This window comes from Mauremys reevesii, linkage group 4 (assembly GCF_016161935.1).
Source record: "Mauremys reevesii isolate NIE-2019 linkage group 4, ASM1616193v1, whole genome shotgun sequence".
NCBI lineage: Eukaryota > Metazoa > Chordata > Testudines > Geoemydidae > Mauremys > Mauremys reevesii.
The window spans coordinates 117,734,447-117,955,653 of NC_052626.1; the positions used below are offsets into that span (position 1 = coordinate 117,734,447).

General features: G+C 49.6%; 4 protein-coding genes across 15 annotated transcripts; 2 read left to right on the plus strand and 2 right to left on the minus strand.

Annotated features, from left to right (window-relative positions):
• Nucleotides 1–7,751: 7,751 nt before the first annotated feature.
• LOC120403578 (acyl-CoA (8-3)-desaturase-like) lies at nucleotides 7,752–49,401 on the plus strand. Of its 4 annotated transcripts, none has more exons than XM_039534829.1 (12): nucleotides 7,752–8,064; nucleotides 9,368–9,478; nucleotides 10,647–10,844; nucleotides 12,933–13,034; nucleotides 16,664–16,792; nucleotides 17,797–17,857; nucleotides 33,995–34,071; nucleotides 39,891–39,988; nucleotides 44,948–45,044; nucleotides 46,512–46,591; nucleotides 46,875–47,000; nucleotides 48,675–49,401. In XM_039534829.1, the coding sequence occupies exons 1-12, from the start codon at nucleotides 7,828–7,830 to the stop codon at nucleotides 48,724–48,726; spliced, it is 1,368 nt and encodes a 455-aa protein (XP_039390763.1). In that variant the 5' UTR covers nucleotides 7,752–7,827; the 3' UTR covers nucleotides 48,727–49,401. The 4 variants fall into 4 exon arrangements, with proteins under 4 accessions (XP_039390763.1, XP_039390762.1, XP_039390764.1 ...); XM_039534828.1 differs by lacking the exon at nucleotides 48,675–49,401 and adding an exon at nucleotides 48,187–48,480; XM_039534830.1 differs by lacking the exons at nucleotides 10,647–10,844; nucleotides 48,675–49,401 and adding an exon at nucleotides 48,187–48,480.
• A 28,689-nt stretch (nucleotides 49,402–78,090) lies between these two features.
• FEN1 (flap structure-specific endonuclease 1) lies at nucleotides 78,091–80,908 on the minus strand. The gene is made up of 2 exons (XM_039538629.1): nucleotides 80,715–80,908; nucleotides 78,091–80,302 (listed from the first exon to the last, which is right to left on the minus strand). Exon 2 carries the CDS (start codon nucleotides 80,299–80,301, stop codon nucleotides 79,153–79,155), a length of 1,149 nt encoding a protein of 382 aa, XP_039394563.1. The 5' UTR covers nucleotide 80,302; nucleotides 80,715–80,908; the 3' UTR covers nucleotides 78,091–79,152.
• On the plus strand, nucleotides 80,881–84,613 carry TMEM258 (transmembrane protein 258). The gene is made up of 4 exons (XM_039538630.1): nucleotides 80,881–81,035; nucleotides 81,444–81,553; nucleotides 83,518–83,668; nucleotides 84,469–84,613. The coding sequence occupies exons 1-3, from the start codon at nucleotides 81,033–81,035 to the stop codon at nucleotides 83,642–83,644; spliced, it is 240 nt and encodes a 79-aa protein (XP_039394564.1). The 5' UTR covers nucleotides 80,881–81,032; the 3' UTR covers nucleotides 83,645–83,668; nucleotides 84,469–84,613.
• A 6,924-nt stretch (nucleotides 84,614–91,537) lies between these two features.
• Nucleotides 91,538–206,674, minus strand: MYRF (myelin regulatory factor). 9 transcript variants are annotated; one of them, XM_039537568.1, is made up of 27 exons: nucleotides 206,282–206,674; nucleotides 159,487–159,574; nucleotides 158,002–158,337; nucleotides 152,415–152,476; nucleotides 138,021–138,312; nucleotides 137,125–137,255; nucleotides 136,568–136,691; nucleotides 123,943–124,138; nucleotides 123,068–123,144; nucleotides 122,501–122,611; nucleotides 121,647–121,737; nucleotides 120,926–120,991; nucleotides 118,925–119,125; nucleotides 116,587–116,695; nucleotides 115,909–116,018; nucleotides 114,092–114,252; nucleotides 113,226–113,298; nucleotides 112,338–112,426; nucleotides 110,407–110,475; nucleotides 104,228–104,313; nucleotides 103,572–103,733; nucleotides 102,187–102,480; nucleotides 99,901–99,988; nucleotides 99,177–99,251; nucleotides 97,966–98,068; nucleotides 96,164–96,238; nucleotides 91,538–95,697 (listed from the first exon to the last, which is right to left on the minus strand). In XM_039537568.1, exons 1-27 carry the CDS (start codon nucleotides 206,325–206,327, stop codon nucleotides 95,611–95,613), a joined length of 3,402 nt encoding a protein of 1,133 aa, XP_039393502.1. In that variant the 5' UTR covers nucleotides 206,328–206,674; the 3' UTR covers nucleotides 91,538–95,610. The 9 variants fall into 9 exon arrangements, with proteins under 9 accessions (XP_039393502.1, XP_039393503.1, XP_039393498.1 ...); XM_039537569.1 differs by having other exon boundaries at nucleotides 137,125–137,222; nucleotides 206,282–206,668; XM_039537564.1 differs by having other exon boundaries at nucleotides 137,050–137,255; nucleotides 206,282–206,668.
• Between the last annotated feature and the right edge of the window lie 14,533 nt (nucleotides 206,675–221,207).

Sequence of the window (221,207 nt, forward strand, 5' to 3'; positions counted from 1 at the left end):
AGATCATTTATGAATAAATTGAATAGGATTGGTCCTAGGACTGACCCCTGGGGAACACCACTAGTTACCCCTCTCCATTCTGAGAATTTACCATTAATTCCTACCCTTTGTTCCCTGTCCTTTAACCAGTTCTCAATCCATGAAAGGACCTTCCCTTTTATCCCATGACAGCTTAATTTATGTAAGAGCCTTTGGTGAGGGACCTTGTCAAAGGCTTTCTGGAAATCTAAGTACACTATGTCCACCAGATCCCCCTTGTCCACATGTTTGTTGACCCCTTCAAAGAACTCTAATAGATTAGTAAGACACGATTTCCCTTTACAGAAACCGTGTTGACTATTGCTCAACAGTTTGTGTTTTTCTATGTGTCTGACAATTTTATTCTTAACTATTGTTTCAACTAATTTACCCGGTACCGATGTTAGACTTACCGGTCTGTAATTGCCGGGATCACCCCTAGAGCCCTTTTTAAATATTGGCGTTACATTAGCTAACTTCCAGTCATTGGGTACCGAAGCCGATTTAAAGGACAGGTTACAAACCTTAGTTAATAGTTCCACAACTTCACATTTGAGTTCTTTCAGAACTCTTGGGTGAATGCCATCTGGTCCCGGTGATTTGTTAATGTTGAGTTTATCAATTAATTCCAAAACCTCCTCTAGTGACACTTCAATCTGTGACAGTCCCTCAGATTTGTCACCTACAAAAGCCAGCTCAGGTTTGGGAATCTCCCTAACATCCTCAGCCGTGAAGACTGAAGCAAAGAATCCATTTAGTTTCTCCGCAATGACTTTATCGTCTTTAAGCACTCCTTTTGTATTTTGATCGTCAAGGGGCCCCACTGGTTGTTTAGCAGGCTTCCTGCTTCTGATGTACTTAAAAAACATTTTGTTATTACCTTTAGAGTTTTTGGCTAGTTGTTCTTCAAACTCCTCTTTGGCTTTTCTTATTACACTCTTGCACTTAAGTTGGCAGTGTTTGTGTTCCTTTCTATTTGCCTCACTAGGATTTGACTTCCACCTTTTAAAGGAAGTCTTTTTATCTCTCACTGCTTCTTTTACATGGTTGTTAAGCCACGGTGGCTCTTTTTGAGTTCTTTTACTGTTTTTCTTAATTTGGGGTATACATTGAAGTTGGACCTCTATTATGGTGTCTTTAAAAAGGGCCCATGCAACTTGCAGGGATTTCACTTTAGTCACTGTACCTTTTAACTTTTGCCTAACTAACCCCCTCATTTTTGTATAGTTCCCCCTTTTGAAATTAAATGCCACAGTGTTGGGCAGTTGAGATATTCTTCCCACCACAGGGATGTTGAATGTTATTGTATTATGGTCACTATTTCCAAGCGGTCCTGCTATAGTTACCTCTTGGACCAGCTCCTGCGCTCCACTCAGGATTAAATCTAGAGTTGCCTCTCCCCTTGTGGGTTCCCGTACTAGCTGCTCCATGAAGCAGTCATTTAAAGTATCGAGAAATTTTATCTCTGCATTTTGTCCTGAAGTGAAATGTTCCCAGTCAATATGGGGATAATTGAAATCCCCCACTATTATTGGGTTCTTAATTTTGATAGCCTCTCTAATTTCCCTTAGCATTTCATCATCACTATTACTGTCCTGGTCAGGTGGTCGACAATAGATCCCTAATGTTATATTTTTACTAGAGCATGAAATTTCTATCCATAGAGATTCTATGGAACATGTGGATTCGCTTAAGATTTTTACTTCATTTGAATCTACACTTTCTTTCACATATAGTGCCACTCCTCCCCCTGCACGACCTGTTCTGTCCTTCCGATATATTTTGTACCCCGGAATGATTGTGTCCCATTGATTGCTCTCAGTCCACCAGGTTTCTGTGATGCCTATTATATCAATATTCTCCTTTATCACAAGGCACTCTAGTTCACCCATCTTATTATTTAGACTTCTGGCATTTGTGTACAAGCACTTTAAAAACTTGTCCCTGTTTATTAGCCTGCCTTTTTCTGATGTGCCAGATTCTTTTTTATGTGACTGTTTATCATCTGATCCGGCCCTTACATTATACTCTTCAGTCCTCTGCTCCTGACTATAACCTGGAGATTCTCTATCATCAGACTCTCCCCTAAGAAAAGTCTCTGTCCAATCCACACGCTCCTCTGCAGCAGTCGGCTTTCCCCTATCTCCTAGTTTAAAAACCGCTCTACAACCTTTTTAATGTTTAGTGCCAGCAGTCTGGTTCCACTTTGGTTTAGGTGGAGCCCATCTCTCCTGTATAGGCTCCTCCCATCCCAGAAGTTTCCCCAGTTCCTAATGAACGTGAACCCCTCCTCTCTACACCATCTTCTCATCCACACATTGAGACTCTGAAGCTCTGCCTGCCTACCTGGCCCTGCGCATGGAACTGGGAGCATTTCTGAGAATGCCACCATCGAGGTCCTGGATTTCAGTCTCTTCCCTAGCAGCCTAAATTTGGCTTCCAGGACATCTCTCCTACCCTTCCCTATGTCATTGGTACCTACATGTACCACGACCACCGGCTCCTCCCCAGCACTACACATAAGTCTGTCTAGATGCCTCGAGAGATCCGCAACCTTCGCACCAGGCAGGCAAGTCACCATACGGTTCTCCCAGTCATCACAAAACCAGCTATCTATGTTTCTAATAATCTCCCATTACTAACACCTGCCTTTTCCTAGAAACTGGAGTTCCCTCCCCTGGAGAGGCAACCTCAGTGCGAGAGGCAACCCCAGCACCATCTGGAAGGAGGGTCCCAACTACGGGAAGGTTTCCCTCTGCTCCCATTGACTGCTCTGCTTCCCTGGGCCTTTCATCCTCCTCAACAGCACAGGGGCTGTCTGACTGGAGGTGGACAATTCTACAGTGTCCCAGAAAGCCTCATCAACATACCCCTCTGCCTTTCTTATCTCCTCCAGTTCCGCCACCCTGGCCTCCAAAGTCCGTACATGGTCTCTGAGGGCCAGGAGCTCCTTGCACCGACTGCACGCATATGCCACCCACCCACAGGGCAGGTAATCATACATGCAATACTCAGCGCAATAAACTGGATAGCCCCCACTCTGCTGCTGGGCTTCTGCCTGCATTGTCTCCTAGTTAATGGAAGGGTGGTTTACAGACAGGGGTTTTGAAATGTGGTTCGGTTTATAGGTTTTAGGGGGACCACAGGGAAGGGGTTTAGGGCTGGCGAGGGACTCCCGCTCCCTTCCCACTCCCCTTCTAAACTCCCTTGCGAAACTCCCTGTTAGCAGCCCCTGGTCGCTTGTGCGCAGCTTTATAAAGCCCTGGCCTGAGTGAATGCCCTGCCCACTGATTAAGGCTCAGCCAATTATCAGAGGCTTCGAGCTTTCAAACCTGCCTCCAACTGCCAGCCAGAGCACACGGTCCCTCAAACAACCAAACAAACAAACAGACTGACAAACACAAGCTCAGCACACAGCAAGTAAACCCCAAACACAAACAAACACACACTACAGACAGTCACTTACCCCACAGATGCTGTATTAGCTCCTCCTTCACCTGGAGAACTCCCTTGCAAAACTCCCTGTTAGCAGCCCCTGTTCACAAAGCAAATTATTTTTGTTTGCAATTGCATTATTTGTTGAGGCAAAACTATATGTACATATATTTATAACTGAGGCCTTTTTGAGCTTTGCAAAAAAAAATGAATAGGTATTATGAAGGTTATCCCCCGATCATAACATTAAAATAGTGTGATATCACTTATATTTTTTAAAAGTATAAAATTGACTTTTGTTCCAACACAGTTAAAACAAAAAAAGTAGTCATGTGACACACACAACATACAACACAGAACAACATACATAACATACAGGACAAACTTACAATTAAAAATAAATGGTGCCAAAATGTTATTTATAACTATATCAAATAAGGCCTTAAGAACTTAGTTATTAAAGCAATGCATTTTAGAAAACAAACAGGCAAATAAAAGAATTAAACATCTAAAAAGGAAGTTACTACCTTTTTATTTAAAACATTTAATAAGAACCATGAAAATTCATATTATTTGCTCATTTTGTTGTATTAATTTAGTAAGTTAAAGCATTTTGTACTACTTTATATTACTTTATTTTAAAAACTCTGCTATATGGAAATAAAGAAATCCTGTGTTTCAAATATTAGTCAGGGGTTAGAATTAGAAGGAGAGCCTGCATTTCTGTTGCTTGGCCACCTCCCCCCACCACCACCCTTTTCCTTTTCTGAGGACTGACGCCCCACAACATATACCAAAGGCATATTGGCAGCAGTGCAACATCTCACCCCACATCAGCCAGAGAACATCCCACAGGGTGCCCTCCATGTTTGTTGTTCCCATCGCCTACAATCCCCATCCACTCCTCCATCAAATGGCATGTTTCAAAGTGGTGTGTAAATGGCAGGCAAAGAATGCAAACACCTAACATCTGAAGCTTCATTTTTGGAGGAGGAGATCATAGAATCATAGAACTGGAAGGGACCTCCAGAGATCACCTAGTCCAGTCCCCTGCACTCAAGCCAGGACTAAATATTATCTAGAGCATCCCTGACAGGTGTTTGTCCAAACTGCTCTTAAAAATCTCCAATGATGGAGATTCCACAACCTCCCTAGGTAATTTATTCCAGTGCTTAACCACTATGACAGTTAGGAAGTTTTTCCTAATGTCCAACCTAAACCACCCTTGCTGCAATTTAAGCCCATTGCTTCTTGTCCTATCCTCAGAGGTTAAGAAGAATTTTTTTTCTCCCTCCTCCTTGTAACAACCTTTTATGTACTTGAAAACTGTTATCATGTCCCCTCTCAGTCTTCTCTTCTCCAGACTAAACAAACCCAATTTTTTCAGTCTTCCCTCATTGGTCATGTTTTCTAGAGCTTTAATCATTTTTGTTGCTCTTCTCTGGACTTTCTCCAACTTGTCCATATCTTTCCTGAAATGTGACACCCAGAACTTGGCACAATAGTCCAGATGAGGCCTAATCAACACGGAGTAGAGCAGAAGAATTACTTCTTGTATTTTGCTTACAACACTCCTGCGAATATATCCCAGAATGATGTTTGCTTTTTTTTGCAACAGGGTTACATCGTTGACTCATATTTAGCTTGTGATCCACTATGACCCCAGATCCATTTCTGCAGTACTCCTTCCTAGGCAGTCATTTCCCATTTTATGTGTGTGTAACTGATTGTTTCTTCCTAAGTGGAGTACTTTGCATTTGTCCTTATTGAATTTCATCCTATTTACTTCAGACCATTTCTCCAGTTTGTCCCTGGGCTGCCCGGCGGGGGGGGGGGGGGGGGCAAGTGGGGCAATTTGCCCCAGGCCCTGGGTCCCGCAGGGGCCCCCATGAGAGTTTTTTGGGCCCCTGCAGCAGGGTCCTTCACTCGCTTTGGGGGCCCCGGAAAACTCTCACGGGGCCCAGGCCCCTGGAGCTTCTTCTGCTCCCAGTCTTCACTGGCGGGAGGTCCTTCCACTCCAGGGCGGAAGGACCCCCCACAGCCGAATTACCGCCAAAGCGGGACCCGCCGCCAAACTGCAGCCGGGTCTTCGGCAGTAATTCGGCAGCGGGGGGTCCTTCCGTTCTGGGACCTGCCGCCAAAGTGCCCTGAAGACCCACGGTGGGGGCTCCCCGCCGCTGAATTACTGCCGAAGACCCCAGGCCCCCAGAATCCTCTGGGCGGCCCTGGTTTGTCCAGATCATTTTGAATTTTAATCTTATCCTCCAAAGCACTTGCAACCCCTCTCAGCTTGGTATCGTCTGCAAACTGTACCGCGTGAAAATGTACCAAGTGAAAAACACTTCAAATCATAATTTTTGATTGCCGTGAGCAAAAACAGAATTTCATCAAGCTCCAAAACAGCACATGGAAGAATAAAGAACTGCATCAGATTTCTGGATACAGCACGGGTCACAGTTACAAAGTCTTATTTATTTTGCAGCACTCTTGTTCATGCCAGCTGGCATTAAAACAGAGGCTGTTTGACAAAGATAATTATCTTGTTTGACTTGCACGTTACAAGGAGGGTGACCATACATCCAGTTTTGGCTGGGACAGTCTCTTTTTTAAGCCCTATTCCAGCCATCGCGACTTTTTTGGCAAAAATGGGTGTTTGCTCTTGCCAACCTGATCAGTTGGCAAGAGCAAATGGGACAAAGACTCACTTTTGTCAAAAAAGTGGGGTGCAGAGGAACGTGCAGCGATGCCAGCTCTGTGCGGGTGGGAGGGGGTCAGGCAGGGCTCGAGTGAGGAGCAACGCCAGCCCCAGCCCCAGCCCGAGCCTCGCGCGAGGGGGGACAGGCAGGGCTCTGGTGAGCAGCGACAGGGCTGGGACAGGGATGGGACAGGGCTCTGGCGAGTGGCTCAGGCCAGCCCTGCATGGGGAGGGGGGCTCAAGCAAATGGCTGGGGACAGCCCTGCAATGGGGGGGCGGAGGAGGAGCTTGGCTAAGCAACTTGGGCCAGTCCTTCATGGTTGGGGCAGAGGGGCTTGAGCTAGCCTCACGCGGTGTCCCATTTTCCCTTTGGAAAATATGTTCCCCCTAATTACAAAATAAAGTTGATGTTCCACAGCAATGTCTATAATTGATGTTTTCCCTCCATTCCAGCATTATCTCTGGGGGCACCATCCTGGCAAATAGCAGTGCAGCAAATCTACCCAGCTGGCCCCTCGCCTTCCTGTGCCTTTTCGTGACATGTCTCAGGGCCATGTCCTCCAAAGTTAAGAAAACCTGCAAAAATGCAATGGCAATTCCTAATCTGCCCCTTAAATTTTGGCCTCCCCTCACACTTCCACACAAGAAAAGGACTTTAACTTTGGGAACACTATACCATTGTGCAGGAGCCCTCTTTAAGGGACATAATTTAAGGTATTACCACCTCCATGGTGACTGTAGAATAGTATGAGCTATAAGGAACGGAATTATGAAACTGAGAAAAGTCACTGAAAAGCAATATTCTGAAATGATAACTACAGTTACCGTTTCTCTGTTCTGTTTGCACCTGGCATAGCACAGTTCATACAAAGACAGAGATTATCTACAGCGGAAAGCTTGCCAACCGCCGAAGGGAAAAAAAAGAGTATCGTACACCAGTGTATGCAAGGCAATGGGGAAATAACCCTTTCGGTTTACATCTATTGGAATAATTATATAAATTACACCAGTTCAACTTTCTTCTGTAGACAAGGGCTCAGTCACTTGTTCTCTCGGCTCCTATTTATCTATATAGGGTTTCTAAACAGCACCTATCACCCTTGTATCAAACACATAACGAAAACAAACAACACAAAAGCTCAGAACAAAATGTTGATTTTCTCGCTGTTCCGCTGGGACTGAGAAGTGTGGGTGTGTGCAGCTCCTAGGGGGGGTCTGTTGTGGTGGTGTGTGTTTGTGCAATTGTTCTTTTTTTAATTGTGAGCAGCCAGGCTGGGAGCAGGCGTGGGTAAGTTTGTGATCAAAATACTTGAAGACTTGAGTACAGTCTGATTATTTTCTGATAGGGACAATACTCTGTTCCCAGGGCTTGATAACTAGAATCTGGATCTGTCCCACTGTGTCATCCCAGTTGGAGCAGAGTGCTCTTGGGGGATCATGGAAGTTAAATTACCCTCTGTGGCAAGGAGCTGAATAAAGGGAGAAAGATTTATTGAAAGGAGAAAGGCCGTGGGAAGACCCTTGTAGCCTTGTAGCCATTTGGCAAGCAGAAGGGCACAGTGCTTGGCAGGCTGCATCATTACTTCCTATGCAGATAGCATAAAAAGGCAGAGCCTGCACAGTGTCTGATCAGGCAGGCGACAGTGGCAGGCAGAGGAGTGTAAGTGAGAAGTGTAGTGATGGCACTGCAGCCAGCACGTGAAGGCAAGGAGGCAAAAAAGGACCCACAGTCTGGTGCAGGCTCCTCCGTGCAGCTCTTCACCTGGGAGGACATTGGACTCTGCACAGGCCAGGGGCACCCGCAGCAGGAGCAGTGGCTGGTGATTGACAGGAAGATCTATGACATCGGACAGTTCTACCAGCGGCACCCGGGGGGTGCCCAGATCATCAGTCACTACGCAGGACAGGATGCCACGGTGAGATCTAGGGGTGGGGGGAACCAGATTATCAGCCACTCTGCAGGGCAGGCTGCCATAATGAGAACCGGCGGTGGAGGGAAGAAGTAAGAGCAGCTGGGTCCCTGCTGTTAACTTTGTCCCATGTTAAAAATTATCCTTATCCTTAGTCTTTGTTCTCTGTATTTTAGCCAGTTCCTAAATCCATGACTAGACTTTACCTCTCTCTCCATAAGAAGTTAGTTTCCTTTCTGCCCACTTGTGAAGGATTTAGTGAAAGGCTTTTTGAAAATGCAGATCAGTTATATAAACTGGATCTCATTTATCAACTATTTCGCTGGCAAGCTGCAAGTTTCCCAGTAGATTGGAGAGACACACCTGAAGTTTACAGAAGCCATGCTCATTTGTCCCCCAAAACACCAGCATGTACATGTGAACTTTATTAATTGAGAGAAGATCATTGATCAAGATGCCATGCAGCCCTACACTGCCCTTCTCTATCGCTCCTAGTATAGGCGTGTGGCTGGAGGTGGACGAAGCAGGGTCAGCGTACTATCCTAGACAGCAGCCATACACTGCTATATTTACTTGAACCATGGGCTGCACCAGCCTCCAGAGCACCAAGATTAGGACAATGCAAAGGTGGTTTGAAAGGTAGGAGTGTGTCCAATGATTCATTGGGAACTAGACGGACTCCCAGGTTTCTTAATTTCTCAAAATTTGTGTCAGTATTTTAATACCCATATTCTACTGCCTTCCACCAATCCATTACTCACAATGCTGAAATCAAGACCAGTGGTCTCCAATAAAAAGGGAACATTTGCCCATAAATACCACAGTATTATCTCCTCTAAACAAAGATATCATCTGTAGTATTTCAGGTGTACCACTGAGTGTATCACTTGAAAAATGCTAACAATTTAAAAGCAGTCCCTGCAGGAACATATGATGTATGGTATTTTATCCCATCCCACCAATACCCGGTCAGACTCATGGCTTTCAAGGGGGTTAAAGAGAACAGGTCCATGATCCCTTTTCAACTGGAACTGTGCAGGAATGGTTTATTTTCTGTATTTGTCCTGCATTCCCTTTCACTGAGCAAATTTTTGACCTGCTCTTCATGTTGGAATGTGCAAAGAAAAGCCAAAATAAAAGAAGAAAAGAAAAGTCAGCATGAACTTAGGCAGAGAAAGAGGAGGAAGGCACCAGCCAGAGCCACTGAGCAACCTTGGTGATCTCCCTCAGTAAGGAATTAACATGGTATCTGGCTTGCACACCTCTGAGGTATGTGGTTTTCTCATGCTATTTCCTTGTGCATCTGCAGGATGCCTTTACAGCATTCCATGCCAACAAGGCACTGGTGAGAAAGTACATGAGCTCATTGCTGATTGGGGAGCTGGCACAAGATCAAATCAGCATGGAGCCAAGCAAAAATGTAAGTGCCCTGAGGGATGGCTGCAGGTTGGAATCCCAATTGGGAAATGTAGTGGGGTAGTTACCCCGCTCCTGCCTGGAGGGGTTAAAAAGCAGCCCTGGGGAGGGCTGTGGCAAGGCTGATTGGGGAAGCAGCCTCAGCTGTGGCCATGGCCCAATCAGGGCCCAGCTAAGAGGGCAGTGGGCCAGAAGCTAGAGTCTCTCTATGGATGCTGAGAGGGATGGGCCTGGCTGCTGGGAGTGGAGCAGGGTACCTAAAGTGGAGCAGGGATGAGGAAAGGCCAAAGGAGCTGGGGAGCTCTGGCCTGGAAAACCCCCAGGCTGCAGGCCTTGTTAAGGGCCAAGAAGGTATTGGGGTTGCAGAGGGGCAGTCCAGGTGTAGGCCAAGGCAGCAGGTACAAACCCCCCTTGCCAGTGATGAGCGTCTTATACACTGCAGTCGGCCCCAGTGAACGGGGGCTAGATGGTGACTGGCAGTAGCCTGGTACTGAGGTGAGGTAGGGATAGTGGGTGGGGGTTCCCCTGGGTGGGGTGACCCAGAAATTGAGGGGGTACTGCCAGGGGGTATTTGGTATCTGGAGGCTGGCGAGCTAATTCCCAGGACGGCCAGCAGGAGGCGCCGCAGATATGAGCATCAACCGGTTACAGGAAGGGATAGGGTAAAATCATGCAAATCTGGGTTTCTGGTTATTTATTGGTTTCCAGGACCCTTACTGCTTCATAGAGTCACATGGAACCTGCTGTGGGAGAGGGGCCCATTGGCTTCTTGACTGGAAGGAACGCAGCTCATTAGTCATAGGCTAATCTCAGAGGTACAGAGACATTGTCCCCAGACACACACTCCTCCTCTCCCTCTGGCTGGTGAGTTCCCAGTGTTGGAGAGATCCCACGAAGAAGCAGCACAATGAGTCAGGAACATCTTGTCCCATAGTGTCCAGCCAGATTGACCAACAGAGCAGAGTCCAAAGGCTTTTCAACAGAAAGCAGAGAAACTCCCCCTTCCTCCCTCCCGCCCCCCACTCCGAGACTTCTGTGCTGCACATCCAGAGCACAGAGTGTGCAATGTTTTTTCATCAAGCTCTGAAAGGGCATGTACACAGAAGAGCAAACAACTGCATCACATTTCTGCGTACAGCACAAGTCAGTTACAAAGTTGAGTCTCCCCCCAGAAACTGCTGGTAGAGGATTTCCGTGAGCTACGCACCACCATCGAGAGGATGGGACTTCTGAACCCCAACGGCCTCTTCTTCTTCCTGATTTTCCTGCAAATTCTGCTGCTAGAGGCTGCCAGCTGGATCACTCTCTGGTACTTTGGGACCTCCCTACTACCTTTCCTCATCTCTGTGGTGCTGCTGACAACCTCCCTGGTAAAGTCCCCACTCTACAGTATATAGCACTAGGCCAGCCTGTTCCTTCCAGACACTAAGCACCAGTTCCATATTCCTATTCCTCAGCTGCTCCTTCCACTGGTAGCTCTCCTATGACCCTTATATATAAACTTGGTATGTTCACCCCAGGCTGTTAGATCACTTACCTGAAAAGAACAGCAGCTAGTGTGGTGACTCCTCTTCATTCCTCTATTCATGAAAACAACCTAACTGTTCTCTGCCACTTAATGGGCTTAAGGGCAGGGTTCACTGGCAATGGAATAAGGCTACTCCCAGTTATTATGTTTCATATTTGTGCCAGTGCCAAAAAGCACACTACTAGCACTACAGTATTTTGCTCCATTGGTGCTGCTATAATATAGACCTCTTCTTGGCTTGAGACCTGATTCTCCAATTCCCTAAGCAGTCATTTACACCTGGCTGTTTTGGATGTAAAACCCTGCTACCACTGGTGTGAGTGAGTGAAGAAATTAGATTTGGTAACATTTTACACCCTCTTTCAACTAGGGTAAATGCTACACAAGGTGCAAGGCAGTAGAGAGTCAGGCTTTTGGTATCAAAGCATAGACAGAGTCCTTCACTAATTCTGCAAATGCAGTGGCCAGATTGAATTTAACTTTAGCTACTGGACAGTTTCTCTATAAATTTGTGTCCTTTGGCCTAACTTCAGGGGAGGGATAGCTCAGTGGCTTGAGCATTGGCCTGCTAAACCCAGTGTTGTGAGCTCAATCCTTGAGGGGGCCATTTAGGGCTCTAAGGCAAAAAAAATAGTTGTGGATTGGTCCTGCTTTCAGCAGGAGGTTGGACTAGATGACCTCCTTAGGTCCCTTCCAACCCTCCGATTCTAATACATACCTAACAAGGACTGACTGTGGAAGGAATAGGAAATGTTTCCCTAGTATCAGCATGTCATGCTGCTTGGTATGGGATGCAGCTAAAAGAGCTAATCTTAGGTCAGACTGCCAGAGTACAGGGTATGTACCCCAGACTGGTGGTATACTCTCATAAGATTTCACCAAGCCAGTAACAAATGTGTGCTTCCAAAGAACTATACTAGTTATTGTGGAGCCACAGACAGTCCCCTTCTGGTCCCCGAGCCTCTCATGTACCAACCAGACTTTACGATGAAAGGTTGTTATAACCAAAATTCATCACACATTAGGATCTTCCAGCTCCAGCAAGCCAGCCACTCACCCTAAGATAATATATACTTCAGGATCTCACCAAAAAGCCACGCTGATGCCAGTCCTCCAGTAAACTAAAACTAGAGGTTAATTAATAAAAAAAGAAGAGAGTTAACAGGTTAAAATGAATCATATACATTACAGTTAATTTTAGAATTTGTAGACCAGAGTAATAGCAGTGATATCAAATCTGCTAGCTTGCAATAAGTCTCTCTGGTTCACCCAAAAGATGGGGGTCCTCAGTCCATTGTTCAAAGCCCCCCTTGTTAAAAATCACAGTCCAGAGATGTGGAGCAGGAACGAGGCAAGGAGGTGATATCACCGTCTCCCATTTATACCCAGTCCACGTGCATGGGAAAGTACTGGCTCAAACATGGAGTTAGGCATCACATGTTCTAAGTGCCTTGCTGAGTCATGGGGCATCCATTGTCCATGTGCTCTCTGAGGCATCCTCAGGAGGGGCCCACAGGAAGAGTTGATTCTCCTTAATGGGCCATCAACCATGGCTGGTTAAACTCAATGTTACTCAACATGTTTAGTAACAAGCATACAGTAAAATTTCATAACTTCATACCCAATCATGATATGCGTATTTCATTGAAAGCACTGTCCACAGATTACAATTTTTCCAATGATACCTTACAAGATATACTTTGTACAAGGTTTATCACAATTGTGTAACAGTGGTGACAATATTAGTGTAGACAGTCAGCTTTTTATACAGCATCACACATCAAACAGAGGATCCTTCACCCAGATGGGTCTGTGGGGTGAGGGGATGCTGACAGGACAATGAGAGAGGAGTCTCTAGGATGAATGTGTAGAAAATAGACATAGCACTACCTTGGTTTTTGTTTGCTCAGTGATCCCTTTTCCCTTCCAGACTCAAGCTGGGTATCTGCAACATGATTTGGGACACCTCTCAGTATTCAGCAAGCGCAAATGGAACCAAGTGGTTCATATGTTTGTGATAGGCCAACTGATGGTAAGAACTGATCCTGATTCTGGGAGTTCTAACTGGATCATCAGTAGGACTGATTACTATGGGATATCCACTTGAATTCATAGAATCATAGAATCTCAGGGTTGGAAGGGACCTCAGGAGGTCATCTAGTCCAACCCCCTGCTCAAAGCAGGACCAAACCCAACTAAATCATCCCAGCCAGGGCTTTGTCAAGCCTGACCTTAAAAACCTCTAAGGAAGGAGATTCCACCACCTCCCTAGGTAACCCATTCCAGTTCTTCACCACCCTACTAGTGAAAAAGTTTTTCCTAATATCCAACCTAAACCTCCCCCTCTGCAACTTGAGACCATTACTCCTTGTTCTGTCATCTTCTACCACTGAGAACAGTCTAGATCCATCCTCTTTGGAACCCCCTTTCAGGTAGTTGAAAGCAGCTATCAAATCCCCCCTCATTCTTCTCTTCTGCAGGCTAAACAATCCCAGTTCCCTCAGCCTCTCCTCATAAGTCATGTGTTCCAGCCCCCTAATCATTTTTGTTGCCCTCCGCTGGACTCTCTCCAATTTATCCACATCCTTCTTGTAGTGTGGGGCCCAAAACTGGACACAGTACTCCAAATGAGGCCTCACCAGTGCTGAATAGAGGGGAATGATCACTTCCCTCGATCTGCTGGAAATGCCCCTACTTATACAACCCAAAATGCCATTAGCCTTCTTGGCAACAAGGGCACACTGTTGACTCATATTCAGCTTTTCGTCCACCGTAACCCCTAGGTCCTTTTCTGCAGAACTGCTGCCCAGCCATTCAGTCCCTAGTCTGTAGCAGTGCATGGGATTCTTCCGTCCTAAGTGCAGGACTCTGCACTTGTCCTTGTTGAACCTCATCATATTTCTTTTGGCCCAATCCTCTAATTTGTCTAGGTCCCTCTGTATCCTATCCCTTCCCTCCAGCGTATCAGCCACTCCTCCCAGTTTAGTGTCATCTGCAAACTTGCTAAGGGTGCAGTCCACACCATCCTCCAGATCGTTAATGAAGATATTGAATAAAACCGGCCCCAGCACCGACCCTTGGGGCACCCCACTTGATACCGACTGCCAACTAGACATGGAACCATTGATCACTACCCGTTGAGCCCGACCATCTAGCCAGTTTTCTATCCACCTTACCGTCCATTCATCCAGCCCATACTTCTTTAACTTGCTGGCAAGAATACTGTGGGAGACTGTATCAAAAGCTTTGCTAAAGTCCAGAAATAGTACATCCACTGCTTTCCCGTCATCCACAGAGCCAGTTGTCTCATCATAGAAGGCAATTAGGTTAGTCAGGCATGACTTGCCCTTGGTGAATCCATGCTGACTGTTCCTGATCACTTTCCCCTCCTTTAAGTGGTTCAGGATTGATTCCTTGAGGACCTGTTCCATGATTTTTCCAGGGATTGATTCCTTGAGGACCTGTTCCATGATTTTTCCAGGGACTGTTCCTTGATTTTTCCAGAGACTGACTGGCCTGTAGTTCCCTGGATCTTCCTTCTTCCCTTTTTTAAAGATGGGCACTACATTAGCCTTTTTCCAGTCATCCGGGACCTTCCCCGATCGCCATGATTTTTCAAAGATAATGGCCAATGGCTCTGCAATCTCATCGGCCAACTCCTTTAGCACCCTCGGATGCAGTGCATCCGGCCCCATGGAGTTGTGCTCGTCCAGCTTTTCTAAATAGTCCCGAACTACTTCTTTCCCCACAGAGAGCTGGTCACCTCCTCCCCATACCGTGCTGCAGAGTGCAGCTGTCTGGGAGCTGACCTTGTCTGTGAAGACAGAGGCAAAAAAAGCATTGAGTACACTAGCTTTCTCCACATCCTCTGTCACTAGGTTCCCTCCCTCATTCAGCAAGGGGCCCACACTTTCCTTGACTTTCTTCTTGTTGCTAACATATCTGAAGAAACCCTTCTTGTTACTCCTAACATCTCCGGCTAGCTGCAACTCCAAGTGTGATTTGGCCTTCCTAATTTCACACCTGCATGCCTGAGCAATACTTTTATACTCCTCCCTGGTTATTTGTCCAATCTTCCACTTCTTGTAAGCTGTTTTTTTGTGTTTAAGACGAGCAAGGATTTCACTGTTGAGCCAAGCTGGTCGCCTGCCATATTTACTTTTCTTCCTACACATCGGGATGGTTTGTTCCTGCAACCTCAATAAGGTTTCTTTAAAATACAGCCAGCTTTCCTCGACTCCTTTCCCCATCATGTTATTCTCCCAGGGGACCTTGCCCATCAGTTCCCTGAGGGAGTCGAAGTCTGCTTTTCTGAAGTCCAGGGTCTCTGTTCTACTGCTCTCCTTTCTTCCTTGTGTCAGGATCCTGAACGCGACCATCTCATGGTCACTGCCTCCCAGGTTCCCATCCACTATTGCTTCCTCTATTATTTCTTCCCTGTTTGTGAGCAACAGGTCAAGAAGAGCTTTTCCCCTAGTTGGTTCCTCCAGCACTTGCACCAGGAAATTGTCCCCTACACTTTCCAGAAACTTCCTGGATTGCCTGTGCACTGCTGTATTGCTCTCCCAGCAGATATCAGGGTGATTAAAGTCACCCATGAGAACCAGGGCCTGTGATCTAGCAACTTCTGTTAGTTGCTGGAAGAAAGCCTCGTCCACCTCATCCCCCTGGTCCGGTGGTCTGTAGCATACTCCCACCACGACATCACCCTTGTTGTTCATACTTCTAAATTTAATCCAGAGACTCTCAGGTTTTTCTGCAGTTTCATACTGGAGCTCTGAGCAGTCATACTGCTCTCTTACATAGAGTGCAACTCCCCCACCTTTTCTGCCCTGCCTATCCTTCCTGAACAGTTTATATCCATCCATGACAGTACTCCAGTCATGTGAGTTATCCCACCAAGTCTCTGTTATTCCAATTACATCATAATTCCTTGACTGTGCCAGGACTTCTAGTTCTCCCTGCTTGTTCCCCAGGCTTCTTGCATTTGTGTATAGGCACTTAAGATAACTCGCTGATTGTCCCGCTTTCTCGGTCTGAGACAGGAGTCCTCCCCTCTTGCAGTCTCCTGCTTGTGCTTCCTCCCGGAATCCCACTTCCCCACTTACCTCAGGGCTTTGGTCTCCTTCCCCCGGTGAACCTAGTTTAAAGCCCTCCTCACTAGGTTAGCCAGCCTGCTTGCAAAGATGCTCTTCCCTCTCTTCGTGAGGTGGAGCCCGTCTCTGCCTAGCAGCCCTTTGAAGACCATCCCATGGTCAAAGAATCCAAACCCTTCTCTCCGACACCATCTGCATAGCCATTCGTTGATTTCCACGATTCGATGGTTTCTACCCTGGCCTTTTCCTGCCACAGGGAGGATAGATGAGAACACCACTTGCGCCTCAAACTCCTTTATCCTTCTTCCCAGAGCCATGTAGTCTGCAGTGATGCGCTCAAGGTCATTCTTGGCAGTATCATTGGTGCCCACGTGGAGAAGCAGGAAGGGGTAGCGATCCGAGGACTTGATGAGTCTCGGCAGAAAATGTCTCACTGAGGATCTGCTCTATATATACAGCAAGGGGAGGAACATGGTGTAACTCAAAGAGGAGAGAAGAAATGATGGATGAGATTATTCCTTTTTGCAGCCACATGGTTTATATCTTTTGTTCTCCTTTCCCACAGGGCATGTCTGCTAGTTGGTGGAAACTCACGCACTTCCAGCACCATGCTAAACCCAACTGCATCTGCAAGGATCCTGATCTCAGTATGCACCCTATCTTGTTTACTTTAGGGAAGGTGCTCTCCGTGGAGGTGAGCATGGGGGACAGCTTGGGTTACAGAAAGAATCCGAGTTTGAGATGCTATAAATGGGTAGAAACAAAGTGTCTATTCTGTAAAGCTTCAGAGAATCTGTGCTACCTGCATCTCAGGCATGCTAGGAAAGGTCTGGTGAGTACATGGACTTGTGCTTCAGAATTTCATTTGTTCCTGTCAGGCATGCTGACAGACAAAAAAAAAGAACAGAAACAGAGAGAAAAGAGAGCAGAGGGGAGGCAAGGGAAAACACCTGGAAAGTTAGTGATGCCTACACTAATAGTTTAGGTTGCCTTCATGTTTCTATTCCAACACCCCATTTAAAGAGCTTACAACAACTTCTCAAAAGTTCATCCTCCAAATTGAAATTACTCAGATGTGGTCTCTGCCCAAAGGTGAGTATGTTAGGAAAGTTGGAGCAAAAACAGCTCAGCCATTCTTTTTAAAATACAGTGCAACATGGAGACTGCAGGAGGTATATTCTGCAGCAGCTTTTCATGTCCAAATAAGGAACAAGAGCAGGGATCTGAATGGCTGTAAAGTCCTTTCTTTTATGGTAACTCCCATAACAAGAGGGCTCTCCCTGCCAAGGGCACCAACCCTTGTACTTTCTACCCCATCTCCTACCTCTCTCCATCTGAGATTGCTCCTCTGATTAATTAGTTCTGGACAAGTCCATTGTCTGCCCATTCTGCATGGGTTGGTGCCTCTGGCAGGGAGGCTAAGGGATGAAAGGAGAATATTGAGGAATGAACAAGAGACAAACCCTACACACTTTGGAACCCTATCTCAGGCAGGTGCATGTTGTCTTCTAGTTACCTCTGACAGACACCTAAGGTTACTGTATTTTGATTGCACTTGCAAAGCTTGTCGTTACCTGTAAGGTCATTTAACTTGGGAAGTGGCTGAATGGTAACTCTCAGAGTGGGTTAGGTTTCGTAAGCGTGTGCCTGGGTGTCTTGAGCCCTGCTGACCTGCCATGGTCCTCTCTCCCTTCACAGCTCGGGATGAAGAAGAAGAAGTTCATGCCTTACAACCACCAGCACAAGTACTTCTTTGTCAGTGAGTATCGCTACTTCCCCAAAGGGCACTCACCCAGCAATTGTCACAGACTCCTGAATTAATTCCTCCCAGTGGGGAAGGGACAGAGAAAGGACTCCGCTTCCCCTGTCCAGCCTGACAGGTCACAGTGTATGAGAAACTGAGTGTGGGACACAGGATCCTCCTTTCTCTTCATCTTCTTGTCCTCCTATCTGGAGGATGGCATGGACTGCACCCTCAGCAAGTTTGCAGATGACACTAAACTGGGAGGAGTGGTAGATATGCTGGAGGGTAGGGATAGGATACAGAGGAACCTAGACAAATTAGATGATTGGGCCAAAACAAATCTGATGAGGTTCAAGGACAAGTGCAGAGTCCTGCACTTAGGACAGAAGAATCCCATGTACTGCTACAGACTAGAGATCAAATGGCTGGGCAGCAGTTCTGCAGAAAAGGACCTACATGCACTTTTTATGTGTGAGCTCAATCTTTTCTGAATAGCAATGTCCATTGGTGCCATGATTGTGCCCTGTGTCTCCTGAAGCTGCCATGAAGGGGCATGAAGAGTGGAGAGGCTGCAACCAGCCCTCAGATCCCTTGCAATTCGAAGCCAGTGTCTGCTGAGGACTCTGAAAGTAAGGACGGAGGGTGAGCCCATGGGATCCACATTGACTAAAACATCTCAAAGAAGCACAGATACTGGAGGATAAATAACCATTCTCTCTTCATGTGTGTGTCAGTGTGGATTCCACTGTCCAAATGAGGGGAATGAGGTGCATCAGTCAAATAGTGATTGGAGCACTGCTCTTACAAATTTGGCATCTAATCTAGCAGCAAAGTCCAGTGCATAATACTAGCCAAACATGAGTGGATTGCTCCATGTTGTGGACTTGCAGACTTCAGATGTCAGCACATTTTGGAAGCAGGTTGAGGATGTTGTTTGAGGTATGATGACATGAGCTTTAGTAGTCAGTGTGAGTGGTACACAGCCCACGTGGTAACACAGTGGGACACAAAAGATTTGGACCTATCAGGATAATAATGAAGAGCTTTAGGTACATCAAGAATATGTAGTTTCTTCTGCTTTTCTGCCGAATGTGGTTTTGGAAAGAATACGGATAACTTAACTAGTAGATGTCATGGAGTGTGGGGGAGTCCGGCCCTGCACCCCTCTTCCTGGGACTCACAGTGACTCTCAGCCAGCCAGTAAAACAGAAGGTTTATTGGACAACAGGAACATAGGATACAGCAGAGCTCGTGGCCAGAGCCAGGACCCCTCAATCTGGCCTTTCTGGGGGGTTCAGGGTGCTTGGATCCCAGCCTAGGATCCCCTGAAAACCCACCACCCAGCTCCCAAACCGAAAACTGACCCCACCCTCTCCACTCAGCTCCTTTCCTTTGTCTAGCTTCCCGGGCAGAGGTGTCGACCTCCCCTCCCCGCTGCCTAGCTCATGTTACAGGCTGAATACCTGTCTCTCACCTATCTCCGACAGCCCCTACTCCACCACACCTCTCCCCCCTTCGAGACTGAACTGAGCAGGGTCACTCTGCCCAGTGACCCGGGGAAGTTCGGGGCCCCCTCTCCGGGACAGCGCGTCCGCTATCAGATTGGCACTTCCCTTCACATGGACCACGTTCATGTCATAGTCCTGCAGGAGCAGGCTCCACCTCAGGAGCTTGACGTTGGCTCCTTTCATCTGGTGCAGCCAGGTCAGGGGAGAGTGGTCGGTGTACACGGTGAAGTGGCGCCCAAAGAGATATGGCTCCAGTTTCTTAAGGGCCCACACCATGGCCAGGCATTCCTTCTCGATGGCCGCATAGTTCTGCTCCCGGGGTAGCAACTTCTTGCTCAGGTACACGATGGGGTGTCTCTCCCCCTTTTCATCCTCCTGCATCAACACCGCCCCCAGGCCCGTGTCTGAGGCGTCGGTGAACACCATAAAGGGCTTGTCAAAATCTGGATTTGCCAGAACTGGGCCTCTGAGCAGAGCCTCCTTCAGCGCCTGGAGAGCCTGCTGGCACTGCTCGGTCCAGACCACCTTGTCTGGCTTCCCCTTCTTGCACAGCTCAGTGATGGGGGCGGCTATGGTGCTAAAGTGGGGCACGAACCTTCGATAGTACCCCGCCATCCCAATAAAGGCCTGGACCTGCTTTTTGGTCTTTGGTCTCTGATCACCTCCATCTTGGCTGGTTCCGGCTTTAGGCAGCCGCTCCCCACCCGATGGCCCAGGTAAGATACTTCCGCCATCCCCACCTTGCACTTCTCAGCCTTTACGGTTAGCCCAGCCTCTCGGAGTCGGTCCAGCACTTGTCTAACCTGGGACACGTGGTCCTCCCAGGTCTGGCTGAAGACGCAGATGTCGTCAATATATGCCACAGCAAAACTCTCCATCCCCCTCAGTAGCTGATCCACCAGACGCTGGAAGGTGGCCGGCGCTCCCTTGAGGCCAAAAGGCAGGGTCAGAAACTCGTAGAGCCCCAGAGGGGTAATAAAGGCCGATTTCAGCCTGGCATCTGCGTCCAGCGGTACTTGCCAGTAGCCCTTTGTAAGATCCATGGTGGTGAGGTACCGAGCGCCTCCCAGCTTGTCCAGGAGCTCGTCAGGCCTGGGCATGGGGTAGGCATCAGATACGGTGATGGCAATGAGCTTTCGATAGTCCACACAGAACCGGATCAACCCGTCCTTCTTGGGGACCAGCACCACTGGGGAGGCCCAGGGGCTGGCGGACGGCTGGACCACCCCCAAGGCCAGCATGTCCCTGACCTCTCTTTCTAGGCCCTGGGCAGTTTTCCCGGTGACCCGAAAAGGGGAGCATCGTATAGGGGGATGTGACCCGGTCTCCACCCGGTGGACAGTCAAATTAGTGCGTCCAGGCTGGCTGGAAAACAGCTGTCAGTACAGATGCAGCACCCCTCTGATCTCAGTCTGCTGGGCCAGGGTCAGCTGATCAGAAAGGGGAATCGCCTCCAGGGGGGAACCAGCCTTTGTCCCTGGGAATAGATCCACTAAAGGGTCATCTCCCAGCTCCTCCCAATGTCCACACATGGCCAACACCATATTCCCCCTGTCATAGTATGGCTTCATCATATTCACATGGTAAACCCGGCGGTGGTGCGCCCGGTTCGACAGCTCCACCACATAGTTTACCTCATTTAGTTGCTTGATAACCTTGAAGGGCCCTTCCCAGGCGGCCTGGAGTTTGTTTTTCCTCATGGGGATGAGCACCATCACTTGATCCCCGGTGGCGAAGGCGCGGGCCCGCGCCGTACAGTCGTATCAGACCTTCTGCTTCCTCTGGGCTCGGGCCAGATTCTCCCTGGCCAGGCCCATGAGCTCGGCAAGTCTTTCCTGGAAGGTCAGGACATACTCCACCACCGACTCTCCATCGGGAGCGGCCTTCCCCTCCCATTCGTCTCTCAGCAGGTCCAGGGGCCCCCTTACACGCCTTCCATATAACAGTTCAAAAGGCAAGAACCCAGTAGATTCCTGGGGTACCTCCCTGTACCCGAACAGCAGGTGAGGTAAATACTTGTCCCAGTCCTGTGGGTGCTGGTGCATAAATGTTTTTAGCATCATCTTTAGCGTCCCGTTGAACCTCTCCACCAGCCCGTTGGTCTGGGGATGATACGCTGAGGCCCAGTTGTGCCGGACCCCACATTTCTCCCACAGGGACTGGTGCAGGTCCGACATGAAGTTGGACCCCTGGTCCGTTAAGACTTCCTTGGGGAACCCCACCCAGCTGAAAATGGTCAGCAGCGCATCTGCCACGGTGTCTGCGTCGGTAGAGGACAAGGCCACCGCCTCGGGGTAGCGAGTGGCGAAATCTACCACCACCAGGATGTGTTTCTTCCCTGACCAGGTCACCTTGCTGAGAGGTCCCACTATGTCCATGGCCACCTTCTGAAAAGGTTCTTCTATGATGGGCAAAGGCCTCAAAGCTGCTTTCCCCTTGTCCCGGGCCTTCCCCACCCTCTGGCAAGGGTCACAGGATTGGCAGTACTGTTGGACATGGGTAAAGACCCCAGGCCAGTAAAAGTTCTGTAGCAGCCTCTGCCTGGTGCGCCGGATTCCCTGGTGCCCTGCGAGGGGAATGTCATGGGCCAGGTACAGGAGCTTGTGGCGAAACTTCTGGGGAACCACCAGCTGCCTCCTGATCCCCCATGACTCCACTTCCCCGGGGGGAGCCCATTCTCAGTACAGGAACCCCTTCTCCCACAGGAACCTCTCCTTGCAACCTCTCCTCATGGTCTGTACCGCACTGAGGTTAGCCCGGTCCCTGAGCTTCCGCAAGGAGGGATCCTTCTGCAACTCGGGCTGGAACTCAGAAGCTGGGACAGGGATGGGGACAGGCTCTCTCTCTCACCAGCTAGGTCTGAGGCCGCAGCCTCTCTGGGCCGTGTCTCTGGGCGTTCCCTCCCCACCAGGTTAGGGTCCTGCGGCTCGGGCAGGGTACCTTCCCCGTTGGCCGGGCACAGTGCCCTGCGCTGACTCTGACTGCAGGTCACGACCAGGGCACCCCGGGCGTTGCTTGGCCAGTCCTCGAGGTCCCCCCCCATTAACACCTCCGTGGGCAAATGGGGGTGTACCCCCACATCCTTGGGGCCCTCCTTGGCCCCCCACTTCAGGTGCACCCTCGCCACAGGCAACTTGAATGGGGTCCCGCTCACACCCCTCAGGGTCAGGAAGGTGTTGGGCACCATCCGATCTGGGGCCACCACCCCAGGCCGGGCCAGTGTCACTTCTGCGTCCGTGTCCCAGTACCCAGTGACCTTCCTCCCATCTACCTCCAGGGAAACAAGACACTCTTTCCGGAGGGGTAGCCCCGTGCCCACCCTGTAAACCCAAAACTCGGAGCCTGGAGCATCCAGCCCCTCAGATGAGCTGACCTGGGGTCCCACTCCCTCCTTCGCTGGTGGTATGTGGCCAGCCCCCCTTTCCTGCGAATGCTGCCCCTCATCCAGCTGGGTCTCTACCAAGTTAATCCGGTGGGGGGTCGGTCTGCTCAGTTTGTCCTTGAGCCTGGGGCACTGGGACCGTATGTGGCCCCTCTCACCACAGTGATAGCAGCTCATGTCCCGTTGGTCCCCTCGAATCAGGCGGTTGTCCCTGGTGCTGGCCGTTCCCCTTGGGAGGGGGTTCTCCCTATTCCCCCTTTGGGAGGTCCCAGGTTGACTCTCTCTCTGCGTCGCGGCGGGCCTGTTCCTTTGGGGCTCCTCCCTGCCACCCCCCGACCGGCTCTTCACAAAGTCATCAGCCAGCCGCCCTGCATGTCGCGGGTTCTCTGGCTTTTGGTCCCTCAACCACAGCCTCAGGTCGGATGGGCACCGCTCATACAGCTAATCCAGTACCAGCAGTTTAATCACATCCCCCGGCGTCTGGGCCCCATCTGCCCACTTGCTGGCGTATCCCTCCATGCGGACGGCCAGTTGCAGATATGAGACCTCAGGGGTTTTATCCTGAATCCGGAACCTCTCCCGGTACATCTCAGGAGTCAGCCCAAACTCGCGCAGCAGGGCCTGCTTGAATAGTTTGTAGTTCCCTTTCTCCTCCTCTCCCAGCTGGCCGTACAATGCCACGGCTTTGGGGTCCAGTAAGGGGGTGAGAACCCGGAGCCTGTCCGCAGGATCTACCTGGTGCAGCTCGCAGGCCATCTCAAAGGCACCCAGGAAGTCATCCATGTCCTCCCCCTCCTTACGCTGGGCCAGGATGCACTTATCAAAGCTCCGCGCAGTCCTGGGCCCCCCCTCACTCACCGCTGGCCAGGGCCTGCTGTCCCCCAGCCTCGCCAAGTCCAGCTCATGTTGACGCTGTCGCTCTTTCTCCTTCCGGTCATGCTCCCTCTGTCGCTCTTTTTCCTTCTGGTCATGTTTCCTCTGTCTCTCATGATCCTTCAGCTCTCTCAGTTTCAGCTCTCTCTCCAATTCCAGCCGCATGCGCTCCACGGATGAGCGTCGCCGGGACGATCCCCTGCTGGCCAGGGGGGTCATGGTGCCCTCGGTAGTCGCTGGGCTCCTCCTCACCCTCCTCCTAGGCATAGGACTGAGGGGTCTCGGGAAGCCCTCAGCAGCCGGCTGACCACTCCCAGCTGGGACAGACACTGGTGCCTGTGCTGCATCTGCCAGGCTGCTTCCCTCAGAGACAGGGATCAGTTCATTCACGCGATCTTTGTCCTCCAGCTGGGCGATCAGCTGGTCCTTGGTGAGCTTCCCACTGCGCAGCCCCCTCCGCTTGCACAGCTCCACCAGGTCACACTTGCGCTGCTTGGCATACATCTTCCTGCTGGCCACTCGCAGGCCGGGGTGCTCGCCGCTCCCCACGGGTTCCAGGGGGACCCCTAGTGTGCCAGTCCTTGAGGTCACCACCTCTCTGCCAGGGTCGAGCTGCAGACTCCTCCGCCCCTGGGACCGCTCGCTGAGATCTCCCGGGGGACCCTGTTATTGCACAGTCCTCTCTGGTCACACTCTCCCAGGGGTCAATCAACCCTGCAATCGCCCCTTCGTTTTACTGCTCCCCAGTCACTTACTGCAGGAAGCGCCATCCACGGGGTGCAGTAGATCCCACCACTGCCACCAGTTGTCACAGAGTGTGGGGGAGTCCGGCCCTGCACCCCTCTTCCTGGGACTCACAGTGACTCTCAGCCAGTCAGTAAAACAGAAGGTTTATTGGACAACAGGAACATAGGATACAGCAGAGCTCATGGCCAGAGCCAGGACCCCTCAATCTGGCCTTTCTGGGGGGTTCAGGGTGCTTGGATCCCAGCCTGGGATCCCCTGAAAACCCACCACCCAGCTCCCAAACCGAAAATTGACCCCACCCTCTCCACTCAGCTCCTTTCCTTTGTCTAGCTTCCCGGGCAGAGGTGTCGACCTCCCCTCCCCCCTGCCTAGCTCATGTTACAGGCTGAATACCTGTCTCTCACCTATCTCCGACAGCCCCTACTCCACCACAGTAGGTTTCAGTGAAATATGGAAGCTACCTTGGGAATGACTGTCACATGGGGGTATCACTAGGAGAGGCTGTGCTCACTCACTCTTCTAGCCAAAGTGATGGCCACAAAAAACACTGTTTTTTAGGATGAGGTGGTAGATGAATCACTCTGAGAATGCTTTGTACTAGTAGTGATTTGGCCCAACCGTAAATCTCATGTACTTCCTGTGTTCTGGGTAGGTGACAATATGCCAGTATGCATCCTGTAAATTGAGAGCCAGTCCTGAGCCTAAAGAGATGGAGGCAACAGTTATCAGCCTGAATCTGAGGCCATGTATATATTTGTTCATTCTCCTCGGGTCTATGACAGGACAGAGACCCCCTTTCTTTTTCTGAATCAACAAATAACTGGAGAAGCTTCTTTCCCTGCACTCTTGCAGCACCTTCTATATGACTCCTAGATGCAGAAACAAGGTGACTTCTTTTTACAATAGTCTCTTGTGAGAAAGAACCCTGAAGAGTGACGAGGAAGGTTCCTGGGTATCAGGCAAAGAATGGAAGTGGCTGGTGCAGGCATGGGTGATGATACCCAGAACCCATTTCTTGGCTATTATCACAGACCACTCACAATGGAAGGGACAAGGCAACTTTCAGAAGTTAGCTCTGAAATGGTCTCAATGTGGTTCCTAACACTCCTTTCAAATCTCCTGCTTCTGAGACTGCATTCGGTCTCTGTTGAGGCTGGAATTTGAAGGGTTTATAGAATCACAGAAAATGTAAATCTGGAAGGGACCTCAAAGGCCAACTAGTCCATCCCCCTGTGCTGAGGCAGGATTTAGTATAACTAGATAATCCCCAACAAGTGTTGATCTAATCTGTTCTTAAAAACTTCCCCTATGGATTCTTTGTCTCCTGGATCTCAGATGGAAATGTTTTCCGAAAGAGAGGGACTGACACAATAAAAAGGAGGGGAAAAAATCCCAAGCCAGCCCTCCTCTCTCACTGTCTTTCTCTATCTATTAATTCACTGCACCAGAACATGGATGCTGACATGCCCGGAGGGCTGAGTCATGAAGCGGACGCAGTGGGGCTTGGACTGTGTTGGGTCTGGAGGCAGAGACAATGATGGGAGAGTCACCACTAAGGGTATGTCTACACTACAAAACTATTTCGAATCAACTTAAGTCGAATTTGTGGGATCGACCTTATGAAGTCGAATTTGTGTATCCACACTAAATACACTAATTCGACTGTGTGAGTCCACAGTAACGGGGCAAACGTCGACTTTGGAAGCGGTGCACTGTGGGAAGCTATCCCACAGTTCCCGCACTCCCCGCTGCCCATTGGAATTCTGGGATTTCCCCCCAATGCATGCTGGGGGGGGAAACTGTGTCGAGGGTGGTCCTTGGTAACTGTCAGCATTCAACCGTCACTCCCGCCAGTGGGAAATCAGTTCGTGCACTTTTCTTGTTATAAGTGACAGCGCGGACACCACAGCACTCCACTGCGATCATGGAGCCCGCTGCGATCATCGCTGCACTTATGGCCGTTGTCAACTCCTCGCACCTTATCGTACACCTCTTCAACAGTTAGATGCTGAGAAATCGGGCGAGGAGGCAACGGCAGCGCGGTGAGGACATGAAGTCTCAGACTGGCACAGACCTGTCAGAAAGCACGGGACGCCGCGACGTGGAGATCATGGTGGCACTGGGTCATGTTCATGCTATGGGATGGCGATTCTGGGCCCGGGAAACAAGCACGGACTGGTGGGACCGCATAGTGCTGCAGGTCTGGGATGAATCACAGTGGCTGCTAAACTTCAGGATGCGTAAGGGCACTTTCCTTGAACTGTGTGACTTGCTGTCCCCTGCCCTGAAGCGCAAGGACACCAGGATGCGAGCAGCCCTGACAGCGCAGAAGCGAGTGGCCATAGCCCTCTGGAAACTTGCCACGCCAGACAGCTGCCGGTCAGTAGCGAACCACTTTGGCATGGGCAAATCTACCGTGGGGGTTGCTGTGATGCAAGTAGCCAACGCAATCGTTGAACTCCTGCTCTCGAAGGTAGTGACCCTGGGAAACGTCCAGGTTGTCATAGCTGGCTTCGCCGCGATGGGATTCCCAAACTGCGGTGGGGCTATAGATGGGACTCACATCCCTATCCTGGGACCGGATGACCAGGCCAGCCAGTACATTAACCGAAAGGGCTACTTTTCAATGGTGCTGCAAGCACTGGTGGACCATAGGGGACGCTTTACCAACATCAACGTCGGGTGGCCGGGCAAGGTTCATGACGTGCGTGTGTTCAGGAACTCTGGTCTGTTTAAACGCCTCCAGGCAGGTAGTTTCTTCCCGGACCACAAAATAACTGTTGGGGATGTGGAGATGCCTACAGTGATCCTCGGGGACCCAGCCTACCCGCTAATGCCCTGACTCATGAAGCCCTATACAGGCGCCTTGGACAGTGAGAAGGAACTCTTCAACTACCGGCTGAGCAAGTGCAGAATGGTGGTGGAGTGTGCTTTCGGACATCTCAAGGGGAGATGGCGGAGCTTACTGACTCGCTCACATCTCAGCGAAAACAATATCCCCATTGTTATTGCAGCTTGCTGTGTGCTCCACAATCTCTGTGAGAGCAAGGGGGAGACCTTTATGGCGGGATGGGAGGTTGAGGCTGGCTGCAGATTACGCTCAGCCAGACACCCGTGCTATTAGAAGATCCCAGCGGGAAGCACTGTGCATCCGGGAGGCTTTGAAAGCTAGGTTCCTCAGAGAGCAGGGTAACCTATGACTGTCCAGTTGCTTTACAGAGAAGCTGAACCTGCCCCTGTTTCTTTACCCATTTACTGTTGACTCTCCTCTGCAGTCTCATACCCCGTTCACCCCACTTGCCCCCTTCCAACACACGTGTAAAAATAAAGGTAATGGAGCATTGTTATTTAAAAACCTTTTCTTTAATAATGATTTCGCGTCAAAGGGTTGAAACAGGGATGCGGACTGTGGTGGGTAGGGTGTGCAGTGATGTAGAGACCCCGCTTCTAGACTATAGGAATGATAGCCTACTGCTCCTACAGTGGTCTCTGGGGGGAGGACAGTTACAGGTGGGTGTGCAGGAAGGGGTGAGGGGTGTAGGCTTTGGGACGGAGTTTGGGTGCAGCCTCTGGGCTGGGGGTGGGGGCGTAGGAAGGGGTGAGGGGTGTGTGGGAAGGGGGAGGAGGCGTAGGGGGTTGCGGGCTATGGCTGGGGCTGAGGGTTTGGGGCATTGTGGAGGCTCAGGGCAACGGTAGAAGGGCAGGGTGATGGCAACCTGCCTTGCCATTTGTGGATGGCAGGCGCTAGGACCCTGGGGCAGCAGACAGCATTTGTCAGGTAGGGACGCAGCGCGCGGGGGGGAGGGGGGAAGACAACACGCCGGGGGAGGGGTGGCAGGTGGGCGCTGGGACCTGCTCCAGGCAGGGAATTGACGGGGCTGGGGGAGACCCGCGTGGGTCAGGGCCCGATCCAGGCTGGGCCGGAGGAGAGACCCATCTCCAAGTATACCTGGAGCAGGGCACCTGCCGCCTATGAACAGAACATTAAAAACACCTCACAGACTGACCAGGGTGCCTAGTGACTGCACTCAGTGAGTAACCTGCTGTTGATCCTACCCCCATGTCTGTACCCTGTTCATGGTGACTGTCCTATGCAATTACCAAACCCCTCTCCCCGCTTCACAGAAAGTCTTCAGCAAACAAATATGACAGAAACAGTAATTAACAGCAAACTACTTTTAATACTCGACAACACAGTAAAGGTGAGAACTTTTCAAAATCTAGGGACTGAGAAGTTTTGGGTAATTTAGCAGTCCGCTGTGGTGCAGTGACAGTTTTCACGGCCCTTGGTACCCCTCCTTCTTGTTATTCTGGGAGAGGTGGGTATTGGAGTGTGTGGCGGGGGAGGGCGGTTGCAGACACAGTGCAGGGGGGCTCTGTCCTCCTGCCTGCGGTCCTGCAAAACATCGACAAGGCGCCTGAGCATGTCCGTTTGCTCCCTCAGTAGTCCAAGCAGCGTTTGAGTCGCCTGCTGATCCTCCTGACACCATCTGTCCTCCCGTTCGCTGTGTGAGCGCTGCTGCTGTGTGAGGTTCTCCCTCCACTGGCTCTGCTGGTCCACTTCTGCTCTGGAGCAGCCCATAAGTTCAGCAAACATCTCGTCCCGTGTCCTTTTCTTACGACGCCTAATCTGCGCCAGCCTCTGTGAGGGGCATGGTGGAGCAGGTCGGGATAATGTTGCAGCTGTGTGAGGGGGAAAAGGGAGTGAATTGCTTACAAAGATGCCTTTTCTTAAAAATGAAACATAGTCTACTCATTACCTGTGAACCAGACCATGGACGGCACCTATCTCCTGAGCACTCACTCAGGGAAAGTTCGATTTCTCTGCATTCGCTTTCATTGCCTGGGGTATTGCACTGCAGACCAGACAAGTGGGGCAGGAAAGCTGAATCCGTGGAGCAGCCAGGCATGGTAAGCCAAAGGCTTTTGGCTGATTAAAAGTCAATGTCCAGCTCTGTCCTCTTGCTGCAGGCAATCCTGAAAGCATAAATTCTGCCCCTGTTCCACCCCCTCGCGGTTTTCCCTTGGAAAAGATCCCTGTATGCTGCCAATCTGTAGCCTCCAGCACGTGGCTCTAAAGTGACGCTTCTTGTTGTTCTATGGAACAGTGAAGCACTACCAATAGTAATAGTACACAAATCGCTCTACTTACATGCAGGAGTCTGCGCACGAGATCACCCTGAGGAGGGTGTCACGGAGAGACAGGGAGCGCATGCTGAATGAAAGCCAGCACAAGCCAGGGTCCTATGCTGCGATGCTCGTCAAGGCACTGGTCCCGGAGTACCAGCTGAGAGCGTGGCGCGGAAAAGTGCGCTACCTCGGAGCACCCAATAAGCCAGCTCTCCCCAGGAACCTCCTCCATAGGCTTTTTGACTACCTCCAGGAGAGCTTCCTGGAGATCTCCGAGGAAGATTCCTCTTCCATTCCCCTGCATTTAGACCTTCTGTTCGCCTAGTCTATTTTCCTGTTCCATTAATAATAAAAGTTTACATGTTTAAAGCACTTACCGACTGATCCTTCTCCTGATTCAGGGTCCGTGGTAACGGCTGCGGAGGGTTGGTAGGGGATCTCAGTGAGGGTGATGAAGAGATCCTGGCTGTCGGGGAAATCAGCGTTGTAAGCGCTGTCGACTGCCTCCCCCTCCTCATCTCCTTCCTCATCTTCCCCATCTGCGAACGTCGACGAGGAACTGGCCATCGACACTATCCCTTCGTCAGAGTCCACACACACTGGTGGGGCAGTGGTGGCAGACCCACCGAGAATGGCATGCAGTTCCTCGTAGAAGCGGCATGTCTGGGGCTGAGCTCCGGAGCGTCCGTTTGCCGCTTTGATTTTATGGTAGCCTTGTCTCAGCTCCTTGACTTTCACGCGGCACTGCATTGCATCCCGGCTGTATCCTCTGTCTGTCATGGCTTTGGAGACCTTCTCGTAGGTCTTCGCATTCCGTTTGTTGGAGCGCAGCTCCGAAAGCACAGACTCATCACCCCACACACCGATCAGATCCAAGACTTCCCGGTCAGTCCATGCTGGGGACCTCTTTCTATTCTGGGATTGCCTGGACTCCTCTGCTGGAGAGCTCTGCATCGTTGCCGGTGCTGGCTGAGCTCGCCCCGATGTCCAACCAGGACATGAGATTCAAAGTGCCCAGACAGGAAAAGGAATTCAAATTTTCCCGGGTCGTTTCCTGTGTGGCTGGTCAGAGCATCCAAGCTCGGACTGCTGTCCAGAGCGTCAACAGAGTGGTGCAGTGTGGGATAGCTCCCGGAGCTACTAAGTTCGATTTGCATCCACACCTAGCCTAATTCGACATGGCCATGTCGAATTTAGCGCTACTCCCCTCGTCGGGGAGGAGTACAGAATTCGAACTAAAGAGCCCTCTATGTCGAGTTAAATGGCTTCCTGGTGTGGACGGGTGCGCGGTTAATTCGAATTAACGCTGCTAAATTCGAATTAAAGTCCTAGTGTAGACCAGGCCTAGGAGAGGGCGCACTGGCGGAGAGAGCTAATCCCCGGGATGGCTGGCAGGAAGCACCACTTTGGTGAGTGAACCCCATCACATGGCTCAGCATCGCCTTTGAATCCTTGAGGGGAAGAGAGTACTTCACCCGTCTTGTTGCTAAAAAGCTTCATCTCCTCAAAAGTCACCTCTTCTGCCTATAGAATACCAGATTCCTGAAACCAAGAGGCACATAGTATTGTAATACCAGTGGCCATGGACTTGCTGGCTGCATCTGACATTGCATAGCCACCTGCAGTACTATTTTTGCTACCATCTCACCTTCTCTGATGATCTTCCTCAGCTCTTCCCCACATTCTTGTGGGAGTTCGGGTGGGAACTATAATGCCCTTTTATGTCAAAAAAGTGCAATCATCAAAAAGGCCTTGCAGTTTGTGATACAAAGTTGGATATGCTTATAACGGAAAAGGTCCAGTTTCTTGGTGTCCTCATCTTTCAGCATACCCTTGGTGGACATGGTCTTTTCTTGGACCACAGACACAACTAGAGACCCTGGGGCGGGATGAGTATTAAAGTGTTCAAATCCTTTGGGCAGCATTTGATAAATACTTTTCCACTTGCTTCAATATTGGGGGAAGCAAGGCTGGAGTGCCAGAATGCTTTTGCTGGCTCCAGTATGCCCCAGTTTATTATGAAAGCAATTCATACAGCCAAGGAGCTGAGGATGTTGAACAGAGACGTTGTCTCTGCCTCCAGACCCAACTCACTCCAAGCCCCACAGCGTCCTCTTCATGATTTATGCCTCCGGGCATGTCGCCATCCATGCTTTCCCTGCTTCCGGGGGAAAGTATCTCCCAGTATCTTACACTATTCGTGTAAGCAAGTCCTGGAAGGCCTTAAAGTCCTTGACAGCAGGTGTCGGGGCTGATGTGAATGCTGTCTCAGGTGATGATGAAGAGTTTTTGTTGTCTCCAGAATCTTCTCTGCCTACTCATGGGGTCCCACTCATGAGGCCCTAACCACAGAAGCTACCAGTGACTGAGATCTCCCCATCTTCCTTAAGGCATGTGGTGGGGATCTGCTCCTAGATGTATGGGAGGGTGGACCCCAGTAAAGCCCAGGAGGCAAAGGAGGTGTTTTGTAGGGATACTGGCCAGGCTGTGCTGGCCTAGCCCATTGCCATTTGTGTAGCAGTACACTGTACAGGGCATCTCTGGAACTCCCTGTAGCATGCCTTGCTAGCCTGAGGGGACAAAGCTCTCCACTCAGTATAGGACAGAAGGAGCAGCTAGGAGACAGTGATAAAACGTGCATCTGGAATGGTGGTGCCATTGGATGTGGTCCCAGTATGGGGCAGGGGGCAGGCATGGTCATCCCAGTTTTGATGTGAAGTGAGAAGAAATGGCTGTTCTTCTCTCTCAGTATGTATCTAGGTAACAAAATGTGCTTGTTTATGAGTGCCAGGGTAAGTATCAGTCTGGGTCTCAGCACTGGAGTTGGTACCAGATGTGTCTTCTGGGCTTTCATCACAATCAGCTCTTCATCGCAGCGCTTGATGTCAATGTGCTCTTGGATGGTTTGTCTCTGGAGCTGCACTTTGAATCCTCCCTGCAAGATAATCCCATGGACACCAAGATCTGTGTGTATGATTGATGCGGGTCTGCTTCTTGGCACCCTGCAAAGCAGAAGGCACAGTATCAGATCTGCCTGCCCTGGTGTCAGTACTTGCCATTGTTAAGGACACCAGTACCAATGCAGTTGCTATCAAGGATCCCAGTGCCAGTGTCATGGATTTTTTAGGCCTTTTATATGTTCCCTTCTCCTTGCTCAAACTCAGGGTACGATGCCTGCCGACAGGGAAACTTGCCATGAATTAGTCATCTCAACTCCATCTTAGTGGTTCCTACCTCTTCAGGATCACATGTGACTTTCATAGATTGGCCAAGGAAATGTAATTTGAGTTTCACATAGGTCTAGGGTGAGGAGAGGCAGATTGAGCATTTTTTGGGATGTGCCCTTCCCTGGCGTAGAATAGAGATCTGCCACGCCTATCAATCAAAGGCATAAAAATGTTGTACAATGAACAGCGATTAAACCTCACCCTGCCATGTAGGAAGGTGTACAAGGGGTTCTTGATTTGGATGGTTTGGGTTGGTTGTTTTTTTAAAAATCCAATAAGAAAAAAGAGTTAAATGAAGGCAGAATTTCACAGAATTCAGTAAACAGTGAAATATAAGTTTACTAATGAATAGCAGATTGGACACTGTCCAAGTTCTGTCTTGCTGCAATGGGCAGTAAGAGGGAACTGAGAGAAGGTCATGATTGCTCTGCCCTTTATGCTGTCGAATGGTAACACAAGGAAGCCTGTGTGACTCCAACTGACACTGCTACTCAGAACATATTTGAAGTTCAATATCACAAGGCACATGTGGACCTACAGTGGTAGCCATAGTGACATATACTTGAAGAAGAATTAGTAGTTGCCTGAGTTGCATGACCTACATTACATTCATTCTGTACAAACAGATTATAGTCCCAGTAATAGATGGACTTGGCCAATTTTATGAAACTGAAAACAAAATTTATTGGGAGGAAATTTAAACAAAACAGTGTGAATAATCATTTGCAGTTGTTTTAGAAAATGTTACTATATGCACAAGAAACCCACAATTGCACATTCATGGAAGAAAGCTTCTTCAATTTAAAAAAAAATAATCCTGGTTAAGAAAGTAAATGCATCAATAAAAAAAATAAGAATATATTATAAATGGAAAAAGGGTGATGTCGAGAGTGATGACTATATTTTAGCAGTTGTTAAATAGATATTCGATAAAGGAAGCTAAAGGTATCAATGAACAAAATTCCATGGTGTGTTGCATTAAGGATAATAAGAAGGAATTTTAAAAATATATCAGGAACAACAGAAATCTTAGCAAGAGTAGAGCTACATTACCAGATAAGGGTGGTAAAATTATCAATAATGATGCGGAAAAGGCCAATATGTATTTCTGTTCTGGATTTGGAAAGAAGCAAGATGATGTATTCACATCTTACTGTGATAATGAAATACATTCTATTGCAACAGTAAACAGGGAGGATGTTAAACAGCAGCTGATATTGGTGGTGTCAATGTTTAGATGATGTGATGAATAATGTCTCTATGTTGTCCTCATTCCCTCTTCCAGCAATTCTCCCATTCCTATTTCCTGTCTACTTTCAATATTTTGCATTCCACAAGACAATCCAGAGAAAAGACTGGGTGGTAAGTGCTGCCTAATCATGACTGTGGATGTACAAAGAACCTTGAAAGACAAAGGAGCACATGAGGGGTTGCACCCTTCAAACATTAATAAGAAAATAAGAATGGCCAAACTAGGTCAGACTAATGGTCCATCCAGCCCAATATCCTGTCTTCTGACAGTGGCCAATGCCAGGTGCATCAGAAGGAATGAACAGAACGGGCAATCATCAAGTGATCCATTCCCTGTTGTCCACTCCCAGCTTCTAGTGAATAGAGGCTAGGGACACTCAGAGCAAGGTGTTGCATCCCTGCCCATCCTGGTTAATAGCCATTGATGATCCTCCCTGAACTTATCTAGTTCTTTTTGAACCCTGTTATAGTTTTGGTCTTCACAACATCCCCTGGAACAGAGTTCCCCAGGTTAACTTTGTGTTGTATGAAGAAGTAATTCCTTTTGCTTGTTTTAAACTTGCTGCCTATTAATTTCATTGGGTGACTCCTAGTGCTTGTATTATGTGAAGGAGTAAATAACATTTCCTTATTCACTTTCTCCACACCAATCAAGACTTTATAGACCTCTCTCATATCCCCCCTTAGTCATCTCTTTTTCCAGTTGAAAAGTCCCAATCTTTTTAATCTCTCCTTATACACAAGCTGTTCCATATCCCTCATCATTTTAGTTGCCCTTCTCTGTACCTTTTCCAATTCCAATATGTCTTTTTTGAGATGGGTCGACCACATCTGCATGCAATATTCAAGATGTGGGCATACCATGGATTTATATAGAGGCATTATGATATTTTCTGTCTTGTTATCTATCTGTTTCCTAATGGTTCCTAACATTGTTAGTTTTTTTGACTGCCACTTCACAATGAGCAGATGTTTTCAGAGAACTATCCACAATGACTCCACAATCTTTCTTGAGTGGTAATAGCTAATTTAGACCCCATCATTTTGAGTATATAGTTGGGATTATATTTTCCAATGTGCATTATTTTGCATTTATCAATATTCAGATTCATTTGCCATTCTGTTGCCCAGTCACCCAGTTTTGTGAGATCCCTTTGTAACTCTTCAGTCTGCTTTGGACTTAACTATCTTGAGTAGTTTTGTATTGTCTGTAAATTTTGCCACCTCTCTGTTTACCCGTTTTTCCAGATAATTTATTAATATTTTGAATAGGACTGTGCCCAGTACAGACCCCTGGGGGGAACCACTATTTATCTCTCTACATTCTGAAAACTGACCATTAATTCCTACCCCTTTGTTTCCTATCATAGAATCATAGAATCATAGAATCTCAGGGTTGGAAGGGACCTCAGGAGGTCATCTAGTCCAACCCCCTGCTCAAAGCAGGACCAAACCCAACTAAATCATCCCAGCCAGAGCTTTGTCAAGCCTGACCTTAAAAACCTCTAAGGAAGGAGATTCCACTTTTAACCAGTTACCAATCCATGAGAGGACCTTCCCTTTTATCCCATAACAGGTTACTTTGCTTAAGAGCCTTTGGTGAGGAACCTTGTCAAAGGCTTTCTGGAAAACTAAGTACACTATATCCACTAGATCATCCTTGTCCACATACTTGTTTGACCCCCTCAAAGAATTATAATAGATTGGTGAGGCATGATTTCCCTTTCCTAAAATGTTGACTCTTCCCCCAACAAATCATGTTCATCTACATGTCTGATAATTCTGTTCTTTACTATAATTTCAACCAATTTGCCTGGTACTGAAGTTAAGCTTACCAACCTGTCATTGCCAGGATCATCTCTGGAACCCTTTTTAAAAATTGGCATCACATTAGCTATCCTGCAGTCATCTGGTACAGAAGCTGATTCAAATGATAAGTTACATACGACAATTAGTAGCTCTGCAATTTTGTATTTAAGTTCCTTCAGAACTCTTGGATGAATACTATCTGGCTTCAGTGATTTATAACTGTTTGTCAATTTGTTACAAAACCTCCTCTAATGACACCTCAATCTGGGACAGTTCCTCAGATTTGTCCCCTACAAAGAATGGCACAGGTGTGGGACTCTCCCTCACATCTTCTGCAGTGAAGACTGATACAAAGAATTAATTTAGTTTCTTTGCAATGGTCCTATCACCCTTGAAAGTTCCTTTAGAACCTCGATCATCCAGTCCTAGGTCATTTCACGGTGATCACCTGATTTGCAAGTTTAAGCTAAAAGATTTTATGAATACTGGCACTATCCTACTGGCACTCTCCTATTGTTAGGACTGGGACTGGAGTTTCCAAGATTTATTGTTCTGGCCTGGGTGACATCAGTATCTCAGGTAAACAATGACTCATGTTAACCGAGGTTTCATTGCCTCCGTGACAATAATGCAATTGTCTCCTGCTTTCTGGTCACCATCTCTGCAGAACACATACATCAAAACCTTAACTCTGACCCCCTACTGATACAAACCATCCAAGACTCCCTTTACCAAACTATTCCCTCCAAACACCCAGACTATTACACCAAACATCCACAGGGAGCAGCGTTGAGAGGGAAGAGAGCAGAAGAGAGGTTCTGGTATAGCGTAGTGTGTTTGGTGAAGGAAGTTTGTAGAAGAGGGTGCTGGAATATTGGCATCCCTAGAGGGGGCACAATGAAGCTTGTATGCAGTGGAATACAGTAGTTGTGATAGAGGCCAGATGTGTTCCCGTAAACAGCTATTTACTGGTAGGTTTTAGTTTTTCATTTCCTTGCGTTTGTGGTTTTGTGGTATACTGAGTACGTAGTAACTGTTTCATAACAGAGTATTTGGAGTATTAATTATTGTTTATGTACACATTTGAAGATGGATATTACTAAATTATGTCAGGGTGATCATCTCTCCACAGTGAATGTTGTGATTAGCTTTCAAATTAAAGAAAGTTTTGATGCCCCCGCCACCAAATTTCTCTTGTGTGCATGATCGTCAGCATACTGCACGCTAGTAACTCTGCACATGCTCCCTATTCATTGCCATCTATAAAAGCTCTAACTGGGAGCTGAGTGTCTCTGAATCTGCCTCTCACTCACTATTCTGTGACCATGGCATTTTTCACTTTAGCCTGGTCTACACTAGGCGTTTAAACCGGTTTTAGGAGCGTAAAACCAATTTAACACCACAACCGTCCACGCTAGGAGGCACCTTATATCGATTTTAATGGCTCTTTAAACCGGTTTCTGTACTCCTCCCTAACGAGAGGAGTAACGCTAGTATCGGTATTAACATATCGGATTAGGGTTAGTGTGGACGCTGATCGACGGCATTGGCCTCCGGGAGCTATCCCACAGTGCACCAGTGACCGCTCTGGACCGCAATCTGAACTCGGATGCAGTGGTCAGGTAGACAGGAAAAGCCCCGCGAACTTTTGAATATTTCCTGTTTGCCCAGCGTGGAGCTCCGATCAGCACGGGTGGCGATGCAGTCCGAAATCAAAATAAAAAAAGAGCTCCAGCACGGACCATGCGGATGTGATCGCTGTAAGGGCAGGCAAATCCGTTCTATCAGCGCTCCGTTACAGAAGATGAAATTCAGAATCCTTTTTTAAAAATCTCCAGACAGACGCCATAGCAGGGACTCAGCGCACTGCAGCGTGACAAGCGTAACGGAAAGCCAAAGAATCAAATGGACGCTCATGGACTGGAGGACTGAAGCTATCCCACAGTTCCTGCAGCCTCCGAAAAGTATTTGCATTCTTGGCTGAGCTCTAAATGCTTCTAGGGTCAAACACAGTGTCCGCGGTGGGTCAGGGCATAGCTTGGCAATCTACTCACCCCCCACACACACACCCAGAAGCGAAAGGGAAAACAATCCTCTGACTCTTTTACATGTCACCCTATCTTTACTGAATGCTGCAGATAGACACGATGCTGCAGCCGTCAACACCAACATCATCACTCCCCCCCTGCCATGGGTGGCTGATGGTACAAAAGGACTGGTAACCATCCTCGTCATCAGCCTATTGGCACATGGGGCAGTAACCATGCTGACTAGCATCAGTCAGGTTGATCAAGGGTGCCTGGCCCTAATTTTTTCTGGTGGTGGATGGTGCAATATGGCTGGTAACCATTGTCATCATAGCAACAGGGGGCTGAGCTCCATCAGCCCCCACCCTTCATGTGTAAAGAAAAGATTCAGTTGCCCCTGGACTAGCAGAGGGATGCTGGGCTTCTCTCCTACACACTGCTTAATGTCCTGTCTGGACTATCATAGCAGCTGGAGGCTGCCTTCCACTCATTTCTCACTAACAAGTCACCATGTCTTATTCCTGCATTCTTTATTACTTCATCACACAAGTGGGGGGACAATGGTATGGTAGCCCAGGAAGGCTGGGGTAAGAACGGAATGAACAGGTGGTGTTGTTACAGGAGCACCCCCTGTGAATAGCATACAGATCATAATTTCTGCAGGATCTGACACAGAGCAGCTGTGCTCTCTGGTTCTATGATACAGTGGTTATCTAGTACACTTGCCTCTATTCTAGGCAGGACTGATTCTATTTTTAGATACCAAAAAGGAGGGATTGACTCAGGGAGTCATTCCCAATTTTGGCTTTTGCGCCCCTGGCTAAGAGCAGCTAAGGGTTTGGATGGTGCAATATGGCTAGTAACCATCTCTGCTGTCATGCAAAAGCAAAAGCATGCTGCTGTGTAGCACTGCTGAATCGCCTCTGTGAGCGGCATCTAGTACACATACGGTGAGAGTCACAAAAGGCAAAACAAGCTCCATGATTGCCATGCTATGGCATCTGCCAGGGCAATCCAGGGGAAAAAGGTGCGAAATGCTTGTCTGCCGTTGCTTTCCCAGAGGAAGGAGTGACTAACGACATTTACCCAGAACCACCCGCAACAATGATTTTTGCCCCATCAGGCACTGGGATCTCAACCTGGAAGTTCCAAGGGGCGGCGGGGGAGGCTGCGGGAACTATGGGATAGCTAGGGAATCGCTACCCACAGTGCAACGCTCCAGAAGCTGACGCTAGCCTTGGACCGCGGACGCACACCACCGAATTAATGTGCTTAGTGTGGCCGCGCGCAATCGATTTTATAAAATCTGTTTTACAAAACCAGTTTATGCAAATTCGGAATAGTCCCGTAGTGTAGACGTACCCTTTGATAGAAAGCTCCATCCCTCAGTACCAAGGGAGGAACTCCCTAGAGAGTGAGATGTGGGTGGCAGGGTATGTCTAATAGTGGATAATCCTGGCTCTGGAAATCTCTCATTTCAGAAACTTGTTTGATCTGAACCACTCACCAGGAACAGTTTGCTCTCTTTTAGTTTTTCCAGTGTGCTCTTTGATCATGGTCATAGGCACAAATGTTAATAAATTATCAGAGGGGTAGCCGTGTTAGTCTGGATCAGTAAAAGCAGCAAAGAGTCTTGTGGCACCTTATAGACTAACAGACGTTTTGGAGCATGAGCTTTCATCGGTGAATACCCACTTCGTCGGATGCGGGTACATGCATCCGACGAAGAGGGTATTCACCCACGAAAGCTCATGCTCCAAAACGTCTGTTAGTCTATAAGGTGCCACAAGACTCTTTACATGTTAATAAATTAAACAGCTATATACTGGATGTGCATTACAATGCACAGGGAGGACTGAAGCAGGGTGCCTGCTGCTACAGGACACTGTTGGGGGATGCAAAGCTGCAGTCCAGTGTTTCTCAACCCTAAACAATACACTCTTCAGGTGTGCTGTGGGTGGGTACCCACTGGTCATACCCTGTCACCGGGGGGGAGAAGAAAAAGATAAGAATCCAGCAGTTTCTAGAATCCATGTGGGGACAGAAGAGGGGCATGATTTGTTATTCTTCTTCATCTCCTCTCCTCTCTGGCAGGACCTGGCCTGGATGCTGAGCTTCTACATCCGATTCTTTCTCAGTTATGAGCCCTTACTGGGGCTGAAGAGTCTCCTGGGGTTCTATCTGCTGCTCAGGTATCGTTCACTGGTCCCCCAGCTCCCTTTGGCTGTGCCTTCTTCTCAGCCTTGCTCTGTCTGTCCCTTTCCGCTACTTTCCTCTCCCTTCTGTCTCTTTAGCCCTTCACCCCATCTAGCCCCCCAGCACCTCATTTTCCCAAATGCTTCTTTTTTTCTGTACCTAGTCATCTCTCTCTCTAACACAAGATCAAACACTCTGTTGTCTGGGAGACTGGAATTAGACTCCACATCCTTCAAGGGACATCCTGCCCTCTGATTGCTGTGCTGGGAGACAGCATGGAAGTTGCAATCACTGTAACAAATGCTTTCAAGCAAATTTTTGAGTAGTAGATCTGCCAAGTAGGGGACTGTGGTGTGATGCCATGTGAGGTTATGTTGATCCGGCATAATGACAGGGAACTGCACAGGAGCACAATGGCAGCACTGAAGAGGAAGTCTGCGCTCACGCACTGGTAGTTGCTGTGACCAGGGCAGCAAGAAACACTCAAAGAAAGGAGAGAGATGTTTTGCTGATAAAATATGCTCAGTTCATGACAAAAATAGCTTGGCTTTAAGCTCCTCCACAAGGAGGAAGTAACAGATTTTTTAGACAAGGGAAATGCGGTGGATCTAATATATCTGGATTTCAGTAAGGCGTTTGATACGGTACCGCATGAAGAATTACTGGTTAAATTGGAAAAGATGGGGATCGAAATGAAAATCCAGAGGTGGATAAGGAGCTGGTTAAAGGGGAGACTTCAGAGGGTAGTATTGAAGGGGGAACTGTCAGGTTGGAGGGGGGTTACCAGTGGAGTTCCTCAAGGTTCGGTTTTGGGTCCGATTTTATTTAATCTATTTATTGCTGACCTGGGAACCAAGAGTAGGAGTGGGCTGATAAAGTTTGCGGATGACACCAAGTTGGGAGGTATTGCCAATTCGGAAAAGGATCGGGATATCCTCCAGGGAGATTTGGATGACCTTGTAAACTGGAGTATTAGTAACAGGATGAAATTCAATAGTGAGAAGTGTAAGGTTATGCATTTAGGGATGACTAACAAGAATTTTAGTTATAAGCTGGGGACGCACCAGTTGGAAGTAACGGAGGAGGAGAAGGACCTAGGAGTCCTGGTTGATCGTAGGATGACTATGAGTAGGCAATGTGATGTGGCCGTTAAAAAAGCTAATGCGGTCTTGGGATGCATTAGGCGAGGTATTTCTAGTAGGGATAAGGAGGTGCTAGTCCCGTTATATAAGGCGTTAGTGAGACCTCATTTGGAGTATTGTGTGCAGTTTTGGTCTCCCATGTTTAAGAAGGATGAATTCAAACTGGAACGGGTACAAAGAAGGGCCACTAGAATGATCCGAGGAATGGAAGGCCTGTCGTATGAAAGGAGACTTGAGGAGCTCGGTTTGTTTTCCTTAACCAAAAGAAGGATAAGAGGAGATATGATTGCACTCTTTAAATATATCAGAGGATAAATACCAGGAAGGAGAGGAATTATTTCAGCTCAGTGCTAATGTGGACACGAGGACAAACGGATATAAATTGTCAGTCAGGAAATTCAGGCTTGAAATTAGACGAAGGTTTCTAACCATCAGGGGAGTGCAATACTGGAACAGCCTACCGAGGGAAACAGTGGGGGCGAAGGACCTCCACGACTTTAAGATTAAGCTAGATAAGTTTATGGAGGAGATGGTATGATAGGATAACGGGCTTAGTCAATAGGTCAATTAAGTGCCACACTGGTAAATAGTACAATGGGTCAATGATATGATATAACCTTCTTCCAGAGGGTATGGCTGGAGAGTCTTGCCCGCATGCTCGGGGTTCAGCTGACCGCCATATTTGGGGTCGGGAAGGAATTTTCCTCCAGGGAAGATTGGCAGTGGCCCTGGAGGTTTTTCGCCTTCCTCCGAAGCATGGGGCAGGGGTCGCTTGCTAAAGGAGTGGGTGGATCGGCTTATGTGGCCTGCATCTAGCAGGAGGTCAGACTAGATGATCATAATGGTCCCTTCTGATCTTGAATTCTATGATTCTTTGATTCTATGACCACAGCCAGTGATGAGCTGCCAAAATATTAACAACAGGTTCCCTCCTCCTCACCCCACAAGGGGGTCATGGCCAAACCCGGGACTCCTGCCCCATCCAACCCCCCCACATTCCTTGACACCCCCCCCGGGACACCTGTCCCATCCACCCTCCTTCCCTGTCCTCTGACTGCCCCCTGCCGCCCCATCCAACCCCTCCTCTCATTCCTGATGGCCCCCCGGGACCTCTGTCCCATCCAACCACCCCTTCTCCCTGTCCCCTGACTGCCCCTGGAATCCCTACCCCTGACTGGCCCCCACCGCCCAATCCAACTCCCGGCTCCTTCCTGACTGCCCCCCCAGGACCCTTGCCCCCATTCAATCCCCCTGTTCCCTGCCCGCTGACCGCCCCACCCCATCCACCCCCAAAACCCTCCAAACCCCTACCCTCTTCCAACACCTCCCCCCCCCCGCTCCCTGCCCCCTTACCGTGCTGCCGGGAGCCACTCGTCCGGGACCAGTCGGGGGCTGGGGCTGGGGCCGGGATGGGGGCACTCAGCCGGGGCTGGGGCCGGGGCCAGGGGCACTCGGCTGGGACCAGGGCTGGGGCTGGGGCTGCGGGGCCCGAGCCAGGCCGGGCCAGAGCCGTGGGGCCAGGCCGAGCACTGGCACTGGCACCATGGGGCCCGGGCTGAGCCGGAGCTGCGGGGCCGGAGCTGGGGGCACTCTGCTGGGGACGGGACAGGATGGGCTAGGGGCGCTCAGCCGGGACTGGGCTGGGGCTGCTTGGCCAGGACCAGGAGCCAGGCCGGAGGGAGCTGCGGGGCCGGAGCGGGGGGCACTCGGCTGGGGCCGGGACCGGGACCGGGCTGAGGGCGCTCGGCTGGGGGTGCCAGGCCGAAGGGAACCGCTCAGCCAGGACTAGGGGCTGGGCCGGAGGGAGCCACTCAGCCGGGCTGGGCCAGACGCACCTCCGCCCCTGCTCCCCAGCTTACCTGCGTGCCTGCTGCTTGTTTCAGGCTTCCCACGAACATCTGATTCGCGGAAAGCAGGGGAGGGGGAGGAGAAGGGGGATGGAGCATTCAGGGGAGGAGGGGGAAGTGGGCTGGGCCGGGGTGGAGTGGGCAGCTGCCAGAGCTTTTGTTAAATAAAGCCCTTATAGAACCGGTTGTCCCCCACTATGCCTCTTCCCACCCCGTAATGCCCTCTCCTCCAAGCACACCCCACCCTCACGCTGCCCCCTCCCTCCCAGCACCTCCTGCACACTGTTGAACAGCTGATTGCAACGGGAGGGAGGTGCTGGGGGAGGGGAGGAGCTGATCAGCAGGTCCACCAGTGGGTGCTGAGCACTCACTATTTTGTCCCGTAGGTGTTCCAGCCCCGGAGCAGCCATGGACTCATCACCTCTGGCCCTGACCCAAATAATACATGGTTTCCCTTTGTGCTGTTCCTTTTTTTGACCATTGGTTGCTAGAGTATGCAAATGTTTCGCTGGAGTCCAGGGGCGCTATTTCAGATTTTGGTATGAGGGACAACTTTAACTGTGATTGCAAAGGCTACTTAGGCACTTGAAAACTCTACTTTTTGGCAGACAACTTAGCAATTAGATGACAGGAGCCCTGTATCTAATTCCTATATAAAAGAAAGAAAGAAAAATAAATATTAGACCCAATCAGCTCTAATACTAACATGCTCTGACATCTTGTGGCGAATCACTTAAGGACACTAGTTAGGTTTAAAATGGTAATATATATTCTTACTTTGTTGCTAATTCTGCAACGAGAGAGACCCTGTCATGACTTCTGGGTTCTACTCAGCTCTGGGAGGGGAGTGGGGTCTAGTGAGTTACAGGGGGTGGGACGCTAAATCTGGGTACTATATATGAATATTAGAATGGCCATTCAATTTTTCCACACCAGTCATTGGACTTCTATCATCTCCTCCCTTACTCATCTCTTTTCCAAGCTGAAAAGTCCCAGTTTTTTTATTCTCTCTTCATACGGAAGATGTTCCATACCATTAATAATGTCTGTTGCCCTTCTCTGTACCTTTTCCAAATCCAATATATCTTTTTTGAGATGGGGTGACTAAATCTTCATGCTATATTCAAGATGTGGTGTTCATTTATATAGAGACAATATGATATTTTATGTCTTATTATCTATCCCTTTCCTAATGATTTCCAATATTCTGTTAACTTTTTTGATTGCCACTGCACACTGAGCAGATGTTTTCAGAGAACTATCCACAAGTACTCCAGACTGAGTACTGTCATGGATGGATATAAACTGTTCAGGAAGGACAGAAAAGGTGGGGGAGTTGCATTGTATGTAAGGGAGCAGTATGACTGCTCAGAGTTCCGGTATGAAACTGCAGAAAAACCTGAGAGTCTCTGGATTAAGTTTAGAAGTGTGAGCAACAAGGGTGATGTTGTGGTGGGAGTCTGCTATAGACCGCCAGACCAGAGGGATGAGGTAGACAAGGCTTTTTTTCCAGCAACAAACTGAAGTTACTAGATCACAGGCCCTGGTTCTCATGGGAAGAATTAGTAGGGGAAGCAAAAGTGGATGGGAACCTGGGAGGCAGTGACCATGAGATGGTTGAGTTCAGGATCCTGACACAAGGAAGAAAGAAGAGCAGCACTGAAGCTGGGAGCAACACAGAACTCATCACGTTCCATACCTCAAGCTGTGTTGCAGTTAAGAGCCCCTTCTGGGGCTAGGGTGTGCTCTGTGAGCAGACCTCAGGTTTGAAACTTGCAGGAGGTCTAGAGCCCTGAAAATGGCACTCCTGCTGGAGTCTGACAGTTTAGGCAGACATTTTACTCAATAGTTGCTGGCATGGGTACATGGGATTATTACATGCCAGTTGTGGTGGTGGTGTGTAATGTTTTAGTGGCTTATGCAGGCACAGGATCAGTGACTGCCTTGTGTTTGTTTGTCTGCACAGGGTCCTGGAGAGTATCTGGTTTGTCTGGGTGTCATTCATGAGCCACATCCCTATGAACATTGATTATGATAAGAACCTGGACTGGTTCTCTACTCAGGTACAATCCTTCCCCTCTCACAATCTGTGCCTCTATGGAAGTGAATTCCAGGCTAGGGGTACAAACGCACAGGAAGCATTTGGGATGCCAAGGGATTGGGGGCCAGTAAGAAACTCATGGCTGCGGCAGGGAGGGATATATGATGGCTTGGAATAAAGGAGGAGGATGTGACTTTTGGTCATCACCCAGTCCAGTAAGGGCTTCTCTCACCATCCACCTTGTACCTTTGGATGCTTTAATGCTAAGCAGCTATGCCTCAGAGCCCTTGCACCAGTGGCCAGCCCACAAGCATAAAGGTCTCACCCTGGCTTCCAGCAGCCTCATTACTCCTTGCAGGTGACCCCAAAAGCCCTTCTGGTCCCAAGTCTCCCCAAACCCACCCCACCCTACTCTGAGTTCTTAAATACCAGACACTCAGACTTTTCCCTTCTCATTTCTCACTCCTGAAGGTATAAAAACAGCTCCCACTCAGTTTGCTCACTTGAGATCTGCTTCAGGTAACAAAGAAAACGTTTATTTAATAGGGGGAAAAAATCATAGACTCAAAAATGAAATAGTAAGGAAAAGCAAACAAATTACACAGAAAACAGACCTATGACAACTCAGGCTTTACACTTTCATAACAGACCAATTCCCTTTTCTAATAGAACATGGAGACTGCAGGATGCTGGATGTAAAGATGAGAAACTGGCTGAAAGAAGGTGCCTGATCTGGGGCATCCATGTGGAATTTCCTCTATTCAGGAAACTCTTATAATCTCTCTCCTTCTCCTGGCACATGGACCCGTTTGGGAAGAGGGGAAGAGAACTATGCTGGTCCTCATAGTGAGCACTGTCAAAGTCAGACTCAGGACTCACAATTTGTCAGATCACTCTGTTTTATTAGCACAGTGCTCTGCTAATAACACCCAGATAATGTGAGCACCATGCAAGACACAAACTATCTTATTTATACAGATAAAAGGGAGTGAACTTAACAAGATAACAAAGGAAGCAGAATTGACAAGTTTACTTGAGGCTAGACATACATCGATAATTTCCTTACTAACTTTTACCAATCTCCGGTTAATGTTTCACCATTAGCTTAAGTGGACTCATTGTTTATGCCTTAATGTTTCTTTTCCTGATACCTGTATTTTAACATTTCTTATTTCTACTTAAAGGTACATACAGCATTTCTTTAATCCATTCTTATTTTTACAATATAATTCATTCTACTTTCACAGCACACAGCACTAGTTCGCATCTGAGACAGGAGCTGGACAAGGCAATAACCATCCATATCCCAGGATGCCATTCTCACTCTGACCTGGTCTTATTGTCTTGCTAATGAAAGATTTTGGTCTCCATTCCCAGTTGGTTCTGCTCATGTTAGAGAAAAGTGGAGGGAAGAGTTTGCACCCTCTCTCCCGCCATCCAGAGAGATGAGAAATGAGACTGCACTCACTTTTCTCTCTTCCTCCTCCAGCTCCAGGCAACATGCAACGTGGATCAGTCCCTGTTCAATGATTGGTTCACTGGGCATCAGAACTTCCAAATTGAGCATCAGTGAGTCTGGGCCCCCACCCAGGGACAGGAACCCTATGGGGAATCAGTGAGTGTTTCCCAGTGGGAAGGATAGTAGGATCCTTCTGGGGAAATCAGTTGACTTGGAGTTCTGAGGAAAGATGGCGTTTCTGTGGGGCACCTGTTTCTGTGGGGCCTTGGAGAAGGAACAAAAACCCTATGGGGGAGAAATGACCAGTTCAGGTTCCTGGAGAGGGGAGAGATCCATCTGGGGCACTGGGAAAGGGTGTGAATCCTATTTAAACTTCTCATTCTCTTTTCACAGCCTTTTCCCCACAATGCCTCCATACAATTACTGGAAGGTGGCCCCCCTGGTGAAGTCCCTGTGTGCCAAGCACAGCATTGAGTACCACTGCAAGCCGCTCCTCACTGCCTTTGCAGACATTGTGCAGTAAGTACTAATCTGGAAAATTCAGTGCACTGGCAGATGAGTGGCGTCCACAGCATAGCAAATGGGAGGAGAGGTGCACAGTATGAAATAGTGAGGAGATGTGATAGATACTGGGTCAGGGCCCTGAAAGTGTCACAGGGAGCCTTTCACCTCTCAATCACTAAGTAAAATCTAACTGCAGATTTCTAAGAACTAAGTCATTGGTAATGACTAGTTATCAGCTGACAGCCTGGGTGAGAGTTGCTGGTAGGATTCTAATTTTAGTTCTTACTGGACAGGTGTCTGCATCACAAAACTTACCCTAACAACTGGCCCTGTTTTGCCTTCTTCTTGATAATGTCAGCAGAAATGCATAGGATGCAATAGACTGTCGAAAGAATTGCCCTTTGACCCCTAGAGGGATCCTCTAAATAAGGAAGGAGGTATACAGGCAGGGACAGCATTAGGGAAACCTGTTATACCTTTCCTGAAGAGACATTTTTTTTGGGATAAGAACAGGGGCGGCTCTAGGATTTGCGCCGCCCCAAGCACGGCGGCACACCACGGGGGGCGCTCTGCCGGTCGCCGGTCCCGCGGCTCCGGTGGACCTCCTGCAGACGTGCCTGCGGAGGGTCCGCTGGTCCCGTGGCTCCGGTGGACCTCCCGCAGGCATGCCTGCGGGTGCTCCACCGAAGCCACGGGACCAGCGGACCCTCCGCAGGCACGTCTGCGGGAGGTCCACTGGAGCCGCGGGACCACCTGCCGCCCTCCCGCAGGACACCGCCTCAAGCGCACGCTTGTCGCGCTGGGGTCTGGAGCCAGCCCTGGATAAGAAGCAAAGTACTGTCACTGTTCAGAAACTAGCTACAAGCCAGAAAAAAAAGAGGTGGGAAAACTGTCCTTTTTTATCATGGCAAAAAAGAGGATAGGTGTGGGTTATCATAAGAGCCATTGGTATTAGCACCTTGTTTAATATATTTATTAAAGCTCTGTCAAAGGAGGGAGCAGAGAGGTGGTATAGTTTGCAGATGACAAATGTATTTAATTCAGCCAAGACCAGGGAAGACTTTGGAACCTAAGAAAGATTGGTGACTAGGTAACACAATTGCAGATGAAACTTAATGTTGACAACTGCAAGATAATGCACAGTGGCAAGAATAATTTGAAATATTCATACACCTTTGTTGGTTTCTAAATTAACTTCCAGCAATTCAAGAGAGACTCGGGTATCATTGTGGATAACTCAATGGAGAATTCTGCTCAACATGAAGCAGCAGACAAAAAAGAACACAAATGTTAAGATCCACAAGGAATGGGATAGAGAATGCTGAAATTATTATGCCACTGTTTAAATTAATGGAAAGCCCTCACCTCGAGCATTGTACTCACTGCTGGTAACCCCATCTCAAAAAGCATATAACAGAAGTAAATTTGGTTCAGAGACATGAGATTAAAGGCATGGAAAAACTTCTATGTGAAGAAAGATTAAAAGAACAGGAGACAGATAAGACGGGATATGCAAAAATATATCAAATTGTATTTAAAAACACCATGTTAAAAGAATGTTAAGGTGGCATAGTCAAGCACTCAAAAGTTAGGAACTGCTCAATTAAAATAGAGCAGTGGTCCAGCTAGTGGGCTGATGTAGCACAACCATTATTATGATTAATGGGTTCCCCTCTCTCTCTCCTGCAGCTCTCTGAAGGATTCTGGAGAGCTCTGGCTTGATGCCTATCTGCATAAATAAGCAGCAGCAGCAGCAGCACCTTGTGACATTCCAATTACAGCAGCTGCCACAAAACCGACAAAAAAACAAACAAAAAACTATGAAGCCCCTGAAGGCTAGCAGATTTGGGGAAATGAGAAAGCCTGGCTAGTAGGAGATGAGGATTGCTGGGAAAGTTTGATTCCTGGAATGATGTTTATTTTTTAAAAACCCATTAATTTTCCTTCACATGCTTCACCCTTTGCTTCTCTCTGGGGCTCAGAAATGGGGATGGTCATCTTGTTCTGTGTTTGTACAGCACCTAGCACAATGGAGTCCTGGGCCATGACTAGGTCTCCTAGCACCACTCTAATACAAGTAAAGCATTAAGATAAAGACAGTAAGTCTTTGAAACAAGGATGTGGGGTTCAGGCCCCCCGAAAGAAAAGGGGCTTTAGGAGTGGGAACAGCAGCCACTCTGTTTTATTTTATCCTCACTATCACTGCCTTGAAATATTGTCCTAATTCTGTCTGTGTTCTTTTCTATTTTAGATTGTAATCTCTTTTGGGTAAAGTATGGGTCTTCCTGCTTGTAAACATGATGAATAAATCTAAATAAACATTTTCACGCTATGTGGGAGCTTGTTCAGCTCCATCCTGCCAAAGGAGTTGCATCGACTGTAATTGACATGATTCAGCAAACCCACACTTTACACTAGTGCCCGTTTTCAGTGAGCTTGTGTTTTACCCTGACTTAACACTATCACTTTGCTCAACTGAGGGTACGTCTTCACTACCGGCCAGATCGGCGGGTAGCAATCGATTTCTCGGGGATCGATAGATCGCGTCTCATCTAGACGCGATCTATCGATCCCCGAACGCGCTCCTGTCGACTCCGGAACTCCACCAACGCGAACGACAGTAGCGGAGTCGACATGGGGAGCTGCAGACGTCGATCCCGCGCCGTGAGGACGGTAAGTAATTCGATCTAAGGTACTTCGACTTCAGCTACGCTATTCACGTAGCTGAAGTTGCATATCTTAGATTGATCCCCCCACTAGTGTAGACCTGCCTTGAGTCAGCAGCAAAGCCTTCTGAGTATATATGTCCTAGAATACCCAGTGCTGCTCAAGACACAGAGCATTATGGGTAACTTTGAACAGTCTTCCAGACAGCTCATTGCTACCCAAAGGAATTGGAGGAGGAGAGAGTTTTTCTCTCACAGCAGTAGAATCCTATGTAGGGAAAATTTTCATTACCGAGTTCCATCTTGTAGAATGGGCACATCTTCTGCCCACTCCTAGATTTACTGCTGTCTTTGATCTACTAGAAAGTCTCCTTCAGACCTTTATTGTTTTCCTGGCATCAATATCTAAGTTGGTGAAAGTCCAGTTGTGCAAGTTACTGGGAAATGCCACCCTACACCTGCTGGTTCTCCCAGAGCTGCTGAAGTTCTGTAGTACCTGGCGAGATGGCAGCTTGTTCACATAATGTGTCATTGTTCAGAGCAGATCAGTCACCAGCAGAAGTCAGTCACTATGGAAGCAGCTTACAACTGGGGCCCATGTGTGCACTGGGTCATCTCCACAGCTAGGCTGATTCACTACAGGTTGGCCCTCAACCAGTACAGCTTAGATAAGTAGCCCAAGAAGTTGCTAATGAGCTGAGAGGCTGCCTGTGACCGAAATTCTCTGTAAGCTGTACAGCCATGCGGCCACCCAGCAAGCTATCGAGTGTCGGGCACTTCTGGTATCTCTCCCCCAGCTGCTGTGCTGCTCCTGCCCTCTGCCTTGGAGCTGCTCCCAGGAGCCTCCTGCTTGCTATGCAGAGTAGGGGGGGAAGGAGTGCTCTGATGTTAGGATGTCCCCCTTCCCCCACCCCTGTACCCCATCTCTGCAGAGACGGGGAGGGGGACGCGACAGGGCTCAGGAGTGGGACAGAGGGAGCTTGCTGGTGGCTGCTGCTGCTGTGGCTGCTTTGAGTGCCAATCTACTTAAAAGAGCAACGTACAGCAGCAAATCATAAGGCTGAGAAAAAACAGTAGCACTCAGAATTTTAGTGAGGCTCCACCATTTGGGCTGCATTTGCCATTTTCTGCGCTTTAATTAAAACAATCCCTGAATTTCTATCTTTTTCTATTGTGAATATAGAGTCATAACACTGTAAATTGATGTGTAAATACTAGAATGACAGTACCCTCCACAGAGCTGCCTCTGGTAGAGAGAGAGGGCTGGGTCCTCTGTAGAAAAAGAGAAAAAAAGGCCCCTTTCAGTGAGGAATGCAGTCTAGGAGATGTGTTCTCCCACCCTGGATCCATGTTGCCCAGGAATGGTCTCACTACTGTCACTCAGAGCTGTCACTCAGCCAGGACTCCACATTTTGGGTGTATGGATGCTTTACATTTTAGCTCCCTGACAATAATTCACAATGGGAGGAAGCCGTTCCCCTTCTCCCAGAACTCAAGGGAATGCTGTATATACACACTTCTTCCTCAATACCATCCTCCTGTGCCAGTGTATACACACCAGAGCTTGAAGGAACAGCACCATAGAGCCTGAGAGTTAGCAATACTGATTACCTGAAGGATGCCCCAGGGCAACTGCAGTCCAGTGGGGGGAGTCCTCCCAGGCTGTGAACATACTTAAAGGGGCAATGCGTATCTCTGTCTCACACACACACATACACACAGTGCCTCTGTGTCACATATACACACACACACGCTTTCACATTCACCTCGCAACACATACTTGTATTATTGTTGTTTTTACTTCTTGATACTTCCTGCAATGCACATATATTCTCATGCATCCGACAAAGTGGGTATTCACCCACGAAAGCTCATGCTCCCAAACGTCTGTTAGTCTATAAGGTGCCACAAGACTCTTTGCTGCTTTTATATATTCTCTGTAATTTTATTCTTTTAAAGTGCTATTGAGTTTTTTGACTAGTCTATGCATTTCATCATTTTTATTTCTTTCTTAGGCTTAAATTTAATTCTTTGAGTAGCGAGTTCTAGAATGCCTGTCCTGTCCTGGCTGGAGTAATTAACCCTATGGTAACTTTTCAAAAATATATACTATATCTAGGTTTTTTGTTTCTACTGGTGGCGCACATCACCTCGATAATTTGGTTTACATAACAAAATTCATTCTGCACATGGATGGAAAAAATTAAAGGGAACTTTGCCTGTGACGTATCATTTGCCTGTTTGCAAGAAACCATCACTGAGTCTTCAGATGTAAGGAATCAGGAGGACTTCTGGTTAGCTGTCACCCCTTTCAGGCAGGACCCTGCCTTCAACAGACTTCCTCAGCACCACTGAAAATCAGCTCGCGTGCCACCTTCAGCACACGTGCCAGGGAAGTCCCTGATGACAAAAAACAAACATTAGGCCTGTGTCAGGCCTACCTCCCCTCAGAGATGCTCTGATAGGAAGCAGAATTAATAAGTTCTGGGCCCAGCCAAACTTTTCACCAAATGAGAGTTGAAGAGCAAGCCTCCAACTGTGCTCTCCCCTTTAAAACCCTCCCTCCAAGCCTGGCACCTGCTGCAAGTTTAGCCAGGACAAGGCTGATTGAGCCCACTGCAGCTTGTTAACACTTGCTTGGCTAGTGTGGCATTTGTATGGGCACCCTGTCACACTGCCCTTGGAGGAGTAATTGCCTGGTTTGTTTGCACATAATGCTGGCCTCTGTCCACACAGACAATAGCACAGCTGAAGCTGACTTTGTTCAAACAAAGTTGTGGTTAACCCAGGAGAAGCCTAAGCTAGTAAGCATGACTTAGCATGACGGAAGGAGTGGTACAACAGTTATGCTAAGAGGAACAATTGATGCCAAATATGCCCAATTCCTTTAGTGAGGACATGGTTGAAAGGGGAATAGTTTGACATTATTTGTTTTCTGGTAGCACCAAGAGTAGGGGTCGGCAACCTTTCAGAAGTGGTGTGCCAAGTCTTCATTTATTCACTCTAATTTAAGGTTTTGCATGCCAGTAATACATTTTAATGTTTTTAGGTCTCTTTCTATAAGTCTATAATATATAAAACTAAACTCTTGTTGTATGTAAAGTAAATACGTTTTTTAAAATGTTTAAGAAGCTTCATTTAAAATTAAATTAAAATGCAGAGCCCTCCGGACCGGTGGCCAGGACCCGGGCAGTGTGAGTGCCACTGAAAATCAGCTCGCGTGCCACCTTTAGCACACGTGCCATAGGTTGCCTATCCCAACCTAGAGGCTCTATCGAGAATCAGGCCCTGAATCAAAACCATTATGCTAGGCATGGCGCACGCACACGTATCATAAAAAACAGCCCCTGCCCCAAAGAGATTACAATCTAAGCTCTTTGGGGGGTAGGGTGGCGTCTTCCTGTGGCTGTGGACAGTGCCTCTCATGCTGTGGGTACTGCCAGAATACACCCTAGTAATAAAGTGAGGAGGGAGAACTAGAGGGAAAAAGAAAAGTAGATGGTGGAAAAGGGAAGGGACTTTTTAAGGGCTATGTTATCAAGCAACTCTGTGTCAGACAGGGAGGGAGAGGAGGGCAGGGCTCATTAAAGAGATCTCAGATCCTAGTCCACACACTTGAGACAATGCTCCCACCCCTGACCAGCACCAACACCCTTTGGGGAGGCAGGAAATCACTCCAGGGATGGACACTGCTCTCAAGAGTACTTGTATGTAAACTGGGCAAGGTCTTACTATCACGGTGCCTCAGTGGTCACAGCTGAGAATACAAGATTCAGGACAAACTGCTGAGAAATAGGGCAGAATTACCCTCAAACTGGTGGTTATTCTATCATTAGTAAGATTCAGATTTTTGACACAGTTATTTTTAGTAGAAGTCACAGACAGATCATGGGCAATAAACCAAAATTCACAGAAGTCCATGACCTGTCCCTGTGACAAAATGGGGCTAAGCCCCAGCCCTGCTGTGGGAGGGGAGGAGAATGGGGGATCCAGCCCCCTCTGCAAGTGGTGGCTCGGAGCTGCCGTGGCCCCGCTGTTGCACATGGCAGCTTGGAGGTGTCAGGGCCTTGCGGCCAGATCACAACTCCAGCCATGTCACCATGGGGCTGAAGTGGAAAATGTTATGGACATAAACTTAGCCTTTCTCATAAGCTGCACCAAGCTTAGGATCATAGAATCATAGAAGATTAGGTTTGGAAGAGACCTCAGGAGGTCTTCTACTCCAATCCCCTGCTCAAAAAAGGCCCAACACCAATTAAATCATCCTAGCCAGGGCTTTGTCAAGCCTGACCTTAAAAACCTCTAAGGCTGGAGATTCCACCACTTCCCTAGGTAACCCATTCCAGTGCTTCACCACCCTACTAGTGAAATAGTGTTTCCTAATATCCAACCTAGACATCCCCCACTGCAACTTGAGACCATTGCTCCTTGTTCTATCATCTGCTGCCACTGAGAACAGCCTAGCTCCATCCTCTTTGGAAGCCCCCTTCAGGTAGTTGAAGGCGCTATCAAATCCCCCCTTACTCTTGTCTTCTGCAGACTAAATAACCCCAGTTCCCTCAGCCTCTCCTCATAAGTCATGTGCCTCAGCCCCCTAATCATTTTGTTGCCCTCTGCTGGACTCTCTCCAATTTGTCCACATCCCTTCTGTAGTGGGTGGACCAAAACTGGACGCAATACTCCAGGTGTGGCCTCACCAGTGCTGAACAGGAAACGTAGGGTAGTGGTGGTCAGAGACACTCTGCTGAGGGGGACGGAGGTGCTCATCTGTCACCCTGACATTTCATCTCAGAAGGTATGCTGCCTGCCAGGGGCCCATATCCGAGACATTACGGAAGTATTGTCGAGGATTATCCAGCCCTCTTACTACTACCCCATGCTACTCATCCATGTGGGCACAAATGATACTGCAAGGTGTGACACTGAGCAGATCAAGAGTGACTACAGGACTCTGGGAGTACAGGTGAAGGAGTTTGGAGCACAGGTGGTAGTCTCTTCAATCCTTCCTGTCAAAGGTAGGGGCCCGGGCAGAGACAGGTGCATCGTGGAGGTGAATGCCTGGCTGCAAAGATGGTGTCGCCTCGACCACAGGATGCTATTCCAGGAAGGACTGCTAGGCAGAGATGGTGTTCACCTTTCGAGGAGGGGAAAGACCCTGTTTGGACACAGACTGGCTAACTTAGTGAGGAGGGCTTTAAACTAGGTTCGACAGGGACAGGTGAGCAAAGCCCACAGGTAAGTGGAGAACATGGAGACCTGGGAGATGGGTCAGAAATAGGAGGGAGCGTGGGCTATAATGGCAGAGAGAAAGGAGGGTCAGGGCAAAACTGGGAGGCAAGATCAAATCAGTATCTTAGATGCCTATATACAAATGCGAGACGTATGGGTAATAAGCAGGAAGAACTGGAAGTGCTAATAAATAAATACAACTATGGCTTGTTGGCATCACCAAAACTTGGTGGGATAATACACATGATTGGAATGTTGGTGTGGATGGGTACAGCTTGTTCAGGAAAGATAGGGGGAAAAGGGAGGAGGTGTTACCTTATATATTAATAATGTACACACTTGGACTGAGGTGGAGATGGACATAGGAGATGGAAGTGTTGAGAGTCTCTGGGTTAGGCTAAAATGGGTAAAAAACAAGGGTGATGTCATGCTAGGAGTCTACTACAGGCCACCTAACCAGGTGGAAGAGGTAGATGAGGCTTTTTTTAAATAAATAAAATCATCCAAAGCCCAAGATTTGGTGGTGATGGCGGACTTCAACTATCCAGATATATGTTGGGAAAATAACACAGCGGGACACAGACTATCCAATAAGTTCTTGGACTGCATTGCAGACAACTTTTTATTTCAGAAGGTTGAAAAAGCTACTGGGGAGAAGCTGTTCTAGATTTGATTTTAACAAATAGGGAGGAACTCATTGAGAATTTGAAAGTGGAAGGCAGCTTGGGTGAAAGTATCATTAAATCATAGAGTTCACAATTCTAAGGAAGGGTAGAAGGAAGTACAGCAAAATAGAGAATGGATTTCAGGAAGGTGGATTTTGGTAAGCTCAGAGAGCTGATAGGTAAGGTCCCATGGGAATCAAGACTGAGGGAAAAAACAGCTGAGGAGCATTTGCAGCATTTCAAAGGGACACTATTAAGGGCCCAAAAGCAAATTATTCCACTGGGTACAAAAGATAGAAAATGTGGCAAAAGACCACTTTGGCTTAACCACGAGATCTTGCATGATCTAAAAAAGGAGTCATAAAAAATGGAAACTAGGACAATTGCAAAGGATGAATATAGGCAAACAACACAGGAATGCAGGGGCAAGATTAGAAAGGCAAAGACACAGAATGAGCTCAAACTTGCTACAGGAATAAAGGTAAACAAGAAGACTTTTTATCAATACATTAGAAGCAAGAGGAAGACCAAGGACAGGATAGGCCCACTGCTCAATGAGGAGGGAGAAACAGTAATAGGAAACTTGGAAATGGCAGAGATGCTCAATGACTTCTTTGTTTCGGTCTTCACCGAGAAGTCTGAAGGAATGCCTAACATAGTGAATGCTAATGGAAAGGGGGTAGGTTTGGAAGATAAAATAAAAAAGAACAAGTTAAAAATCACTTAGAAAAGTTAGATGCCTGCAAGTCACCAGGGCCTGATGGAATGCATCCTAGAATACTCAAGGAGCTAATAGAGGAGGTATCCGAGCCTCTAGCTATTATCTTTGGAAAATCATGGGAGATAGGAGAGATTCCAGAAGACTGGAAAAGGGCAAATATATTGCCCATCTATAAAAAGGGAAATAAAAACAACCCAGGAAGCTACAGACCAGTTAGTTTAACTTCTGTGCCAGGGAAGATAATGGAGCAAGTAATTAAGGAAATCATCTGCAAACACTTGGAAGGTGGTAAGGTGATAGGGAATAACCAACATGGATTTGTAAAGAACAAATCATGTCAAACCAATCTGACAGCTTTCTTTGATAGGATAATGAGTCTTGTGGATAAGGGAGAAGTGGTGGATGTAGTATACCTAGACTTTAGAAAGGCATTTGATATGGTTTCACATTATATTCTTATCAATAAACTAGGCAAATACAACTTAGATGGGGCTACTATAAGGTGGGTGCATAACTGGCTGGATAACCATACTCAGAGAGTAGTTATTAGTGGTTCCCAATCCTGCTGGAAAGGTATAACAAATGAGGTTCCGCAGGCATCTGTTTTGGGACCGTCTCTGTTCAATATCTTCATCAACGACTTAGATATTGGCATAGAAAGTACGCGTATTAAGTTTGCAGGTGCTACCAAACTGGGAGGGATTGCAACTGCTTTGGAGGACAGGGTCATAATTCAAAATGATCTGGACAAATTGGAGAAATGGTCTGAGGTAAACAGAATGAAGGGTCCACTATGGATCCTGTAAGTTGAGAGCCACAAACCACTCCTGAGCCTAAAGAGATAGAGGCGACAGTTATCAGCCTGAATCTGAGGCCATGTATTTTTCTATTCATTCTCCTCGGGTCTATGACAGGACAGAGACACCCTTTCTTTTTCTGAATCAAGAAATAACTGGAGAAGTTTCTTCTCCTGAACTCTTACAGCACCCCCTGTACGATTCCTAGGATACATCAACACTACCCGCCGGATTGGCGGGTAGCAATCCCTGAACATGCTCCCCGTCAACTCCAGATCTCCACCAGGGCGAGAGGAGGAAGCAGAGTCGACGGGGGAGCTGCGGCCGTCGAGCCCGTGCTGTGAGGACAAGAGGTAAGTCAATCTAAGATACTTCGACTTCAGCTACACTATTCTCATAGCTGAAGTTGCGTAACTCCCCTTTCCTCCCCCCCCCCCATATAGACCATGCCCTAGAAGCAGCAACAAGGTCACTTCTTTTTACAATAGTCTCTTGTGAGAAAGAAACCTGAAGAGGGACGAGGAAGGTTCCTGGGTAGCAGGCAAAGAATGAAAGTGGCTGGTGCAGGCATGGGTGATGACATCCAGAACCCATTCCTTGACTGTTATCACAGACCACTCACAATGGAAGGGACAAGGCAACTTTCAGAAGTTAGCTCTGAAATTGTCTCAATGTGGTTCCTAACACTTCTTTCAAATCTGCTGCTTCTGAGACAGATCCAGGTGTCTGACAAAAGAGGATGGGCATCTCCTAAAATAGCGGGATCATTTTCTTGGTTGCTATTCCAATGAAAAGCTATCAGTGTACGGTGACATTCTTGGTCTCTGTTGAGGCTGGAATTTGAAGGGTTTATAGAATCACAGAAAATGTAAATCTGGAAGGGACCTCAAAGGCCAACTAGTCCATCCCCCTGTGCTGAGGCAGGATTGAGTATAACTAGATAATACCCAACAAGTATTGATTGAATCTGTTCTTAAAAACCTCCCCTATGGATTCTTTGTCTCCTGAATCTCAGATGGAAATATTTTCCAAGAGAGGGGGACTGACACTATAAAAAGGAGGGACAAAAATCCCAAGCCAGCCCTCCTCTCTCACTCTCTTTCTCTGTCCATTTACTGCACTAGAAGGGACGAAGGAAGCAGCGATTGAACTGGAGAAGGGGTCCTGACAAAATAATTTTGGTCAGTTAGACTGTCGAGACCATGTGGTGAGAAAACTTTGCTTTGAATTTAACATAATTTGTTACATTAGGCACCAGTTGCTTTTCATCTTTATTTTTCTTGCAACCATTTCAGACTTTTATGCCTCATTACTTGTACTCACTTAAAATCTCTCTCTTTGTAGTTAATAAACTGGTTTTATTGTTTTATCTAATCCAGTTTGTTTAAATTTAAGTGTCTGGGAAACTCCATTTGATATAACAAAATGTGTGCATATTATCTCTATTAAACAACAATGGACTTTATATAAACTTGTATTGTCCGGGAGAGGGTTGGGCAGTAGAGGACAGACATTGGTGGGGGGGGAAATCTAAGACTGGGAGTGAATTGGGATAACTCTGCAGTATAATCAACAGGGGTGGCTCTAGGCACCAGCAAAGCAAGCAGCTGCTTGGGGCAGCCCATTTGCAAGGGCAGCAGCTAGCAGGGATCGAGCCTGGGAGCTGAGAACCAACAGGGGGTCCTGGGAGCTGTAGTTCCTTGGTTAGCTCCCTGCCTATAGAGCCAGCCCTGGAGCAGGGAAAGAACTACATTTCCCAGCATTCCCTTGGCCACTACCAACAGGAAAGCGGGGGAGGGAGTATGGTAGCTGAAACCTCATGCTGCAGCTTGCTGTGAATGGAGAGCTCACTGCTAGAGTGGAGTGGCACTCTGAATGGGGAACAAGTATGCCTAAGCAGTAGAAGGCTTTGACCCAGATATCCCCTTCAGAAGACATCCCCAGACTGACTTAGAGATACTGGTGTGACGTCATCTTGCAGCCCCCAAAGAAGGAGTTTGGTGGACTAAATGGACAGTGCCCCTCTCTATCTGAAGCCTAGCAAGGGAGGTATGTGGATCCCACTAGAATTTAAAATGAAAAGTAAGGGAGGGGAGGCTCTACTGCACCTGGGCAGCTTTAGATACAGTACCACGCACTTAGGAGGATTTTCATTTCTGTGCCATGGAAGCAGAAATTGACTTTTCCTTTCCAGATTTAGCTACTATTCAGAAAGGGAATCTAGCACCTGCCTTCCAGATTTGAACACCTCAAAATTCAGGAGTGCACAAGCTCACTTGCATCCGAAGAAGTGGGTATTCACCCACGAAAGCTCATGCTGCAAAACGTCTGTTAGTCTATAAGGTGCCACAGGATTCTTTGCAAGCTCAATTTGGGCAGCTGTTACTTCATTTCTCCCAAATCAAATATACTAATCCACTATAATTTGCTGTAGAAAAAGTAGGATAAAATTGAGCAAGAAATGCTTCCCAGTGGTTTTTAGGACTGGAATTGCTATTTTCACCAGCCATTTTTTTTAAGTTGTTTAAAAGGAAGACAGTGATATTGCATTGGCAAATTCCCCATAGAAACAAAGAGTGGAACAAAAGAATAATAAAGGCACCTTGACTTTTCCTCATTTATGGAGGACAGTCTTATAATATGCATTCAGATATCCTCCAGTCACACAAGCTGAAAATTGTTCCACTTTACTGCAGTTCTGTAACCATATGGGAACCAATCCTGTCCGTATTCTGTGCACATCCAAAATTCCTGCTGAATGACCCATCCTGGGAGCAAGTCACCAGTGACCCAGGGCTGGGGCAGAAGGAGGGTGCAGGTGTGGAGGGGGAAGAGCCCAGGGCTGAGGCAGCAGGGAGTGCGGGTGGAGGGGGCAGAGCCCAGGGCTGGAGTGGCAGGAGGTGGGGGGCCACTGGTGTGGGAGAAGGGGAGTGCCCAGAGCTGGTGCAGCATGGGGTGTGTGTGAGCCCAAGCCTGGAGTGCCAGGGGGTGCGGGTGGTGGGGGAGGCCCAGAGCTGGGACAGCAGGGGGTGCAGGTGGGGGGGGAGAGCCCAGGGCTGGGGCAGCAGGGGGTACGAGGGGGAGCCCAGGGCTGGGGTGGGGGCAGCCAAATTTTATTTTGCTTGAGGCAGCAAAAAACCTAGAGCCGGCCCTGATGATCAAGGCTGGTAAGGTGTGGTTGGCTGGCTGGCTGGCTGCACACACAGAGACATAGCTGGAGTGACTTGCATGCTGGAGGCTGTTTATGAACTGTCCAGACTGGAGGCTACACCAGCAAAGCATTGTAAAAGGCACCCCAGGTTAGAGGGCAGGGGTGACACAGTTACTCATTAGTCTGGATTGTACCCTGGTATGTCATCCCCCTCAGCCTTCTTCTCTAGGCTAAACACATTATGATACTGCAATGTAGCTCTCTGGTGAACTGTGATGGAGCATTCACCCTGCATTCTGAAGGAAAGGATTAAAAGCAGCCTAGGGAGGCTGCACAGTGGTCAGCCAGTCAGAGAAAGGCTGCACGGAGCAACCAAACAGGGCCCAGAGGGCTCACATAAAAGGAAGCTGCAGGGCAGAGGAGGGTCAGTTGCTGGAGAGCCCAAGGAGAGAGGACTGGGTTCCTAGTGGACTCCAAGAGGGCAATACCTTGGACAGAGCAGCTGCTAGAGGAACCAGGGGAAGTAGAGAGAGCTCCTGGCTGGCTGCTGGGATTTACAGGCTCGAGACCCTGAGTAGAGGTCGCAGAAGGTGCTGGGGCCGCAGGGAAGTGGTATGGGAAACTTAAGGAAGGTGATTATGGCTTATAACTGAAAAGGTCCAGTTTCTTGGTGTCCTCATTTTTCAGCATACCCTTGGTGGACATGGTCTTTTCTTGGACCACAGACCCAACTAGAGACCCTGGGGCTGGATGAGTATAAAAGTGTTTGAATTCTTTGGGTAGCATTTGATAAATATTTTTCCACTTGCTTCAATATTGGAGGAAGCAAGGCTGGAGTGCCCAGAATGCTTTTGCTGGCTCCAGTATGCCCCAGTTAATCATGAAAGCAATTCATACCTACAGGGAGCTGAGTATGTTGAACAGCTTATGTGTGCTTTTTGGATCACCATTGTCTTGGTGTCAACATTTTTGGCTATTCATGTAAGCAAGTCCTGGAAGGCCTTGAAATCCTTGACGGCAGGTGTCAGGGCTGATGTGAATGCTGTCTCAGGTGATGATGAAGACTTTTTGTTGTCTCCAGAATCTTCTCTGCCTACTCATGGGGTCCTACTCATGAGGCCCTAACCACAGAAGCTACCAGTGACTGAGACCTCCCCATCTTCCTTAAGGCATGTGGTGGGGATCTGCTCCTAGATGTATGGGAGTATGGACCCCAGTAAAGCCCAGGAGGTGAGTTGTAGGGATACTGGCCAGGCTGTGCTGGCCTAGCCCATTGCCACCTGTGTAGCAGTACACTGTACAGGGCATCTCTGGAACTCCCTCTAGCATGCCTTGCTATGGAGCAGCTAGGGGATGGTGATAAAAAGTGTGTGTGGAACAGAGGTGCCATTGGATGTGATCCCGGTACCGGGGGGGCCATGGTGATCCCAGTTTTGATGTGAAGTGAGAAGAAATGGCTGTTCTCTCAATATGTATCTAAGTAACAAGATGTGCTTGCTTATGGGTTCTGGTGTCAGTATCAATTTGGGTCTCAGCACTGGAGTTGGTACCAGATGTGTCTTCTGGGCTTTCATCACAATCAGCTCTTCATCGCAGCACTTGATGTCAATGTGGTCTTGGATGGTTTGTCTCTGAAGCTTCACTTTGAATCCTCCCTGCAAGTTGATCCCATGGAACACCCAGAGCTGTGCATATGATTGATGTGGGTCTGCCCCTTGGTACCCTGCAAAGCAGAAGGCACAGCGTCAGATCTGCCTGCCTTGGTGTCAGCATTTGCCATTATTAAGGACACTGGTACCAATGCAGTTGCTATCGAGGATCCCAGTGCCAGTGTCATGGAGTTTTATGCCTTTTATATGTTCCCTTCTCCTTGTTCAAACTCAGGGTATGATGCCTGCCGACAGGGACACTCGCCATGAATTAGTCATCTCAACTCCATTTTAGTGGTTCCTATCTCTTCAGGATCACATGTGACTTTCATAGATTGGCCAAGGAAATGTAATTTGAGTTTCACATATTTCTGGGTCTAGGACAAGGAGAAGCAGATTGAGCATTTGTTGGGATGTTCCCTTCCCTGGGGTAGAATAAAAATCTGCCACAGCTATCAATCAAAGGCATATAAACATTGTACAATGAACAGGGATTAAACCTCATCGTGCCATATAGGAAGGTGTACAAGGGGTTCTTGATTTGGATGATTTGAGTTGTTGGGGTTTTTTTTAAATCCAGTTAGGAAAAAGGGTTAAATGAAGGCAGAATTTCACAGAATTCAGTAAACACTGAAACATTAGTCTACTAACAAATAGCAGATTGGACATTGTCCAAGTTCTGTCTCTCTGCCATGGGCAGTAAAAGGGAACTGAGGGAAAGGTCACGATTGCTCTGACCTTTATGATGTCGCATGGTAGCACAAGGAAGCATGTGTGACTCCAACAGACACTGCTACTTAGAACATATTCGAAGTTCAGTATCACAAGCACATATGCACCTACACTGGGATCCATAGTTACATATACTTGAAGAAGAATTAGTAGTTAGAATAAGATTAGGGTAGGAAGGGACCCCCCCAACACCAACTAAATCATCCCAGCCAGGGTTTTGTCAAGCCGGGCCTTAAAAACCTCTAAGGAAGGAGATTCCATCACCTCCCTAGTTGCCTCAGTGCAAGTGACCATGACGTAATTACATTCATTACATACAAACAGATTATAGTCCCAGTAATAGATGGACTTGGCCAAATTTATGAAACTGAAAACAAAATTTATTGGGAGGAAATTTAAAGTAAACAACGTGAATAATAATTTGCAGTTGTTTTAGAAAATATATACACAAGAAACCCACAATTGCACATTCACGAAAGAAGGCTTCGTCAATTTAAAAGATCATCCTGGTTAAGAAAAAAATGTGACTGCAGCAATCAAAAAATAAGAATATATAATAAATGTAAAAAGGGGGATGTTGAGAGCAATTACTATAAATTAGCAGTTATGAAATAGACATTTGATAAGGGAAGTAAAGGTATCAATGAACAAAAATCCATGGTGAGTTGCATTAAGGATAATAAGAAGGAATTTTAAAAATATATCAGCAACAACAGAAATCTTAGCAAGAGTAGAGCTACATTACCAGACAAAGATGGTAAAATTATTAATAATGATGCTGAAAAGGCCAACGTGTATTTCTGTTCTGGATCTGGAAAGAAGCAAGATGATGTATTCACACCTTACTGTGATAATGAAATACATTCTATTGCAACAGTAAACAGGGAGGATGTTAAACAGCAGCTGACATTGGTGGTGTCAATGTTTAGATGATGTGATGAATAATGTCTCTATGTTCTCCTCATTCCCTCTTCCAGCAATTCTCCCATTCCTGTTTCTTGTCTACTTTCAATACTTTGCATTCCACAAGACAATCCAGAGAAAAGACTGGGTGGTAAGTGCTGCCTAATCACAACTTTGGAAGTACAAAGAACCGTGAAAGACACAGGAGCACATGAGGTGTTGCACCCTTCAAACATTAATAAGAAAATAAGAATGGCCATACTAGGTCAGACTAATGGTCCATCCAGCCCAATATCCTGTCTTCTGACAGTGGCCAATGCCAGGTGCATCAGAAGGAATGAACAGAACAGGAAATCATCAAGTGATCCATACCCTGTTGTCCACTGCCAGCTTCTGGCGAACAGAAGCTAGGGAAACTCAGAGCAAGGTGTTGGATCCCTGCCCATCCTGGTTAATAGCCATTGATGATCCTCCCTGAACTTATCTAGTTCTTTTTTTGAACCCTGTTATTGTTTTGGTCTTCACAACATCCCCTGGCAAAGAGTTCCACAGGTTGACTGTGCATTGTATGAACAGGTAATTCCTTTTGTTTGTTTTAAAGCTGCTGCCTATTAATTTCATTGGATGACTCCTAGTTCTTATATTTTGTGAAGGAGTAAATAGCATTTCCGTATTCACTTTCTCCACACCAGTCAAGACTATCCCCCCTTAGTCATCTCTTTTCCCAGCTTAAAAGTCCCAATCTTTTTAATCTCTCCTCATACACAAACTGCTCCATACCCCTAATCATTTTAGTTGTCCTTTGTATCTTTTCCAATTTCAATGTGTCTTTTTTGAGATGGGGCGACCACATCTGCATGCAGTATTCAAGATGTGGGCATACCATGCATTTATATAGAGGCATTATGATATTTTCTGTCTTGTTATCTCTCTTTCCTAATGGTTCCTAACATTGTTAGTTTTTTCGACTGCCACTTCACAATGAGCAGATATTTTCAGAGGACTATCCACAATGACTCCAAGAGCTTTCTCGAGTGGTAACAGCTAATTTAGACCCCATCATTTTGAGTATATAGTTGGGATTATGTTTTCCAATATGCATTATTTTGCATTTATCCATATTCAATTTCATCTGCCATTCTATTGCCCAGTCACCCTTTGTTTCCTGTCTTATAACCAGTTACCACTCCATGAGAGGAACCTTCCCTCTTATGCCATGACAGCTTACTTTGCTTAAGAGCCTTTGGTGAGGGACCTTGTAAAAGGCTTTCTGGGAATCTAAGTACACTATATCCACTGGATCACCCTTGTCCACATACTTGTTTGATCCCCTCAAAGAATTATAATAGATTGGTGAGGCATGATTTCCATTTACAAAAAATATGTTGACTCTCCCCCAACAAATCATGTTCATGTGTCTGATAATTCTGTTCTTTACTATAATTTCAACCAATTTGCCTGGTATTGAAGTTAGGTTTACCAACCTATAATTGCCAAGATCACCTCTGGAGCCCTTTTTAAAAATTGGTGTCACATTAGCTATCCTGCAGTCATCTGGTACAGAAACTAATTTAAATGATAGGTTACATACCACAATTAGTAGTTCTGCAATTTCGCATTTAATTTCCTTCAGAACTCTTGGATGAATACCATCTGGCCCCAGTGATTTATAACTGTTTGTCAATTTGTTCCAAAACCTCCTCTAATGACACCTCAACCTGGGACTTTTCCTCAGATTTATCCCCTAAAAAGAATGGCACAGGTATGGGACTCTCCCTCATATCTTCTGCAGTGAAGACTGATGCAAAGAATTCATTTAGTTTCTCTGCAATGGCCTGAACACCCTTTAGTACCTCAATCATCCAGTGCTCGGTAATTTCACAGTGATCACCTGATTTGTGAGTTTGAGCTAAAAGTATTTATGAATACTGGCACTATCCTGAGAACCCTACTGCACTGACCTCTACTTGAGCTATTCTTAGGGCTGGGACTGGAGTTTCCAAGATTTATTGTTCTGGCCTGGGTGACATCAGTATCTCAGGTAAACAATGACTCATGTTTATCCAGGTTTGCCTCCATGACAATAATGCAATTGTCTCCTGCTTTCTGGTCACCATCTCCACAGACCACATATCTCATAATCTTAACTCTGACCCTCTACTGATGCAAACCATCCAAGACCCCCTTTGCAAAACTACTCCCTACAAACACCCAGACTATTATACCAAACATCCACAGGGAGCAGCATTGAGAGGGAGTAGAACAGAAGGGAGGCTCTGGTATAGCATAGTGTGTTTGGTGAGGGAAGTTTGGTGAAGAGGGTGCATCCACAGTGGGGCAGGATGAAGCTTGTATGCGGTGGCATACAGTAGTTGTGATAGAGGCCATTAAACAGCTATTTACTGGTAGGTTTTAGTTTTTCATTTACTTGCTTTTGTGGTTTTGTATCAAGTATACTGAGTGGGTAGCAACTTTAACTGTTTCATAACAGAGTATTTGGAGTATTAATTACTGTTTGTGTACACATTTGAAGATGGATATTACTAAATTATGTCAAGATAATCATCTCTCCACAGGTTTCAGAGTGGTAGCCATGTTAGTCTGTATCAGCAAAAACAATGAGGAGTCCTTGTGGCACCTTAGAGACTAAGAAATTTATTTGGGCATAAGCTTTCGTGGGCTAAAACCCACTTCATCAGATGCATGAAGTGGAAAATACAGTAACAGGTATATATACACAGTACATGAAAACATGGGAGTTGCCTTACCAAGTGGGGGGTCAGTGCTAATGAGACAATTCAATTAACAGTAGAATACCAAGGGAGAAAAAAATCACATTTGTAGTGGTAATGAGGGTGCCCATTTCAAACAGTTGACAAGAAGATGCGAGTAACAGTAAGGAGAACTTAGTTTTTGTAATGACCCATCCACTCCCAGTCTTTATTCAGGCCTAATTTGATGGTGTCCAGATTCCAAATTAATACCAGTTCTGCAGTTTCTTATTGGAGTTTGTTTTTGAAGGGTTTTTTGGTTGAAGAATTGCCACTTTTAAGTCTGTTATTGTGATTAGCTTTCCAAGTAAAGAAAGTTTTGATGCCCCCTCAACCAAATTTCTCCTCTGTGTATGATAGTCAGCATACTGCACTCTAGTGACTCTGCACCTGCTCCCTATTCATTACCCTCTTTAAAAGCGGTGAATAACTGGGAGCTGAGTGTCTCTGAATCTACCTCTCATTCACTATTCTGTGACCATGGCATTTTCACTCTGATGGAAAGCTCCTTCCCTCAGTACTGAGGGAGGGACTCCCTAGAGTGAGATGTGGGTGGCAGGGCAATTCATAGAAACATAGAATATCAGGGGAGGAATAGCTCAGTGGTTTGCACATTGGCCTGCTGAATCCAGGGGTTATGAGTTCAATCCTTGAGGGGGCCATTTAGGAGTCTGGGGATTGGGCCTGCTGTGACCAGTAGGTTGGATTAGATGATCTCCTGAGGTCCCTTCCAACCCTGATATTCTACTCTATGAGGAAAGACCTCAGGAGGTCATCTAGTCCAATCCTCTGCTCAAAGCAGGACCAATCCCCAACTAAATCATCCCAGCCAGGGCTTTGTCAAGCCTGACCTTAAAAACCTCTAAGGAAGGAGATTCCATCACCTCCCTAGGTAACCCATTCCAGTGCGTCACCACCCTCCTAGTGAAAAAGTTTTTCCTAATATCCAACCTAAATCTCCCCCACTGCAACTTGAGACCATTACTCCTTGTTCTGTCATCTGCTACCACTGGGAACAGTCTAGATACTAGATTTCTAGATCCACTAGATTTCTTAGTGGATAATCCTGGCTCTGGAAATCTCTCATTTCACTGAGACTTGTTTGATCTGAATCACTCACAAGCACCAGTTTGCTCTCTCTTAGTTTTTCCAATGTGCCCTTTGATCTTGGTGATAGGCACAAATGTTAATAAATAAAACAGCTATATAGTGGATGTGCACTACAATGCACAGGGAGGAGCAAAGCAGGGTGCCTGCTGCTACAGGACACTGTTGGGGGGCTGCAAAGCTGCAGTCCAGTGTTTCTCAACCCTAAACAATACACTCTTCAGGTGTGCTGTGGGTGGGTACCCACTAGTCATACCCCAGGCACCAAGGAAGAAGAAAAAGGTCAGCAGAATCCAGCAGTTTCTGGAACCCATGTGGGGACAGAGGAGGGGCATGGATTTGTTAATTTTCTTCATCTCTCTGGCAGGACCTGGCCTGGATGCTGAGCTTCTACATCCAATTCTCACTTATGAGCCCTTACTGGAGGTGAAGTCTCCTGGGGTTCTGTCTGCTGCTCAGGTATCGTTCACTGATTCCCCCAACTCCCTTTGGCTGTGCCTTCTTCTCAGCCTAGCTCTGTCTGTCCCTTTTGGTACTTTCCTCTCCCTTCTGTCTCTTTGACCCAGCACTGTGGCAGGGAACTGCACAGGAGAAAAATGGCAGCACAGAAGAGGAAGTCTGCGCTCACCTGCTGGCAGTTGCTGTAACCAGGGCACCAGGAAGCATTCAAAGGAAGGAGAGAGATGTTTTATTGCTAAAATATGCTCAGTTCATGACAAAAATAGCTTGGTTTTAAGCTCCTCCACAAAGCCCACAGCCCACAGGTTCTATATAAATCACCAGCTCACAACAGCAAGCCAGAGGGTCAGTGGGACAAAAGGTGTCTCATGCAAAATAACCTTCAATACGCAAATCAGGCATATGCCTACCCTGTGTCTCCTACACTCATCCCCCATGCTTGTTTTATGCATCAACTTGTATGCTATTCTAAATTAGATTGTAAAATCTTCAGGGTAGGGATTTTCATAATTTGTGTGTTGTTACAACACTTAGTACATTGGGCCCTAAGCATAGGCACCGACTTCTGCTCACACTGGTGGGTGCTCAACCCGCCTCTGCCCCTGGCCCTGCCCCACCCCCATTCCAATACCTTCCCCAATGTCCCCGCCCCAACTCTGCCCCCTCCCTGCCCCTATTCTGACTCCCTTCCCCAAATCACCTCCATGGCCCCGCCTCTTCCCCTGAGCATGCCACATTCCCGCTCCTCCCCCCTCCCTCCCGAACAGCTGATTACAGCAAATGGGAGGTGCTGGGGGGGAGGGGGAGGAGCTGATCAGGGCTACTGGTGGGTGCTGAGCACTCACTATTTTTTCCCATGGGTGCTCCAGCCCTGGAGCACCCACAGAGTCAGCACCTATGGTCCTGACGCTGGCTCAAATAATACATGGTTTCCAGCAATTAGCTGTCTGAAGCCCTGTATCTAATTCTTATATTAAAGAAAGAAAATTAAATAAATATTAGACCCACTCAGCTCTAATACTCGCATGCTCTGACATCTTGTTTCAAATCACTTAAGGGACACTAGTTAGGTTTAAAATTTTAATATATATTCTTACTTTGTTACTAACTCTGCAGAGAGAGACCCCATCAGGACTTCTGGGTTTTATCTCAGCTCTGGAAGAGGAGTGGGGTCTAACAGATTACAGCGGGGGGAAGCTAAATCTGGGTTCTATATAAGAACATTAAAATGGCCATACTGGATAAGATCAATGGTCCATCTAGCCCAGTATCCTGTTTTCCAACAGTGGCCAATACCAGGTACTTCATAGGGAATTACAGAACAGGCAATCATCAAGTGATCCATCCCCTGTCACCCACTCCCAGCTTCTGGCAAACAGAGGCTAGGGACAGCAGAACAGTGTTGCATCCCTGACCACCCTGGCTAATAGCCTTTGATGGACCTATCCTCCATGAATTTATCTAGTTCTTATTGGAACCCTATTGGTATCATCATGTTTAAATACAGTAAAGATATGTAAAAGTGTTGAGCATAGAGCTGGTATAGTTTGCAGATGACAAATGTATTTAATTCAGTCAAGACTTTGGAACCTTACAAAGATAGGCAATATAATTGCAGATGGAACTTATGTTGACACCTGCAAGATAATGCACAGTGGGAATATGTTTTATGCTACATATGCCATATAACATATCTGTAAAGGTTATGATCTACTGAATTTATTCATCCTATTTGTATGCATGTGTCATTATTGTATTCGAAGTTATTAATATTGGCTGTATACTTGTTTGATTTTAAATAGCCTTAGTAAGGCATTTGGTTAGCTTCTTTAGACAGGAATTTGCAAGTTAAGTGCCCAGTCAAGAAGCACTTAATGGACAATGGATCTTGGAAGGCTGCAATCCACATAAGTAGATGTTCAGGGTAGCATGTAAACAATAACTGCTGCCTGTAAAAACTGAGTCATGCATGGACATGTGACTTGCCCTTGTGACTCCAAAACTCCATCTTGGAGCTGGACTTTGCATAGGAGAGAGGAGGGGGTCTCCACCCACAAGAGAAAGTCTATTTAAGCCCATGGGAGACCCCTCCATTTTGTCTTCAGCTGGCAAAAGAGAGAGCCTCTCCACCCCTAAGGATACCTGAGAGAAACTGGAACAAAGGACAGTAACTACAGGGGGTGTGAGTGATTGCTGGACCCAGACTAGAAGGAGACTAGTTTGTAAAAGGAAAGTTACTGGAACACCTCTGAGGGTGAGGTTTTATCTGTATTCAGTTTTCTTACTGTATTAGACATAGACTTCTGTGTTCTATTTTATTTTGCTTGGCAATTAACTTTGTTCTGTCTGCTATTACTTGGAACCACTTAACTCCTCCTTTTTGTATTTAATAAAATCACTTTTTACTTATTAACCCAGAGTATGTATTAATACCGGGGGGGGGGGGACAACAGCTGTGCATCTCTCTCTATCAGTGTTATAGAGGGTGAACAATTTATGGGTTTACCCTGTATACGCTTTATACAGAGTAAAATGGATTTATTTGGTGTTTGGACCCCATTGGGAGTTCGGCATCTGAGTGTTAAAGACAGGAACACTTCCTAAGCTGCTTTCAGTTTAGTCTACAGCTGTTAGGGGACGTGGTTCAGACCTGGGTCTGGGTTTGTAGCAGGCTAGAGGGTCTGGCTCAAACCAGGCAGGGCCCTGAAGTCCCAAGCTACCAGGGCAGGAAAGCAGGGGCAGAAGTAGTCTTGGCACATCAGTTGGCAGTTCCCAAGGGGGGTTCTGTGATCAAACCCATCACAGGAAGAATAATTTGAAATACTCATACACCTTTGTTGGTTTCTAAGTTAACTGAAACAGTTGGAGAAGGATAATCCAGGTATCATTAACACTGTCTGGGCACCATTGTGGATAACTCAATGGAGAATTCTGCTCAGTGTGAAGCAGCAGTCAAAAAAGAAGACAGTGTTAGGATCTATAAAGAATGAGATAGAGAATACTGAAAATAGTATGCCGCTGTTTAAATGAATGGGAAACTCTCATCTTGAGCACTGTATTCACTGCAGGTAACCCCATCTCAAAAAAACATAAAATGGAAGTAAACTTGGTTCACAGACATCCGATTAAAAAGAACAGGACTGTCTACATTAGAAAGGAGACAGAGAGAGATGTGCTAAAAGTATAAAACATTATGTTTAAAACACCACGTTAAAAGAATGTTAAGGTTGCAAAGTCAAGCACTCAAAAGTTAGGAAATGCTAGAATGAAGATAAAGCAGTGGTCCAGCTCAAGAGCAGCAGAAGGTCCCTAAAATAGGGGGGGAGGGCAACCAGCACCTGAACCATGCCCCCCCACACCATCCCTTCCCCCCAAGGCTCCTCCCCTTCCCCCCACTGCTCACCTTTATGACCAGTAAAAAGTGAGATGGGCCATAGCCCCTGGTGCCCCCTGTTCTGGCACCCACGTTCCAGCTACTGGGCTGATGTAGCATAACAACTACTATGATTAATGGGTTCCCCTCTCTCTCCTGCAGCTCTCTGAAGGATTATGGGGAGCTCTGGTGTGATGCCTATCTGCATAAATAAGTAGCAACACCACCTTGAGACATTCTGCATACAGCAGCTGCCACAAAAATAATATAAATACATAATAAAAATGAAGCCCTTGTAAGGCTAGCAGATTTGGGGAAATGGTAGAGCCTGGCTAGTAGGAGGTGGGGGTTGCTAGGAAAGTTTGATTCCAGGAATGATGTTTGGTTTTAAAAAAAAAAAACCTATTCCTTTTCCTTCACATGCTTCTCCCTTTGCTTCTCCCTAGGGCTCAGAAATGGGGACAGTTTTCTTGTTCTGTGTTTGTACAGCACCTAGTACAATGGATTCCTGGGCCATGACTAGATCTCCTAGCACCACTCTAATACAAGTAATGCATTAAAATAAGGACAGTACAATTTTTTACATCAAGGATGTTGGATTTAGCCCCCCACCCCTCCAAAAAAGGGGGCCTTTGGAGTGAGAACAGCAGCCACTCTTTTATTTTATTCTCACTATCACTGCCTTGAAACATTGTCCTAATTCTCTGTGTTCTTTTCTATCTTAGAGTGTAATCTCTTTTAGGTAAAGTATGGGTTTTACTGCTTGTAAAGGAGCTGAATAAATCTAAATAACCATTTTCACTGTTTGTCTCTATGGACCTTACATAAGAACATAAGAAAGGCCGTACCGGGTCAGACCAAAGGTCCATCTAGCCCAGTATCTGTCTACCGACAGTGGCCAATGCCAGGTGCCCCTGAGGGAGTGAACCTAACAGGCAATGATCAAATGATCTCTCTCCTGCCATCCATCTCCATCCTCTGACGAACAGAGGCTAGGGACACCATTCTTACCCATCCTGGCTAATAGCCATTTATGGACTTAGCCACCATGAACTTATCCAGTCCCCTTTTAAACATTGTTATAGTCCTAGCCTTCACAACCTCCTCAGGTAAGGAGTTCCACAAGTTGACTGTGCGCTGCGTGAAGAAGAACTTCCTTTTATTTGTTTTAAACCTGCTGCCTATTAATTTCATTTGGTGACCCCTAGTTCTTGTATTATGGGAATAAGTAAATAACTTTTCCTTATCCACTTTCTCAACATCACTCATGATTTTATATACCTCTATCATGTCCCCCCTTAGTCTTCTCTTTTCCAAACTGAAGAGTCCTAGCCTCTTTAATCTTTCCTCATATGGGACCTTCTCTAAACCCCTAATCATTTTAGTTGCTCTTTTCTGAACCTTTTCTAGTGCTAGAATATTTTTTTGAGGTGAGGAGACCACATCTGTACACAGTATTCGAGATGTGGGCGTACCATGGATTTATATAAGGGCAATAATATATTCTCAGTCTTATTCTCTATCCCCTTTTTAATAATTCCTAACATCCTGTTTGCTTTTTTGACCGCCTCTGCACACTGCGTGGACATCTTCAGAGAACTATCCACGATAACTCCAAGATCTTTTTCCTGACTCGTTGTAGCTAAATTAGCCCCCATCATGTTGTATGTATAGTTGGGGTTATTTTTTCCAATGTGCATTACTTTACATTTATCCACATTAAATTTCATTTGCCATTTTGTTGCCCAATCACTTAGTTTTGTGAGATCTTTTTGAAGTTCTTCACAATCTGCTTTGGTCTTAACTATCTTGAGTAGTTTAGTATCATCTGCAAACTTTGCCAGCTCACTGTTTACCCCTTTCTCCAGATCATTTATGAATAAATTGAATAGGATTGGTCCTAGGACTGACCCTTGGGGAACACCACTAGTTACCCCTCTCCATTCTGAGAATTTACCATTAATTCCTACCCTTTGTTCCCTGTCCTTTAACCAGTTCTCAATCCATGAAAGGACCTTTCCTTTTATCCCATGACAGCTTAATTTACGTAAGAGCCTTTGGTGAGGGACCTTGTCAAAGGCTTTCTGGAAATCTAAGTACACTATGTCCACGGATCCCCTTGTCCACATGTTTGTTGACCCCTTCAAAGAACTCTAATAGATTAGTAAGACACGATTTCCCTTTACAGAAACCGTGTTGACTATTGCTCAACAGTTTATGTTTTTCTATGTGTCTGACAATTTTATTCTTTACTATTGTTTCAACTAATTTGCCCGGTACCGACGTTAGACTTACCGGTCTGTAATTGCCGGGATCACCCCTAGAGCCCTTTTTAAATATTGGCGTTACATTAGCTAACTTCCAGTCATTGGGTACCGAAGCCGATTTAAAGGACAGGTTACAAACCTTAGTTAATAGCTCCGCAACTTCACATTTGAGTTCTTTCAGAACTCTTGGGTGAATGCCATCTGGTCCCGGTGACTTGTTAATGTTGAGTTTATCAATTAATTCCAAAACCTCCTCTACTGATACTTCAATCTGTGACAGTTCCTCAGATTTGTCACCTACAAAAGCCAGCTCAGGTTTGGGAATCTCTAACATCCTCAGCCGTGAAGACTGAGGCAAAGAATCCATTTAGTTTCTCCGCAATGACTTTATCATCTTTAAGCGCTCCTTTTGTATTTTCATCGTCAAGGGGCCCCACTGGTTGTTTAGCAGGCTTCCTGCTTCTGATGTACTTAAAAAACATTTTGTTATTACCTTTGGAGTTTTTGGCTAGCCGTTCTTCAAACTCCTCTTTGGCTTTTCTTATTACACTCTTGCACTTAAGTTGGCAGCGTTTGTGCTCCTTTCTATTTGCCTCACTAGGATTTGACTTCCACTTTTTAAAGGAAGTCTTTTTATCTTTCACTGCTTCTTTTACATGGTGGTTAAGCCACGGTGGCTCTTTTTTAGTTCTTTTACAGTTTTTCTTAATTTGGGGTATACATTGAAGTTGGGCCTCTATTATGGTGTCTTTAAAAAGGGCCCACGCAACTTGCAGGGATTTCACTTTAGTCACTGTACCTTTTAACTTTTGTCTAACTAACCCCCTCATTTTTGTATATTTTGAAATTAAAGGCCACAGTGTTGGGCAGTTGGGATGTTCTGCTCCATCCTGCCAAGACCTTCCAAAGGAGCTGGATTGACTGTAATTGATGTTATTCAGCACATCCACACTTTACATGAGTGCCCATGTTTAGTGTTTTACCCTGCCTTACCACTAGTGCTACACACAACTGAGTCAGCAGCAATGCCTTCTGAGTTTTTATGTCTAAGGCTATGGCTACATTAGCGCTTCAAAGCGCTGCCGCGGCAGCGCTCCCGCGGCAGCGCTTTGAAGCGCTAAGTGTAGTCAAAGCCCCAGCGCTGGGAGAAAACTCTCCCAGCGCTGTCCGTACTCCAGCTCCCTGTGAGGAATAACGGACAGCGCTGGGAGCCGCGCTTTGTAGCGCCGCAATTTGCAGCGCTGCAGAGGGTGTTTTTTCACACCCTGCTGCAGCGCTGCAAATTTGCAAGTGTAGCCATAGCCCTAGTGTACCTAGTGCTACTCAAGACACAGAGCATTATGGGTAACTTTGAACAGTCTTGCAGACAGCTCATTACTGCCCCAGGGAATTGGTGGAGATGATTTCATTCCCTCTCCAGTAAAATTCTATTGCAGGGAAGTTTTTCACTAGAATCCCATCTTGAAGAATGGGCATATTTTCTGCCCGCTCATAGATTTATTATTCTCTTTGACCTACGAGAAAGTCTCCTTCAGACCTTTATTGTTTATTTGTTAGAGGGCTCTCAGGTCCTAGCCCACGCACCTGAGACAATGTTCTGGCCTTGACCAGCCCTTTGGAGAGGCAGGAAATAACCACAGGAATGGACACTGCTCTCAAGGGTACGGAAGTGACGACACGTCCCCCTGGTTCCTAGGCATAAAGTCGGCCACAGGGGCTCCGCATGCTGCCCCTGCTCTGAGTGCTGGTTCCCCAGCTCCCATTGGCTGGGAACCCTGAATTGGGTCCACAACATAATTAAAAAACTAAATTCAATAAATCAGTTTCCCCAGCAGCCCTGCCTCAGAGAAAATAACCTAAACTGGGAATATCTGTAATGTTGCTCTGCAGTGGAAAGGTAAAGATCCAAGATCTATTATTACTCCTGTATTAGCAGGGCTGTTGTAAGCAAGACATGAGAAGCAATTCTTCCACTCAACTTCATGCTGATTAGACCACAACTGGAGTATTGTGTCCAGTTCTGGGCACCACATTTCAGGAAAGATGTGGATAAACTAGAGAAAGTCCAGAGCAACAAAAAATATTAAGTATCAGAGAGGTAGCCGTGTTAGTCTGGTTCTGTAAAAGCAGCAAAGAATCCTGGGGCACCTTATAGACTAACAGACGTTTTGCAGCATGAGCTTTCGTGGGTGAATACGATGAAGTGGGTATTCACCCACGAAAGCTCATGCTGCAAAACGTCTGTTAGTCTATAAGGTGCCACAGGATTCTTTGCTGCTTTTAAAAAATATTAAAGATCTAGAAACACATGGCCTATAAGGGAAGATTGAATAAAAATGGGTTTGTTTAGTCTGGAGAAGAGAAGACTGAGAGGGGACGATAACAGTTTTCAAGTACATAAAAGGTTTTCACGAGGAGAAAGAAAAATTGTTCTCCTTAACCTCTGAGGATAGGGCAAGAAGCAACAGGATTAAATTGCAGCAAAAGCAGTTTAGGTTGGACATCAGGAAAAACTTCCTGTCGGGTTAGTTAAGCATTGGAATAAATTGCTTATGAAGGTGGTGGAATCTCCATTGTTGGAGATTTTTAAGAGCAGGTTAGACAAACACCTATCAGGGATGCTCTAGATCAGGGGTCCCCAGCGTGGTGCCCATGGACACCATGGCGCCCGACGGGGCATCTAAGCGCCCCTGCGTAATAGCTGGTGGACGAGCATCAGCTGAAATGCCGCCGACAAGCTGCGTCATCCAGAGGCGTCGCCGCCGAAATGGATGACACTACTTGTCGGCAGCATTTCAGCAGTGACGCCTACTGACGTTGCCGCTTGTCGGCAGAATTTCGGCAGATGCTCGTCCGCCACCACGGTCCTCCGTGGCTCATTGTCTGTCATCTGCCAGACAAAAAAGGTTGGGGACCACTGCTCTAGATGATACTTAGTCCTGCCATGAGTGCAGGGGATTGGACTAAATGAGTTTCAGCAGGCTAGTTTCTCTATGTTCCCTACTTAAAACTTTGGGTAAATTTTTCAAAAACAAACAAAAACCCAACACATCCCTAAGTCCAATTTTCAATAGTGACTCAGCCAGGCACTTAACCTTTTAAGTCCCATTGAGTTACGAGACTAAGGGTATGGCTACACTTGCAGCTGTACAGTGCTGCTGCGGGAGCGCTCCCGTGGCAGCACTTTGAAGTGCGAGTGTGGTCGCTGCAGGTACTCCACCTCCCCGTGGGGATTAGCCTACAGCGCTGGGAGCCGCTTTACAGCGCTGTAACTTGCTGCACTCAGGGGTGTGTTTTTTCACACCCCTGAGCGAGAAAGTTGCAGTGCTGTAAAGCGCCAGTGTAGCCAAGACCTAAGGTTCCTAGGTGCCTAAATCACTTTTGAAAATAGGACTTAGGTGCTCTTGAAAAATGTACCCTTTGTCTCAGTTGCTTAAAGTAAGGTACCTGTTACACATTGAATGTTAGGTGGTTAGCTTTCCATTACAAAGCAATAAGCTAGTCAGTCAGTCCCAGCACCATCGAAGGTCCAGCAACCTGCAGAGATGAGGTGGCTGATTTTCCATTAGAAAGCTACTTCTGACACCCCTCCCACCTTTTCATTTTGACAAAGTTAAATCAATCCTCTGTAAATGTACCTGTCCACCAGAGAAAAATGACTTTTTGAGAAAAATTTGGTTATAACCTGACAGAGCATTTGTGAGATGATTCCCTCTTCCAACTTCAACATTCTTTCATCTGTTTGAAAATTGGTCTAATGTCATTTCAAACTCCAGCTTGTCCTAGAAAGCACAAATTTGCTTTGTTCTGGTGGCTTCAATATGGACTGCTATTTTATATTTAATGAGCTGGAATTTTGCTCACTTAAAATTGTACTGTATGGAACATGCCGATTGATGAATGCAGGCTACACCTGTACACATCGTCATCTACCAGACCAACAACTACTGGATGGCAGAGGAAGAAAGAGATTAATGTAGCAACCAAGCAAGATAGCAAAAATTTTCAAGAGATCTATTTTCTGCTGTCACGTCAGTGATCATGATATTCTCCTGCCAATAGTGCCTTCCATTCCATGATCTCAAAGTGCTTTATATAACTAATTAATTCAGCCTCAAACACCTTGTGAGGTAGGTATCGCTGTTCCCATTTTATAAATTAGGAAAACTGAATCTCAGATAACTTAATTGACTTGTATAAAGCCCACACCAAATTACTGTCCAAGCCAGGATTGAAATTTCAGATCACCTTATGCCCAAATTCAACAGTGAATCTGCAAGACCACTCTTGCTCATGACTGAACCACTTCATTGGTCTCTCTTTTCCCACTGTAATGATATGGAAAATCAAGAGGCACAAATTCATGTTTGTACAGCACTTTTATAATGGAAAAATGCAAATAGTATTAGGTCCCCTGTACAGTTTGGAGAAGCAGAGAATGGCACAACGGAAGACCAAATGTCTTTCCCTAAATCCTAGCTCCTTCACATTCCACAGAGCCTGGAAATCTCTGCTAAAATGAATGCAGCTTGTGAGAAGGGCTGGGATAATGTTCAAGGTTTTTCTCACCTTGCATTATTCCTATGGATTTCTAACCTTTATTCCATTTGAGTAACTTTTTCTTTGGAATGGGCTGCAGTGAAGCAGCTATTTCAAACCCGAATGAACAACTGAGCAGTTTTCCATTTTTAGGTTTATTTATGTTTTTCTTCAAAACTTAAAAAATAAAATAAAATCTAGTGACAAATGTTAAACCTGGGAAGTTACAATTCCTTCACAGCTCCTCCTCATTTACATATTGGGACCAAACCAACACAGGGCTGGGATCTGGAACGGAATAATCTGCATCAAATGGTTAAATTTCAGTACTTCCTGTGGGGGGAAGAATCTTCCCCTCCCTGATCAGATACTTCTATAAATAGAGGAGGGGGAAAGTTTAAAACTTCAAGAGGATTTTAAATTTCTATGTTTTCTCTCCATCAATCACTTAATTACCAATCTAATACATACAGATAAGTGAAGGAAGACCACAGAGAATCCCCATTAAAGTAAGAAATTCCCTTTTTTCTGTAGCTCTGTACCTCCCTCCCCAACATTTGGATTTTACGCATTTTTCCCCACTTTCTGCTTCAGTCTCCATCTCTTCCACACTCTACTTTGAGCTGATTTCTTGATCCATTTGGCTGACATCCTCCTTTTCAATATTTGGGTTTGGCTTGCATTATGGCTAGTCAACAGCACTCCTTCAGTCAGCCAGAGGGAACTGCTTGAGAGTAACACAAGGTGTTGCCTGTGCACAATCTTTGCAGCACCCCCAGACTGGCCTTGGACAAAGTAAGTCTGAAGCTGATGAACACTGTCACTGGATTGCTAATACAGCTCCGTCACCCCTTGGTTGGTCAATATCTCCCACTCCTCCTAATTCCCCCACCCTTTCACTAATTTTGTCCCTCTCTTCCCTCAGCATTGTGCCTATACTGCTTCAGTACTACAAGACTGTCATCCGGTTCACTGACAGGGAAGCACTATATGGAGGAGCGGAAGCAGCACAGGTACCATTCTCCCCTGCAGGGTATAATTCAGAGCAGTGCAGGAAGAATACAGGATCTTCTATCCAATTTAAACCCCTGGAGGATCTGGGAGTGGAAGAGAACTAGCACAGTTCTGGAAGGTCTGGTTATTTCCCCTTTTTGAACTTTGCTGCTGCTGCACTATTGCCCTTTGCTTTCTTCTTGGCTGAGCCCTTGGGTTCTGGCTCCTTACGCTTGACTGAGGTGATGGAGCCAGTCACCTTGAAGAAGTCATCCAGACGGCCCTGAGTGCTGCCTTGGCGGCTCTTGCTCAGCCTCTTGATCCCATTGCGGATCCGTTCTTCGTTGAACTGCTTCTCCCCACACATAAAAAGGACAAGCCCATCCTCATCCGGCTCATTCCACTTCAGCTCCACAGCCTCAGGGTCCACCACGTCAGGCTGCAGGAAGAGCTGCTGTGCCTCCTTGTGCAGCCAGTTCTCAGGCAGGGGGTACTTCTTGGCATCTATGTGCTGCACAATGTTTTCAATGGTCTTATGCTGCTTGATGAGCTCCACAGCACGCTTGGGCCCAACGCCACGTATGCTCTCACAGTAGTCACAGCCCAGAAGGATGCACAGGTCCACAAACTGCTCCCATGTTAGGTCCAGGTCCTGCAGGACACGGTTCAGGTGGAATTCCTGGATAGGGAGCTTCTTGGCCTCACTGGCCGTAAGGTGCCGCATCAGCACGGGGCTGCCAAAGGTCAGGCAGTCCATGTCTTCAGTGGCAGCTGCATAGACTTTGCCAGCTTTCACTAAGGTGGCACAACTGGCTTCAGCCTCACCTGGCGCCTCCACATAGGGAATGCCCATCAGGGTCAGCAGCTTCTTGCACTCGTCATTGTGCTGCTTTGTCACCTTGACTAGCCTCTTGCTGAATTTCTCCACGTTGTCCTCTTCCCCTGCCTCTTGGGCCTCCTGGAGCAGCTTCTCTGCCTCGGCCCGGCGCTCAGTCCGCTTGGCCAGCTCGCCCGACTTCAGCTGGGGGGGCTTGCCATCAAAGACGTAGACCGGTTTGATACCATTCTCCACCATACGGATGGTTCGGTAGAACATGCCCATCAGGTGACTGGTGGTCTCCCCTTCCTCATTCTGCAGCATGTCAGCTCCCTGCCGCACGGCAATCAGGAACTGGTAGATGCTCATGGAGGCGTCGATGGCCACCTTCCGGCCAAAATAACTCTTGATGTCATTCTCTCGGATGGCACCGGGCGCCGCGTCTGCGATCAGCTTGGCCAGGCCGTGGATTCCCATCCTAGCAGCAAGAAACAGGAGAATGAGGCCAGGAGTGGCCCCAAAGCACATTGCACCCCGCAGGCAACATGAGCCAGAGCTCAACGGGAGAAGAGCTCTTCAGGAAGTGGGGGGAACGGCCACACGACCCTGCCACATAGGCCTCAGTGCCCCAGGATATCACATCCACCCCAGGGAGCTCTGAAGCATCCTATGAAGCATATCCTGCACCCTAGACACCACCCATTCCCTGCAGCCAACACCCCCAGCCCCCGCGGGGCAGCGCCCCCAGCAGCCCGCCCAGCCCCCCGCCCGCGGGGCAGCGCCCCCAGCAGCCCGCCCAGCCCCCCGCCCGCGGCGCAGCGCCCCCAGCCCGCCCGGGAAACGCGCTGAGGGGCAGCGGGGCGCGCGCGCTCTCGGGGGGGGGGGGTTACCTGTCTGTGCTGGGTACTTGACCCGCGCGCGGCCTCCAGACACCGCCACTGACTCTCGCTTCCCGCGTTCTGAAATCGCGCGCCGGGTGCCGCGCACTGCCCGCTGGGAAGCGTAGTCCCGCTCGCCCAGCTCCTCCCGCCGTGTCTTGCCGGGAAGAGCGCGGGCGCGCCGGCGCGCAGACTACAACGCCCGGGCGGCCGCGCGCGCACCCCGCTGCCCCGGAAGCGGAAGGAACGGCCGCGCGGCTTCCGGGGCAGCGGGGGCGACCGGAAGAGACGTGTCCTTCCGTGGCCGCCGGTAGAGGGGAGAGCGGCGCGATGGTGAGATACGGGGGCGGCCCGAGCCCGGGCGCTGCTCCGCTCCCTTTACCCCCCCCCCGCCGGCCCTGGGCCGCGGGAGCCTGGGGCGGGGCTTTTCCTCCGCGTCTAGGCCTGAAACTGACCGAAACCTTCACATTCACCCCCCCCCCAGCGCCCGGGGCCGCCTCCTCCGCGTGGCGCCCGAGCCCCGCTCCCCCAATCAGGGGGTTGGGACCCTGGGGTTGCCCCCTCCCCATGGCGCCCCTGTCCTGCCCCGCCCCGTGCTGACCGGCTCTGTCCCGGCCTGAGTGGGAGGCCGGGGGTTACTGCCCCCCCCCCCGGACTGGCTGGGGCTGGGGCTGGGCCTTGCCCTGGGGGTGCAGCTTCCGCTGTGGTGCGAGCATCGCTCTGCTCTTTCTCTCTTCCCAGGAGCTCGAGGCCATGAGCAGATACACCAGCCCGGTGAACCCGGCTGTGTTCCCGCACCTCACCGTGGTGCTGCTGGCCATTGGCATGTTCTTCACTGCCTGGTTCTTCGTGTATCCATCCACTACGGAACAGCAAGAAATTAGTAGCCGGGTGCCCTCAGGTGCCTCTGCCAGCAGAGGCTGGACTTGGGGGAAGAGCCCTTTAAAGCAAAGTAGGAATGGCTCTGCTAGGAGTATTGAGGAGCCTCAGGGAGCAAAAGGGGCACATCCTAGTTGGGATGGGTCAGCTGGAAGCAGAGGGTAGAAGATCACAGTTTTGGAGGGTGTAACAGTCTGGGGTGGGGGATACACCAGTGTGGGCAAACTATAGCCCAGGGGCCACATCCAGTCTTCCAGACATTTTAATCCAGCCCTCAAGCTCCTGCCAGGGAGCGGGGTCTGGGGTTTGCCCCACTCTGCTGCTCCAGCTAGGGAGCAGGGTAGGGGGCTTGCTCCATGTGGCTCCCAGAAGCAGTGGCATGTTCCCCCCTCTGACTTCTACACATAGAGGCAGCCAGGGGGCTCCACATATTGCCCCTGCCCCAAGCGCCACCCCCACAGCTCCCAATGGGAGCTGCAGGGGCAATGCCTGCAGACAGGGCAGCATGCAGAGCCGCCTGGCCATGCCTCCGCATAGGAGCTGGAGATAGGACATGCTGCTGTTTCTGAGAGCTGCTTGAGGTACGCACCACCCAGAGCCTGCACCCCGATGCTCTGCACCCCAACCCCCTGCCCCAGCCCTGATCCCCCTCCTTCCCTCCCAGCCCAGGGCACTCACCTGCATCCCAAACCCCTCATCCCCAGCCCGGAGCCTGCACCCCCAGCTGGAGCCCTCACCCCTCTCGCACCCCAACCCCCAATTGTGTGAGCATTCATGGCCCGCCATACAATTTCCATACCCAGATGTGGCCCTCTGGCTAAAAAGTTTGCCCACCCCCGGGATACACTGTGGTTGAACTGAATTGCTTGAAAAGTTGAGCAATGGATGTACCTAGACTTGGACTGAGGGGGAGATGATTTGCTGTTGGTAGAGAAGCCAGGAGGGCAGGCAAGAGGGCCAAGAACAACAAGGAGCCACAGCTTGGCGATGTGTTTGAGTCAGGCTTGGTGTGAACGTACAATAACCTGCTTTTTGATAATGTTCTTTGACAGCACTTGGTATTGAGGATGATGTGGGAAAGGCTGCCTGGCTGGAGCCCTTCAGGCCATAGAAGCAGTCTCTGCAGGAATCTTAGATTGCATAGTAAATATTACCCTGGTACAGTAAAAGCTGTTTTATCCAGCATGTTGGGGGTGCCAGTAAGTGAAAAATGCTGTTTAACTAAGAGGGAGGGACTTTGGGTGCAGGAGGGGGTGCGGGGCTGGGGCATGGGTGGGGATGCGAGGTGTGGGCTCTGAGAGAGTGTTTGGGTGCAGGAGGGGACTTGGGACATGGGAGGGGATGCGGGGTGCCAGATCTTGGGGGGGGGGTGCTCACCTCGGGCGACTCCCCACAAGCGGTGACCTATCCTGGTTGCTCTTAGGCGGAGATGCGGCAGGCTGCCCTGCATGTCGTTCCCGCCCCAAGTGCTGTCTCCACAGTTTCCATTGGCCGGAAACAGCAGCCAATGGGGGCTGCAGGGGCAACGCCTGCGGGCGGAGGCAGCGCGCAGAGCTGCCTGCCATGCTTCCGCCTAGAAGCAGCTGGGACAGGTCGCCACTTGTGGGGAGCCACCCAAGGTGAGTAGCCCCTGGACCTGGGACCCTGTGCTCCAAGACCCCTCCCACACCCAAACTCCTTCCCAGAGCCTGTGCTCCACACTCCCTCCTGTGCCGCAACCCCCTTTCAGACCCGTGCCAACTGGACTTTCAATGAAGATCAGAAATGCCGGTTTATAGAGCTTTCTGGTTGGTGAAGTGCCAGATAAAACAGCTTTTACTATGGAAGGCTACCTCCCTGCCAGACCCTTTTGATCATTGTCAGGCCAAAGTTAGAGTGTGGTACTGTAAGCCCCCTGATCTGTCTCTTTGGTTATTGCTTTAACTAGCCTTTTCAGCTATGAAGTGACTTCCACTAAGTACACACGGGACATCTACAAGGAACTGCTTATCTCCCTGGTGGCTTCACTTTTCATGGGCTTTGGAGTTCTCTTCTTGCTGTTGTGGGTCGGTATCTATGTGTGATACTAAGCCAGGAACCTACTCTAGGTAAGACCTGTAGGACCAGAACGTAGAGCTAGTCAGCATGTCCTCAGTTACAGGCACAGCTGCCAGAGGCTGATAAATGCTAGTTTAAAAATGGCTAGTTAAGCATTTGTAGATCTCTCATCTCCTGGAGACAATGTCACACCCTGAACTGGTGAATGCTCTGGACAGGAGCGTCCCTTGGAGGGATTACTGTTGGGGTACAGGGCAGTGGACATAGATGCTTCTATGCCACCATTTCCCCCTATATGTGGAATCGCTGCTGCTGGTTAATTCTCCAGCACTTTAACAGGGGCTGTAACTATCCTGAGGCAGAGCTCTGCTCTTTATTCAACACTTCTCTGCAGATGTGGAGCTGCTTATCCTTTCCCCCTCTATGGATTGTGTACACGGGGGTTTTGAATGAAGGCAGCTCAGTGGCACACACGCGTCATCCCAAACCAGTTATTTTACTCACATGTGCATTATAAACTGGGATTCCCAGAGTCTTCTGACAGACGGTGAATAAATAAATGAATCTGGAATGAGCGGGGCTAAGGAATTGAATTTCTGTCTCTCATGGCCTGCTTTCACACAAGCTCCCTCTGGCACTGCTTCAGTAAAGCATCCCACTCACCTGTGTGTTTCTGGGTCAGACAATAGGGCCGATAAAGGAGCTGACCTCCATTTCGCAGCTGGGTTTGGAGTTTGCTGAGTCCTAGTCTCACTCCCACCTAATGGCTGTGGGAAGCAGTTATGGTAGCAGCAGGAGCTTGGTTTTGGGGGAAGGCTGTCACGCTAACTTCCTGCCTGTGTCATTTCAGATTCCAGGTGGAAGACCTCACAGAAGCTCCATCTTTTTTCTATTTTTGTACTTTAAGGATATGGCCCATCACAGATGCAGACTCTGTGTCCTGCCAAGTGACATCACCTCAAGCGTGAATAAAGCTGGTTCTGTGATGTAGCAAACTTTGGGGTCCTACTCTGTGTTTTGGGGGCTCTTTATCTGACTTTCAGATGTGCTCTGATCTCAGCACGAGATCAGCATCCCCTGGATAGATCCTCTGTTGTGTTCAGAAATAGAATGGCCCTTTCACAGGCTCCAGCCAACTGCAGCCATATTGAGAGGAACTGAGTATAGCCCTGAAGGAGTCCACTTCCCTCTGCAGTGCAGGATGGGGCTAATTTCCAGTTGTCTCTTACAGATGCAAACTATAAGGAAAGCGGCAGTGTAACTTGCCATCCACTGACAAGGAGCGTAGGCATAATGTTAAAGGTTTGTTTCAAACAAAAAAGGCTTTCACAGGTGTAGAAATGTACCATGAAAAGATGTTTTTAAAGTAATTGTTTTTTTGTAGAGAGAATATGAGATCAGGTGTCAGTTTAATAGTGGATACATCCTCTCCAAAAGACTGCTTCCTTCTCTAGTAGATAGCTGGTTTTGATCTTAATGTTCTTCCCTCTGTGTGATCCTGTATCACAATGGAGCTAGTGCAGGAGAAGTGTGAAGTCAAACTGGCGCTGACCTGATTTTATTGTACAAGTTTGGTGAAATGAGGAAATCATGTTCCCAAATAAACTCTCATCTACAGTTATGTGGCCAAATTTATTACTGGTGCAAGTCAGTCATGTTACAGCAGGGGTTTTGTTCTGTAACTCCCACTGAAATCAGTGGGCCCCAGAGGTGAATGTGGCCTAGGGTTGGGAATAGGCTGTTAACTCAGCTCGAGGTTGAGGATGATCTCTTTTGCAGGTTTTATTTTTTATGGGTCCTTTGGTGACTGAGAAGTCTGATCCTTGTGCCACAGGCTCGTCGGCAGATGTTGCAGGTGATGTTGGAAGTCAGATTGTTGTGTGACAGTTGTCTCTTTTCTTTTCTGGCATTTTTCTGCAACCAAGGAAAAGTGACAAGTCTTTGCCAGTTATCCCTATCCTGGGTTACTGTCTCCCAATGTGTGGTGTCAATTCCACATCTCTTGATGTTTATCTTGAGGGTGTCTTTAAAACGTTTCTTTTGGCCTCCCCATTTCCTTTCTTCTTTGGTGAGTTGGGCGTACAGCAGTTGTTTTGGGAAGTGTCCATGAGGCATATGCACACAGTGCCCGTTCCACCTCAGCTGGTGCTGGATAATCAGTGCCTCAACACTAAAGATGGTGGTATCTGTGAGACACTGACACTAGGGTGGCGATCCTCCCACTTTATGACGTGTTAATTCAGCACAGTGGATCTCAATCTGTAGTCCGTGGACCATCACTAGAGTTACGTCTGTCTGTCTTTATGGTCCGCAGAACTAAAAAGTTTTAGAGGACCATGGTGAAGGGGTTATGATCAATGAAAGGATCTCTCTTAGGAGTAGATTAATAGACAGGAACGGATGGAGAGCCTTTACTGTAATCTCAGGATTAAACAAAGACTGTGAAAGGCTTGCCAACTATAAAAGCAGGTTCTCCTCCCTTGGTGTTCACACCTCAACTGCTAGAAGAGGGCCTCATCCTCCCTGATTGAGCTAACCTCGTTATCGCCAGCCTGATTCTTGCTTGCATATATATACCTGCCCCTGGAAATTTCCACTACATGCATCCGACGAAGTGGGTATTTGCCCACGAAAGCTCATGCTCCAATACGTCTGTTAGTCTACAATGTGCCACAGGACTTTTTGCTGCTTTTACAGATCCAGACTAACATGGCTACCCCTCTGATAGTTTACTGTAACCAGTGAGAGAGCTGGGATTTCTCACTAGCCCTCACCAAACCCCTAATTCGTCACTGCTTGGTTCTCTGTGTTCCATCTGTGGGCCATTTTGAACGGCTCTGTGGATTGTGTGGTCCAGAGACCAAAATGTGAGAATCTCATGATATACAACATTCGCTTCTAGTACTTGTTGGTTGTGAGAGAGGTGGTCTGTAAACTGTCACTGATTCTTATCAAGCGTAGGGTTTTCTATAACGGCCACCGCTGTGGTATCTTAGTGCTTTGAAGAAAAATTAAATGTATGTAGTATGTCCTGTTGGACTTTATGGAATTTTGTTCTCTTCTCTTTTCCTGGTTGTAGGAAGCTCTGCTTGGGATATATATACAGTAACTCCTCGCTTAATGTTATAGTTAATGTTCCTGAAAAATGCTACTTTAAGCGAAACATTGTGAAGCGAATCCAATTTTCCCATAAAAGTTAATGTAAATGGGAGGGGGTTAGGTTCCAGGGAAAACAATAATTTAATACTGTACACAGCAATGATGATTGTGAAGCTTGGCTGAGGTGGTGGAGTCAGGGGGTGGAAGAGAGAGGGATATTTCCCAGGGAATGCCTTGCTGTTAAATGAAGAACTAGCACTCGGCTGAGCCCTCAAGGGTTAACAGATTGTTAATGTAGCCTCACACTCTACAAGGCAGCACGAATGGAGGGAGGAGACACAGCATGGCAGGCAGCAAACATTCCCTGCAGAAACTGAACATGATGATGAACCCACGCTATCCCACTGGAGTGCACCACTCCCTCCACTTTCCAAAGTGTCTGGGGAGTGCATGTGGGGGAGAGAGAGAGATGCACATTGCCCCTTTAAGTACGCTGACCTCACTCTAAGTATGCTTTTTAAGTAGATCAGCAAGTTGAGACAGCAGCTGCTGCCAGCAAGCTCCCTCCATCCTGAGCCCTGTCTCCCCCCTGCTGCCCTGTGGAGATGGGGTGCAGAGGGAGGGGGACACCCTGATATCAACACACCTCTTCTCCCCACCCCCTCCACAGCAAGCAGGAGGCTCACAGGAGCAGCACACAGCAGTGGGGAGAGGGACTCCTGAGCTGCCTGGCAACTGATAGCCTGTTGGGCGGCTGCCACACAGGGAACTTAGGGGGGCTGCTGGTGCACCCTGGTTCCAAGCCCCCATTACTAGCTCCAACGTGCTGCTCTTTCTGCAAGCAGGACAAAGCAGGTGGCTGCCAAACAACATAAGGGAGCATTGCACAACTTTAAACGAGCACGTTCCCTAATCAATCAGTGATGTAACAACAAAACAACGTTAACTGGGACGACGTTAAGTGAGGAGTTGCTGTATCTGTGTATTTTAATCATAATGTCTAATAGTAGTACAGCTTTGTTGAAGAGGATGTTCTCACAGTGCTCCCAAGAATGACTGAATTGATCTAATTTGCAATGGAAGTTCATTCCATAGTCCAGTTCCCTCAACCAAGAATCCTTTTATCGCTGCCTCTAATTTTGTATTGGGTTTTGTAAATTACATTGTCTCAGAGGATTGGACTGTCTTGATGTGGCGTCATGGATAGAGATGAGGGTACTGATATAGTTAGCAGGGATGGCTCCAGGCACCAGCGAAGGAAGCAGGTGCCTGGGGCAGCCAATAGAAAGGGGCGGCACTCTGTCCGTTGTTGGGGCAGCACGACCGGGTCTTCGGCGGCGGGTCCTTCACTCCCTCTCTTCCTCTTTGGCGGCAGCTCAATTCCCCCCGCTTTGCCGCTTGGGGTGGCAAAAAAAACTGGAGCTGGCCCTGGTAGTTAGGTTGTGATCTGTTAAAAATGTTGCAGATCATTTTAGGCCATAGCTTGGAACTAGCAATAGAAGCAGACTGGAAGCCACAGGAGGGAGTGGTTCACAGAGGTAATGTGCTTATGGAAGTCTGCCCTGGTGAAGTAATTGCAGAGGGGGGTATATTCATTCTGTGCAGGTTGGATTCTCTGCATTGTATTCAGTCTCAGAGGCAGTGAGTTTGATAATCCTGTCTGGAGGTGACAAATGGATGGATCATTGGCCAGCTTCTCATCTGGGAGACACTGACATTCTCCAATTATCCAGGCTTAGTGATTTGTTCAGGACCACAAAGCTTTGCACCAGCTGATAAATGGAGGACAGTGAACCTGGTAATTTCCCCCTTCTGGTCAGCATCATTTCAGTCTCGTGCATGTTTGAGCCAGCTGCTCTTCAACCAGGTGGTGGTCTCCTGTCAGCATCCTTCCAATATCCTTACAAGGATCCAAAGAATAAGTTATACAGGTGTGTGCTCTTAGCATGTTGTCTATCATCAGAGCCTGTGGCCCCTTATAGATGGTGAAGGGGAGGGAGGCAGGATAGATCCTGGAGTGACTCTGCAGATGGGAGCTTGGAAGAGCTGTTACCCATCACCACTCAGGTGTCCTGTTAGAGGAATAAATGGAGCCACTGTAGTGTAGTTCCACATACCATCCTGCTTGCAGGGAGTAGCTGGGGTCATACTTATGGCTCTGTTGAAAAATTCCAAGAGGTTGAGTAACGTGAGTGCTGAGACAGGGCCTCTTTCCATAGCTATGAAGAAGCTAATTATTTTGGTCTGAAGCCCAATTACAAAGCATCCAGTCTGGTGGTAGCTGTTAAGTTATTGGAGCTTAGCTATCAATTTTTTGAAGTGAGTTGGCCTAGGAAAGGGATGCTGCAGCTGGGGTCATCTGCTTTAAATGCTGGTGCTTTCAGGATCCCTCACTCAAGGAGAACTGCTATGGCGCCAGGCCAGGCTTTATACAACAAGTTTCCCTGAGATCACCGCTGTTTCCTGTGGGGGGGAGCATCATTCCCCCTCCCCCCGTTGCTCCTGTGTGCACCACCTCTCTGGAGACACAGGTGGGACACATAACACTTAAGGAGCAAGGTGTGGGGGGGGAGGCAAGTGATAAGGTGAGCAGCAGGTTGGGGGGCCTGGCGGGGGAGTAAGGGGCAAGTGGTGAGTCAGCAGCAGGGTGAGGGGGGCTGGCTGCGAGTGGGGGAGTGCTGAAACGAGCCGTGGGTGGCAGGGAGGTGCTGGAAGAGGAGTAAGGAGGCAAGCGGTGAGTCAGCAGCAAGGTGAGGAGGGCGGTGGGGGTCTGGCTGTGAGCAGGGGTGGGGTGAGTAGTGGGGGTGGCTCTGGCAGAGGAGTAAGGAGGTGAGCGGTGCGCCAGCAGCAGGGTGAGGAGGCGGGCAGGGGGGCCTGGCTGTGAGCGGGGCCGTGAGGAGTGAGCCACCAGCAAGCTGGGGTTCTCATGGCAGGGGAGCGAGGAGGGATACAGGCTGCGAGCACAGGCACCTCTGCTCTCTGGCCAGGTCATGTTTGGTTCCACGCCTTTCAGCATAAACCATGGTTTTCACAGAGAAGTCCCAGGACATCTCACTAGGGTGATGGCTCAGATCAAGGCCCAGTAGTTTTTTCTGGACTCTTGTAGCAAGTGGTTAAGGTCTGTTTTCTCAGACCTCTTGCTTCTTCCTTGGGCTGTTACTTCCTATACTGGCCCAGTATCTCCTGAGGGGCTTGTATTCTTAGGGGTCTGCGTTTGGGTCAACCCTAGTCCAAGTTCTTGAAATTTCAAACAAAACTAAATGATCAGAAATAATGAGCAACACCACTTCCTCTCTATCAGGATCTTTCAGCTACTGTCTTACCACTCTATGTTCACAGATAATCTAATATAGCTTGACTCTGCTGTGCGACTCTCTGGGAGCTGAAGATGTGATGGCTGTCCACCTTTCCAGGCTTCTCCCTTTTTCAAGGGTCCTCCGAGATTGATACGCCTTGTAGGTGGGGCTGCCTAAGCCCAAAGCTGCTCTTTAATCCCTTCTTGCCTGGTGCAGGGTTTGTACACCCTCTCACAATGCCACTTTTCATATCAGTATCTGTCCTCAGCTGTGAAGTGGGGATACCTGCCTACTGAGTGTTGTGCTAATTAATGCTTGTCCTGGGAAGAGATCCTCTGAAAGATTGTTATTGGCTGAGTGAAGTGTAGTCTAACACTTCATTTGATGGCATTTCTCTGCTGGCCAGCGCTGAGGTTCTCTGGCAGAGCTGAAGGAAGGCAGAGGTTCAGGTCTGGCATAGCAGGGGCTGCTTCAGATCAGGAGCTGTATTGGCTATAGGAGTGAGGCTGGAGGTTTGTGCTGTGGCTCCCTCCACACTATGCCTGGCTCAGGCAAGATCACTTACCTTTGCCCAGTCAAAATTGGTTTAGTTCATAAGCAGTGCCCATGTGGTGCTGCAGGCCGAGGGCTCGGTGCTTGTAGCACCAAATAGGCACTGCCTAGGGGAGATACAACCAAGGCAGGCAGCCAGGTCAGGGGCTAGAGTCGCTGGAGGGAGACAGTGACATCAGATGGAAGAACTCAGTCACAATGCTACTGCTCAGGCTCCTCTGCCGGCAGCACAGATGGGCACTCCCAAGCGGAAGTCTGATCTAAAACCAATAAAACAGAGGAGGAGCAGCTTATACAAATTAACAATAACATTTAGGTTTAGCAGCAGTATCCTGTAAAATTGATACAGGTTCAGGGATAGAGACTGCAGTTCCTGCCAGTTCAATATGCATCAGCCATGCACTCTGCAAGCCATTACTGAAAGTATGAAGTAATCTTGGTTCGCCTCATTGTGTGGCCCTGGCATAATCAATGATTTATTGCCTTACCTCTAAGAGGAATAATGCTTACCTACCTTATAGGCATGGTGTAACAGTGCTTGTACACTGCTTTGAAAATTGGGAGCATAATGTGTCCTGGAGCCACTATACCAACATTGCATCAGCTCACAATTTAAGGCTCTTCACAATTTAGAGATCTAAAGCAGTAGCTTCATGTATTTTTCAGATGGCGTCCTGCAAAAAGATCCTAAATTCCCTTGCGCCACATCCTAGTATCTGTCACCACTGGAGTATAAACTGAATGCTCCATTTTATAACTATCCTTAAGTACAGTTTAACATGCAGTCCACAGCCATGAGCATGGGACAGAGCTTGGAATTTGATTTGCCCACACCTGAGTCTCTTAAATAACTGATGTCGTCTGGAGGAAACCCATAGTGGTTGTGGTCTCAGGGTCCAGTTGTGTGAAAGGGACAATTTATAAACAACACAATTTTTCCAGTGGTGGAGGAAAGCAGCCAGGAGCCATACGTGGATACAAAGCTGTATTTATATATTTATTTATATAGGTATATTTACCTCCAGCATAAAACAAAGTCTAGATAAGCCAAACAAAAAAGTACGGGAGTCCTGAGAACCAGCACCCCCAAAACTCAGCAAAATATAAATACAAATCAGAAAGAAAGGAGGGAAGCAGTGCTTAGCGCTCCCCCTCCCCCCCCCCGAGCAAATAAAAACCAATAATCATTAATATTTGCTCAGAATGCAACTCTACAAACTTGCTGGCAATATACAGTGATTAAAGCTGTGACAGCAACATTTAAACCAAACAAATTAGTGCTTTATTTTTTCTTAATCCTCGCAGTGGTGCCGCAGTCTTTATTTACAGGCTTTAAGCTCTAGAAGTAGGGCAAAAGATGTGGGAATTTGCTTTTGAAACAAACTCTCCCCCAAACAGGCAAACTTTAGAAAGTGGCCCCATGTTCACACTTGTCATCCTTCCTTCCAGCTAAGAATGTCTAGAGAGATGAAGCTTCAGGTTCCCGATGCAGAGAGAAAGGGGAGCTCCCTGCCTAAGAGTCTGGAAACACTGGCTCAGAGCTCTCTCCGTCTCACACAGGGAAAAGCCTACCGTAACTCTTCCTGCTACTATTTTGGGAAGGGGATGGGGAGAAAACCCTCTTTAATTACAGGTGAGTAGAGCAGAGACCTTGGGAGGCTGTCACTAAGCAGCACAGTTGGCCACTGGCCAGTTGTTTCCATGAGCTCTGGTGCCATCATGTGGCCATTTCTCTAACAATTACAACCCTACTGTGAAACTCTGGTTCCTGTCTTGGAGGTACCGTTATGGTTTGGCTGACGTGGTTTGTGTAGTTTGTGGAGTACTTTGGGATGAAAAGCGCTATAAAAAGTTTTTCTGAGAGTACATTCCGAGTCTAATCCTACTGTATCTTGTAACTATCTAAGGTATTAACTAATCACTGCCATCTTGCTTTAAAATAGTTGAAAATGTAGGACAGGCCTCTGGATTTTAATTATTCCTTTCGTTTTTGGAAAGGAGGTGAATTCACTAGCCATTGTCTTCAAGGTCCACAGCATGTGCTGTGCCTGTGTGTTGGCAGGAAAAGGAGATAGCCACTCCTTGACCTCAGCAGTGACCCTGACCTATGCTTCAAGCATCATGGGGCTACCTGGAATGCTATAGATCTTACTTGGGGCTACAACTTACCACCCACCATTATAAATCTCCAGTGACTGCACTCAGTAGGTTGCATCCTCTGTAGTAATGTGAAAGGCATCTGGGAAGACCCCCAGCTGCCACCTCTGAGAACACCAGTGGGTTGGGGGGGAGGAGGGGGATTTATACGGTGGTTGCAGGCAGGCAGTGAATTCAGCCTACGGAAAGGCCAGCTCTACTAAATTAAAGCACAGGCAGTAAATTCAGCGCTATTAAAAACACAAGAGGAAAACTTTGAGTGTGCCGGATAGTGCCACCCCTCACCTGAGCAGTCCCAGCAAAATCTGTGAGTTTGCTTTACTGACGAGAGTTTGCAAGATTGGGGCCAGTGATTGCCATATGGAGGACAAAAGCTGCCACTAAAGGAATTTCCCAGCTTAAAAACAAAGCAAAGTTCAGGGCAAATGGGGCAGGGGGAAGTAATGTAAAACGTGTACTTTGCACAGAGTGGCAGTGGAGGATTTCCTGTAAATTGCTGGCAGGAATGCAATCCTAGTGAGAGTGGAATTGTGGCTGCTCTGCACTCAAGGACCACCAGGCCATCAGCCCTTTGTTCTCCACTAGTAGTTGCCTGGTGTAGCACAGAAAATGTGCCCCTCACTCACTGGGCATTCTATACTCATTCTCCACAGCCAGTGTGTTTGAGTAGCTAGATTGCTAACACAGCTACGTCTGCTCTGCTAATAGGCAGAGAATGGAAAATGAAGAGCTGGTCTGAAACCACACAAAGGGCCTGATCCTTAGAGGAACCAAGTCTCTAGCTCCCACAGAAGTCACCAAGAGTTGCAGGTATTTGGCCTGTATGGGGCAGTCACAGAGACAATTGGGAGTTATGTTTGCTATGCATCACCCCCAGAGTAAAACAGAGATAAGCGTAGGCCCCCAAAGGCTGCACAGGAGCCATCTCTACATGATTAAAAAAGCATTCCCTGCTGTTTTGCTGGGGGCAACAGGAATTGCAGCCATACATTCCTTACAGCTGGGACATGAATAGATCCTGCTCTGCTGTCTGGAGTCTGGAATTCAGTGATTGTTGTATTTGTCTCCACTACCAGCAAGAAAAGAGTCCTCAGAGTCCCTGCCACAGCTACCCAGCCCCAGTTTGGTAAAAGCTGCCTATATCAGGTGATGGCACTTTGCAAAGGGAAGAACACTTGTGCCTCTGGAGCCAGCTTTGTGCTTTGGTTCAGCATTGCAGAGTGGAGTTTCCGCCCCAGCTGCCTTGCTTACTCCTCCGCCTGCCCTTCCCTTTCTCCAGAGGCTGCTGCCACTTTCTTGCAGAACTGGGCACAGGATTACCCTGGCACAGGTTCAGACTGCAGGAATGCAGAAGTTTCCCTCCCCCGCCGGTGAAAAGTGCTGGGGTGGGAGAAAGACACACACATACAAGAGCTGCCAAAGTGTGACAGGTCCTAGCTCCCCCAGCACCAGTATAGCTGTCAGGCTGGGGCCCAGCACTCGCCCCCTTTGGTTTCCTATGTAAGACACAAATAGATCAGTAAGGACAGAATTAAGAGGCCTGTTTTTATACTGCTTTAAAAAATTCAGTAGTTTAGCAAGTTAAAACCTTGTAACAGTAAAATACCCATGATACACTCACCAGCTTACCCAGGGGGCAATGGGACCAGGCCTTGTCACCTGCCCCCTCCCCTCCTAGGAGAAATCGGTAGGGGGCCACCTTGCTTGGCAGCAACCTGTTGGGAACAGAGCTGTATTCACCAGTAGGTGCAGTGAAACCAGTCACCTGAGTCTCCAGCAGCCCCACTCCCATTCTGCAGAGCAGTCTGTGCTGGTGGCCTCCCTTTGGCACCCCTGAGCAGAGGCAGGCAGGGTGAACCTGGGCTTCTGGGATGTTCTGTGGGGCTGGCCCTGGGACCAGCCAGCTCTAGCTATTCTAGAGTAATGGGAACAGTCCCCACCCCAACCACAGAAATATGGGGTACAGCCACAAACACCTGCAAACTGGCCCCTTAGATAGATGTATTGGAGCGGGGTGACTGCTCCCAAGGTGCCTCTTTCTCCCCACTTCCTGGGGGGGGGGGAATCAAAGGCAAGCCCTTGCCAACAGGCTGGCACAGGCTGACTAGGGGTTTTGTGGGGTTCTTAAGTTCATCTGTTCAGGCCTGGTCTGCATGGAGTGTAGGAAACAGGGCAGGGAGGAAAGGGACCAAGGAGAACCCTGTTGCCTCTGCAGCCCCCTCCTTGGCAAGGTTTCTCTCTGGCTGTCCATGTGACGCATCCCAATGTCACCAGGAATCCTATGGAGTAGGGATGCAGGAAAATAGCCAGTGGCTGACCAGAAGGAACAGCAACTCCAGTGTATGACTTCCAGTATGTCCAGGCAGAGCCCTCTTTTCAGGATGGAATTCCAGTGTTTCAGCATTGACAAGAGCTCCAGTCTTGGAAGGTAAATTCCAGTGTTGCGGAGAGCTGCTGCATTGCTACAGGAACCGATAGGCCTCTCAGGCTGTTATTCCCAGCTCTAGAGGTTGGGACAAGCCTGTCCACACATGATCCAGTGTAACACTTTCAAATCCAGTGTAGCAGAGGGAGAAGGGTGCCAGTGTCTCCAGAAGGGAAGGAGATGGACACAGTTGCCCAGGATTGTAGGCTATGGTGTTTGGTTGGCATGTCCAGTAGATCCCTGGGGCTGGTTGTGTTGCTCCTGGCAGCGTTCCTATATTCCTTATGGAGCACTTCAGTGTCTATATCGTCCCCAAGACAGAACCAAGGTAGCTCAGAGCCCCAAGGGGAAGGTGGGAGCAGAAGGGGGCTTGGAGGTTTACAAAGGAAGGCATGTGGCAATCTGATAGGTTTCGCCAGTCCCCTTCCTCTCTCCCAGCAAAGGGCACTGGTGCTGCCGGGACTCACTCACAGAGCCAGTAAAACTGGAAATAATAGTCAGTGAAGAGGTGCCCCACGTGCTCCGGGGTGATACTACAGTTGGCTTTGCCCTACGAGAGGGAGAGAGGGCTGTCAAGAGAAACTTCCTCAGAAGGAGCAGGATTCAGCTGCTATCCCACTTGTGCGCTGGGGAAGTGGAGGATTCGCCAGCTAGATTTGCATATGGCCCCCATCACCTCCCAAGTGTTTAAAAACAGAACAACAATCTCAGCCTGTAGGAGTAAAGAGCTCCAGTTTTGCATTTCCCCTGCCCACACCCATCCCTGCACTGCGTGACTTGGAAAGTCCTGGCCACTCACCCCAACTAACTTCCCTCCACCCACAATGTGCTCTGCTGCGTACAAGGGGAACCCGGTCACGATTTACACACGCATCCCTGCCCGGAAGGGGGCACAGGGCTCTGGAATTCTCACAGGCCCCTTCATCCTGGCGAGTGATAGGAATGAAGCCACAGAGCCCAATCCCTCTCAGCTCTGCCCTGGATGGTGCAGAGGACATAGCAGGTCCCATACTCACAGGCTGGGCTACTCGGAAGTGGTAGGTGAACTCCCGGAAAGACAGCATCACCATGGGCCAACGCTGTGTCATTTCCTGGAGGAGAAGATATAACCGGTGGGGGGGAGACAGAATGAACCTGTTACTACTAGGCGTTAAGTAATTCGTCCCCTGGGTGAGCAGGGATAGTGAACTGGCCTGCTCCACTCATCAGGCTTCTGAGACTATCCTGCAAAGCCGAAAAAGGACTGAAGTCCTTCTCTGCCTGTCTGGGGCTACAGTGCCTGGAGCTGGATGGGTGCAGGGGAACCCCAAATCCTGACCAGGCACTTGGGGAAATTTATCCAGATGGACAGCTGTCCTGAGAACATAAGTTGGCTGAGACTACAGCAATCTGTTTGCAGAAGGGGCCAGCTCATGGCCATCATGCCATAAAAGTAATGGATGAGGAGATGGGTACAGATGGGTTTGAATGGTGTAAAACTAAGGCTGCAAACCCTGATTATAAATCTCTGGCTGGAGGATCTGAATGTTAATTAGAAGAGCTGCACATGCGACAGCTCTGAGAATGGCTCAGAAGCCAGAGTGGCTCGATACCTTGAATCACAGGTTTAAAGGGAACTGCTGATGTCAATGAAATGGGTGGTGTGACTAAATCAGGTAGTGCAAGCAGAGCTATTGGTGACCTGGAGGTGGATGGTACTGAGGGAACAGATGGTGCTAAGAGGATGTTGGCACTAAGGAAGACATTAACGCCCCAGCAATGGGGAGGCTCTGGAAGGGCAGCAGCAGGATGTGGAGGAAAAGAGGAGCTAACTGAAGCTAATGCAAACCCAGTGCACATGCGCCTGTGTACGGGGGTGGGGAGATGGGAGTAAAAGGTATTCCATAGGAACGGAGTACACTAAAATAATCGACAGTGCCCCAGAAACTGGGGAGGTCTTACTGAGGAATTGGGGCCTATCATGCCACAGAGCGCAATCGGCCCTGCTGACAGCTAGACTCGTAGGCTTGTGTCAGAGGCAAGGATCATTCCTTCTTGTGGGGCCAGAGACGAGGAGGCAGCATGACACAAGGAAGCTGAAGCACCAACAGGGTCTAAGGAAGGCAAAGACGTCACAGTCACTCGCACCAGGACTAAAGGCCCAGGGGATGAAAATCTCCTATCTTAGAAACATCTAACTGGAGCCCAGTGAATGAAGGAGACTCAGGCTGCACATCCTTTGAGAGATGGACCAGTGGACCCCACCACAGAGGCAGCCACCTCAGTCCTGTCAGCGACCTCATGGAGACCAGCACAGCTCTTTGGGGGAGACCCCTGAAGGAAAGCTCAGTGAGCCTAGCAGCTTCTAGAGCCACAGGCAGAGAAATCAGGAGCTACGGGAGTCAGGGATTAGTTCCTCCTTCCGCCGTCCCTCTGGGAGCAGCTGTGCACAGCACAGAAGCTCATGGCCCCACCCGGGCTGTTTCCCAACAGTCCTGGAGGTCACACAACAGAGGAGGCAGCCCCGAGGTGTGTGTGTGGGGGGGGGGGGGAGGGGCAGATTCAGTTTCACAAAGCAGTAGTTCTAGTAACCACAGTGTCAGTGACTCGTGCGTTAGCCAACTGGGTCTCTCCCTTTCTCTGACCCAAACTACACCACACCCTGTTTGCTCAACATGAAGACAAAGGCTGCCAGGTTTGTCCCTAGCACCCCGTGTTGCTTCTCAGGAAGCCAGGCCGCTTGGGGTGCCAGGGACCTTTACAACAAACCGCGGGGGACCTCAAGGACGGTCTGGCTGCCCAAGCGGTGCCTGTCCTTTGAGGGATTGTGTGTCCCTACCTGGGTGTCTGTGGTATTGGTGGAGCTGTCCACGCTCATTGTGTTCTGACATGGGTCACTGGACTGGAGACCACAAAGGTAGATGGACACAGGAGAGGAGGCACTGGAGAGAGAGGTGAGAGAGTTCTGCCTCGCACCAGGAAAGCAGACTGGCCACTCCAACAGAACCCCAGCATCTTAACACCCCATATCCGCCTCCTGCCTCCCGCAACTCACTCGCTACTCAGTCACCCCAGAGCCCGCTCCTCCCCGTCCCATCCCACCATTACCCCCAGAACCCCGCCTCCCCCTCACGCCCCTCCCTGCCCACCAGTCCCCCCAGAGCCTGTTCCTCCCCTCACACCCCTCCAATCCCACCAGTCCCCCGTTCCTCCCCTCATGCCCCGATCCCACCAGTCCCCAGAGTCTGCTCCTCCTCCTTGTGCCCCTCCCTTCCCATCAGTCCCCTCAGAGCCTGCTCCTCCCCTCATGCCCCCACATCCCACCATTCCCCCTCATGCCCCCTTCCCACCGTCCCCCAGAACACGCTCCTCCCCCTCACACACACCCTTCTCACTTATCCCCCAGAACCCGCTCCTGCCCTTTGTGCCCCGGAATTTTTCACACCCCTGCATGATGTAGTTATACTGACCTAGTTTCCTAGTGCGGACCAGGCCCGAGACAGACATGGAGCTTGAACCCTAGGGCTTAGCTTAGCTGGGCTACCCAGAATGGACGCTGCTTTAACCTTCATTCCTCTGTGCTAACCTAAGGCCTTCCTATGCTGCGTTCCCACTGACTAATAAACCCAGCGGTTCTGACAACACCGTCTGGTGTCACAGCAAATGCTGGGTAATCCCTGAAGGTGGACAAGTCTCTGCCAGGAGTCTGTCTGCGTGGGACTCGCTGAACAGAGCTCACCGTGAAGCAGGAGTGCGGAAAGCCCAGAGGTTCAGTCTGAGGCAGTGTCGCAGTGTGGCTTGCCCTGGAGGAAAAGCGAGACCCCTCGGGGGTCTGGCCGACTGAGGGGTTCCTCCTAGAGACTGTTCCAAAGCTGATGCATAGCACTGATCCTGTGGATCTGTGACACCTCCCTACTCTGTATTTATTGTTACCCTCAGAATCCCTTTGAGTCCCCTTCCACTCACTGTCACCCTGATAAACCCCTCACACACCCACCCACTGTAACCCTGGCTCTCGGATGCCAGCGGCAGACAAGCATTTTCACTCACTTCATCTCCAAGGTCAGGTTGGTGTTCACTGCTGTGGACGGGCTGATGGGGATGCGGTAGGTGATGTTTCCTCTCCTGTGGACACAGACAAAGAATTCGATACCTCAGACGGAACCTTCTGTGGGACGGGCGCTGGGTTCCCCACCCAAGCGGGCAGCACCCCAACAGGGCTCTGTGGCTTTTGGGGAGCAGCACAAGATGGAGCTTGGGTAATTTGGCTCAAGGGATCATTAATGTGAGACGCATCCATTCATCGCCAGCACGCGGGTTCTAACACAGCCCATCAGGGCTGGATGGGCAGAAGATCCAGGAGAGATGGAACTGCTCAACTCTAGAGCATCAACTCCAAACATGGCCCTATGTCAGCAGTGCCCTAGAGTCGTTAGATGACTGGGAGCATGTGTGAAATGGGCTGGAGGGTGTCAGTCCCGTTCCCACTGGATCAGATAAGCACATCACAAACATCCCTGCAGATGACAGTAACGGGCCTCCCCGCTGGCATTTCTAGCAGAGAGGCCAAGGATTGACTGGGGGATGGAGACTGACTGCCCCTCCCTGCCAGAAGTGGCCTATGCAGGCTGTGGCAGGCTAGCAGGGCAGCATGTGGGAAGCCAGAATTGCTGTCCCTGCCCTATGGGTAACCAGAGGACTTCAGGCTCCAGGAGCTGTCAATCTGGCACTCACTCAGCATCCCGGGGGAGGCCAGGCCCTGCCTCTCACTCACCTGCATGCGTCCCTGGCTGCACAATAGTGGGGAGTGATGGCCAGGTCATTCTCCACAATCCGGATGGAGCGGAGCAAAGTGTCTGGCCCTGCAGAGAGGAGAAAGGTTACTGAGATGGGGAAAAGTGGCCAGAACGCCTGGGCTTGGAGAGTCAGGGTGGATGGGACTATCCCCTCCCCCAAAGCCCATCAGTGCAGAGGAGTCTCAGATTTCTGCAGGCTCCCCGCTAATTGCCTGGCCAGTTCTCCCCTGGGCAAGGTAAGTCCACTGCCCACTAGGTCTCCTTGGCAGACAGCACTTCCTGCTGCTCAGCCTTAGGGATTAGGCCCAGGTTTTCTAACACTTGGCTTCCCTCCTTCAATAAGTGGCCTGGTTTTCAGAGGTGCTGCATACTTGCAGACTCCAGAGACTCGAATGGCAGTTGAGGTGCTCGACCTCCCGGTAATAAAGTCACTTGCTTTGGGTGCCTAGATGTGTATTTAGGTGCTTAACTTTAGCGGTGGGGAAGGGAACTCTTGCTGACTTAAACTGGGGTTTCAGAGCAGTCTAAGGGACTTGGAGGTGCCCAACTCCCTATCCTAACTCCCTTAGGTTCCTCTCCCCCCTTCCTTGGCCAGCTGGGACATGGAGGTGACTGTTCGCACTGGACACACGCAGCTCTCCTAGCCTCACCATAGCTGCAACTTTCAGCAAGGGGGTTCGCTGCCCCCTCTCAGTGTGTTTGCACTGGGTCACCTGGTTGGGTTTATAGCCCAGATGAGGCAGCGCTACAGCTGCTCCCCTCCTTGGGCCCGGTAGCACCGATCCCCTCTTTATACAGCTTCTTCACCTCCACTGCTTGGGGGAGGGCCACACCCAGGACTGGAACTCTCCCTCATGGACACCACTGGGGAGATACGAGGGTCTCTCTGACTCCAGGCCAGCATGCAGGCAGTTCTGGGAGTGGCCATCTGTGGGCTCTGGTGCCATCATGTGGCTAAAGCCACATGTCTTCTCTATACAGCATTTCTCTCTCTCCCCCATTTACTTCCTTTGGTTTGGTTTGGCACAGAGAGGGCAGCTGGCGACAAAGAGCATGTGTGGGAGCCACATGGCCATGGACAAATGGGAGCACGGGGCTAGGGTCTGGGCGACATCCCCCTGTGACCCAGGGAGCTGGCAAGGGCACAAGGGGAGCAGAGGGTTTTACAGGGTTGACTATTTGCATTACAGCTCACCGAAGGGTAGCACGTGAGGTCTCTATCAAGAGCCAGTAGCCTACTGGTTGTCAATCAGTGTGAAATGTATGTGTGGGTAATAATTAAAGAGTCATGTATCTATAGTAAAAATTATGGTAATAAAATCTTGGAGTTACCAGGCCAGTTACCAGGCAGTGACATACCTCGGCGATGTTCCTTTCAGGCTGGAGGTAACAGACGCCTAGGCTATCTCCCTGTCTGGCCATTTGTGTGTTGTGTGTTTCCAATGCTTCCACTTGCTACTACTTGACTTTCTGCTTTGGTAAATAAACTTGGATATGTTTGTAGTGAAGTCAAATATAAGTGCTGTGAATTGAGCGGAGCGGTGATCTGAGCTGGAACTGGTAAGATGGGCCGTATGGCTTCTTTGGAAGCAGCAAATCTGTGAACACTGCCAGTGCCCAGTGGGCCAGGGGCTGGACACTCCAGGGAGACGCTCAGAGGGCTCAGGGGTTGGAGCATGCCTATTGCTAACCTGTGGAGGGACAGCAGGGCCTGGGAGGCCTATGGGGCAGTGCTTGTGTTGTCCATGGGATTGGGGAGCTGACCCCCGGCAGGCACAGACGAGGCTCCCTCTCACTAAGGGCAGGTGGTAGCGAGGTTCCTCACAACTCTGGGCACTGCTGGGAAGCGTCACACCCCAAAGTGCAAAGAGGCTGGGAGTGCTCAAGCCAGGAAGATGGAGAACTCCACACTCCGTGGCTCTGCTGGCTGGGTTGCTAGCCCCTGGCCTTTCCAGAAAGCCTCACCCCCACATTCCCAAAGCGCTTTACAGGCACTGGGCAAAACTCAGCTCTATCAGCGGGTGTGGGGAATGAGAGGGTTACGGGATTGGCCACATATGGGGGAAGACGGAGTCCGTGTTTGACTGTAGTGTGGGGGAGGGAGGGAGGGCGCGCGCGCAGGCTGGGGTCCAGATATGGCCACAGTGTGTGTGTGGGTGGTGGGGGGGTGTTACAGATGGGCTGAAAGACATTTATGGTGTGTAATGCTGCTGTTTGGATCTAGCCGACCAGATAGCTGGGACAGGGGGAGGGGGCCCACTTACCGTTCTGCCCGGTGCCCGTGATGCCGGGCTGCTGGCTGGCAGGCTGGGTGATGCTGCGCTGCTGCCGGGTCTGCCCCAGCGGGAAGCTGTTTCGTGACAGCGAGAGGCTGGAGATGTATTTGGATTTGCTCTGAATGTGGGTGAAGGGGGAGGAGGGGCTGGCGTTGGGGCTGCCGAAGCCCTGCGACCGCTCCGGGGTCTTTGGCCACTTGGCGTGTGAGGTCACCTTCCCCGTCACACCCCTTGATTTGGCTTTGATACTCATCGCTGGCAGAAGGGAGGTGTGGATCTGGTCTGGGGAGGAAGGGAAAAAAGGGATCAGAGTCAGAGAGGGGAGAGACAGAGACAAAGCAAGGCAGGTGCTTCTCCAAACAGAAGCACCATGAGGCCATCTTTGAGGAAGGCAGCAGCTTGTTACAGGAGGCAGACGGAGAGCACCCGTCTTCTGTTCATCTGTCCCATCACTCCTCTTGCTACCCAATTCATACCCCCTTCTCCAGGTAACCCGACCCTGGAGTGAAACTCCAGAGCCACTGATGGAAAGGGAAGCCAATGAGAGTTTGGGATCTGCTGAGGGAAGGGAGGTGAGGGGAAGCCTCTGGCATTGGCAAGAAGAGTCCAGATTCCCCAGGCAGGAGCTAAGTTCTGCAGTCGGGGCGGGTGCGGCTTGGGTTAATGAACAACACTATCGCCCAGAGACCTCTGCTGCTGGAGCTGCCATGGGATCTGTAGTGGCCATCTCAGGTGCCATTCATGCTGTGATACCAGACAAGGCAGAAGGGAGCAAGCCAGCTTCTAGAACCATTGCCCGTATAGCTACCGGACAGGCCAATCATAGCTGGATGACGGCCTAGCAAGCCTGAACTCATAACAGCACAGACCCAGGAGCTATAACAGATGGGGGGAGTGCTCAGTCTCTGTGACAGCTGCAGCTAGCACGGCTGGTGGGGAAACACACACGCTGCTCCATCTTGGGGGGACTTGACCATCAGGAATGAGGCTGGAGTTCAGGGCACAGACTCTCACTAAATCCTCCCCTAACACCATGGAGAGACAGCAGGTAGCATCTGGGCTATATGTCCCAGGCAGAGCGTTTGCTGCCCCCAGAGAGGTTTCAATCACAGGGGGTGACTTACAGCATGTGCATGAACATTAGTGTGTGAGACCCATCGCTTCCAGCCATCACGGGCTGCTGGGGGCCAGGCATGGGGGTATCAGCTCCTCAAAGCACCCGGCACCGAGGGAAGACAAAGTTCACAGACAGGGAACACACGTCCCTTCAGAAGGTGCAGAGATAGGAAGCAGTGCTGGGCCTGGGCAGAGTCACCCTCCAGAGCGGATGCTTGCTCCAAGTCTTGGCATGTCCCAGGTGGGCTGGAACTTACCTGTCCGGTTGGGGGCATGTGTGGGGCTGCTCTCAGAGACAGCAACAGTGGAGGCATTGGTGGGAGCAGCAGAACAGCACATGGAGAAACATGGAGGGCTGAAACACACAGCTATGCTACGGCCGGGCAAGCGATAGGCAGAGTCAGGCCCATTCACTGTCACTGCAAGACAAACACCAAGGAGACTTGCTATGAGCCAGCATCAGAGGGATGGAACAGCATCACCAGCACTAAGACAGCCCTCAGGAACCCCCAGCACTGAGACCCGGCCCCATCCCCTCTGCTGTATCCCAGCCCCCGGGAACCCCCAGCACTGAGACCCGGCCCCATCCCCTCTGCTGTATCCCAGCCCTCGGGAACCCCCAGCACTGAGACCCAGCCCCATCCCCTCTGCTGTATCCCAGCCCCCGGGAACCCCCAGCACGGAGACCCAGCCCCATCCCCTCTGCTGTATTACAGTCCCCAGGAACACACCCCTCCCCTGAGACATGGCTGTATCCCCTATTGTATTAAAGCTTCTGGGAAACAGCATGAGCTCTACTATTGTACATGGACCTGCCAGAGAACTGCCAGCATTGTTTGCGGTGGCTTGGTTGGAGCAGAAGCATGTTCCCTGCCACTCGCTCCCTGCTCCGGCCTGCAGAGCTGGTACCTACCAGGGTGCGGGGAAGTGCTGTCACTAGGTCTGTCTGACGAAGCCGTGGAAGAAACAAGCTGAGTCTTATCAAAGTTCTGATTTAATCTAAAATGCAGGAAATGTGTGTAAGAGCCTTTCACATAAACACAAGCACTGTCTAGATCTGTATAGAGTGGGAACGAGAAGGGGTGGTATGAGGGGCAGTAGGCAGGGTGGGATTTGGAGGGGCAGAGCAGACATGGAGGGAAAGCAAAAGCTGGGAGATGGGAGAGGGATTGAAAGCAGACATGGAGAAAGAGAAAAAAATGGGCGACTAGTGAGCAGGACAGGAAAGGGGGAGAGTGCCAGGCTGGGGAAGGAAATGGTTGGCAGAGACAGAGCAGATCTAGGAATACAGGGATTGTCAGGCCAGATCTAGCCTAGGATCCTAGATCTGGCACTGACCAGCTCTAGCAGCTTCAGAATAAGTTCTAAGAAGCTCCTTAGTGGGTAATTATGGAATAACCTGCCCCCAGGGGAAGTTTCTTTCTGTTCCGGTCAGCTAGGGGTTAGTTTATTGCCTGAAGCACGGAGCTTTACATGCTTTCTAAAAGATCTCTTGGTGCTCCCCAACATAAGCGGAGGGTATCCTTAACCAGACACATGTCTAATCCTTTTCTGAATCCAGTAGCCCTGTGTCTCAATCATCTCTTGTGCCTGTGGGTTTCACACACTAATTATGCTGTGTGTAAAGGGTTTCCTTTTATCAGATTCAAATGTATTGCCGTACTATGTTCTTGAATATCCCCTTATTCTAGCATTACAAAAAAGGGTGAAGAGAAGTCCCTGGTCTACCATCTCCTTCCCAGTCATTATTGTATTCTCCTTTCTCAACAAAACAGCTCCCCCTACCCCTATCTTTTCTCTCTCATCTCATAAGGAAATCTCTCCACGCCCTCAATAATCTCCACTGCTCAGCTCCAGAGCTCTGCTCTTTTTGAGACACAGTGACCAGAACTGATCACAGGATGCCAAGTGAATGTGGCTCATTCATGATCTAGAACAGCAGAAGATAATACTGTCAGGGTTATTCTCCACTCCATTCCTCTTGCACCTTCACACTTGATTTGGTTTCCTGACCATGGCGACAGCTTGAGCAAGAGTCTTCACTGAGCTGACTGCAAAGATGCCCAGGTATCTTTCCTGAATGGTCACATTTAGAACCGAGTAAGGCACTGGAATAGTTCATATTATTCCCTTCTGCGTGCATTACTTTACCTATTTCAACACTGAGGCCTTGTCTCACTACCACTTAAGTCAACATTAGTTCCTTACTTGCTATCTGCAGTGAAGGACCATGTCAAGAGTTTTTTGAAAGTTCAAATAAATCATGCCACCCAGTTCTCCTTTAGCCACTATTTTGTTGACGTGATCAAAGGGTTCTAAGAGAGTGATGAGGCATGATTTTTCTTTTTGGAAGCTGAGCTGGTTTGATCACGCAGGTGGTTTATAGTTCTCTTTTTAATTAATATTTCAGCCCATTTCCCCAACTGAAGTGAGGCTTGCTGGGCCGCAGTTCCCAGTGTCTTTTTTAAAGCTAAGTACAACAGTTGCTGCCCTCCGTTCTTCCAGTGTAGGAGCTGATTTTAATGTGTTTTGTTTAAGAGCGTCTGTGCCTTCTGTAACGCAGACAGAGGAGAAAGAAAAAGAGGCGGCAGAGAAGGGAGGCAGCACTCAAACCAACAGTACAATGAAAGAAGAGTAACGTACCGTGGGCACAGAGCAACCGGGACCCCAGGACCCCTGTGCCGAAAAAGGGCCAGGAGACAGGCAGTGGGCACAGCAAAAGAGCTGCAGGGCACCAGGAAGAGGAGGAAAGATAAGGAGAGAGGGAAAGAGAAAGAAAGAGAGGGAGAACAGAAATGAAAAGATAGAGGAAAGGAGAGAAGGGGATGGGAAAATACAGGAATGAAAATGGGTTGGGATGGAGAAGTCAATGGGGCAGAAGGGAGATGGCCAGAAATGGGAGGAAGAGAGAGGGAAAGAGAGAGATCAGTTATTCAGTAATGCCAGTGCCAACAATGACCTGAGGCGAGTCTGCAAAGACCCTGTCTGCTGCTGTCCCTACAGAAGCAAAGTGGGCAGAGAATCTGAGCAGGGCATTGTGCTCAGGTTGTCTTCTCACACCTTAGGAGGCTCTCATCAGAGAGCCTGAACCTCCGCTGGTGCAAGCTGGCCTAGCTCCACTGATGTCAGCGGAGTGATGCTGATTCTTGGCTAAACAGCCAATTGCTCCAGACACCCGGGAGCAGCTGTTTAAACAGGTGCCGCAAAGGCACATTTCTAGCCAAACATCAGTACACTGTTTTTCCTTCCTCTGCTTCTCTCATTTTGCTTGAGGCAACTAAACAGAGAAGGCATCACTCTGATCTCTGCCCACTGATCTTGGCATGAACTAGGGAACGTACTTTGGCTGGACTCTGCAGCATCTGCTGATTAGTCTCTATCATTAAGGAACTCCTAATAACGTTACTGTTATGGGCTTCCCCACAGCTGCCAAACTCAACCTGTCATTCCTCAGGCAGCTACCCAAAGGCTGTTTGGATAAAGCTGAATGTCTAACATCACAGACCAACAGGCATCAGAGATGGAAAAGGCCTGATGGGTCTCATCAAATCCTTCCCACTGAGGCCCTACAGTCCATTCGTCAGGGGATGGTTCAATCCATTTCAGGCACCTCGAGTGACAGGCCTTTCACCACTACCTTGGGGGACTGTTCCCCAGCCTAGCACCACTCACTGTCAGGAAAGGTTTGCTGGCATAGATGTATCTTGTATGCAGCATAGTTGTAGCCATGTCAGTCCCAGGGGATTAGAGAGACAAGGTGGGGGAGGGAATATCTTTTATCGGGCCAACTTCTGGAGACAAGCTTTGGAGCCACACAGAGCTCTTCTTCAGGGCTGGGAAAGGTACTCCCAGCATCACAGCTAAATGCAGGGTGGAACAGATTGTTTGTGGAACATACTGTAAGGGACCATTCAAGGTAGAGTGGACCATTAAGACATAGTCATAAGACACAAAGAGGGAGTTAGTGGGTTACATATCATTGTAATAAGTAGGGGCCCTACCAAATTCACAGATCCTGAAATCTGGTCTCCTCCATGAAATCTGGTCTTTTGTGTACTTTTCTCTATACGATACAGATTTCATGGGGGAGACCAGCGTTTCTCAAACTGAGGGTCCCAACCCAAAAGGTGGTCGTGGGGGGTTCACATGGTTATTGTACTGAGGTGCTGCTGTTATCTTCAGAGCTGGGTGGCTGCAGAGTGGTGGCTGCTGGCCAATGGCCCAGCTCTTAATGCAGCAGCACAGAAGTAAAGGTGGCAATACTATACCCTGCCATCCTTACTTCTGCGCTGCTGCTGGCAGTGGCTCTGCCTTCAGAGCTGGGCTCTCGGCCAGCAGCTGCCACTCTCCAGCTGCCCAGCTCTGAAGGCAATGCCACCACCAGCAGTAAGAGTGGCAATTCCGCAACCCCCCCCAACAACAACCTCGCAACTCCCCCCTGCCAACACACACACAGTTCCCTATTGGGTCAGGACCCTGCAGTTACCACACTGTGAAATTTCAGATTTAAATATCTGAAATCATGAAATTTACTATTTTTAAAATTCTAGGACCGTGAAATTGACCAAAATAGATCGAGAATTTGGAAGGGCCCTAGTAATACGCCATAAATCCAGTCTCTCTCTTCAGTCCCTGATTTTTAGTGTCTAGCAGAGCAATGAATTTAAGCTTTCACACACTGAAGGAAAAAAACCAGGAAAGTTACCTGGAAATCATGCAAGAAAACACAGAATCGTAGGTCTGGAAGGGATCTCTAGAGGTCATCTAGTCCAACCCCCGGCACTCATGGCAGGACTCAGTATTATCTAGACCATCCCTGACAGGTATTTGTCTATCCTGTTCTTAAAAATCTCCAATGATGGAGATTCCACAACCTCCCTAGGCAATTTATTCCAGTGCTTAACTAACCTGACAGTTAAGAAGTTTTTCCTCAAGTCCAACCTAAACTGCCCTTCCTGCAATTTAAGACCATTGCTTCTTGTCCTATCCTCAGGAGATTAATTAGAACAAATTTTCTCCCTCCTCCTTGTAACAACCTTTTATTTACTTGAAAACTGTTATGTTCCCTCTCAGTCTTCTCTTCTCCAGACTAAACAAACTCAATTTTTTCCATCTTCCCTCATAGGTCATGTGTTCTAGACCTTTAATCATTTCTGTTGCTCTTCTCTGGACTTTCTCCAATTTGTCCACGTTTTCCCTGCAGCGTGGCACCCAAAGCTGGACACAATACTCCAGTTGAGGCTTAATCAGCATGGAGTAGAGCGGAAGAATTACTTCTCCTGTCTTGCTTTCAACACTCCTGCTAATACATCCCAGAAGGATGTTTGCTTTTTTTGCAACAGTGTTACACTGTTAACACATATTTAGCTTGTGGTTTGCTATTACCCTCAGATCCCTTTCCGCAGTGCTCCTTCCTAGGCTGTCATTTCCCACTTTGTATGTGTGCAACTGATTGTTCCTTTCTAAATGGAGTTCTTTGCATTTGTCCTTGTTGAATTTCATCCTATTTACTTCAGACCATTTCTCCAATTTATCCAGATCATTTTGAATTTTAATTCTATTCTCTAAAGCACTTGCAACCCCTCCCAGCTTGGTATCGTCTGCAAACTTTATAAGTGTACTCTCTATGCCATTATCTAAATCACTGGTGAAAATATTTAACAGAACCAGACCCTGAACTGATCCCCATGGCACCCCACTTGATATTCCCTTCCAGCTTGACTGAACCACTGATAACTACTCTCTGGAAACAATTTTCCAGCCAGTTATGCACACACCTTATAGCAGCTCCCTATAGGTTGTATTTCCTTAGTTTGTTTATGAGAAGGTCAGGCGAGATAGTATTAAAAGCCTTACTGAAGTCAAGATATACCACATCTACTGCTTCCCCCCTATCCACAAGGCTTGTTACACTCTCAAATATCTGACAGAACTTGCTGCAGTACAGAAATAAACCCCCCTCTGACCACACAACGCTAAGCAGTCACTTACTATGCCACACTGGAACCCTGTGGGGTATCATCAAACAACTATAACCCATGCTCAATGGGGACCCCATCCTGAAAAAAAGCTTTCATGAACCTCCTTGTCTGGCCTTCAGAAAAAAACCCAACCTCTCCAAGCTCATCATCAGAAGCAAGCTCCCCACAGACCAGGACACACCAATGCATAGAGGCACCAGACCCTGCCAGAACAACAGATGCAAAACCTGCAGGCATATTTCCACTGCTATAATGACCAGCACCCCCCTCACCACCCACAAACCTGTCAAGAGCCATGGGTTCTACACATGCCTATCATAACATGTGGTGTACCTCATTTGGTGCACTAAACACTCCAGTAACAATTATGTGGGTAAAACCAGACAGTCACTACACTCTTGATTGAACTCACACAGGAAAATGATAAAAGACACAAAACACCCTATAAGCTGTGGGTGAGCACTTTTCACAAAGCGATCACTCCATATCTGATCTCTCAGTCCTCATCCTCAAAGGAAACCTGCACAGCACTTTCAAAAGACGAGCCTGGGAACTTAAATTCATTACTCTGCTAGACACTAAAAATCAGGAACTGAAGAGAGACACTGGATTTGTGGCTTATTACAACACCCTGTAACTCACTAACACCCTCTTTTTGTCCTATGACTGCAGACATGTTAATGGGCCACTCTACCGTGAATAGTACCTTACAATACGTACTACTTACGCTGGACAACCTGTTCCACCCTGCATTTAGCTGTGATGCTGGGAGCACCTTTCCCAGTCCCGAAGAAGAGCTCTGTGTGGCTTGAAAGCTTGTCTCTCTCCCCCACCTGATGTCTCTATAGATATATCTTGGTCAGTTCACCCTCTGTTCCCAGTTAAGATTTAAAAGACTGGCACCATAACCCCACTTCCCCTCCATTGACCTGTCAGGGAAAAGCCACATCATTCCTTTAATCTCGCTGAACAAACCTATCCCTCCAGCCCCGTGCTTGTCTTTTCTGCTCATCTCTGTATTCCCTCCAGTCTGTCAAGTATTGCAGGCCCCCAGGGAACAAAGGAAGCCACGACACGTTCTGGAGGACACGTGCATGAGGGGGACACGTACCCATCAATGTCTGCGAGGTCCTCTTCGTTGCGCAAGCTGAGCACATAGAGGGTGGACATGGACACCACACTGGGAAGGAGAGAGAGAAGATTACACGCCTGGGCATAAGTATCTGCACTATGGCAGGAGGAAGGAGATTCTCCCTCTGCAGCACCACCTCTGTCTCAATGGTCCAAACCCATCAAGGTTTGGCAGGCAGCTGCAGGGCAGCTACCCCTCCCTCTCAAGCCCAGATAATGCTTACAGGGTCCTTATCCAGGGCTCTTTTTATCATCAGCTCTTTAGTTGGCTGGGGGGTTGCCATGAGCTATCCCCCATCTGAACAGGGAATAGGCCAGCACTGCTCAGGCTGACGGCAGACGGAGAAGAGGAAAGGGATCTGGAATAGAAAGGGCATTCCAGATACAGGGGCCAGCACAGAGGGATGCCTGGAAACATGAGTTGGACAAGGAAACAGAGGCCTCCTCCGTTGGTGGGAGGTGCTGGTGGTGCAGAATATGTAGCCCAGAGTCTTAAAGGTGAAGAGAGGCCAAATTTAGCCTTGAGTAAGCAGGTGTGACTCCCATGGGTATCAGTAAGAGCTGTGCCCACTTACACCAGGAACCACAACCCTGAGGTGGGATGGAGCAGCGCCGGGAGGGGGGTACACCCAGTGCGGCTGGTGAGGAAGAGGGCGTCACAGTGGAGGTTGGAGACCCAAGGGCTGCAAGGGGCTGGGTTTGGAGAGGCCAGGGTGGGGATCTCTCCCTCCAACAAAAGGCAGCTTAGCACATCTGAGCCCCTGCTCTGGGGCAGTGCACAGCGAGACTGGGTTGTGCTGGTGAAGCTGCCTAACAGATGCTGGCGCAGTCCTTGCCCTCAGTGAGAGAACTGCAGCAAGTGCCACAGACGTGGCACATGGTCCTCGTTTAAATCCTGCTGTGTGTGTGAGGAGGACGCGCTCCGGAGCAGTTAGGCAAGACAAGGGCTAGACATCTGTCTTGTTCCTGGGCTGATTTTCAAGAGGAAAGATGGTCTTGTGATTAAGGGAGCCAGGAGACCTGTGTTCCATTCCCAGCTCTGTGTGACGGTGGCCAATCACTTCCCTCTCTGTGCCCAAAGGCCCCATCTGCAGAACAATACTGACCCGCCTTGCCCAGCGCTGTCATCATCACTGTTTGCAAAGTGCTCCGAGACCCTCAGATAAAAGCTACAAGGAACTTGTGAAGTACGAAGATTCCTGTTGTTTTACAGTGTTGTGGCTCGCAGAGGGGCACTAGCACAGAGCTGCGGGATGCAGGAGGAGCGCGCCATGCAGAGGTGGGTGATGGGTTGCAGGACAACGCCATGTACCAGTGGAATGTCTGGCAGAGGCAGGTGGCTGACAGCAAGGGAATGCCACGTGCCAAGGGGCCAGCCGTGGGCAGGGCTTAGCCACAGGAGTCGCTGAGTGGTGTTGTTTGCAGAGGCATTTGGTTTTCTATCACTTGCTCTTGCATTTGGGGCATTTTGTCACAAGTTCATTCAGGAAAACGCAATACGTTTAAAATAGAACAGAGCCATCCCTGCGGAGCCACGTGCGGGGGAGGGAGCTATCTTCCCCAGGCTAGACCCCTGCTGTGCCATGGGGCGGGGGAAACGCCTCCCAGGCTAGACCCCTGCTGTGCCATGGGGCGGGGGGAATCCCCCCAGGCTAGACCCCTGCTGTGCCATGGGGTGGGGGGAATCCCCCCAGGCTAGACCCCTGCTGTGCCATGGGGCGGGGGGAATCCCCCCAGGCTAGACCCCTGCTGTGCCATGGGGCGGGGGAAACGCCTCCCAGGCTAGACCCCTGCTGTGCCATGGGGCGGGGGGAATCCCCCCAGGCTAGACCCCTGCTGTGCCATGGGGCGGGGGAAACGCCTCCCAGTGCTGGGGGCAGAAAGCAGCCACAGGGCTGTGCAGTCTCTCACCTGAACGCCATGACGACAACCAGGGCGATGATGGTGCCTTGCAAGAAGCGCTGGCTGATGCAGGCTTGTTCCGTGACAACAGACGGGGACTGCAGGAGAAACGCAGGGGAATCAGCTGCCCGCCCGGTGCAGGGCTCTCTGCATTTCTATTCCACTCTGCCCTGGGGCCTCTCCCCCTGACCCCAGCCTTTCCCAGGATGGGAGGACTGCAGTGCAGGAGGCCATTCCTCCTGCATCCCACACAGGACCGGCTCTACAGTTTTCGCCGCCCCAAGCTGCGCACCGAATTGCTGCCGTGGAGGGTGGGGGCAGTCCGTGTGCCCTTAGGGTGGCAGGAGCGTTTCCGCAGCGGCGGCAATTCGGCAGCAGCTTCTATGTTTAGCTGAAGCCGCCCCGGACAGCTAAACATAGAAGCTGCTGCTGCCGAATTGCCGCCGCCGCGGAAACGCGCCTGCTGCCCTAAGGGCACACAGACTGCCCCCGCCCTCCGCGGCGGCAATTCAGTGTGCTGCTTAGGGGCAAAACCACAGGGACTGCCGCCCCTTGCAGAATGCCGCCCCAAGCACCAGCTTGGAATGCTGGTGCCTGGAGCCGGCCATGATCCCACAATGCCCTTTGGTCATCCCTGAAGCAGCAGCAGGATGGCTTGTCCACAAGGCATTGGCTAGCCCCACTGTGAGAGGCAGGATTTCTGCAGGGCACTAGGAGGAGAAGGGGCAGCAGGAGGAGGACAGAGCCAGCTCAGGCCTGATATAGGCCCTGCTCACATGCCCCCACTACAGAACACAGCCCCCAGGCTCTGCACCACTGCCCCAGAACACCCACACTGTCCAGACACACAGCCCCCCCACCTCACACCCCACATCCCTTCACAAAAGGCCCCCGTACCTTGCTGGCCATTTTGTGGGGCCTCTTTTTGTGGGGCACACTTCCTGCACGGCTGAACTGACTTCCTGTTTGGCTGCAAGCAGAGAAGAGGAGTTGAGGTGAGCTGTGCCTGGCCAGGCCCCCAGGGGAGCCCACTGCGTGGCAATGGGGTGCAGGTTGGGAACCTGACTCAGTAACTGCACGAGGAAAGCTTTGAGCACCATGGTGGGCTAAAGGGCCCTGTCCAACAGCCCGGTTGTTGGCGAAGGCCCAACGGGGTGAAAGGAAACGCAGGGTGAACTCTGCCCCCTCACTGAGCCATCCAGCAGGTAGGGCCTGAAAAACGGGCTTCACCTGCTCCTCACGTGTCAGAAAGCGTTAACCCTCAGGATGCGGCTCGCCCTGGGACGGACCGTCGGACCGGGCTGCCGTTTCCATGCTGTAATCTCGTACACAACCCGAGGTTCAGTTCGTTTCCCCAACAGCAGCTCATGGATCATCTCCAGTCCCCATTATCCCAGCACTGCACTAAATCCTGATTTCCCCACATTCCCCACTTCCTGGCAGCCAGTGCCCAAGGGGGAATCTCACTATATACCACCCACACCAGTACCAGGCAGCTCATGCCCGAGGGGGAATCTCTCTGCATTGCCCCCCTTCCCGCAGTGCCAGGCTGCTTGGATGCAAGGGGGAATTTCCCTACACCCACCCCCAACACCAGGCTGCCGGCGCCAAGGGGAAATCTCCCTGCACTCCCACCCCAGTGCCTCGGCAGGTATCTCCCTGTATTCCCCCCAGTGCAGGCTGACTGGTGTACAGGCCTGAGGTGGGATGCTCTTTTCTGTTCCCCTGCCCCATGTCTGGAGAGGGAGAGAGGGCGCCTGTACCTGAACGCCCCAGAGCTGACTGTTGACTTCATGCTGTCCAGCCGCTTGAGCTTAGCCAGCTTGTGACTCCACCGCTCCAGCTCGTCAATGCGGGTCTCCAGGTTGTCAGTCAGTTTGCAGAGCTCCTTCACCGCCCCGACGTTCTCCATGAAGATCCGCTCCTGCCAGGGGCCACATTGTTCTGCGTGAGTCCTCTCCGGGAGCAGAGGGACAGACACACCCAGATCTGCCTGGCCTCCTTCAAACCTGTTGTCCTCTTGAGCCACTCCAGACCTCCCCTTCCCCAGTGGAAAGGTCACAGTGTGTCGCTCAGCACCCCGGCGGGGGGAAGGCATAAGAGGAAACCCACCCAACCGCAGACTAGCCATTGGGACACTGATATTTATACACATTGCTTAATGTGCTTACTTCAAAACTGGATAAAGGAGGGTCTCTTGGGCACCAGCAGGCCTTGGCAACCTGTCAGTGTACAGTCCTTCTCAACGACAGAGAATTCGCCTACACCCCCAAATCCTGACACTCCAGAGAGTGAGCACCCTGCCAGCCGCGGCCCCTCCAGTCCCAGGCCCCAGTGCTCACAACGGCAGTGCTGCCCCATGGGGGTGGGGGGAGGCACACTCTTAGGCATCGCCTCATTATCCCAAAACCCCTTTCCCTATTTCTTCCCCACACTGGGTCTTGTCACAATCCCAGCCTGTGCCCTGTGCGCAACTGTTTGATCTATGTGCCTAGAACAGTGGGGGCTTGGTCCTTGCTTGGGGCCTCTGGACCCTGCAGGTAATTCATAGTAATAGGCAAGTCCCAGCTCAAAACCAACACGTTAAACTCTCCCCGGCGACCAGCAGGCAGCCAGTGCAGATCATCCAGCCCCAGCGTAACAAGCTCCTTGTGAGATACCCCATATAAACAGGCAGGCCCCCGCCATGCTCAGCCCCAGCTACTGCTTCCCTGTAGGGTGCACTGCAGGAATCCAATCGGTAGTGTACAAAACCACAGGGGGCAGTAACAAGGTCCTACAAGAGTCAGATGCAGAGAGGAAAAGAGACCTCTGTTGCCACCTGGTCATCTAACTGCAGAGGGAAATTGACCTGCAGCCAGGAAGGAATGGAGTCACCCAAGGTCAGCCCTGTTTGTTCCCACTATGGTCTACAGGTGAGTCAATCAACCCCCATGGTCAGCAATGCAAAAGGCAGCTGGTAAATCTAGCGAGATCAGCACGGACACCTGATTTTTATCCCCTGCTGGTGGACATCATCTCCAAGAGAGCTAGTGTGGCCTCAGGCCAAACCTGGGTCTGGATCCAGACTGCCCAGAGCCGAGGAGATCTGAGGGAGCCAGGTACTCCAAGCTGTCTCGCTACAACCTCCTCGGTCATCTGAACCAGAATGGGAAGATTAGATAGAGTCCATATTTGGCAAGTGATTTTTTTGGGGATGGGGGCACAGGCCTCGGAACAGCCTGCTTAAGGGAAGCCAGGAACCTGCCCTCCCTCAAGAACTGCTGTCAATGCCCACTAATGCTGGGCTCAGGTCTTCTCCAGTGGCCCTCACCAACCAGGAAGGACATGAGTTCAGGTTGTGGAGTGACGCCAATGCTAGCTCACAGAACACATCTGGCTGAAACTCAAGCAGGAAGGACTTGGTTTAAAAGTGTTGGCAAGAGACCATTTCCCAGGCGTCAGATTTTGACTCTGTTTCACTTCTACCTTTACGTGAAGAGGAAAAATAAAACACACCAAAATTCACCATCCTCCCCCCACCCTTATAATCACCAGTTCCTACTCATCCCCCATTTGGTCTGTGGAGGGTACCACTAACCTTATTCACCACCAGGAAGTTCTCGATGGTTTTTCCATTGGCAAAGACCATATCCCCAGTGTCTTTCACTGCTTCGGGAAGAATCTCCTTCACTTCCTGAGCAATGACACCTGCACGGAAACCACAGCACCAATCACCATGGCCCCCAAGACACCTTCCACAATAGCTGACTACTTCTCACGAGTCACTTGGTTGCTGACATGAACCCCACACACTATGCGATGATTAATAAGAAACCAATATCCATCCCCGAGCTGCCAAGACATAGTGTAGGGGACTTAATTTCCTGCATCCGGCGAAGTGGGTATTCACCCACGAAAGCTCATGCTCCAAAACGTCTCTTAGTCTATAAGGTGCCACAGGACTCTTTGCTGCTTTTAATTTCCTGAGAGGCCCGCGCACAGCCAGAATGTAACCTCAGCCTAAAGCCAATGAAAAACAGCTGGGAAAGGGACAACTGGATAAAGACTGATTCCCAGGTTCTTTGTATACCATATATGTATTCTACCGTTTCTTTGGACTGCTGCAGGGCAGGATTGAGAGACATCAGCTCAGCTGGCATGGAGCAGCAGGGGGCGCTGCAAGTTATGACTAAGGAGCAACGTTAATTTGCATTAGAACTCCCCCGTAGCGTACAACTGTGAGGATGAAGCCCGTGGGTTGGTGCAGGGACCGTACCTGTCTCAGACGTGCTTTCAATGCCCACAGTGGCGGCGAACTCTGGCTTGTAGTTATAGTGCACCAGCCGCATACGGGAGATCCTCTTCAGCTGTTCTGTGGTGTCCACCTGGGACAAGGCGAATACATGAGATCTATAAGTAGGACGCTGTTCTTTAATAGTCCAAGAATCTGGCTCCAGGCAGCAAAGAGCAATGGCCACAAGAGTTCTCATCAGCATCCACAGCAGCAGGTCCCATAGACACCAGACCCAGAATGAGAATGCCCACCTGCTGGACACAGTCTGCTTACCAGCCAGGATTAAAATCCAGGATTCATCAAAAAAGGACCAGGTCAAATGACTTGAGAAAAGGGAGCCAGCCCCATCACATCCCCACACACCATGGGAAGGGGCTAGTAACATTTGATTTTGCTGGAAGAGATTATCCAGATCAGTTAAATTAAGAACCCACCAGGACCTTCCCACAGGGCTCTGATTGGCTCTGATCTGAGGCTGGATAAAGTTTGGCTTGACGTCTTTGGTGGTTTTCATGTTTGTTGTTCGGCACTTTCTGGTTCCAGCTAGAAGAAGAGCTGAAATTCCATGAGACAGGCTGTGCCTGGGAGAGAGGCTGTTCTGTTCTCATGGGATTTCCAGCCTGCAGGCTATGAGGCAGCTCACACGCTCTCCGGAAAGACCCTGTACTCAAGGGCTTTCCAGCTCAGCTGTGCAGATGGAGCATGCTCACATGAACACGTGAACTTTTAGAACATAAAAATGGCCCTATTGGGTCAGACTAAGGGTCCATCTAGCCCAGTATCCTGTCTTCCGACAGTGGCCAATGCCAGGTGCCCCAGAGGGAATGAACAGATGGATCAAGTGATCCATCCCCTGTCACCCATTCCCAGCTTCTGGCAAACAGAAGCTAGGGACACCATCTGCCTATCCTCCATGAACTTATCTAGTTCTTTTTTGAACCCTTTTATAGTCTTGGCCTTCACAACATCCTCTGGCAAGGAGTTCCACAGGTTTACTGTGTGTTGTGTGAAAAAATACTTTTTTGTTTGTTTTAAACCTGCTGCCTATTAATTTCATTTGGTGACCCTTAGTTCTTGTGCTATGAGACAGAGTAAATAACACTTCTTTATTTACTTTCTCCACACCCGTCATGATTTTATAGACCTCTATCATATCCCCCCTTAGTCGTCTCTTTTCCAAGCTCCCAGTATTATTAATAGCTCCTCATATGGCAGCTATTCCATACACCTAATAATTTTTGTTGCCCTTTTCTGAGCCTTTTCCAATTCCAATGTATCTTTTTTGTAGTGGAGTGACCACATCTGCCCACAGTATTCAAGAGGTGGGCGTACCATGGATTTATATAGAGGCATTATGATATTTTCTGTCTTATTATCTATCCCTTTCTTAATGATTCCCAACATTGTTTGCTTTTTGGACTGCCGCTAAACACTGAGTGGATGTTTTCAGAGAACTATCCACAATGACTCCAAGATCTCTTTCTTGAGTGGTAACAGCCAGTTTAGACCCCATCATTTTATATGTATAGTTGGGATTATGTTTTCCAATGTGCATTACTTTGCATTTATCAAAATTGAATTTCATCTGCCATTTGGATGCCGAGCCAGCCAGTTTTGAGAGAACCTTTTGTAGCTCTTCGCAGTCTGCCTGGTTCTTAACTATCTTTAGTAATATTGTATCATCTGCAAATTTTGCCACCTCACTGTTTACCCCTTTTTCCAGATCATTTATGAATATGGTGAATAGGACTGGCCCCATTATAGACCTAAAGGGGACACCACTATTTACCTCTCTCCAGTCTGAAAACTGACCATTTATTCCTACCCTTTGTTTCCTATCTTTTAACCAGTTACCAATCCATGCGAGAACCTTCCCTCTTATCCCATGGCAGCTTACTTTGCTTAAGAGCCTTTGGTGAGGGACCTTGTCAAAGGCTTTTTGAAAATCTAAGTACACTATATTCACTGGATCCCCCTTGTCCAACATGCTTATTGACCGCCTTAAAGAATTCTAGTAGATTGGTGAGGCATGACTTCCCTTTACAAACACCATGTTGACTTTTCCCCAAAAAATTATGTTCACCTAAATGTCTGACAATTCTGTTATTTACTATAGTTTCAACCAGTTTGCACGGTACTGAAGTTAGGCTTACTAGCCTGTAATTGCCAGGATCACCTCTGGAGCCCCTTTAAAAAAAATTGGCATCACATTAGCTATCTTCCAGTCATTTAGTACAGAAACTGATTTAGGTGCCTCTCCAGCCCCACCACCCTACTCAGACTGGCCTCCTGTGTCCTGCCAGCCTTCCCCAGCTCTCACCTCCTGGATGTCGTCTTTTGCTCGGATGTCTGACGGGTGCATCAACGATCCCATGACCTTCACATTGCCATGGACCACCAGGGCTTCATCGGGGCGGTCAGTGTTGATGCCGACTCGGCCGTGGTGAAAGACCGTGTCAGGGAGCTGAGCCCGCTGCCAGAGGACATCGCTGTCACTCTCAAATTGACCCGGGTTAGAGGCCTGTGGAGAGGCAAGAGGGCAGCGACTGAAGAGCATCCAGAGCAGCAGCAGAGAGACGAAACCAAAGAGAAGAGGGGCCGGTGCTGCGAGGCGGAGACAGCATGAGCACTGGGGGCTTCAGCAGACTCATCCCCCTGACACATGCACCAGAGGGCCAGGGCGCCATGTGCAGCTGGGATGGACAGTGCGTGGATGCCCCCACACAGAGGGCTACACTCCTGTGTGATGAGAAGATCCTGGAGCTATCATGGCTGCCTGCCATGGTTCATGGCGTCTGCATTCTAGCCCGGGGTTCCGGTCACCAGCAGGGATGGGGAAACGTGGTAAACTGGCTTAAGGAGCAGCAATGGAGCCTGCATCAAGACTGAACCGCACAGCTAGGCTGCGCCCTTATTCTAAGGTTACCTTGTATGTGAGGTGGGATGGAACCTTTGGGAGCCCAGGGCAGCCTGGGAAGGACAAGGAGCCGTGTTGGTTTAACTGACAAGTGCCTGCGGACCCAGCAATGTCAGGATACGCCTGTGATAAAATATCCACAGCCCCAAGACTCAGGCTCGTGGGGCTGTAAAATTGCAGTGTAGATGTTTGGGTTCAGGCTGGAGCCCGGACTCTGAGACCCTCCCCCGCTGCGGGGTCTCAGAGACCAGGCTCCAGCCTGAGCCCGAACGTCCACACTGCAATTTTACAGCCCCACAGCATGAGCCTGCTGCCCTAGCTAGTTGTGGCCAGGCTGCGGGGTGTTTATCGCAGTGCAGACACACTCTAAGAGGCTCCCAGTCCAGCCTCCAATGGAAAAGCTCAGGCGTAGGTAGAATCATAGAATATCAGAGTTGGAAGGGACCTCAGGAGGTCATCTAGTCCAACCCCCCCGCTCAAAGCAGGACCAATCCCCAGACAGATTTTTGCCCCAATCCCTAAATGGCCCCCTCAAGGACTGAACTCAGAACCCGGGGTTTAGCAGGCCAATGCTCCAACCACTAAGCTATCCCTCCCAGGTACTTGAATTGTTATCAGGCTGTGACTGAAAGCTCGAAAGCCAGCAGTACCAGCTCCCCAGGAGGCTGCTAGGGGAGCAACCCGCCTGAACTCCCCCTCCCCTTCCAGTGCAGGGCAGCATGGCCAGCAGAGGACACGCATGGCCCCAGGGTCGTTGTGGGCGTGATGCAGAGCTCTGCGGCAGTATGAAGCAATGCAGCGAAACCAGACAGAGGAGCAGGAGACAGGGGTTCTGTGTGGGCCAAAGAGGGGTGAGGACTTTGCTCCCCATGCCTGTGGCAACAAAGCCCTGCCTGCACTTTGTGAGGAAACAGCCCTGCAGTGGGGTGTTCTCTGCTCTCCGATCCCCATCTCTGATCGAGACTCTCTCAGCAGGCACCGGCCAATAGAATCAGACTAAACGCAGCATCTGCGTCCGCACCTTTCCTCTCCCATTTCCTGAGCCTTACGCTACCTGAGCCCCTGGAATTGTGCTGACGCTCTCCCTGCCCAAAATGAGGACCACACAGACTCATGTCCCCAGAGGCCAGCACTGCTGGGACTGGGACTGCATGAGAGCAGGGGGCTACCAGGATGTGCCAACTCTCCTGGCCTGGAGCAAGGATCATACTGAATCCCGCAAGGTGCTGCTGGGGGGTCTCTCACAGGGAGCTACTGGGCTGTATCTTATCTCCGCACTGGCTAGGCCATGGCTGCAGCTGTGCCCTGCTCATGGGGTTGAGTCTGTGTGGTCCAGCCTGTCCGCTTTTCCCACAGCTCTGTTGTGGAGCCCCCCGGAGGCTGCATAGCTTGTCATGTACTTACTTGTCTGCAGACTCCGGGGTCCCCGTCCGCCCTCCGTTTGTGTTTTACCCCCGAACTGGCCCTTTGCTAGAGGAAACGGACAAAGCACTTAAAAGGCGGAGACAGCCAATCACAACGTCACAGCCTGACTCTCACTGCTTCTGAGCAGCCATGTGGGGCCAGAACCGAGCTACGTTCCTCAGACCCCCACGCTCCCATTCCCCATGGGAGACAAGAGCTCAACTAGCTGAACGCTGGGAGAACCTGTCGGGGGAATCCAATCTCTTTCCTGCCTGGCCTTGACTCCAGCCTTCAGCACTGCTGCCCCTCAGGCATCTGGAAAATTCAGCCAGAACACCCACTGAAGGTCCCAAGACAGCACCGTTCCCTTGCTCCCCATAGCCCCTTCCCAGGCGACACATCCCCAGCCTTGCACTCCCCTCCTGGAGAACGTGCCTTCTTCTCTGTCTGTCTCTCTCTGTGCTGGGCTCCTGCAGGAACACATGGGCTGCCTTCTTCATAAAGTGCGGGAAGGGTCAGGAGCGGGGTCCCAGAAAGCCAAGCAGAGAACGGGGGGGAAGGGTAGCAGAGGTCTTGAAGAGCCAGGCAAAGGGTTGGTGGGGGAACTGAAAAGCCAGGAGAAGTGGGGCAAGGAGCCCCAAACAGTCAAGCAAAGGGCAGTGGAGCCCCTGAAGAGGCGGAGGGAGGATAGGGGTGTTCTGCGAGTCAGGAGAAAACTTACTCTGACGATGATGCGCTCAGAGATGTGGGCAGCCAGCGTGTAGGTCTGGTTCTGGGCATGGGCCTGGAGGGCCACCACAAGCATGAAGTACCTGCAAATGACAGACACCCACAAGGGTCATCTGCAGCAGGAGAGGAGCACATCCCCGCAGGGGCACAGGGCATGGCGGATACTGCCTCCCCTCACACAGACAGGGAAGTCCCCACGCCACAGTGGGCACAGCTGGAATTCCTACACTTCCCCCAGACAGGGACACACCTCTGACGGGCACTGTCTGATCCCACCAGCACTCAGGTCTCCAAACATCTGCTGCCCCCATGGCAGCACTCCTCTACTATAGCCATGTCTACAAGTCTGGTCTCTTCCAAGGCTTGCAGCGGGACCTGCCCAGGCGGGCGTCCTATCAGTGCTCACAAGCTCAGCAGGGCTGGGCTCAGCTCAGTACTTAGACCGGAGATTGGAAAAGAAACCCAGGTTACCACGGTGACTGGTGCTAGTGACTGAGTAGGGTCCGCTCTTCCCTCCATGTCGATACCCAGCCAGCTCCTCAGCACGGTGCCAGGGGCCACAGCGCTGTTGGAGCCCTGGGCCCAGCTTTCAGACGGTCATGGAGCTCTCCCTGCGAACGCTTCAGCCAGCGCATTCAGTGCCTGGCAGGACAGCTCCTCAGCACCCATCCCCACACCCCCTTTCCGTTCTGCCCGTCACGGCGGCCTGCACGAAGCAGCAGTGGTCCCGGCCAGCAGGGGCAGCTCTGCAGCAGTTTGCTCCCCAGTTTGGCCTCCCCGAGTCCCACGTACACAGCCCTGCCAAGCCCCCGTCGCAGGCTCGGAGGGAACCATGCTGCTCCATACCTCTGGTCAGGGTTGGGCTTGCCCTTCTTCCTCATGTTATTAGCCGTGGTCTCGCTGAAATGCAGCCGCCCCACGGTGACCTTCGTGACCTGCTCCGGAGGCAGATTGACTCTGGAGGGGGAAGCAGAGGAGCCACTGAGGACACAGAGCTGGAAAGGAGGTCGCACAGAGAACGGCCATTTCCCCTCATGTGGGAAGATCAGCCCCCAACTGCAATCATCTAGGGAACTCCCACCTCTCCCTCATTTCAGAAGATGCTTCCAAAATGCCTCAGATCAGGCTCCGGGGGCCAGGGGGACCCACCCCAGGTTAGTGAGCTCTGGGCGTGGAGGGGAGAGGAGTCATTGTTTTGGGAAGTGAAGAAGACAAAGAGAGAGAGAGAACACTTTAAATACACTACCCACCTGAGCCCTCCATGCCAGCTCCCTGTAGTAACCCCTTGCCCCACTCTGCCCTCCTACTCTCAGGGATCCTCACACCAGGGTCCCTCGATCTCCTCCCTCCTTGGGTGGCTCTCCTGTGACAGGCTCCCCACCTTCAGGCCGCCACGCGCTGGGCAGTACTCACGTGACAGGGTTGAAGGGCCGTTTGCTGCGGTCAGACTGTGATTGCTCTATGTTGATCGATTGGTTCAAGGCCTCTAACTGAAGGGAAAGATCCAGAAACATTACAGAGAGTGGAACAGCATGGCTTTCCCCTCTCTCAGCCCCTTTTCCCAAGCCACAATTGTCCCAAGGACAATCTATCCGGCCACTTACCCACAGTACATCAACAGTGCCCATCACCCCGGCATCTGGGCACCCATAATTACCCCCTGGGAATTTGCCTCGCTGGCACCATAACCACTGCTCAGAAAAGGCCAGATTTACTTTGTCCCCTTACCATTGCCTGTACCTCCCCTCCTCTTCTCCAACTGTAAGTGAGGGCAGGAGTTGTCTGCACCGGTGGGGCCAGATGGCCTCTTCCCTGCTCCTCACTCACAGACTCAAATGTACAGGCACTGATGTACATACACACATACAGAGCCCTAAGAGATTGCCCAGGGGAACCCTCTTTACAGCCTGTTCTCTTGTGACTAGACTTCAGCCTACTTCACCCAGCAGATGGGGCTATAGCACAAGGCTCCTATCCTTCCTTTAGGTAACGTCCTGGTCACGCAAAACTTGTGATTCCCACACATGCAGGCCAGATCACATCTGCTCGTATCACACGTTGGCTCCCCTACGCAGGCTCCACTCACAGACCCACACGTGCACTCACCCACAAACAGTATACAGTGATATAATGCTCATTGTTCCTACCCAGAGACTGACAAGATCATACACACGGTAACACCCACAGCCACACACACTGCCTGTGGGCCTATGGACACTGACACACACGCTCGCACATGCACCCTGAAATGGCTCTTGCAGGGTTCTCCCCCTTCCACCAGAACTTGCCTTCACTCCTTGCAGCTTCAGGTAGAAGCAGTCGAGGGGCTTCAGGCCCTCAGGAGTCTTCACATACTTGGGATCTCCGATCATGCCAATGTAGACCGTGACCTGGAAGTGATTCTTCTTCTGGCACACGAAGGCATCATCACCCACGGAGAAGTTGAACCCTTTGTCAGCATCCACCCTGTAGGTGGGTGGGGGGCTGTGCACCAAGGTAGGGGGAAAAGGCAGCAGGCATTAGACTGAAGGACAAACACTGATATCTCTGCGGGGTCTGATAATTTATAGCGGGGGGTAGCATAAACAGACAGAGTGTTTCACGGATACTTCTCATCTCAGTGATTACACAGGCCAGCTCTCCTCATGTTTAGGACCAAATAACATCCCCGTGGCAACTACAAGAATGGCTAGTGTGGGAAAGTCACAATAGGGAAGTACTGTATGTATTTTTAGTTGTCTTTGAATGCAGTTCAGTAGCTGGAAACTGGGAGGAGGAGCCAGGATCGTGTCACTAGCCTACTTCTGTGCAGATCACTAGCAGGCTCTCTGCTTCATGGGTCACCAGTGACCCAAAGACCCCTTTCTGAGAACTTCTGGTTTACAGTGTAATTTATCCAAGGATTCGAATGTGCTTGGCAGGATTGTGCCATAGCTAGTTCTGGGTTCAAACACAAGCAGATGTTTAACTGTGCACAGCTGTTCTATGCAGCCGGTTAGGGAGAAGAGCGCAAGAGAATCCCATAGCCAATGGAAGCTGCAGAGGGGATTTTAGGCTGGCAGAATGTTTCCGGATTGACAGGGAATATAGTTATTTGACTTGGAATTCGCTCAGGCCGCCAGGGGCACTCCCAGCTCTTATACAAGGTGCCACAGAATCTTTTGTGACCACTGGGTGACAGAGAGGCACAGCCCCTCCTGGCGCCACACATTGGAGCACTGACTTCATACAGGTTCAGAGAGGAGAGAGAGCACATCCTGCTGCCCCTGCCTTGCCCTTGGAGGTCTCCCATCCTCTCACCCCCACGTCCAGCCCTGCTTAACGTCTGAGATCTGATTTCTGAATTCTGCTTCTCGGGCCAGGGGGCTGTGCTGGTGGATCAGGCCAACCTAGGAAGCCACGCAGGGATGGGGATGGGGGGGGGGGGCACTGGACATTCTTTGGGGGTCTCTCTCCTGAACAGGATCTTTCAGAGAAACCGATGAGATCCCTCATTGGGTTCCATTCTCCAAGTGACCCATCCCGGCCTTGCTGCCAGGCTGTACCTGCCCCAAGCAGCCAGATTCCAGGGGAAATCAGAACCACCTGCTGCCACTGCTAACAGCCTCCAGCTCCCACCATGGCACGTCCCGGCTGGGAGGGGAAATTTGGGCTACAGAGAAGAAACACACACACCAGCTGGGGAGGTTTAATCTGTATCTCCTTAATGGGCTGGTTACCATGGGAATGGTGAAAATATGTGGCGTTCGCACCAAGTCCCCCTTTCTCCCACCTTCCAAGATCCCTGGCCTGCACTCTGGGCTAGGGCCCCTCTGGGGGGGTGCTGCCTGCCTGGCACAGGTGGGAAAGGAAACACCCCTCAAGTCAGTCACTCAACATTTCAACTGGGAGACCAAAATCCAATCTGCCCCCCCCTCAATTTTCAAATCATGGGGAGCATCATCGTTTTTTATTTATGAAAATCTGCACATAATTACAGGTGCCAGGACTCATTTTTCATACTAGGCATTAAACAGTACAGGGCATCCTTCTGCCAAAGAAAAAAACGTGCCATCTTCCTGTCCTCCCAGGTCTTAATTTTTAGAACGAACAACAGAGCTTCAAAAGGTCTGAGTGTCGGAGAAGAGTGACTGGGAGGGCAGGACAGCCACTGACAGGAAGACTTACGGCTCCATCAGACTATTAGACCAGACAGACTTTGTAGGCAGGAGCACATGCAGGAGAGGGTCACTCCCTTTTATACATGTGTCTTCCCACAAGCCTAGTCAATTCAATGCCACAACTACCAGCCAGGCCTAAAAGGAGCCCCTGTCTTCTGGGATCAAAAGGCAATTAATTCCCCTAAGCACCCACAAGAGACAACTATTCCAGGGCAAGATGTGTGGGTTCCCTGGAAGATGGGGTATTTTCACACGAGTGTTAGCTGAACAGCAGCCAGTGGGTGAAACGTGGTCCAGGAAATTCTCCAACATGACCATCTTCATCCTTAACACTTCAATGTGGCAAGACTACAGGTCCCAGTATGCAGTGCCCCGTCCTGATCTGTGCAGCCCAGTCACGCTGCCTGCTGGGCATTTCCATACTTGCAAAAGCACCCGGATCATGCCCGGGTAACAGAAGATATGCGAGGATGCACTTATTCAAGGTTTAATGCAAGGATCTTTCACACACGCTTTCGTATCATCGGCTGTATGGGCTGCACTTCCACCCTGATGAGAAGGGTAATCGTTTTCATTTATTTTATGATTACCAGTATTATTATCCCCATTTAACAGATGGGGAAGTGAGGTACGAAGGATGGGTGACTGACCTAAGGTCATAGAGTAACAGGGTTGGGGTTGGACACCAAGTGTCCTGACTCCCAGCCCTATGCTCTTGACATGGCCACAGGGCCTCGCAGACCACACGGCCTTCTGATGAGGGTCACTGCCATCTGCTTCATTTACTGCCGAGTAAGCGCAGCCTCAGGACTTCTAGCAAGTGCAGCTCTCAGCTCCCAACCTGCGATCTCCTACAGATTCATGACTGTTTCCCAAATGATTGGTAACTGCTAGGTCTCCCATCAGCCAGTCAAGACTCTTAATTAAACTCCAGTGACACAAACTGGATCAGAACAACAATATAAAGCATCAACAAAAACAGTAAGTGTCACCCAGCCCCATGTCATCCCAAAGTTCATTCGCCAGCCAGTTCCTGCTCCTGCTGCTTCTCACTGTCCTGGTTCCCCACACAAGTCACATCCCCTCAATGGCCTCCCACCATTCTGCCAACGGAAACACACCACCCCCCGGGCTGTGTTTTTTGGACTCCCCAGTGGTGAATGGGTTAATGTTGAATGATGTCTTCCTGGTGATTCAGGCTCTAGCAAGTGAAGCCGGGACAGCTCCATGAGTAACCATTTATTTCTTCCTTGGAGCAGCAGAGGGACCCTGGGCTGCCTGCAATGTGACCTGAACAAAAAGCAGACACTGGAAGTGGAGAGCGCTACCTTAGCCAGAAAGAATGAGAGGAATTTCCCTCTCTCGCTCTTGCCCCTTCCTCACAGCTTCAGAGCTTCATTTTTGCCTTCCATTTCTTCCCACTAAACTCCTTCATCCGCTCCCACGGGCTCCTCTCTCATAGCAACGCACAAATTGCCCATCGTGGATCAGACCCAAGACCTGGCCCATCTCTGACAGTGGCAGGTATTAGATGCTTCAGAGGAAGGTGCAAAAACCTGCAGCAGGCAGAAGCGGGATTATCTGCCCTCCACGTTAGGTCTCTCCTCTTCCTCAAGCTCTGTCATTTGGTCCATGTCTTGCCGCTGTTCATTCCCCTTGTCCCTCGTGAATGGGTCCCTGAGAGCATGTGGTCTGGGCTCCTCAGGCCCTCGTCCCTGTACCAACCGTGCACGCGCACATACACACACAGACTCTTCCTCCCCTAGCAACCGCTCTCAACCCGACACACTCCCCCACTTTGCACAGAAACACAATTCACCCACTCCCGCCCTACACTACTGCTGCACCTTCAGCAAGTGCACAGTCTCCTCCGCTCATCCCCCTGGGCCACAACCTCACTGCCTCTGTAGGGTACCAGGGCCCTGCTGGAGGGGTGGTGGTCTGCATGTGCCGCTGGTGTATCAAGGGAGAACCATGCGCCAGCTGCAGTCGTGAGAGACACAGAGAGTGAGGAGGAGGGGGAGGGGTTCACAAAACCAACAGGAGCCTCCCAAATGTGTTCTGGTTAACATCCATTCAGACTGATGGCTGCCCAGCACACATGCACACATACACTGAACAAACCCCTTGGTGGGTCCCCCCTCCTCTGCCTCCCAGAACACTCTGCCCAGCTGAACACAATTCCCCATACTTCAATTCCCCATAGCGCCAATAGACAGAACTATCTGATTGGCCGAGAGTGATGTCATCTCCATGGACAACAATCCTCTGCAAACATTCAGGGTCTAATGTGGAAATTCCATTTCAGAGCTTTTGAAACCAGACGGGACCATTCTGCTCATCTAGCCTGATCCCTGTGTCAAGCCCCTAACTCCTGGCTGAGCTCTGTTAGCAGGACACATCCAATCCTGATATAAAGCATGGACAAACTACCACCTCTCTTGGTAAATTGCTCCAGTAGTTATTTACCCCCACTGTTAAAAAATGCATTCTGTAACAGCAAAAACACCATCTCTAGCCTCCTGCCAGATGGGTGCTGTATCCCCTTGGAAACTCTGTCTAACCCAAGTTTCAACTCACCGCCTTTGATGTCACCGGCACCCAGAATTACACCCCATGAAACGCTGGCCTACAAAAGTCCAGCACTCTAGGCCATGGGGATAATTAACATATATTTCTTGGGTTTTAAGTGTGTCCACGGGATGGTTCCATCTTTGATGCAGGTTTGCTGCCAATTTGGCATTGGGGGATAAACGTCCTTGGGTGCCAGGCCCCGCTACTGATAGAATGAAGATTATTCATTGACTTGCTATCGGCCTCATTTCAACCAATCAAAACTCAGGCCACAGCCAAAGCCACACTAATTTTTTCCAGTGAGAGTGGGAAGGTCAGAGGGCAAACTCCTGGGAATAGGAGGTCTAGGGTCAAATGGATTATTTTAGCCAAAAGGCCTCCACTGATGAAAAGTAGATTAACGCAGGTTTCAGAAGCTCAGGATTGGAGAAGAGGTGATTTCTCCTAATGCTGAGTGGAACTGAAAGGTTATGAACTCCCCAAAGCCAGTGTCTGACATTGAGACTCAAAGGAACCAGCAAGTTACAAGGGGAACCCAGCCACACTCAAGATGAAAAGAGGAGGAAAGGAGAAGGGGTGTAAGGAAAGGTGTGATCGAGACAGAGAGGAGAAAGAAGGACGTAGGAAATATTTAATTGTATTTGTGGCTGAGAACAGATGGAGCGTCAGAGGCAGGAATGGGGTCATTACATACAATCAGTTTCTTTCCCTTTCCAAACATTTTCTCCCCATATCTGTCCTCCCTTCTCTCTCTCTGTACTCACCTTCTATGCACAAGAGTTAAATGTCTGAAGAACATTTGATAAACTTTCTGATTTCTCCGCTTCCCGAGTATAAATGCCCGGCTAAGGGACAGGAATCTGCTGCTAAACAGCATAGCAGGACCTTCAGCCAACCGCCACAGTCTGAATCAAATCACACAGCATCCATCCAACACCTATTCCACTAACCCCACCACAGAGACCTGCTCAAACCATGGCACCCACCCAAGAGAGAGAGGCTCTCAACACATAGTGTGACTACCAAAATCTCAGTGATCAACCAATGGCCAACTGGGATTTACCGGAGATTATCCTGCCTTTGGTAGCCAGCCAGGAGGGATTATTTTGAGATATACGGTGCCATCCGCACAGGTGAGGTCACCTAAGACACATCACCTAGCAGTGGGGACTCTACTGTCTAGAGCCCAAGCAAAGCTCAAAGCAGTGAGCTCCAGCTGACTCCACAGGATGGAGGCCTGGGGAGCGCCAACCAGTACAATGGAAAGAGTAACTGGAGGAACACACCAGCTCTGCTTCCAGGCCAGAGTATGGATGCACTGGCCTCAGCATAAAAAGGTTTCCGTTCAGCTCCAGTCTGCCCCTGGCCAGCTGCCTCACCTCAAACTGTAAACAAACAGTGAGGGGAGGAGAGCAGGCCCTCTGGGATTCATCAACATACCCTGTCAAATAGATGAATTACCCCTTTTCCCCGGAGTAAATTAACCAACTGCCTTGTTCCAAACCTCCTCAGCTTTGTTGTTGGAAACCAGCTAACCCTTTCGAAGGTTCAATGGGTCTGATACCACAAGACGGGTGTGATAAACCAAGATTAAATATGTAAATCTATTAGCAATAAAATAAATCAGAGACACTGACCCATCCCTCAGCCCATCCCACCTAACTCAGAGACATAGGCCCTTCAAGTTGAGACATACGTTTCTCAAGCACCTCCATCCAAATACAGGACACCAATCCGTTCCACCCATTCCTCCCAAATCAGGGACACTTGGCCCTTTACAATATGCTCCATTAAAATGGGAAGTCCCCTGCCCTTTACATTGGCCACCCTAAACTTAAGCAACCTTGCCTCATTAAAAAGGGAAAAGTGGTCTTTTAAACAGAGTGGAGTAATTCAGATCTCTAACGATATGTCTACATGTGATAAAAGATGTGCGGCACAGCCACGGCTGGCCCGGGTCAGCTGACTTGGGCTCGCGGAAGGCTCGGGGTGTGAGGCTATAAAATTTCAGTGCAGACATTCAGGCTTGGGCTGGAGCCCAGGCTCTGAGACATCACAAATGGGGAGGGTCTAAGAGCCCGGGCACCAGCCCGAACCCAAATGACTACACTGCCATTTTATAGCCCCGCAAGCCTGATTCAGCTGACTCAGGTTCTGAGACCTGGTGCCCCTATTTGATTGACAGAGTTTGTTTTTAGCCAGTTACAAAGGGACTCGATCCCGCTGGGACAGTCGCAGTGGCATCCACCTGATGATGACACAGCTCTGCCTGGAGGAATCTACAGACTAATAGTCACCATGGATGTAGAGGCTCTCTACACAAACATCCCACACACTGATGGAATACAAGCTGTCAGGAACAGTATCCCTGATGATGCCACAGCACAACTGGTTGCTGAGCTCTGTGCCTTTATCCTCACACACAACTATTTCAAATTTAATGACACTATATATCTCCAGATCAGTGGCACCGCTATGGGCACCCGCATGGCCCCACAATATGCCAATATTTTTATGGCTGACCTGGAACAACGCTTCCTCAGCTCCCGTCCACTCACGCCCCTTCTCTACCTACGCTACATTGATGACATCTTCATCATCTGGACCCATGGGAAGGAGACTCTGGAAAAATTCCACCACGATTTCAACAGCTTCCACCCCTCCATCAACCTCAGCCTGGACCTATCTACACGGGAGGTCCACTTCCTAGACACCACGGTGCAAATAAGTGGTGGTCACATTAACATCACCCTATACCGAAAACCTACCGACCGCTATGCCTACCTTCATGCCTCCAGCTTCCATCCCGGGCACACCACAAGATCCATTGTCTACAGCCAAGCACTGAGGTACAACCGCATCTGCTCTAACCCCGCAGACAGAGACCAACACTTAGAAAATCTCCACCAAGCATTCTCAAGACTACAGTACCCACATGAGGAAATAAGGAAACAGATCAACAGAGCCAGATGTGTACCCAGAAGCCTCCTACTGCAAGACAAGCCCAAGAAAGAAACCAACAGGACTCCACTGGCCATCACATACAGTCCCCAGCTCAAACCCCTCCAACGCATCATCAGGATCTACAACCCATCCTGGACAATGATCCCACACTTTCACAGACCTTGGGTGGCAGGCCAGTCCTCGCCCACAGACAACCTGCCAACCTGAAGCATATTCTCACCAGCAACTGCACACCGCACCATAGTAACTCTAGCTCAGGAACCAACCCATGCAACAAACCTCGATGCCAACTCTGCCCACATATCTACACCAGCAACACCATCACAGGACCTAACCAGATCAGCCACACCATCACCGGTTCATTCACCTGCACGTCCACCAATGTAATATATGCCATCATATGCCAGCAATGCCCCTCTGCTATGTACATCGGCAAACTGGACAGTCTCTAAGGAAAAGGATAAATGGACACAAATCAGACATTAGGAATGGCAATATACAAAAACCTGTAGGAGAACACTTCAACCTCCCTGGCCACACAATAGCAGATTTTAAGGTGGCCATCCTACAGCAAAAAAACTTTAGGACCAGACTCCAGAGAGAAACTGCTGAGCTCCAGTTCATCTGCAAATTTAACACCATCAGTTTAGGACTAAACAAAGACTGTGAATGGCTTGCCAATTACAGAACCAGTTTCTCCTCCCTTGGTTTTCACACCTCAGCTGCTGGAACAGGGCCTCATCCTCCCTGATTGATCTAACCTCGTTATCTCTAGCTTGCTTCTTGCTTGCTTATATATACACACCTGCCCCTGGAAATTTCCACTGCTTGCATCCGAAGAAGTGGGTGTTCACCCACGAAAGCTCATGCTACAAAACATCTGTTAGTCTATAAGGTGCCACAGGATTCTTTGCTGCATGTTCATCTCAAAATCTACCTGAAGCTTTAGGCCCCTTTAGAAGCAGAAGTGCTGCCCAGTCTCAGCACAGCAGAATATCAGTATCCTGTCCAACAGCAGAGCTGGCCTGCACCGAGCTCCCCTACTCATCTAGCCAAGGCAATGGCCAACAGAAAAGTCTTGTTCCAAGAAGAACCCCAGCTCACAGGATTGGAGCAGCAGAGACACATCCAGCGTAACCAGCCTGGTAGACTACTGCCAGACAAGCACCGGAATGGCTCATGGAAGATGACTCCCCAACCCCACAATGCTTCTACCAAGTTCACGACAACCAGCAGATGACTGGCACTGCTGGCTTCCGGCTCACTATATAAAGCAGAGACAACTGTTAATTGGGATTGAATGTTCCTGGCTTAGAGCCTGATCCCAGGATGATGGCAATGGTCAAAATCCAAGGCACAAAGCCTTGTCAAGGAACAAACACCGACACAGTTCTTCCACTTTTTGGTGCTGGTCGCTATCTTCCTCAACTGCTGCAGGTCCCTGAGGGAGAAATAATCCACCTGTCCTCAAATCCCACCTCCCAGCAGATGGGGTCCATCAACTGAAATGCAACTAGTTCCCTAAGGAAGAGTCTGCAAAGCAATGACACAGGGGAAAGGCACAGAGCAGACCTACAGCCACGTCCTGACCCCCTCTGACAGGCAGCTCAGACATCTGTATGCAAACCAGGTCATTTTCCTGTAGCGAGGAGTGGCAGACAAATCCCATCACTAAATGGTTGCTGCTCCTTGGCACTGCTGCCACTAGTGAACCTCTTCTGCTACTCCGCTCCACTCACCAACACTCAGAATTTGGCCTCAGAATGTTACTGTCAGGTGGATTTTGTGAGCCATGCAAGATATCCACGGTCTGTTCACCCTTAGCCAAAGGGCTTGGGGACACACGCCCATTTGTTCCAATGAGAACGTACTTGACGGTTTGTCCTGAGCATTGCTCTTCCATAGTTCAGTAGATGGACGAAGTACATGAAGGCAGTTCAGCCAGCCAGCAGCTCTGGTGAATTTATATGCAAAGCCCTGTTGGAGTCTGACCAGAGCCCAGTAACAGATTTCTTCATACAGGCCTCACAACCAGATCAGGAGGTATCCTCAGTCAGCACAGATGTACTCTGTTACGAGTTCCACAATCCACGGCCCATAAGATTTCAATGTCCAGGGCCAATGGACCACAAGCATGATGGCCTTTGGGACACAGTGTGAGACCCATCTCTTGTCTCCTGCCTTCTGTGAGGTGTGAGGTAAAGTGGGCTGGTCAGTAGTTTAGTGTGTGCATGGGGCGGGGGGGTCATTGTGGCTTTGCCAGATCGAGTTATAGTTCCACATTAAACACTGTACACATGCCCACAGGTTGGATACATTTTATCAGCTTAAAAATAAATGAATAAATCAAGTTCTGACAAGTTAAGGACTGTGCTAGGCGTGGAGGCTGATCTACTGAATATTCTCATCTCTTCATCCTGCTGGTGGAGCTTGGGAACAACTGGACTGGCTTCATCTGAAGCAGAGCAAAAAGAACAGTGGCAGCCTGGCAGTGAGAACTCCCAAAAGCCTGAGAAATACTCCTGCAGAGGGGCTGTGAGCAGGCTGCAGCTCGAGCCCATTAAAGACTGACTCTTACAGTGAGGATATTACTGCCATGTCTGTGCACAGCTCAGCTCCAGGTAAACCTTTGCTGATGTGGAAGCTGGTTCTCCATCCTTACACATGTGGTGGAGGTATATGCTAGGGCAGTGATCTCCAAAGTGGGGTGCACAAGAGGATCCTTGGGGGTGTGTGGCAGGAGGAGCTCCCTTTTTTTTTTTTTTTTGGTGGCTTCGTCAGTTTGAGCGGGAGTCCAAGCGGCTTTTTCTTTTTTGCTTTGGCAGTTGGGGGGGGGAGGGGGGGCGGAGTCCGAGCGGACTTTTTTTGCACTTCGGCAAAAATGGTAGAGCCGGCACGGCAGGGGGTGCGTGCTCAAAAATTTTTTACTGATGGGGTGTGCGATCAAAAAAGTTTGGAGACCACTGTGCTAGGGAGAGCTGCCTTTGACAGCTCAGTCATCCAAATGCTCTGGGAGACTGAGCTTCTTGCCCCCACCAGACAGTCAATGTCACATTGACACATCTGGTGAACACCAGGGGCTCGTGAGAAATGCAGCCAGGGACTGGAAACCCTGAGCAATTTCCTGTGGGTGTATGAAAACAGGCCTCCTGCAGGTCTGCGCTCACTCCCCACTCTCTCCTGCTGGACCCCATGTGAAGGGCAAGAGTAAGTAAAGGATAAGACTTTGATCCCACAATTCGACTCCCTAGGGCTGAGACTGGAGCTGAAAACTCTCTGGCTTCTTCTGGAGAATGAAACACCTAGTACAGAACCAGTCATACACGAACCCACCTCTCTGCTGCAATTCTCCTCCAGTTTGGACCAAAGCACCTCATCTTCCCCCCACATCTAGCTCTGGAGCTGGTACACAAGAAGCTCCGAGAGCTTTGCAGAGGTCAAAGCCCACTTCTCGTTCTAGCACTGCTGCCGTGGGCTCCAGGCTGGGGCTTTCCCAAATGGCCGAGCTGTGAGAGACTGCTTGGGTCTGCTCCCTTCACTCCTCGAGGCCTGGGCCTGCTCCCTTTCTGTGACCCCTCTGGCTGCCCACATGCCACTGGCCCAAACAGGTTTGTCCTTCCAGAGGCAGGTTAATTCTGCATGAGAGGAAGAATGGTCTTGTCGCTAGCTGGATTCTGTTCCCAGATCTGCCACAAGCTCATCCTGTGACTGGGGCAAGTCACGTCATGTCTCTGTGCCTCACTTTCCCCAGCTGTAATAGCAGGCTTAATTAATTGACAGCCTCAGCAGTAAGCAGTGTTGTTACACACCCGTCAGGGACTTGGAACAGGCTGGCCACATACTCTGCCATCTGAGACAGCCTCCTCAAGTCGCATGCCCTTCCCTGCTCCTGGAGCTGGCCCTGCCAGGAGTCCTTGGCCTTTTCTCTGCACGTCGTTCTGACGAAGCCTGATCATTCTCTCATTTTAGTTGGTATCTCACACAACAAAGCCCCTCCCCCAAGCCCCAAAATAGGGCCCCAAACAGAGACTGGCGGTGTGGAAACTGAGGAGGAGTAAGGGGTGTTTACAGGACTAGCCGTTCCTGGAATCCAGACTGCTGCTTGCCAGTTTTCAGTCACCTTTCCGGAATGTGGGGAGGATTCGCAGCAATTTCTTCCTGAACATTCATCTTTCTCGCCCTGTGAGCTGTGCACACTTGTTCCCTCCACCTCAGCCTCCCAAGCCCTTCCCTCCACCTCGCAGCATTTCTCTGCACCCCTCAACTCCACCTCAGCCTCTTGGTCTTCCCCCACATCTCCGCTCTCTCTCCTAGCCTCCTGGCCTTTCCCACCCCATCTCTCTTCCTCTTCCTCCCACTCCATGTCCAGATTTCTCTGGGTAAGTTTACACTGAAGCGGGAGGTGTAATTTCCTACTCAGGCAGACCTACCCATGCTAGCTCTGATCCAGCTGGTGCACTGAATGTAGCAGCGTAGCCATGGCTGCACAAGGAACTAGCCACCCTGACTACGACCCCGTCTGAAAGCAAGGTACTTACTTGGGCAGCTAGTCCCTCCTGCCGCTCGCACCGCTGCAGCTACACTTCAGTTCGTAGTGTGCCGGCTGGATCAGAGCTGGCCTGGGTACGTCTGCCCAGGCTGTGAATTCCACCTCCAGCGCAAATTTACCCTCTGCCTTTCTCTCCCCACACTCCCTCTGTCACTACTACCCAGCTCTCTCCAAGCCTGCGGGCAGCAGGGGCCAGCGGCCCACTTCTCCACACTCCTGCTCAGGGTCTCTTTTGATGAGCCACGTCCCTTGCCTTTACAGGAGAGTTAATGTTCATTTTAAAAATCCAGTGTGCTGGATGAGCCTGAAGCTGGGGGCAGAGGCCCCTCTGAGCCAAAGAGACCCTTAGACGGGCTGGGTTTAGTATCACAGGCTCCTGCTAAGCATGTGTTCTGAGTAACGTAAGGCATTGGCGGTAGCCAGACCCACCTTGGATGATACAATCAGCCGCTCACACACACCTCTGTTCCTGGGGCCGGCTGGCATTTCATGCTTGCAGAGAATTAACTTTCCCCTGGGCAGGTTATAATGGAGACCAATGCAGGATCCCAGGGATTCCAGCACAGTGCTGCCACCCCCACCGACTCCCGGGGTAGGGGAGGACAAAGAGCTGGTGGGGTAGACACGAGTGTGACTGTATCTCTAGGGGACCGGTCAGTTACTCACAGCTCCTTGTAGTTGGCATCGTAGAGAATCACCCACTTGTTCTGCTGATGTGGCTGCCACTTTATAGACTGGTAGTTGGGGTCCAGGTAGGAGCCGTTCAAGCTGTCATTGTCTTGAATTAGCCCTGCAGTCATGAGGAAATATTTACTGAAATCATTTCCCTGAGGTCCCTGACCAGGCAAGAGCTCCCCCTGCTGGGACAAGAGAGATACTTCCACTCTGCACTTGCTCAGCCCGGGACCCATGTCCTGACTGCGCTATCAGTGCACCCTGTGCCCCAACCCAGGGCCAAGGGGAGAGTGTCCACCCTCTGCACTATCAGCTCTGGGAACTCTCTCACTTGCTTATCTGGGGGGACACTTCCATTCTCACTCGGTCCTGCAGGCCCCTCTCCCATACACCCCACCTGGGGAGAGCTCCCCCTGCTGGTGCCAGGGAGGTGTTTGGTAATGTTGGGGGAGGAGGGGACGAAGAGCACATACCTGGTGAGAGTGCCCCCTGCTGGTGCCAGGGAGGCGTTTGGACTCTGTCAGGGTTGAGTGGCACAGACCCCATACCTGGCTCCTGCTTTATCATCCCATTGAGCATCTGTGCGTTGAGTGTGTTGGGGGGCGACTCTGAGTGTTTCCTCTTCTTGGCTGGGTGAACTGGGAGGCTGCGGAGACCAACCGGGACAGCAAACCCTGAGCTGTGAGCGGGAAAGCAGGGCAGCTGCTCAACCTCCACCAAGGGAACAGCAAGCAGGGGGCAGATGGACCCCAAAGACAGGAACAGGGTCGGGTCAGGTCGGGTCGGAGGAATAGCTCAGTGGTTTGAGCATTGCCCTGCTAAATCCAGGGTCATGAGTTCAATCCTTGAGGGGGGCCATTTAGGGGTCTGGGGCAAAAATCTGTCTGGGACTTGGTCCTGCTTTGAGCAGGGGGTGGGACTAGACGACTTCCTAAGGTCCCTTCCAACCCTGATAGTCTATGACTCTATGGGGGCTGGGGCAGGGACTCAAGTAAGGGCAAATGTATAGTTCAAACATTTAAAAATTAAAGACTTTGTACTCTTAGCATAGGGAGACCCATTATTTTCAGTGTCATTATCGCCCCCCACCTCCTCCACTCCCCACCCCACTACCCCCTTACCACCATACCTCACCCCGCACCTCCTCCATTCCCCACCCCAATGCCCCCTTACCGCCATGCCCCACCCCCGCACCTCCTCTGTGCCCCGCTCCCTTACCGCCGTGCCCCACCCCTGCACCTCCTCCATTCCCTGCCCTTCCCCCTTACCGCCATGCCCCACCCCCGCACCTCCCCCATGTCCAATGCGCCCCACTAGTGCACCCCCTTCACCATCCTCACTCCCCCCTGCACACTCATAGCTTGGAAACAGCCCCACAGCAGTGAGGATGTCCGAGATCCCAACATCGCCCTTGGTTCTTGCTGTCCCTTCCCAACGCTCTTACTCTGCTCCGTGCTGCTGCAGGAGCTGGTGAAGCATCTGTGACTGCTGGGCGTGGTGGAGATCACCCGGGGACATGCCCTGCCCGATGACGTACGGCGGCATCAGTGGCTCAGGCTTCATGAACATGTCCCGCTGCATACTGGGATAGTGGGGGTTGTGCTGCTGCTGGTGTGGATGCGGTGGAGGTGGTGGGGGACCCTGAAGGTGGGGAGGTGGGGGAGGGTGCTCCAGCCGGGAAGGTGGGGTCATGTGGCACATGTTCTCGGGGGTCATGGTCCGGAGGAGGTGAGGATCTTCAAAGAAAATATAACGGATTCATTAGAACCACGTACAAAGCCAAACACAATCTGTCCTGAGTCCACCCTTCTCTCCCCACTCAATCACTCTCCCCTCTCCCAGTCCCAGGGGAGTCCAAACCCACCCACAACAGATCACATCATGTTCCCGCAAACTCTCCCTGCTTTCCCAAGCTAGGGTTACCACACGGCCGGGGTTCCCTGGACACAGCCTCCTTTTTGAGCCTCTAACCTATGTCTGAGGTGGGAGGATTTGAAAAACAACAGGCAACTTCCAGGGTTTTTGCAGGTCAGAAAGAACCTCCCTTGCAGCGGCAGCTGATTGGTCCATTCTCCTGTAAGCCATAGCAGCCGGATCCTGCCCACCCAGGTCCCGGCTCCCAGCTGTGGGGTGGGGGTCCCGCAGGGAGGCACTGAGTGACAGCTAGCGCTGGGTCCTGGGCTTGTGCCAGCTGCCCTGCCACGGTGACAGGGAGTGACACTGCCTCCCCACCTCCAGCGAGTACCCCTGCTGCAGGTACCCCCCTTCCAGCATCCCCACCTGCCTGCCCCCTGCCCCAGCACACTTGGGCCCCTAGCCCACCTCTCCCAAATGAGTTTACTCTGGTGTGGGTAACTGTGCAGGCAATTCTGGGACTGTATTTCTCCTCCCATCTCCTGCTTGTTAGGAGGCTCAGGTGTCCCATGGGGATGGCTGGGGATTTCCAGTTTGTAAGGAGAGTTCCAGCTACTTTTCCTTTATAAACTCAGCAGCGTGGTGAGGCTTCAGGCCCCATGATTTGGAAAGGGGGTTGAGGGAGCCGGATGAGGAGAATGCCCCACACCCACAGTTAGCAAGGCTCCCAAAGGACTCACATCGGATCTAGTCAGTGAGTAATAGGAGGCTGACACTACATTACAGCTAAGGTTCAAACAATACAGTTAGGATGTTCAGAGTTCAAGCTCCCAGTATCTCCCAGCACACAAGTTATTAACACCTTGGTACGCAGGTGAAATGGGGCAGAGTTAGTATTTAGCTGGACTGCTGTAGCATCAGGAATCGGGGCCCCTGTGATGATTTAGCTTATGTCTGTCTGTCTCTATGGCACACTGCAAATGCCACTTCAGTTGTGAGAAGGACCCATCCTTCCCTGATATCTTTGTTCCTCTATTTTGGCCTGGAATTGCAAGCCACAGGGCAAACAATGCAGCAGGGCCACCCAGAGGATTCAGGGGGCCTGGGGCAAAGCAATTTCAGGGGCCCCTTCCATAAAAAAAATTGCAATACTATACAATACTATATCCTCGTGGGGGCCCCTGAGGGGCCCAGGGCAAACTGCCCGACCTGCTCCCCCACTACAGGCGGCCCTGTGAAAAATAAACCTTCCTCATCTCGGCACAAACCCAGTTTTGAGAAAACTTCTTTACAAGGTATCACTGGTTCTCAGCATCACCTAGTGCTAGAAGGCACTAAAGCTCATTAAAAGGGTTGGACAAATATTTTCCGTCAAAACTTTTTTTGGATCGAAAACTAGGGATTTTTAAAAAGCAGAAAAAAATCACGGACAATGTCTGCTTTCCTTCAAAATTTGTTGTGGTTTTTTTTAATTGAAAAGCTGAAATTAGTCTGCCAAAACCTGAATATGGTTTGGGGTTTCAGAAATGTGTGGCCAAATATTTGCTGCTTGCTGTGTTTGATTGTTTAAAGAAACAACAAAAAAAATCTGCTTAAAAAAAATCCAAAACTTTTGAACCACCTCAGCTTGTGAACAAACGCCTGAGCCCATCCAGTCACAGATTTCTCCAGGTTTCTGATACTCTGCTCACTTTCTTGACTCATATCTGTCTCCATAACTTTGGGTTCATTTAGCTTAGACCATAAGAACGGCTATACTGGGTCAAACCAAAGGTCCATCCAGCCCAATATCCTGTCTACCGACAATGGCCAATGCCAGGTGCCCCAGAGGGAGTGAACCTAAGAGGTAATGATCAAGTGATCTCTCTCCTGCCATCCATCTCCACCCTCTGACAAACAGAGGCTAGGGACATCATTCCTTACCCATCCTGGCTAATAGCCATTAATGGACTTAACCTCCATGAATGTATCTGTTTCCTAGAGATTGGCTCCACGGGGTACCTCACAAACTGGAGATGGTTACTGTAGGTTTGTCTTTAGTATAGCTTATGTACATACTCCACGAACTGAGCATTTGAGCTTGTCCCAGAATCTGGGATGAGCCTATTTCGTGAAAACTGAAATACTCAAAATAGCACATGCATGTGAATGGACACAGAGTGCTAAAATTAAATTAACCCAGGGGTTCTCAAACAGGGGGTCGGGACCCCTCAGGGGGGTCACGGGGTTATTACTGGGGGTCATGAGCTGTCAGCCTCCACCTCAAACCCCGCTTTGTCTCCAGCATTTAGAATAGTGTTAAATATATAAAAAAGTGTTTTTAATTTATGGGGGGGGGTCAAACTCAGAGGTTTGGTATGTGAAAGGGGTCACCAGCACAAAAGTCTGAGGACCACTGAATTAACCTCTCTGGAGCCTCAGGGAATGCAGGGGAGGGGGGGTCTCCCTTGGTAGGGTTGGGATGGAGGTAGGTGGTGTAGGATATTGCTCTTCTCATGTGATCCCTCCTCCAGTGGCTAATTTTAAATGAAGCTACCCTCCCCTGACATGAACCTCCCTATGGCACTGAAATTAAATATAGACTATAATTTGGCATTTGAGAAGTAAAAGGGATGGCAGCCCTAATGGAAAAGCTAACAGCTTGGCTCTTCTGCAAGCCTCAAACTGCTGAATGAGCTTTAGGGTAGAGAAGGTTGTGCCTCCCAAACAGCCTGGCCCTGACCCCTATCCAACCCCCACCCACTTCCTGCCCCCCGACTGCCTGCCCCCCCTCAGAATCCCTGACCCATCCTGCTCCTTGTCCCCTCACCGTCCCCCAGAGACTCCCCCCAACCACCACCCCAGGACCCCACCCCTGCTCCCTGTCCCCTGACCCCTATCCACTGCCCTGCTGAGTCCTGACAGACGCCCAGAATGCCCACGATCTAACCCCCCCATTCCCTGTCCCCTGACCACCCCCCACAACCTCTGCCCCCTCCCTGTGCCCTGACTGTCCCTGGGACTCCCTGCCCCTTATCCAACCCCCCGGGCCCCGGCCCCTTACTCCTGACTCCCCCCCTCACCATCCAGGAGTGTCCTGGAACAGCACTGCAGCGTGGCTCCAGCAGGGCCTGAGCTCCTCCCCGCTCAGAGCCGCGTGGTAAGGGGGCGGGGCTGCGAGCTCCAGCGGGGCCTGAGCTCCCTCCGGTTGGCCTGGAGCTCGCAGCCCTGCCCTCTTACCACACGCTCTGAGCAGGGAGGAGCTTGGGCCCTGCCGGAGCCTTGCTGCAGTGCTGTCCAGGGACGCTCCTGGATGCGCTGAGGCTCTGGGAGAGGGGCGGAGGCGGGGTCAGGCCGGGGAGGGAGCTTCAGCCATTCTCATGCGGGCCCCTGCGGAGCCCGGGGCCTGGAGCAAATTGCCCCACTTGTCCCCTCCTCCTCCCCCAGGCGGCCCTGCAATGCACAGAGATCAGGAGTTGTTAATCTGGAGGATCACTTGTCGAAGGGGAATGCAGCTTTACAAACCACCTCACAGACCACCATCTTTAGAGAGCACTAGAACCTGATGCTGAATGGGAGGAGGACACTGGGAGGACCAGGAACTCTGGAAAGGTCTGTCCAAGACCCAAAGGGTTCTCGGAGTGGCAAGGGAGGGATTTGCATGCAGGCTTTATTTTTCTAGAGATCTGTGTCTATCTTGTCTATGCGAAAAGAGCGTGTGTGCTTAGAGAAACTCCTTCGCAGCGTCTGCGTGTTACCTGCTTATGCTGCCACGGAGCCCTCAAAGAAATCAGAGGGTCCTGCTTCGGCAGAACTTGGAGAGCTCGCAGCAGCTACTGGGGAGGCTTGGATGAGCCAGCACTAGTTCTAGGGCCTATGCAATGGGACCGTGTGGTCACGAGGGGTGTCGGACAAGGGGTCTGCCCCTGAAGCACGTGCCTAGAAGCCCAGAACCTGAGAGACAGCATGGCTGAACTCTGCCCAAGCCCAGCAAGCTAAGAGCAGCCTGGGGCGCGTCCGGCTGGGAGAGCTCATGAGGGTTGTAACAGCCCCGTCGTACTAGGCACTGTGCACATCCAGAGCCAAGGGACAGCCCCTCCCCAAAGAGCTGACAATATAAGACAAGAGACGAGCAGCAGGAGGGCACGTCAGGTAACAGCGAGACGCATACGGACAGCCTGATAAGCAGCGGTCACAGCACACATGCTGCCTCGCCGCAGCCAAGGATTTTGTGAGCACACTCAGAAGCTGCACAGGAAATCTCACTTGCTGTGCCCCCAGCACCAGCCCCCCCCCCGTGCCCGCAGCACCACCCTGCAAGCCCAGATTAGTCCCCTCATTGCACCAGCCCTGCCCAGCTCCTGCCTATCACAGGTACTTCTCTGGCCCCCAACACTGCAGGATCTGAGCACCTCACAAGCTTCAGGATATTTAGCGTCAACCCTCCGTGCCACACCCACGCCCTCCAGTCATTGCCATTGCCGCCACCACCACCACCGCAGCCTCCTCTCCTAGCCATGCTGCCCTACCAGCCTGAGCTTCTCTCATTTCCACTGATGCCAACACTTGCCATGGGAGCGACCCTCTCTGAGCCGCTGGGGACGGGAGCCGTGGGTGGGGGCTGACTGGAGAAAGACGTAACACCACAACGACATAGGCTGGCCCAACCTGACTGCTGAGTGTTGGAAATCTCACCCTCAGTGGTGCAATAGCGGAGAGATTTTTGTATGTGGACATTTAATTCACTAATACACATTTTTACACACAGAGAGAGGACTTTGATCCTCACATTTAAATAAACAAGGGAGATTCAAATACACCCTCCTGCTCCCCACTTCTATATATGGGATCAGATATTGAAATTAAGCCACTATCTGGATTTATTTGACTGTATTGCCATCAAAATAAATGTTTAACGAGCGGCATCTGAGGGTGTATGCAAACTAACTGCCCCCACCACAGGCCCCGATCCAGGAACAAATTCCACACAAGCAAAGTCCTGTGTCCACATGGAGCTCCTGGCAAGATCAAGGCCTTACACCTTAACCTGCAAACACTCCCTACCCAGTACACTACATACCGACGCAAGCAGTCTCACTGCAGTTAATGGGACTCCTCACAGTCTGGTAGTACTTGTTTGCAGCAGCAGACCCTTACCCTATTAGAAAGAAGAGCATCCCTAGGCTTCAAACATTCAGCTGGACTGATCCTAAGTCAAATGCATCCCAGTGCAATACATTAAGAAATAAGGCCCAAGGAAAGGTGGAAGTTTCTACCATGAAGCCAATTTGAAGGCATCTGAGAGCAAAACAGAAGTATTGGGAACAGCTGTGAGCTGGTGAAACCCCTTCTTTTTCATACATTAATCTCTGGAGACCCCAACTCCACCCTGCAAAAAAAAAAATTTACATGGGAGATGAAAAAAGGCATGAGAAATTTTAGCCCCAAAGGTCATTTTTTGGTGCCAGAAAACAGTAAAAATCTGGAAGAAAGGTCTAGGAATTAAATAAATTGTAACTGGATTTGGGTCCCAGATACGACATTTGGATCAGGGTTTTGACTGGGGCTCTCTATCCTTAACCTGAATTACTATATCTCTGATGATACTAGGTAACAATAATACTTGAATATTAAGGAGCGGCACTACATACTTCAGCTTGAGGTTGAAGCAGTGTCGCCAACTCTGAACTGCAAGTCAAGTGATATTTGATGATCTTCTTAAAGCCCCAGATCCTGGAGCCCTGTGAAGATGTGAAAGTCGCAGCTTTCATTGTAAACAAAAGGTAAGTTTCTAGTTCTTGGGGTTGCCGAGAAAAGTTTGAAAACATGAACTCCAAAGGCTCAAACACCAGAAGGGTAAATACACAGAACACAATACCAGCTGCCTACATTGATGATCTTGCTCACAGTTTCCCTGGTAATCAAGGGTTTCTCCCCCCCCCCAATCATACGTCCCTCCTGAGCAACGGATATGCGAGGATACTGGAGACGCGGTGAGCAGGGGCAGTAGTTAGTTATGTGAATGACAGGCATCACTTTATAATTGCACTTCAATATAGAGGTCCCTGTGCTTTCCCTGGACTTGGCCAAGACAGGGGCTTGAAGGAAGGTGACCCCTAGGCAGCACAAACTGTATAAAATGGACACATTGCTCACTGGCTGGTGGAAGTGACCAAATAATATGGTTAGGGACTGTCCCCATTAGCGAGGGGGCACGTCCACCTTTTGTCACAGAAGTTTGCAGTTGAAAGGTATTACTGGCCCTTTGGTTGTTCCTGGATTCACAGGTTCATCTGTGGCAGGAAAATTGCAGCCATTTCTTAGAAGAGACCTTGCTACAATCTTCAGCGCCTTGCTCACTTCCAGAACGGACTGCTGCCATGCGCTCTGCATGGGGCTACAACTGAAGACCACCTGAGAGCTACCCTCACCATCCTCTTTGCAGCACAAAGCAACCAATTTAAATAAATGATTGAAACTCTTGCCCCATGGCTACTCCTCCTCCAGGCAGATTTAAACTCCTCCATTATGAGAAGTAAAAGAAGAAACAGAGGAAGAACTAAAAGAATCAACATTGACATTAATGCAAGATGGTCAAACACAAGAAATGGTCTGTTAATGGCTACAAGTATATATACACAGGCAAACCTGTGTTCTGGCTTAATTCTCTTGCTTCTTCAACCAAGAAGAAAACCAAAGAATATGGTATCCAAGTTGGTGAGGATGCTGTGCAAGGACGGAGAACGAAGTATGACCAGCAGCACTCTACCATGTGCTTAGACAATGAAAACAACATGATGCTAAAACTGGTCGGATGCAGACATGGGGTATCCAGCACACTAATTAAACCTCTTTGGGAAATAAGTAACACCGAAAGCACAGGGTGGAAATTCACACATTGTCCTGCAACTGCCAGCATCCTCACAGCTGGCTGACCGGAAACGGGGGACTGATGCCTCAGCTTCCCTATGATTCTTGGCAGAAGGCTCAGAACCCCGCAGGCCAGACTATCAGCTGGTGGAAATCTGTGCAGTTCCTCTGACTTCAGTGGTGTGCCACCAAGTTATGCCATCTGAGGCTCTCTCCCTATGTTACATTTGCAACCAATTATAACCATTATAGTGTGTACACTGAGTAAGAGCAGGACTTAGATCAAAACATTTCATGCCGTTTGCACAAGGGATTCTACAGAGAGGCACTAGGCTTACAAAAAGCAACTCAATAAAGTTTAAGTGGAATTTGATGGAATACAGGCAGACGATGCTACTGCTGCCATTCAGGAAAATCTAATGATCTAAATAACGAAGAACTGAAACCACACTAGGACAAAACTGAAAAGCAAGTCCGAGAAGCTATGGAACATTTTGGATACTTCGCCAAAGTGACAGATCCCAGATACATAGGTTCATCAGGCAAGCCCAGAACAGGAAAAGGAGGCTTGAAGCATAGAGGTATGGGAGGCAGTGGGGCCTAGCAGACAGAGCACTAGAATGAGAATCAGGAGACCTGCATGCTATTCTCCGCTCAGCCAGCGGCCTGTTGGGTAACCTTGGGCAATTCACTTCAGCTCTCTGTGCCTCAGTTTCTCCATTTGTAAAATAGGTATAATGACGCTGACCACCTTTGTAAACCTCTGTGAGATCTACCCACAAAATGGGCTTGATAAGAGCTAGGCATTATTGCTTAGTATTAGGTGATGGAACATCATATTGAGTTCCTTCCTTTCCCTTTTAGTATTTACAGCTGAAGATCCAGATTACTCCCCTAAATCTACGTTTGTGAAGGCGGTTGCACTACAGTTCATTGTGTCAACATGGTGGGAATATGTGGATGCAAAATAATGGAAGACATAACCCATTGAATTCAGATTATTATCCATTTTGAAAAGACCTGCAAACTCCAATCCAACCAGCGCAGCCCTGACAGAGCAGGTATTTAGCATATTCAGATTGGTTTGGTCAAGACTTCATAATAAGCTAGGCACTGAGAAAGCAAGTACATTGGTAAAAGTGTATCGGGAGCTAAAGGCAGTTGGAACCGAGTGGCAGGCCTACCCAGCTGGAAGATGGCGGGATTGGATGCTGTATTCTACTTACAGAACAGTAGGCTTTCAATCTGGGCATAGCCTGCCTTTACCTGTTGAGTGCTAAACATGCTTATGAAGCAAATCACAGAGTCGGTGTTTGGTGCCTCACTTCTTCATAAAACCTCCATGGGTTTTCCTGGGGTTTTCCAGGAGGTGAGCTGGGACTGATTTTTCTTTCACAGAAAGAAAGAAAAAACAAAACAAAACACAAAACCCCACACACCTGGGTTTTCCAGGTTGGAGGAAATCACCACAAACCCTGCTTGTGGGCTCTGACCTCCTGCCTCATTACACCACTAGCAGGGCTGAGCTCAGCTGAGGCCCTCGAGCGAACAGGCCCTAGATTTCCATGTCTGAGAGAAGCTTGTAGCCCTCTCAACTCAAACTTGCTTTCTCCCCGTAAGCCAACAAAACCGGAGTCCGCTGACCCAGACGCAAGGCAAACCTTGTCTGTTTACACAGGCTTTTGCCTAACTTAGCGATAGGGTGTGTTTGGGGAACGTGAGGGGCGTTAGTCTGCGATTTCAGATCTCTCAGGGGGCACTATGCTCTCCCTGCACAAGGGAATGACTGGATCCCAGCACTCAACACTGGGACGTGGTGAAGCAGTCAGTTTGCAGGTGTTTTAAATGCAGCGAGAGGTTCCCTTCCCCACCCCACCTGCCCGGACATGGAACCTGCAAAAGGCCAGCCTAAGGATTCATTCACATTGGGCTTCAGGCCAGCCAGATTAGGGGATTCTTTCATGACACCAGCAGAGGAAGCAAAGCGTTGGTCATCAGCAGATGACGTGAGAATCGCAGAAGGTACTAGATGTGAGTGAGGCAGACGGGTACTGCTCTGGTGGGGCTCGCTCAGTGAGAAGAGGACTCTAGCTGTGACACGGAAGGAGTTGCTAGCAGACCCAGTCTGTGCTATAGGTCAGGGTAAGCTTCGCAAGCATATTTGATACATGCCCCCCTCCCTGCCCCGCAGCACTGCCCCTCTATATCTCCATGCTGCCACCATGCACCCGAGAAGGGAATGGAGATTGCTCACAAGAGCTAGACAGGCTGCTTCTGGCTAGAGGCCAGATGAGGTCCAAGCACCTCTCAACCCCTAACATTAGGGGGAAATGAGGCTTGAGCACCAGCGGGCTCCCTGGTGGCAGAATGGAGCGAAGTCCAGGCAACTTGCAATGGGGAGAGACCAGGCCTGGGAACTGGTTAGGTCCTTTGCATGGCATTGCCTGACGAGTCCAAAACTTTCTTAATAGGAATCGGGATGCCTGGAAAAATTAACTGAGCTGCCCAGCACCCTTCCATGGAGAGCCTAGGGAGAGGGGAGGCTTGTGTGTCACCAAACTGGACCCTTTTCCTTCAAACGGGTTTTCGTAACAGCACAAGATTTTCTACGCATGCGATATCAGTGTGTTCCACTGAGGCTGCGCACAAGGGGTCTCTGCAGCAGCAACGGAGGGACTTGTGTTATAAACCAAGATGCTCCCTTGTGGCTGCACCAGAGGGGTGTCTGAGCATGGCCCATTTCCCTGTCACTGCCCCAGAGGGGAGGAAGAAAAAGAGGACGATTAGAAATATCCTTCGGACGATCAGGGGGTCACAAACTTTCCCATATTTTGGTCACTTCCTAAAAATTGAGCTCCAATGGGGGCCAGGCTCCTGTTTGCCCATGTCCCAAAGCCACAGGGCTAGGATGCATGGAAAAGGGACAGTACGCAGGAGTGAAGGGACAAGGGACACTGAACTCACTTCCATGTGATGGGTGAGGTGACTGGTTACATCCCATTACGCAGTGTATCTTCAGTGTTTACTGCCTCTACTGCGGTGCAGGGCTTTACACTGATTAGTTCTGAATCTCCCCTTGCTGCCTTCCCGACACTTACCCGCACCTGGCTCCAATCCTGCCAGGTCACTCTGCAGCTTGCTCCTCTCCCCCTCCAATTTTGATGCCCATCGTTACTGAATTTACACCAGTGAAACCCCTGACAAATAACAGCATGACCCAGCTGTGCAGGGAGGGGCTAGGTGTTTTTCAGTCCAGTTAATTGACAAAGTCTCTGGAAACCCCAGAAGAGTTCTGGGCTGGATCAGCACGTGGAGACAGTGAGATGTTTCCTGATTGTGAGAGAAGCTCCATAACCCCCCTGGAAGTGCTCTGAGGAGCACAGCTTGAGAGCTATTGAGATAGCCCACTGGAACCACTCCGGTCTTTGTGGTGTGGTCAATTCAGAAGCATTAATGGGGGTAAATCACACCACTGACAAAGCACCGAAGGGGGAATATGGAGCCAGTTACAGTGTATGTGCTATTCCAGCCATATCCCAGGAGAATAGAATCTCTGGGCTTCATTGTGGAGCTGTTAGCCCTGGAACCCACAAGAGTTCTTGATTTAGTCCTAAGTGGAGCACAGGATCTGGTCCAAAAGGTGAATATAGCAGAACCGCTTGGTAATAGTGACCATAGTGAATTAAATTTAACATCCTTGTAGGGGGGGAAACATAAAAAAGCCCCACCCCAGTGACATTTAACTTTAAAAAGGGGAACTATACAAGACTGGGGACACTAGTTCGATGAAAATTAAAAAGGGCGGTCACAAGGGTAGAATGCCTGCAAGCAGCATGTAGGCTACTTAAAAATACCATAATAGAGGCTCAGATTAAAAGTCTACTCCCAAATTTAAAAAAGGACATTAGGAGGACCAAAAGAATCCCATCATGGCTGAACAGAAGAGTAATGGTGGCAGTTACAGACGAAAAGGTTCTTTTAAAATTTGCAAGTCAAATCCTAATGAGAAAAATAGGAAGGAGCATGAACGCTGGCAAGTAAAATGTAAAAGTATAATACAGCAGGCCAAGAAAGGATTTGAGAAGCAACTTGCTGAAGATGCAAAAACTAACAATAACATTTGTGTTAAGTACACCCGAAGCAGGAAGCCTGCCAGTGGGGCCACTAGATGGCAAAGGTGTTAAAGGAGCACTCTGGGAAAATAAATGAATTCTTTGCACCAGTCTTCACTGGACAGGGTGGGGGGGATACCCAAAAAGAATAGCTGTGATGTAGGTAACAAATCTGAAGTGCTGTCCCAAATTGATACATCAGTAGAAGAGATTTTAGAACAAACTCATAAATTAAACAGTAATTAATTGATAAATTAAACAAATGATATTCTCCTCAGAATTCTGAAGGGTCTCAAATATGAAAATTGCAGAACTGTCATATATAACCTACATGCTACACTGAAATCGGCCCCTATACCAGATGCCTAGAAAGTAGCTAATGTAATGTCAATTTTTTAAAAAGGCTCCAGAAGGGATCCTGGCAATTATGGGCCGGTGAGCCTAACTTCAGTACTGGGTAAATTGGTTGAAACTATATTAAAGAACAGAATTATCAAACACACAGGTGAATACACATGTTGGGGAAAAGTCAACACAAATTTTGTAAAGGGAAATCATGCCTCACCAATCTAATAGAATCCTTTGAGGGTGTAAACAAACACATGGTGAAGGGTGATCCAGTGGATATAGTATACTTGGATTTTCAGAAAGCTTTTGACAAGGTTCCTCACCAAAGGCTCTTAAGGAAACTAAGCAGCCAGGGGATAAGAGGGAAAGTCCTTTTATGGATCAGTAACTGGTTGAAAGATAGGAAACGAAGGATAGGAATAGTCAGTTTTCACAATGAAGAGAGGTGAACAGCAGGGTCTCCCAAGGATCTGTACTGAGGATCGTGCTGTTCAACATATTCATTAAGATCTGAAAAGGAATGTGAACAGTGAAGTGGCAAAGTATGTAGACAACACAAAATTATTCAAGATAGTTAAGTCCAGAGCTGACAAAAAGGAGTTACAAAGAGATCTCACAAAACTGGGTGACTGGGCAATAAAATGGCAGATGAAATTCAATGTTGATAAGTGCAAAATAATGCACACTGGAAAAACATAATCCCAACTATATATACACACAATGATGGGTTCTAAATTAGTTGTTACCACCCAAGAAAAAGATCTTGGAGTCACCATGGATATTTCAATAAAAACTTCTGCTCAATGCTCAACAGTAGTGAAAAAACCCTAACAATATGTTACGAACCATTAGGAGAGGAATAGAAGATAAAAAAGAAAATATCATAATGCCATGATATAAATCCTCGGTGTATTCACACCTTAAATACTGTGTCCAGTTCTGGTTCCGAAAAGGTCAACAAAGATTATCAACAACTTCCATATGAACAGAGACTAAAAAGAATTAGGGCTATTCATCTTAGAAAAGAGATGACTGAAGGGGATACAATAGAGGTCTGTAAAATCATGAATGGTGTGGAAAAAATGAACAGAGAAGTGTTATTTACTCTTTCACACAATACAAAAACTAGGGGTCACCCAATGAAATTAATAGGCAGCAGGTTTAACGCAAACAAGGGGAAGCACTTTTTCCACATGACCCACGACAAGCCTGTGGAATTTGTTGCCAATGGATGTTGTGATGGCCAAAAGTTTAACTGGTTCAAAAAAGAACTAGATAAATTCATGGAGGATAAGACCACCAATGGCTACTAGCCAAAATGGTGAGAGATACAACCCCATGCTCAAGGCAACCCTAAACCTCTGACTAACAGAAGCCGGGAGTGTAAGACGGGGTGGATCACTACCCTCTTCTGTACATTCCCTGTGAAGCTCTGGTATGGGCCACTGTCAGAGACAGGACACTGGGGAAGATGGACCCTGGCGTGATCCAGTATGGCAGCCCTTATGTAATCTGCGTCTCAAGGGAACAGTTCTCTCTGTTTTTCAAATGCTTCTAACCCTCTAGCAGGGGAAGAGGCCAAGTCAATTACTGAAACATGCACCAAAACCAGGCCCCATAGTCTCGCTGAGGAGCCAGCTTCTGCCAAATCCAGGGCAAAATGAAGTTGAAGGGTTTGATTCCTCCCTTATGGAAAGTGAGCCTATCGAGACGGGTTCTCTGTAGCCGTCTCTTCTTCTGTTCTCTTGAGGCGAAGGTGCTGCTGCTCTGGCAGTGAGGGAAATCTGCCCTCCCTGCGGTGAGTAGCCCGGCCTCTTTGTTATATTTAAGGAAGGGCCAGGAGGAATTCCAGGGATTTTTTTAGTAAGATAAACAGAACTCTTGACCTCTTCCATAGAGAAAAGAGAAGGAGCCGTTCCCAGCATGGACTGGGTTGCAGCCTGGAAAAGGGTGCAACTGTGGGGAGGCGGGGAAGCTGACATGCTCCCTTCCCCTCCCACCCTCTCACCCACCCGGCCAGGCTCTCCGAGTGCTGCCATCGAGGCATGGGGAGCGTCACCATTGGGACCAAACAACATCCACCCACTTCCCCCAGCCTACCCCAAGCCAAGTGGGACAGAATGGCCCTGACCCCGCCTTCCAGGGGAAAACAATCATCTCTGGAAGGGGCCCCAAGTTCCCCCCGCCCTATGCAGAAGGGAGGCAGAGAGATGCCCCCCTCAGACCAGTGGGGCTCCTCAGAGGGCAGGAAAAGGCTCGGCAATAACTTACCACTAAACGGCGAGTTCATTAGTGTCTCCACAAGTTGGGCTTCATTTCCAGGAGGCGCGCGCGCCCTGGCTCTGTTTTACACCCCCACCATGGACGCCAGCAAACGGAGGCTCACAGACTCCATTTCACACCCTGCCTGGGTACGAGTCTCTCTCTTCCGCGCTGTGTGTGTGTGGATCCGCACTTCCTCCCCCTCTCCCGTTCCCTCTCACTCCCCCCCTTCCAAAGACTAGTCGGAGAACAATAGGTGAAAGTCTAGGGATATTTACTAACTGATAATCTCTCCACGTATTGCAGCCGTCTGTTTTTCCCGTCTGATAAAGATTTCAGAGCCAACCACTTTCATAAAACAAAGAGGGGGGAGGCTGGGAGGTTTGGGCTTTTTTTTTTTTTTAAGCACTTACCATTCACCTGCTGGGGGGAGTAGGCTTCTGATCCAGAGTCCGGGGGAGAGTCGGGTAAAGTGCTGGAGAGCAATGGAGAAAGAGAAAAGAAGGTCACTGCAAACCAGCTTCCAGCAAAACCAAGCCTTTCAGTTTGCTCACCGTGACTTCCACACTCTAGGATAAAACCCATTCAAACGGCACCATGGCTAACCCCACTGCCCACAGAGACTCCTGCTGGCAGAGGCTGGCACCAGAGCCCACACCCAGCTCTCCTGCCCCATCCTTACAACACTCCCTACTACCAACAGAGACTGGGACTGAAATAGCCATTAGCTGCCCCGCAGTCAGCTCTTCTGCCCCAGCTCCCAGCTAGCCCCTCCACACACCATTACCTACATCGCCTCAGGCTGGGACTGGAGTAGCTGAAAGCCTTGCACAGCCAGAGCCCCTGCACGATTCCCTGATGCATCTCTTGCTGGGCCCAGAACTCCGCGACAGCCAGAGCCTCAGAACATTTGCTACAGTGCCTCCTGCTGGAAGAGACTGGCACTGCAGCAGCCATCAGCACCCCTGCACAGTACCTCCTTTGATTGTATGTATAGGCATTTCATTTCACAGCCATTTTGTTCACCTGCTAATCAGAGTCTTCTCTTTGCAACTCATGTCCAGTTAAAAGAAGCTAAACAGAAATGTATCTGTTCCCCAGAAAAAGATCATTGGTTTCACCCTGAATAAATAGGGGAGCCTGGCTCTGTTCCGGGATCTGATGCATGAAAGCGAAGGCTGTGAGGCTGAGGGCCAGATTCTGCTTTCACTCACACCTGGGGAAATCCGGAGCAGCGCCCACAGAGGTCAATGGAGTTCCTCTGGATTTACACCAGCGGCACCAAGAGCAGGATCTGGCCCTAACTCTGCAAAAGGGAACCAAATATGAATAAGAAACTAGTGGCCTCACCAAACGCACCATGTCTGGGGATAAAAGGATTGACAAGGAACTTCCTGTGTGCTATGGGACAGTTGGGCAGCAGGGGAGTGATCTGTTGAGTTATCCTCTATTTATTTTGCCTTATACCATGAGGCTAAACACAGGCTCCCTGCACACGGACACGTCAGTCATTTAAAAACCACACACCGAAAAATCCAGTTTGATCCAACTTCAGCTTTCCAGGACTCCCAGCCCTTCGTGGAAAGCTAAACAGCTCCTCCCCAGTTACCCTCAGAGACAGCCTGGGAAAACAGATATGCCGTGTAGCGTGCCCGACAGGTCAAAAGACTTGGTCTCCGTTGGAGTAAGTTCCAGAGAACGTCCTGCCCCTGGATAAACAAATCTAGCTCCAGAGTCCCAGCTGATCTTAACGGCCCAGGTGCCAATATGCAGGCTTGTGTGGGGGGAGCAGACATGAGCAGACTCAAGGTATGTTGACACTACAGGGACTAACACCAGCATAACCCGGTAGCGTAGTGATGGAAGGGATTTTTTTTGTCACTATAGGAACACCGCCTCCCAGAATGACAGTCGCCACCTCAACAAAAGCATTCTTCCCTTGACCTCGCTGCATCCATGCTGAGGATTAGGTCAGCATAACTCCGGTGCTCCAGGGTGTGGACTTTTCACACCCGTGATGGACACAGCTACGTCCAGACCAAGCCTAATGTGCCTTTGGGGTGGGGAGAAGGGCAAGAATATTGCAATGAGATAACGGAAACCAAACCAGAGTTGTTGCAAAGTCATCTCAGGACCCAATTCAGCTACTTCCTTATGCCTTTTGTCACAATGGTCTCCCCAAGGCTGGGGAACTGGGTAGGGTATGGAGTCACCTCTAGGACACTGGCTCCACTGGGGCCCCAACTCGGGGACTGGGAGACAGACTCTCAAGCCAAACTTGAACAGCTTAACGGAAGTAAATCGGGGGGCCCGGATAATCTTCATCCTAGAATATTAAGGGAATTGGCGAGTGATATTGCTAGCCCGTTAGCGATAATTTTTAATAAATCTCTAAATTCGGGGATTGTACCGTTTGACTGGAGATTAGTGAATGTAGTTCCTATATTCAAGAAGGGGGAAAAAAGTGACCTGGGTAACTACAGGCCTGTTAGTTTAACATCTGTAGTATGCAAAGTCATGGAAAAAATCTTAAAAGAGAGAGTGGTTCCGGAGCATGAGGCCGATGGCAACTGGGATAGATTACAGCATGGATTTACGAAAGGTAGATCGTGCCAAACCAACCTGATCTCCTTCTTTGAGAAAGTAACAGATTTTTTAGACAAGGGAAATGCGGTGGATCTAATATATCTGGATTTCAGTAAGGCGTTTGATACGGTACCGCATGAAGAATTACTGGTTAAATTGGAAAAGATGGGGATCGAAATGAAAATCCAGAGGTGGATAAGGAGCTGGTTAAAGGGGAGACTGCAGAGGGTCGTATTGAAGGGGGAACTGTCGGGTTGGAGGGGGGTTACCAGTGGAGTTCCTCAAGGTTCGGTTTTGGATCCGATTTTATTCAATCTATTTATTGCTGACCTGGGAACCAAGAGTAGGAGTGGGCTGATAAAGTTTATGGATGACACCAAGTTGGGAGGTATTGCCAATTCGGAAAAGGATCGGGATATCCTCCAGGGAGATTTGGATGACCTTGTAAACTGGAGTATTAGTAACAGGATGAAATTCAATAGTGAGAAGTGTAAGGTTATGCATTTAGGGATGACTAACAAGAATTTTAGTTATAAGCTGGGGACGCACCAGTTGGAAGTAACGGAGGAGGAGAAGGACCTAGGAGTCCTGGTTGATCGTAGGATGACTATGAGTAGGCAATGTGATGTGGCGTTAAAAAAGCTAATGCGGTCTTGGGATGCATTAGGCGAGGTATTTCTAGTAGGGATAAGGAGGTGCTAGTCCCGTTATATAAGGCATTGGTAAGACCTCATTTGGAGTATTGTGTGCAGTTTTGGTCTCCCATGTTTAAGAAGGATGAAATCAAACTGGAACGGGTACAAAGAAGGGCCACTAGAATGATCCGAGGAATGGAAGGCCTGTCGTATGAAAGGAGACTTGAGGAGCTCGGTTTGTTTTCCTTAACCAAAAGAAGGATAAGAGGAGATATGATTGCACTCTTTAAATATATCAGAGGGATAAATACCAGGGAAGGAGAGGAATTATTTCAGCTCAGTGCTAATGTGGACACGAGGACAAACGGATATAAATTGTCAGTCAGGAAATTCAGGCTTGAAATTAGACGAAGGTTTCTAACCATCAGGGGAGTGCAATACTGGAACAGCCTACCGAGGGAAACAGTGGGGGCGAAGGACCTCCATGACTTTAAGATTAAGCTAGATAAGTTTATGGAGGAGATGGTATGATAGGATAACGGGCTTAGTCAATAGGTCAACTAAGTGCCACACTGAAGTAAATAGTACAGTGGGTCAATGATGTGATATAACCTTTTTCAAGAGGGTATGGCTGGAGAGTCTTGCCCGCATGCTCGGGGTTCAGCTGACCGCCATATTTGGGGTCGGGAAGGAATTTTCCTCCAGGGAAGATTGGCAGTGGCCCTGGAGGTTTTTCGCCTTCCCTGCATGGGGCAGGGGTCGCTTGCTAAAGGAGGGGGTGGAGCGGCTTATGTGGCCTGCATCTTGCAGGAGGTCAGACTAGATGATCATAATGGTCCCTTCTGATCTTGAATTCTATGATTCTATGATTCTATGAAGCCTCCAGTGTGACCAAAGCCGAGGTTATTAGAGACCCAAAGTCGTCACCCTCCAACTGCCATTCAATGGGCTGGAGGGCCCAGCTCCTGGTGAGCACGTGTCCCCATCGCACAAGCCATGGCCACTGTTGGCTCTATTAGCCTGGTTGGCCATCTTAGCCGAGGACACGGACAGAACGGGTCCTTACTAGACTAAACAACTGGAAGCCTCCTGCAGGATGGCCCCTAACATGACCGACAGCCCCTAGGAATGGCCCCTGTCCGGCTGTTTGTCTCATGGGAAACCTCCGTGTCCTCCCCCAGACTGGGAATCCAACGGCAATGGACACAATCGGTGATTTTCTCTATTCTGCCTCATTCATGAGGATCTTTCCAAGTCCCTCCAATGGGCCAAACCCAACCCAATGGCCTCAGTGGAATTACACCAAGGTTGAATTTGGCCCCATGAATTCAGAGCCTTCTCAACTCCTGGAATCTTGATGATATTCTCCTTATTGGCATCACTAGACAGGGTGAGGCAGAGGAGAACATGAGATTCACAGACATGCACAAAACCTGGACTCCGTCCTGGCCTGGGCCTCCGCACCCGACACCCACCAATTCCAAAGAGGAAGGAGATGGCTGCAAATGTAACACAGTGGGGCTATGTGCCACGTGAGACAGAGGTGCTAGGCGGAGGGGTGGGAGGCTCCAGGATGGGTCAGGCACTGGCGCGGGTCATGCACCGGGGGGTGGGTGACGCCAGACTGCTGGGTGGCCACGCTGAGCGAGGGATGTGGTACTATTGATTTCCATCGCTGTCTGACTGACTCCTCTGGAGTCTTCCTCTGCGAGCGGTGAGGAAAGGATCTCCCCAGCAGCACCCTTGAAAGAGTCAGGGGAAGGGAGAAGCTGTGGTGCTCCTCCTAGCAGGGGACTAGGGACTAACTGCTGCCAGGAATTAAATGTATATAACTAGCGTGTGTGGCGAGCTCCTTCTCTCACCTCTGGGAGCTGTGGCACGGAGAGAATTGTCTCCATCTATGTCTCTCTCTCTGGGGCAATCCCCACCCTGCCCACCAAGACAGCCTGAGCCCCGTTCCTGCCCAGCATGGCACAGCAGTCCTCTCTCTACCAACGGCTGCGCTCTCCTGCTCACCCAGCAGAGCAATCGCTGACCTGGCATTGCCACGGTTCCCTCTGACCCCAGCCTGCCATGGCAGGCCCATCCTTGCCCACTGAGGTAGACACCTGCCCAGAGAGCAGGAATCGCATCATCTCCCTGGGTGCACTTTCTCCTCCTGGGGCTACATGTTCAGTCTACCAGAGATACAGAAACTCAGTCCTCCCACTCTTTGCAGGGGGCGAGCCTAGAGTCCATTGCAAGTGGATGCAAATCCAGCCCAGGGTCTATCTCCTTCCTACACAGAGTGAGAGATATCAAATACCAGTCCAAGGTATTTGAGACACCAGACTCCATATCTTTTTCTCTAAGTTGGCTACCACCTTTCACCTGGGATAGCCCCAGGGAGATCCTGGAATGAGGATTTTCTCAATCTGGAATGGATTCCAAATATGCCCCTGTTCCTGCCTGAGATACTAAAATTTTCTCCCATCATTCACTCACAGAGCCTTCTGCTCTGTGTTCCATGAATCTCTTTGGCCCCACAGGCCCTGGCTTTAATGCCATCTGCTCTCATACGGGACGTTACTATTCCATCTAGCCCAATGCACGTCACTGGCACGAAGGCCACAGCCAACGCTCTCAAACTCCAGCACCAATAACTAAGCACCTCAATCAATGTTTAGGCACCCGAAGGTTTGTGGGATAAACAACAGCAGGCCTCAGAGTTCCTAATGTATAATCACCTCCAGGTGGAGAAACTCTCCCCACCCCTCCTCCCTGCTTCAGCCACACTTACCCAGGTGCATAGGAGGCCTTGGGCTCCGATTTGATTGGAGGGACCACGTTATTCAGGCAGTGGCCACTGAGGTACCCCTTGGGCACCACCATGCCATTGTTGTTATTGCAGTTGAGGTGAGCACTGTAGCTGGGTCCACAGGGGTTGGCCAAAAGAGGACCATGACGGACCGGGCCTTGGCTGCCTGGGGGACAGAGATGGAGGGCACCACTGGAAGCTGGGTTGGTCACATGAGCGACACTGGAAATGGAGCTGGCAACAGGAGCGCTGACAGAGGCAGAGCCGGAAGGCTGGGTGTGTGCGTAGCTGGCTGAGGCAGGGATGTCCGGGAAGCAGCTGTGGGAGAGAAGTCAAGAACCTCAGCAGTGTATACGTATTGCACCTTTCGCCAGCCACGCAGCCCTTCTGTTCCCACTCACATGCCCACCCGATGGCACCAGCAAACCCAACGGCACCAGCAAAACTGCACCCCGGGGCTCAGGTGGGGAGCGGAAGAAGGGTGAGTATCTAGCTACTACTGGCGGGGGGATGGAGGGAGGCGGAACGTAATCTCCCAGGACAAGGGATACAAACCTAATGTTGCTCATGGATCTTTAAAAGCTACAACTGCCCATGACCTCAGTTCTTCAACTCCTGGGGAAAGCGGCCACTCCAGCCACTCACTTCCCGTTCGCCCCATGCTGTGGCATTGATTCAGGCCCCATTACACCACCCGGGTCTTCCTCTGAGGGCTCCCAGGCAAAGACTGACCAAACCCAACCCTGCTTACTTTGCCAGATGTGCTGAGAGGCTCCACTCAGCCCAGTGTGACAAACACCTGCTGGGAACAGGACATCACCTCCCGTCCCAACAGGTCAGTGCCCCTCTGCCAGCATCAACAGGGACTGCAGCCTCCCTCCTGTGGTGAGTGCCCTTCTTCTCCCCTGTGAAGTCAGTGTACCCCAGCGTGGTGTGGAGAGCCAGGTCCGCTGCTGGTCCCAGGGAGACATTTCCCTTCCGCACCCACTCGTTCCTGGGGATCTCTCTCCCCAAAATGCCAGTGCATTTCGCTCCCAGCATGATGCCCTAGTAGCTATTCCTAGCAGCACAGGGGAGCGCGGGACAAAATGCATTAATTTGATGTTCCTCTGTGCCATTTTTAGTCCTGTCCAAAGGTAGCAGGGGTGTGCCAAGGACGGGAGTTAAAGGATTCTTCACTGATCCTACCTAGGAGGAGGGAAACTAGAAAGGGGAAAGCAGAAAAGAAAGAAGGGGGTTTGGAGAACAGAGGAGGGGTTGAAAATGGCGATGGTAGTACAGAGCGACAGATGGGAGCTCTAACAGAGGCAGAGAGCAGGGATAAAAGGGGGAAGGGAAGCTATTTACAAACAAGGTGTTGCACCCCTGGAAAGGATAAAATTCAACTTCTCCCTGAGAAAACGGCCACCAGCTCTGCACCTGCTGGCAGCCCCCCACCACCAGGCTGCGCATGAGGCAGGGACTTACATATCTGGTGAATCTTCCTTGCTGATGTACTCTTCCAGAATGCTGGTGTCGATGTTGGAAGGTTCCAGAGCTCCATTAATGTCGTGGCCTGCAGAAAAGAGAGGGAACGAAAGGGGCGAGAGCCATTAAAAAACCAGACAAGTCACGCCCCCTTCCCTGAGAGATCAGAGAGTGACTTACAGCTCCTCCTACAGCCCCAGGCCCCTCCACCGCAGGAGGGTAAAGGGACTGAGCTGAGGGCCAGAGCCACTGACCCTTGCGCAATCAGATCATGCTCTTTTAGAGAGACCACCTCACTGTCCACCCGCACCCCTGCCAACCCACGGGCTGGGAACACGGAACACATGCCTCTCAGGGGTCATGGGAGCAACAGTGCGAGTGCTGACAAAGCAGAGTTATCAGAAAGTCTGCAGGACACAGGGAGTACTCGATGGTAAATTGTGCCGATTGCAGAGCCCTGCTGGGCCGGGCCTGGTGGCTCGGGCTGTTGGACTCCTCTGCACAGAGCCTCCTGAGAAATGCGGATGACAGCCCCTGGCAGTAGCATAGGCCTTGTTAGCGTGAGCTGCAGGAGCCACTGGCTTTGCTTGGGCTACCTGCCCTGGTGGAAAAGCTGCTTGGTGTGGGCTGCAGGACCCCGTGGCTAGGCCTGAGGCCTCAGGAGCCCATGGCTAGTGCCCAGCAGCAGGTCCGCACTGTGTGGCCTCTGTGGGTGGATTCAGGAGTCTGGTTTCATTCCTTCCCCGTTGGACCCTTGCCTTGGTTTCGCAGAACATGCTGAAATCGCTCTGCCGCTGCAAGCTTTGGAACAGATCTCAGCTCCCCTCACGCACCCGCCTCCCACTCCTGCGAGGGCAGCACTAGACTTTCTTCCCCGTTCTCCTACAGGGCCCTTCTCCTCTCGTGCTGTGGAAGCCAGGCTGGGGTTCGTCGAGAGAAAGCGCTTTATCTGCCTCGCTGGAGTAGGAGTGTGCAGCCTGCTGGGGCCTATGCCAACCCCAAGTGCCAAAGACACTGCCAAGAAAGGGGAAGAGCAGCCCCAGCCCCGTCCCCAGAGCTCGGCTAACAAAGACGGCCCTTCCACAACGGCCCGATCCCTTCAGCCAGAGGCTGGGTGTCACTTGCCCAGCAGACGTGCGCATACATACCATCAAAGACCACTGCCCCCTCCAAGCCACACTGTGGGGAAAGGTTAGCCAATGAACCGCAAACATGAAAAAGAGGGGCTTCAGCCGGCGTCCAGCCAATCAGATCTTTCCCCTGTGAAAATCCCTTTCATACCAAGACAAGCAAATCGGCAGAAATAAATCCAGCTAGGAATTTTGCCAAGCGAATGGGGGTGGGGTGGGGGAATCTTTTCCTTGGTAACCCAGGCCGGAGAGAAAAGCCTGGGTCGGGATTCCATTGTAAAACACCTAACCCTTTGTGTACCACACACCTCAACAGCCGGTCATGGGGAAGGGAGGCTCGCTGCTACGAAAGAAAACATCCAGCTTAACACACACCTCAGTAGGACCTGGAGTCACCGGCCAGGATCCCACAGAAAAGCAACGGGCAGAACAAATGTGCAACTCAGGGTGCTGAGACGCAGACACTTCCACAGAACGGTCCCAGAGAGGAGGACCGTAGGGTGCAGGAGCGTCGGGCTTGCTCCCCAGCCATGGCCTGAGGATCTGCCTCCTTGTCAGAGAAGCTTGCTTAGATACGGGCATCGCGCGGGTTGGAACATTTTGTGGCTCAGGTGCCCTTCGGACTGACAGCGTCGGCTGGAGCAGGATCAGTGCAGGCAGGTGCTGGGATGCTTCCCCCAGCTGCTGTGCTGCTGCTTCTCCACCTGACCCACAGCAACCCTCCTCCCTCCCCGATGTTCCACTCCTGAGTGCTCCAACACACAGCTCTGGGCCTGTCCGGCAGCACCCCTGCCCCCCAATGCTTGCTAATGCTCCTCAGTCCTGACCTGGCACACCCCAGCTATTCCAGCCCTGCCCCGCCAAGGTTTACTAATGTTCTCAAGCCATGCTCTCAGCTCCCCTACTATTCCAGTGCCAGTTATCTCTTGAGTAAAGACTTTCAATCATGCTATATCATGGGCTGATGTGGACATATGCCCACCAGGGAACCACTCAGAGAGCCCAGGTCACTTGCCACACGATCCAGCATTTGAATCCAGATCTCCAGAAGTGAGGAGCCAGTGCACTAGTCCCTCTCCTCTCCCACAGGCTACCAAGCTTCCCTGAGGTGACCTCTCCAGATTGCTGGTTTCAGAAGACCCCATCCAAGGGTCAAAGCTCTAACAAGCTCTGCATGGATGGACAGAATTCCTGATGGACACAGGTTTACATACATCCCTCGGGGATAGACTGTGGCTATTCCACCGACTAACCTCCCCAGCCTGGCTGCTCTCTCAGCTCACACCCTCCTAGCCACCTTGTCTGAAAGGTCACCTTCATGAAAATTCAATCGAGACCCAAGCAAAGGGTGCGATAAGCACCCTGGCGCAGAAGGTGCGTCAGCTGAACTGCTCTGGAACTACAACAGAATTGATAACGGCCACAATGGGGGGGACCGGCTGCGGGGTGGGAGGGGCAGTTCTTTGCCTACTAAAAATAAATCCAATGAAGGACTTCTCAACAAGAGGCTGGAGGCCCTTGAGCCTTCTGCAAAGGGACTGAGAGTAGCCGGGCTCCATGCAATGACATTCCCTGTCCCTGGCTGACTGCTGTCCCAGTTCTTTGCCAGTCCCCATCTCCCACTGTTTCTGATCTGTCCTGGCCAGCACTAAGAATCTCTTCCCCTGGATCTTCAAACCTTCTTCTGGTCCTCTGAGCACCACTGCTTGTCTCTGTGGGGCAGAAAGTATCTCTGGAATGTCTGCCGCTGAGCACAAGCTCTTAAGAGCATCTCATTGCCTGAAAACTTCTGTTCAGTAGGGACTGTTACCAAAAGCCAGCTTAGGTGATTAATCAAAAGCTAATACCTCTCTTTAGAGTCACGAGCTCCTAACGACATTAACAATGCCCCTCCTCCCCTTGCAATGGGGGATTAAGAGGGAGTAGGAAGCCACAGAAAATGGACCATGAAGCTGAACACCCCAAGCGCTCCAAAGGAAACAGAACTCATCTCAAAGTCCCAATCAAAGGGAGGTGGAGCAGAGGGAAGCAGTGACCAGCAGCCAATGAGCTCATATTTCCTTTGCTCAAAAGAAAAGTGCTAACTCAAACAGACACCACCCATCACCATCCATAACTCTGTCTAATGCACCCAGGCTCCATAACCCATTCCAGAGTCCCCCGCCATCCAGAGCCCTGCCCAAAGCGTGCCACGGTCTATCACCCGCTCCAGAGTCCCCACCGTCCACTACTCCACAGGCTGTACTGCAAGACCTACAGCCTCTCCCGGAGCCTCCAAAACTCAGTAAGCCAAATTCTGCCTTCGGTCACCGTGCAGTGAACCCACAGTAACTCTGTTGACCTCAGCAGAGTTGCTTTGCACCACGCATTGTAACTAAAAGCAGAATTTAACTCATCCCAGAGCCATTTCAAGAGCCTTCCAGTTCCAAAACCTTCTGGGATGCCCACCCTTTCATAACCCTTTGCAGTCACTCCTGGCCGCTGCTGCAAAAACACGTCAAGAGGCTCCCTAGCCCTCACCATATTAAGATGGGTCATGCCCTGTCCCCAGAATCACCTTTCCCTCCATAATCATTGGTCCTGCTTCCCTTTACTCCATAATCCTTCCCAAAGCCTCCCTCCACGCTCCGGAATACCCCTGGAGGCTCCTTTGGAGTCTCTCTCCCGCCAGTTCCCTCCCAAGGGACTGAGGGAAAGTGTGGGGAGCCGCGCAGGTAAAGCTTGTTTGGGAAGGACAGGATGGCATTCGTTCCTCACTGAAGGAGTCAGGAGCTGGAAGAGCAGAGGCCCCCAGTACGTGGGAGAATGTCAGGAATCCCACTGTTTGGACTGGTTTTCTCTGCCTTCCCCAGACTTCCCAACTCAATCAGCCTCTGAACAGAGCCAGCAGCACTCCGCCCACCTCCTTTGTGTTTTCGGTTTGTGGCTCATCTCTGCTCTTGCCCCACTAGACTCCCAGGCACTCGATCAGCAAGCCACAAACACCTGCTTGTGCCACCCCACCCTGCGGCATGCTCCTGTGCTCGGCACATCTCGCTCGGGGACGCGGAAGGGATCCAGGAATCCTCACATTTGCTCAGCTCCCTGTTTCCTGTGTGAAACGCGTGCCTGAGGATTGCAGTGTTTTGCAGCTCTCTGAAAGGGTTAACAGCGCCCTTCCCCTTCCAGTCACTGTATTTACGGGTCTTAGAGATTAAAACCAGAATTCACCTCGAGTGATAGGCTGATAAGTTTATGGTATTTCTATTTATAACAATCCCTCCCCCGTCTATACTTGCTCTGCTGCCTGTCTTTTAATCACCCATAATCCTCTCTGGGTCACAAAAGGGGTGGGAGGTAGGGAGAGCAACTGACAGAGAGCTGCATCCTGGGATCCCTTAACGAGAACCAGATGTGAGAACCTGGAGAGGATGACAAGGTCAACCATTTTAATGGGCTGCTGAACTTCAGCGAGGGGAATAAGTGAGTGCAAGCAAAGAAGCTCTCCAGAGGCAGGAATGAGGGGTGGGAGTTGCAAAGAGATGACGCCAGGCCAGCCAACGGGTCTGTAGGCTTCCCCAGGGCAATGCTGCCACATGCCAGCTCGGGCCGAATTCCGCTCTTGGTTACTCTGCCATCAGCGGAGGTTGCTCTGCTGTATCTGAGAGCAGAACATGGCCTTTGGCCACTTGAGGTCGTATCACAGAGCTGTGGAAACCGAGGAGCAGAGAACCAGTTTGGGTAGAGTAAAATCTGACCCAACCCTCTGTCCAAACCCAGAGCTGGCCCCTGAACAAACCTTCCTGCAGCTTCCAAAGCATTTTTCCATTTCCTTCCCCACACATCCCAGCAGGTTTGGTTTTCACCATCTCTGCCCAATCTGCTTCCCAGAGCAGAAGTGCTGGAAAGGCACAAGGAAGAGCTCAGGATTTTCAGACCCCTTTCTGGATCTGAATGTTGGGGGGTTTCTCCAATCCCCTTGGCCTCTGAAGTGCACCCATTGCTAGCTCACGTCACCAGCCGCAGGGACGGCCACACATTCACTTTCAACATCATAGAGGGAGATTTTCAGCGGCAGTGGAGGTGGGGAGTGAGAGAGGGACTAGGTGTCCACCTCCCATTTGTGCCTTTGAAGATGTGAAGCTAGGAGAGGCAGCCACAACTAGTAGTCAGAGTAGGGGCAGGGAAGCAGAACATCTGACTTCTATTCCTGGATCTGTTGCTGTGTCCCTGCCGGAACTTGGGTGAGTCACATGAACTCTCTGTGCCTCTGTTTCTCCATTTGAAAACTGGGAATAACGATTAGCACCCAGTTCACAGGGCATTAATACCAGGTTTGCAGGCCGTATGCTCATCCATTCATTAATGTTTGTAACGGGACTGGAGATCTTGGTTTGAAAGGAAAAGTCTGATGACTTTTCATGCCTGTTTAACCCATATGACAAGAGCCTTCCCAAGAGCGAGGATGCCTGGACATCAGTGATTCAGTCCTCTATTGAGTGTGCTCAGTGGCTGCACAGTACATATGGCAAAGCGCTACAAAGCCGCCCTCAGCACAGACCATCTAGCTATTCTCCCCACTGTACAGATGGGGAAACCGAGGCAGAGAGCACTCAGGTGACTTTACCAAGACCACACAGGGAGTCATAGGCAGAGTACCATGCTAGAGCTGTGGTGAGGCAGCAGCCAGCACAGTAGGTCTGAAGAACCCAGGAGCTCCTGGCTCCCAGTCCTGAACTTGCCCTTCTAGACTGCATTTCTGTAGGTGGGTGACAGAGCAGCCCTGGCCAGCAAGTGCTATATACCTATACACGGCCGTCGCTGTGACACGCTGTGTGCATCAGCTCCCCTTATCTGGCACAGCAGACACTGTGCTTCCTTAACATGGTGGTGCAGTGACTGACTCTAGACTGGGGGCTGTCCTGCATGCAGGTTGGCCTTCTACCTAACTCCTCTGTGGTGTTTGGAGGGGCCCCTACCCCGTAACATCAAGGCTCTCACTACTGGTGTCACAGCTGTGTTCCCCCGAGGTGGCATCAGACCGCAGGGACTGCCCTGTGCGTGCCATTGCCAGCAGGTTTCCGTGAACACACACAATGGGTTGTGAAATCAGAGTGCTGGGCTGCAGCATCGGCACATTCCCAGCACCTCAGTCTGCTCGCAGCCCCCTGCTGTGTTTATACTTCCCTCCCTGCGGATTGGCTAGGGGCCTGGGTCATGAGTCTGAAGAAGCTACCGGAGAGATTTCTAACCAAACACTGCCTAAGCCTGGGGAGCTGGGGGGCCAGCAGCTATGCTCCAGCTCCTCTTCCTCATCACCTGCAGCCCTGGCCCTTCCAGACACACTAGAGCCCCAGTGGGACCGATTGTTAAAACAAAGGCCTGTCCCACGTGCAGCCCCTCTCCGAGGGACGTGAAAAATACATGTGTTTGAGCAGCACCAATATCCCACTCTCCCAAATTCATCCCCACCCACGAGATGGGACACACAGAGATCAGAGGCAGCACCGATGCCCTGCTCCCCAGGGGGTGTCTCTGACTCTGTCCCCCCGGGAGATGAGACATGTGGGGTTCAGAAGGGGGCCCTACTGGCAAGTCCAGGAGTCCAAGCCAGCCGAGGGAACAGACAGCGCCTTGCTTAAAGAATAAAATAGGAGTGATTTTTTCTAGGGACAGAAATTTCCAACACACACACACACACACTCTCTCTCTCTCTCTCTCCCCCCCCCTCCCCCTGGGGTGCTAGAGGATCCAACCCCTGTCCCAGGAGCTTTGGGGGGTTGATCACAGCCGCCTGCCCTCCCTCCCAGCCACAGCCCATGCCTCCCCCCCACACCTCCCTGAGATATGCAGCCCAGCATTCCTCGTTAATTATGCCCTTTATTACCTGTCTGTAACATTAACCAGTCACTCCCAGGAGAGGTGACTCCTGTAACCGGAGCAGGAGGCAAAGCTGAACCCCTCCTTCCCCGAATGCTTCAGAGACCACCCCGGAGCAAGACCCCCTCTGCCCTAGACCTGGAAGAAGCCCCACTGTTCCCTACACACACACTCAGCATACTCATAGCATCAGTACAGGAGGGCAGCCCAGCTGAGTGATAATATGACTCACCCATGACCTGAGCTCCCATCATCTCACTCACACACTGAGCATGAACTCCTGGGTCACTTTCACCTAGGATTTCCCCAGGCCAATGGTGCCCTTAGCTGCACCGCCAGGACAGCCTGCTTTCCAGGGACTGCAGTGATTTTCTGCACACATTTAGGGCACTGCAAATAATTCCCCCAGAAACAAAAGGGCCAGATCCGTGGCTGGTAGACATCAGTGTAATTCCATTGACTTGAATGGCTTTGAATTCCACAGAGCGACTCCGATTTACACCAGCCTCAGGGCACAAACCACCCCCACAAAACCGGAACCGCAAGCAAAGGCCCAACTATAGGAGAAGTCTGCCCTCTTTTGTCCCCTGGCATCACATTATCTGCCCTGTGCCACAGAAACGGGCCTCCCCTTTCCCATAGGTACAGAGCCACACTGGAGAGTAGGAAGCTCCGGCCTCAGCAGCACACATGTGGGGGCCAGGTCACTCCAGGCCATGGGACATGCTCTGCGGGAAGCTGAGGTCAGATAAAGGGAGCAGGGGGGCTAAAGCACATTGCAGGAACACTCGTCAGTCCCTTGTCCAAGGGCATCTCCAAGTTCCTGGCCCATTTTTCATTTTTAAAAGGGGCAAGTGGGTGGAGTTGCAAAGAAGGATTGAAAGTCTCATCAAAGCCAAAAAGCTTCGCTGTGGAGAGGCCAATGGTCCTCCTAATATTGTCTTACTTCCCCATTGTGCCTCTCAGCCCCAAGGATCCCAGAACACGCTGGGCCACAGTCTGATCCCCACCTCGTGTGGAGCAATACCTTCCTCCATGCGTAGTCTCACAGAACTCACTGGGGTTTCTTGGGGAATCAAATGAGATGCAACACATGTAAATGGATCAGAATCTGGCCCTTTGCAAACATGGGTAGACACAGGAATCCCTCCATCCACCACTAACTTGCAGTCGCTAATGGAGTGGCCGGTAGCGCCTACTTTAGCATTCAGGCTCAGAAGTTACTGCATCCGACTGAAACTACAGGAGCAGAGGGGGGATTTTAGGGACATGGACTGTAGGGGGCCAAGATGGGACTTCACCAGGAAAATAGAGTTAAACCCCCTATTTCTGCAATAAGACCTATGGGATCGTCAGTGGCCACAAGATCCTCATCTCACAGATAACTGGGGAAACCTCAAGCAGTGCAGCACAGCGCTCCCTAGAGCCACGCAGTACTGAATCACCCCCACACACACACCTACATTACAGCACCCCTCGCCCTAAAATTTACTGAATCAATGCCACCTTCAGCCGCCCAGCGCCCTCTAGTGCCAGGCATACTGAATCACCATCACCTCCTACAACGCAGCACCCCCTACCGCTGTGCAATACTGAATCTATGCTACCTCCTCCAGAACAGTGCCCCCCAACACCAAGCACTCCTGACTCACCAGCACCTCCTCCTACAGCACAGCTCCCCTTAGCACCATGCAGAACTGAATCACCAATGTCACCTACTACAGTACAGTGCCTCCCGGTGCCACGCAGGAATGAACCATCAACCCCACCTCCTACAGCAGCGTACCCCAACTCCATGCAGTCATGAACTATAATCATCCCTTCTGCACCACAGAGCCCCCCAACCCCATGCATTACTTCAACATCAACGTCACCTCCCGCAACACAAGTCCCCTGCCATGCGGATGGGGCATTGTCTCCAAGGCAAGCGTTTCCCTATTAACTAACAATGCCACATCCCATAATACTTTGATGTTCCCCACAGGTCTCTCATCCAAATATCATCCAGACCTGATCCGGCTTAGCTTAAGCATTGAGGATCGCATGGCCCCTTGTAGTGAGGCGGCCTGGCTCCCAGGCGCACCTGAGAGGGACAAGCCAGACCAGCTGCCTCAGTGGGCGGAGCCACCGCCGCCTGTCCCCGCCCCCCCGGAAGTCAAGGGGCGGGACAGGAAGTATAAAAGCCCAGGCCCAGCGCTCAGTTGGAGCCCGGCCGCGGGAGAGGACAGACGCTGGTGCCCGAGCTCCTGCCGAACCAAGCCTGCCCCGAGCCCGGTACCCAGAGGACGACTGGCCGAGCCTGCCCCGAGCCCGGTACCCAGAGGACGACTGGCCGAGCCTGCCCCGAGCCCGGTACCCAGAGGACGACTGGCCGAGCCTGCCCCGAGCCCGGTACCCAGAGGACGACTGGCCGAGCCTGCCCCGAGCCCGGTACCCAGAGGAGGAGTTGAGCCCACCTGTGCACCCGTCTCCTGAGGAGCCCATGCTGGTGGACCCCCCTGCTGAAGCCACGAGGACACAGGTACCGCTGGAGGGGGAGATTGGAAGTGGCCCGGGGATAGCCGACCCCAGTCTGGCTGGCGCCGACCCTTAGCCTATGTCAGTGTGTTGCGGCCAGGATCCCCACTGACTGCAGCGGATCCACGCCGCTGCTAGGGCCCCGGGCTGGGACACAGTGGAGTGGGTGGGCCTGTGTCCCCCCTGCCACCCCACTCACGGGTGGCAGTCTCCCCCCACACACACACACCAACACCCCGACCCAAAGGTCTGGACTTACCGGTTGTTTGCTCAGCCCTGCCTGAGGGTCTGAGCCCTGTATCTTGTTGCTGCCCCGCCCTGAGCTAGGGCCTGGGCTTTATAAACTGAACTGCTGCTCAGCCCTGCCTGAGGGTCTGAGCCCTATACTTGTTGCTGCCCCGCCCTGAGCTAGGGCCTGGGCTTTATAAACTGAACTGCTGCTCAGCCCTGCCTGAGGGTCTGAGCCCTGTATCTTGTTGCTGCCCCACCCTGAGCTAGGGCCTGGGCTTTGTAAACTGAACTGCTGCTCAGCCCTGCCTGAGGGTCTGAGCCCTATACTTGTTGTTACCCCGCCCTGAGCTAGGGCGCGGACTGTGTGACTGAACTGCTACTCAAGCCTCCTGTAGTGAGGGGGCCTGGCTCCCAGGCGCCTGAAGGCGAAGAGTGACCCCTCACCTGACAAGGGGACCCGCACCCGGACCCTTACACCCCTTTATATATACTGAAAAGGGAACTTTCTCCCAACCACTGAGTAGAGCAATTCCTGGTGTTTCATTTTGCTTTGCATTGTAGGTTGCCTGCCTCCTGCCAGTCTCACTCCCTACTATCCACTCCCACCATGCACTACACAGCTATTCCTAATGCACTAGACAAAATGAGAGCTGCACCTGCCTACGCAGAAGTGAGCTGGCTCCCCGCTTTCCTGGGCCTTTGGAAAAACAGGAGGTGTTGTGAGGGATTTCCCACCATAACACTACTGGGAGCTCCCCAACCCTCCATGGAACCATAAGACAAGTACTCCATTTAGGAAGGAACAATCAGTTGCACACATACAGAATGGGAAAGGACTGCCTAGGAAGGAGCACTGCGGAAAGGAATCTGGGGGTCATAGTGGACCACAAGCTAAATACAAATCAACAGCGTAACGCTGTTGCAAAAAAAGCGAACATCCTTCTGGGATGTATTAGCAGGAGTGTTGTAAGCAAGACACGAGAAGTAATTCTTTCGCTCTACTCTGAGCTGATTAGGCCTCAACTGGAGTATTGTGTCCAGTTCAGGGTGCCACATTTCAGGAAAGACATGAACAAATTGGCGAGAGTCCAGAGAACAACAAAAAAAATGATTAAAGGTCTAGAACACATGACCTGTGAGGGAAGACTGAAAAAACTGGGTTTGTTTAGTCTGGAAAAGAGAAGACCGAGAGGAGACATGATAACAGTTTTCAAGTATGTAAAAGGATGTTACAAGGAGGAGGAAGGAAAAAATGTTTTTCTTAACCTCTAAAGATAGGACAAGAAGCAATGGGCTTAAATTGCAGCAAGGGCAGTTTTGGTTGGACATTAGGAAAAACTTCCTAACTGTCAGGGTGGTTAAGCACTGGAATAAATTGCCTAGGGCGGTTGTGGAATCTCCATCATTAGAGATTTTTAAGAACAGGTTAGACAAATACCTGTCAGGAATGGTCTAGATAATACTGAGCCCTGCCACAAGTGCAGGGGACTGGACTAGAAGACCTCTCGAGGTCTCTTTCAGTTCTATGATTCTGTGACAGCACCACACCGTGCAGCCATAGGGCATGTGTCATCGGTCTGGAAGCACAGTGAGTAGAAATGGGCAGTGTCATACAGAAGGAATGCCTCAACTCAGCCATTCTCCTCCTGAGATCTCCTCCTCTCCCTTCTCCTGGCCATTTCTCCTCCTCTTCCCAAGATCTTCCCTCTCTTCCTTCTCCCCAGACTCTCTTCAAGTCCCTTCTCCTTCTCTTATTATCTTCTACTGCCACCTCTTCTCCACCTCCCTACAACTCCCCCAAGCCTGTCTTCTCCTGACCTCTTCCTTCCCAGCATCTCCATTCTACTGGCCTATCCCTTTCTCCATCCGGCCTCTCCACCCTTCTCCCAGCCACTCCTCTGCCCTTGCCAGCTGTGAGCATTGGCATGGATGGAGCCATTGTCCTCTGGGCACGGGGAGAGAGGAGGAGGGGGAAGGTGTGAGAAGAGACACAGTGGAGCGTTTGTGCATTTCCCTGCTGCTCCCCCCTCCACCTCCGCCGTCAATGGGCTGCTTGTCAATTCATGCGCTAAGATGGCGGAAATCGCAGCTCACACACAAGTGTTGCCATTTGGCGGTGGCGAAGGCGCCTGCTCGGGAGGGCACATTGGCCTGTTTGTTTGGAACCCAATTTCACTGCCACAGAGAAAATGTCCAGTTCTCCCTCAGGGGCTGATGAGGGGGAGGCCACAAAGGCAAGACCAGGTGGAGTCCCCCTGGCTGGAGCCCCAGCAGGCCTTCCTGCCCTCATCAGACCCAGGACTGATGCCGAGGTACCCACAGAGTTTTCCCTCCGTCTAACCCCAGCACTTCCAGTCCTCAACCGGGCACCCCCAGGAGTGGTGTTGAGGAGTCAATTCACTGTTACGTGTCTGCTGCTCCCTTGGCTGCTCTGAGAGGGGCAGCAGACGCACACTAGATGACAGAGCCACATTGCCCAGCGACTGGGAGAGGCTGGGGATTGAGCCGCTCCCTGCAACAGATGGAAATAAAAATCAAGGCCCAACGGAGGTGAAAGGTGTCACTGAGCTCTGCTCCAGGGGATCCCTGGGAGAGGCGATGGGCTCCACCTCACCACCTACCCTGGGGCAGCAGGCGATCTAGGGCCTGTTCCCTCTCCCTCCGCCCAGAGGGTGGGATCTTGGTACAGAAGCCACCAACGGGACACTCTGATGCTTCGAGACACCTCCCCAACATGCGGGAAGTAGTACGTCCCTCCCCCGACACCACCACACACCTGCTTCCCTCCGAGACACTCAGCCTCCCACACATACTCTTCTCACATGGGCTCACCCCCTCCATGAGAGAGCCAGTCCCTCAGTGCTCACCCATGACACCAACAGCTCACCTGCCATGTGCTCCCCTTCCCCCAGGACTGGGGGAGAAGGCCCCATCGCAGAGGAGAAAGGGTGTCATAGAATCATAGATTATTAGGGTTGGAAGGGACCTCAAGAGATCATCTAGTCCAACCCCCTGCTCAAAGCAGGACCAATCCCCAAATGGCCCCCTCAAGGATTGAACTCACAACCCTGGGTTTAGCAGCCAATGCTCAAACCACTGAGCTATCCCTCTCACAGTCCAGCCCTTTGCTCCCCCATCACAGGAAAGCAAGAATGGGGACAGCTTCTCTATTCTGACTCCTCTCTCGCACTGACGGGGAGAACACAGTGTGGGGCAGCCTCTTCCCCCTCTCAGCTGGCCTCCTGAAGAGCCGTGGCAAGTTGGCAGCCACACTGGAGCAGAGTAGTAGGAGTTTTGCCTCTTCTCATCCAGTCAGCTAGGTCAGAGGCATATCTTTGTCCAACTCTATTTCCCCACAAGAGAGACATGGAAGGGGGGAGGCCTCTCAACACAGCCCCTTGCCTGCCTGCCCTGCATACGCTGGACCTCTACTGACTGCGAGCCCACCCAATCAGAGGAGCAATGGAGTCAAGCTCTAAATTCACATGCCCAGATCTTCTGAAACATCCCCTGGCCTTACCATGCATCCACCACCCAGCTCTACCAGATCGGAACAGGAAGCTCCTTCTCATGGGTTTGTGGCTAAAGGACAGGAATGGAACACAAGAAATCTGAACTGAAATCCCTGCTCAGCCACAGACTTCCTGTGTAACCCGCGGTGGGTCACATTCCATAGCATCCCGCCTGTGACATGGGATAATCCTCCTCCTTTTTGCCACCTGGTAATTGCCTTGTCTGTAAGCGCTTCAGGGCAGGGACCATCTCTCACTACGGGTACATCTGTACTGCACGCTGACCCTGGGTTCTGAGTCAGGTTTGAGCCCAAGCCCCGCCTCCATCTACACACAAATCAGTCTGACTCGGGCCAGCAAGCATTCAGGGCTTGGGTCCTGCTAGCAAGGTCCCACTGTGACTCAAGTCCAACACCTGTCATTTCGCAGTGTGGACATAGCTCAAACTGCAGATCCGTCAGAGAGTCTGTGCAGTGCAGTATGGATGTGTTAGCACAGCTGTGAAACCTGGATCCAGCAACTGTAAATCCAGGTTTACAATGCAGTACAGATACTCAAGCACAGGCTTGGAAACATCAGGTATGTCTACACAGCAAAAAAAAACCTGGGGCAGAGAGTCTCAGGGCATGGGCTGGTGCTACAATGTTAAAAACAGCCGCATAACTGTTCCAGCTTGAGCTGGAGCTTGGGCTCTGAAGTCCCGGGAGAGGGCGTGGGGCAGGCTCAGACTCACTGCCGTGAGCCTTTTTTTTGCCATGCCGACATACCCACTGAGTCCAAAGCCTAGGTCCCCCAGACCTGGGCTTGGTATGCAGGCAGTGCAGACATACCCTATGTGTCTGAGCAGCACTTTGCACAACGGGGCCACAGCTGGGACTTCTAGGCGCTGCTGTAACACAAATAATTAATAGATTTAAATCTAGGTTTCTGATGTGGAAACGGAGCCTTTTGGAGAGAATCAGTCTTAATATTAACATGCACTGAAGCATATTTGTACGTAAAAAAGGAATTTCCAATCCCAGACTGAGGGTACGTCTACACTAGTGGTCCCCAAACTTTTCGTCTGGCGGGTGCCAGACGAAGGACCATGGCGGCGGTCGAGCATCCACCAAAATGCCGCCACATTTCGGCAGCGACGCCTCTTGATGATGTCACTTGTCGGCGGCAAGCAGCATCGAGAGGCGGCGGCATTTCGGCGGATGCTTGACCGCTGGCCAGGACGCGGGCGCATTTAGATGCCCCCGCGGGCACCACATTGGTGACCCCTGGTCTACACTATGAAATTAGGTCAATTTTATAGAAGTCGATTTTTAGAAATCGATTTTATAGTGTCGATTGTGTATGTCCACATTAAGCACATTAAGTCGGCGGAGTGCATCCTCACTACCATGCCTAGCATCGACTTACGGAGCGGTGCACTGTGGGTAGCTATCCTGGAGTCTCCACCACCCATTGGAATTCTGGGTTAAGTTCCCAATGCCTGATAGGACAAAAAACATTGTCGTGTGTGGTTTGAGGTACATTTTGTCAGCCGCCTCTCCCTCCGTGAAAGCAACGGCAGACAACTGTTTTGCGCCAGACACCAAGGCAATTAGAAGAGCACAGCAAGGCATGCTGCGCATCAGAGAGGCTTTGAAAACCAGTTTCATGACTGGCCAGGCTTCAGTGTGACAATAGTGTGTATTTCTCCTTGATGCAAACCTGCCCCCTTTGTTTATTTTAATTCCCTGTAAGTCAATCACCCTCCCCCTTCAAAATAAAGTAACTAATATTTTGAAACTATGCATTCTTTCTTTATTAATTTTTAAAAAATGAGATAACGGACAAGGTGGGATGGTGAGGAGGGAAGGACAAGGCCACATTACTTATTGTAGCCACACTAAAAATCAAATTGTTTGAATGACAGCCTTCTGTTGCTTGGGCCATCCTCAGTAGTGGAGTGGCTGGGTGCCCGGAGCCTCCTCCACGCCCCCACATTCTTGGGCGTCTGGGTGAGGAGGCTATGGAACATGGGGATGAGGGTAGGCAGTTATACAGTGGATGCAACGGGGCTCTGTGCTCTTGTTGGCTTTCCTGCAGCACCAACAGACTCTTCATCATCACGTCCATTTGCTCCCCCAACAGATGCTTCATCATGTCCTTTCCTGGCCTCTGCCACTCAACGCCTCCATGCATTAAGCTGTGCCCTATCAATGCGGGAGGACTGCATGAGCTCGGAAAACATGTCATAGCGAGTGTGTTTTTTTCGCCTTTTAATCTGCGATAACCTCAGGGACAGAGATGATGGGGGAGCGTAGAAACATTCTACACTCTACGATTCTGGGGGGACTGCATGGTCACCTGTGCTGCTGAGTTTGCCATGCTGACCAAACAGGAAATGAAATTCAAAAGTTCCCGGAGCTTTTCCTGTGTACCTGGCTAGTGATTCGGAGTTCAAAGTGCTGTCTAGAGCGGTCACAATGGAGCACTCTGGGATAGCTCCTGGAGGCCAATACCGTTGATTTGTGTCCTCGTTACCCCAAATTCAACACAGCAAAGTCGATTTTAGCGCTACTCCCCTCGCCAGGGAGTACATAAGTTGATTTTAAGAGCCCTTTAGGTTGATGGAATGGGGTTGGTTGTGTGGACGCAGTCAATTTTAAATTGACCTAACGCGGCTAAATTCAACCTAACCCCATAGCGTAGACCAGGCCTGAGTTACTACTATTATTGTTTGTATGACAGTACTACCTTTCGGTCCCGTTGTGGAAGGGCCTGTACAAACACAAAATAAGAAGCAGCCCCTGCCCCAAATAGCTTAAAATATAAATAGACAGGACGGACAAAGGAGGCAGGGGGCATCGAGGCTAGAAAGAGGTGGAGTGATTTTACCAAGGCTTTACAGCAGATCAGTGGCAGAGCCAGAAACAGACACCAAATCTCCTTATTGAAAATCCACTGCCTTACCCACTGAACCATGCTGCTGCATAATGCCACATTCAAGTGCCCAGATAGCAAGGGTGAAAAATCGGGACAGAGTGTGGAGGGTAATAGGTGCCTATATAAGAGAGAGCCCCAAATATCGGGACTGTCCCTATAAAATCGGGACATCTGGTCACCCTATGCCACGTTAACCATGCTGCTGAGCCTAGCATCAGTGTGACATCCCATGGGATGCCATGAGCAGGACTGGCCCCTGGGATACTCTATAAATCTCACAGACTGCCAAGATGTTAGAATGGCTAAAAATGAACAGAAGCCAACATGAATGGTGTACTAGTGCCAGAGGTGGCTGTAAGAGACTGGATTAGCAGAAGCACCTTTACAAGACTCAGTGGGCCACATAGCTCAGAGGACGACAGCAGCTGGACAGGTCAGTTTTCGAGAAACGCACCCCACGAATACTGTTTGGGAGCTCAGTAAGTGATTTGGAAAGATCCAGCACACTGGAGCCCTAAGTAAGCTGTCTTGGGAAAGATCCCACCCCCTCCCCAGTCTTTCAGGCAGGATGATTATTAATAAAATAGGTACAAGATAATACAATCTTACAGGCATTTCACAGAACACATACAGAGTGGGGACATTGTTTCATCCCTGCTGGGGTGGAACACAGCAGCTGTGTAATTGCGCACAGAACAGAGAAGAAATGAAGACTATCCCATCTAGTTGAACTGCTAGGGTGACTTCAGGAAGGCAGAATGTATTTATCCAGACAGAAATTCTGCCAGGTCACTAGGCTTTGACACCGCTATTTGTGCAGACCTTTAATGATCAAAAGTGTCAGGTCAGTGGGCTTTACTGCTCATCTGATTGACGGCAGCACATCCATCTCCCATCCAAAATTTGAGCAGACCAAACCCTATTTAGCTAGCAACATCTGATAAGATCACAGCCTGAGACTGCAAGACCTAACTGAGCACAATATGAAGTGAGAATTTCCCAGGAGAAACCATCACCCACAGGAGAGCCCTTTTTACACACATCTTTCATATGCCCTGCATGAACTTCCCAAGACATGACAGCATTTTCCAAGATCTAAGGTATGCTGTAGAGAAGAGAGGATTAGACTGACAACACTAAACACAGGACAGTTATTCCTTTCCTTAAGAAAGGAACGAGGCGGTGATTCAAAATGTGCCACTGCAGGTGTAGGAACCTCCGTGCTGCTACCAATCACCCAGTGTAAATTACATAATTGTAGAGCAAGTAGTACCAACCAGGAGTTGCTTGAAATGAACAAGTTATAACTTTTCTTGGCTGTTTGGCCAAGGTCTAGGATTGATTTAGTATCTGACTCATCCTCCGCGGGGGAACTGTACCATGCTCTTTCAGGGGCATGTAGCCAAGGATATGTAAATGTTACTCACCTCAGACTTCAAAGATTCATAAAGTTCACAAGGGAAAAATCCACACCCCTGAGAGATGTAATTATGCTGGCCTAGCTCCCGGTGTAGACAGTGCTAGAGCGACAGAAGAATTCTTCTGTCAACCTAGCTACCACCTCTCTGGAGGAGGAGGAGCTATAGCAACGGGAGAAACCCTCCTGTTGCTGTTGTGAGTATCTTCTCTGAAGCGCTGTAGCGGCACCGCTGCAGTGTTTTAAGTGTAGACATGCCCTTAGGGATCTACATCAACAGAAGAGTCCTTCTGTCAACCTAGCTACCACCGCTCAGAGAGGTGGAGTTCCTACGGCAACAGAAAAACCCCTTCCATCGATGTAGTCTGCAGCTACACTATGAGGCTACAGAGGCATAGTGACGGTACCATAGCTACACCACTATAGCACCCATAGGGTACGTCTACACTACCCGCCGCATCAGCAGGTAGCGATCAATCTATCGGGGATTGATTTATCGCATGTAGTGTAGATGCAATAAATCGATCCCTGATCGCTCTCCCATCGACTGCTGAACTCCAGCTTGGCGACAGGCGGAAGCAAAGTCGACGAGGCAGCCGCGGCCGTCAATCCCGCGCCGCAAGGACGCGAAGTAAGTAATTCTAAGTTCATCTAAGATACGTCAACTTCAGCTACGCTATTCTCATAGCTGAAGTTGTGTATCTTCGATTGATATCCTCCCCCCCCCCCCCCCGGAGTGTAGACATGGCCTTAGTTAATTCAGATTAACTTTGCTCAGTGTGCCCCTGTAGACAAGCTCTTCTAGCCTGTGCTCAAGTCACCCCTTAAACTTTCTCTTTGCTAAGCTAAATGCTTTGAGCTTCTTTAGTGTCTCACTACAAGGCCGGCTGTTCAGGCCTACAATTGTAACTCTTGTTCCAGTTTGTCCACATCCTTTTAAAAAAGTGTGGATACCACAAATTGACAGTGTTCCCATAATGGAATGGAAATGAATTTCTGTGTTCCTATAAGCCTCCACACTTCCTACTGGCTTTATTTATTAAAGTTCAAAAAATGAACAAAAAAGTTGGAAAACTTCTCAATCGTTTTCTGAAACAATGATTTTTGTTCACATGAAATTTTAATTGAAATTTTTCATTTACTGAAACTATTCATATACTGTTTCTAATTTAAGGTATTTTACATTGATTTAAAACTTATGAAAATCTGAAAAAATCATTTATGAAAATGTCTTATTTCGATACATGAACATTTTCAATTCATTTTTATTACACTTTTTGCAAAAAAAAAATGGATTTTTGGACCACTGACAATATTTCACACTTTTTGAAGGAAAAAAAAAGGACTTTTTCAATATAAAGTATTTTTTGCTTGTAAATTGTTAACTATGTATTCTGCCCTGTACAGAACACAGAGGGGAAACAGCTCCTGTACTAGAGATCTTACCATTTAAATAGATAGTAGACAGACTATACAGATCAGATAGACTGTGTTAAATTCACTCTCAGACCTGCTGGAGCATTCTACATTTGACTTCACAGAAGTGGATTATCAGGATGGATTTAAATGAAGAGAGGGCACATGCCAGCACTGCATGAAGGCACTATGTGTGTAGGGGGCAGCAAGGAAGTAGGCACAGAGACTCAAGTGTGGGAGAAGGTAACATTGGGCTTAGTTAGGCGGAAGGCTTTGGCTAGTAAGCAAAGGAAGAATTATTCAGAGCCTTCAAGCTAAGGACAAGAAGTCTCAACTCAATGCAGAAGGCAAGAAGACGCTAGTAATGGGATTCAAATAGGGGAATGATGTGGTCAGAGTAGCAGACAAGCAAGATAACTCTCATGGCAGCATTCTGAATGAGCTCAGAGCAAGGTGGGAATTCCTGAGGAACAGCTGAGAGTAGGTGAGAGATGACCAAGGCGTAGAGGAGGGTCTTTGTGTTAAAGCATGGGACACAGAGACGCTCTACATGGAGAGCTGGCAAGGAGAGTGGAGAGGAATGGAGATTGAGTCTGGATGATGTGGAGGGGAGCAGAAATATCAGGAGACAGAGAAGGAAGGAGTTGGGGGAAAGGAGGAGTTCTGTGCTGGGTATACTGGCGTTAGAAAAGGTTCAGAGAAGGGCAACTAAAATGATTGGGGGTTTGGAATGGGTCCCATATGAGGAGAGATTAAAGAGGCTAGGACTTTTCAGCCTGGAAAAGAGGAGACTAAGGGGGGATATGATAGAGGTATATAGAATCATGAGTGGTGTGGAGAAAGTGAATAAGGAAAAGTTATTTACTTGTTCCCATAATATAAGAACTATGGGCCACCAAATGAAATTAATGGGCAGCAGGTTTAAAACAAATAAAAGGAAGTTCTTCTTCACACAGCGCAGTCAACCTGTGGAACTCCTTGCCTGAGGAGGTTGTGAAGGCTAGAACTATAACATGGTTTAAAAGAGAACTAGATAAATTCATGGAGGTTAAGTCCATTAATGGCTATTAGCCAGGATGGGTAAGGAATGGTGTCCCTAGCCTCTGTTTGTCAGAGGGTGGAGATGGATGGCAGGAGAGAGATCACTTGATCATTAACTGTTAGGTTCACGCCCTTTGGGGCACCTGGCATTGGCCACTGTCGGTAGACAGGATACTGGGCTGGATGGACCTTTGGTCTCATACAGTATGACCATTCTTATGTTCTTATGATATGTTCTTAGCCATGTCGAGTATGAATTGGTGGGACATCCAGGAAGCATTGTTGTAGAGACAGCTAAGAGTGTGGGACTGAATGGAGGAGATGTTGGTGGATAGAAGAAGCAGAGGTTTGGGAGCTGTCGGCATAGAGAGGTGGTAACTGAAACCATAAGAGCGAATAAGGCCTCGAAGAAATACTGTGTGGAGAGAAGAAAGAAGTGAACCAGGACAGAGCTTTGGGGGAAAAAGGGGAGCAGAAGAAGAGGGAGGGTGCTGTAAGAAGAGAACCAGAAAGTCCACAATCACAGAGGCCAAGGGAAGAGAGGATGCCCAGATGGTGGGAATAATCAACGGGGTCAGCAGCAGTGGGCAGATCAGGGAAGATGACAGGGGTGAAAAGACCTTGACTTAGCCAAGGGGAGTCCCCTGCTGTGCTAGGTGAGGGCGGGTTTAGTGGGTGCCAGAAACAGAAGGTAGAACTTGAGGAGGATCCTTGTTCTCAGAAAGATTCTTCAACTTCACCCTCATGTCCCCAGGATGCTGGGCTCAGGAGGGGCCCTGGCCGATGGATGGGGGAAGAGCTACATACAGTCAGTGCAAGGAGAGCCACAGGAGCCCAGAGGGATGGAGATGCAGGCAGGAGAATGGGGATCATAGGAAGCTGGGGAACCTACCTGGGAGAGGCATGGCTGGGTTATTCCCTCTCTTTGCACTGGAGACTGGGGTGGGGAAGAGCCACCTTTGGACAGCTGCCTTTTAAAAAATATATATACATATATATATTCCCATTGTCTCCCGCTCTGCGGCTGGACACAGTCCAACCACCTCTCCTGATCAGCGGTCATGTTACAAGTACCAAAGAACTTTCCTGCCCCAGCCCTCCATCTGCCCTTTACAGGGGCCTCACCCTCAAGGACCCTGTTGTTTCTGGCTCCAGGAAAGGCTGTCCCTCAAAGGAGGGAATGGAAGAGGCATGTTGTATTCTTTTCTACGGGCGCAATGCGCACGCACACACGCACTCTCTCTCTCTCTCTCTCTCACACCCCCACCAGGTACAGATGCCTGCATACCCATGCAACATACTCCCCTTTGTGAAGATCATCCTGGAACAGCAGCTGGGGAAATGGCTCAAAGTTCATTGCCAGCAGATGGCTGCACGATCTTTCCCCTTAACTCTGGCCACCTTATTGCTAGAATTTCCATCTCATGTGCTTCTAGTCTGGCTTCCTCAGCAAGTGTCTCAAAGCCAGTGTCAGCCAATCTCTGATCCTCTGGACACCAAAATATACCCCACTACTATTCACGACCAAAACTCATTTTGGCAGGAGTAGGAGGAGCTGTACTCGGATGGAAAGGGAAATCAATCAGGGTGAAAGCATGCATCAGTTACAACAAACAAAAATTCAGCACAGGAAAGGGCAGAATAAAAATCAATGGGGAATATGGAATGAAAAACAGATCAGATGTCTGGTTTTGCGTGACAGACGCTACCACAGTGGGGCTAGAAGGGTAAACGCCTCTGGAAGCCTGCAAAAGGCAGAGGGGATTGGGAAATAAAGTTAAGAGAGAAGAAGGGCGAGAAGGGGCACGGACAGCAAACAGATCACACAAAAAGGACCCGACCCCATTCCTTTGAAAGTCAGTGGCAAGACTCCCACTGATCATGGGAGCCGAACTGGTCCCACAGAGTGGACAGGCAATAGGAGACAGAACCTTCCAGTGCTAGGTTAACTGTTCAAATCCAGTTAACAGCAAATTAAATCACCATCTGCTGACTGGTCAGAGGCTCATGTGACATACATTTAAGAGTCTCAATCCAGTTCCTAATGGCCAGGGGTCCACACCACAAAAGCCACCCCGAGAGCCAGCATTAAATGGCCGCTTTATTGGCTGTCTCAGAGAGGCTGTTGGGGCCTGAATGAACCCCGAGCAGTGATCTCTACTCTCATGTTTGGAGAGGAGGAAATGTGTGGTCTCCCACGCTGCCCCTCCCCAGCGGCTGGTCCAGCTCCTTCTACCAGCACTGCATGCACTTCATGTTTTTAACATTTTTTTAAAAAACTTATCTGGGGGATAAATGTTTGGACCAGTTACTCAGATTCACTGGCAGCCTGTGCAACTTTAGCAGAGAGATGGGTGACAAGAGGGAGTGGGAAGGAAGGAAAATTACACAAGTAATTACACAAGTAGTGTAGCATGAGTCATTAAATCAAAAGATCTATTTGATCATTCCATTCGTCCCGCTGGGGACAGAACAGGATTGCACATGACAATTCATTTTCCACGGTTCTGCCCAGTCTAGTTTGCAAATGTCCCAAGTGACAGGACTTCCCCCACTTCTGCTGGGAGACTATTCCACAGCCGAAGACATCTCACTGTCAGGGAGCTTTTCCTGATATTCAGCCTGTCCTCATTTCTATACATCACACCTGCTGAGACCCCTTGTACTAAATAATTCCTCTCCCTCTTTGTGGTTTACGCCCTTCGTACTCAATGTGCGAACTGATATCATGAACCAGCTGAGAACCCAAGAACCAGTGAAATCAAGGGGTCCACTGGCATAAATTGTTGCTGGCCAACATATGGGTTCCATAGTCAGACTAGTGGAGTTTAGCTAAACTCCACTAGTCTCTCCTAGTAAGTGAACCTTTCCAGTCCCTGATCATTTCTGTGACTCTTCTCTGACCTCCCTCCAAGCTGTCTGGTAATGTGATCCACAGACCCAATATCCACCTAGCCCAAAATCCTAGGTGCTGTCACTCAACAACCAAATGGAGAAGGACTATGCGTGATGTGATGCCTCTTCATACACAGTTCAGCATTGCGCTGACCTTTCATGCTGCCATATAGCACTGCAAACTCCAAATCTAATTTCCTGTCCACTATCACCCCAAGGTCTCCTGCAGTCTTACTGCTTCCCAGCAGCCTCCCTCCATTGAGTATCCATGCGTGGAATTATTTTTCCCCAGATGAATTAACTTGTATTTTTCCAAACTGAGGGCCAGATTTTCAGCTGGTATAAATCGGCAAAACTCCCTTTACTTCAACGGAAATTCAGATGAGAGAATATGTCCCATCTTTCTCACTTTTGTTATTTTGGGCCAACATTTCTGATTCCTGTAACTCTTTTTAAATTACTAATTATTATTTATATTCTGGCAGCTCCTAGGGGCCCCAATCAGGAATCAGGGCTCCAAAATGCTTGGCACTGTACACACAAACAACAAAGACATGGTCCGGGTCCTGAAGAGCTTACAATCTAAGGTTAAGACAAGAGACAACAGATGGACTCAACAAACAGACGGTGGAGCAGAAGGAAACAATGAGACATTACTGGTCAGTATGAAAAGCAGTAGTCACAGCACTTCCATAGCTTACCCATTGTCCAGTTTTTTTGGGGAGGTGGGGGTGAGGGGTTGCATTTTTTGAATTATGGGTAAAATTTTCCAAAGTACCTAAGTGATTTAGGAGTCTAATTCCCACCGACTTAGTACCATTAGCAACATTCACTAAAAGCTCTCACTTCCAACTTATCAACGAAGACACTAAATAGGATCAGAGTGGACACTGACTGCTGTGCAATCCTCTCTAGACACTACACTCTAATATGATCCATTGATACATGATAGAGCCAGAAGCAACTGGTGCCAGTCCTGACTCAAATAGCTGATGCATCATTCAGAGAAGAACTCTTCCCTTCCTCCTTCTAACATGCAACAGACCAGCCAACATGGAGTAAACCTTCCCTGGACACATCAGTTCTACCCAACTACCATGCAGTGTCAAACCTTCCACGCCCGAGCAAGCTCAAAGAAGCTAACCACAGACCAAGCACAAACCTATCGAGCTGAAGCTAATATTCTAGATCCAGCATAATCTGGATTCAGGCCAGGGCATGGAACTGAAACCGCTTTAGTGGCATTGATGGATGATATCCTCCCATCAGTGGATGGAGGGCAGACATCCATTCTCATCCGCCCAGACTTTTACACAGCATTAGACACTGTAGACCATAAGACACTGCTGTCTCACTTAAGACAGGTGGCAGGGGTGAAAGGTAATGCACTAAAATGATCCGAGTTCTTCTTGGAGGGACACACCCAACAAGAAGGGATGGAAAGCTGCACACACACACACACACACACTCTAGTCCCCTCACTGGAGGAGTCTGATGGGGTGTTTACCCCCTCCCCACTAGCCACAAAAGGGTTAATGCAGAGTGGGAAGGGAGCCAATTAACCCAACAGGCCACAGCTGAGGGGAATCAGGGGGCCCAGTAATCCCCTGACCGAGTGAGGGAGCCCAGCTGGGGAGCGAGAGAGCTGGGCTGGGACTATAAAGACAAGAAATTGGGAGCAGAAAGGGGGCTGCTGGGAAAGTCTGCAGTCACTCCCTGCGAGAAGCGAGACATCTTTGGAGGTGACAGGGACAGGTAGCCCACAGTTACTCCCTGAGGGAGGGGAGTTAGGAAGCTGGCACAGCCAAAGAGCGGGGAGTGCCAGATGGGAGGAGAAGGCTCAGGGAAAGGCAGTAAAGACTAGAAGAGAACAGACCTTGGCTGCTAGACGGTCTCTGAGCTGGAACTTGGTTCCCCTACCAGCCACTGAGGGAATAGCACCATGGGGCAGTGAGAGGGAAGACTGCCTAAGACTGCTAGGGAGAAGTGACTTTGATATCGCAGATGGGGGAAACACAGATAGTGACCTGGCTGGAGGACTGAGACACGAAGAGGCAGCAGCAGCTTGTGGAGAGAGAGGGGGCTGCAGACTGGGTGAGAGACAGAGCGATGGCATGCAACTGCGGGAAGGGGCATTGACCTGGCAAGCTCTTCTCCAGAGTGACCAGGAGGCAGCGCCATCCTAGTGGTGAGTGGAGTACCCCGTCACAGAGTCCCACAAGCTCAATTCTCTCTCCTTTTCAACAGCCACATGCAGCCACCAGGTGAACTGGTCAGACAACCCAGACTCAAGTGCCAGTGATATGCAGATGTTACACAGCTCTACCTATCCTTCGCCACATACGACTACATCACTACCACGAAGACAGCTGGCTGAGGCTGGACAAGACAGAGGCGATGCTGATGGACAGAGGAAGGTATTCTGAAGAGCTTGCAGCCATGGTGCAGTTGGTCTCTGTTGGTTGAAGACACACACCCACAATTCTTCACTGATAATGAGCTCTCCCATACATGTATCCTACACTTTCTATCATCTCCACTGGGCTAGGAGACTGTCCCATCCTGGCAGATGATGACCTAGCCTCTGTTATTCATACCTTCACCACCTCTCAGCCGGATTACAGCAATGCACTGTACCTGGGCATGAAACCTTCAGCACTTAGGAAACTCCAACTAGCACAGAACACCGCATGGCATCTCCTCAGCAACACTGGCTACTGTGAGCACATCATACCTGCCCTCTGCTCTCCACACTGGCTTCCCAAACAATGTCGAGTCAAGTCCATGGACTTGGTCCTTTATCTTCAAGGTGCTCCATGGCCTGGGGACAGGATATCTAAAAGATGGTGTAAAGCTCCGGGATGAAGATTGTGGTCAACAACTGTACTTCTCTGGCACAATGGAACTCTCTACACAAAGGGCAGAATTCAAGTGTGCAGGAGCCACAACTTTCTCTGGGACTGGCCCGAGACTGTGAATGAACTCTCCCAGGACCACGACAAACCTCACCACCTTCTGCATCAACTGCAAGGTGCATTTCTTTGACCTTGCCTTCTCTGACATAAAAACAGAGTGATAGATAAATTAAAAAAAAAAAGTCACACTACCAATACAAAACACTCCATTACACTTCGCCCCGGAGGAGACGATGAGAGAATAAACAACGTGGCAGATGTCAGTCACATTGCTTAATGCACTGCTGGAGAATGCTCAGATACTGTGGTGACAAACACACTATAAGAATATACATAGAACAGAACAGAATAGAGAATTGTGGTTTAACATTATGCTTTGTCCATAATCCTTCAGCCACGGGTCAGAAGCTATAAACAAAGCAGGAAGATCATTCCCTTATTCCAGGCAGGAGATTACCAGCCTCCCAAGGGTGTTAAGAGATTTCAGCAATGATTGAGAACCATTTTGGAAGACAGGACTGAAAGGTGACATAACAGGGAAGTAGTCGGGATGGAGGAAATGGTCAGTTTGAAGCAGGATGAACTAAACAGATAATTCACCAGAGACTCAGATAGTAGGATCACACTTTCCTTGAGGTTCTATCAAGTTTCCCCCCCCCCCCCTCATTTCTACCCATTCCTCTGTGCCTCCTGGTGCTGGCCAGAAGCAGACCTACTGTAATACCACAGGATGTTCTTGGCCTAACTGGACCAAGGAGGCCTACAAGGCCTACAAAAACAAACAAAACAAAAAAGAAATACTGTAATCAAGTTACCCCTTAACCTTCTCTTTCGTAAACTAAATAGATTGAGCTTCTTGAGTCTATCACTATAAGGCATGGGTTCTAATCCTTTAATTACTCCTGAGGCTCTTCTCTGAACCCTCTCCAATTTATCAACATCCTTCTTGAGTTGTTGACATCAGAACTGGACATGGTATTCTAGTCACCAGTGCCAAATTCAGAGGTAAAATAATCTCTCACTCATCAGGATTCCCCTGTTATGCATCAAAGGGTCACACTAGCCCTTTTGGCCACAGCCTAGCACTGGGAGCTCATGTTCAGCTGATTATCCACCATTCCTCCCCAATCTTTTTCAGAGTCGCTGCTCCCCAGGATATAATCCCCCATCCTGTAAGTATGGCCTCCGTTCTTTGTTTCCAGATGTCTACATTTACATTTAGCCCTGTTAAAATGTAAGATGCTGAGAATGAGCAACAGGGGATGGATCACTTGATGATTACCTGTTCTGTTCATTCTCTCTGGGGCACCTGGCACTGGCCACTGTCAGAAGACAGGATACTGGGCTAGATGGACCTTTCATCTGACCCAGTAGGGCCATTCTTATGTTATTATTATTTGCTTGTGCCCATCTTCCCAACTGATCCAGATCACTCTATATCAGTCACCTGATTGTCCTCATTATTTACCTCTCCCCAATTTGCGTATCATCTGCAAACTTTATCAGTGTTTTCTTCCAGGTCATTGATAAAAAACGTTAAATAGTATACAGCCAAGAATCAATCCCTTTGGGACTCCATGAGAAACATATCTGCTCAATGCTATTTCGTCATTTATAATTACATTTTGAGACCTATCAGTTAGCCAGCTTTTAATCCATTTAATGCTTGCCATTGTATTTCACATCAGTCTAGTTTTTTAATCAAAATGTCATGTGATACCCAGTCAAATGCCTTACAGAAGTCTAAGTATATTACATCAACCCTACTAACTTTACCAACCAAACTTGTAATAAAAAAGTAATAATAATATTATATTATATATATCATGTTAGTTTGACAGGATCTATTTTCCATAAACCCATGTTGATTGGCATTAATTAAATTACCCTCCTTTAAATCTTTATAAATCGAGTCCCATATCAGCCACTCCATTAAGTTACCTGGGATCCATGTCAGACTGACAGGCCTGTAATTGCCTGGGTCATCCCATTTACCCTTTTAAATATTGGCACAAGACTAGTTTTCTTCCAGGCTTCTGGAACGTCCCCAGTGTTACTGAAAAATCAACATTAACGGTCCAGCGAGCTTTTCAGCCAGCTCTTCTAAATGCTTGGAAGCAAGTTCTCTGGACCTGCTGATTGTAAAATGAGACGTGCTCTAAACATCCTTGGAGCACGATGACACACATCTGAAGGCTGGTGACATAAGGACTAAGCTTAGTTGTCTTGTTCCATGCTTAGTTGGCTGGTTTTTGTTTACATCTTCAGGATCTTGAGCAATAGTCAACATGGTTTCTGTAAAGGGAAATCGTGTCTTACTAATCTATTAGAGTTCTTTGAAGGGGTCAACAAACATGTGGACAAGGGGGATCCGGTGGACATAGTGTACTTAGATTTCCAGAAAGCCTTTGACAAGGTCCCTCACCAAAGGCTCTTACGTAAATTAAGCTGTCATGGGATAAAAGGAAAGGTCCTTTCATGGATTGAGAACTGGTTAAAGGACAGGGAACAAAGGGTAGGAATTAATGGTAAATTCTCAGAATGGAGAGGGGTAACTAGTGGTGTTCCCCAAGGGTCAGTCCTAGGACCAATCCTATTCAATTTATTCATAAATGATCTGGAGAAAGGAGTAAACAGTGAGCTGGCAAAGTTTGCAGATGATACTAAACTGCTCAAGATAGTTAAGACCAAAGCAGATTGTGAAGAACTTCAAAAAGATCTCACAAAACTAAGTGATTGGGCAACAAAATGGCAAACGAAATTTAATGTGGATAAATGTAAAGTAATGCACATTGGAAAAAATAACCCCAACTATACATACAACATGATGGGGGCTAATTTAGCTACAACGAGTCAGGAAAAAGATCTTGGAGTTATCGTGGATAGTTCTCTGAAGATGTCCACGCAGTGTGCAGAGGTGGTCAAAAAAGCAAACAGGATGTTAGGAATCATTAAAAAGGGGACAGAGAATAAGACTGAGAATATATTATTGCCCTTATATAAATCCATGGTACGCCCACATCTCGAATACTGTGTATAGCTGTGGTCTCCTCACCTCAAAAAAGATATTCTAGCACTAGAAAAGGTTCAGAAAAGAGCAACTAAAATGATTAGGGGTTTAGAGAGGGTCCCATATGAGGAAAGATTAAAGAGGCTAGGACTCTTCAGTTTGGAAAAGAGAAGACTAAGGGGGGACATGATAGAGGTATATAAAATCATGAGTGATGTTGAGAAAGTGGATAAGGAAAAGTTATTTACTTATTCCCATAATACAAGAACTAGGGGTCACCAAATGAAATTAATAGGCAGCAGGTTTAAAACAAATAAAAGGAAGTTCTTCTTCACGCAGCGCACAGTCAACTTGTGGAACTCCTTACCTGAGGAGGTTGTGAAGACTAGGACTATAACAATGTTTAAAAGGGGACTGGATAAATTCATGGTGGCTAAGTCCATGAATGGCTATTAGCCAGGATGGGTAAAGAATGGTGTCCCTAGCCTCTGTTCATCAGAGGATGGAGATGGATGGCAGGAGAGAGATCACTTGATCATTGCCTGTTAGGTTCACTCCCTCAGGGGCACCTGGCATTGGCCACTGTCGGTAGACAGATACTGGGCTAGATGGACCTTTGGTCTGACCCGGTACGGCCTTCTTATGTTCTTATGATCTATCTGATCCCCATATGTGGAGTCAGGAGGGAATTTTCCCCCAAGTCAGATTGGAAGTCATGTTGGTCCCAGGATATTAGAAAGACAAGATGGTGAGGTAATACCTTTTATTAAACCAACTTCTGTTGGCGATAGAGACAAGCTTTCGAGCCATAGAAAAGCTCCTTGTGGTGTGAAAGTTTCTCTCTCTGACCAACAGAAGTTGGTCAAATAAAATATATTACGTCACCCATCTTGTCTTCTTAAAACTCAGGTTATTCTTTCATGGTCCAGTGCAATGAACATATCTCGAGCCAAATTGCTAAAGAAGAAAGTAGCAAGCTAGCCTGGGTGACAGGGACCATGACTTGTAACAAAAAGCCTTAAAAGTTATGGCCATGACAAATCTCATGCTCTTTTAACTATATCAGCTAGATACAACAGTTCCTAACAACAATTAATTACAACCTGCCTTCTTCCAGTGGAGCCTATGTATGGATTTTCAGCGAGATTTACCTATGTGGAAAATGTGAAGGGGTTTTGAGCTAGAGCAGGGGTGGGCAAACTTTTTGGCCTGAGGGCCGCATCGGGTTTCGTAAATCTCTCAACCCAGAAGGCCCTTCCTCATGGGCCTTCACTGCAGACAAGTTACACCCCAGAGCAGCCTTCTCAGAGTTGGTGGATTCACGCACTCTGGCTCTTCAAGTCATGAGCTGCACCTAGTCCCTGCAAAGACTTGTCTCCATTGCCAATGAAACTTGTGCTCTTCCAAAGATCCATCCCATTCAGAGCTACAATTTCTCGCTTCCAAAGGCCCATCAGTTGCACTGGGCTCTACCAAAGAAGCATTTCACCAGTCTTAGATTTCCTTGGTCTCTTCCAGCATTGCCTGGTCTCTTCCATGGCTGTCAGTGGTAGGCAATGTTCCCTGACTCTTGTAGTTTAGGGCTGAATGAGAAGACAAGCCTAATGGTCCATACCTTCCCAAGATCCCAGGTGTGTTGTGTGAGAACAACAGATGGAGGAAAGGCACAGAGAGTTCATAGGAGAAGGCTCAAATTTCCTTTCATCCCACTGCACCTCCTTGGGTGATGTACATGGAGGTTAATTCTCATGTTTCCCTCCAGAGCTTGAAACGTGCCAGGGAAGTGAGCAGAGATCTACGCTTCTTGCAAGACAAATGACATAGGAAACATATTTAAATGACAACACTGCTGTCCAAGGTACTAGGAGTATAACTGCTGTAGAGGCCACATCCTCCCTGCACTTCTCTCACTACTGTACAAGCATCTTGTGAGAGGCAAATACGGTTTCTCACAGTGCTTTTCAATACAACAGTCTATTCTTAACCAGATGCCACCACTATTTGGGGACATGCCAGGGGGCCAGTCAACCACACCCCACCCAAGCCAACAGGGCATTCCTCTTCCATTCTTCAGTTTTCCTGATATCCTCTGTCTCAAGAGCTTTGATCCATACAGCATAGCCACCCTCAATATCCCCTCTGCTCATCCCATGCTGAGAATAACTTCCTAGATCATGGACACCTTCTTAATTATTTATATTATGCTAGTACCTAGAGGCCTGAGCCAAGATCGAGGGCCTTTTGTGAAGTGAGCTGTTCAAACACAGAGTGTTTGAGTCCATGCCCCAAAGAGCTGACAATCTTAATAAACAAGACAAAGGTCAAAAGAAGAGAGAGACACACAGGGAGGTGAAGTGTCTTACCCAAGGTCACAAAGCAAGTCAGAGTCAGAGCCAGGAATAGACCCAGACCTGGTCTCCTGGGTCCCAGTCCACTCAACCCCCTTGCCTTCCTCTTTGAGATATAACACAGAGTGTATGGGGGGCTGGTAACAGGGGCATGGGTAACATGGGATCAAGGACCCTATTCACATAAAGACTCCTCCGGGGACCCCATGCTGAGAACATGACTGTCCAGGGAGTCAGAAGCCTGGCTGCCAGTTGAACTGAATGTTCTTGTTTGAAACATTATCATTGTTTTAAAGAAAGCCTAGTTTGAAATAAATATATAATTGGTAATCTGCACTAATCGTCCGGTGACTTCTCCACCTTCCCCCAAGCTCACGGTGGGGCTCCTGTCCCACGCAGCCATGCCACCGTGGGTTGTGATCCCAGCAGCTCTCACAAGGTTGGGCCACATCAGAACTTGGGTCTTTAAAGGTTCTGTAAAGACCGATTCAGAAGGAGATGGCCTTCTCTGTGAATGCCCCAGCATGGGGCTAGACTGTTTTTCAGATGAGACCTCAAACCATGGTCACACATGATCAAAAATCCCATGGTTCTTTTAGCAGGAACACGGGTATTAACCTCAATGTCTTGGATAAATTCCAACTGCAGTAAATACCACCCACGTTTTCATGTATTCTCCCCTCAGTTTTAGCTGGCTATTGTATTATTCAGGCCAATGTTACACAAGAGGTCAGACTAGATGATTTAATGGTCCTCTTTGGGCTTAAAAATCTATGAAACTTCACAACTTCTTTGTTTAAAGGAGAGACACGTTCAAGATACAAAAACCACTCACAGCAGAACTTTGCTAAAAAATTAATCGCCAGTTATGGAATTTTGTGAATTTGCAGGTAAGCGAATGGGGTGGGGGAAGGTACACAAGGGATATGGACTCTCAAACTGGACTGTACGCAATTATTTTTAGCAATGTAGCTAAGTTTTAATTATTTGTGACACTCCCTAGTTAAGTGTGTACAGCTAGAGGGAAAGGCTGGTCTTGTGGTTAAGGCACCCAGGAGATGTAGGTTCAATTCCGAGCTCTGCTGCTGACTCCCTTGGGAAAGTCACTTCATCTCTCTGAGCCTTAGTTCCCCAACTGTAACATGAAAATAATCATCTTTCCTTTCCTTCCCCACTTTGTCTGCAGGGTTGACCCTAGATATTTTGTCACCCAAGATGGAAAATGTTTCCAGAGCCACTCCTCCCCCAAGAGCACAAGCAAAAAAACCTCAGGGATTTGGTACCCCTGCCCAGAGAGGCCACCCCAATGGCCAGTCCTGTTTGTTCAGCTTGTCTATATGGACCGTATGCGCTTCAGGGCAGGGACTGTCTCTTACTGTGTGTTTGTCCAGCACCTCACATAATAGGGCCCTGATCTCAGGTGCAGGCGCTAGTCACCACCACAACACAAATCATAACAGGGAGTAACACCTCAGTAACATGAGACATCTCAACAGCTCTTGGATATTAGACCTTTAATGGAGAAGTGCGTTCAGAGCTCTCAGTAAATCCAGAGGTATCCGTTTGTGAACCAGATGAGTGGGAATTAGTGAGGGCCAATCCTGCAAAGCCATCATCTTCGACAGGTTTCTTCGCATGAATAACATTTCCTCCTGTGAGTAATTTGCAGCACTGGACCCTAACTTCCTTTGAACTCCCTAGTGCTCTTTGTTTAGTTGCTGAACTTCGCTCAGCCTGAGCAGTGAAACAAGATGAATCAGTTCTACTTTCTAGTGCCCGTCAGTTCCTACTACCTGGTCAGTGCTGCTGTGTCTGTGTTTCCAGCACTGCACAGAGAATGTTTAAATAAAATAAACCACTTTTTTTTCATTTAAAGATACTATAATGAAAACTTTACAGTCCACGTTATGGGTCAGATCCTCAAGGGGTGCAAATCAGTGTATTTCTATTGGTTTCAAGGGAGTTACGCCAATTGACATCAGCTGCAGGGCCCATCCATAATTCTGAGTCTAAACTGATTGACAGTCTGTTCAGGTTTCCTAAATCAAATGATTGTGGTCACTCCCAAAGGCCTTGCACTCTCTCGAACCAGTGCAGCCTCACCAAGAATAGCAGCAAGAGAAGCTCTCGCATACACAGGCGCTTCTACCACTAGGCAACAATGATAAGAATGGCTGTAAGCAGACAACACTAGCGCTGCTACCACTGACAATTCCCAGTGCAGACACACGTAAAACAATTGTCTACTTCACCTTGAAATATTCCTTGGGACCATCAGAACCATGGTGCCTGAGACAGGACTCCCCCCATGCATGCCTGTCAGAGCATCCTGGAAGCAAACATCGCAAGCCAGAGGAACCCAGCTCTCAACAAGAGCAGAACTTCCCTGGGCAAATCAGCATGTCTCTAATTATAAATTCTCCCTCTTGACTCTTGGGCCAACCACATCATTTCCCTTTATGAGTCCCTCCAGCAGCTCCCCCATCAACACCACATCTAGCGCAAACTTTTCATCCTGGCCTTCCGAGCTCTCCGCAGTTCAGCCCTTCCCCATCTCGTTTCTGACTGTGCCCTCCTCACTCCCCGGGGGCTTCACCAACAGTACCTGTCTCAATGGCCCATTTATTGCTTCCTATTCTTCTCTATGCACTTCACCACGCTGCCCCTCCGCATGGGACCCACCCACCAAGCCATTCCCCCTCCGCCCGTTCCAGAAACTCACTTCTCCTACAACCTCCTCAGGAAACAAGTTTAGAATTAAAACAGAAAAAGAAACACCCCCACCCAACCCCAAACCATGCCTAGGATTTGCCAATGGATCACACCTGTGGTTTAACCTGTAGACTCTGCTCCTTGGGGTAAGGACTGCCTTTTTTTGTGCAGCGCTCAGTGCCAAAGACGTTCTATTGGCGTGCCACAAATAATGAAAGACCCCCAATAGCCCTAATTCAGCACAGCATTTAAGCACATGCTTTACTTTAAGCAGATGCTTAATCCCCATTGAAGTCAAAGGGGCACATAAAAGGGCTCATTCCCTGCCAGAGCACCCTCCTGTGGCGATACAGGCAAGTCCTGCCTCACTCTCCCCTACAGTGCCCGGTACCATGTTGCCCATCTTCTCCTCACATATCAGACTGATGGTTACTACCACTCCAGGGACAGAAATGTCCCACTCAGAGTCCAGTTCAAGCCCTGCATCCAGGCATAATTTATTAGTATAACAGCAACCACCAGCTGATCCCTCTTAAAACAGACAATTCTTGAAATGCCACAGTAAGATAGATTAAAATGCAGCAGTTCTCCATCCCCACTCCAGGGCCCCATTCTCCAGGCTGGCCACCCAAGAGCGAACTGCTCCACTCCCCAGGTCTTCTGGCCCTGTTCCAGGGCCCCATTCTCCAGGCCACCTGAGAGTGAACAGTCCCTCTTTTTCAATTCCTGGGCTCCTATTCCAGGGCCTCTGGGAATTCGCCAGGCCTTCTGCAACATTTCTTCCACAGTCCTCAACTCAGGGCTTTGGCAGGAGGGCTCCTACGCCCCAGACTCCTTTTGCCTACAAGTCCTGCTCGGCTTTTTCTCATGGGAACCTCTCTGAAGAATCAACTCTCTTTTTTGGGGCTCAACCTGCCCTGACTGAGCAGGTTCTTCCCTTTTACCTCGGAGCCTGCATATGAATGTTCTACTCGGCCAGGTTCCTCAGCTCCAGCCAGTTCTCACCAAGTGCTCTCGTCAGTCCTCTCTTCACTGCCAGCTCTCAGGCCTCATGCAGCTCTTTCCAGGCATCTCTCACTGCGTTCCCTGCTGCCCTTTCTTGTTCCCCATTCTGCTCTACTGCCTGGGTCTGTACAGAGAACAGGCGTCCTCTACCAGGGCCTGCCAGGAGGCAACTAACCGGTCACAGGTGAACGGGACCTGTTCCCTCTTAAAGGGGCCAGTCACCCTGTGACAGGGCATAAGCACGCATTTAAGGGCTTTGCTTTATCAGTGCCAAACACAGCCATTTGTCAGAAAAGAAAAGCCCAAGGAACAAGCTGGTTGATTGACTCTTTATCTGGGTTGCCGTTGGTTGCCTGATTTGTATTTTGTAAAGAGGCATCAAGAGATTAAAAACCATTTATCTGGAGAATATTATTAGCAACACCTAAGATTATTACAACTAACCAGTTACTAAAGATTTAATTTAAATTCTCTTCATTATTTGCATAGAGGCTGCAGGCAAGATCGGTGCCCTATTGTGCAGGGTGCTGTACAAATACATTGCAGCAGACAGGCCCTGCTCCAAGTAACTTACTGATTGACAAGACAGTCAAGGATCAGGAGGGGATGCGACTTCCCAAGGTTACCCAGCAACCCCGAGCTGGGATTGGCAAAGGAGCCTTCAGGCCTGAGACTCCCAGCTCTCATTCACTGTGGGCATTTAACTCTCTTCGGTTCTTTTGGAAGCCCTAGTGGCTTATCCCCTTGGCCATGCTGCCTCTGCAGCTCCTCTCCTCCATCAATTGCTATGTTTGCTTTGCGACAACAGAACCAGCCTAGTCGATCTGACACTTTGACTCTCATACAGTAGCCCAGTGCTGCAGTGTTAGGGTGAGAGCCTCTGTGGGGAAGATTTAAATCTCACCAAAAAGTGTTTCCATTGGTGTTTTTTTAAAGGAATCATAGATTCCAAGGCTAAAAGGGACCACGGAGCTTGGAGTCCCCACATTTTGGATGGCATGTACCTGTTAGCATGCCTTTAGCCCCTCCACACTGCTCCTGCTGAATTTATACCCAAGCAGCATGTTGTTTTCAATCCTGTCTCCTTTTTGTTCTTACTCTTAGGGTAGTTTGCAGATAACTATGGAAAATGAATGGAATAAAAGCATCCACCTGCCCCAATGAAGTGGAAAAGAGTTACAACAGATATGGAGAGAGAAAAGGAGGCGGGAGAGAGGATGGGAAAGAGGGACGGACAGAGAGAGGGGGAGGAGAGGGTGGAAGATAGGGAAAGGGAGCAGTGGTTGGTGGAGGATTAGAGAAGGTGAAGCCTTTGGCTCATGTACCGCTGCTCATCTGCTGGAATTTATGCTTCCCTCACAAGTAACGGAACTGAACAAATGAGGCTATTTAATAATCCATCCCATGTGTTTCTAGCTGCCTGCATGGCCAGAAGAGCGGCCCACATCACCATCCCAGGAGGCCAAGCTAGTGCCCTGCCCTGCCCTCCCTCGCTCTCCCACACTGCTTGCCATTTGTGTTTTGCAACCGTGGCTGGCCACTCTCCTGGGGCTTGCAGTTCTCTCCCAGAGATCTCTCTCCCACCATCTTTGGTAATGGCATCATAAAGTTCAGCATGATAAGTACCTGGCTCGAAGTGTCACATTACACTCCTTCTACAGGAGGGAAGCGCTCCGCTCAGACACACCCTTCATCATAGCACTCCAGTGCATGCTACAGGGGGAACTCCTGCTCAGCCAGGCACCCCACCATCATCATGTATGATGGATCGCCCTACCATGCCCTACCCATTCAGACAGCATTGGTTCACAAGTGTACACTAGGAAGCCACTCTGCCGCAGCAAGCAGGGGCACCTTAGGAACAGAGGAGAGGGGGTTAGCCAGGGGACAGGCCAATGGGTCCCAGCCAGTAGGGGGCACTGTAGGAAATGGAGGAGAGCACCCCGGGGACAGGTCAATGGGTTCCAGCCAGCAGGGGGCACTGCATAGAAAGGGGGGGGGTGGAGAATCCACCTTTATAATGAGATGTGTCCATGGGGATCCTTTCCCTATCCCTGCTAAAAGCACGCCTTACCCTCCGGAGCATGCTGTCCTCCTGCAGCCTCTCCCCCTTATCTAGGGGGCTGCTCTTGTCTCGCTGGTTACACCCATCAGTTTGTCTTTGCGGGGAAGAGACAGGAAGGAGGTGTTTGCCTAGGTCTGTCTCCCATGAAGGATGCTGCCCAGAGATGACTAGTGCTAAGAGCTGGCACATGGGAGGGGCACCCAACCGGGAATTACAGGCTGGGCTCAATCAGTCCTTTGCTGGGCTCCTGTTTGTGTCTCCAGAGAGCTGCTCCCCATTCCCTGGCAGTGCACACATTGAGTTAATCATTGCTCAGATCCATTTAGCTCATTGGGGTTCTTATCAGACAGCGCAAAGTCCAAGGGCAAGGCCCAGTCAATCAAGAGCAGGGAGTTACCCAGCATGCTGTGCAAGACAGCCACCCCGCAGCTTTCCTTGCTGGATGCTTGACAAATGGCATACCACGCTGGGAGTTTCCAATGGGGTCTACCCCCAGGGTCACCTGAGCTGTGGGCCAACAAAGGTATTGTCCTGGGGTCCTTCAGCCAGAGAGAAGACAGGCAGCGCAGGGGAAGCCATGTTACAGCCATGAAGTCCATGGGACCCTTGTTTAGAATAGAGAGTCTATAATCCTATGGGGTGGGGGGTGGGGGCCCTGCACACACAGGGTCAGCCCAGCTGGACATATCAGCCATGGCCCCATCGGGGTAGCGGTAAGTTCATGTGGCCCAAGCCCAGGACTAGAAGAGTCTAGGAGGTCCCATTTCTCTCTCCCCATTTAAAATGCATCTGCTGTCTGTATTTCCAGGTGTAGAAGAGACCAGGACAGAATGAAGCAGAGGAGAGGAGCCAGCCCCAGCCCTAGGGTGGGGCAAGCCCCCCAGGAGGAGCAGCCACTGACCTAGGGCCAGATTAGTCACAGACAGAGCCTCCACAGCACTTGTGGGCAATGAACAGACAGAAGGGGCCAGTTATCCCCAGGTGTAACAGCCCTGGCATTACACTCCAGATGAATCTGGCCCAAGAACCTTGGCAACCTCCCTGCTCTAGCAAAGCAGGGCGAAAGGCTGAGAGAGACCTGATCGCAGCCAGCCAGCCAGTCGCAAACACCGACTGCACCCAAGCCAGACAGAAAAGTGGCCACCAAACTGCACAAGTGGAGCCTTTGGGGAGCAAGGGTAGCCACCAGGACCAAAGGAGTGGGCTCAGGGGCGGCCAGCTGGGCACCAAGCCTTTCCCCTCTCGCTGGATCCAATCCAGCCCCAGCTCAGAGGTGACTACGAGGCATTCCTACATGATGCTTTTACAGTGCAATGAGCTCAGTGACCTCAGCCTACTCCCTACTCTCTGTGTCGCAAACCCCACCCTATCCAGCGCTCGTTGGCAGCCTCACTGTTGACGGTTGGAGCAGAGAAGCCAAAAGCTGATTGTGGCCAATGACCAAACTTCCTGCTCTCCTTAGGCCTGAGCCCCCTAGAACACACTGGGCAAGGGGCACCCTGTGGTGCTGCCAGCACTGCCCCTGTTCTGTGGATACAACAGACTTCATTCTCCTGGGTCACCGGCGCACAAAGCCCTCTCAGAGACACCATGAGAGAGAGACTCTGGCACAGGTCATGTGGCGAGCTGGAGACAAGGAGCGTACCAGCAAATGGTGCCCCTGCTCCTGTTCCCAGATGGAAAGTGAGCACTCCCCGCTTAATCGCCAGAGCCTGTTCCATAAATGCTCGACACATATCCACCTCACCCCCAGGGATGCCCACGAACAGCTCATGGCAGCTATCTGAATACTCATCCTCCCAGCCGGGCGATAGGTCGCTTTGGTCACCTGCTATTGTCTGTGCCCCCTCACTGGATGACTCACACTTTTATAAACCAGAAAGAGGGCTCGGACGAGCAGCTTCTGGTTCAGACCAGCTCATGGTGTGTCTGCAAGGCTTCTGCTTCCCACCAGCCGCCTGGCACGTGAGCATTCACTGTGGGAAAGGGCTGCAGGCACCGTCGGAGCAAAATATTCAGGGTAGCTTCCTCACAGGGTTTGCCCAGCTCTGGTGATGCTGACAAGGCCAGAGGGCATCTCCATTCTCCAGGGGTTCACCAGACCAAGCAAGGGGGAAACGCAGCTCCCCAAGGCTCTGCTTCCCCGTCAGGCTGTCTCAGTGGAATAATTAGCACCTCAGCTCAGTTCAACCCCTGCCCTAAATTGCCTTCTCCAGCTAGCACTCCCTGCCACCTGTGCCAGAATGGAAGCCCACATCAGGAAGAACTTGCAGCAAAGAATGTCTCAGACCCTGGTCACCCGAACTCCAGAGGGAACCTCTGTGGGCATTAGCGCATGTTGCTCTTTCTGATTCGCAGCACCAGGAGTAACTCCGAGCCCCCCATCAACTGCCCTCCTCCAGGATCTACTCCCCTCCCCCCATATATCCTAACAGCTCTGCCCTTCTCCCACTTCCTATTCCCTTCTCCCCTCCCACATGTTCTCAGCCCCAGGGAAAGAGGCACCCATGTGGCACAGGCAAGGGGAAGTGGGCTGCACCTGGGAAAGCATTGTCAGAACTGTGAGACCCTGGATAGGGGAGCAGGTTGTTCTGTGTTGGGCTCACACCTGGCGGCAGGATGTGGCCATGGTTCCTGGGAGCCTTCTCCTTCCATCCTCCCAAGACAGGCCACAGCTGCTGTGTCTCCCTGTGCCTGGGACCAAGGCTGGCATTCAGTGGGTGCTGGGTTCCTCCCTCTCCCCTGCAGGAGGCCTGGAAAGGGGGCCATGCTCACCAGTGGCCTCAAATTGCCCGCTGTCCTCTGGGACCCAGGTGTAGATCCAAAGCAGACAGGTGGGTTGGGGAGGTCAGATGGCAGGATAGAGGAGAGCAGACAGGCAGAGAGAGAGGAAAGCTCGGCAGTGGAAGGGTTAAGGGGCCCTGGGCAGTTACCTGCTCGGATCCAGCGCATTCTGAGCGTGGTGACAACAGGTGTCACGCTCCAGCGTCCCCACTCTCCCCCTCAGTCATCCTGCTGTCTCGCTCGGCTTGTGTGGATCCCAGCGCTGCTGCTGGCCAGGTTTTCTATTCTCTCTGTGAGGGGTGGGGGGCAGAGGAGGCCGGGAGGCTGCCACCTCTGCGCAGCGCCTCACTCTAACAGGCACCCTCTGGGATTTGGGTCTTCGGGGGGATTACCGAAAGGGCCAGTCATGTGTTTGTGCTGTACCAGCTTCCCCAAGGCCGTTCTGTCACAGGCTAACTCTGCTCAGTGAAATTCTCCACACAAAGCCTCTTAGCTTCCTGCCCGCAGCAAGCAGCCCCTAGCTAGACGGCCACCTTGCGGGGCCACTGTCCCCCATCCATCTCCACGCAAGCAGGGCCGAGCATAGACATCAGCCCCGGAGCAGATGTGTCCTGTGTTCAGAGTGGGTGGCTCCACCAGCTCTCCCAGGGGGCGGCAAAAGGCTCTCTGCATTCACTCACAGGCCAGAGCACCTGCGGTTCCCCGCTCAGTGTCTGCACCCCGACTGGATGAGATTGATTCCCCTGGGGAAAGCTCTCCTCAGAAATGGCAGCAGTGGGGAGTGCTCAGAGGAAGCCAGTGCAAAGGCTGAGAGGTGGCAGCATGGCTGAGCCAGCAAGCCCTGAGGCCCGGACAGCAGCGCAGCTGAGCTAGCAAGCCTGATAGCCAAGGCTGAGGAGCATTTGTGAAGCCCCGTCCCTGGATAAATTCAGAGCACCTGCTGGTGATTCAGTATATGGGGCTCTTCCCTCTGAGTCACGAATGACCCAGCCCCACAGCATAGCGCTATGAGATCCTAGTCTGCTGGAGGGGCCATCATCCAAATGAGACATCAAGCTGAGGCTCTGATCTCTTATGGTCACGACAGACCTTCACAAGAGGAGGGGTGTTAACCCTGTGTTCTGGCAATTTTCAATTCAAATAATTATGTTCTGCCAACAAAATGCTACCTACATTCTCAATTAGATACGGCATCGTGGTCAGTTCCTGTCCCAAACTCATGTGAAGCGTTGCTGTATGCGCTAACAGCTGCCACGTTCCACCTCAGAGGTGGCTGCATTTCAGTGGTTGGGGAAGTGACCCCCTACTAAATATACTAAAGTCCGAAGTCCTTTGGGAGCCAGCTGGATGAGAGGTACGACAGAGATGCAAGCTCCCTGCAGTCCTCACCCTGCTCCGGTCTCACCCCTAAGTACCACCCCACCCCTCTCCAGGGCAAACGTTGCATCACCACTTCCATTCCCACAGCCACCTTTCCTTTGCACAGGGCGGTGCGGAGGATCTAAGAGCCAGGGCACGCTGAGGCTGTGGTGGCAGTTAGATGTGCAAGTTCACAGACTCAGCCTATATCCATGTTCACGGCACTTCAATGGTATTGCCTCTGCCTCCTACATATCAAATCAGCTTCTCTCTGGCTCCTTTGGGACCCCTCAATCACATCCTCACAACACCCTGGTGGGGTAGGAACCTGAAACTACCGCCTGTCTTGAGAGGCCTCCCTATAGGCTCACTAACAATGAGCCAGATCCTCAGCAGACGTAAATCAGCCAAGCTCCAATCACTCGAGTGGGGATGTTTTGCCCCAGCTGAGGATCCAGCAGCTGAGAAGAATTCTGCTCCCTCTTTCTTCAAAGACCAACTCTGTTCAGCAACTGATTTTTGCTCACCCCTTGTGTGATTGCTTATTGTTCCACTGCATTATCCAGTCTACATTGAAAAGTTAGGGTGACATAGACACAGCACTCAGGAGGTGTGAAAAATTCACACCCCGGAGTGCTGCAGCTATGCCGGCCTAACCCCGGTATAGACACAGCTACACTGACCTACCTGCCTCCACCCAGAGAGGTGGATTACCTACAGTGACAGAAAAAACCCTCCACCACTGTGGGAAGCATCTACACTATGGCTCTACGGTGGCATGGCTGCTGTGGTGTAGCTGTGCTGCTGTAGCAGCTATAGTGCAAACACAACCATATGCCAACAAAAGGATAGGGATTGGTTAGACCAAGGGATGAGAATGGGAGTCAGTAGTTGCAAGTTCAATTCCCTGCTCTTCCCTCATCTGACCTTGGGCAAGTCACTTCAACACTCTGCCTCAGTTTCCCCATCTGTAAAACAAGGACAACAGTCCTGAGTTGCCTTGCAGAGGGGCTGTGTTCCCTAATAATGTCTGGAAAGCCTGCTGAGATCCAGGATGGAAGGCACCAGAGAAGGGCACTGTCTCAGTCCCATTAATACACACACACTGACTAATCATCCACTCGCTCCCTGGATGATAAACACCAATACACACTCACTCATTCACACTCACAGCTGAGAGATTCCTATGACCTTTCAAGCAGCTACCAACAATTCAACAGCAGGGCCATGGCAATCCTTGTGATTTGCACGCGAGCAAACACAATCAGTCTGTGTACTCACACACACACGAACAGGCTTGCTACACTCAGAGGAACTTTACCCACTAACACCCTACAAAAAGATTTAACAGGCCAACCCTCAGACAGTTGCCAAGCCGCCATCCACCCCCAGTCCTGCTTGTTCTTCCTTTTAAAGCCGCTCGGCACATCTTTCCCGATGCACATTCTTCAACTACCTCTTATCTCGTAAATTAGCTGAGAGAGAGAGGGATCCCGAATAGCTGAGCTCTGTCGTAACTGGTTCCCTCGTGTGAGTGTTAGGCAGGGAGGAAGGTAGGGTTTCTAGCAGGGTGCCAGCCAAGGGTCAGGCTTTTTATACTCCCCACCTTCCCTTTGATACAAAATACAAACGCTCTAGGTAAACACTGAACACTGCAGAGACCAAACTTAACTCCTTTACCTTCCCCGCCATAGCCTCTGCCATCCCCCTCTCTGGCGCAAGGCGTTCCATTTCCCCTGCTGCAGGCAGCTCTGCTGGGTGGTAATGTGATTGGCACAGTCAGACCCAAAGAGCTAGGTTCTTTCGGACTAATGATAGGGAAACGCCCGCCCAGAGAACCCTCAGAGCCTACATTACCAAACCCAGCCTTCCCCCACAGCATCTTCCTCCCATCAGCAAAGCCTGCACCCAAACCTCCTCTAGATGCCTTAAAAGCCTCATTTAATTCCAAATCGCCTCATCCCTCCCAAATCTCAGAGCAAAGCCCCAACCGTTTCCATTCTCTCTTTATCTCCTAGCTCCGTGCCAAAGCAGCAAACTCCTACGGGAGAGAGATGGGTAACTCCAGTCTGACTGAAACCAGGAAACGTCTTCCTGAAATAAAGTCCCATCTCCTGAGATTTTCGGACCCAAGGGGAACCAGAATCAAACTCACTCCTCACCAGCCGGGCCCAAAGCTGGGGACCTGGGATCTAAGGGATGTTCACTCACAAGGAAATGGCTGCTTAGGCAAAGTGCAAACTTAAGGATGATGCTGTGATCCCAGGAAAAGCTTCTACCCTGAGCGCCATACTGACACCAGTTTAAACATGGAATAACCCTTTCCCCATAGAAGATTTCAACAGTCCTCTACAGAAGGATTTTGCTATGAATAGATGTGTAAATACCAGAGACAGCAATGTGCAGGGGACTGGACTAGATGACCTCTCGAGGTCCCTTCCAGTTCTATGATTCTATGTAGACTGAATACGAGGCGAGGGGTTAGGATCTCGTGGGTTTTAATCCCACCTGCTTCCCAAAGGGTTGCAAGGATTAATTAGTTAACCCTTGTACAGCACTTCGAAAATATCAAGTGCTAAAGGATTATTCATAAATATGGTGGTGTGCTAACAGCAGACTTGGATCTGGTGAGACTCAGTTTATAATGAAGTAGAATGGACTCCCCGAATTATTTCAGCATGTTGCAATGTGCACAAAGAAATTCCCGTTACTGTGAAATCTTCACTTACTCAGCGAGTGCTATGGAGAAAGAAAAATGAATTCACTCTAAGAGGGGAAGGCTTGATTCAAACGTGCAGCTTTCCATGGGAAGCAACAGGGATACTCAGTTTAAAGAAGTTACTTGTGTGGATATGAATCAGTCCTACTAATGGAGTTTATCCTTGTAAATGAATACACGTCTAACATGCCGAGAAGAAACAAGGTATGTTTGTTCACCTCTATACTACCCATCCAGAGATCACTGATCTCTCAGGACACTGAGATCCCAGGTTAAATCTGACTCCTTGCTGGAAATCTAGCAAGATAGCCACCAACCTTCAACTCCTAATAGCTGATGATCAGTTTCACCATTCACTCCTTCAAAACACCCTGGATAGCTGGCATGTATGAGAGAGAAAAAAGAATCTTCTCATCACCCCTTTCCACATGCAATGATCCTTTGCGCTAAAGCTTACGCCTCCATTCCCCTCTCATCCTCACCTACCACAGCATAACAGACACTGATTAACACAACAGAACAGGATGAGCTGCCCATGGGAAACGAACTGCCATGCTGCAGGCTGCAGTGCGAACTAAGAGCGAACATAAAAATGTTACACAATTCAGCAACTTGCTGACATGAAAGAAGTGTCCTGCAGCCCCAGTTTTCTTCACTTTCCATTTTCACAGGAGAAGACAGGGGCAAGAGATTTTTAGGGTTCACCAAACATAAATCAATCAGATGGTTCTCGAAACCCTGTGAAATACAAAACACCCCCCTCAAAGTGACAAGAGAAAGGCAACCGAAGTTCATTGCTTCTAAATATCACCCAGCACAGCACGAGTGGGGCAGCCAAGGGTGGGGGGTGATGGAGCTTAGAAGCTAGGAGAGTGGGGTTCAGTGGGTTGAGGATGCAGCTGGATTGGGAGTGGGGCCACTGAAAACAAAGGCTGACTAGGAAGCAGTTTGGTGCATGTAAGAGCCTCTGGAGCAAGGCTTCCGGCCTGGTTAATCCTGTTCCACATGGGACTTAGGATCATGACTAGAAAAACAAGAGAATCTTTTCCTTTTGAGGAAAAGAGAGAAAGGAGCTATAGAGACATCAAAGGGAAAGATTTCACAGAAACCAGAACAGAAGAAGAAACAGAAAGAGAAGCAGCCATAGTCCAAATCATTAGATAAAGCACCTTCCATTGACCATGCATTCATTTCCCTATGATCTGGGCGGCTTCCATGGTAAACAACCTCCCGTTAATACAGTATCAGCAAGCTGCACTCCTCAAACACAGAGCGAGTGAATCTCAACTAAAAGACCAGCAGGAGGGGGGCCAAACTCTGGGCTTGATCAATGTATTAATGCAGCCCTCAAGACAATTGGAAATTATACTGTCACCACCAACAAAAGCTCCCAGGACCTGCTATAAAAAGAGCAACTGGCTAGGATGATCCTCTATATCTTCCCTTTGCCACAGGCTCTTTGTGCAATGAGCTGGATGCAAAGGGCAGATATTCTGCACATGCACACCTGAAACATTAGTCAGTTTCCCACTGCTGCCGCCCTTCCCCTTGGAAAGCAGATTAGCAGAGACCACAGGAAGAGGGCTCTCGAGGCGACTGGGGACACGGAATGAAAGGAAATAGACAATACCAAGAAGAGGGAAAGAGGAGAGAGAAAAAGAACTGACAAAAAAAGAAATGCAGAGAGACAGAGCAAAGAGAGGTGCACAAAGACAAGGCAGTGAGGAGAAACAGCGAGAGGAAAGAGGAATTAAACAAAGGTCAGAAATGGCGGCAGGGCCCCAATTGCTCCATAACCTTCATTCAACTGAGTGATTCTTAATGCAACAGTTTAACTTTACTAACTATTCAGTTATTACTCAAGGGTCACGTTCTACCCTTGATCTTTGTCCAGCACCCAGCAAAAGGGGACTGATTCTCCTCTTGCACCAACATTATGCTCCATAACTCCTCTGGCCTCAACGGCGTCACTCCTGATTCACATTGGTATTAAGAGGAGAATACAAGTCGAGGTCTTCTGGGGATTGAGGGGAATCTGTGTCTCTGATTGTGCAGTGCCAGCCTATGGAAGCTAATTAAAAAGGTGATTTAGCCCTCAGCACAGAATGTTATTGTAGGTCTGATCAATCAGCGGGGCATTTGGAGCAGAGGACTAAGCATTCTGTAAGGAGTCCCTTTTCAATGGGATAGAGGGAACAGGGGAGGGAATCTGTGCTGATGTCCTTGGTCTCGGAGCAGGGGGATATGGGGTGATGGAGACATACTGAAGTCCTCAGTCAAGGAGCCTGACATCCATGGTGCATGGCTCAGGGGACTGGTCTGGAGGCCTTTGGTCTGGGGGTCACTGTAGAGGCTGGCCTGGTGCTGGGTTCTGTGCTACAGTGAAGACTACGATGGTGGCATGTGTCTGCTGGGAGCCTGTGTTCCTGACCTGGTAGTGTTGGGACTGGCATAGCCCTGCTCTGCGGTAAGCAGGCGGCAGGCTGATGGCCTTGTCACGGGGCGACGGACAGAGCCCATGGCTAAACCCCAGTCTGAGGGGCGCTTGTGTTCAACTTCCGCCATCTGCGGTGAGGGCAGGTGCCCAGTCACAAGGGCAGCCACCAGGACTCAGCTCCCCGCTGGGGGTACAAGAACTGGGGATGAGCACCAGTCTCTCCGAGCGATTTCTGTGCACAGGTCCCTGCTGGGCGGTACGAGGGGGGGGCTGATTTCTGTGCCCAGGTCCCTGCTGGGAGGTACGGGGGGGGCTGATTTCTGTGCCCAGCTCCCTGCTCAGGGCTGGGCATGTTCTCGAGTGCCTGGGCAGACGTGGGGGATCAGTGGGGATGCGGGGGGCTGCGGCCGGTGGGGAGAAAGGGGCTGCGGCCAGGCGCTGGCTGCGGGGTGTCTGCGCCCCGCTCCGGCCGGGGGTCCCGGGCTGCCCACCGCAGACTCTCACCTTCAAAGAAGCGCTGCAGAGCCTCCGTCTCATCCACCACCTCCATAGCTGGGCCATGCACCGGGCCGCCGGGCTAGTGGCCGAGCCCGCAGGGGGGCATCCCCCCGGGCACGCAGAGGGGACGCCCGGGGGCTCGGGCCGAGCAGCGCCGGCGGGGACCGGCCCCTGAGCGCTCCGGGTGCCCCGCTCCGCTCCGCTCTCCCGCCCGCCTCCCCGCGCCCCGGCTCCGGCGCCGCCGAGCGAGCCCCTCTGCGGAGCCCTCAGCAGCCGCCGCGGCTCCCCCCGGGGGGTGTCGGCCCCGTCCGGCCCTGGCAGCTGCCCATCGGCCTCCGAGAAACAGCAGCAGCCCTGACACTCAACTTGGGCGGCTGGCTCCGGGGCGCCCTGGCCGCCGCGCGGCTCCTCCCTCCGGCTCCGCCTCCCGGCCCGGCCCCTCTGCTGGCCGCCGCGGGCAATGCAAGCACCCCGCCGCGGGGAGCCGCTCCCCTCCATCGCCCCGGGGGCAGCCGGGCTCACCTTCCTCCCCCCACGCACCCACCCCAGCGCACCTGCCCCCCAAGCCTGCCCAGCGCTGCCATTCCCGCTCCCCGCTTCCCTTCCAGCAAGGGTTGTTGTTATTGTAGGATAGCTCTGGGAGGTCGCACACCCCCAGTGAGGGTGAGTCTGGATGACAACATCCCCCGCCCCGTTTGTTATTGTAGGGTGGCTTGCATAGACTGGTTTGTTTTTTATAGGGTCGGTCAAGCACTATTTTGTCACTGGCCTTGCCCTCTGTCAGGCTGAGCTAAGCCCACTGCTTTGTTAAGGTCAGGAACAGCGGTAGGGGAGGGGTGCACACACTGATTTGTTAACGTAAGGTCATTCACAAACACAAGCCTGCCCACACCAGCTCCTTAATGTAGAGTTGTTTGAGGTGTGGGGGGTTGGACTGAACACACGGCTTTGTAGAGTCACTCACAAACACTAGCCTGCCCACACTGTAGGCTGTCTGGGGGAGTCTGGACTGCATTGATTTGTTAGTGTAGGGTCTCTGACAGGAGCTAGATTGCCAGCACCACTGAAAAATAACCCCAAAGCATGTGTTTTAGGAAGAGAACCTGAGCTAGATTACAAAGAGATCTGAGAAAGCCCAGTTAGACCTTTGACCTTATGGCCCAGTTTCACCCCCCTAGATGAAACAACACTAACCAATTTGTCACTTTCAGAAATGCCCTCCCCATGTTTCATACAAACTATTTACCCCTCCATCACTGCCAGTGTCATGAGAGAAAGAGTGAGCGTCCTGCCAGGGCCCCAACTTCGCTTAGGTTCTGAGCACTCAACTCCCACCCCTAGGAAGAGGACCCAGAAGGAAAGAAAGAAACCATCGTTCCTTGACACCCCCTTTACAGACAAGAGCCTCATTAACATTATCATTATTTTTGCCAATCACATCTTAAATTTAACAAGAGACGGAAAACAAACAGTTTGAGACCTCCACACAAGCCCATGGGTCCGATCCTCATTCTTAAAACCTGTCATCGTTCTTTCTTTCAACGGGGGGAGGGAACATTTGGGTTTTCTTCCCCAGATGTGTCCACAATCAATAATAATGCCTCAAAAACATAACAGTACAGTAGCTAAATGAAGTTACAGTTATCTGACCACAGTTAACCAAAGGCAGAACCCCTGCCAGCAGAAGACTGTGGGCCCATTATCTTCTGGGCAGATAAAGCACACAATGAGGTTTTGTCCATCCCCACAAACCAATTCAGAAGGGCAGATTCTCTTATATATATAAATATATTTTTCTCTCTCACACAGCTGTGCAGTGACCAATTCTTCTCTGGGGAGTGGGGAGGGGGCTGAGGTTTGGGGATAGTAATAGGTCTATTCTTCGGGGTTGGAAAGCAAGAGCGCAACAGCCTTTTTTTCCTCTCTCTCTCTTTCCATTAAGACAATTGTTATTCTCCATTACATCCCATCCCCCCGCTCCCCCTCCGCACACACACACTCCCCCTGCCCACAGACACAAGCTGCATGTACCCGGGGAGGAAGCAAAACATTTCTCTGAGGAGGTTGATGTTCGCCACAAGACTTGAATCAAAACCCAGCTCCAAATGCTCCCCCAAAGCTGGATCTGGACGTAATGACAGGTTCCACACATGCAGTGATGGACTTCGAAACAGAGCCTTGGAATTAGACACCTCTGAAGCTCATGACACACAGAACCAGCTCTTGATTGGCCAGCACCAATTCTAATGAATTTATTTATTTCCCTCTGTTTCTGCTTGGAGATTTGAGCAGTTGTTTGGTAGTTGAAGGCCAGATCCAGTCACCCTTACTCACAAAGAATAGCTACCTATTTCTCATGTAGCACAGGTATTCAATGTGAGTGCAGGTGGTTGGATCTGGCCTTTCAGAAGCAAGTGCCTCACATGCTTCTCTGTTATTTCAGTCACTTTTCACTCCCTTATTCTTCTTTTCATGGGTGGGTAGGCTGATTTGTTCTTGGTTTTTATACAGTTCCATGATCATGTTAAGCATTGGGACAATGTGTTATGGGGGAAAGGGGGCTGACAAGGACTTTACCCCCACCAGCTCCCTGTCCTGCCATTGGAACCCCATTTCTGCCCTGCAGGTCCCTGTTCATTCAGATCCTGCACTTCATCACTCTACTATGGGGCTCTCGGATGCAAAGAGAACGGAGATGTTGAAAAGCAGTCATTCAATGGGGCAGGATTTGTGCTTTTGAAAATCTGCCTCTTGATGTCTGTACTGTGGATAGTTCTCTGACAACATCTGCTCAGTGTGCAGCGGCAGTCAAAAAAGTGAACAGAAAGTTAGCAACCATTAGGAAAGGGTTAGATAATAAGACAGAAAATATCATATTGCCTCTATATAAATCCATGGTATGCCCACATCTTGAATACTGCGCACAGATCTGGTTGCCCCATCTCAAAAAAGATAGATTAGAATTGGAAAAGGTACAGAGAAGGGCAACAAAAATGATTAAGGGTTTGGAACAGCTTCCACATGAGAGATTAAAAAGGCTGGGACTGTTCAGCTTGGAAAAGAGGAGACTAAGGGGGGATATGATAGAGGTCTATAAAATCACGACTGGTGTGGAGAAAGTGAAAGTGTTATTTACTCCTTCTCATAACACAAGAACCAATGAAATTAATAGGCAGCAGGTTTAAAACAAACAAAAGGAAGTATTTCTTCACACAATGCACAGTCAGCCTGTGGAACTCATTCCCAGGGCATGTTGTGAAGCCCAAAACTGTAACAGGGTTCAAAAAAGAATTAGATAAATTCATGGAGGATAGCTCCATCAATGGCTATTAGCCAAGATAGTCAGGGATGCAACCCCATGCTCTGGGTGTCCCTAGCCTCTGACTGCCAGAAGCTTAGACTGGACGATATGGGAAGGATCACTGAATAATTGCCCTGTTCTGTTCATTCCTGCCGAAGCACCTGGCATTGGCCACTGTCAGAGGATGGGATGCTGGGTTAGACGGACCACTGATCTGTTGCAGTATGGCCATTGTTATATTCTTATTCCCCTAGATCTGGGCTTCACTCCCTCCCTTACCACTCAGCCAAGGGACCCAGACTCTAGGCCAGATCCTCAGCTGATGGAAATCAGCGTAGCTGTACTGAAATCAAAGGGACAATGCTGATTTCCACCAGCTGACAACCCACCCCCTGTCCTAAAAGGAGTCCCCTCTCTAGAGGCCAGACACGGATTTAGGGGGGGGATTTTCCAAAGAGATCTGCATTGGCCATTAACTCCACATGCAGTTAATGGACATTGCCCGCACTGTGCCCCCCCATTGAAACCAGTGGCTCATTAAACCATTGACTTCAACGGAAGCACAGCTAGGCCAATGCTGGGCACTGACCGCTCACAGGCCTAACTCCTATCCTGCACGGTCCTTGCACCAAGAATTCGGCTAATTAAATCTTTAGCTTAATCCCCTGCACACAGCTCTTCCTCCTGATCACAGGTCTTCCTGCAAGACCCCCACACCTGGGGAAGAGGGCAATTCAGTTTCCCTCATCACTGAGAATGCTAGGAAAGGAGCGACATAGATTGTCATGTAGCACAAGGAGACTGACAGGCAGGAAAGAGGGGAGAACATTTGGGAGAAAATATGTTAGTTGGTCGTGCTAGCTGGTTGCAATTCTAGTGTGGGGGTCAGCCAGGGCTTGGGAAATTCCCAGAGCTCCCTGGAGCCCATTGACTATCCTGTGATGAACTGGGAGGCAGGAGACAATTTACAGGAGTAGCAGGAGGATCTGTAGTCTTGGCTTCAGTTAACCAAGTGTGACAAAGCTACATCAGGAGACCAGGGTTATTGTGGGTCACTTTGCTAGTGACCGTCAAGCAGTGAAGAGAACCTGTAAACAGGCCCAGCTGAAAGGAGAACGAGCCCCTGTCGGTTGTGACAATCTGTCAGGGAGCAGTTTAAAACTGTCTGAAGATACTGAAGAGATTTTAGAGCAGGTTGGCAATAATATTGATCTACCTTGGGTTTCATACCCTTCTGTTTGCAGTCTGTGTAATTCTTCCAATGGGATTTGCCCCCCCACTTCCCCAAATGCAAATTCCTCAATGTAATTTGTTTTAATGGAAAATAAAGAGCCTCCATCCTAGCCCCCATGAGAAACGCTACAGCCCAGCAGTGTGCAGTGCTCAGCCCCACGAGAAACGCAACAGCCCGAGGGTGTGCACTGCGCAGAGCCATGAGAAATGCTACAGCCCACGGGTGTGCAATGCGCAGCCCCCGCGAGAAACTCTATAGCCTGGCAGTGTGCACTGCTCAGCCCCCATGAGAAGCCCAGCCGTGTGCACACTCAGCTCCCACAAGAAACGCTACAGCTCGACGGTGTGCACTGCACAGCCCCCACAAGAAATATTACAGCCCAAAGATGTGCACTGCACCGCCTCCACGAGAAATGCTACAGCTCGGCGGTGTGCACCGCTCATCCTCCACGAGAAATGCTACAGCCCGAGGGTGTGCACCGCTCATCCTCCATGAGAAACGCTACAGCCCGAGAGTGTGCATTGTTCATCCTCCATGAGAAACGCTACAGCCCAGCAGTGTGCACTGCCCAGCTCCCACGAGAAATGCTACAGCCCGGTGGGCTGCACTGCTCAGCCCCCATGCACACCTTTCCAATAACAGTGTGTAGAGCCCGGTACCCCTAACACAATACACAGGCATGTGCTACAGAGCAGTCGTGCGCTACCCTGCTTACTAGAAACAGAGAGGGGATTTTAAGAACGATGAAAGGCCCTTTGAGAGCGTCCTTTTAACTACTTAAACTGTAACAGAGAGTAACTATTAACCATTGGCTAAGTGTCCTCCTACATAGTAACTTCTGAGCATACATTCAGCCTGTACCCTGGAGATGCAGGATAAACACATGCTGGTTTCTGGTGTCTGCTCTACAGGGTTGTTATAAGAACAACCAGGCCAATGACTTAGAAATAATTTATGGAATAATTTGGTGACTTTGGGCAACAGTATCAACCTTGCCAGGTATTTGTACAGAGCTTATTGCCACAGTATCTGAGCACCTAATAGGTTCTGTTTATCCTCATCACCACGGCATCAGGGGAATCTCACAATCACTAATGGAGTTTGTCCTTAAGATAGGGAAGTATTATCCCCCGATTTACAATTGGGATACTGAGGCAAAGGATAGATGCAGTGACTTCCCAACTTCACCCAGAGAGGGGACCTAGTTTTAATTCCACAGACTTAGTCCCAGCTGAGTGCCATCTTCAGTCTCACTCCGTTTTTTACCCACATTCATTCTTCTCTCCCCGTTTCCTGAAGATGCTCATTCCCTTGCTCACCTTCTTCTACTTGCACGAATTCCAGCATTGCCCAGAGGCCTTCATCATGATCCCTGGCCTGAAGAGGAACTGCTGCTGCTCGCTCTCTCTGGATCTGATTAAGGGTAAGAGATGTGTTGTGCACACAGTCCTGAAGAGGGTGAGGAATGAGCCCCATTTTAGCTGCTCTGGAAAGGAGGGAGAAGAGTCATTTCCAGAACAAGCCAGGACTCACCATTACATAGGGGTTATTGTGTAATTAACAAATGAGCTCTAGGAGAGATTTTTAACCTTATGAAATTAAGTGGCGCTGCTTTAACCCACCACTGTAACCTAGAAAGTAAACTCTGTAAGGGTCTCATCATGGGATCAGACCTTAGGGTCACCCCAGCAGGTGCCTCTCTTTGCTTTTTTCCAGAGTCCCCTTCATGGCATGTTGTTTGCTCTTTTTCTCCCTTCTGCTGTTTTCCTCCATCATTTTCTCTCTTGCAAGCTGTGTCTTCCTCCGTCATCCTTCTCCCTCCCTCACACACACACTCCCTTCCTCATATCCTCTAGGTCCCGCTGTCTGTAAACACTGCTCCCTCTATGTCAGATAGATTGATTCTGAGTGCAAGCCAGGAGGAGGGAGGGGGATTACTCACCCAAGGTGTTCAGCACTAAATCTCAAAGTCCAGCATTACAACAAAAAATAATTAAACACCCCCTCCAAATCCCAGGGAACGGCCAGGCCTTTCCAACAGAGACAGAGCCTCAGAGCCTGTGGGCCTGTTTCCTCTTGCTGTCTCGACACCAAACCAGGGCAGGATCCTCATTTCCTGTAGAGTGGCTAAAGGGGATTCCTTCAGGTACAAGGCTGTTGATGTCACCTACACCTAGGTGGGGCACACCAGTCTGTAACAGCAGCCTATGGGTATGCTTGTGTCTATTTCCAGCTGAAAAGGGTCAGCGGGGCCAGAGGAGCTGGAGTCACTAAGCCAAGCTGTGGGGATGTGGATAGATACTATAGATACCTGGAATCACCTTTTACCTGCTAGTGAACAAGGAGTGAGGGTCATTGAAACCCTGTCTGTGAACTGGGAGCAAGGGGCATGGCTACTGTGTCAGTGCTGGTTATTGTGACCCCATGGCCCCAGCTCATTACTTTTTATGTGATGGGTCCGTTTGTGTTGCTGACACAGAACTGGAGAAAGACAAGTGTTGTGCTTATAAATTAGCATGCTGAGTGTAGAACAGAGTTCCCCATTTTAGTGTGGCTAATCGGGTGTTTTGGGGAATAGAGCTGTTGGGTTGAAAGAAGCAAGACCGGGGTGAAAGTCATCTGGTATGGTGTACCGGTAAGGAGCTGGTACTGGCCCATACCCAGCTGATGTTAAAGCACTGCCGCTGTTTAATGTCATTGCTCGTTACCCCACCCCCAGGGCCGCTGACGGGGGGAGGGCAAAAGGGGCAGCTTCCCCGGGGCCAGCGATTTGGCAGTGGCCGGGAGCCCCAGGCCCTTTTAAATCAATGCCGGGGCCCCAGGCGGCACGGGCCAGGCAGGCCATACAGGTAAGAATTTGATATTACTTTCACCCTTAAGCAAGACCACATATGGCGTGGCTCCTTCCACCTTCGGCCCACGGAAACAGTATGGACTCCACCGGTTGTGTCTTCACCATATCCTTTTAAGCCCCGTCCAGCATTTCTACAACAATCCCTGTGCAACAGTCTCTTTACAGTGCTCTTGCATCCGACGAAGTGGGTATTCACCCACGAAAGCTCATGCTGCAAAACGTCTGTTAGTCTATAAGGTGCCACAGGATTCTTTGCTGCTTTAACAGCACTTTTGGCCATCTCCCCAGGACCAAAGGGGAACAGAGGTCCCTCCCCTTCCCTTGAGGTCCCTTCCACACTTCCTTCCTTCCTTGAGCCAATGGGGTCCTTAGACCAGCCAGCCAGACAGACTGTCTACTTGCCACCCCATCAGCTTTCTCAAGGGGGACTAATTACCACTGGAGTGATCAGAGTGCAGACGCACCTGTTGGCATGCTGCACTCTGTCACACCACAGCTTGACAGATTTGTGTGGCACTTCCCAGGGGACCACAATTAAGGTTGCTGCAGTTGATGAACTAGTTTGGATGAATCCTGTGGATGTCTCTTGAGTGGATGTTACTGTGGGATGTAGCGAGTGTGTGCCTCTTTGTTTAACATTTTAGGCACATATGGACTTAGAGTCTGATGCAATGCCCATTGAAGTCACAGGAGACTCCCATTAACTTAACTGGGCTTTGAATTAGGTTTTAACTGTTTATTTCCTGAACTCTGAACGTTTGCATCAATGGCAATTGCACGGGATCAGCCTTAGCTCTTTATTAATGATGGGTCTTGTGGAAATTCTCTAGGAATGAAGTTACTGAAAAAGCTGAGCAGCACAGTCCCCATGAACAGACCACCCAGATGATCTGCTCTTTGCACTGACTCCAGGACCAGTTCAAGGTCTCTGCCCTGATATTCAAAACCTCCCACTAAGTCCTAGCTATCTAAGAGATTGCCTTGGCTTCTGCAGCCATGACCCTCCCAAGACAGCTATCTTCCACTGGATCAATCAAACTGTTGACCAATAAAGGTGGGAGGGGGGGACCAGGAGTGTAAAAGACAGAACTTTCCCAGGAGCTGGGCTGGAGTAGGGAACTCACTGCTGCAAGAGCGAAAACTGAGCGTTGATTTACCCACTTCCAAAAGCAAATGCAAAAGGCCCTTCTTTGGGTACGTCGGGATTAGGCTAAGCTGTGTGTGTTTTTAAGAACACAGTAGCTAGCATGTTCTAAAAGCCAGTGGTACTTCAGCATGGACTAGCTGGTCAAGTTGAAGACTTGGGCAAGTACAACTTGCCTCAGAATGTGTTAGTCGGAGCATCATACGTATCATGTTCTAAAAACACCTTTTATCCCAATCGAGACAAATCTTTTGACTTATCCTTCAGTAGGTTCTTCACATATGAACAGGCGTGTAGCACACTTGTAAAAACTTAGACAACCTAGAGCAGCGATACTGAGAACTTAGTGGTTCAGGAGCCAAATTAGCGATCAACATTACCCAAAAGAGCCACAGTAGTGTGAATTCATCGTTTGATTTACTCTCTCTCTATATATATATATAAAGCTAGGCCAATGACTGTTTACCAGTAAGAACTAGCTGATCAGTAACAAGTGAAGGAATGGGATCTCCCCTGCAATTGCAGCTGCCATTTTGGAAGTCTTGCAAATTCATTCCTAACCGGCAGCAGCTGGGTGTATTGGGGACCATGGGAAGGGCCTGGGAGAATTACTCTAGTCCCAAAGCTTTATTGGGCAGTGGCTGCTTCTCTGTGCCCTTTCACTGGAAATTCCACTTCCTGGGCAGGGTCAGTACTGGAGTAGACAGTAACAGCAGCAATGAATAATATTTGGCAATTGGCACTTTCCATCTTTCGACATTAATCTGCTCCAGTGTCCTACACTGAGTCCATGTTCAAAGACCCACACACAACCAGTTATCTTAGAGCCGCATGTAAGCCCCAAACGGCTGCTCATGCACCTCCATCCTGTCACTTTCACACAGACAAGCTCCCCTTTGGGACACTTCCACACAGCCCCAGAATGGATGGACACGCTCCCTTGTGCAACCTTCCTTTATTTCTTTTAAATCAATGGCATCATTTTTGCCATCTCAGGGACAGGCCTTCGTGGTTAATGAGTAACCAACCAGCGGGAGATTTATCAGTGCAGTTCCCTTGCTGAGAAGAGATAACAGAATAAGCCCAGCTCTGCGTCCCTTTCAGCCAGCAAGTGGGCATGGGGGTGTCAGGGAGGAGAGCTCAGATTTAGTCAGTAAGGTGCCCCTACACAGATGGACTTTCATTCCCAGCACTTGAGAGTCCACATCAAACCAGACCACTCCTATGGAAGGACCCTCTGCTTGGACAGACCTGACTGTGCCTGCCTGTCCTGTCCATACTAGTGTGCATTCACCTGTGTGCGGATTCAGGGGTGGATTACTGAGAGGCTTGCACATGGGTGTGTGTTTTCAGCTGGCATGTGCACATGTGCCCTTCCATCGTGGGCTGTGAATAAAGAAGCTGATGAGTTTATGGCTATAAACCATTCAAAGTGCTGAGGGACACCGATCTGGCTTTGATTACTACTGGCACTATAGGTGAACGTCCGTGGGGTCCACTTCTGTGGTCACTAACGGAATATGGGGGATTGTCTGTGACTGGAGTATGGCCATTCTCCTTTTGCACCCACGCTCTGAATCTCTGACTTGAAGGAGCCCACGCCGAGAGGGATTAGGTGCCTCTGCCTGACTGCTACAAAACTGTCTGCCCAAAGAGATGTGACTTGCACTGTGTTCTGAAGACAAATGCTGCTCATGGGAAGTGAGGATCCTGAGTTTTCTTGAGCATTTTGCTGCCCTGGGGCTGGGGTGAAGGCTCCTGAAGAGACTCTGTGGAGTCCCAGTTTGCCTGAAGCACTAGTAAGAGGCAGCCCAAGCAAGCAGGGTTTTGTTTAGGTGGCTGCATAACCTCCACTATGAAATGGCAGGGTTCTGCACAGCTGGCCGGGGACTCCCATAATAACCATGCTCGCTGACAAGGGGAAGAATTGCAGCAGTGTTTGAGGCCAAGAGATGCTATAACACAGGGATAAAAGCTATCAGGCAGCCTGGAGAGAGACCTACACACACACAGAAAGAGAGAGACATGGGGCTGGGGAGGAAGAGAACTAAATCCAACTTGGTTTAATTTTATAAGGCTGCCTGCCCATCACCGTGGAATCTGAGTGCCTGAGAGGGAGATCCATATAGCAGAAGGCATGCTGAGGGAGGCTGAACAGAGAGAGAGTCCTGAAGGGCAGAAATGATATGAACACAAAGACAATGAGACCAAGGAATCTGGCAAGATATCAGCGTGCCCTGATGTGAGAACTTATATAGTGACTGTAGACGTACCTTTAGGGCAGGTGTGAGCTCCTGTTTTCCAGTGATACTAAGTGGGTGTTTAACGTTCATTATCCCACAAAAGGGAGAGGTTCTTCACAGGCATGAGACTGTGGAGATTTACAAACTGTTACTCTCTGGTCTGGATCCTCTTGTCCAGCCCTTAGCACAAGTTCATTCTGTGGACCGGCAGGGAGCACTCTCAGCTGAGGTGCTGTGACAGTGCCATGGGAGAGGAGTCTCAGACTCCGAGTGAAAAGAATGGAAGTGCCTTGTTGGCACCAGCATGGAGTGCTCTCATGAGGCAGAGGGCTATGGATGGTTTATTTCCTCTCTCAGCCTCTCTCTCCATTGTGTGGAGATGGGCTGTTCCTATGGTGCAGGATGAAGGTAATCTGGGATGTACTTTACATCACCTGTGTTGTTATCATTGCTAACTAGAATGTGCGAAAGCCAACGAGGCCAATGACCTGGGAGTGAATGACACTGTCCCATATACTGCTCCAGCACTTCCTCCTGTTGGTTCCCACACTGTCATATTCACATAGAAGGGTGGCTCTGACAACCCCTGTAAGTTCAACAGAAGGAACCGTCTTAGAACAGCGCAGTTACAAAAAGCAGGCAACATTCACAAGCTAAGGTTCCATAAGCTTCAACACTGCCCTGGCCCCTGAATCCCTAATCCAACACCTCTGTCTCTGAGATGTCTTTACACCTACCTTCCCTTCCTTTCCCATAGGACCCATGTATGCCGCCCTACATATGCCCTCCCATACCAATAGAGCAGGGCCACATGGGGTGTGAAACTGTATGGAGGGCCGGGTAGGGAAGGCTGTACCCCCCAAACAGCCTGGCTCCTGCCCCTATCCACTCCTCCCACTTCCCACCCCCTGACTGCCCCCCTCAGAACTCCCCACCCATCCAACCCCCCCCCTCGCTCCTTGTCCCCTGACTGCCCTCTCCTGGGACCCCCGCCCCAACCGCCCCGGGATCCCGCCCCTATCCAGCCCCCCTGCTCCCTGTCCTCTGACTGCCCCAACCCGTATCCACACCCCTGCCTGCTGACAGGCCTCCCAGGACCCCACCTCCTATCCAATGCCCCGTTCCCCATCTCCTGCCCCCCCCCCGAACCTCTGCCACAGCCAACCACTCTCTGTCCCGACTGCCCCCCATGACCTCCTGCCCCACTTCCAACCCCCTGGCCTCCTTACCATGCCACACCTCCCAGCCGGCGCCAGACACCCTGCTGCACTGCTCAGAAGAAGCGTGCAGCCCCGTCACCCAGAGCACTGCCTGAGGGCTAGCCTCCCCAGCTGGGAGCTCAGGGGCCGGGCAGGACAGTCCCACGGGCCGGATGCGGCACGTGGGCCGTAGTTTGCCCACTTCTGCAATAGAGTGAGACAACGTAGCTCTCCTCTACCACTGCACCTACCAGTGTGACATAAGAAACCCTCAATGCGCTCACGTACAAGCCAGTCCACTACATCAGCCACCTAACATGCCCTCCCCCAATTCACTCTCCTTCTACGAGCCAGCTGCAACATCTCCCTTCCAGCCCACCATACACAGGCCAAAGACCAGGCCCTTCCCTCCCCACCTACCCTCTGTAGTCAAGAGACCATAAAATATGAATTCTATCCCATACATGCAGTCCACAAATGTCCTCTTCAACCCTTCTTCTATACACACAAAGCCCAATCTGTCCCATGCAACCCCTATTTATTTACCTTATTCCACAGCCCAGTGACTTCCCCTCCATATTAAAAACAATTAGCTACCTTAATAACTTTCAGTCCTCAGATACTGGCTGCAGCCTCCACAGCACCCCATTCTACCCTGAAGATGTGGTGAGGGATGGAGTTGACTACTCTACACCGAAGGATGGCATGCATAAAAGGGCTATCCTGGCCACCATTGAAGTAAATGGGAGTCATTGACTTCAGTGGGAGCTGGGTAAGGCCAAAAATGCGTCGTTCATTGTTTCTTTCAAAAGTTAGAAAAGCGAGTGATGTTTCAGAATCGTCCTAATCCCTGTTACATGGAGGGAGGCGGGTTGCGCAACTTAACTCTGAATTTTAACTTTTTTAAAGCTACAATAGTCGAATGTGGTTTCACTATTCCGTACTGGAGTGATTTCCAAAAGCACATAACTCCCATTGGAAGTTGAGGGGATTTGGGCACCGAACTCCCACTTATGCCTTTTGAAAGCCTCCCCTTAAGTATGTAGTTAGACAGAGGAAATGTGGGATGGTGTGGTAGAAAGGGGTTACCCACACGAGTCTGGGATGGCTGCATTATTCACAAGTAGCAAAGCCACACAAGAGATAGGCAAATCATTCCAACCAGCCCCTTCTAAAACTTCCATTCCACAGTGGCAGGTACCTTCTCTTTATTTACATATGGAAGCAAAACCATACTGGAGGTATTCTGTGTATCTCCCCTATAAAGCAAGGTGCTGTAGTTGCCATCAGCCCAGCTGTGTATGGTTCAAAGGGAGCCATAAAAATGACTTAAAATAGTTTTAATAGACCTAATCTTTTAATATATCTAAATGCAAGGTCTGATATGTTGGACCAAAGGAAGAAGCAAGTTCTGCTCCTGTTTCTACTGCCCCAACCGAGATCACGGCCCCGCTGTGCTGTGTACATATTAGCCCTTGTCCCTAAGAGCTCACAATCTAACTAGACAAGACAGAGGGACACAGAAGCACAGAAGGTATGTCTACATTGCAATTGGGAGTGTGAGTGCGGAACACGTACACACTGAGCAAGCTAAATCAAAACTAGCTTCAGTAACAACAGCAGCAAAGACTTGAGCTGCGTGAACACAGACCAGGGTCCTGGTTGGGCAGGGCTGGTCCATGCCACTGTGGCTACACTGGGAGCTAGATCATGCATGTCACAGCTCCTGATTGTACTGTAGGCACCAGGAAGGAATGGGGTTAACCAAGGTCCCCCAGTAGACAGAGGATTACAACCCAGTCCTTCTAAGTCCCAGCCTAGTGCTCAATGCACTGGGGCCACACTGGGTACATAAAAGCTAATCTCCCAGATCAGGATGAGAGATTTGGGCTAGCAGGGCTCACACTAGCACTCCAAAAATAACCATGTAAACAGTGCTTTGAAGTCACAGCTTGGGCTCTGAAGCCCACCCCACTTCCTAGGCATCAGAGCCCGAGCTCCAGCCCGTGCAGTAACTTTCAGAATTGTTTCAGAGTTTTGAATATTTCTATTACTACTACTCTTTCATAAACCTCCTGCAGTGCAGCTAGGCTGACTTAGCATCACAAGCCCAACTGAACAGATCTCCGAGAGAGGGGAGAATCAGAACTAGTAGTTTAGAAACCTCTGAAAACTTTGGATACCTCTTCTATATAAAATAGTCCTGTAATTGTATCTATATGATACCTTGCAAAGTGCTTGTACAGAATACAAGTGCCTGGTACAGGAGCACTGGTCAGGGGCCTAGCCAGGGAACGACCTCAGCAAGTCCCCAGAGACCTTTCCCACAGACTGAGTGAACAGTATTCTGGTCACTTGGCTGTTGGCTCAGAGCAGCGGGGAGCCTGAAACCTCCCGGGAGAGGTGATTCTGCAATAAGGAAGAGAAGTGGGTTGAGTGCAAGGCAGACAGTGCCACCTGCTGTAGGAGAGACTATTTACTCAACAGATATTTACTAGTGTGGCACTGGGAATCTTTCAGTCTAAAAGCCACAGTGATCAAGGTAACGCTACATAACTGGGTTGGAAGAGGCTTCATAAATCATTAATCTACCCTTCTCATAAAACGGGGCCTAACCAATGGTTCTTTGAACATCCCATTAGCACTTTTCTCCTCACCTGACATAATACCATTTATAACGGCCATCTGAATGAAATTTTTAAGTAAGAGTTTGTAAAATACTGTCTCAAATTATTTAGTAAAAATTCTTAAGTACAATACAGCTACACAGGTTATTACTAGGGCTGTCGATTAACCGCAGTTAACTCACGTGATTAACTCAAAAAAATAAATCGTGATTAAAAAAATGAATCACAATTAATTGCAGTTTTAATCACACTGTTAAACAGTAATAGAATACTAATTGAAATTTATTAAATATTTTGGATGCTTTTCTACATTTTCAATATATTGATTTC

Coding starts and splice junctions, on each gene's coding strand:
- LOC120403578 (XM_039534828.1), top strand. CDS start 7,828: ATGGCACTGCAGCCAGCACGTGAAGGCAAGGAGGCAAAAAAGGACCCA. Junction 10,845..12,932: donor TGCTGCTGACAACCTCCCTG/GTAAAGTCCCCA, acceptor TTTCCCTTCCAG/ACTCAAGCTGGGTATCTGCA. Junction 45,045..46,511: donor TGGACTGGTTCTCTACTCAG/GTACAATCCTTC, acceptor TTCCTCCTCCAG/CTCCAGGCAACATGCAACGT.
- FEN1 (XM_039538629.1), bottom strand. CDS start 80,301: ATGGGAATCCACGGCCTGGCCAAGCTGATCGCAGACGCGGCGCCCGGT.
- TMEM258 (XM_039538630.1), top strand. Junction 81,554..83,517: donor TTCACTGCCTGGTTCTTCGT/GTATCCATCCAC, acceptor TAGCCTTTTCAG/CTATGAAGTGACTTCCACTA.
- MYRF (XM_039537564.1), bottom strand. CDS start 206,327: ATGGAGGTGGTGGATGAGACGGAGGCTCTGCAGCGCTTCTTTGAAG. Junction 123,145..123,942: donor TGAAGCTGCAAGGAGTGAAG/GCAAGTTCTGGT, acceptor CTTTCCCTTCAG/TTAGAGGCCTTGAACCAATC. Junction 120,992..121,646: donor CTGAGCGCATCATCGTCAGA/GTAAGTTTTCTC, acceptor CGTTTCCTCTAG/CAAAGGGCCAGTTCGGGGGT.